Source organism: Schistocerca serialis, chromosome 4 (genome assembly GCF_023864345.2).
Source record: "Schistocerca serialis cubense isolate TAMUIC-IGC-003099 chromosome 4, iqSchSeri2.2, whole genome shotgun sequence".
NCBI lineage: Eukaryota > Metazoa > Arthropoda > Insecta > Orthoptera > Acrididae > Schistocerca > Schistocerca serialis.
This window is the reverse complement of record NC_064641.1, coordinates 573,985,341-574,273,698: the sequence shown is the minus strand read 5'-3', so window position 1 is coordinate 574,273,698 and position 288,358 is coordinate 573,985,341. Positions and strand designations below refer to the sequence as shown.

The following is a 288,358-nucleotide window of genomic DNA, read 5'->3' as shown; positions in this document are numbered from 1 at the left end:
TTAGGAATGGGAGGACGACACTGTCTGCTACAATTCGGCCGGTCGGTGATGACAGAATCGAGGCACACGCCCTGAAATCTTCCTCAAAATATTTTACAGAAACCGTTCGATGAATAAAAATCATTTTTGGTTTACTTGTAGCTTTACTGTCAGGTTCATGATGGCGTGCCTATCATTTCATTAATGGCCATAGTTATTGTGATGTTTACGTGGAAGTAAGACACTGAGCGAAATTCGAAAACGTTTTCAATGAAAAATAGAAGTCGCTATGATTTTGCGTTTGGTGCATATTACATAAAATGTTGCTGTTGTTGTTGTGGTCTTCAGTCCTAAGACTGGTTTGATGCAGCTCTCCATGCTACTCTATCCTGTGCAAGTTTCTCCACCTCCCAGTACCTACTGCAGCCTACATCCTTCTGAATCTGCTTAATGTATTCATCTCTTGGTCTCCCTCTACGATTTTTACCCTCCACGCTGCCCTCCAGTGCCAAATTGGTGATCCCTTGATGCCTCAGAACATGTCCTACCAACCGATCCCTTCTTCTAGTCAAGTTGTGCCACAAACTCCTCTTCTCCCCAATTCTATTCAATACCTCCTCATTAGTTATGTGATTTACCCATCTAATCTTCAGCATTCTTCTGTAGCACCACATTTCGAAAGCTTCTATTCTCTTCTTGTCCAAACTATTTATCGTCCATGTTTCACTTCCATACATGGCTACACTCCATAGCCGGCCGGTGTGGCCGTGCGGTTAAAGGCGCTTCAGTCTGGAACCGCGTGACCGCTATGGTCGCAGGTTCGAATCCTGCCTCGGGCATGGATGTGTGTGATGTCCTTAGGTTAGTTAGGTTTAAGTAGTTCTAAGTTCTAGGGGACTGATGACCACAGATGTTAAGTCCCATAATGCTCAGAGCCATTTTGCACTCCATACAAATACTTTCAGAAACGACTTCCTGACACTTAAATCAATACTCGATGTTAACAAATTTCTCTTCTTCAGAAACGCTTTGCTTGCCATTGCCAGTCTACATTTTATATCCTAATCTAATTCCCTTAGCATCACCCGATGTAATTCGACTACATTCCATTATCCTCGTTTTGCTTTTGTTGATGTTCATCTTATACCCTCCTTTCAAGATACTGTCCATTCCGTTCAACTGCTCTTCCAAGACCTTTGCTGTCTCTGACAGAATTACAATGTCATCGGCAAACCTCAAAGTTTTTATTTCTTATCCATGGATTTTAATACCTACTCCGAACTTTTCTTTTGTTTCCTTTACTGCTTGCTCAATATACAGATTGAATAGCATCGGGGAGAGGCTACAACCCTGTCTCACTCCCTTCACAACCACTGCTTCCCTTTCATGTCCCTCGACTCTTATAAGTGCCATCTGGTTTCTGTACAAATTGTAAATAGCCTTTCGCTCCCTGTATTTTACCCCTGCCACCTTCAGAATTTGAAAGAGAGTATTCCAGTCACCATTGTCAAAAGCTTTCTCTAAGTCTACAAATGCTAGAAACGTAGGTTTGCTTTTCCTTAATCTTTCTTCTAAGATAAGTCGTAGGGTCAATATTGCCTCACGTGTTCCAACATTTCTACAGAATCCAAACTGATCTTCCCCGAGGCCAGCTTCTACCAGTTTTTCCATTCGTCTGTAAAGAATTCGCGTTAGTATTTTGCAGCTGTGACTTATTAAACTGATTGTTCGGTAATTTTCACATCTGTCAACACCTGCTTTCTTTGGGATTGGAATTACTACATTCTTCTTGAAGTCTGGGGGTATTTCGTCTGTCTCATACATCTTAGTCACCAGATGGTAGAGTTTTGTTAGGCCTGGCTCTCCCATGGCTGTCAGTAGTTTTAATGGAATGTTGTCTACTCCCGGGGCCTTGTTTCGACTTAGGCCTTCCAGTGCTCTGTCAAACTCTTCACGCAGTATCATATCTCCCATTTCATCTTCATCTACCTCCTCTTCCATTTCCATAATATTGTCCTCAAGAACATCGCCCCTGTATAGACCCTCTATATACCCCTTCCACCTTTCTGCTTTCCCTTCTTTGCTTAGAACTGGGTTTCCATCTGAGCTCTTAATATTCATGCAAGTGGTTCTCTTTTCTCCAAAGGTTGCTACATATGAAATTTAGGTAACAAATGGAGGTCTCTATCTGTCACCAATCTCGAGAAAATTAATCTGACGTAGCACACTCATTTGCGATGGCGCTGCGCCAGCGATAAAACCAGATTGAAATATCCACAGCAAGCCTCATATTTCATAAAATGTTTGAGATATCGAAATGATATTTTGGGAAATGATAGCGTACAGAGAGGAGAGTATTTTGCCATACGGTTATTACGCAAAATTTCATTATCTACTGTGTCATTCCACTAACTACAGACTTTTTCGATGAAAGAATCTAATTTTTAAAGGCCATCGATAGTTAGTGAAATGAGAAATGTTGTGGGTTTTAGAACAACATAACTGAACACAGTAAACGTTTATTTTGTACTGAGGATGTGCTTTATAATAAGATACTGATCTTTCTTTCCCTCAGTTCCTCACTTAAGGGGAGGTTTAGTATGTTTTGGTTCAAAAAATCGATTTTTTTTTTAAATTGCATTTTTGGATCTATAAAAGTGTTTACAATCCACCCATGAAATGGTTTTTCCGAATACGGAAAGGAAATGTTTCTAATTCGCGGTTGAACAAAAAAATGAACCTGCCTGAAATCGGCCTTTTTCACGCAGCAATTTTTTTCTTTCGGAGGACGAGTTATTGTACCGGTGCTTGGGAGGAAACACACAAATGAAAGTTTGAACGCGTGTGTTTGGAAGTTAGCCCCTAAGCTTTTGCATTCTGGTGCGAAGACTGTGGAGATTGCGACTTTCCTGGCAGTGAGCAGCTTCAACGAAGGGTAGTCAGCCATTCTGAAGACCATGACAAGGATGGACGTCACTCTGGGACTCTATTCGACGCAGTTCGCCAAGCATTCGGACGAACCGAATTCAAGAGGCCGAAAACCGCTTGTCACCGGGCGTACGAGCGACTCTGGAGCAGCGCAGGATGGCCCAGATCGAGCAGAACGCCCTCTATGAGGAAGAGGAAGGATTAGTTTATGGACCTGGAATAGCAGATTGAACGTACGTTACATAATATTGCATGTATATGTAGTCAAAACTTCAAACTCGTTTTTCTCGAAATGACCTTTTTTTTTATCGTGCGGTATGGTAACTTCAAATCTACTGAACCGATAGGTATGATTCTTTGTTTCCGACGAAGCTAACTAAATTGTCTAGGAGTTGTACCACATTTATTCCGATCCATCAACTATAAATATTTTTACTTGGCCGACGAAGTCGAAAAATCGATGAAAAAACCCTATTTTTTTCAAATGGCTGCCATTTTGTTTCCTATGGTCCAAATAACTTAAGCGAGGTACAGCTCCTAAAGAATCTTATATACTTCGCTAACGTCAGCTCAATTTTGATTTCAGACGAACCGACTGATCTGTGACATACCACGCGTGGAGGTCTACATCTAAATTTTGTTTCGTTCCGACGACACTTCCGCCTTTGCTCTTCGATATTTCAGGTCGAAAAAATTCCAGTTTGTAGAGGAAGCATCAATAAACATTTTGACCAAATTTGACATTGGCATCTATGACACATCCCGAGAAAAAAATTCTCAAAGAATGCTGTTTCGGGCCAAAGATAGTAAACCTTCCCTTAATAAACCTCTGTTTAAGAATTCTCTCGCAGTTGCGTCTGCACAACATGTTAGTGAGGTGAGACTGTAAACTCTGCTGTGTTTTAGCAAAAGAAGCAGGTTTAAACATGACAACGAGAGAAACGCGTGGGTTTTATACAAAATTCTCCACTCGTGACACTGCTCTGAAAGTTACAAATGGTTAATAACGAAAATAAATCGCTGCATTTTCGGCGGAATTCTTTTCAGATACTAACCAAAGCAGAGGTGACAGAGCGTTTTGAATGGTTGCCATGCAAGTGTGGGCCTGTAGGGGTCCCGCTTAACATTTCCAAAAAATGTGAATGTTGATTTCAGTTTAGAACGGCGCTACCCCTACAGCGCTCGGCATTTTCCCTACTGCGCCTGCCTGCAGTCTCCGCCACTACCACCCTCGCCACATGTGCCCTGCTGTCTTCGCATCTACCTGCTACAGTATTCTATGCAGACCCCACCAGATGGCAGGGAGAGGGGGGGGGGTTGGGGAAGGGGGGGGGTACTTCAAGTGCATCCTAAAAGAAAACCCAAAAAATACTAATTCTGTTAACTGTTGTTGACTTCCACTAATAACAAGCATTTTAAAGGTTTACTGAAGTAAGGTCCTCAGCCTGAATGTACTGAATATGGCTTTTGACAGACTGCCTGTTGGCTTCTGTCTCGGGTTCTTCAGCCGACGTTTCTTTGATTATTCCTCTGACGTTACGCCAGCATGAGTGGCTGGCATATTCAAAGCTTCATCCTCCATTTCTGGCTGTGGACTAGAGTGTCTCACACCAGCAAAGGAAAAAAGTCCGATTGACAGCGTCGGGAATATACCACATACCATGTACATGTGGGAACTCAACACAGGATGATCGAACATAAGCGGCATGTGAAGAAATCGGTCCTGGAGGGGCAACCACTTTGTGAGACAGACCACATAGTAAAATTCGTCAATGCAGAAGTTCTTTCTGTAGATAAGAGCTATCACACTCGCTTCTTCAGAGAAGCTATATAAATACGTAAACATGAGAATAGCTTCAACAAGAAAGAAGTAAGCAAGAATGGTCAGATGTGTGTGAAATCTTATGGGACTTAACTGCTAAGGTCATCAGTCCCTAAGCTTACGCACTACTTAACCTAAATTATCCTAAGGACAAACACACACACCCATACCCGAGGGAGGACTCGAACCTCCGCCGGGACCAGACGCACAGTCCATGACTGCAGCGCCACAGACCGCTCGCCTAATTCCACGCAAAAAGAAGTAAGCCTCAAGGCCAATGGTTTCTGGATTCTCGTGCTGCAGGGAACGACCGTTGCAGGTAGCAAGGGAGAACCGCACCGGAAATCCCCACGGAAAAGCCCTTGGACTTTGGCGTACCAGGTACATATAATCTGTTGGCGCGAACTCGACTCCAGTCCACCACCAGCAGTGGAGGGTGAAGTTTTGACAATGCCAACCATTCGTGCTGGCGAAACGTCAGAAAATCATTAAACGAACGTCGGCCGAAGAACCAGGGACAGAAACCAACAGGCAATTCGTTAACAAGTGGCCACGAAAGCGTTAACAATTTTGTAGTATGACTTTTATTGGGGAAAGTGATATCCACTGCCAAGACTTAAATTTTGGGTTAAGTTAAAATGAAAAATTTAAAACATTTATGGAATCAGAAGAATTCATTAAAAACGATAAATATTTTTTCACAGTTTTAAAATATAAAGTAACTGACTAGATTATCATATGTTCGAAACGTGGGCATAAAGTGTTCACCCTCTTTGGTACTGCAAGGCTTCAAACGACATATTCGTAAAGCCCGGTATTTCATGGAGTTCTTCGTGTAGTCCGCTAGTGCTAAACTCAGATCAGTTTATTAAGATGGCGGACAACAGACGGCTGACTGCCCAACAGACAGCCAAATCAGTGCTTTTATACGCAGAAACGAGCGGCATTATTGCAGCGAGACGTTACCGTCAACATTCTAACGGAAGATGGGCTTCAGCTAAAACACGATCTACCAGATTGCATCAGCAACTTGAAAATGATGCATCGGCAATCTGAAAACGATAGAATGTTGTAACCAAAGAAGCTACGTGTGTCTCAGATCCCATTACCTGAAAATGTTGGAACTGTGAGAGTGGCAATGCAACGCAACCCCGGTAAGTCAACGAACAGAGCCGCAGTCCTACTTGAAATATCGCATCGTTCTATTCAGTGCGATCTTCATTCGCACCTTCTATTTTTCCCCTACAAAATGACAGTGCTCCATAATGTTCTCGCAGAAAGAAAACATGCGTAAGATTGCTGCTTGACTAATACAGAGGGAAGGGGAAGGATTACGGCATGACGACTGGTTCTCTGACGAGGCGTACATCCATGTTAATGGCGGCGGTCAGTAAACAAAATGTGAAGTTTTGGGCTACTGAACATCCAGCGACTTTTGAGGAAAGTGATAGCTACAGCAAAAAAATTTCTACTGGAGTTGCCATATCAAGTCACGGATCACCTGGCCCTTCCTTTGTCGTCGAAACGTTCAACTCTGAACGGTAGATGGGCCGGCTGAGAAACCAGTTCCTTCCAGCACTTGATCTCAGTCAACTTGCAATGCACACGCAATGGTTTGTGCAGGCTAGAGTCCGCCCACACTCAGCCAATGTTGTTTCCATTTTTACATGAAACGATTAGTGAAAGAGTGCTGTCTGGCAGCTTTTCTCATCGTCTTCAATGCGACCAACTTTGGCATTCACAGCCCCGACATTATTCCTGCGATTATTTTCTGTGGGTGTATTAAAAAGAAGACTTCAGTCAGCATCCTTGAGATCTAGTGGAACTGAGAGACAGCAGTATAAAAATGTGCAACACAAAAGATGAAATTCTGTGCCGGCGAGTGTTCGTTTTGAAAAGCTACAGAGGCAAAATGATGCTCACATTGAACATGTCCTCCATTGACATCAGTTCTCCATGATTATCTGATTCTATATTTATGTGGTTCGTTCTGTTACTAATCAACCTCGATGTTACTGTACTTGGGCGTTATTGGAAACACGGGGTGACATTACAATACAGAAATACAGTGATGACTGAGGGAAACCCATTACACTATCAATGCAATCAGGTGTGAATATATTATAATCTACTACATCTACATCCATACTCCGCAAGCCACCTCACGGTGTATGGCGGAGGGTACTTTGAGTACCTCTATCGGTTCTGCCTTCTATTCCAGTCTCGTATTGTTCGTGGAAAGAAGGATTGTCGGTATGCCTCTGTGTGGGCTCTAATCTCTCTGATTTTATACTCATGGTCTCTTCGCGAGATATACGTAGTAGGGAGCAATATACTGCTTGACTCCTCGGTGGAGGTATGTTCTCGAAACTTCAACAAAAGGCCGTACCGAGCTACTGAGCGTCTCTCCTGCAGAGTCTTCCACTGGAGTTTATCTGTCATCTCCATAACGCCTTCGCGATTACTAAATGATCCTGTAACGAAGCGCGCTGCTCTCCGTTGGATCTTCTCTATCAACCCTATCTGGTACGGATCCCACACTGCTCAGCAGTATTCAAGCAGTGGGCGAACAAGTGTACTGTAATCTACTTCCTTTGTCTTTGGCTTGAATTTCCTTAGGATTCTTCCAATGAATGGCATCTGCTTTACCGACGATCAACTTTATATGATCATTCCATTTTAAATCACTCCTAATGCCTACTCCCAGATGATTTATGGAATTAACTGCTTCCAGTATCTGACCTGCTACATTGTAGCTAAATGATAAAGGATCTTTCTTTCTACGTATTCGCAGCACATTACACTTGTCTGTATTGTGTGTGTGTGTTGGGGTTTATGGGCGCTCAACATCGAGGTCATCAGCGCCCTGACACACAGTAAAAGGAACGAATGTGGAGAGACCTAATAAAACTGAAAAACACACTCAAAGCAGGAAAAGAGGGAAAATACGACCTGAGAAGGTAAAACCTAAGGTAAGGGATAACATAGCGACAAGAATGACATAGGAAACCGTCAGTGTCTGGCCACTTACATAAAATATGGGCGAGCTTGTCACACAGGAAACAAGTTAAAATCCCCTCCCTAAAATCTTTGTAAAAACATTCGACATGGCACAGAACTTTAAAACTTTAACCACATTCGTCCGAGTGTTGCCTAAAAGAGTTGGCAGGTCCGCTGGCAAGGCAGCCGCGGCCCGCTGGTCAGAAAATAAAACGCAATCCAATAAAACGTGGCGCACAGTGACCTGGACGCCGCAAGCACCACACAGTGGAGGGTCCTCCCGCCGGAGCAGGAAGCCATGCGTCATAGGGCTGTGGCCTATTCGAAGCCGAGTGAGGAGAACCTCGTCCCGTCGATGGGGCTGAAAGGAAGTACACCACACACGCGTTGTGGGCTTGACTATACGGAGCTTATTGTCAGTCACTTCCAGCCACTCATCCTCCCACCGACGCATGACCCGTGAGCTCAACAGCAAGGTGAGTGCGTGCAAGGGGATAGCACACTGAGATACGTGTGGATCAAGACACGCTTCCTTGGCTGCGAGATCTGCCCCTTCATTCCCAGCAATGCCAACATGCCCCGGAACCCAGCAGAAAGCTACAACCTTCCCCAGTCGCTGTAGTCGGAGGAGGGCATCCTGGATGGTCTGGACTACTGTAACTGCCGGATACAAATGGTGCAATGATTGAAGGGCACTGAGGGAATCGGAACAGACAAGAAATTTAGGAGAGGAAGAATGTCTCATCTCCTCCAGCGCCCGCAAGATCGCAGACAATTCTGCATCAAAGACCGTGAAAGGCGGAGGCAGTCGGACCTTAAGGACACGATCCGGAAAAACAACGGAGCAGCCAACGGAATCCCCTTGTTTCGACCCATCCGTAAAAACCGCTACATAGTCGTGGTGCTCAGATAAAACAGCAGAAAATGCTGCATGAAAAACGGTGGCAGGAGTGCAACCCCTCTTGTACTGCAATAAATCTAAAATCACTCTGGGCCTCTTCAGTAACCAGGGTGGCAGGTGGTTAAAACCCTGGATTTGGGGTTGTACAGACTCCACACCAAGCGACTCTAGAACACGTTGCACACGGATCCCAAACGGCAACGTAGCCCGGGGACGGCGGGAAAAAAGGCGTTCCAGAGGTGGATGGGCAACAAGGCGGTGAGCAGGCGAGCTGGGAGCCGCAAGAAACTTACAAGCCTGGCGCACCAGAAGGAGCTGCCGCCGAATGGTAAGTGGCGGTTCGCCAGCCTCAGCACAGAGACTTGGTATGGGACTGGTCCGATAAGCACCCGTGGCCAGTCGAATCCCAGCATGGTGGACAGTGTCAAGGATCCGCAAATAAGACGGCCTCGCTGACCCATATACTGTGCACCCATAGTCCAGCCGCGAACGCACAAAAGCCCGATAAAACTGAAGGAGACGCGCCCTGTCCGCGCCCCAAGACCTGTGGCTGAGGCACTTGAGGATGTTGAGTGCCTTCAGGGATCTGGCTTTCAAGTCACGTAGGTGTGGCAGCCATGACAACCTGGAGTCAAAAATTAGTCCCAGAAACCGCACTGCGTCTCTAAAATGTAGGACAGCATCCCCCATATGCAAGGCAGGCAAAGTAAAAAGACGACGAGAACGATTAAAAGGAACACAAACACACTTATCGGCAGAAAACCGAAAACCTGTCTTTGCAGCCCACTCCTCTAACCGCCGCACTGTTAGCTGCAACTGACGGCTCACGGTTGCAACACTGGAGGAGGAACAGAAAACAGCAAAGTCGTCCACAAACAAGGAGCACTGTACTGGACTCCTCACTGTAGACGTTATACTGTTTATGGCTATGGCAAAGAGGGTAACGCTTAAAACACTGCCCTGGGGGACACCGTTCTCCTGCTCAAAGCGATCAGACAGTGTGTTACCAACGCGGGTCCGAAAAAACCGCTGAGACAGGAAAGACCGAATGAAAATGGGGAGGCGGCCACGAAAGCCCCATTGATGCAGTTGTGCAAGAATACAGTGTCTCCAAGTAGTATCATATGCCTTGCTGATATCAAAGAAGATACCGATACAGTGATGCTGACGGAGGAAAGCCTGCTGAATAGCCGCCTCGAGGAGTGTCAGGTTGTCGACTGTGGACCGAAATTTTCGGAATCCACACTGAAAGCGGCTAAGGAGCTGCCTGGTCTCTAGCAGCCAGACCAGACGACGGTTAACCATTCGTTCCAGGGTCTTTCCGACACAGCTTGTCAAGGCAATACTACGATAACTACTGGGACATGTGCGGTCCTTGCCTGGTTTGAGGAGAGGCATGAGGATTGCCTCCCTCCACGAGGTGGGGAAAACTCCCGTCCGCCATATGAGATTAAAACATTCGAGGAGGATTTCCTTTGACGCCGCTGGCAGATGGCGAAGCATGGAGTACCGGATGCGGTCGTAACCTGGTGCGGTGTCAGAAGCCGCAGTAAGTGCCGATTCAAGTTCCCACATGGAGAAAGGGGAGTTGTAGGCCTCAGAATTGTTCGACCGAAAGTCCAGCTTCGCTCGTTCGACAGTCGCACGGTAGCGACGAAATGCTGGATCCTGGGTTGCAGTGGCAGTACTTTGTGCAAAATGCTCTGCCAGCGTCTGAGCAATGGCTCTGGGTGTTGTTTGGAGGCATCCCTGGTTCAGGACTGCAGCTATTGGTAGACGGCTGCGTTTACCGGAAATCCTCCGGATGGCTTCCCATACTTTTGTGGAACAAGTGGAACGGTTGATGGAGTCCAGGAACTCCTGCCATGACCTTTTCTTGCTCTCTTTAATGACACGGCGTGCCCTGGCTCTCGCGATGCGAAAGGCGGTAAGATTGACTGCTGTTGGGCGGCATTTAAATCGGCGAAGAGCCGCACGCCTGTCCCGGATGGCTGAACGGCACTCCTCCGTCCACCAAGGCACAAGGCGCCGCTTAGGAGGGCCAGAAGACTGTGGCATGGACAGGTCAGCAGCATGATGGATCACAAGTGTGATGTGATCCACCCATTCCTGTACGCTGTTGTGGCGTTCAAAGACAGCCAATCGAGTGAACAGAGGCCAGTTAGCCCTGCCAACCATCCACGATGGCGGCCTCTGCTGCAGCAATACACCATCCAGGAGACGAATGAGGATGGGGAAGTGATCGCTGGAATGAAGGTCGTCAATGACCTCCCAGTGAACAGAGTCGGTGAGGGTTGGAGAGCAGAAAGATAGGTCAATGGCTGAGAATGACCCTGTAGCAGTAGAGAAATGAGTCGGAGTACCTGTGTTGAGGATGCACAACACTTGAGATGTGAGGAGGCTCTCCAAAATTCGACCTCGAGCGCAAAGAGAAGTGGAGCCCCACAGGACATGATGGGCATTGAAGTCTCCCAGGAGGAGAAAGGGGCGCGGGAGTTGGTCGATAAGATCTGTGAGAGCGTCTAAGGTCATTGCATCCAGAGGGGGTAAATAAAGGGAGCAAACAGTAAGCCTTCGACGGGAATGAATTGCAACTGCAACTGCTTGCAGGTCAGTGTCCAGGGGGAGAGCAGAGGAGTGGTGGTCATTAGTGACAAACACGGCGACTCCGCCTTTGGCTCTGTCTCCAGTCAGGTCATCTTTGCGATACAACGTATAGCCCCTGAGTACAGGAGCATCAGAGGGTTTTAGATGTGTTTCCTGTAAACACAAGCACAGGGGGCGTTGCCGTGCTAGGAGGTGCAGTTCCTCCACATGTGCCCGGAATCCATTCATGTTCCACTGTATAATGGGAGCCATCGATCAGGGTGGGAGGACCTTCAGTCGCACTTTCTGTCGGGGAGGAGAGGCCACAACAGGTGGAGGCTCAGTTTTGGGGCGAGATGATTGCCCCAGTCTGACATCAACCTCCATCGCCTCTGAAGAGGAGTCGAGAGAGACGTCAGAAAGAACGACATCAACATCAGCAGACTGTAGAACTTCAGTCTCCTTGAGCGGTCGAGTCTTCACCTTTGGTTTGGGCTTCGATTTTCTGGCCAGAGGTGGCAGTGGAGCCAAAACCTCAGAAGCAGTAGGGGGTGTAGCAGCGCTGGGCATTGCACAAGACTGGACCTGGGAAGGGGCAGGAGGTTCCATAACGTCAGCGACCACGGCCCGGTCAGAAGGCCGGGGAGGAGCAGCAGGCTTCACAGGAACAGCAGCAGCACACGTACATTGACAAACGCAGGTGCTAGTGCTGACAGTAGCAACCTCCGTTTGTGTAGCGGCATCAGTTTTCAAGACTGGCTGTTTCAGAACGGAAGAAAAGGAAGCAGCGAACGTGGGCGGCTGCAGGGACTTGTAAATTTTCTTTGCCTCACCGTACGGGATGCGTTTGGTGGTTTTAAGTTCCTGGATCTTCCGTTCCTCAAGGAAAACTCTACATTCCCTACTCCACACAGGGTGATCCCCAGAGCAGTTGACACACTTGGGAGGAGAGGAGCAACCAACTCCCTCATGGGCGGCTTTACCACACTTCCCGCAAGTGGCTTCCCCTTTACAACCGAGAGTAGTGTGTCCAAAGCGTTGGCACTTAAAACACCGCATGGGGTTGGGGTAATAAGGCCGTACACTGAGACGTAGGAAACCTGCCTTCACATACTCGGGCAATTTGGTGCTGTTAAACGTAAGGATGAACGAGTCAGATTTCAGGAGAGCACCATCCACCCGTTTCATAACGTGTTGCACGTCGACAATTCCTTCCCGGGACCATTCAGCCTTCAGTTCGTCTAGGGGAATATCAACGAGAGCTCGGCAAGTCACAACACCCTTGCTGTAGTTCAAGGTGTTGTGAAATTCAGTCTCAATCGCAAACTCCCCAAGAAATTGTGCCTTCTGAAGGTTCTGGACTTGCTGGAAGCTAGATGTTTCAACCAACAAGGTGCCATTTCGCAAGCGCTTTACAGATTTTAATGTACCAGCAATACCTTCTAAGCCTTTCTGGATGTAAAATGGCGAAACTTTGTCGAAACTCCCATCTTTTCTTTTAATTATAAGAAACACATTCTGCGAAGCAGCATGCGTTCTGTTACTACTACTACCTGAATCAGGAGGACTGGCTACACGAGCCCTCTTGTGAGATTGGGTGTTAGAACCTACCAGCGGCCCACCCTTTCCGCTGGGGGGAGAAGAAGAAAAGTTCGAGGGTTCCATCTCGGTCCCACGAGCAGCTAGGGAACTAGGAGTCCACCTAGACAGAGCCCCGCATGCCTAGGTAAGCCTTATACAACTGAGGTGCGGCAGACTCCCCAGAGGTCGCCCGCTAACGACTGTTCCACCTCAACAGCCATGCATCTCATCGGCGCGCAGCACACCTTGAGATTGAGGGGTTTTTTATAGAGGTGTATTCCATCCTCGCGACCCGGGCGGTCAAGCCAAGATCCCCATTCCCTGAGACACACAACATTCCACCGCCGCGCCGCACGGTGGTCGTTGAAGTATGCTTAGAGGTTACGGTGACAGGGGACTGGCGGCGCTTACCAGTCCCCAGCTCAGGAACCCCGGGGTCGCCAAGCCCGTACCCAGCAAACGAATGCTGAGCCCCTGGGGGCACTTGTCTGTATTGAGGCCCGGATTGCATGCAAAGCCACGATAAGAAACTTCCAGGTGCAATAATCTCTTGGTCGACTGATACGTGTCATAATTTTGAAATAAATATAAGTGTAAATGGTTCACCATCTCCTGCGCCACCCTGTGTTACACTCCATGCCAACTTGACGTATGTTGCATGTCGCTTTCATGGTCTCGCAATGTCAATGGCCAACGGTGTAGAAAGTTGTAGTTTTCCCTTTTGCTGGTTCGGAGAGGGAAACAGCGCCCTAGTCGTTTTTCTGATCGCGGCGAGGTATCTTTCCGCCAGGCAGCGCGGCTCGTGTTCGTGGAAGGCGGGGCCGGCCCCTGACGTAAGGCGGTGCCCCTATGCGGTCCACATAGCAGGCCGCTGACTCAACGGCGGTCGCCGGTCGCGGATGACCCCAAGCTTTTCTCGACTACACCACGCTCACATTCGCGAGGAGCGAGTCACCTAGTTTCAAGATTTCTATTGTTTCTCGTTTCGATTAAAGCCAGATCGCTGCTTCGAAAAGGACGCAGCTGACATTCTCCCCCATCCTCGTGCTACTCAAGAAAACTTGAGGTTAATCTCAAACATGTACCCGACTCAGTTGGTGGTGACTTTAATTTAACCTCGATATGTTGGAGAAAATACATGTTTAAAATCAGAGGCACGCATAAACATCATCCGAAATTTTGCTAAACGCATTCTCTGAAAATGATTTCGAACAATTAGTTCATGAGCCCACTCGAGTAGTTAACGGGTCTGAAAACGGGCTTGACCTCTTAGCAACAAATAATCCTGAGCTAATAACAGGCAACAAAACGGATACAGGGATTAGGGAACACAGGGTTGTCGTAGCGAGATTGAATATTGTAACCCCCGAATCCTCCAAAAATAAGTGAAAAATATACCTATTCAAAAAACAGATAAAAGTTCACTTGATACCTTTCTGAGAGACAATGTCCAGTCCTTCCAAATTAACAATGTAAGTGTAGACCAGATGTGGCTTGAATTGAAAGAAACAGAATCGACAGCAGTTCCGAGACTTATAGCAAATAAATTAAAAAACAACGAAGCTGATCCTCCTTAGTACACAAAATGGGTCAGACTATTCCTGCAGAAACAATGAAAACAGCATGTAAAATTTAAACGGACGCAAAATCTCCAAGATTGGCGATCTCTGACAGAATCTCGAAATTTAGCGCGAACTTCAGTGCAAGATGCTTATAATAGTTTCCACAACGAAAGATTGTCTCTAAATCTGGCAGACAATCCAAAGAGAGTCTGGTCGTATGTGAAGTATGATAGCGGCAAGACACAATCAATGCCTTCTCTTCACGACGCAATGGAAATAGTATCGTGGACAATGCTGCCAAAGCAGAGTTACTAAACACAGCCTTCCGAAATTTCATCACGAAAGAAGACGAAGTAAATATTCCTGAATTGTAATCAAGAGCAGCTGCCAACACGAGTAACGTAGAAGTGGATATCCTAGGAGAAGTGGAGCAACTTAAATCACTTAACAGAATCACTTAACAAAAGCAAATCTTCCGGTCCAGACTGTATACCCTGTAGCTTCCTTTCAGAGTATGCTGATGCAATAGCTCCATACTTAACAATCATATACAAGCGTTCACTCGACGAAATATCCGTACCCAAAGACTGGAAAGTTGCACAGGTCACACAAATATTCAAGAAAAGCAAGGAAAAATCTGCTAAATTACAGGCCCGTATCATTAACGTCAAAATGCAGAATGATTTTGGAACAGATATTGTATTCGAACATTATGAATTATCTCGAAGAGAGCAGTCTATTGACACACAGTCGATAGGGTTTTAGAAAACAAAGTTCTTGTGAAACACAACTAGCTCTTTACTCAGACAAAGTAGTGCGTGCTATTAACAAGGGATTTCAAATTGATTCCGTATCTCTAGATTTCCACAAGGCTTTCGACACTTTAAGACACAAGCGACTTGTGGTGAAATTGCGTGCTAATGGAATATCGTCTCGGTTATGTGACTGGATTCGTGGTTTTCTGGCAGAGACGTCACAGTTCGTTGTAATTGAAGGAAAATCATCGAGTAAAACAGAATATTCTTTTAATGTCAGTAGTATTGTGATCAACAAGTAACTTTGTACAAGAGTCAAATACCGATTTCACATTAATGTCACGATTATCCACGCACCAGAAAATGTAAACTCTTACAAAATAATTGTGGAATTTATTCGTGATTGTAACCTGCATATATGGTAGTAAACGTCTGCGTTCTCCGAATGTGCTGATGTAATGTTTTGTAATCATTACATGTACTACTAATGTAATTTGGTGCTGGAATGCAGGTGTACCAAACGCCAACAAAATAAAACAGATTTAAAAAAAAAACTCAAGCACAGTGAGCTGTGCCTAACGGAACCTATGCGATGAAAGAGCCGTATTTATTTTTGTCCTGAGTCGTTAAGTATTAATACCACATTGCGGTATTATCAGAAGTTACTACTGGAGAAAGTTGCTAATGGGGACGAAAGTTAGTTAACAGCATTTCAGACTCAATCTTTAGGTGTCTTGATACGACGATAGTGCTGAACTTAACCAACTACATCGCCAGCAATACCCTCAAGGACTGTGTTCGACAGTACCAAACTATATGATGTGCATATTGAGGTGTTTTAGTATTAATGATTAATTTGTCACAGTCATCGATGATCAGACAGCGCTCTGAAGAAGTGTCTGTGCCCCCGCTGTTTTGGCTTAGCAGGCGGTAACTGTGCTGTGTTTAGAGGAGAACAATGTGTGCAAGTGCAGTATTCACTCGAAGATACAACCACGCCAGGGCGACGAGTACGTAGACCTGCTGAGCAACTTCAGCCATTTCAACAGGGTTGCATCATTTGCCTGCAGGTAGCTAGCACATGTAGTGGTGGTGTGTCGCTGACATCAGCAGTGGCCTGTGGAACTTTTCCGCACTCTTAGACCAGGTTCTGGACGTCCAGATAGTACAGATGGACGTCAAGATCGACGCATTGTGAGAGCAGCAGTAGCCGACCGACCATAATCAAGGGAAGAAATGAGGACACACGTAGCAAGTGATGTCCCGCCAAGCACCACTGGGGACCGCTCGCACGCGCAGGACTATGGTCACCTGTGTCTCTGCCGGCTACCAGTGACACCACGACATCGTCAAGCACGGTCCGCCTGCTTAGCTGGGTGGTAACGTGCTTGCCTCCCATGCAAGCGGGCCCGGGTTCGATTCACGGCCATGTTGGCGATTTTCTCCGCTCGGGGACTGGGTGTTGTGCTGTTTTCATCCTCATCACCGGCGCACAGGTCGCCCAATGTGGCGTCGAATGAAATAAGGCTTGCACTTGGCGGCCGAACTTCCCTGAATAGGAACCTCCCGGCCAACTATGCCATACGCTCACTTCCATTTCCATTGACAAGCACGGCTACTCTGGTGTCGTGAAAGAATCGAGTGGACTGTGGAATGGCACCCCGTAGTCTTCAGCGAATCGGCTCTCTTTGTAAGCGAGTGATGGATGTACACGTGCACGGCGGAGTCCTGGTGAGAGGCCTATTCCGCAGATTAGTCGCCCACGACACACGTGTCCCATGTCACGCTTCATTTTGTGGAGGACCAGCAGTTACAGCTCACGGTCACATTTGGTGTTTCTGCAGGTGAAGTAACCAGCACCTGCTACATTACACAGACTGTTATCCTCGTACCACTGCCATTACTTCGACAGGAAGGTGGAGTGTTTTTCCAGCAGCACAGTGCACGTCTACATACGGCTGCTGCAACGTAGCGTGTTCTTCGTGGTGTACAACTGCTCTGGCCAGCAATACCACCAGATCAATATGGGACACGGTGATGCGGGAACTCAGTCGTACTCTAGGGCCTGCAACAACCATTGCCGAACTGCAGCGAAAGGTGCAAGGTGTTTGGGACAATCCATCACAGGATGCCGTTCGGCACCTTCATGATCGTTTGCATGCGAGAATACACCCATGCGTTGCCGCCAGAGAGGGGTATACTGACGCAACTGTTTGGATTCCCGTTACTATGACATGCACGTTTCATTTTGTCTGAATTTGTTATCAATGATGAATTGCCTGTCACATCACTTGTCATATAATGGCCTAGTCCTTGAGGATGTTACTTTTTTCCGGCAGTCTATTTTATCCTAAGTAACTATTTCCATTTTGGCTTAAAGAAACTGAAATATAAAGGGCTAGAACGTACACCTGAGCAGTGACAGAAGAAACTAGGTGAGTAAGTGTCAACGCTGGACGCTCTCTGCCGGAGGAAACCTCTCTTCTCTTGAATACAGCGCGACCTCCCTGCGCGACGATGCCTCGTTACGTAACCGAGTCCGTCCTACGCTTGAAATTACGGAATGAGTAGCCGTGACTCAACCCGCTAAACGTCCGTGGCTGCATTTCCCTGGAAGAGTTACAGACGCCTCCATACAAAGGAAGGACGCAAGTCGACGCTTTATTACGTTTCCTTATGAATAAGCCTCGCGCTTAAGACCCTGTTTCCGAAAGTTGCCATTTACAGTAATAGAAGTTCACAGCGTGATCCTGTGATATACTGGAGGATTGTAGTAAAAGTTGTTTACATCACCTTGTCAACAAATGAAAATTTTACCATATAAACGCCGTAATACACGCAAGACATGCAAGTCCGTTCCCAGTCTTGCAGGCAGTATGATTCCTACTGTCGTCCAGATTTCTGTTGTTATTTTTCCGGCCTCACAAGGTGGCAAATTAAGAACAGTGCCGAGAGGGAATTGAAATAAAAAGCAAGGGTTTAACGTCCTATTGAGCTGTAACGATATCAGTTATTAATTTTCTTAGGTCTTGAATGCTTATCTCATTGTTATAGCCAACATTAGATCGAGCTAGACTCTTATATGACACTGCACCGCGATGTGCAGACGTTGTGTCCTACCCTCATTTTACCATCTGACACTACACTTAATTTTATAGTTGATATGTCAGTGATTTATTTACATGATTCTGTTTAGAATATTTTCAGCAGTCCGTTCAGTTGTTGTTACCTTAAAGCAATTTTCTGTTATGCTTGTTATTCCAGATCCGAAGACAGTTCTATGAACCACCATTTAATGTGTTTTTATTTCCGATCTTGACTGTTAAAAGATTTTGTAGAAATAATTTTTAAAACTTTTTTCGAAATATTTAGATCGGTTATTTCCATTTCCTGATTATGTCAGGAATTAATACTTATATATGGTTTTGAGAGGAGCGGCAGCTTACAAGGTACTGGAAGAGGTTTTACACATGGATGTTCTTTGTCACCAAACTTTTTCAATATTTATATTGAGAAACTAACATGTAAAGCACTAGGAGAAGCAAGAGGTATAATTGAAGTTGGAGAAAGAATAAGATTAATTAAGTATGCAGACGATCAAGCAGCACTGCCTGAATCAGAGAAATGACAGCAATTTACAATAGAAAGGATAGTAAAAGTGAGGAAAGAGTGTAAAATGAGGATAGATATATGAAGCCCCAAAATGATGAGAGCAAACATGAAGTTTCCATCAGAATATCACTGGAATTTTTAGGTACGTACGAAGTTCAGTGACAGAAACTGGAAGCTGTGTTAACGACATAGGAAGTAGAATATCTATGGATAAAAGAGCTTTTGAAAAAGGAAATACGTTCATTAAAAGCAGAACGAACATCGAAATAATCAAGAAAGAGGTTCGCCAAATGTTTTATCATAGAGTGTAATGTTATGTGGCAGAGAATCAAGGCCAACAAAAAAGAAGGAGAAAAATATATGCATACTGCTAAATGTGGTTGAAGGGAAAGTGCTAAAAGTGAAATGGACTGACTGACTGGCGAATGAAAAAATACTTGTAACGATAGCAAAGCAAAGAAAACTTTTGGAAAGGATGAGAGCGAATAAAACATTTTGGATGGGACATATGCTGCGAAGCAACTTCCTACAACAGAGAGTCGTTAGTCGTTACGAATAGGTCAAAGAAGAAGCAGAGGACAGAGGAAAATGGATAGCGTCCAGTCGACACCCGTTATAATGTACACCAAGGAAAAGAAGAAACAGTGATTATCGGTGAAGCAGCATGGCAACTAAATAGAGCCAGCGACATTGAGTTTCCTTTATGAAGAAAAACCTAACGACAGTTTTCTAGATTCCTGCTTTTTGTTTGCTTTGCCCCTTTCCGTCTCTGTCTCATTTGTTGTGCTGAAAAATTCAGACAAAATTGCAAAGAAAGAAAAATTTTGCGTCAGGGGAGAAATCACAAAGGAAGACCCTCAAGGTTAAATTTGGGTCCATTCCAGTTCCTTGTATATGTGAATGACCTTCCACTTAACATACAAAAACAGAATTAGTACTTTTTGCAGACGATATTAGTGTTCTAATGAATTCCGTTAGAAGTAAAGCAACAGAAGAGATTGTTAATGATGCTTTACAAGCAATTAGTAAACGGTTCTCTGAAAATGGAGCTCCTCGATGCCGGCCGGACGCCGTGTCATCCTCGACCTGGCGGCATCATGCGGATGCGGTATGCCGTCAGCACGTCTCTCTGCAGCCCGGTTTACCGACTTTCCAGACTGTGTGGGCGCTACTTTTCACTCAGTTAGGTCCTCCACTAACACCACGAGGCTGAATGCACCATTCCGCCCACCAACGAAAAATCCTTGACAGTACCTGGAATCGAACCTGGGTCCTCCATACGATAGCCATCTACACTAACCACTCTGATGACATTCCATCAGAATTTTGGGGAAGTGGCAACAAAACGACTATTCACGTTTGTGTGTACAATATATGGGTCTGGTGACATACCATCTGACTTTCGGAAAAGCATCATCCACACAATTCCGAAGACGGCAAGAGCTGACAAGTGCGAGAATTATCGCACAATCAGCTTAATAGTTCATGCGTCCAAGTTGCTTACAAGAATACTATACAGAAGAATGGAAAAATTGATGATGCGCTAGATGACGATCAGTTTGGCTTTAGGAAAAGTAAATGCGCGAGAGAGGCAATTCTGACGTTGGGGTTAGTTCAAATGGCTCTGAGCACTATGGGACTTAACATCTGAGGTCATCAGTCCCCTATAACTTAGAACTATTTAAACCTAACTAACCTAAGGACATCACACACATCCATGCCCGAGGCAGGATTCGAACCTGCGACCGTTGCAGTCGCGCGGTTCCCGACTGAAGCGCCTAGAACCGCTTGGCCACCGCGGCCGGCTTGTGGTCAGTAATGGAAGCAAGACTAAAGAAAAATCAAGACACGTTCATAGGATGTGTCGACCTGGAAAAAGCGTTCGGCAATGTAAAATGCTGCAACGAAATTCTGAAAAAAGTAGAGGTAAGCTATAGGGAGAGACGGGTCATATACAATATGTACAACAAGAGGGAATAATAAGAGTGGATGATCAATAACGAAATGCTCGTATTAAAAAGTGTGTAAGACAAGGATGTAGCCTTTCACCCCTACTGTTCAATTCGTACATCGAGGAAGCAATGATGGAAATAAAAGAAAGGTTCAGGAGTGGAATTAAAATTCAAGGTGAAAGGATATCAATGATGCGATTCGCTGATGACATTGCTATCCTGAGTGAAAATGAAGAAGAATTACATTATCTGCTGAACTTAATGAACAGTCTAATGAGTACGTAGTATGGACTGAGAGTAAATCGAAAAAAGACGAAGGTAATGAAACGTAGTAGACATGACAACCGCGAGAAACTTAACATCAGGACTGATGGTCGAGAAGTCGATGAAGTTAAGGAACTTTGCTACCTAGGCAGTAAAATAGCCAATGACGGACGGACCAAGGAGGACCTCAAAAGCAGACTAGCTATGACAAAAAACGCATTCCTGGCCAAGAGAAGTCTACTAATATCAAATATCGGCCTTAATTTGAGGGAGAAATTTCTGAGAATGTACGTCTGGAGTACAGCATTGTATGGTAGTGAAACATGGACTGTGAGAAAACCGGAACAGAAGAGAATCGAAGCATTTGAGATGTGGTGCTACAGACGAATGTTGGAAATTAGGTGGACTGATGAAGTAAGACATGAGGAGGTTCTATGCAGAATGGGAGAGGAAAGGAATATCTGAAAACACTGATAATGAGAAGGGACAGGATGATAGGACATCTGTTAAGACATGAGGGGATTCTTCCATGGTACTAGAGGGAGCTTTAGAGGGCAAAAACTGTAGAGGAATACAGAGATTGGAATACATCCAGCAAACAATTGAGGACGTAGGTTGCAAGTGCTACTCTGAGATGAAGAGGTTACCACAGGAGAAAATTTCTTGGCGGGCCGCATCAAACCAGTCAGAAGACTGATGACCAATAAATAAATAAATAAATAAATAAAAATAAAAAATAAATAAATAAAGTAAAAAAGTGATACTCCGTATCACACAAGATCTTAGTTTTCTCAGAACAAATGCAAAGCAGAACACATTCGTTTTTCTGGTCAAATATTCGTTTATCAGAGTATTCTGGCCAAACGTTTTCTTTCCCTCGTGAAGTACTCTACATGCTCCACTTTAAGTGAGCAGTTCTGACACATCAGTGAGACTGCTTTACTCGTGACTTGTGATGACTACTACGGCATATTCACGTAAGTGTTCTGGCTTATTGCCGTAGACTGCTGGTCTGTTGAGTGTTAAACTGCACACGTGGAGGCTGTTTCACCACACACTTTGTTGCACAAGACTAAGAAGAGAGGCTCTGCTGAAAACGTTGTGCAGACGAAGTACGTACCCCTTGCTGCCTGATAGATCCAGACGTAAAGACCATAAAGTTCTGCAAAGCAATTGTCTTACGCTACAAATAAGTAATTCACGACCTTTTCTGAGTCACATACAGTGACTTTAGAGATAGGAATTTTCATAAAACTGTCCAAAGAGGCAAATCCAAGGACAAGGTTATCGCACTAAATAAGTAAACTTCTTCGCTCAATGTGGATCTCCATACAGCAACACTTATAAGTAGGTGAGACTGGACAATAATCCCTTTAGTGCAGTTGAAAACCACGCTCGAACTCATGGGAACCGGTGAAACCCCGCGAGTAATGTGAATAATGGGCGGGGGCACTACGTCAATAATGTGCGGATAAGTTGAGTATTTGGGTCTGACAGGAAGTGTGTTAGGGTAGCCCGTGCAGTTGCGACGATCACTGTGTCTGGATGGCTCAGTCGAGCCGGCATGGTAGTTCAGCGCGTTCGGTCAGAGGGCTGGCTGTGTTCAGTTAAAAACAAAAAAGAGTGAATTATTCAACGAACAACTTGAAGACGTGTCATGTGAAGTCCGCCCAGATCAAATACCGAAAATAATAACGATACAAACGAATAACAAAAATATGGTCAGAGCGTCAGACTAGTAAGCAGGAGATCCGGGTTCGGAATTAGAATCCCGGTCCGACACCAATATTCAACTTTCCTTTTTGATTTAAATCTATGACCAGTAGCAGCTTCATGTCGTAATTCCTTCGTCTTGAACACTACAATACTTCTTAGTAACTTATAGAATACTTGGGGTCGCCAATCTTGCACTTTTGAAATTATCTTCACTTTCACGTAACTCATTTTCCAACAGAAATTTTCTTTCGACGACACGCTATCAGACTGATTAAAAAGTGAATAAATGAAAGGCGAGGAAGCGCCTTTTTTCGTACAATATAAAATAGAATAATATTCTCCAGATAACGTATGAAAATAATTTTTTTTTTGGTAACTACATGATGCTTACTTCGGATTGTGACTGTCTTTAGCTTATTTGTTCCTTCGAATCTGTTAAACAAGTGCAGTTGTCGTCGTATAAATACTTGTTTGTTTGCAAGAAACAAGGAAATTCATATTGTTTGAATTTTCAGCCTTCTGCACTCATATGTTTTGTGACGTACTTATTCATTAGAAAAACGTAGTCACAGTATTTCTGACAATATATGTTAAAAAAGGATAAAATACACTTAAAATTACAGAGAAAATAGCGTAGCTGAACAAACAGATGTACTAAACGGATCCAAGAACTGTCAAGGAAGACTAAGACTAAAAAACATAGAACAAATAACTGAGGAAGTTGGGCGTAGGTGGCACTGTGTGACAAACTAAATGGCACAAGAGCGGAATTTGTGTCGGGCCGCATCGATCGAACAGAACAGCAAAACATATTCTGTGGAATTTCGAGGTCTATTCACCAAAGTACACGCACTTGTGTGGAGTAATAGAAGACCTCTATGAAGAGCTACAAGAAATAATAAAGCATTTTAATGCGGAAGTAGGACAATGAATTATACAAGCACTTATACTTATTACAGTGATGTTATCCTGCATAGTTTTTCTAAGCAAAGCTCAATCCGTCTGGAACTGGTGAGTGATATGTCTGTGACGTTCTACTCTTCATATTTCACCGTCTTATACACAGCTGTCCTGGTTATGGGCGGACCAGCGCGAAGATTTCTGTATATCTGCTTCCTGTGCTGTCTTATCGAAGTAGAAAATTAGGCCGACGGCCTTGCCGCAGTGGTAACACCAGTTTCCGCCAAATCACCGACGATGGGCTTGGCTAGCACTTGGATGGGTGACCGTCCGGTCTGCCGAGCGCTGCTGGCAAGAGGGTGCACTCAGCCATTGTGAGGCAAATTGAAGATCCGATTGATTGCGAAGTAGCGGCTCCGAGAGAGCGGTCTGCTGACCACATACCCCTCCTCATCCGCCTCGTGACGCCAATAGCGTAAGGATGACACTGCGTTCGGCCAGTACCGTTGGCCCTTCTGAGGCCAATTGGGACGGAATGTTTAGTTTTATAAAAAAGTTATGCTAAACCATTCTTTTACATATAGGCAATAAAAATAGAGGCCATATTGTAACAGTTATCACGACGATTTTTTGGTTATAATTACTAATTACATTCTCTGTCTTTTTATGTGTATAGAAAAAGTTTCCCTTAGTTAAACGGGAATACTGATAACGTTATGTAATTGTTGAATTGTAAATTTGTACAACTGTCACATTGCGTTTGATCAGTGCCCTGTTTTTAGGTCTCATTCTTGTGTTATTTGTGTTTATAGCACTGATGATAGCTGCACTGCCACTTGAAATCTAGACCTGCAATGTCATAAAAAAAAGAAAGAACAGATGACTTTATGACCGATTCTGACCTTCTTTCTGTCCTGGAAAGCATAGTTCTATATAAATCAAATCAAATTACAAAATGACACCAATACATCGGGGAGCTAATAAAAAGTGCGGAAGACTGTATGGACTAAGCACAATAAGATCTGCTTATCTGGGCAGCCCGTGAAATCAAATTTAGCGTTACGAAAAATAGCCACAAATTATAACCAAATTAAACAACACAATCTGCTTGGCAAAGTGAACAAGTAACGAGCTGTTCATAGTAAGGATCGCACTACGGCAACTGCGGCACTTACGTTTCCATAAATAGCAGCAGCTGGCGGTAGGGGATGATCTCCTCTCTGTTCCAGCCTAGAGCACAATGCCCTAAATCTAAGCTCACATACCTCAGCTCTTTACTTTCAAAAAACTCTACATGCAGAGGATGATCCCTTACAGTTGCCTATGCGAAAGGCAAACGCTGCATGAAAAAATGGAGGAAAACCCGCTTAACTTCCCTTCTTTTGCCTACAAGATGCAAGTTTTTAAAAACGAAAATGGAACTCACCAGAGTAGTGTTTTCATGATTGGTCAGCCTTACGCGCCAGAACCCTGTCCAGAGCTTTGAAATACTACAGGCTGAACCAAATTTTTAGGGTGTACTCTCGCTGTTTGGTTGGTGTCGCAACACCTAGCCCTTGGAAGTTCGCCCAGAAAGGCAAAAATGTCGTGCTCAGGCATTCTCTGGGGGCTGTGCGACTGCCGCGTCGTCCAATGACCGTAGGGATGCAGGCGCCTGCCCAGCATTCAACAGCCACGGAGAGGGTTACTTCCGCGGAACTGCCCATATTCTTGGAGGAGGCCATCTTGACCTAATGAGATTCACAGACTGCCTCCTGCTGACATAAAAAAAATTATAGATACGTCTCCAGCGTCACACCAAATCAGCATGGCGAAAGAAAAAGCTGCCTTGTTCCAGTATCCTCGCTAAACAAGCAGAAGAAAATGAATTAATACCGCACAGTGATATGTAACTTCACATCATGACAGTAACGCCACACAATGTTTTGTGGGACGTCACATGTACTGAGAAGCCAAAACATTGTGAACATCAGTTTAATAGCGTGTTTGTCCGCCTTGGAAAAGCAATACAGCAGCGATTCTACGTGTCGTGATTTGGTGATGTCCTTGATATTCTTCCGGGGGTATGTGGCATCAAATGTCTGCCCGTAGGTCAGACAAATCCCTCAAATTACTAGACGATGATTTGTGGAAGTAGAGTTGGCGCCCAATAGCGTCCAGATATGTGTGTACCTTTAGGCTCAGACTAGGTGAATTTAGTGGCTAATTCATCAACGTCAGATCACTTCCATTTTCTGTAAATCACTTAGTAATAATCTGACTGAGTCACATGGGCACTTATCCTGGTGAGAGATGCCATCACCGTCAGGGAATACATCAAGCACAAATAAAGTGCAGATGGTCCGCATTGAAGTTCACGTAGCCCACAGATGCCATGCTGCCGTCGATTACAACCAGAGGTCCGATGGGTACCTAGCTGAATGTTCTCCACAGCGTAATATGGCTCGCACGGGCCTCTGTCCTTTGCATAGTGCGTATTTTGAGCATCCCTTCGCCTGGATGGCGACGTATCTGGACGCTACCAACGACATGACGTAACAAAAACGGTGATTCATCTGACCACATTGCACGTTTCCATTAATTGAAGGGCCAGTCTCGATGATCCCGTGTCGACTGAATAGCATTTGAAGAAGAGTGGAGATGGAAAACGTTCTTAGTGCCATTTTTTCACAATACGAGTTTTCATCGCTATTGTGTTTTCGGTGCTTTGTTGCACTCCCTAAACTTGATCTAGGTGCCAAACCATGGAGAAGTCTTTCAAACATACGTTAGTAAGTGGAGCATGGTGTTTTTTACCAAGCTGTGTTTGCCTATGGAGTTCACAAATTTAACGTATATGAGAAGTGAAATGATAATTAAATCAAGTCCCTAAGCTGTCGGCAGGCGTTGATACACACCAACGGGGACAGTTGAATATATGTGCCCCGACTGGGACTCAAACCCGGGATCTCCTGCTTACATTGCACACGCTCTATCCATCTTTTTTTTTTTTTTTAATCTCATTTTGTTCCCTATTGTTCGTTGAATTTGTTCGTGGCGGACGTCCGATGACACTCGTTTAGGTTGTTTGTTGATCCGTTTACTCAGTTTTTTTTTTTATTACAGAGGGTAGCTAAACCCTCTGCCAGAACACGCTGAGCTACCGTGTCGGCTCCATCTGAGCCACCGAGGATACAGAGGATAGTGCGACTGCAGGGACTTATCCCTTGCAAACTCCCCGTGAGACCCATATTCACAACTTAATATCCACACACTACATTCGTAGTGCCCCTGCCCATTACACGTTAGACTGTGCTCATTACTCGCGGCAGACAATCTTACTGAGTCCCGTAGGAGTTCGGGCAATGCGTGTGCATCCAGCACAGAAGAAGAAGGTCAATGGCCGGTTAGCCTGAACTGTATATGAAGATGGTATCTGTTCTTTCGGACAGATACCATCTTTATATATAAGAGAAGTGGTTTTTGTTGACTTATAGTTCCACTACACTGCACAACGGAATTAAAGCGTCACTTTTCCGAAACGCCTTGCGACGCTTAAGTTTGAATATGGCTCACGGGCGCGTACAACCTTCCTCTGTAATGGTGTAAAAGTGTGGCACCCTGCGACGTCATCCTCGGGCTCCAGCAAGGTGTCGTCACCTGCGAAAAAAAGACCACAGCTCAAATTTTAATGTGACTTGCAAGGTGGGTTAATAACGTCGCGTTGGCACCGAAATTCACGACAAATCTGTCCAACACCACCGTGGACGTGCCACACGACAGAAATGACGTCACAGCCCCTCTCACCCACGTTCACCCCTTCTTTTGTCGCCTCTGCGATGGACATAAGAACCGCGACGCCCAGCGTTGAAAACACGAGGTTTTCTTATGAGTGGCGGAGGGAAACATTCCAGACACACGGCTGCTCAGAATCGACACAAAAAGGCCTCATGGGAGGGCACAGAGGATCTTTGACACTCATGACACCCTCTGACGTTTCAGCCCTTCTCTAAGACAATGTGGTGCTGCATCCCCGTCGAATACTATTGCACCTGTTTGAAGCGCAACGCAACCGCAATTTCTGCTCTTGTGTACAGCTTGGAACCCTTCGAAACCATTCGACGAAATTCGAACGTGATCCGAAAAAAAAAGCAACAAAGAGTGTTTATTTCCTTTCATCCATCCTAATACGCGTACTTCTATGGAATGATCAAAGAGGATGTGATATTGACCTGTGGGTGAATAAAACGGCAAGAGTCTCCCTAAGACACCCGCCACCCTCCCCAGTTCGGCACCTACCCACCTTTATTGAAAATTTTAGAAATGTAGCTGTACACACAGAATCCGCAAAGATGTCCTAGGTGCTTATAGATTATCGGAAGCCACTGCGACGCCGTCTCATTGCGGACGGCATACTATCAGGTGTAAGAGGATCAGTGTAGCGGCGAAAGAACAACAGCGTAGCTTCCCTGCATGTGCCTGGGTCTCTCGTCGGAGGTTCTGTTGTTGTTGTTGTTGTTGTGGTCTTCAGTCCATGCTACTCTGTACTGTGCAAGCTTCTTCATCTCCGAGTAACTACTGCAACCTATATCCTTCTGAATCTGCTTAGTGTTTTCACCTCTTGGTCCCTCTCTACGATTTTTACCTTCCACGCTTTTCTCCCATACTAAATTGGTGATCCCTTGATGTCTCAGAGCGTGTCCTACCAACCGATCCCTTCTTTTAGTCAGGTTGTGTCACAAATTCCTCTTTTCCCTAATTCTATTCAGCACCTCCTCATTAGTTACGTGATCTATCCACATAATCTTCAGCGTTTTTCTGTAGCACCACATTTCTAAAGCTTCTATTCTCTTCTTGTCTGAACTATTTATCGTCCATGTTTCACTTCCATACATGGCTACACTCCATACGAATACTTTCAGAAAAGACTTCCTGACACTTAAGTCTATAATCGATGTTAACAAACTTCTCTTCTTCAGAAACGCTTTCCTTTCCATAGCCGGTCTACATTTTATATGCTCTCTACTTCGACCATCATCAGTTATTTTACTCCCCAAATAGCAAAACTCATCCAGTGCTTTAAGTTTCTCAATTCCTAATCTAATTCCGGCAGCATCACCCGAATTAGTTCGACTGCATTCCATTATCCTCGTTTTGCTTTTGTTGATATCTTATATCCTCCTTTCGAGTCTCTGCCCATTCCGTTCAACTGCTCTTCCAGGTCCTTTGCTGTCTCTGCCAGAATTACAATGTCATCGGCAAACCTCAAAGTTTTTATTTCTTCTCCATGGATTTTAATTCCTCCCCCGAATTTTTCTTTTGTTTCCTTTACTGCTTGCTCAATATACGGATTGAATAACATCGGGGATAGGCTACAACCGTGTCTCACTCCCTTTTCAATCACTGCTTCCCTTTCATGTCCCTCGACTATTATAACTGCCATCTGCTTTCTGTACAAACTGTAAATAGCCTTTCGCTCCCCGTATTTTACCCCTGCCACATTCAGAATTTGAAAGAGAGTATTCCAGTCAACATTGTCAAAAGCTATCTCTAAGTGTGCAATAGCTAGAAACATAGATTTGCCTTTTCTTAATCTATCTTCTATGATAAGTCGTATTATTAGTACTGCCGCGCGTGTTTCTACACATCCAAACTGATCTTCCCCGAGGTTCTTCTCTAGAAATACGTCCCCAGCAGGTCCCCAGCAGAGGCGGGTGGTTGGTACCGATAGTTGCCGAACTGGGGTGCCTTAGAAGGACCCTTTGCCGTTTATTCACGTATGCAAAAAGGTCGCCCCTCCCCGCCGCCATCGCCCCTTCCCCTCCAAACCCTCCGATCGCGCACGCGTGGACGTAAAATAGCAGGGATGAGAAAGTGTAACCACCCTTTGCTGCTTCAGATCACGTTCAAATTTCCTCGAATCGTTTCGAACCTGTACACAAGAGCATAAATTGCGGTTGCGCTGAGCTCCAAATGAATGCGAACGTTTTCGATGGGGATGCGGCTCCACAATGTCCTTAGAATAGTCCTGAAACGTCCGAGGATGTCAGGAGTGTCAAAGGTTGTGAAGAACGTCTCCTGTTGCTCACCGTATTGCGAACTGTCGCTTTCGACCGTGGAATTTGTGGGAATCAACTCCCCAGGGAAATGGGTGGTTTCATTGAGGTCCTGAGGCCTTTCGTGAGGATTCTGAGCAGCGGTACGTCTGGAACGCTTTCCTCCACTACTCTCAAAAAAACAAAAACAAAAAAAACCCGCATGATTTTAGCGCTGGACGTCGCGGATCTGGCCTCCATCGCAGAGGCGACAAGAGAAAGGGCCACATGTGGATAAGAGGCGACGACCTTTCCATAGTGCTACATGGCCACGGTGCCATTGGACAGAATTGTCGTGAAGTTCGGTGCCAATGTGAAATCATTAACCCACCTTACACCTCATTAACTTCTGAGCTGCAGCCTTCTCTCGTATGTATCGACATCTTGCTGTTTGAAGTACGGTCGAGCTCGACAGTGACGTCACAGCGTACCACCCTTTTGTACCACTACAGAGGAAGGCTGTACGCACCTGTGAGCCAAATTTCAAGCCTAAGCGGCGCAATGGGTGGGAATTACGTGGTTTCGGATAAATGATTGCGCAGGTGGTTGAAAACTAATGCTGTTCTTTTGTACCGGTATTATAAAAAACAAAACGTAGTGACTCGGTAATAATGAGAGTTAAAACAAAATCTTTCTTGCTGCTATTTCTCGCCGGCCGTTGTGGCCAAGCTTTTCTAGGCGCTTCAGGCTGGGACCGCGCGACCGCTCCGGTCGCATGTTCGAATCCTGCCTCGGGCATGGGTGTTGTGTGATGTCCTTAGGTTAGTTAGGTTTAAGTAGTTCTAAGTTCTAGGGGACTGATGACCTCAGATGTTAAGTCCCACAGCGCTCAGAGCCATTTGAACCATTTTTTGCTATTTTTCCGAAAACTTACGTTTTTGAAACCGTGGCTGTGTACAATATGATTCTTGCAAAGAAGTAAACAGCAACTAGATATTGTTAATTATCCTAATTACTAACAAATAGCTTCGTTACCCGTTTTGAACCGATAGGTTCAGACGTCTGTTAACGTTGTTGTTGTTTACATTAGTTGTTGGAAAAAACAGCCAAGAATTAAACTAAACAGCATATAAGGTAATATACTCGTATACGTGAACAGCCGTCTAAGATGAACCTGTCGATTCGAAACCGGTAATGGCGCTGTTTGTGTAAATAAATAGCATCATTAACAGTGATTGGTTGCTGCTTCCCTGCTCGCAAAAATCAGCTTGTAAAACCTTTCTTATTGGCTCAGTTTATTGGTATGGCACTTAGAACGTTCCTAGTAAAGTATTTATTTTCTAATTTGTCTCATTGTTTTTTGTGCGGTGATAGGGTGAGCAGCACAATTCTGTACTGTCAGAGTACCTTCTCAATTTTTTGGAAACAACCTGTTTTATACAAACAGAGATGCTTCGTTTTTTCAGACTCCTGATAAATGTCAGATTTGGCCCTTGCTACGGTTCCTGTTTCCATTCTTCAATCGACGATGTCGTTGGGCCAGCATGGGAACATATAGAGGTTCAATGTAAATATCGTGTGACTAGGGCCTCCCGTCGGGTAGACCGTTCGCCGGGTGCAAGTCTTTCGATTTGACGCCACTTCGCCGACTTGCGCGTCGATGGGGATGAAATGATGATGATTAGGACAACACAAAACCCAGTCCCTGAGCGGAGAAAATCTCCGACCTAGCCGGGAATCGAACCCGGGCCCTTAGGATTGACAGTGTGTCGCGCTGACGCCTTTTTTTTTTATCGTTGTGTTTGGTCGCTGCGGACGTCACAAGTTCGTTTGTTGATCCTTCCACTCAGTTTTTTTTTTCATTACAGAGGCCAACCAGCTCTCTGACCGAACATGCTGAGCTACCGTGCCGGCGGACCACTGAGCTACCGGGGCCTGATACATATAGAGGTCACCTGCTACGGAGCTCCGTGTTAGACAGCTTGCACTGAACGGTGCGCTCCGGAACACTTGTGTCTTCACCATCATTATGTCCTGTGAACAGATCTGCCACAGATCGCAGCCTAACCACTTAACAAGGTGGCAAGTCTTAGATCTCCAAATCCGACAATGAGGCGCCTACACGTGGATCCACCGTCCTTCAACTACTTTCCATAGGTCCTCAAAACGGTCGCATGCTATCAGCAGACCAAATTTCACGTTTGATGGTCGTTCCTAGGCGCTGGGCCGTAACTAAACCTCCCCTTTGTCGAAATCGTTTATGTCAGTGGACCTCTCCATTTGCGACCCGTATCGAAGCTATTCGTCTCTGGTCCACTTCTATACTTTACTTGCCGCATTACGTTACTGTAACACCACAGGACCGCATTCGGTCTCGCGAGGGGCAATGGTCATAATGTTTCAGCTATCAGTGTAATTTCCTTCACGAACTCAAACTCTTTTAAGAGATGTGATGGGACCCATAACGACGAGTTGCATTCAGAATCCAATTTCGCCTGCTGCATTGTCCCGTACACGTGCCAAGAACAGCTGTCGCTTCTATACGTAGGTACGTGGCGCAGGATAGCTACGCCTTATTCGCTCCGCAACACGCGGTGCATAATCCCACAGCGCGTGTCAACGCACCGCTGCTGCCTCTGAATACTGGGCCGCCATTACATGCTTCTTGTGCACCACTGCGGACTCACACGGCGCAACCACACTGTGGAAATGGTACCGGAAAGCTTTCTTAAATCTTGCAGACACGTTAGACTGGCCAATCTTAGGTAGAAAGCGCAGTCGTCCGCAAGTCAAGCGTGGCTGGGATGGCAGAGGAAGGGAGGGTTGCTGCGGAAGTGGGCAGCAGCTACGCTTTCTTGGTATAAATGATTGTGACCCTACAAATTCGCAGATACAATAGCGCCTAACTAATCTGGTCTAATTTGGTCACCGGGTATGGATCGAAGACATTCGTTTGAAACATCAAAGTGCCGTAAAATGAACCCATCAGTACCGTAGGTTTGATAAGCTCTGTACAAAAAAAAGAAAAAAATGTTTGTTTCGTAAACAACTCACCTTACTTCTCGATACAGACCCCCCCCCCCCCACGAGACATGCTCCAGCTTTTTCATCCCACTGGAAAAATATTTTGTCAAACTCTGCAAATATCCCCATTTGATGAAAATTTCTTCCCAGCTGGCCAAAGTTTCAAGTTAGGGAACAGGAAAAGTCACTTCGGGCGAAGTCTGGTGAATAGGATGTATGAGGAACCATTTCAAAGCTCAGTTCATGTATTTTGGCCATTGTTATCGTTGTTGTGTCGGATGATGCATTATCCTGATGAAAGAACATTTTCTTGGGTGCCAGCCTTGGGCTTTTTTCAGCCATCACAAGTTTCAAACGATCCAACAATGAAGCATAAGATGGTCTGGTTATGGTTCTGCTTTTTTCCAAGTAATCTATGAGGATTATTTCTTGAGAATCCCAAAGTACAGTGGCCATCACCTTACCAGCTGACAAAATGGTCTTTGTCTTCTTCGGTGCACTTTTACCAGCTTTTGTCCATTGTTTTGACTCTGGTGGGTAATGATGGATTAACATTCCACCAACATTCCTATATAGATGCAAAAGTTTTGCGGATTGCCATTAAACATCGCCAGACATCGTCTTGAAACGTTGAGCCGGATGTGCTTTTGGTCGACCGTGAGCAATCGCTGCACCCACCTCGCTCACAACTTCTTCATAACATATTTTCCGGTCGCTTAGTTGAGATGCCGACACTCTCAGCAATCTCAAGAATGTTTTTTCGGTAGTCTTGCACTATCCCATCATGGATTTTGTCAATTATTTCCTTTGTGGTGACCTCAATTGGATTGCCGGAGCGCACTTCGTGCTCGTTGCTTGTCCTACTACGTTTAAATTCATTAATCCAAAAGCAAATGGCCTTCAATGACGCCACAGAGTCCGCTTGGACTTCATGCAATTATTTTTTGACTTGTGCGCCAGTCCAACCCTTGTAATGAAAGTGCTTCTCCGTGTCCAATGGTAGTCGACACACTGATCAATTCAGACGGCTGTAAACAGTTAACTGTACGCTGTACATTGTTGAAATTCTTTGCACCATTCTTGAAATAATCAAGCTTACGAATCATGAAGGCACAAAAAAATGTTTCATTCTCTCATGAAAAATTATACGACTTATCAGCTGCCCTCGCACTACAAAATGGAATGCCTCGCCTTCAAGTTGTAAAAAATATTCAACATCTATCGTTCATCTCTGTGCTGCAACTCCACCTATTATTCAGCCACTTCCGTAGTTACACCACAGTCCACAAGTACAGCCACGATATGAGACAGCAGCGCCCAAACCGGACAGTAAGCAACACTTGTGGATACGATATCGGGTAAGTGCGAAAAGTATCGCTTATGTTAATTTGTAATGTACTTTTTGTACAATAGGAAGTGTACATAGTTCCTTTAAAATTGACAGTAACTGAAAAATGATACCACATTTATCTTTCTCTGGTTTCCTAAAGACCATCGCAGGAACGAAACGGTACGTTGCAGGACAATTTATAAGGGGTTCTCTCATAAGCTACAGATATTTGCTGGAGAATGTCGTTTTCTTTTTGAAAAAATTGGTAGTAAACAGCGTAAGACCTGACGTTTTCCGGAAAGACGTCATACTTCTACACAACAACGTGAAGTTTTTTCACCACACTTCGAATCGAATCGGTGAATGTGGAAAGTGTGAAAATTGTATGTAGCGCAATACCTTAATTAATTAACCTAGCAAATAAAACACAACAACTGTAACCGAAGGAAAGAAAACCATGCAGAAGTGATTATAAAACGACGGCAACAAAACTCTTTTCCAACATTGAAGAAAGCGACTCCACAGTTATTGTTGCTACATCTGAGCCACAAACGGCAAGAATCTTCAACACGTTCGCTTTTTGAAGCAAAAGTAATCACATCTATAAAAATTTCGTCTATTAGAAAATCAAAGGATTTGTAAGTATATGCGTATCAGAAGACTCAACAGAAAACTGTTACGTGCTAAGAAAAGTGCGTGTATACTTGGAAGGAGAGACAGCATTGGTCGTATTTTTTGTTTTATTAAACGCAAAATCGAATTTCGGTCACTTAGTGACCATCTTCAGTGCTGTAATATATAATTTAAATTGGTAGGCACTGGTGACACAAGCTTACAGCGATCACATGTGATATATATTCAGTCCGTATTCTTAATAATTAAGCTCGTCCAGAATAATGGGTAAAGAATTATACTTCTGTTTCAAATACACTAAACGTTCAGCAGATACGGAAGCATATTTGTTTCTCCTGTGTAGGCTAGATTTCAAATTTCTCTTTGAAGAATCGACAAAGATTCTCCAGTCTTTCGCCTCATGCTGAATTCTAAACATTTGCATCAAACCAGGAACATCGGAGTACTCTGAGCAAAGAGAAAGAAGTTCATGCGGCCAAGAAGTTCTTTTCTTGCATTCTACAGGCTAAGAACTGTGCAGAATCTTTACGAAGCTACCGGTTTCTGTTCAGTCATTCAATTTGGATTGTAAAAACAAGTATGGCTCATGGCAGCCCTTGACTTCATAATCTTTAGCACTAACGGGCGTCTCGTTCCCTGGAAGTGGAACCACATCATCGAGGCTATCGAGCGGAAGACGTATAGAAACATCACGTCCATGAGACACAAGACTCAAAGCAAGTCGGTGTTTGGACAACAGATTCCCTTTTTTGGTTTTAAAGCTGTGTCCGCATATGTTACATGAACAAAAGCAACGGTCATCACTGTGATTTCAAAGTTTTCCCCATATCACTGGCACCCGAGAACGGAAAGATTTCACCTTACGCTTAGATCACATGCGGAGCCCTTCCACGTAGCTTGAACACATCCGATGTGGGGTTCATGACTTGTCCCAGTCGCCAATCTTTACCACAAAGAATGTGGAACACACTTTTTGGCGTAGCCTGCTTTTTCACGATAACTTCGCCAAAATTTTAGCAAAAGCGGACAGGAAAATTAATATCCTACAATCGCTCGAAGCCATGGAACTCGCAAAAGCAGGCACGAGTCGATTTATCCCTCGTTTCGGCTCAGGTTTGTTGGAAAAACGATGTGTGAAACAAATATAAAAGCTGCAATAGTACAATACTACATAAATATGGAGTTAGCTATATTGCAGGCAATAAAATAAACTTTTATCAGGTTTCACCGCAAAACATCAAAGAACAATACTGCCTTTATCGTGGTGTTAAATAGCTGCAATCTGAGCAACTCGCAGAAATTCTCAGTTTGTATCAAAACTGCGTATGGTTGAATGTTTTAAGTACTTTACATGAACACCACACAAAAATAGACAAGAAATTCCTTTATCTTCAAGGAAAAAAATTTTTTGTCAACCAGTGTTAATACTGTGTACGGGACATGAACTCGGTCCCGGAACCACACCTAAATACTGTTTGTGTCTGTAAGATGGCTGAAATTACATAATCGGTTATCGAAATGAATCTGTTACGGATGCCGATGTGTGATATAATGTAATTATCCTAAAACATGATAATGGTTCAAATGGCTCTGAGCACTATGGGACTCAACTGCTGTGGTCATAAGTCCCCTAGAACTTAGAACTACTTAAACCTAACTAACCTAAGGACAGCACACAACACCCAGCCATCACGAGGCAGAGAAAATCCCTGACCCCGCCGGGAATCGAACCCGGGAACCCGGGCGTGGGAAGCGAGAACGCTACCGCACGACCACGAGATGCGGGCACATGATAATGTTTTTGTATCATATATTTGTATATTTTGTTGATTTACGCAATAATTTCTGTTATTTTCGCCAGCATCACTACTCTAGCGTATAGTTGCATAAGTTCAGGAAAATAATGTCCCTGTAACACCTGCAATACCTCGAAAACTGCATAATTTTGTAATAAATTGTATCAAATTCAAAAAGTGGCTGGCTACATTTCATGCGAATAAGAACCGCCAACACAAGATATTGGCCTACCAAAGATCAGGGAAATAATCATAGATCTGACAGGGGCTCGAATTAGTCCGTCTGGATTTATAGACTAGCTTATTCAGTGATCCCACATGCCACTCTCACAGAGAACAACTTTGCAGGTAGGGGGAAATTCTGCGAAACTGTGACAGCATTGATTCGAAAGCTTTCCCATAAGCAAAGTTTCGAAGAACGCTTCATATCTAGACATACCACATTCTTATGGATCCAACCCAGCATATATTTTTGAAATTACTTAAAAGTCTTAACAGTTAAATAAATCTTTAAACATCTGTCACTAAACATAACTTTTTTCAGAAATGGTTTGTGTACAATGTGGGATGAATAACCAGTGCCTAAAATAGGTCATTTAAATTCCTGAACATATTTTCATTCCCATTCCTCTTCACACCACCAAAATTACTGTTAGTGTTATTAGCAGTATAACAAACCAACTTTTCTTCAAGTATGTATTATTTCACGCACTATAAAAGATACAGAGTCAAAATTTAAGCAATGCCACATGACACTTCATAGAAATTTAGAAGTTTAGCTTGAATTTCCTGCTCCAGACTTGAGATATCTTACAACAATCGGAACAAGCCTTACTTCAACTCTGTTATAACTATCTATCGTTACTGTTGTGTAATTAATGTTTTCCAAAGAATGAAACACATTGTTGAACGTACACAGCGAAATAGCATTAACAGTAACAGTAACAGTTTTGATTCTACCAGTAGAAAATTTTAAGTCATGTAACTTTTTAACCAGTAGGCAGTTTAGATGTGCAGTATGATGTTTTGTAACTGATCTCGTGTCAAGCACTGTGGTATGAAAATATAGGCTCTTTAACAACACACTGTAAATCACAGTTTCCATCTTTGGCTTTAAAAAATCTCTTTGATTTGGCGAAGCAGTGGCATTAGTAGCATTCCTACGTCTGGCTGTCTCCACGTGGTCTTTCATTGTACCCCTTCCTTTAGGTGCAACAGAAAATTCTCCAGTGCTTAGTGTGCAATAAACACATTCATTATTATTGTCATTCCATCCTTTCACAAATTTCTTTTTCCGTTGCACGCCAACATTAAACACACACTTTGTTTTGAACATTGCTAAAAGGTGAAACAAGAAAACGAATAGCGGTAAAACGATCAAAATCATGTAGACCAGTTATTTCAGTTGTTTCATACACGAAGACAAAAAACGTGTTGCCCTTTCGTGTTGCCAAAAGACTAACAGTAAGTAAACACTTGTGACGGAAGTGGCAGCTACCCCTTCCCATCGACATCAGTGCTTGTTCCACGACTGGCTCACTGACAAGAGGCCGTGTCTACTCTTCGGACCCGATTTCGTCCATGTTTACGATATAAGCAGGGATTGGTCAGAAATGAAAGGGACAGAAGTGGAAGCTCCAGGTGACCAAGCCCTTACAAAAAGCAACATTTTTGAAGCGCGTTGGGCCAGGAGTTAGCCATTTATGTTTGCATAGTTGTCAGGCAGTGGTTGGCGCAGCTGAAGGTGTCTATAACGGTATTCCGAGGCTCGTTTGGTCTAGTCCCTTTGCGGACACTACTTTATTATCCATTTTAGCGTTACTTAAACAACAAAAGAAAAAAAGAAAAAAGAATAGAAAAACGAAATCACATCCCTAGAAGACTGCATCCAACTACCTATGTAAAAAAGAGTTTCGATTTGTTTATTTGTTTTTTAATTCATACAAATCCACAGCTTTATTCCGATATTGCCGAAATTTTGCACTCTTTACCTTCAATACAAGAAGAGATCACTGTTTACATAAGATTTCATAATCTGACTTGAAACATATAGCCGGCCGCGGTGGTCTCGCGGTTCTAGGCGCTCAGTCCGGAGCCGCGCGACTGCTGCGGTCGCAGGTTCGAATCCTGCCTCGGGCATGGATGTGTGTGATGTCCTTAGGTTAGTTAGGTTTAAGTAGTTCTCAGTTCTAGGGGACTGATGACCACAGATGTTAAGTCCCATAGTGCTCAGAGCCATTTTTGAAACATATAATTATGTATGTAATATATATAGGCGAAAGGTTGTTACCAAAAATCTCTGTAAGTTCTTGGTCGATTTATTTAATGTTTCTACATGAGCCCCTAATGAAGATTTGGGCTATATATTTTTAATTGCACACACACACACACACACACACACACACACACACACACACACACACACAACATATATATTTACTGAGTGATGTCTAGAGGCACTGACATATATATATATATATATACTCGGACTTCACAGTGATATTTCTTCTAGACGCTTGGTTATCGGGAGCTACTCCCATCACTTTCTTTTGAGGCCAAGTGCTGCATATACCGCAGATCTGGAAGAAATCGGTAATGACGACTAGGAGGGATCCCCTCGGCAGGCACGGCCACATGATAATGTTTAAAAATGTGATGTCGAACATATTGGTCTAAAATTAAAAAAAAAAAAAAAATATTCCGGTTAGCACCAAAATACTCGGACCGTCCGGGGTAAACCTGGTCGTATGGGAAGTCTTTTCATATCCAAAATACTTAGTGGAGTAGACAGGTTTGTGGAAGGATGCCGGATAATAGGGAACCTAGCCGAAGTGGGAACGCTGAGATGATTATGTGGGACTGAAACGTTTCACGTCCCCCTGACGGGCGCACCCCCTTGCTGCGAGTGGCGTGACCGGTGGGTTCAAGGCAGCGCTTTGTCAGCCGACACCTGCCACAGCTGCGGCAGACCGACGGCCGCTCTCAGGTAGCGGCCCCGTGACGTCAGCGGTCAGCTGAGGCCCAGCCAGTCCTACCCCATTGTGCCACAAGAGGTGTCGGCGGGAAGGCCCGGCTGCGGCTGTCGGCTCGCTGCTTTACAAATCACCTGACTGGGGTCAGTGCCTCTAGACATCACTCAGTAAATCATCCAACCCGTATGTCACTTTTATAACTTCTCTACTCAGGAATTCCTCGTGTGTTGCTACGGTAAATAGCATGCTTTTGCGTCCCTCTGGGCTAAGGGGGCCTGCACAGTACACAGTTTAACCAGTCTAACTACCTCGTCCAGTCACGTTAATGTGACCACCTGTCAAACATAAACATAACAAAATGATCTGGCAGACATGGTGGGCAGCAATCTGCGGTTGTCCGCTGATGATGCTGTGATGTACGGAAAGGTGTCGAAGATAAGTGACTGTAGGTTGATACAAGATGACCTAGACAAAATTTCTAGTTGGTGTAATGAATGGCAGCTGGCTCGTAACGCAGAAAAATGTAAGTTAATGCTTATGAGTAGGAAAAACAAATCTGTTATATTCGGGTACAACATTAGTAGTGTACTGCTTGACACAGTCATTTCGTTTAAATATCAGGGCCTAGCGCTGCGAAGCGATATGAAATGAAACGATTATTTGAGGATTGTAGTAGGGAGGCGAATGTTCGACTTCGGTTTATAGGGAGAATTAGTTCATCTATAAAGGAGACCGCATGTAGGGCGCTAGTACAACTTATTCTCGAGTACTGCTCGGGTGTTTGGGATCCGTACCAGGTCGGATTGAAAGAAGACATCGAAGGAATTCAGAGGCAAGCTGCTAGATTTTTTATCGCTAGGCTCGATCAGCATGCAGGTTTTACAGATATGCTTTGGGAGCTCAAGTGGGAATCTCCGGAGGAAAGAAGACATTCATTTCCATGAACACTACTGAGAAAGTTTGGAGAACCGGCATTTGAAGCTGACTGCCGCCAACATGAATTTCGTATAGGGACCACAAAGATGACAGACGAGAAATTAGGGCTCATGCGGACCCTGATACACAGTCGTTTTCCCATCGCTCTATCTGCGAGTGGAACAGGAAAGTAACGACTAATTGTGGTAAAGAGAGCAAGACGTGCAGCAAGGGAGTCAATGAGGTTCTGGAAGGTATCGACTGGGATGTGAAGCCATGCCGACGCGGTCCACCGTCCCTACCGCCGGACGTTCGAGTCCTCCCTTAGTCATGTGTGTGTGTGTGTGTGTGTGTGTGTGTGTGTGTGTGTGTGTGTGTGTTTTGTTCTTAGCATAAGTTAGTTTAAGTAGTGTGTAAGTCTAGGGACCGATGGCCTCAGCAGTTTAGTCCCTTAAGTATTCACATACATTTGAAGATTTTTGCTTCCTGTCCGAAAGGAACAATCGTGCAAAAGACAAGCAATGGTCTCGGGAAATCTGGCTAAGTACATGCCAAAGTTAGCATCATGAAACAATCTGAAACTCTTCATTAAAGCCTTGTGGTGGTGGTGGTGTGTTGGGACTTATGGGCGCTCAACATCGAGGTCATCAGCGCCCTGACACACATTGAAAGGAACGAATGTGGACAGACCTAAGAAAACTAAAGCACACACTCAAAGAAAGCAGGAAAAGAAGGAAAATGCTACATAAGAAAGTAAAACAAAGCTCGTGACACTTTTAAGTAAGTGGCAAGTAAGTTTGTGCGGCTATCAGAAGCTAAGCTTAAAGAAGGAGTTTTCATCGGCCATGGAATTCGGAAACTAATGAGAAACGAATCATTTGAAGATAAAATGAAAGACATTGAAAGATCAGCTCGGACAGCCTTGAAATAAGTTGTCACCAAGTTTCTCAACAACGACAAAGACGCTGATTACGAGAATACAGTAAAAAACACGCTGGGTAACTTTGGTGTGAGGGTTGTTATCATGAAACTTTCACTACTTGAGCCAATATAGACGGGATGCTATTTACCGTATTGGTACCCAACTTAGGAATGATGTACAGACCGTGCGCTGCGGCATTTGCGTTGTTAGCATTGTCATGATCTGCCGTTAGGCGCCGCTACTGGCGACGTAGGGCAGCATTACAGTCTGCATTACAATTGCAGTCAGTCAGCATGGATGAGCAGGGCTTTACTCGTAAAACTGTTTTCTCAGAACACCAGTAATCATGCCGCTGCTCTTCGTACACATACATTAAAGGAATAAGGAGTGTCTTATTTCCGCATCGGGGTCGAAGAACATGATTCGGTAGTTCGAATTAAGTGGCGATTTGAGTATTTCTACTGGAAGAGGCTGACGACCAATTGCACCAGAAATTGTTGAAGAAGTTACTGTTTCCATGACTGGGAATGTTGGCCGCAATGTGCAATCTTCAAGCACTGCACCAGCTGTGGACGCGAGCGAGAGAGGTAGCCAACTTCCAACCTGAAATGTTTCCGACAGCATTTTGTAACGCGGAACGCAATTAACAGATTACACGCTCTCATGCCGAAATACAATGTGTTTCATTCAATGATTTATTCGTTACTTCTCTTGCACGTGTCCGCACAAATGTTTCCACGAAGTTTCTTTGTCCTACAATCACTCGTTTTCCTTGGGGGGGCCTCACAAGTGGCGAAAGTTTAATTACAAACTCTCTGTGTCAGGTATCTCGATGGGCTTGAAGTTGCACTTTGTGGCCTGCCACGTCAGCCATATGCCATAGAGGTAGAGACCGAGCACCAGGGAGAAAGTTTGCACCATGGCATAAAACAAATGGAGTGGAGGCATCAGGGCTGATGGGACGTCAACGTGATGGTTGACTATTACTGAATACTGCACGGGAAGTGTGCCGAGGTAGTGCACAAAAGAAAAAGTTCGAAACGGAGCTTTGAGAAGAAAAATCATCAAGATTTATGCAAGTGCCATGGTACTGAAGAACATAACACTTGATTACAATGTTAGGAGCTTGCCGGCCGGTGTGGACGAGCCGTTCTAGGCGCTTCAGTCTGGAACCGCGCGACCGCTATGGTCGCAAGTTCGAATCCTGCCTCGGGCATGGATGTGTGTGATGTTCTTAGGTTAGTTAGGTTTAAGTAGTTCTAAGTTCTAGCGGACTGATGACCTCAGAAGTTAAGTCCCATAGTGCTCAGAGCCATTTGTTAGGAGCTTATTTTATAAGGTATTTTTGTATAAAGTTTTTAATATATGCAGTTTGTATAAATTTTCTTTAACTTATCATCACTTCGTGAGATAAATCGTACGTGATAGAGGGAAGTACTTAGCACTTATAAACTTTCAAACATTACTATAAATGGTTCAAATGGCTCTGAGCACTATGGGACTCAACTGCTGAGGTCATTAGTCCCCTAGAACTTAGAACTAGTTAAACCTAACTAACCTAAGGACATCACAAACATCCATGCCCGAGGCAGGATTCGAACCTGCGACCGTAGCGGTCTTGCGGTTCCAGACTGCAGCGCCTTTAACCGCACGGCATCACTATAAAATTAGGATCACTTAAAACGATTTAAAAAAAAATTATAAGTATAAATTTCTAGACTTTTATAACCCACCAGGAAGTTTTGAAACAGCGCAGACTCCTCTGTGGAGTGAGAATGATGAACTCTTCTTGCAATCTTCTTCTTACGCAAATAGTATGTGGGTGAAGGGACCGAAGTTCACTAAATATACAACCTAGAATTCATGTTTACTCAAAGCAAATACACCTGTATGAAACGACAAATACTGTCGACTGTCTTTCATTATCGAGTCTATATTTTGTAGCACAAATTCATCTTTGGTGTCTGGCGTTGCGACTCCGGTGTAGGCAACAGCACAGTCTAGGATACGCCTCACGCAGTTTCCGACGTTAGTCATCATACGTTTTATCTACACTGTGAACAATGGAGGCTCGAAAAGTTCCCTTAGCGTAAACCCCAACTAAAATTAATATCTGATATTTTTGCCTTTCTACTCAATGTTCTGCCTCATGGCAGGATCTGTAATCATTATAATTTGCATACTAACGACGAGAAAGATCTTCTTTATTGTGAACGACGCGCAACTGTGCACTGATGCAAAGGAGTTAAAGATTTTATCTGCCAGTGGGAACTGATTTATATCAATGGGAAACTTGAGAATTTGTGCTGGACTGGGATTTGAACCCGACTCTCCTGCTTACTAGGCAGATGCGCTGAAACAGTAGCCGCAACAACCATACGGTTACCCTAGCACGCCTCCCGTTAGACCCAAATTCTCAACTTATACCATACACTACTTATCAAGTGCCCCTGCTCATTAGCCTCGTTACTCGTAGCAATTCGCCTATTCCTGTAATTCGAGCTTGGTGTGGATCTGCACAGAGGGGATCATTGGTCGTCATTATATATATGTGATATCTGTTCTTTCAGATATGTCCGAAAGACTAGACATCACATTTAACTAAGCTCTGTTTGAAAGCTACCATTCTGCGAAACCGTGTCACACACACACACAACCAAATTTGATGCTAAGAAGTGAGACCGCGATAAACTCTTGGCTTGTACGAAGGAAGATTAGAGTTCTAAATCCCGTTGGCGTCGAGACCATTAACAGCAGAGCACACGCTCTGGGTGGGGAAAGGATGGGGAAGGAATAGGAACCATCCCAGTATTTAGTTCCAGCGATTTGGGGCACTATAACATTCTTAATCCCACTTGTGATAGGATACACTAACTACTTTTTTGGTTTTCATTTAGGTATGTCTAGGTACCACTGTATAAATATCAGTGTAGTTTTACTCTTAGTTGCACATTTGGTTGTGTATGTGTTCGTCGGTTGGTACAAGGATATATTTTTCTATTGTTCGTCGTATGAAATCTTATCCAGCAAAACTGTTACTAAGCCTTATTGGGGTGGGGTGGTGCTTTTTAACTCGGAAGTACTTTCGTCCGAGTTTTCTCAATCGACTGTACATTTTGTATAGATGCGCGTTTGTTGCATCATTGTAATACGGACTGATATATATATATATATATATATATATATATATATATATATATATTTCATCATCGAGAATCGTGGTGTGTAATGCAATAGTTTATTATCAAGACACAATTAGGACCAACAGCAAGGAAAATATGCAAACTTACAGAACCGATTTTTTATGCCGGAAATTTGGACGTCCGGAAAAGGCAGAGATCAGACACGGTGAATTGGTTGAGAAAATATCGATGTGACACGCTGTATAAATCAACTAAGGCAGACAGCCACACGCGTAGACAGTTAGGGTATTAAGTAATAAAACAAGACATGGAGCACACTGCCGAATCATTCCTAGACGAGATTACAGCGGAAGAGGTTGTGTTTCATAAGCACGATCACCTATTAGACTTTATCAGTATATTTGTTTTTCGTCTGTATTGTAATAACACAACATTTATGGCAAGTTTGGGGCCACTGGCGACCTACGGAGCAGAAGTGCATTTAAATTCACAGGTTACTCGTTCATCAGTGTTTGCGTGTGAACATTTCCACATCAAACATATCTGTACATTAATTGCGTTTAGCCGGCCGCGGTGGTCTCGCGGTTCTAGGCGCGCAGTCCGGAACCGTGCGACTGCTACGGTCGCAGGTTCGAATCCTGCCTCGGGCATGGATGTGTGTGATGTCCTTAGGTTAGTTAGGTTTAAGTAGTTCTAAGTTCTAGGGGACTGATGACCACAGCTGTTAAGTCCCATAGTGCTCAGAGCCATTTGAACCATTAATTGCGTTTGCTGGATAGAAAGCTGCACATAGCCGCATAGCCTAAGGACGTATAGCTTAAATTTTATGACATTATGAACTAGAAGTATAATAGATATATGGGAAACCTGTGCTGCTCAACTCCGAAATCTCGAAGTATACAGGGTGTCCCAGGAGGAATGATTAATATTCAGGGATGTGACAGGAAAGACCATTCGTAGCAAGAAAGTGTAGTAAACATGAGCTCTAGCATTCTACCTTCAGAACTTCATCTTCGGTCCTGTGAAACATATCTCTTCTACTGAAAGCTCTTTGCTTTGTATTTGTTGAGAGACGAAAACTATAAACAATATCTAGTAAAGATGGGTTACAAAGTGCATATCTCGGGAGCTATGGGCACTTCTTCATCATCACTTCTGTTAAATACATCCCTTCTAGTGAACAAGTGCTCAAAGCTTCTAAGGTATGCATTTTAGAGCCCATGGTTACTTGACAGTTTTTTTCTTGTTTTGGTCCATACTGCCTCCTCTCAAAATATGAGAGGCAAAGAGCTTGAGGTAGAAGAGATTTGCTTCACGGTAACGAAGATGAAGAAGTGCTAATATCTCTTAGGGTATGCATTTCGGAGCCAATTTTTTTTTTTTTTTAACTTGACTTTTATGCTTCGAATGGTCGTTCCTGTCATATCGCTGATTACTGACCCATTCCTCCTGGGGCACTTTGTCTAATTATTGAGCATTAAAGTGACCGCGTACATAATACCGAGTGTGACAGTCCTTAGCTACGTAATGACGTAAAATAATGGCTGAAACTTGTGATTCGGCAAGAAGCAGCGCGCACTGCACCTACGCCAAACCGCGCGGCACAGTGGCACACACGAATACTATCGCAGTGACACCGGCTTCGCGGAACAGGTAGCTCGCGCCCGCGTCGGCGCCCGCAGAAGTCGCAGATTGGCTGGCAGCCCGCGCGTTTTCCCCCTCCCTGTCGGCTAGCGCTCTGGAGTGGGGGGTGGTGTGAGAGGGAGAGAGTGGGGGTAAGGAATAGCGCGGGAGCTGCAATATAAGCGGGCGGACGCGCCGTGCAAGGCATACAGCTAGCATAGCCAGCGGTCTTGTGCTCGAAGAGACAGTTGCCCGTCGAATCTTTGCCTGCACCGAGAGGCAGCCGACTTCGCCGTTCGCTCACGTCAGCAAGTGGATCAGCATGGAGAGCTCCGGTCTGCAGCGCAGCTTCTTGGTCGCGGCGCTTCTCGTCACCTGCCTTGCTGTCGCTCTCGACGCCGCGGCCGTCAGAACGAGGGTAAGCAAGCAATGAGATATCTACGTCTCTCATAAAACTAAGCTAATCTTTCTTTATGCTACTGTCACTGGTACTTTTTGTTAGGTTCTTGAAAAACATTTTAATCCATAGCTGCGATACTTGCTCTCTTAGCTATCGCCACGATGAAATCTCGAATGAACTGCACAAATATACGTAATTTATTGAGAAAATTATTCAGAGCTTTCTTCCCCTTTTCATTTTTAGCTTACATTTACAAGGTTTTTTAAAAAGTTCTTTCCAAGTTTAAAAGCTTGCAAAAGGGCATAGCCTCTTGTGAAATAGGTAGTACCTTGTTTTTTTTCTGATACAATAGTATAATAAAATCCTTGTTAGGCGAATGTCAGTTCTATTCAAAAAGTATGTTCAGTGAACATATGTCCAGTGAACCTGCTGCAGTGTTGCACCCTCCGTCTTACATCAACGTTATTAGCAGATTTAAAACTATCACTGCCTTACTTTGTATGTAAATTAGAATTAAGTTTAACTTTTCTTTTAATATGTTGTTGCCTTTCACTGTTTTCCTTTTCACAAGCTGGTCTGGGAGGTGGTACTCTTACAAAAATATGATATACAAATCTAGCTGGTACTGTATAAAATATGTTAAGATGCCACTTTTAAGTAAAAGAAAAGTTCGTGTTGTCCATGAAACAATACTATTGACTCCATTTAACTATGTTAGCTATTTCGTAGTTTTTTTTGTCAATGATCGGAACTCGAATTTTTAGCTACTGCTTTCGAACTGATGAGATATTCAATTAAAGTAGCAGTTGCAAAGATGACTTACGGGTAGCTGGCACTGTTACAAAGCTGTGATGTGTAAATGTATTTAGGTACCATGTAAAATATGTTACAATATTATTTCAAAGTAAAGAAAAGTTGAAGTTGTTTATTAAACAATTTTTTTTTTTGTCAGATGAACGGGATTGAATTTTTTGCTACTCCTTTCGAACATATAAGATATAAAATTAAATTTCTAGTTGCAGAGATGTCATATTATTCACTATTCTAGGTTTCACAATGAAATTAGTTCAGCTGGGTTAGTAGTCGCAACGAGCACGAAAAAGTCGACGCTGTTTTCTCGAAAATGACAGCATCACAGCTGAGGCTAGAAATTGTGAGAGAAAATTTCTGCTGCATGTATTGTGGCCATTACAAAGCTACGCTTTACTATTTTGCAAAGATAAGTTTTCCTGTGACTGAAGGGAAATGTAGGTATAATTAGTTGTGTGAGGGTTTCGATCGGTATTTTGTCAAACTGATTCGGTAAAATAACAGTTTTAAGGGTTCAGTCTCTATTCAGTCAATTCTGTAAATCTGTTACTCCGTTCTGACACTATTGAGAGTGTTTTGTGAACGTCGCTGATTAATTTCTGGACTTACTGGCCATTTCGCTGCTTGAAATTTCAGAAGTCATCACACATGATAGTCATAATTTTTGGATAAACATGCGAAATACCTAGCAGGCTATTTCCATAAGTTCGAAGGAAGACACCGCTCAAATATTCTATTTTTATCAATCAAAAAGCTTAAGTTTTTGTCGCCGATACGTACTTGTTAGCGTACGCATGGAACGTCATTAAAAAATCAATGAATAGAAAGTTATTGCGATAAATGCGGCTTACAGCAACTGTCTGTGAGAGTGAGGTTAACTATTGTAATACAATTTCATATAAGAGGGCTATTGCACTATCTATAGGTTGTGCAACTTCGCCACCGTCCTACCAAACATTATGGGGTGAATGTGGACTAAGACACTAGAATGGAAAACAGCCAAACACTTCCATAGTCCCGGATAGGCAAGGGAGGAGACTAGAGTAAGGTGGCCCGTCGACAGTTGCTGCCTTGGAGACAGATTACTGCTTCCGTAGGAATGGGATGAGACGGAAATGGATTGCGACCTTGTCGGCAGGGCATATTCTTAAGAGAACAAGGGGAACCACAAAGATTGTGAGTTAGGATGAGCGGACGGGGATTTGAACGCTATCCATCTCGTATTCAACTATAATGTCTTAACAAGTGCGCCGCATTGTTCCGTAGGAAATACCTGCGGGTACAACGTTAAGGTCCAAACAGTTCTGTTGCCTGCTGCGAATCATTTAGTCAGCCGGACTGAATTCTGCGTTTGAGAGGAAAATATATGAACTTAAACTCTGATTACACTGAAGCTCTAAAAGTCAACCTCTGTAGAGAACAGACATAGTAAACGACAAGACGCTACCTTACCAGGCACCGAGAAGTAGACCGATAGCTTGGTGCGCAGAGATTTCTGGACGGTTGTTCATGCTGTGGTATCACCGTCCGTTTAGAACGTCACATTCGTTGCAAAGTCTTATACCAGAACATGAAACGCATACGAGATGAACCCCTCACGTTAAATTCTCGTCTGATAAATGAACCTCATAAAGGAACTCTTAGAGAGATTATTGACAGACGACGTTGTTTCCTGCAGTAGGACCGAGATTTGGTTGTCTGCATCAGGGAGTAAAATCTCTTCTTGGCCGTTCACTTTAAAAGCTCCAGACACGCTCATGACGCAACACGTAATTTCATACATACACACTCACGTATAACGGCAAGAAGACTCGAAGCTTACTTACGAAATAAAATGCTTTTATGACATTACTTTAGTACAACAGTGGTGTCCTCGTATCTTAAAAGCAAAATTTAACTTTGATTCAGTGGGTTACGAAGGAGATATCCATGTAGCAATCTGAATTTCTCAGAAGTCATTAACATGACTCGCTTCTTTCTCATATTACCTGACCCTACATTTGGAAAAGAAAACAAACACTTTCTCTTAAAATAAAGAACAAAAGTTTCAGTAACAGACCGTTGGGAGTCGAACACTGCGGGTTCTCAAAGCTGTAACAATATCCAAAAGCAGAGGGACTTCTTTGGCAGACAGCGAGTTATTGACGGTGATGCGCCATAAAAGATTCAGTATATTATCCAAGACGTGCAAACCGACAAATTAGTGCGGTAAAATTTACTGAATAGGCACTATTGCAGAATAAGACTCACATCTTACAAAATGAGTTAAAAGTCATATCATTGATCTTCTTCGCACAGTAATATGTTTACGATAATTGTGCACGATCTACGGAAACAGGTGGTTAGCAGAGGAGAAAGAACTAACTTGCGCGTGTTCGTAAAGAGGGAATGAGACAAAAAACAAAAACAGATATAGAGAACAGTAACACGTTGCAAAAAGAAGGCGACTGTCACATCCAAAGGCCCAAAGCTGGCTTCAAAGTCACAGTGCCTATTATAAGTTGTGCGACATAGGCGAAACTTGGTAGGCGTGTTTCTACGACTGGAAGATGATGTCTTTTTTTTTAATTTCGTCCCATCCGCTTAGGAGTGGAGCTAGTGGCACCGCTATGAGGATGCAAATCAGGTTTGCTTTAAATACACACTGTAAAGGGCGTGTTCATTAGTTACCTTTGAGTTTGGACGTGGTGAGTTGACGTTGTCAAGAATGCCTTTAAGGCGATAAAGACGCATTCTCAGTACCTCACTGACATTGAACGAGGTCGTGTAATAGTCCTACGAGAACCTGGATATACCTTCTGCGATATTGCAGAAAGGCAAGGCAGGAATGTAGCCACTGTACGTGACTGCTGGCAGCGGTCATCATGGGAATATACGGCCGCAAGAAGACAGGCTTCGGACGGCAACGTGACACTACCTAGAGGGAAGACCATTCTCTTCGGTCTATCGCATCGTACTGCGTTTGTAGCAGCAGTTAGAGCGGAGTTGGCACCACAGTGACACAACGAAAGGTTACAAATCGGTTAGTTCTAGGGCAACTCCGAGCCAGGTACCTTGTAGCTTGCATTCCATTGACCCCAAACCACAGCCATTTGCGACTTCAGTGGTGTCAAGCGAGAGCTCATTGGAGGGCAGGGCGGAGTTCTGTTGCGTTTCCCGAGGAAAACTGGTTCTATCTCGATGCCAACTGAGGGCCTGCAACAGCCTGTCTGCATTCTAGACACACTGGACCCACACCTGGAGCTACGGTCCGTGGTGCGATTTCGTATGACAGCAGGAGCACTCTCGTGGCTATCTCACAAATCCTGACTGCAAATTTGTACGGCAGTCGAGCTGCTGTGCTGCCACTCAAGAATAGATTTCCAAGACGTGTTTTCCAACAGGACAACGCTCGCGCACATACTGCTGTTGTAACCCAACATGCTCTACAAAGTGACCACATTTGCCTTGGCCTGCTCGATCACCATATCTGTCTTCAGTCGACCACATATGGAACATCATCGGATGACAACTCCAGCGTCATCCACAAACAGCATTAACCGTAACTCTAATGACCGTCGAAGTGCAACAGGCATACATGCATGCATCCCACAAACTGACGTCCGGCACCTGTACAACACAATGCATGCACGTTTGCATGCTTGCATTCAACATTCTCGTGGTTACACCTGTTATTAATGTACGATCAATTCACATTTACAATGGCTTATCTCGTGCTTACATTAACCAGAGATCTTGCAATGTTAATCATTTAAACGTGTTATCTAGACAAATGTGTTCCTAAAATCATTTATTGGTGTTGCGGTTTTCTTCCGTCAGTGCATATATGGCGCTGTGTTGTCTAAGTTGGGATTCAGATCACGGTAAAAGTCCAGCGGCTCCGCCCCCCCCCCCCCTCCCTGCCGCCCCCCCCCCCACATATATGGGGGGAGGAACCTCAGAAAATAGGCAATGCACCACCAAATACTGTAATTTTAAAGAGATAAGAGGGTAGCTGTTCTTTGATAACATCAATAAAGATTATCTATTATGTTCTCTGTAATTTTTCAGTATAAAAAATGTATTTTGATGAATAAAATTCGTACAGTGTACATATCGAAATTTTGCTGTCTGGTTGGTTACTTGGTTGATTTGGGGGGAGGGATCAAACAGCGAGGTCATCAGTCTAATCGGATTATGGAAAAATGGGGGAGGGAATTGGCCGCGCTCTTTTGAAGGAACAATCCCGTCAGAATTCTGATCCTCTTTGATGGTTGGTACTTCGTTTGCCTGTGAGTAGATTAATTCAAATAGGCTTTATATATATATATATATATATATATATATATATATATATATATATATATTGCTTAGTAGAGAACGAGGCACTCTTTCTGTGTGTCAAATGGGATTTTCTTCGTTGTTTCTTCTATACACAGGATGAACACGAGAACAGAAAGACAGCATCCCTGCGTTCGACTAAATACACGGCAAAGAAACGGGAAAACACAGCATGCAGTAACAAGAAAGAAAATAAAATGCCAGTGATGCTGCCGAAACTTCAGCGAAACGTATCTGGAAAATAAAACTAAAGATATAGTTGTGTTTTGCTCAAGACGGACTTCCTTCAAAAACAAATCTATAAGCACCTAGGAATTACAGTTACGAACAACTTAAATTGGAACGACCACATAGGTGATATTTTGTGGAGGCAAATCGAAGACTGTGTTTCACTGATATACACAACACGTACAAGATGCAACAGGTGTACTAAAGTGACCGCCTACGCTAGGTCTACTAAACGGACGGCCTACACTACGCTTGTCCGTACTCTGCTAGAGTATCGTTGTGCGGTATGGGATCCTTACCAGACGGGACTGACGGAGGATACCGAAAAATTCCAAAGAAGCGCAACTCGTTTTGGAGTGCTAACCATGAAAACAAAGGTGTTTTCCGTTGCGGCGATATCTTTTCACGAAATCTGAATCACAAACTTTCTACTCTGAATGCGGAAATATTTTACTGTCGACAACATGATTATCGTAATAAAATATGAGAAATCGGAGCTCGCACGGAAAGATTTAAGCGTTCATTTTTCACTCGTGCTATTCGAGAGTGGAACGGTGCAGAAACAGTTTGTAGGTTGTTCGAAGAACCCTCTGTCAGGCACTTGAGTGTGAATTGCGAAGTAGTTATTTAGATATAGATGTGCGCCCTTTAGAATCCATCTCTGAGTCTTCGATTATTCTTTTTCCGTTTTACCCTTTCTCCTCTTCCGAAGATTTCAAATATCCTGCACCGTTTTAAACCATAGAACGATTCTTTAAAGTGCCTTCATTTTTCTTGGGCCACGTTTCCATTATCGAGCCTGAAGTCAGAACTACCTGAGCGGGGACCTCAAGAAATATGAGCCTCGCAACGAACTTACGACGTCACACCAGTCGTCTTGTCCGCCATACTTCGTGAACGTTCGACTCCGTGCAGGGCCGCAGGAAACCAAGGTGTCAATGAAAAGATACCCACTAAACGTCTTAACTTTGTCGTGTGGTGTCGGGAGCTTGCGTGCATTTATACGCGCAGTTAACCATTATTAAACCTGTCTGAAATAGTTGTTTGCTCCCCACTGGGGATGGCTGTTGGCACTCGTAAGACCTGCAGAGTCAAGTGCCGTGACGTACGCGCCGCAGCCAGTCTTCCTCGTCGCCTTCGTATCTAACTCTCCAATAGGACGATTAAATGGTCGTGAAGTTCAGTAATGGGTAGAATGAGCATGAAACAGACGGAGAGTACGGAGTGTGGGGATGGGGACTGTGTTTTAGTTTCACGTCGCAACGCTTCCTGAGCTAGCTCAGTCGTTCAGTGAATCAGGACAAACTCAACACTGTAGTAGCAGGTGCTTAGCCGTCGTCTTGATAGTACGTGCAGAGGCCGCTTGGCTGCCGGCGGCGCTCGCGGCGTTCCCGTTGAGGCGGGGCGACTGCGGTTACGAGCGAACACGGCGCGGTGTTCCATTCATGAGGCGGTCGGCCTGCGGGATAACCCCTGACCCGCGACCAGCAGCGGCACTTGTTTACTAGCCGCCGGCGTGCGTGCGTGTGGCCAGCTCTTCCCACGCTTCACGGCCTCGTCCGCTGGTTGCGCAATGCCGCGTCATCCGCCGAATTTCGTTCCTCTAGCCGGAACCGCTACGTTCACAGTGCAGCATCGGTGAAGTCCGGAAGAAACAAGAAAATGAGTATTATTACAGAAACCCCTTCTGCGCCTAGCGTATGAACTGGACTGACGCTTCAAGCCTGGATCCATTATCCCACATTCCGAAGCAAAGCAACACGTAAGCAAACCGGATAACAAATCAGTCGCCCACCCCTTCCAGGACAGAAAGTGAAATATCCTAGAATGCAAGTAGTAACTTTGATAATGACCTCACTTCGACGAGGAAGAGTGACCTCACTTCGACGAGGAAGAGTGTCCATAAATTTGTACAGCTATGCTGAAGCCGCTCGTTGATAATTAGAGCCAGCAGAGACTCCAGATTGTAGGGAATATTGATCGCTACGCTTCACACGAAGTTCCAAGTAATACAACACATTTTCTGCTGAATTAAGATCGGGTGATTTAGCGGGCCGGTCGAGATGTGATAGGATGCCTTATGGTTAATCAAACCTGTGCTTGCAGCACTGTAGGCAGGCCTGTTGTCATCTTGGAAAACTCGATTGTACACAGCATATTCTTTACGGAGATCTATTAGATTCGTGCATAAGTTCGTAGCGTTTTTCCATGAGTTTAATAAACACAACAGATACACATAACAGAGGCTTTAATCATCAATAATATATTCGTCTGCACTATTTACACCGGCCGGAGTGGCCGAGCGGTTCTAGGCGCTACAGCCTGGAACCGCGCGACCGCTACAGTCGCAGGTTCGAATCCTGCCTCGGGCACTGGTGTGTGTGTTATCCTTAGGTTAGTTAGGTTTAAGTAGTTTTAAGTTCAAGGGGACTGATGACCTCAGAAGTTAAGTCCCATAGTGCTCAGAGCCATTTGAACCATTTTCACTATTTACAACAGTCTGCACACGCTGGCGTGGATTTTCAATTCCGCTATTGTAGAAATAACATGGTGTTGAGCCACGGAACTCGTCGAGCCGTGTTTGGAACGCATTTTCATTCGAAAGCTTCTTGAAGGTTGTTCGATAGAGAACGGAGAAGGTGAAAATCTGAAGGCGCAAGATCGGGTGAGTAATGTGGGTATGGAATGACATTCCAACTCAACTCCCATAGAATGTTTTTTTGTCATTCTAGCAGAATGCAGGTGGGTATTGTTTCCAAGTAGCATCATTCCACGCAGTCTTCCTGATCGTTGTTCTTGGACTGCGTCTGCAAGACGTCTCATTTGTTGACAATAAATGTCGGCAGTGATGGTAACACCTCGGGGTAGCTATTCGTAGTGCACCACACCATCACCGAGCGAGGTGGCGCAGGGGTTAGCACACTGGGATCACATTTGGGAGGACGACGGTTCAAACCCTCGTCCAGCCATGCTGATTTAGGTTTTCCGTGATTTCCCTAAAGCGCTTCAGGCAAATGCTTAAATAGCTCCTTTGAAAGGGCACGACCGACTTCCGTCCCCATCCTTCCTAACTTTACTGTTTGGTCCCTTCCCCCCCCCCCCCCCCCCCCCAGCCACCCAACCAAACTGTCACTGTTCCACCAGATGCATAACATTATCGTCTGTGGATGCGCGTAGGTCTTTGCACGGCGAGTTGCCGCTTCGTTTGGTCTCAACCATTCCTTTCTCTTCCTTATGTTAGCATAAAGGCACCATTTCTAGTCTCCAGTAACTGTAGAGGATAGGAATGGTTAGTGTTGTTCACGAGTCAATTGATGACGAGCAGGCAGAGATTTACATATGGCCAGCCGCTGATTTTTATGATTTTGACTTAGAGCAAGCGGTCCCCGTACAACCGATTTTTGAACCTTCATCATTGCATGCAAACGTCGCACGATGGTGGAGTGATCACAGTTCATTACATTTATCAATTCTAGAGTACACAGAGTACAGTGACGTGGATCACTGTGGATTAATGCGTTTAAAGGATCTTTATCAAACCACGAAGGTCTTCCTGAACATGGGTAGTAACGAATGTCAAAAGGATCCTTCTTAAAACGACAAAACTATTTTGTTGCCTTGGGTTATCCAATGGCATTATCATCATACACGGCGCAAATGTTTATGACTGCCTCCACTGCTGTCACCACCCTACTAAACTCAAACGTTCCGATTTCTCCACTTGCTACTCCCATTTTCTAACATCCACAGCTCCACTCACTATCTGCAAATAAATGAGTCAATAAGTTAACTCAAACTGCAGAAGTGAATTATAAATAGCAAACCACAATCCTAGGCGCTTCAGTCCGGAACCGCGCTGCTGCTACAGTCGCAGGTTCGAATCCTGCCTCGGGCATGAATGTGTATGCTGTCCTTAGGTTAGTTAGGTTAAAGTAGTTCTAAGTCTAGGCGACTGATGACCTCAGATGTTAAGTCCTGTAGTGCTTAGAGCCATTTGAACCATTTTGAATTGCGTGAAAAACCGCAGAAGTCAATGTGTGACGTACGATGAACGTACTCGTTAGGACAGAGTGGCAAAATTTGGCGTGGACTATGGCAGCAGACGACTGACGCGAGTGCCTTTGCTAACAGCACAACATCCGCCTGCAGCCCCTCTCCTGGGCTCGTGACCGTATCTATTGGACCCTAGACGACTGGAAAACGGTGATCTGGTCAGATGAGTCCCGGTTTCAGTTGATAATGGGGTTAGATTGTGACGCAGACACCACGAAGCCATGGATCCAAGTTGCCAATAGGGCACTGTCCAAGCTGGCTCTATAATGCTTTGGGCTGTTCTACTATGCAATGGATTGCGTCCTCTGATCCAGCTGAACCGACCATTGACTGGAAATCGTTGTACATGGACTTCATGTATCCAAGCAACGACAAAATTCTTGTGGATGATTGTGCACTATGTCACTGGGCCACAATCGTTCGCTATTGGTTTTAGGAACATTCTGGACAATTCGAGCAAATGATTTGGCCGCCCAGATCACCCTACATGAATCCCATCGAACATCAAGAGTTTAGTTCGTGCAAAAATTCCTGCACCAACACTTTCGCTATTATGGTCGACTAAAGAAGCACCGCAATGGACTTCCAACGACTTGAAAGAGGTGTCCCATAACTTTGGTCACCTCAGTGTATGTGCCAGTGTCAGTTATGTCGTTTACGATGTACCCTTCTCGAAATGCCAATTGCAAGCAATTCCTTTCACAGTGTTTGGAAACTGATTCAGATGGACCTGCATTCACTCACAGCAGCAATTCGTGTCTGACAAGATGTGACACACGTGCCTGGTCTCTGTCGGATGGAATCTTTCTGCAGCCACTGTTCGTGTTACATGGCTGCGAATGGTATACCATACCTTGCAAACAAATTAGACACTCTGCATTGATACACCAACAAATCGGGCAACTTCATGCTCGATGTGGGTTTGGACACATCTTCACATAGACCCATCTTCCTGCCCTGATTCCATTCAATCGACTGGCACATACACACCACTTCACTGCTATGACGTACATCGGCGGTGGAGGGTTACATGCGCGACTGTTGCCAGTCATACATCATCTACAGCACGCTTAAGTGATATGTGTGCCGTTTTAGAGGTTGACTTTAATACATTGTGCGGCGAGCTTACCATTCCATACAAACACCTCATCTCGAAGGTATCGATGAGGCTTTTGTCACTTACCTCGATGCTCCAGTCGTCGCAGTCATCGCCATGGTTCGCATCATCTGTGATCGGCAGCGATGCAGGTGCACTCCCCGTACCGAAAAATGCATTGACTTCATAATTTATACACATTGAGAGATGCGCGTACACATTAGACTATGATATTTTCGGACTGGAACATGTTTCATCCGAGTTAAATCAAGAATAGTTCCACTCCTCCTCTCAGGTTCTGACAATAGATTTTTGTACTGTTTTGCAATGTCTATATTTCACAGTGTACTACATATTATCCTTCAGACATACATGCTTGCACTGTAGAAAACAGACGCTGTGAAATAGTATCACATGCCTGGACAAGTCACGACAATAATACGAGGGCTATTCAGAAAGTTAAGTTCCAATCGGTCGCGAAATGGAGCTCACTGTGAAAACCCAATGAAGTTTTGCACTGATGTGTTGGGTAGTGTCCCTAGTATTCCTGTCGATTGAGGTACTTCGCTCTTTTCAATTCTGACCTCACAGTGAGCTCGTAAAATGCCTAGAAAATATTATCTCCCGCAAAGTATGAGGGGCTGGTGAGAGATTTCGCCTGATGTCGTGCAGCCCACATAACACAACTGCCATGTGTTTCGTTCTTGATGACAATTCTCGGCCGATCTCAACAGGGGCAATCAAGATGCTCCTGCAGCGTTTTCGATGATCACCCACAACACAGCCCGTAATTCGCCCATCCTGAGTTTCATCTCTGCTCACATGAGCCACTGGCTATCAATTCACCATTTTGACACAGACAATGGGCTGCAGACGAGCGTAGAGAATTGCTGGAACACAGGCGGCTACATTCTATGATGAGGGTATTGGAAAATTGGTGCAACACTACCACTAATGTCGAAGTCAGAGTGCTGACTATGCAGAGAAGTAACTGGAATGTGTAGCTAACTTTTGCACATAACATATTTTTGATATTCACATAGGTTTACATTTCGCGACCGATCGGAACTTACTTTCCGAACAGCCCTCGTCGCTCCCTGTGCGGGAATCACAGCATCTGTGCGAGTGCAGGTTGCCGACACACAGTAACACGTGAGAGTTTGGTTTGTCCTGGGAGGCGCTCTCGGGTAGCCGAAATGGTTAAGGTGAGCCCTCGAGTAAAGTGGGAAATCCGTATTCGAGTCCCTAACCAGTATAAATTTTCATAAGTCACGAATAAATCGAACAGCTGAAGTGTAATCGTATTTGCAATTGCGAATACATTCTTCTATATAGGACTAAACATTTAGTTATGCATGGCAGCTATATGAACTGTCATTCATGATCTTTAACTGCACTAGATAGAAAAACTCATGCCATTATCGTTAATTTGCACTATTTTGTATTGGATGTGTAGATTCAATTTTTTGGACTCATTTTAATAGATTTTCAGGTCTGCTTTGAAAATTGCTCTGTTGTTTAACTCGTTGTTCGATTTTATTTGCACTAGAGACAAAACGTACAATTTCGTCAGCTAGTATCATGAGCCTAACAACATTAGCAGTACTTCACATTTATGCATATTTAGTAATTGATTTGGAGAATGGAGTAGGATATAATGCTCACGGGACGAGAAACGTATGTTAGTCGATGACAGTGAGGCAGAGGCTGAGCACAAGTCTGTAGTGGACAGGAGCGGAAATTGTAAATTTGTGGTAAGGTCTTACGGGACCAAACTGCTGAGATCATCGGTCCCTAAGCTTACACACTACTTAATCCAACCTAAACTAACTTACGCTAAGGACGAGAAACCCACCCACGCCCGGGGGAGGACTCGAACCTCTGACGGGGGGAGCCGAGCGGACCGTGGACAGGTGTGAGAATTTCCTCTGTGAAGGACTCTTCCTGGTGTTCAGCTGAAGTGATTTAATGAAACGAACTAACCGCATTGCTAGGCTGAAAGAAGAGGGGAGTGTATCCGACTTTCAGTTGTTTCCCTGACATAGGTTTTTATAAATAATTTTGCGATCGTGTCTAATAAAGGATCATTTATAAGAAGACAAGAATTTGTAATCTAATTTTCAGTTTGTAACTCCTTTCAAATGGCGTAACTCCTGGATAAAGGTAACATTAAAGACAGTTTCTTGTTTGATTTTGGTATCTATTGTCCGTGCTGTTACACATTAGTTTTAACTTTTGAACTTGCGCCTCTGGAATGGTACATACCCGCTGACGCCATCCATTTGGAATGACCGCAGTTACGAGCGATTATATCTCGACTGCGCCGGGAGCGGACTGCGCAGTTCCCCAAACTGAAACAAAAAGTGCCTTTTGGGGCGATAACGACGATGGTCGATGTTTTCGAAGGAAGGGGGCGGCCGAATGGGATAAACAAGAGCAGACGGTGACGCGCACGCGTTGTGCAATGTCTTGTCAACCGATGGCAGGCGGGCTCTACGCACGAGATTAACGGGCAGCGTGTGTTTGTGTGTGTGTATGTGGTGGTGAGGGGGGGGGGGGTGGTGAGAGGAGGGGAGGGGTAGGAGAAGCGAAGGTCGTGACTGCTTGAGTCTCGCGCAGTGATGAATGGCCGATGCTCGGCGACAGTATCCACAGTGAAACCAGTCACGCGCCTGCCTAAAGCCTTGTGATCAAACTGTTGTGACAACTCAAAGCTGCTTGACGGTCTGGCCAACCTGGGCTGCTGCCAGTCACAACCAGTGAGGGACAGCTCCGTTGACAGAACGCTGTCCCCGAAACGACAGGTGTTACAAACCATAGAGATAGACAAGGTCAATATTTTACAACTAGCTGAGTACCCAGTGTTGTCTGGGTATGTATTTATTCCAATTCTGTTAACCAATCTCCTCGTTTCCCCTCTCTTCGCCCATCTCCTCTGCCCTCCTCTCTTGCCCCTTCCCCCTATCTCCGTCCACTTTCTCCACCCCCCCCCCCCCCCAAATGTCTTATCTCCTCCTGTACCTATCTCTGCCCATCTGCTCCTGCCACCTAGGTCGACCTGCTCCTTCCCCTCTTCCCCATCTGCCTACCTCCTCCTTCCCCTCTTCCCCATCTGCCTACCTCCTCCACCCCCCTCCCCTTTGAGGCCATTCCATCTTGCCCCTCTATCTCCTCCTCACTCACTTTATCTCCTCCTCACACTCTCCCTGTCCATCTCATCCACCCCTCTCTCTGCCAATCTCCCCTCCCCTTTCTTCTTTATTTCCTCCTCCCTGTCTGTCTCCCCATCTACTCCAGCCCTTTTGTCCATATCCTTCCTCCTCTCTGCTTTCCTTCTCCTTTCCCCTTTCTCTGTCCATTTGCACCCCCCTCTTCCCTGCCCTCTCCCTCCCTCTGTCTTGTCAGTTCATCTCTTCCTCCCCCCTTCTCCGTTCACGTTATCACCCTTACTCCGACAGCGTTTTCTGGTTCAAATCCCCACACTATTTCTTTCTGCATAGTAATACATGTACCACGTTTGTTTGAGATCAATCCAAGAATTAAGGGGCAGCTTTTTAGCCGTGACTCTGGTAGTATGCGCACGTGTCACATATAACTGACACATATTTAATATATTTCACACATATTTGTACACATACTTCACCTCTGTCTGTGGCGAATATCGTTCTGCAGCTCAATCTCTATGACGTCGTTATCTCCTGAACGATGTGTCCTACAATGATATAATGTTACGGATACATTAAGTGGCATATCTGAATACTGCAAAATGTGTTGTGAATACAGTTAGTAGTTAAGAATTAATAAATTAAAACTTCAAAACTGACGCGGCAGTTTTACTGCATGAATAGGGAAAAATGTTGTAAGCGATTAATTTTTTCCCTTTCGTCATTGTGTGGGGCTTTCCAGCGAGAAAAATCTCTTAAAAGTTTGAAATTACATGTAAATTTTGTTGCTAGCCACTAGGTGCTCTCATTCTCAAATATTGGATGAATAAAGTCTGCGAATTCGCGCGTCGTGAGCTGCACTACTTTTTCAGCCCCACCCTCGTATCTTTAATAGATAGGTGGTTATTATCCACACGGCGGTTCTCTCCAGGCCATAAGTGGTATCTGTACCAAGTTTGGTTGAAATCGGTACAGTGGTTTAGGAGGACATGTGGAACATATACATACATCCAATTTATAATATGTATGGATATCCAGAAGGCGACTAGAATTTGTAACGGAGCTTCTTTGACTTCTCAGTGATGAGGCAATACTTTGCAGAAAATTTCACAAAACATCATTCCGTAATTACTACAGAAGTTGGAAGCTAGAGGATGTATCAAGAATGTGAGAGAAAATACTGTATTAAAATGTGGTCATGATCGACTTCCACGTCCCTAGGATATGGAATGAAAATTATAGGCTTCAGCGAAGGGGAAATTCAGACCAGGCGTAAGCTCGCCTCAGAGCTCCAGCGTACCGTACGGCTTAAAGTGACTGAAAACATCTTAATATCTGCCTGGGCTGATGAAAGGATAGCTGATACGGATAAGAGACTTGCTGTTGCGGTGGGGGTGCGGTAAGGATGTTTCTGACCCGCGCTGACCTCGGGCTATGGTTATAGGGGGCGACCTACAGTTTAACGTGGACTGCGAAACTTTGAATTTTTCGCGTGTACCAATCATTGTCGGAAACGAATGAAATGACAAGTGCCGGAATAAATCGTAGGACCGACTTATAGACTAAGCCACAGCTTAACTCAGTCAACGAAGCTGAGGAATTATGATTTCCTAGTAACGTGTCTTTTTTTTTTTTTGTTGCAGAGGGACGTTGACGAATCGACGAATGAGAACCACGTCAAGATGTGTCACGCCAGTACGCCGTGCGGGTGGGCTGTCTACGTTCCCTACACCAGGCGTGTCGACTACTTCATGAAGAACACGTAAGTAACTCGTATATTTTGCCCAAGCCTGAAGTGGTTAGTTAGTGACATGACCTATATACCATTTGAACTATTCTTCTATCAAAACGATGTGGAACTAGTCAGTTTTATGTCATTCTCCCCCAAGGTGAGACATAGGAGGGAGGCAACCAAACCGTCTCACAGTCTTCCTCCAATATAGTTGTTCCAATTCATTCTGCAGAATTTTGCGAGAACAGTACCGTATTGCTTCCAGAGATTCCATTTTAAGTTCCCCCGAGCACCTCCGTTACATTTTCGTATTGACTACACCGGTCTAGTACATTCCTAGTACTGTGTCTGAAATCGACTGATATCTATTGCCACAACTCGATAATGATCCCAAACGCTGGCGTAGTACTCGAGAATTGGTCGGAGATGCATGTTGCGTGCTATCTACTTTGCTGGTGCACTACAGTTTCGTAAAACCTTTCTAACAAATCTAACTACTCCGTTCGCCATCCTTAGTACATGTTTTACGTGATCTTCCCATTTCATATCGTTGGTATTGAACCTGAATGTTCAAACGAAGTGATGAGCTCCAAATGTTCAGCAGTAATCTCGTGACTAAATACAGTCTGGCCATTCCACTGTGCTATGAGCACTGCCTTGCATTTTTCCACGTTTTAATAGAGCTGGCATTCATTACACCAAGTGGAAATCACAAGTCCTTCTGCATTTCCCTTTCAACGTCCATTAATGATATTTTCTGTAGATAACAGCATCCTTATTCAACTGGCTGATAATGCAGCTAATCCAATCCGACAAACTGTAGTATATTTTCAGTTGGCCGGATACATGCTTGCACCAACTACTGCGTCTAATCGGAGCCACATAGTACGTCTTTCACTTCATTATGGAACTTTGGTGAGCGTAGGTACGTACTGACGCAGTGGAAGTGTTCTGTCGTGTGCAGTGCGTTGCAGCTCTCTAACGCTCAATGCTCGTGGGATAAACCGTTTTTCCAGACAAAGAGGCAATGTTTAGGTGGATAAAAACAAAGGCGTGAGACGGATTCTGTTATTAATGTGAAGGATAAGGGACCTGAAATGAAACGCTGGAAAGTATTCGACGAGTTCGTGCTTCTGTACAACAAAGCCCACAGCGATCTGTCCGTCGCCATTCCAAAACATTACAAGCCCCTCGCACGTCTTTGCAGAGGATGGCGAAACAGAATTTAAAGTTTCATCATTATAAGCTGCAAGTGACCCGACAGCTATGATCGGCAGATAAAGTGTGTATTCGCATTTCCTTACAACATTACTGGGATTGACTAGGACGACGCATTTCTGACAAATCACGTGACATCTCATGATACAAAATTTCCATTGAATGGGCTTGTCAATAAACAACACTTCTGATACTAACCGGACATAAACTCGCAGCTCTTTCATGGAAAGACCCAGGGCAGCCCAAAGGTCGTTATCTGCTGTGCGACTGGAATGACTGAACCATGATTTTTTGAAAACAACATGGTCGGCCAGTGAGGGTCAATTCCCAGCAGTTGCGACCGTGATTACCAATATCTCCATTCTATAGATGCAGAGACATTGCCGTCTGAAAGCGATGTTGTTTCCGCAAAATGAGATTACAGCCCGTAATTCACTGTTACGAAATGCATTCGCAAATTGCGAATACGTTAGGACGCCAGTTGTACATGAAAGTTCGTGCCAGGCTGGAGCTCGGACCCGGTTCACCAGTTTATCGCGAGCAGTCTCCCAAACAACTTTTTTTCCCTCATGTTAACTGAATCTTCCGTCCGTTCCTGGTAGAACAACATTATAATAAATGAAAAACGCTAGTTTGCTTTTGTTCTGCAGTATTGCATTTATTGTGTTAGGTTTTCGGCTTACAAAGCCATCTTCAGACGTTTATTGACTATTGTCGCCGAAGAAGTTACAATGTTTGTAAACTACGTTGGAAAAGAAGTTACACATGACACTTACAGTAAATAACATCTTTGAAGGTGTGGTGGCAATGCAATGTAGAAAGCAAAAAATTGAATAGTAAATAAACAGGAAAAACTTTAACACAAAACTGGAACAGCAAGCCTACATAACAGTTCATATTAATAACCAAAATCGATAAAATAAAATTAGTGCTTAACAAGGCTACTTCAGCAGGTGTAAAACATGAAGAATGATATGCAAACCAATTAAAAGAAAGAATTATCAATGTAACTACAGAATATACGAGGAACTTACGCAATATCAATAAGATAAACAGAAATTAATAAATGCAGGAATATGGAGGAGTGTGAGGGAACATACAGTAAATGCCATCTTTGAAAATGCGGTAGTTCTGCATGTCAAAAGTAAAAAGTAAAACAATATTTAATGTAAGTTGCTACATAGGCACAACTTCGAGTATAGTGTTAGTGTTTATCTTGTTTGCTCCGTTTATATTTGTATATTGTTCAACTTTTTACCACAGTAGCATAAACTGACCTTACGACTTATCTTAGAAGAAAGATTAAGGAAAGGCAAACCTACGTTTCTAGCATTTGTAGACTTAGAGAAAGCTTTTGACAATGTTGACTGGAATACTCTCTTTCAAATTCTAAAGGTGGCAGGGGTAAAATACAGGGAGCGAAAGGCTATTTACAATTTGTACAGAAACCAGATGGCAGTTATAAGAGTCGAGGGACATGAAAGGGAAGCAGTGGTTGGGAAGGGAGTAAGACAGGGTTGTAGCCTCTCCCCGATGTTGTTCAATCTGTATATTGAGCAAGCAGTAAAGGAAACAAAAGAAAGGTTCGGAGTAGGTATTAAAATTCATGGAGAAGAAATAAAAACTTTGAGGTTCGCCGATGACATTGTAATTCTGTCAGAGACAGCAAAGGACTTGGAAGAGCAGTTGAATGGAATGGACAGTGTCTTGAAAGAAGGATATAAGATGAACATCAACAAAAGCAAAACAAGGGTAATGGAATGTAGTCTAATTAAGTCGGGTGATGCTGAGGGAATTAGATTAGGAAATGAGGCACTTAAAGTAGTAAATGAGTTTTGCTATTTGGGGAGCAAAATAACTGATGATGGTCGAAGTAGAGAGGATATAAAATGTAGGCTGGCAATGGCAAGGAAAGCGTTTCTGAAGAAGAGAAATTTGTTAACATCCAGTATTGATTTAAGTGACAGGAAGTCATTTCTGAAAGTATTCGTATTGAGTGTAGCCATGTATGGAAGTGAAACATGGACGATAAATAGTTTGGACAAGAAGAGAATAGAAGCTTTCGAAATGTGGTGCTACAGAAGAATGCTGAAGATTAGATGGGTAGATCACATAACTAATGAGGAAGTATTGAATAGGATTGGGGAGAAGAGAAGTTTGTGGCACAACTTGACCAGAAGAAGGGATCGGTTGGTAGGACATGTTCTGAGGCATCAAGGGATCACCAATTTAGTGTTGGAGGGCAGCGTGGAGGGTAAAAATCGTAGAGGGAGACCAAGAGATGAATACACTAAGCAGATTCAGAAGGATGTAGGTTGCAGTAGGTACTGGGAGATGAAAAAGCTTGCACAGGATAGAGTAGCATGGAGAGCTGCAACAAACCAGTCTCAGGACTGAAGACCACAACAACAACAACAGCACAAAAGGTGTTATTTACTTCGCGTAAACAGATAAAATATTTAAATGTATGAATACTTACCTGACAAATCTAGGGTTTCTATGAATAATGAGGTAATATTTTACGTTTCTTTTGTTCACAGGTGCGAGTGCCCGAAAGGCAAGACGTGCACCAGGACGGATGATGACCTCTCCGTGTCTGCTTACGTGTACAGGTGCAGAGACGCGTAGATCGCAGTATCAGCGGTCCCTGCAACACCACTGCGCGGACAGCCACACGATTCTGCTACTACCGATGCATAACTTGTTCCTATTGTCTACATCTCAGCAGCAGTTCGTCGTCCACATCAAATCTTCATTTTCCTTCAAACCATTTTTTCAGCTTACATTCATCAACTCTTTATGTACGGAGATCAGTTCCTATGTTCATGGAACGCTCAAGTGGTCCATTAGATGGGAGAATTAAAAGTTAGTTTGAAGAAGATATTTGATCTTAAATTGATATGTGTACGTTGGTTGGTCCAGAACGGAAGTAGTGCCTCATATTTTTTACTTCATCCATGACACCAGTTCCAAATATTTTTGCAAAATAGCTTACTACAATAGCTTATTTTAGAGACATTTTTTTCATACAGAAAACCCTCTTTATACGAAATTTTTGTCCCCTTTCTTCAACCATTCAGTATTCACGTTTCCCCAAGTAGGAACCTGTATTTCAGTCAGTGTGAACTTGTGTCCACTGATAACTTGTGAGATCTGGTCATTCCGCTGGCAGTGACAACATCGAATTCATAACACCTCTGTTGATATGTTTTATTTACTCGCGTGAAAGGCCAGTACTGTAGGGCCATAGCTTAGTATTGGCTGGATATGCGTATTTAGTTACTTGGGAAGGAAACAGTAGTCTCTTATTTAAAACAGGAACTTAAGATGAGGTACTATGTTTTGTTCAGACTGCTCTTCAGTATTCTTCTAATCAGTGCAGCAGAGCACATAGCCACAGAAGACGAATGCACTGCACAACATTAATGTGGTAATATGTTCTACCACACAAAATTTGTTAAAGAAACCTCTTTATTCAATTTAATGAATACTAGAAAACTCAGCAGCTGATAAATTAAGATTTCACTGTCGTTGTAAAAAAGATGTTGACCCTTTAATCAGTGTATTTCAGTATAATGTGATTAGTTTTCACAGAATTAGCAGTCATTTCTTCTTGATAAATAATACAGTATTGTACCCCTGTACTTAATTATACAATTTAGAACTGAACACAGATCAAAATGTATATCTTATTATGAAAAAAAAATTGGTAGTTTTCTTAACAAATTTAGTTTCGCAAAGTTATCAGAACACAGATTTTTATATTAAGGAACAATTGTGTTGTTTTCTGAACATCTGATTTCGTGTTCTGTCTGTAAATGTCGATCATCTACAACAAATATCATCCCAAAATACCATTTACTTGTAAATAATTGCATACTTATTCAGTATCATGTGAAATAGGCGTTGTTCCACATGAACGTACCAGACTGCGTCACATGTTAAATAGCACATTTCAGGTTCTAATTTATTTGTTTAATATTCTATCAGACAACAAACGCTAATTTCAAATGTAAATTATCGTTTTATTTATTGTTGTATAGTAGCTTGTATTTATACTCAGTATTTTTTTAATAATTTTGTTACTCCTTGTTATAAAGTAGTGTGCAAAAGTAAGATGTTGCATATGACATCAAATAATTTTTGTTTAATAAAAAGAAAGTAATATATAATGTAGTTTCAATCATTTCCTAAATGTGATAATATGGAATTACTTCCAGTCCCAAATTCATGCTGTATTATATATTTATGCAATATCAAAACAGAGAAAAATGCTTTCAATGTATGAGAAGAGAACATGGTCAAGTCATGTGAAAATTGATTTTGGAACTTCGAATGCTACTCACGACCAAATAAATAAGCATCCACTTCCGTTAATACAAAATGCAACAACAGAGACGACTCTTTAGTCTATAATCAAATGACGTTTTCAGAATGTACGTATTTACACCCTATGATTTGCATTTTGCTTGGTTATCAAGATGTCTAACGCTAGTGTGAAATAATAACCAACGGTAACATTCTTTCTATCAATGGTAGCAGAATCTGTGTAGCGAGGAAATAAGAATCTATTTTGTTAAACAATACGGTAATATAATGTCTCCTTCATGAGTATGAGTTCGTCTTAATTTATATTTTCTGTTATTTTCATCTGGGCTTGCCATGGAACAAGTGCTTGAAAATGTCAGGACAGTTGCCATGGCAAGTCTACTGCTGAATTACAAAAATATTTTAACGTACTTTTTGTTGACATAGGTATCATTGTTAAGTATTCATCAGAGCCCGGTACATTGTGTGACTCACCAGTGCTTGACATAATCTGTTTGGTAGGTTTAATTGAAATGGTGTGTCATCTAAATTTATAGAATTCTCCAGTCTCGATCTTTATTTCTGCAGATTTTAAATAACAGTGGAGTTTACTGAAGTTCGAATCTAAAAATTGATTTAATGTTGATAACAGAAGTATTGTATGAATCAAAAACAGAGAAATGAGGGCACTAAGTCCAGTTAGTTCCGATACACCTATAAGTAGAATGAAAACTATCGTAGCACACGAGTCGAAGAGAAGAGGTACACTTGGTAGGTATTTCAAAGACAACAGATTTGTACAATAGAATGAAAGGTCGGAGTCCATGTAAAACTTGGAGAGTACTGAAAAAAAAAAAAATGGCTCTGAGCACTATGGGACTCAACTGCTGAGGTCATTAGTCCCCTAGAACTTAGAACTAGTTAAACCTAACTAACCTAAGGACATCACAAACATCCATGCCCGAGGCAGGATTCGAACCTGCGACCGTAGCGGTCTTGCGGTTCCAGACTGCAGCGCCTTTAACGGCACGGCCACTTCGGCCGGCTGGAGAGTACTGAAAAGGCGACAGATTTGTAGAGTAGAAAGAAATATCGGATTTCATGCACGTTAGACTTTTTCTTACCTAAAAACAGAAAAAAATAGACCCCTGACCAGTACTCGATCTAATCTCCCTAGAAAATCGGTCAGCACACCCCATGTGTGCTGTATCTCACCACTGTGACATTACTCGCACATTTTTAATCAAAGTAATGCTCTACTTTCAAATAAATTTTTACAGTAATCTGTGAATTATATAACGCTGACAGGAAACGAGCATTATTATTATTTAATGTCTTTTTAGAATCTCTTTTTAGAACCCGTTATTAGCTTTCCGTACCTCAATTGGTAAAGACGGAAGTCTTATAAAATCAATTTGTTGTCCGTCTGTCTGTCTCAGGAGCGGTTAGACGTATCAAACTGAAACTAATGTCACTAAGATCTACGGTCCCCTGGCGGTGTAAAACATTGAAGCTTCTAAGTCAATGTAATCAAGATATACGGCTATTTACGTCATACATTTTGATACTCCCAAACACACTCATCAAAGCCTACTTCCCGCTGAAATTTAACAAGAAGGAAGGTTTCACAATACAACCAAAGGAATAATCCGAAAACAGTTAACCTGAAATTACATTACACGAAAAAGAAATTTGTCATATATTAACGGACTGTCTGCCTGCTGGAGAAACGGATAGACGCATATCAAATCCGAATTTATACTACATATTGAGGTCTATGGTCGTTTACTGGTGTAAAAAAAATTAAGGCTCTAAGTCAATGCTATCAAAAGACAGGACCATTTATGTCACCTTTTTGATACTCTCAAACTCATTCATTAAAACATATAGGGTACAACTCGACGTACATTTATGAAATTTGGCAAGAATCTGTGATTCGAAACACAAGTGAAGGAAAAAAATCCGAAAATTGTTAATTTGTCATTAAATCACACGTGAAAAATATTTCTTTTGTCAGTTGGTATCCCACCTAAAACGTGAAACTAAGACATTCTCGAAAGTCTTGGAATCCTTGGGGACAGATATCTTGCGACTATCAGTGCCGACAACAGGCAAAAATTGGCGCGATTATCGATTCCCGAAACTGATGACTATTTTTATACATAATTAAATCTGTACAGAGCCCTTACGGTACGAGTCCTACTCGTACCTGGCCAATTTTATTTCGATATGTAGAAGAGAGATTAAGGAAAGGCAAACCTAAATTTCTAGCATTTGTAGACTTAGAGAAAGCTTTTGACAATGTTGACTGGAATACTCTCTTTCAAATTCTGACGCTGGCAGGGGTAAAATACAGGGAGCGAAAGGCTATTTACAATTTGTACGGAAACCAGATGGCAGTTATAAGAGTCGAGGGGCATGAAAGGGAAGCAGTTGTTGGAAAGGGAATGAGACAGGGTTGTAGCCTATCCTCGATGTTATTCAATCTATATATTGAGCAAGCAGTAAAGGAAACAAAAGAAAAATTCGAAGTGGGTATTAAAATCCATGGAGAAGAAATAAAACTTTGAGGTTGTAATTCTGTCAGAAACAGCAAAGGACCTGGAAGAGCAGTTGAACGGAATTGACAGTGTCTTGAAAGGAAGATATAAGATGAACGTCAGCAAAAGCAGGACGAGGATAATGGAATGTAGTCTAATTAAGTCGGGTGATGCTGAGGGAATTAGATTAGGAAATGAGACACTTAAAGTAGTAAATGAGTTTTGCTATTTGGGGAGCAAAATAACTGATGATGGTCGAAGTAGAGAGGATATAAAATATAGGCTGGAATGGCAAGGAAAGCGTTTCTGAAGAAGAGAAATTTGTTAACATCCAGTATTGATTTAAGTATCAGGAAGTCATTTCTGAAAGTATTCGTATGGAGTGTAGCCATGTATGGAAGTGAAACATGGACGATAAATAGTTTGGACAAGAAGAGAATAGAAGCTTTCGAAATGTGGTGCTACAGAAGAATGCTGAAGATTAGATGGGTAGATCATATAACTAATGAGGAAGTATTGAATAGAATTGGGGAGAAGAGAAGTTTGTGGCACAACTTGACCAGAAGAAGGGATCGGTTGGTTGGACATGTTCTGAGGCATCAAGGGATCACCAATTTAGTGTTGGAGGGCAGCGTGGAGGGTAAAAATCGTAGAGGGAGACCAAGAGATGAAAACAGTAAGCAGATTCAGAAGGATGTAGGTTGCAGTAGGTACTGGGAGACGAAGAAGCTTGCACAGGATAGCGCAGCATGGAGAGCTGCATCTAACCAGTCTCTGGACTGAAGACCACAACAACAACATTGTCTCACTATTTCTTACTTTACTTCTGCTGATATGTATGGAGAGCTTCATTCTATGAAAGATTTCAGGCTGTTATTATGAAAGGAATAAACGCGAGAAAACGTCACTTACCGTAAACGAAGCAAGGTCTGAATCATTTTTATTGCCACGATGGGTTTCGGTCGAATTAGCCCATCGTAATCTAGACTGTGGGTCGTTTATAAAATTATGAAAAAATAGATCTTGTTTCCCCTGACGACAGTGTGCTGTCTTTCTGCACAATACATTTGCATTTTTCGTCCATCAGCATACGCGATGCTACATTCCAAAATGGCCTCTCAATAATAGGAAATACATACCGATCAATAAGCCAACACATGATGATGAGTCTGAAGGGGTGTAGCTTTTTTTAATCTTTTTTGCAGATTCCTTTAATATTTCAAAACTTTATTATTTCTAAATCTCTATTGCAGACGAGTTCCTGGGCAGTTTCCAGAAAACTGCTAATTTGGTTGCCAAAAAACCAACCTGTTTGTCCTCCAAACGAGGCATTCTAATATTGCTGCATATGTGGACCGAGCTATGTGGTTCAATGGTTAACAGTCTCGACTCATTTTCATGTACAGGAACCGGAATGCTGGTTTCCTCTCAAATGGTACCAAAGGGACCGAAGTGCTTAACGTTCCTATTCGCCGGAGCGAACGCCGTCAACACGACCACACTCTCCGAGACACTGAGGAGAGATCTGAAATTTCATCCAGGAAAGTCTGGACCTCAGAAACTTTACGCCACCCTGGCCAGCCATATACGAGTACTAGCACACAGCTCATGCAGTCCTCCTGGCGGTTTGCGGCCGCCGAGCTGGCATCCGATGATGTTCCATCAGGTTCTTATCAGACGAATTTCGTGGCCAAGACATCAATGTAAGTTCACTGTCGAGCTCCTGCAAGATGCCACCGCCATCAAGGAAGACATCAAGCATGAAAGAATGCAGGTCGTCCGCAGTACCGTTCACTAGTCAACAGCTGGCATGTTGATTTAGATTACTAACACAGATCGCAAGACAGTCCAGGTAAATGTCATTCATGGCGTAGCACTGCCCCCACCACACTATGTCTATGGCGCGGACATGTTTCGACCAGCCGTCCGCCTGGATACCGGCGCATCCGGACACTGCCATCGGGGTGACGTAAAATGAAACATCTGACCAGGTCAAACCTTCCAATGATCCACGGTCTAATCCCCAGGATCCCGTGTCCACTGCAATTGCAAATGATGGTGTCGTTCGGACATCATGGGGTCGTCTGCCATGGAGCACCATGTTCAACTTCTTGCGCTGCTCCAGAACACTTGTGGCTGCATCACCATTACACTCTCTTGCCAGATTGGCCAAACATTGCCGCCTATCACGCTTCACAGAAAGGGAAGTCTTCTCCGCGTCCTGTGATGGAGTGTGGCGTCCAGCATCTCCTATTCTGTCGAAGATGTCCATCAGAGCAGACACCACATATCTTTATAAATACGAGCGGCTCTAAGTAGTTTCAGTGGAGGTGCACCATATCTTCCGAACCCCTGCAGGACTTTAGTGAATAGTACGAGCAGTGATGCTAATGGATGGGGGCGCTAATTGCGCGTAAGAGGACGAATTTGGGTTAGATGGGAAGGGTGTCCGGATGGCCGAGTGGTTAAGGTAACCATTCTAGATAAGCGAAGGGTTCGCATCCCAGTCCGGCACAAATTTTCAACCTCCACCACTGATTTATTTCAATATCTGTAGGCGGTTGAAGTCCTAATTTCTCGTTCTACAGTTTCTTTATGGGCTGCTGTATCACCTGTGGTGTCTGTTCTGTCCGATCTTCTGTAGATGTTGATGACAGTAGCGTATGAACCCAGGCACCGGGCCGTAAGTAAATCTGCCATGCGTCAAAGTCGCTTAAGTCAATGAGAAAAAGATTAAATAACCCACGAAAGCGTAACATATTCTGAGTTAGAGCGTAGAATGTCGGAAGTTTCAACTTGCTAGTGAAGCCAGAAAATCTAAAACGTAAAATGCAAAGGCTCAGTCTAGATACTTGTATACTGGGAGTCAGTAAAGTGAAATGGAAACAAGACAAGGGTCTCTCTGTCAGACGAATGGAGGATAATATCAACAGCAGCAGAACAAAACAAAGAGTGACGGTAGAACATGGGCTTTGTAGCAGGAATGAGAGAGGAGAAAGACTAATTGAGTTCTGCAATAATTTTCAACTAGTAATATGGAATACACTGTTCAAAAATCACACGCGGAGGTGTATTTGGACAAATGCCGGAGATACGAGAAGATACCAACTGGATTCAAAAATGGTTCAAATGGCTCTGAGCACTATGGGACTCAACTGCTGTGGTCATAAATCCCCTAGAACTTAGAACTACTTAAACCTAACTAACCTAAGGACAGCACACAACACCCAGCCATCACGAGGCAGAGAAAATCCCTGACCCCGCCGGGAATCGAACCCGGGAACCCGGGCGTGGGAAGCGAGAACGCTACCGCACGACCACGAGATGCGGGCGCCAACTGGATTATAACGTGGTCAGAGATATTTCAAAATCAGATGTTGAATTGTGAATCTCATCTTATTAACGTTTAAAAAACATCTAAGTGTCGTAGATGACGTTCAGACAAGCAACTTAATATAAGACACGTGGGCCGCAAATGTTGGGAAATACCCCAAAGTGGGTGGCAAATGTTGAACGTGTGACGTCACCAGGTAGCGTACCGCGCCGCACCTGCAGTGGTGGAGCCAGTCGGTCTGTGGTACCTGACCTTTCCACCCCGAGTAAAGTTAGTGACCGACTTTTGCGCGGGGGCTCAGGTTTCGAATCTTGCGCCTGGCAGAGGTCTACGTCGCTTCGGGGTCTTCTAAACGGTAATAAGAACCACCCTTTAGATTCGGTTCACAATTTAGTAACAATGAAGAGAAGGTTGAAGTCTCAGAGAACCATTCGGAAGAATCACTGTGCAAAGAACTGCGATACTGAAGTCCCGAGAAATGATGAGGTACGGCCATACGTACTCTGCCATAATGAATGCCACAGTTCAGTTGAAGAGGAGTGGACGTTTCTGAAAAGGGAAATCACAGAAGTTGGTTCGACAGACGTAGGTGAGTGGAAGGCAACTGCGAAGAAACCTTGGCTAAAAGAAGAAATACGGTACGTCACTTAAGAAACAGAGGGGGGGGGGGGGGGGGGGGGCGGTGCAGGGAAGCCAACGCGTAACGGCTGCAACAGGAATGTGAAGAAATCGAAAAAGGAAGGACTGAGTCAGCAAACAGGAAAGTCAAAACAATTTTCGGTGAATTTAATAGCAAGGTTGTCAACATTTAAGAGTGTAGTGGCAAATTAGTTGTTAAACGCATGGGAGAGAGCGAATAGGTGGGAAGAGTACACTGAAGGCCTCTGCGAGAGAGGGCTTGTCTGACGACTAGACGATGCTGAAGACCTGCGGAATCCAGTTTTAGAGACGCAGTTTAATACAGCTTTGGAAGACTTGTGATCAAATAAAACAGAAGAGATGAACAGCACTCCTTCGGAATTACTTCCATCGCACTAGTGGGAGCTGTAGGGGGTAAAAACTACAAGGGAGACAGCAGAGCAGTGAATTTCCATCCGCTTACTGCCTGTATTGTATTTGCTCCACTTATACCTTCCTTACGGCGTCATGTGCCCACAACGCAACCAGACGATATTCAGTATCGCTGTGAATAGTGGTCATAATGTTCTATCTCGTCAGTGAATATAATGACACTAGCATCACCACGTGTTGCGGTAAGGCAAGGGAGAAATAGAAGGAACGCCCGTCATGTGCACAACCCATAGTGTAGGAATATCTATGGAATGAGCGAAGCGTAGTGCACATATCACCGACGTTCAACCGGAAATTTCATGTGACTGAACCACAACGCTCTTTATCTACATTTTGATCTAAGACAGAAACTTTGATATCATACATTTGTTCTTATTTATAACTAATTGATAGCAAAGGTGAATGACTGTCGCTGCTACGGATCCTAGACGCAACATGCGAGAAGAGGAACAGTTACTTTGCACAGGTAAGTACCACAAAGTTACATGATCTGGGTGCAATGTATGTTGACAGCAAAAATTCTGTTTCCAGATCTCTCCGGTCGCGCCACAGTTATTTCTACACTATGGAACGCGTATAGATTTCTTAACAAGCCGGCCGTTGTGGCCGAGCGGTTCTAGGCACTTCAGTCTGGAACCGCACGACCGCTACGGTCACAGGTTCAAATCCTGCCTCGGGCATGGATGTGTGTGATGTCCTTAGGTTAGTTAGGTTTAAGTAGTTCTAAGTTCTAGGGGACTGGTGACCTGAGATGTTAAGTCCCACAGTGCTCAGAGCCATTTGAACCATTTGATTTTTTAACAAGAAACACACACAACACAGTACGTAATCCAGAAAGAGGGTTCTTTGTCTTGTCCTTTCGAGACATATCAAACGTGTGTAGTAAACTTCTCGAAATGCCATTAGAGTTGATGACCGGGTCAATGATGTGTTTCAAGACATGACTCCATGCTTAAAAGAGTTGGCTGCCCGTGGCTGCCTGTGGCTGTGAGTACCAAGCTTGTAAGGACGTTCAGGGCAGGATGTTTGAAAACATTTCGTGACTTTATTCGGACAAAGCTTGACAAAACGTAATTTTAAAAAATTATATTTCATTTTCAGAAAATTATGGACGTCTCATGAGCGTGAGTCATAAGCGAAGGTTAAAAACAGTGTGTCTCTTAACAAGAAAGGTTCTCTGTTTGCGACTTGTAGTTCCTCAAAGTTTCTCGTTGAAGTCTTGCAACACCCAGACCGTTACACTTGCTCATGTTTTTGTATTTAGTTTTTACGAGAAAGGTACAGAGCCGCAGAACTGTACGAAAAAGGAATACTGGGACATTATCTACATCTACATCTACATGAATACTTTACAAATCACACTTAAGTGCCTGGCAGAGGGTTCATCGAACCAGTTTCACAATAATTCTTTATTATTCCACTCTCGAACAGCGCGCGGAAAAACTACCACTTATATCTTTCAGTGTGAGCTCTGATTTTCCTTATTTTATTATGATGATCGTTTGTCTCTATGAAGGTCGGCATCAGCAGAATATTTTCGCATTCGGAAGAGAAAGTTGGTGATTAAATTTCTTGAGAAGATTCCGCCGCAACGAAAAACGCCTTTGTTTTGATGGTGTCCATCCCAAATCCTGTATCACGTCCGTGACACTCTCTCCCCTATTTCGCGATAATACAAAACGTGCTCATCTTCGTTGAACTTTTTCGATGAACTCCGTTAATACTATGTGGTAAGGATCCCAGACCGCACAGCAGAACTCCATAAGAGGACGGACTAGCGTAGTGTAGGCAGTATCTTCAGTAGATCTGCTACATTTTCTAAATGTCTCACTATAAAACGCAATCTTTGGTTTGCCTTCCACACAACATTTTCTATGTGTTCTTTCCAATTTAAAGCCGGCCAGAGTGGCCGTGCGGTTCTAGGCGCTTCAGTCTGGAACCGCGCGACCGCTACGGTCGCAGGTTCGAATCCTGCCTCGGGCATGGATGTGTGTGATGTCCTTAGGTTAGTTAGGTTTAAGTAGTTCTAAGTTCTAGGGGACTGATGACCTAAGCTGTTAAGTCCCATAGTGCTCAGAGCCATTTGAACCATTTTTTTTCCAATTTAAATTGTTCGTAATTGCAATTCCTTTCTATTGTGATCAACTTACTGCCTTTAGATTAGACTAATTTATCGTGTAACCGAAGTTTATCGGATTCGTTTTGGCACTCATGTGGATGACCTCACACTTTTCATTTTTTAGAGCCAATCGCCAATTTTCGCACCATACAGATATCTTTTCTAAATCATTTTGCAATTATTTTTGATCTTCTGAAGAGTTTACAAGACGATAAACGACATCATCATCTGCAAACAACCTAAGACGTCTGTTCATATTGTCTCCTAAATCGTTTATACAGATACGGAGCAGCAGAGGGCCTATAACACTATCTTGGGGAACCCCAGAAATCACTTCTGGTTTACTCGACGACTTTCCGTTAATTACTATGAACTGTGATCTCTCTGACAGTAAATCATGAATCCAGTCGCATTACTGAGCCGACATTCCACAAGCACGCAATTTCACTATAAGCCGCTTGTGTGGCACAGTGTCAAAAGGCTTTCGGAAATTATAGTTTCCGGGAAAATTTCTGTGAGCTGTCTGAATCCTTTGGATGAAAGCATCCCGGCCGCAGGCGGCGGGAAACGTCTGAACCTGCAAGCCACAATAGGGTATCGTTCTCCTGGGGTGTCAGGCTCTACAGGCCATCACACGCAACCACCGAGAATCATCTCATCGTTGAACATAACTCGATGGTATTCCACAAGTGAAGATATTGATTTCATATGACAGGAAATGTTGAAATCGTAATAGGAGGCAAGATTAGTGAGATACAGAAGAGAGAGTATATTCTGCAATTTGGATCAATAATTACTCGCCCATAATACATACTCCACACGAACGGTAAGCAGATATTCAGTATAAAGAAACTCGTTGGCACGTCCACATTTTTCATGCCTTTAGTCTGTTCATAAAACAGTTCATTGACTGTCCAGGTTCCTACGTTCGTTCAAACACATAGTTTCGTAAATACGATGATGAAGAACAGTATTCAGGAATGTGGAAGGAAGGAATCATTTTGTACATGAAACCTTTGAGCCACAAATTATTTCATAGCTTAAAACTGAGTTGAAATTATATTTCTCTTATAGAATTACACAGCGTAAACTGGAATCCCACGTTTGTTTTTAATTTTAATGTGTCATTAGGGCATAAACTGCTGGTTTCGGTGTGAAACCACTGCAGTGATAGCAGCAAAAAATGGTTCAAATAGCTCTGAGCACTATGGGACTTAACAGCTGTGGTCATCAGTTCCATAGAACTTAGAGCTACTTAAACCTAACTAACCTAAGGACATCACACACATCCATGCCCGAGGCAGGATTCGAACCTGCGACCGTAGCAGTCGCACGGATCCGGACTGCGCGCCTAGAACCGCGAGACCACCGCGGCCGGCTGATAGCAGCTTCAGAAGGCCTGTAGGCCTACATAAAATTGCCACTTTTTTGTTTATCATCAATGAAAACTTTTAATTATATCACCTTATGTTAAACAGAAGTACAATTTCAATATACACAGAACTGAGAGTAGAATCACAAAAGAAAAATCCATAACATATAATTTTATGATTATCTTCCGTTTAAAGCATATAAAAACCCCTTTCAGTTCTTCACGTTTAGTTCTCACTACCGAAAGCACTATTTATGATACAGCTGAAAGAACTCTCTTCCCTTCATCATACATAATCCAAGTCTGCACACGGAAAACATACATCTCGTTCGTTTGAGATTTTACTTATTGCTGCAATAGGCATAACGTTTAGAAGTGCTCTTCACAGGCGCGTGTGCTGCTTTATCAGTAAGAGAGATTTCTTGTGCCATCCAGCTCTTTGCTCCTCAAAACAGATGAAAAACATGTCCACCTGTCAACGATAAATTAGGCAACCTATTGTAAAACTTGTATAAAACGTAATTGTTCAGAATTCTAACATGAATAATGTGCCAGCATTTCTGATTTTGCGGTCAGTGGCAGTTTTTATTATACTCGTTGACAATTTTTGGATAGTTGATCGTAATTATGCTACAATCTTTTTTCTTTTCTCTTCACGGTCGCTTATACACAAATCAAAAAAAGTTTTACATCACCTCGGTTCTGAGAGTTCCCGAACCTGTACAGAAAACTGGAACAGAGATCAATACAAACATCATTTCCGCCCTTTTCATTGCTCATGAAAACCACACATTGCATGTTGTACCACCATACAGCGAGGCCTTCAGAGGTGGTGGTCCAGATTGCTGTACACACCGGTACCTCTAATACCGTAACAGTACGTCCTCTTGCATTGATGCATGCCTGTATTCGTCGTGGCATACTATTCACAAGTTCATCAAGGCACTGTTGGTCCAGATTGTCCCACTCCTCACGTCTTCCATAAACAGCCCTTTTCAATCTATCCCAGGCATGTTCGATAGGATTCATGTCTGGAGAACATGCTGGTCACTCTAGTCGAGTGATGTCGTTATCCTGAAGGAAGTCATTCACAAGATGTGGACGAGGGGGGCGCGAATTGTCGTCCGTGAAGACGAATGCATCGCCAATATGCTGCCGACATGGTTGCACTATCGGTCGGAGGTTGGCATTCACGTATCGTACAGCCGTTATGGCGCCTTCCATGATCACCAGCGGCGTACGTCGGCCCCACATCATGACACCACAAAACAGCAGGGAACTTCCACCTTGCCGCACTCGCTGGACAGTGTGTCTAAGGCGTTCAGCCTGACCGGATTGCCTCCAAACACGTCTCCGACGATTGTCTGGTTGAAGGCATATGCGACACTCATTGGTGCAGGGAACGTGGTGCCAATCCTGAGCGGTCCATTCGGCATGTTGTTGAGCCCATCTGTACCGCGCTTCATGGTGTCGTGGTTACAGAGATGGAACTCGCAATGGACGTTGGAAGTGAAGTTGCGCATCATACAGCCTATTGCGCACAGTTTGAGTCGCAACACGACGTCTTGTGGCTGCAGGAAAAGCATTATTCAACATGGTGGCGTTGCTGTCAGTGTTCCTCCGAGCCATAATCCGTAGGTAGCGGTCATCCAATGCAGTAATAGCCCTTGGGTGGCCTGAGAGAGCCATGTCATCGACAGTTGCTGTCTCTCTGAATCTCCTTCATGTCCGAACAACATCGCTTAGGTTCATTCTGAGGCGCCTGAACACTTACCTTGTTGAGAGCCCTTCCTGGCACAAAGTAAGAATGCGGTGGCGATCTAACCGCGGTGCTGACCGTCTAGGCATGGTTGAACTACAGACAACACGAGCCGTGTACCTCCTTCCTGGTGGAATGACTGGAACTGGTCGGCTGCCGGACCCCCTCCATCTAATAGACGCTGCTCATGCATAGTTGTATACATCTTTGGGCGGGTTTAGTGACATCTCTGAACAGTCAAAGAGTATGTGTCTGTGATACAGTATCCACAGTCAACGTCTATCTTCAGGAGTTCTGGAAACTGGGGTGATGCAAAATTTTTTTTGATGTGTTATTTATTGATTTCATGGAGTAAACATCACAGTAATTGAAGGAAACAAATTACATCCAAGAGTATTTAACAATAAGATCGCTAGTCTTCGAAGTTATTCAGTAATGTGTTCTGCTTTCGAAGATTCGCAACGCACATAACCTCAAAATCGAAAATGATTAAAAAAAAATGTGTGTGAAATCTTATGGGACTTAACCGCTAGGGTCATCAGTCACTAAGCTTTCACACTACTTAACCTACATTATCCTAAGGACAAACACACACACCTATGCCCAAGGGAGGACTCGAACCTCCGCCGGGACCAGCCGCAGAAAATTATTCAGGGCACGATTGTTTAAATTGAAACCACATATACAAAAGTAAGGATTCCTTAGTAAAACTTTACATGTCTTAATATTATCTAATATTTACAAGGTGTCACTATTGCTGATTATAGAAAATTCAAAGTTCTTACCTTAAGAACAAAAATTTACGATTATTGCAAAAAAAAAAAAAAAATAGTGAATTCGAACACCATCAACTTCTTCTTGACTCATATTTGTTTCTAACAGCGCTGCATCTACCTTGGGCAATTGGTTCCCATTTTTCCACAATATAGCTGCTTGGAGCAGTGAGGTGATGGTGGGCCGAGTGAGAAACCACCAGTTCAGTAGGCACACATAGAAAATATTACGGTTTTTCTACGAAACCACTTAGACTGAAAGGGTTAACAGTCACAAGTGCTACTACTGGCTACTTGTAACAATTTTTGACTAACGCTAATATGACAAACTGCCTATTGGCTTCTGTCTCGGGTTCTTCAGCCGACGTTCATCTAATGATTTTTCTGACGTTTCGCCAGCACGAGTGGCTGGCATTGTCAAAGCTTCACCCTCCATTGCCGGTGGTGAACCGGAGCCGAGCTCGCGGGCGCAGACTATATGTACCTGGCGCGCCAACGTCCGAGGGCTTCTCCGCGGTCATTTCCGACGCGGTTCTCCTCTTGCTACCTGCGACGGTCGTTCGCTGCAGTACGGGAAGCCAGGATCCGTTTACCTTATGGCTTTCCTCTTTCTTGTTCAAACTGTTCGCGTGTTTTTGTATTTCTACAGCTTCTCTGAACAAGCGCGTGTGATAATGCTTCTCTACAGCCAGAACTTCCGTGTCAGCGAATTTTATTACGTGGTCGGTCTCATTCAGTGCGTGCTCTGCCACGGCCGATTTCTCCACCTGCCCCAACCTGCAATGTCGCTTATGCTCTTTGATCCTGGTGTTGATGGATCGTCCAGTCATTCCGACATAAACTTTTCCGCATGTGCATGGTATACGTATATTCCCGACATTGCAAGTGGGTCTCTTTTCTCCTTCGTAATATATTCAAACTGATGATCATTGTAACTTCTTCTAGATTAGTGTATACTTGTATGCTGAAAGAGAAAAAGGCACAATGAAAAAACCACTGCTTTTCTACCTATATTACTTAATTTTTGTCTTCCTATAGAACCTAAAGCAAAGCATTTACGTAACTATGTACAGATAGCTGCATGGAGCAGTGAGGTGATGGTGTCTATATACACTATCTGATCAAATGTATCTGGATACACATTAGTAGACATTTATAAAGGCTTGAATTCTGCTGGGACACTTTCAGCGAGGTGTCTAATGTCTGCAGAGGAATGGTAGTCCTTTCTTCCTCAAGAGCCGAAACTAGAGAAGGTAGTGATTTTGGGCATGGGACCTGGAAGAAGTCGACGTTCTAGCTCATGCCAAAGGTATTTATTAGGTTCAGGTAGCGTCTGTGGGCGGCACAGTCCATTCAGGTATGTTATTGCCTCAACACTGCCTCAAGCATGCTGCTTTGAGACAGGGTGCGTTGTCATGCTGATACAAACAATCATCGTCTTCGAACAGATCCTCTACTGTTCGCCGTACATAATGCTGTAGAATTCGTCCATATCCTTCCGCATTTAGTGTTTTCTTAAGTGCAATAACAGAACCACACCCTAACCACCGAAAACAGCCTCGTACCATAACACCGCCTCGTCTGTACTTCACTATTGGTACTACACATGACGGCAGGTTACATTCTCCAGCCGTTAGCCAAACCTAAACTAGCTTGAGTGATCATTCGTTATCACTTGTTTTAAGTCATCCACTGCCAATGGCGTCGCTCTATACACCACCTCAAGCGTCGCTTAGTATTGATTACAGAAATACGTGGCTTATGATGAGCTGCTCTACCGTTGTGCCCCATTCTTTTTAACTTCCTACGTATACTGATTATGTTAGCTGGACTCCTTGTAGCACTTGGGAACTCACAAATGATGCCTTCCGCTGATTTCTTATGACTGTTTTACAATCACCCTCCAAGTGTTTGACGGTCCCTGTCTGTCAGTAGATGAGGTTTGCTTGGTCTTGGTTTAGCTATCGTTGTTCCTTCACGTTTCTACTTCACAATCATATCACCAACAGTCGACCTGGGTTGCTTTAGAAGAACTGAAACGTTCCTAGTGGATCTGTTGCTCAAGGGAAAGCCAATGACCAGTCCACGTTCGAAGTAACTGAGCTCTCCTAACCACCCCTTGCAGCTGTTTCTGCATCTCTACTGATAGAATAATCCCTGCCTCCTTTCATTATTTTGAATACGCCACTTGTGACATCTAGTGGTCAATCCCGCTTTACAAAGGTGTGTGCAGAAACTTCCGATCAGATAGTGTCCTGGGAAAGTCACAATCTAGCCAGTAAAAGTATTAGTCTGTATATAAATTTACAGTCTTGACTCGCAGTAGTCTGATAAACTGCAGAGGGAGTAGCTCGTGAGGTATTCTTTGAGGAGTTGGGGATTTGAAACTTCCTGACGATCTCCATTGGCGTTCTGTTACAGACTTTTGCATCTGATTATAAAACTGCATTCTACATCCTAGAGAGGATGCGTCGTCTATATGGATATTCTTTCTATTTCTAGTATTGTGATTGTGAATTGCTGAATTCGTCCTAAATTAACTCTTGATACTAACCACAAATACCATCATGGAGCATACGTACTTAAGAGGAGGAATCCCCAGGCCCCTGAACAGGCCTCTGCAACCTGTTCGGTTATCGACTATAAACAAAATTGTTATTGAACTACTCCATTGGTAAGACATAACACTTCACGATTGGCTAGCGGCTGTCTCGTGAAGTGTTATATTTTATCTGTTAAGTAATTACAGATTCGTTAATCTGAACGTCCTAATCCACATACGAAATTCAACACCTTGCCAGACAGAGGGTATTTAAATTGTCATGAGGATGTCACAAAAGCTACAAGCGACGTTGAGACTGTTGCCGTAAACAGTTAATCAATAACTTGTGATATAGTTGTATTAAACTCGCCGCTCTCTTCATAACTAGGATCACTCAATCTACCACAGATCGGTTACTTCAGATAAATATTTCTCTGTTAATTATAACCTAACATTTTACGTACTAGAAGTTGGTTCTGAAGTAACATAACAGACGCTCCGACACTGCATTAAACCGCATGATCGTTTCTCTTCCATATCGATCATTTTACTGATAATTACTTTCTTCGTGTGATTTGAATGCTTGTATTTGGTTTTTCTTTCGTAAATTTTGTAAGTTAAAACCAGCTCTTATCCACAGTAACACAAAAGGTCGCTGGTAAGCCTGATTTGGGAGCACCGTTCATCTTAATTTTTGAGACGTTTCAGAATAACCTTTCGAACTAATTAATATATTCCATTCGAAGCACGAGGTCGAAATACCTCGATTCTGATAATTAGTTTTACTTAAATTACCAGGTTTCAGTTGCTATTAATTAATTACAAAATCCGTGAAGATGCGGTGATAATCCTCGTAATACTTTACCTAGACAATATCCTATTTCAGTTTCGTAATACCCTGAGCTAATGGAATCGTTTTATATACAACAACATTCTGTTTGATTCTTGTTTTGAAATTTTTCTACTGATTTTTGTTTTGATATGTTTCTATCTGTCCTATACAACACTAAACCTGGGTCAACGAATCCATACACCATCGGGAAAATGTTTCTATCAGAGCACAAAAAGGCGAGTATGCTCATTTTTAAAAGAGTCTGACTAAAAAGTGGAGTACCAGCTGCCTCAGGCTACCTTTCACAGCACCTTTAAAAATGTTCCCGAAAATTTTAGCATCTGAACGTATTCGCGCTCTTTTTAACGCACGACTCACCTCTCACTCCAACAAGCTCCACTAACTGTCATTCGCGCACATTCACTAGTCCAATGCTGTAAGTCGCTCTTACCAATCCACTCTCACTTGCCCATTCTCACCTATCCATTCAGCCGAGCTCACTGTCATTATCTCTTTGTGTCTCTCCGTCTGTCACTGTCTCCTGTTCTACTACTACTGTCTCCTTTCACTGTCTCCCTCTTGCTTTCTCTTACTGCTACTACGTCATTCATTCCATCCCATTGCTGCTGCTCTTCTCGCTGTCACTATTTCTCTCTTCCTTGTTCTCATTGTCATTGTTTCTCATTATCATTGGCTTCCAGCTACTTCCTTCTCTTTATTTCTCTTCCACTGGCACTGCCCCCTTCAGTCTTTTCGTAGCACTGATCTGTCACCGTCAATTATGTACACTCCCAGTGTGTTCCTCTCTGTCTCTCACATTGCCGTTGTCTCCTACGCTGTTTCCATTATCTTCCCGTATTTATTACTTTTCAGTCTCTTTGCCACTGTCACTGTCTCTTATTTCCCAGCGTAAATGAGCGCGAGTATGTTCGCATGCTAAAATTTTTGGGAACTTTATAAAGGTGCTGAGGAACGTAGAATGAGGCACCTAGTACCCCACTTTTCAGTCACAGTCCTTCAATCGTGAGCATTTTCGTATTTACTATTAAAAACAGTCTTGATCACGGTTTATTTATCAAGGTGACCGGTTTCGACCACTGCTGTGGTCATCTTCAGACCATTGAGTAGGAACCTCTTTCTGTTGGAGAATCAACAGAAAGGGGTTCCTACTCAATGGTCTGAAGATGACCACAGTAGTGGTCTATAGTAAATATTTATAAGACATTGATAACTGCCACTCCCATAATGTATTCAAAACTAATTAATTTTCGAATTTATGTGCTCCGATAGGTGGATTTTTCCGCAGGTTCCTTTCTTTTCCCTGTTACAGCAGGGCATGTCACACTTACGGAGAAGACTTTATGAGTCGGTAAAATTTCATTGGTTTACACGTGTGAAATTGAAATAACGCAAAACTAATTTGAAGCCTCAGACAGGATTTTACCTGCACAAAAATTTTGCATGTGCTTCAGTAATGAAAATTGGGGTTCCCGGAACCCTTCTGTTGACTACGTAGAGACTTTACAGTATGTTTCGCCTAGCACCGGATCGTACGTTCTTATTTTACGTGAACAGGTAGGGTAAAGATACCAAGATATCCAGAAAATTTTCAGATTTATTCGAGTGCGCTAAAAAGTTTAGCCATTTTGTGTGCCTAGCTGTCATGGAATCCGCGGCTCGATTTTGGAAATCAGAAACCATGTTTTTGGACTGTTTCTCGACAACGGTTAAATATGTTTAGAAACGGGAAGATGACACAATTAGATAGATGCCTAGAGACTGTACCGTTCAAATTTGAGCATTTTGATGAGTGCAGTTATTTAGATATCTGCTGCTGACCGCGAAAAAATGACGAAGAACGATTTTATCGGTTTTTCTCAGCAACCACCCATGGACCAAATGGTGGCTCCATAAGTTCCTTTAGGCGCACTGCAGACCATGCCTAATCCAAAAATGACCAACCGGTTTCCATCATTTGCCTAAGTGGGAAGAACTATGTAATTTTCAAAACTTGGCCCTGTACGGTAGGATAGTTACGGTAAGAGGATCTTTCTGTTGGTCGCTAGTCCAAGGGCTCTCCAAAACACTTGGCCGTACCTTTCTGCAACCAATAGAACCTGAGTTATGGGACCCGGAAAAATCCCGTTTTCGTGCGCGGCGTTTGGGAATGTATTGGCAGCATATGCTGTCGCCTGCTTATCAATATTATAAAAATATATGTCTACTTGCACCTGTAAGTATATACGTTCCACATGTCTTCCTAAACCACTGGATCGATTTCAACCAAACTTGGCATGCATATCACCTATTGTCTGTAAAGAACAACTATGGGGATATGAACCACCAACCTCTCAAAGAGATGGAGGTGAAAAAGGAGCATAGCTCACGATGCACAAACAGAAACAATGTATTCATTCAGTGTTAGAGAATGAAAACTCTAAGTGATTTTCAGCAAAGTATATACATAATTTTAGACCTTTACGAGAATTTTTCTAGATCTCCTCACTGTGCCACACACCCATAACCCCCTCCCCCCCCCGCCCCACACACACACAAACACACAACATGGTGAAAGGAAAAAAGTTTATTGCTTACTAAACTACCGGTGTTCATCAGTAAAACTGCTGAATCAGACATGATCTTTTAATTTATTACTTCTTTAATAATAACTCTATTTGCAATAAATTTTTCAAACAATATTCATACGTGTCACTGAATGTACCTTCAAAAATATGTTATTGTACGATACTTATGTAGCTCAGAAGAAATTACGTCATAAACATTGAGCTGAGTGAAAATGAAACTGCAGGACGAAATTCGCTAGAGACACAGACGAAATTTGTGTGCAAATAAGTTTGCAAAAATGGTTCAAATGGCTCTGAGCACTATGGGACTTAACGTCTGAGGTCACCAGTCCCCCAGAACTCAGAACTACTTAAACTTAACTAACCTAAGGACATCACACACATCCGTGCCCGAGGCAGGATTCGAACCTGCGACCGTAGCAGTCACGCGGTTCCAGACTGTAGCGCCTAGAACTGCTCGGCCACCCCGGCCGGCAATAAGTTTGCAATATACAGAGGGTCGGACCTCCTTTTGGCCAGCATACTGCAGCAATTCGATGTGACAGGGCTTCAGTAAGTCGTTGGAAGCTCCTGCAGAAATATTGAGCTATGCTGCGAAAGTGTTCCGGTGGAGTATTTTGAGCACGAACTGACCTCTATTATGTGCCAAAAATTTTCGGTGGGATTCATATCGGGCGATCTGGGTGGCCAAATCATTCGTTTGAACTATCCAGAATGTTCTTCAAACCAGTCGGGAGGCCCGGTCATGAAGTCCATCATTGTCACGGAACATGAAGTCCATGAACGGCTGCAAATTGTCTCCAGGTAGCCGAACATAACCATTTAGAGTTAATGATCCGTTCAGGTGGACCAGAGGATCCAGTCCATTCCATGCATACACAGCCCACACCATTACGCAGCCACCCCCAGCTTGCACAGTTTTTTTTTTCAAATGTGTGTGAAATCTTATGAGACTTAACTGGTAAGGTCACCAGACCCTAAGCTTACACACTAAATTATCCTAATGACAAACACACACACCCGTGCCCCAGGGAGAACTCGAACCTCCGCCGGGACCAGCTGCACAGTGTTTTGTTGACAATTTGGCTCCATGGCTTTTTGACGTCTGCGCCACACTGGATCCCTACCATCAGCTCTTATCAACTGGAATCGGAGCACATCTTACCAGGCTACGGTTTTCCAGTCGTCGAGGTCCGACCGATACGGTCACGTCTCCAGGAGAGGCGCTGCAGGCGAAGTCGTGCTGCTTGCTAAGACGATCGAATCGGTCGTCTGCTGCATAGCTCATTAACGCCAAATTTCACCGCACAGTCCAAACGAGTACGTTATTCGTACGTCCCACATAGATTTCTGCGGCTATTTAATGCAGTGCTGCTTGTCTGTTAGCACCGATAACTCCATGCGAACGCCTCTGTTCTCGGTCATAAAGTGAAGACCGTCGGCCACTATGTTTCCCGTGGTGAGAGATAATGACTGTAATTTGGTATTCTAGACTCACTCTTGACACTGTAGATCGAATATTTAATTCCCTAATGATTTCCGAAATGGAGTATCTCATGCGCCTAGCTTCAGTCACCATTCTGCGTTCAAAGTCTGTTAATTCCCGGGCAGGTGCTCTACCAACTGAGCTACTGAAGCACGACTCACGCCCGGTACTCACAGCTTTACTTCTGCCAGTACCTCGTCTCCTACCTTCCAAACTTTACAGAAGCTCTCCAGGAGTGCTAGTTCTGCTAGGTTCGCAGGAGAGCTTCTGTAAAGTTTGGAAGGTAGGAGACGAGGTACTGGCAGAAGTAAAGCTGTGAGTACCGGGCGTGAGTCGTGCTTCGGTAGCTCAGTTGGTAGAGCACCCGCCCGCGAAAGGCAAAGGTCCCGAGTCTGGGTCGGGCACACAGTTTTAATCTGCCAGGTAGTTACATATCAGCACACACTCCGCTGCAGAGTGAAAATCTCATTCTGTTAATTCCCGTCGAGCCGCCATAATCACGTCGGAAACCTTTTCACATGAATCACCTGAGTACAAATGCCAGCTCCGCCAATGCACTGCCTTTTTATAACTTATGTACGCGATACTACCGCCATATGCATATCTGCATACCGCTATCCCACTTTTGTCACCTCAGTGTATTTTAATTACACGTGACATATGCTTATGCTGGCAAAGCCGCGGGTAAATTTTCTTTTAGACCACTGGATCGATTTCAACCAAACTTAGTAGACATACACAATGTGATCAAAAGTATCCAGAGATCCCCCAAAACATACGTTTTTCGTATTAGGTGCATTGTGCTGCCACCTACAATCAGGTATTCCATATCAGCGACCTCAGTAGTAATTAGACATCGTGAGAGAGTAGAATGGGGCGCTCCGCGGAACTCACAGACTTCCAACGTGGTTAGGTGATTGTGTGTCACTTGTGTCATTGTGCTTGAGATTTCCTCACTCCTAAACATCCCTAGGTCCACTGTTTCCGATGTGATAGTAAAGTGGAAATATGAAGGGACACGTACAGCACAAAAGCGTACAGCCCGACCTCGTCTGTTGACTGACAGACACCACCGACAGTTGAAGAGCCTCGTAATGTGTAATAGGCAGACATGTATCCAGACCATCACACAGGAATTCCAAACTGCATCAGGATCCACTGCAAGTACTATGACAGTTAGGCGGAAGGTGGGAAAACTTGGATTTCGTGGTCGAGCGGCTGCTCATAAGCCACACATCACGCCGGTAAATGCCAAACGACGCCTCGCTTGGCGTAAGGAGCGTAAACATTGGACAATTGAGCAGAGGAAAAACGTTATGTGGAGTGACAAATCACGGTACACAATGTGAGGATCCGATGGCCGGGTGTGGGTATGGCGAATACCCTGCGAATGTCATTTGCCGGCGTGTGTAGTGCCAACAGTAAAATTCGGAGGCGTTGGTGTAATGGTGTGGTCGTGTTTCTCATGGAGGGGGCTTGCACCGCTTGTTGTTTTGCGTGGCACTATCACAGCACAGGCCTATACAGATGTTTTAAGCACCTTGTTGCTTCGGACTGCTGAAGAGCAATTCGGGGATGGCGACTGCATCTTCCAACACGTTCGAGCACCTGTTCATAAAGCATGACCTGTGGCGTAGTGGTTACACGACAGTAACATCCCTGTAATGGACTGGCCTGCACAGAGTCTTGACCTGAATCCTATAAAACATCTTGGGGATGTTTTGGAACGCCGATTTCGTGCCAGGGCTCACCGACCGACATCAATATCTCTCCTCAGTGCAGCACTCCGTGAAGAATGGACTGCCATTCCCCAAGCAACCTTCCAGCACCTGATTGAATTTATGCCTGCAAGAGTGGGAACTGTCATCAAGGCCAACACCATATTGAATTCCAGCATTACCGATGGAGGGCGCCACGAAATTGTAAGTCATTTTCAACCAGACATCCGGATACTTTTGATCACATAGTGTATTACTTAGGTATTGTCTGGAAAGATATATTGTAGGGTTAAGAACGAAGAGAACCAACAACCTCCTACTGGGATGGGAGTGATAACGTGGTGAGAGAAGGGGTGTTAGTAAATCGACAGATGGAGGAGAGGAAGGGGTAATTGGACGCACATGTGAAGGGGATGGACAGAGAGAGGGGGAGGGGGAAATGGACAGAGAAAGAAAAGAGGACGAGACGGACAGAGAGAGCTGAGAGGAGGAGATGGACAGAGAAAGGAAGGAGGAGGAGATGGAATAATAGAATTCAAATAAATACATACCCAGGCAACGCCAGGTACTCAGCAAGTGTACGTTATAAACACGATTTGCGTGCAAATAGAACCGGATATCTGTTAGAGACTCCGAACGTTAGTTAAGTGCACTTAATTATCCGCATATTTGGGCGTTAGTTATATGAACCTTAATTTGTGTCATAAGGCACGTCCTAATTTTGACTTCGGCATTATTCGACACCATGAGAGTGACGTCACGAGCCAAAAGAATAAAAAATAAAAGCGGCAGCCTCAGCTGTGGCCAGTAGTGAGGACATTTTTAGGAAAGTCCTCCGTTAGTGAGGCAAGTGATTCTGATTTTTGGGTTTCATTAAATAACATGTTTGCAACATTGACTACACCAGGTGCGAGATATCTTTGTTTTTGTACCGGAAAGCAATAAAGAAGTTGCTCAAAGTTTTTGTTTGTTATTTATGAAGTTGAAAAATATGTCATTCAAAAAATGAAGCTGTCGACCTGCAGTTCTGGACAGCCGACGACCACAAGATAGGTACATCCGCGGGAGAGTCTACTGATGGAGACTTGTTTTTGGTAAACTAAGCAACGAAACGCATGCAGATCTCATGCTCAAAGAAACATTGACTAAGATCACGGACAGTGCATACTACTTGATCAAAAGTATCCGGAAACTCCCATATAATATGAAACTGACCACGAGATGTCCGCTTCCGGTAGCTGAGTGATGCCGGCACGGTAGCTCAGTGTGTTCGGTAGGAAGGTTAGCAGCCCTCTGTAATAAAAAAACTGAGTGAATGGATCAAAAACGAACTTCAGCGGGTGTCTTGGGACGTCCGCCCCGAACAAACGCAACCAACATTAACAAACAAAAAAAAAGTGGCCAGCGTGACAAAATGTCAATCCTAGGAGCCTGGGTTTGATTCCCGGCTGGGTCGGAGATTTTCTCCGCTCGGGGACTGGGTGTTGTGTTGTCCTAATCATCATCATTTCATCCCCATAGACGCGCAAGTCACCGAAGTGGCGTCAAATGGAAAGACTTGCACCCGGCGAACGGTCTACCCGATGGGAGGCCCTAGTCACACGGCGTTTTTATTTACTACGAGATGCAGACCCGCCAGTATTAAAGGAGGCGGGGATTATTCCGTTATCAGTAGAGAAGCAGTAACAGCAGAATGGGTCCGTCAGCAAAGCTCAGTGACTTCGAAGCTGAACTGTTATGTGGATTTCAGCGGAGCAACAAATCCACCAGAAACGTTTAAATTTTTCTAAAGCTGCCCAAGTCGGCTGTTGGTGACGTGACTGTGAAGGAACAACAACAGCTAAACCAGGAGTAGGTAGACATCATCTACTGACCTGCAGGGACTGTAAAACACTGTAGAGGGAGCTTGTAAAAAAAATTGCATGAAATCAGAGGAAGGAATCACTCGTGACTTCCAGAGTGCTAACACGAGTCCAGTTAATATAAGGATTGTGAGTAGGGAATTAAAAAGAATGGCGTAGAATGATCGAGCAGTCTTTCATAAGCGACATATTTCTGTAGTCGGCACTAAGTGATGTTTAAGGTGGTGTGGAGACCGACACCACTGGACATTGCATTGCTGGAATGGAGCGATTTGGTAGTGCGACGGAAGGGCTTGGGTCTGGCGAACCCCTAGACTATGTTACCTGACATTATGTGTAGTAACAACAGTGAAGTACGGAAGATATGGTTTTACTGTATGGGGATGTTTTTCGCGGCTGGTGTGTGGTCCCATTATTGAACTTAAGAAAACAATGAATACGGAAGAATGTGAACACAGCAGAGGAACGGTTTGGAGACGATGATTGTATCAGCATGACAATGTATACTGCCGTGAAGTGTTTTCTGTGACGCAATGGTTCGTGGACAGTAATATTACTGAAATGGAGAAGTCTGTCAAGAGTCCCGTCCTGAACCCAATGGAACTCCTTTGGTATGAGTTCGAACGTCGACTTAGCTCCGAACCCCAATATCGAATATGACTGCCTCCTCTCTTTTCGACTGTTCAGGAAAAATTGACTGGCATTCCTCCACAGATATTCAGACACCTCGTTGGAAGTGTCTTCAACAGAGTTGAAGCCGTCATAAAGGCGAAGAGTGGACACACCTCGTACTAATGTGCACTTATAGATGTACGGATACTTTTGATCTACATAAATGACCTTTTGGGTAGGGTGTATAACAATGTGCGGATGTTTGCTGATGATGCTGTGGTGTACGGCAAGGTGTCGTCGCTGAGTGACTGTAGGAGGATACAAGATGACTTGGGCAAGATTTGTGATTGGTGTAAAGAATGGCAGCTAACTCTAAACATAGATAAATGTAAATTAATGCAGATGAATAGCAAAAAGAATCCCGTAATGTTTGAATACTCCATTAGTAATGTAGCGCTTGACACAGTCACGTCGATTAAGTATTTGGGAGTAACACTGCAGAGCGATATGAAGTGGAACAAGCATGTAATGGCAGTGTGGAGCAAGGCGGATAGTCATATTCGGTTCATTGGTAGAATTTTGGGAAGATGTGGTTCATCTGTAAAGGAGATCGCTTATAAAACACTAATACGACCTATTTTTGAGTACTGCTCGAGTGTTTGGGATCCCTATCAGGTCGGATTGAGGGAGGACATAGAAGCAATTCAGAGGTGGGCTGCTAGATTTGTTGCTGGTGGGTTTGATCATCACGCGAGTGTTACGGAAATGCTTCAGGAACTCGGGTGGGAGTCTCTAGAGGAAAGGAGGCGTTCTTTTCGTGAATCGCTACTGAAGAAATTTAGAGAACCAGCGTTTGAGGCCGACTGCAGTACAATTTTACTGCCGCCAACTCATATTTCGCAGAAAGACCACAAAGATAAGAGAGATTAGGGCCCGTACAGAGGCATATAAGCAGTCATTTTTCCCTCGTTCTGTTTGGGAGTGGAACAGGGAGAGAAGATGCTTGTTGTGGTACGAGGTACCCTTCGCCACGCACCGTATGGTGGATTGCGGAGTATGTATGTAGATGTAGATGTAGCGTACAAGCTGCGTGACAATGAAATCAGCTTCTTTGACGTGGGGCACTGGATGACGGTACTAATTTATCATCTCCCAATAGAGTGGGCTCAGTTAAGATGTTTTGCATGTGTTGGGCGCTGAAAGACGAAAGAGACACCAGCACCTTAGGACTAAAAACTACGCCGCTTGTAGCGACTGTGTGTCCGTCCGTCCGCGCAGAGAAGCTGCGGGCTGAGACCAGGGCACTGTCAGCTCGCGGCGAGCGTGGGTCGGCTGTCAGCTAAGGCTGGCTGACTCAGGAAGGTCGGCGCGGAGGCCGCGAAATGCGACGCCTCCCATCGACGCCGACGCCGACGCTGACGGCACGGAGCGTGCTGCTGCAGTCTGCCCGGCCGCCTCTCTGTCACTCCACTCCCAGCCAGTGCAGTTCCCCGCATTTTCACTGACCAAGAGAGACTTTCTTCTGTAGCCTGTGCTCTTTTGATGACGTTCACTCTCATTTGCTTGCACACCACTACATTTACATCTACATTTATACTCCGCAAGCCACCCAACGGTGTGTGGTGGAGGGCACTTTACGTGCCACTGTCATTACCTCCCTTTCCTGTTACAGTCGCGTATGGTTCGCGGGAAGAACGACTGCCGGAAAGCCTCCGTGCGCGCTCGAATCTCTCTAATTTTACATTCCTGATCTCCTCGGGAAGTATAAGTAGGGGGAAGCAATATATTCGGTACCTCATCCAGAAACGCACCCTCTCGGAACCTGGACAGCAAGCTACACCGCGATGCAGAGCGCCTCTCTTGCAGAGTCTGCCACTTCAGTTTGCTAAACATCTCCGTAACGCTATCACGGTTACCAAATAACCCGGTGACGAAACGCGCCGCTCTTCTTTGGATCTTCTCTATCTCCTCCGTCAACCCGACCTGGTACGGATCCCACACTGATGAGCAATACTCAAGTATAGGTCGAACGAGTGTTCTGTAAGCCACCTCCTTTGTTGATGGACTACATTTTCTAAGGACTCTCCCAATGAATCTCAACCTGGCACCCGCATTACCAACAATTAATTTTATATGATCATTCCACTTCAAATCGTTCCGTACGCATACTCCCAGATATTTTACAGAAGTAACTGCTACCAGTGTTTGTTCCGCTATCATATAATTATACAATAAAGGATCCTTCTTTCTATGTATTCGCAATACATTACATTTGTCTATGTTAAGGGTCAGTTGCCACTCCCTGCACCAAGTGCCTATCTGCTGCAGATCTTCCTGCATTTCGCTGCAATTTTCTAATGCTGCAACTTCTCTGTATAATACAGCATCATCCGCGAAAAGCCGCATGGAACTTCCAACACTATCTACTAGGTCATTTATATATATATTGTGAAAAGCAATGGTCCCATAACACTCCCCTGTGGCACGCCAGAGGTTACGTTAACGTCTGTAGACGTCTCTCTATTGAGAACAACATGCTGTGTTCTGTTTGCTAAAAACTCTTCAATCCAGCCACACAGCTGGTCTGATATTCCGTAGGCTGTGCGGAACTGTATCGAACGCCTTCCGGAAGTCAAGGAAAATGGCATCTACCTGGGAGCGTGTATCTAATATTTTCTGGGTCTCATGAACAAATAAAGCGAGTTGGGTCTCAGACGATCGCTGTTTCCGGAATCCATGTTGATTCCGTCAGAGTAGATTCTGGGTTTCCAGAAATGACATGGTACGCGAGCAAAAAACCTGTTCTAAAATTCTACAACAGATCGATGTCAGAGATATAGGTCTATAGTTTTGCGCATCTGCTCGACGACCCTTCTTGAAAACTGGGACTACCTGTGCTCTTTTCCAATCATTTGGAACCTTACGTTCCTCTAGATACTTGCGGTACACGGCTGTTAGAAGGGGAAGCAAGTTCTTTCGCACTAAATGCAAATGTTTCGGTTTCATAGTTTACAGACGAATCCAGAGCGGGTGTTAAGTTCTGTTTGATAGTGGCACCTGAATGGGAGATACGTAGGCGTCAAGCACAACCTCGGATGCGAGGCGAAGGTCGCGGGCATTATTGTCGTGTCCTGACGTAGGTGGGAGAGGAAAAAAGGGGTACTGGTCAGTCTGAGCTCCCGAGCGGTACAGAACAGAAGGCAGAAGGACAATTCACAGTGAAGGCATTTGATTGTTTCCTTCTATCTGAGCCAACACTGGTACAGCCATTTACTAGAACTGCAGGTGGTGAGACTCTGTAAGGAACTCGTTGTGGAGACTCTTGGACGAACAGGGTTTGGAAATAGTCGTTTATTCCAGACAGGACTAATTAATACACTGGAGGCTAGTTCTAGGGTTAGAAAAAGCATGAATAACACTGTTACAACAGAAACCAGTGCAGAAGTCCCAAGAGTGTATTCTAACCACAATAACAAAAACTAGCAGCATCTTAAGGCAACAACTTAGTTGCAAAACAAAACATACTGAATGTGACACTGTTCACTGAGGCACTCCAACTGAGAGAGCAGACTTGGCGGAGCTGGACCGAGGCTGGAGTCGACGGACGCGGATTCGGCGCCCAGATCGTTTGCCTGAGAACTCTGCCAAAATGCGGAATCTAGGGGTTTTAAAGAGTGGCCTGGGGGCACTGCTTTTCCCACTTAAAGCCACTCAACCAATCCCGCAGGTCTATTGCAGGTGCCTGCCAATCTCGGTTTAGTTAGGTCACCTCTACTGCTTCTAAGTCGGGGATGGTAATGCAGTTGCACTAACTAAGTCCGTATTTGGTATCAACATTGTTCAGCTGAAAGCTAAACGTAACTGCTCGGCCAAATACGGCTTGCAACATTATCGTTATACGTCATTTAACCCCGCCCATCGGGCTCCCCGGAGTACGGACTGCTAAGTCAACAGTTCTTTGGCATTTTCGCTCTCTTTCTAACCCTTGTGAGCCTACTGACGTTGCTATTCTCAGGGCTGGTATCAAGTTGCCTTTATACGCTACTACGTCCTGTTGGTTACGACGTTCTACGGTGGCAACCTACCACAGCGTCTTCACGACACATGAAGTTACATGTTAATTTCTTGAAGAGTAACTAACGCCCTGGGACCGCGTCTGGGGGCGTCTGCATTTTCGCAGGGCTCTCCCCTTACGGTTTACTTCATGTAACAATATCTCTCCTAGTTTCGTCTGCCCTCAGCATCGTCTGTGCTTCCGCGCCTTGGGCCTGTCCTCCTTTCTCACACCTTTAACATAATACTACAGTAGCAAGGAATAATAAATATATTACATTATGACCTCTTCTAAAGAACATTTTACTGAAACATTTTGTATTTTACATATATATATATTTCAAAATATTTTAGTCAACTCCCGGAGAAAAAATATGCCGTAAAAACTAAGGGCCTCAGTTGTAGTAGCAGTTGTTGTTTTTGTGGTCCTCAGTTCGATGATTGCATTGATGCACCTCACTATGGCAGTCTATTTTATGCAAACTGCTTCATCTCCATATAATTACTGCAACCTACATTCTTTTGAGCCTGCTTGCTGCATTCATATAGGGGCTTTCAATAAGTAATGCAACACGTTGTTTTCTCGGCCAGTTTCGGTTGAAAAAGTGAGATATTTGTTGTTGGACGTTACGGAATATTCCCGCTTCAGCCTCTACAGTTTCACTGAAGTTCCGACACGTAGCGGCGCTGTAAATAACCATCAAAATGGCTTCTGTAACGGAGGCGCGTTCGAAGCAGAGAATTGTTACCGAGTTTCTACTGGCGGAAAACCAGAGTACGGCAGACATCCGTAGGCACTTGGAGAATGTGTACAGAGACCTGGCAGTGAACAAAAGTACGGCGAGTTATTGGGCGAGGAGTCTGTCGTCATCGCAACGAATCGCGGAAACTTCTCCCGCGTGCCTGCCGACCGCACAAAGCCGAACCCCGTAATGTTCGAACGTGCGGACACTCTCATTCGAGATTATCGGCCTCGCTGCACAACTGGGCGCCTCTGCTGGTAGTGCTGACACAGTGTCCACCTGCTGGGGTACTCAAAGGTGCGCGCTGCATTCCTCAGCGCCTAACAGAAGACCATAAAAAGCAACGAAGGACCACTGTGCGGGATTGCTTGAGCGTTACGAGGCTCATCGTGACACCTTTTTGTCGAGCATCGATACAGGCGATAAAACATGGGTTCAGCACTTCGAACCGGAAACAAAACGGCAATCCATGGAGTGGAGAAACAGTTCGATAAGTCGTACCCTCAGCCGGTAGGCCATGGCGACGGTCTTCTGGGACTCTGAACGGGTCATTCTGTCTGATGTCCTCCCACACGGTGCAACGAGCAAGTGTGAAGTGTATTGTGCTACCCTCAGGAAACTGAGAAACGACTTCAGTGTGTTCGTCGCCATAAAAATGCAAACGAACCTCTCCTTCACGCAAGCTTGTGTGCCCGAGAGGAGTTCACAAAATTTCATCGCACTTTTCTTTCTCATCCACCTACAGCTCGCATCTCGCACCTTCCGGCTTCTATCTGTTTGGCCCAATGAAGGATTCACTCTGCGGGAGGCAGTAGGTGGGTGATGGGGAAGTTATTGATGCAGCAAGACTATGGCTTCGACGTCGACCAGTACAGTGTTACCATATGGGAGTACAGGCCTCCCATAAAACAGCGCTTCGTAGCCAAAAGAGTGGGGAATAACATGGTGTACTGGAATCCTGAATAAAACCAGCCTGATTTCACAAAAACAGTTGGTGCATTACTTATTGAACGCCCTTCGTATCTTGGTCTCGCTCTACGATTTTCAGCCCCCACACTTCCCTCAAATACTAAGTTTCAGATCCCTTCATGTGTCAGAAAGTGTTCTATCAACCGACCCATTCTTTTAGTCAAGCTATGCCACAAATTTCTTTTATCGTCATTTCTGTTCAATACTTCCTCATTAGTTACATAACCTAGCCCATCTAATCTTTAGCATTCTCCTGTAGCACCACATTTAAAAAGCTTCTGTTCTCTTCTTGTCTAAACTGTTTATCGTCCACTCCAGACAAATACGTGTTCCTGGACATCGACAAAGCTTTCGACCGTCTCCGGCACAACGGCCTCATAAGCAGAGTGAGGATGAAAGGATTGTTCGAGTGTCTCGAGTTCCTGTATAGTCGTGTGGCGTGTTTTTTGAATACTTCCTTGAGGGTTTCAAGGCGGTATTCTTGGTGAAGACCAACAGTGCATGTGTAGCGTGGAGCATTGCTAATGATTCGCAGCCCTTTGTTCTGTATGCTCTGCAGGCGGCGTTGAGTATTGGGTTTCCCGGACGGGCTCGTACGTCTCATACACTCACATCTCACGAACAGGTGTTTCAACACTGACGTGCAGGGCAAACAATCAACACAAAATGGTATCCAAGCTGGATTTCCCCAACGAAGCATCCTAGGGCCCATGGTTCAAATGCCTCTGAGCACTATGGGACTTAACTTCTAAGGTCATCAGTCCCCTAGAACTTAGAACTACTGAAACCTAACTAACCTAAGGACATCACAGACATCCATGCCCGAGGCAGGATTCGAACCTGCGACCGTAGCGGTCGCGCGGTTCCAGACTGTAGAGCCTAGAACCGCTCGGCCACCACGGCCGGCTCCTAGGGCCCATCTTGTTCAACCTGTACATTAACGACTTCCCAGCAACACAAAACTGCGACGTTAGCCAGCTACGCGGATGACACCGCCATCCGTGCGCAAGATTGGAAACCGTCGAACATTAATTCGCGAATACAGACAGCACTCAGAACAGCCGAGCCTTGGTTGGAGCGATGGCGTATTAAAGTAAACGTCGACAAGTGCGAAGCAGTTCTGTTTAAACGCAGACCGAAACTACTGCTCAAACATCAACATAGTAGACAGATAACACTAAATACACACCAAATACGTTTCCGAGAGAAAGTCATTCATTATCTTGGTGTCTCGCTGGACCGGAAACTCACATAGGGGGACCACATCGAGTACGTTGCCAACAGAGCGCACGCGAGACTCAAACAGCTCTACCCAATGCTCAACAGGGAAAGCACACTGAATAGGAGGGTTCAAGGTCCATATAGATGACACTGATTAGACCTCTGATGACGTACGCTACTCCCGTCTGGGGATATGCAGCTCCTATACGACTGCGCCACCTGCAGAGCATACAGAACAAAGGGCTAGAATCATTAGCAACGCTCCACGCTACACACGCACCGTGGATCTTCACTAAAAATACCGCCTTGAAACCCTCAAGGAAGTATTCAAAAAACACGCCACACGACTATACAGGAACTCGAGACACTCGAACAATTCTTTCATCCTCACTCTAGGAAACCACGATCACAACCATAAAAGGAAGCACAAGCGGCCAAAGACACTACTAGCTAGGGCATAGGCACCTATGGTAAGCTAGCATACACTAACAAGCAACAGACGTCGGCAAGCCCCTGCATATCAGCAACGTTGACTGGAAATTACCAGCTGCTATTTGAGCCGACCAAAAGGCCACAGCAGGGAAACCGACGAGCTCGCCCACTGACGCACAAACAATTCACCAACATCACCCTACACTGTGCATCTGATATATGACCTATCGGACACAAAAAAGATGATAAACTTAACTGTTGCAGGTTGCTGACGTTGATCGAGAGTTCAACACCGGCACCCAGCGGCAGCCGCCGAGTAACAGCGCCGCAAATCGTCAAAGGTATCGACATGCATGATACCCACTACTAACAAAGCCTACCCTTGCACGACCTATCGCAGGCAGCAAGGCATCCGCTACTGCTCTTACCACCCGACCTAACTATCGCAGAGGTTTTCTTCCCTTGACTCTTGCCTTGGCACTTTTCTTCCTCTGTCCTCCAAACTGCTACCCTTCGTTCGACTTCGACCCAATCTATCTCCAGATGAGCGCGTATTAATGGTTAACCTTAACCAGACGTACGCAAACATCGCAGTACCCACATCCTGCGACACCTCACTTTAGTGGAAACTAACTCTCATGCAGAGATGGCAGTAGACGTTTTGAGTTGGCCATCATGCCGGTGTGGGCGCGGAGGTGCTCCACCTCTGTTAAAAACAGACAAATACCTCCAGAAAAGACTTCGTAACACTTAAATCTATATTCGATGTCAACAAATTTCTCTTATTCAGGAACGCTTTTCTTGTCATTGCCAGGCTATAGTTTATATGCCGGCCGCGGTGGTCTAGCGGTTCTGGCGCTGCAGTCCGGAACCGCGGGACTGCTACGGTCGCAGGTTCGAATCCTGCCTCGGGCATGGGTGTGTGTGATGCCCTTAGGTTAGTTAGGTTTAAGTAGTTCTAAGTTCTAGGGGACTGATGACCTAAGATGTTAAGTCCCATAGTGCTCAGAGCCATTTGAACCATTTATAGTTTATATCATTTCTACTTTGGCCATCATCAGTTATTTTGCTTCCGAAATAGCAGACTTCATTTGCTGCTTTTAGTGTCTCGTATCTTAATTTAATTCCCTCAGCATCACCTGACTGAATTCTACTGCATTCCTTTATCCTTGTTTTGCTTTTGTTGATGTACATCTTTATCCTCCTTTCAAGACACTGTTCATTGGATTCAACAGCTCTACCATGTCCTTTGCTGTCTGCGGCAGACTTACAGTGTCACCGACCAATGCTGAGATTTTCATTTCGTCTCCCTGAAGTTTAATTCCTTTTCCAAATTATTCTTCCGTGTCCTTTAGTGCTTGCTCAACGTGCCTACAGAGTAACATCGGAGATAGGTTACAAACCTGTCTTGTTCCCTTCTTAACCACTGGTTCCCTTTCATGCCCCCCTATTCTTATAACTGCCATTTATTTTGTGTACAAGTTGTAAATAATCTTGCGCTCCCTGTATTTTACTCGTGCTATCTTCAAAATTTTAGAGAGTGTATTCGAAATCCACCCTCTGTTACATGTGTGGTGAGTTTTAAAGTTTTTTAAGCGTTTTAGAGTCATATGATCAACATTAGAACCCCGAAAACTGGACCCTCGATAACTCAACACTCTGGGAAACTCGACAAGTCTGACACATTTTTTGGCTTTGAAAAAAGAAACAAAAGATAAACACGCACGGTATTTTCGTAAAAAGCTAATTCAATTTACAGTAACACTCATGCTTATAGACTATTACAGAGCAATGAATATATAGCTCTGAAAAGACCGAAATTATTTTTATCTAAATCCTAAACTATCATTAAAAGAATGAAACGTAAAATATTGCTGTCGCACAGTAATAGCACTTTGATTAATAAGTGAAATAGCTAATTTAAGCTTACTTTGAATAAGGCTCGGGGTTCATTGAATAAAAACAACATCTCAAAGTTAATGCTTTAATACAGTTAATAAAGTTAATACAATATGCCTAATACTTTCAGCCAAAAAGTATGTAAATATCGGGTTTTAATTGGGTCTTACACCCTAAAAATATTTAAGAATTTGAAAATAACTAATACATTACTATAGTAATATAGTAACACAGTACTAAACTAGTACTAATATTTCGAAACTGAAAATTTAACATTACATATGTATTTAATTCTCTACTTTATAAAGATTTTTAATATTGCTCTAAATGCCATTATTAGGGCTAGAGGGTCTGTAGAAAGGTGCAAATGTTGACCGTCTGACTGGATTACTGAATATGAAGTCGTTGATGACTGGTCGGATATCCAATTCATCCAAAACATCTCGTTGGGCATCAAGAACAACAGAAAGTTGTTCAATCGCTTCTGTCCCATTGTTGATCGCAGATATGACTTCAGACGTAAGGGCGCTAAATGACCGTTCTGCTGTTGCTGTCGTGATTGGATCTACTTGGAGAAGCTTGATGCACTTTACTACTTCACATAACACCTCTCCAACTGCAGGCTCTTGTGTAACGTACTTTTTTACATCACGCATGTTTTTTAAGACCAGTTGTTTTTTTAATTAGCGATATCGGCTAACATATTCTAGTGTAAGCGCAATCTCTCAATGTCTAGGTCATTTCTGAAAACCTCAGTTGATTTTTCCAATTTGCTTCATCTCTGTTTACTAAAAGCAAGCACTCCTGTTCAACTGCAATGACCTGGGTGAGTCCAGGTGAAGCAAACCGCTCAGTAATGCAAGATTGCACCATTCCACAAACTTCAATGTAAATAGCTTTGTACTAATCCTTTGGGGTTTTGAAAGTGTGCGGTGAGCTGGCTTCGTTGTTTTCATACTTCTTTGGAATACTTCGATTCCGAGGAAGAGAAGAATCATCAACTTGTGAAGGTTTTTCTATTAAACACAATTCTCAAAAGCGTTCAAAACTATTACGCCTTCCATTCAATATACAAATCAAGCCCTCATATTTTTTTCCAGACTATCAACACTTAGATGAGGGCATTGAATTTTTTCATTGACATCTTCTACTGGGTTAATTGTACGGCAATAAAGACATAAAAAGAAATAAGTCTTGAATTGTAACATTGACTCAAGGTAGCCTGGACATTTGTATCCTGGCTCTGTTTTGTCCTCAGCAGAAAATGTTTCAAAAAACTCTAGAATTTCTTCAGAGTTTTTCAATATTCTCAAGATACTAGAAGCTCACATAGTCCACCGAGTCGGGCAAAGGGGTTGTAGACCAGCTTGGTCGTTGGTGCTCTCACAGCGTATGTTTCTGAAAAATCCCATCCTTTTGTTGGATTCCCTTACGGTGTTTACTAAGACCTTAGTTAAAGCCATAATATCCCTCATAGACGTAAGATGGCGGAGACTGTCTACAACTGCCAAGTCTAAACTGTGAGCAGTGCAGTATACATAATGTGCTTTCGGTTGTATATCCAGAAATAACTTTTTTAGTCCTTTGAGCTTACCTCTCATATTCGAGGCACCATCATATCACTGTCCTCTTCAGTTATCTATTGACAAATCAAGACGAGCAAAAACATCTTTTAAGATACTAAACAGAGTTTGTGATTCAGTGTTGGGGGTCTCGTATAAGCCAATAAAGTCTTCGTTGGTGATTAAGGAATCAGCGACAGTATGAATGCAAAATTACATTTGTTCGTGAATCGAAGAATCACTTGTTTCGTCAACCATAATAGAAAAATGTTCAGTCTTCTTGAATTATATCCCGAATGCCCTAACCAATCTTTAAACTCAGGTATGTCACTCTTTTGGAGTTCTAACAATTGAAAAAAAATTTGAGTTTACATCTTCGTGCCCTCTAATTGGCAGTCCTTGTCGGCATAGAAATTGCACGGTACTAAAAATTGTCTCAAGAGCTAAACGGCCGTTCTTCATATCACTAACTGTTCATTCAACTTGGAGGCCACACTTCGGATAGTGATAGAATTTAGTTTCAGGACACCTTTTATGCGTAAACGTGTTTTCATAAAGACGGAATTTTTCCAAAGCCTTTTTCCAGCTAGAAAACTCTACGGAACTAAATGCATCTTCTTTTTTTTTTGAAGAAAATTGTAATAGATTTTTAGCATCTCCCTCTTTGCAAGTTTTGCAAAAAGCTTTTTGGGCAGATGCTTCATATTCTAGCCATGTATATGTATCAACCAATACTTCTGAAGTGATCTACCCTTACCAAATTGTCCAGGTTTTGGCTGTGAATGGTTCTCACCTGAAGACGACGAAGCAATTGGCGATACAAGATCTGTTGGGGGTTGACTTGCAGTATCATCAACTTCCAAGCGCGCCTTTTTGGTAACACATTTATCCATTGCAAACCTAATTTACAATACACTAAGAGACTAAAGTAAATGAATAAAATATAGTCATATAAAATAGTCCACTAAAGTCAGAACAATAAACACGTCTGCAGCATGTGCTGAACGAAACTATCCACACTGAATGACTGCGACGGCAGGGAGAAGTTTATATAGCCGCGGCGTTGGTTCAAATGGTTCAAATGGCTCTGAGCACTGTGGAACTTAACATCTGAGGTCATCAGTCCCCTAGACTTAGAACTACTTAAACCTAACTAACCTAAGAACATCACACACATCCATGCCCGGTGCAGGATTCGAACCTGCGACCGTAGCAGCAGCGCGGTTCCGGACTGAAGCGCCTAGAACCACTCGGCGACAACGGCCGGCATTGAAATGTCTCAAAGCGTGAAGGTGACGCAAGGCGGAGGGTTCCAGAAGCTTCTGCTCCAGTCCTTTTGATGTCGCCGCAGCCGCAGCGCTGGCCCGCCGGCGGCAGACTTGAGCGGCAGACTTTACCCGAAGGTTCGCGCACCAGAACAAATTCTAAGTGTGCCCGCAGCACCGTAACACTATCATGATTCACACCACTCGTTTTCAGTTAACCTGTTTACTACCATAATAATTATTTGTTTTAACTCATTACTGAATGTGCACTACTGGCCATTAAAATTGCTACACCATGAAGATGACGTGCTACAGACACGAAATTTAACCGACAGGAAGAAGATGCTGTGATATGCAAAATGATTAGCTTTTCAGAGCATTCACACAACGTCGGCACCGGTCGCGACACCTACAACGTGCTGACATGAGGAAAGTTTCCAACCGATTTCTCATACACAAACAGCAGTTGACCGGCGTTGCCCGGTGAAACGTTGTTGTGATGCCTCGTGTAAGGAGAAGAAACGCGGACCAATCACGTTTCCGACTTTGATAAAAGTCGGATTGTAGCCTATCGCGATTGCTGTTTATCGTATCGTGACATTGCTGCTCGCGTTGGTCGAGATCCAATGACTGTTAGCAGAATATGGAATCGGTGGGTTCAGGAGGATAATACGGAACGCCGTGCTGGATTCCAAAGGCCTCGTATCACTAGCAGTCGAGATGACAGGCATCTTATCCGCATGGCTGTCACTGATCGTGCAGCCACGTTCGATCCCTGAGTCAACAGCTGGGGACGTTCGCAAGACAACAACCATCTGCACGAACAGTTCGACGACGTTTGTAGCAGCATGGACTATCAGCTTGGAGACCATGGCTGCGGTTATCATTGACGCTGCATCACAGACAGGAGCACCTGCGATAGTGTACTCAACGACGAACCTGGGTGCACGAATGGCAAAGCGTTATTTTTTCGGATGATCCAGGTTCTGTTTACAGCATCATGACGGTCGCATCCGTGTTTGGCGACATCGCGGTGAACGCACATTGGAAGCGTGTATACGTCATCGTCATACTGGCGTATCAACCGGCGTGATGGTATGGGGTGCCATTGGTTACACGTCTGGGTCACCTCTTGTTCGCATTGACGGTACTTTGAACATTGGACGTTACATTTCAGATGTGTTACGACCCGTTGCTCTACCCTTAATTCGATCCCTGCTAAACCCTACATTTCAGCAAGATAATGCACGACCGCATTTTGCAGGTCCTGCACGGGGCTTTCTGGATACAGAAAATGTTCGACTGCTGCCCTGGCCAGCACATTCTCCAGATCTCTCACCAATTGAAAACGTCTGGTCAATGGTGGCCGAGCAACTGACTCGTCACAATACGCCAGTCACTACTCTTTATGAACTGTGGTATCGTGTTGAAGCTGCATGGGCAGCTGTACCTGTACACGCCATCGAAGCTCTGTTTGACTCAATTCCCGGGCGTATCAAGGCCGTTATTACGGCCAGAGGTGGTTGTTCTGGGTACTGATTTCTCAGAATCTATGCATCCAAACTGCACGAAAATGTAATCACATGTCAGTTCTAGTATGATATATTTGTCCAATGAATACCCGTTTATCATCTGCATTAATTCTTGGTGTAGCAATTTTAATGGCCAGTAGTGTATTTTAATTGGTAGCTATCGTCAAACAAGGAACATAAAAAATTCCAACATAATTTTGTGATTTTACAAAGCATTATATAACCAATAATTTTCTTAAATTATTGCGGGGGCTCCGCCCCCTCCCCCCCCCCCCCAACGAATTTTTGAGGAGGGGGGGGCCTCGCTCCCCCTCAGGCCCCATGGAGCAGACACCCCTCAGGGGTATGAGATCAAACAAACACATATTTATGTGCTTCTAGAGCAGTGGTCGTTAAATTGCGGACCGCATGCTCGGTTAAAATATTCCAGTGCTCCGCGGTTCTCAGCTGTATTTTGAAATAATACCCATCTAGCAGCTAACAGTCCAGTCAACAAAGGAAAAATAGAGGGGAAAATCGTGTAGTCGAAAGTTTTTACCCAGTGCTAGGATTACTGAACAACATACTCAAAATCTTGACCGTTGGGATGCGACCTTGGGGTTGTGGGTGTGTTTAAAGGTAACATTTTTAATGTTTTTCTCGAATAGCTCGTAAACCACAGCGTGTAGCGCAAATGTTTCTCAGTATAAAATTAAATTTCCTAAAAAAAAGTCCTGTTCATTTTTTTTCTCTAGGACTGGTAGTTTCCATGTTCAGAACGTGGAAAAATAGCAAATTGTTACAGATATTGTACTAATTGTATAAAGTTAATGTTTACCTCTAAATTAAGTGAGTTGAAAACAAATATTTAATGTATGTATCACATTTAAGTGCAGTAGAGCCGTATTAAGGGATAAATTGTGTTCCAGGGGTATAACAGTGTGGGAGGGAGGAGTTGTGTGGGGTAGAAGTGCAAGGGTAGGAAGGTCAACGGATTGTGTTCATGCACTCCCTCCCTCCTAGGTCTATAAACTAAAGGTCGAGCAGGTGAATTCCCACTCTGTCTATCCCACATCACAAAAAGCAATGCCAGGGCGTTCCACAAAGTTACATGGGCTCCCATAGGCGACACAGTCGGTAGATATGCTCAGAGAGTGTTAATTTTGCACAAAATATGTTAACACTACATGTAGTGCAGATATGAATTACTAGTAATTCTAATGCAGGTAATGCACGAGGACAAATACAATAAATAAAATGATAAATGAGCATTCAGCAATAGGACTACCAAGTGATGGTAGTTTGTGCTGTTCTTGAACATGACTGATACAGCAACCGTAAATCCCTATCTTATTTGGAAGGCTCTTGCACGTGACAGAAGAAGAAAATTTTTGTTCGATCCAGGATAAGAATTAGTAGTGGGTTCTGGGACAGCTTTAATTTATTCGAGATGGCAGACCACTGCTCCATGCCCCTGATGTAGATGTGTAATATGGCACTGATGAACTCAATCGTTTTCTCCTCTCACCTACCCCTCTCCCCTTTCACCTCTCCGCTCCTAAACCCACTCCCATCCCAGAAAAAAACTGGCAGGAAAAATCGCTTAGTCTGTCCTGTGCTGCTTGAAAGATCTCCCTGGAAAGGCGAACAAAGAACGGTGCATTTTCTTTCTCCACCCACAAGTGCTTGCTTCAAAGGCATCCGGGAAAGTTGTATGGCAAACACTTGGCATCTGACCTTGGCTTTGATGTAGCCGACAACCAGTTCTCCTGGGTGGACTGGTGAACGCCAACGAAGACATTAGTGGAACACTGACCTTGTGAACAACAAATGCCCCAGAGAATTGTGCCAGTTATGATGTAGCTGACAATATGTTTTTTCGAGCAGAACTAGTGAACCTTGACGAAGAAATTCCTGGAGGAAGAAAAACTGGTTGGTGTTTCATCTGTGTTCTGTGGAACAAACACACCTAACTTGCCTGAACCTGCTAGCAGTATTTCCCCCCTGTTAAATGTTCCTATTGGTTCCGTCCAAATTAGTGGGCGAAGCTTGAGTCTATGTAAACCCTACATCCTCCACAGTTATCTTCATTCTGCTTCTGGAGGTGGAGGAGGTCCTGCTAGTGGCTATCGTGTGCACTGGGTGCAACCGGCTGCACATAGTAGAACATGTTGGCATGGAAAGCAAATGGAAAAAATTCAAAGGAATTGTGGAATATGCACTAGACAAGTTTTGTAAACCCTCGTCGCCAATTGTGTGAAGGCCTCATAGCTACTGCTGCGTAGGCCGAGTTGGCAATGTTATTACGGTAGGCCGAGTTTGCGACTTTGTGAAACGGCTTGTGGTGCAGTACACCGCTAAGACAATTTCTCCCTGCCTAGGGTCAGGTAACAGGATAGGAGAATGAAGGTTCTACATCAGCCCAACAAATTAGTTACAAAGTCACACAATTAGTTAAAAAGGTTTACTTATCTTTGTGAATTGTTGAATTATGAAGTCTGCAACACCGCATGTAATACAACACAAAGAAGCCCTCAATGGCTGTGTGCAAATAATCGTAGGTAAACTTCACAGTACATAGCAAATGTAATTTACAACTGTCGATTCGCTTCTAGGAGTTCACTAAACGACGTTGCCTGTCTCAGTCAGCCCTGGACGATGATCTATAACCAAGTGGGCGAGAGCTGCTCTTCTGTTTTCCGAGTAGGCTTCTGTCCGTTGACGTCCGGTCATTGGCGGATTGTACTCGGCCGGCAGTTGGCCAAGGCGAAGTCGGTATCGTCATCCTCAGCGTCGCCCGTGGGCCGGTGGAACTCGCGAACTCTACGGCACTGGCACCAACCTCGCATCTCTACGCCTGTGGTGCTTTTCCCCTGGCTGTGTCTTGTTCTGACGACACGGCAACAAGTTTATTACGAGTAAGGCCTCAAGGGATGGGAAAGACCCACCATGATTTAATAGCGGTGTTAGGCAACTGCTACGTAAACAAAGAGAAAGTCTCAGATTCAAGAGAAGTAAGACCCTAGCTGACAAGCAATGAGTGAACGAAGCGAAAATGAGCGTAAGGAGAGCAATGAGAGAAGCATTCAATGACACTGAAAGTAAAACTTCGTCAGTCGATCTGAGCAAAAACCCTTAGAGGTTTTGGTCGTATGTAAAATGCCAAAATTATCTGTTCATTCACTCAGCGACCACACTGGCACCGAAACGGAACATAACAAAGAGGAGGCCGAAATTCTGACTTCGTTATTCCGAAGTTGTTTCATTGCGGAAGACGTAACGCGGTCTCTCCTTTCAATCGTCGTCCTAACGTCGAAATTGCAGATATTGAGATAACCGATCGCGGAACGGAAAAAAATATAGTCGCTAGTAATGGAAAGACGTCAGGAGCAGATGAGATACTACAAGATTCTACAAAGATTATGCGGCAGAACTTGTTCCCCTTCTACCACTAATTTATTGTACATCGCTTGAGCAACAAAGGGTACCTAGCAACTGGAAGAAAGCGCAGGTCATTCTCGTTTATAAGAAGGGCCGTAGGACAGATGCACACAATTATATATCATTGACGTCAATCTGTTTTAGAATTATGGAACATGTTTCATGTTCAAGACTTTTGACGCTTTTGGAGAAGTGTTCATCGTGTGTTCATATATTTTATAGCATATTTTTTATCAAATCAGTGTGTTAAAACGAATTTAGTACCGAGTATTCAGATTGCTGAGTACATTTTCGTCATTTCATAGCACGATTCTATCAGTTTAGTAATATATTCTCACTAGAAAAAAGTATCCTTGTTGTTACAGCATTCATTCATGAAATTTTGTCTGACCTTGATTGGCAGCTGGAAGCTGACAAGTCTGTACAACCCCGAAGCTGCCTCCAGCAGTGATTCCTCATTTAGTTTTTTTTTTCGCTATGTTGTAATTTGTGTATGTGTAAACGTTTTTAAATCGGTATGTTCTTGCTGCTGTAGGTGATTTGGAGAAAGTCCAAGGTACTGTTACACAACTCCAAATAGAGCTATCGCAGATGTCATGTAAGCACAGTTTTTTCGTTAAAATTTTGTTCTATAGTGCTATAGAAGTTTTTCTTATATACTGTACATATGTTGTTATTGTAGGCGATATTGGTGAGATGGACCAGCGGCTTCATGCCGGTCAAGATGAGGAGATACAACAGTGGCTAGAAAAAGTAGAGTAGGAGCTTCAGCTGTGTGAAGTCCAATCGCCAGTGCCTGACTGGACGGAGCTGGTCCCTAGTGACCTCGGGTATGTGGTGTCATCGTGGAGGCACGGTGATATTACGACTGATTCAGATAATTTACAAACCCATCTTTATTTTTGTAGCACCTATAATCAGTGTTCTGCCCTTCTTTGCAGCTGCAGCAAGTGAGTTTATAGTGTTTGTACTTATTTTTCGTTATTCTTTCTCTACAGTTGGCGGGCTGACACTGCTGACGCTCTGACTCACTGTGCCATTCCCGCAGTAGGCTGTGGTGCAGGCCCCGGAGCAGGTGAAGACAGCATCGTCAAGACATGGCTCTCTGTGGTATGCCTCGCCCATCAGGAAGAGGCTCGTGGCTATATGAGCTGCAGATGCCACTTTTCCTGCCACTGTTCCTGCCTCTGTCGTCCCCGCTGCTGCCGTCCTCGCTGCTTCACCACTGTTGCACTACTCTGGTGGCCATTGGGCTGCCAGGACACCATTACCACAGGCAACCAGATAAAGGGAAACCCCCTCTGCTTTGCCTCACCTGTTTCATCGCTCTAGTGACTACAGGTGGCAAATGATCCGCAGACATCCACCCATCTGGCTACACTCCACCTGCTCGTTAGGACAGCACTGCGAACTGGATCAGGGCTAGGAGTTGCCAACAAGCGTTGTTCCTTCCCTCCCCCCCCCCCCCCCCCTCCACACACACACACACGGCGGCCATCTCTGCAGTCCAGGTGTTCCTCTTGGCCTGACGCGGTATCTACTCCTCCTCATCCAAACCGACTCTCTTTTAGGGATGTGGCACCATGCCAAATACCTCATCGCTCCATTCCACAACTCGATTTGCCCACAGGATGGTTGCAGTTCTCAGCTGCTAGCCATAGTGGTAGTAATAGCGATCATGTCCATAGTGGCAGTTCCCTCTCGTATCCTATTATAGACAGACACCAGATTAGTAATGTGTTGCCACAGCGAAATTATGAGGTGAGTGAGGATGTTTTGAGGAGCGCATCTCATTTTCTCATATAGAGAAACCAAAAGGAGAATACAGAGACCTGATCGGTTTTCTGAAAGCGTTTTTCTGTTCTGGAAACAGAGCTCCTCAAAATCATTAATGATCTTCAGTATCCCACCATTAAGTGCAGCGCTGTGCTGTATTATGAACTCACATATCACCCCAAACAGGACTCAGACATGCAGAGACGAGCACTGTATACATTTGGGGAGAAAACGGCTTGGTATTGCCGAGCAACTCAATCGCTAAGTGGTTTCATGATTACAGCTTGAGTGCTATACAGGCCAACTTTTCCGAGATGGAAGTTGGAGTACCGTACTCAACTGAGTACTACTTCTCAACATCCACACACATGTCTTTGATCGATAAATGGGGGGAGGGGGCAGTTACATCAAGCTTCCTAAGAATAGAGCAGATAGGAAGGCATGTATTAATGTATGAAATAAAAAAGGGCAACTATTGTTTTGGATGGTCAATTTTGGATTGTGAGAAAAATAGCTTGGGTCATCCAGAGCATACCTCTTGGTACAGCAGAGACAATAACATTTGAGGATTGTATAACTTTGACAGTATTGAGTTTCCCATTAAGATCCAGGGCATTCCTAAATTCGAGGCACAGAATACTAGGAAATAGGTTCATGTTTATAGCCTGAAGGAGAACAAGCCAAATAAAGATAAAGTTGCAAAAAATTGTCAGACCCCTTCATTTCTCCGAATTTCCTGGTCAGCATAGGATGCATGTAAACATTCTGCTATTCTCCAAAGAAGATGATCATCACCATATATGGATCAAAGACACGTCCTGACTCTATTCATTCCAATTAAATAAACATGTGTGTAAAAAGTATATTTGCTTCAGATGTCTCAGTGTCTTTTCCACAGGCAGTTATTAGCCGGACATCTTGTGGATTGCTGTATCAAGAAACTGGTACATGTTGTAGTGCCCACCGAGAAAAACAAAATCTTAATGTTTAAGAATGTCCACCATCAAGAGCGTTGCCCTTTTATAGTGTACGCTGATTTTGAGTGCCTCCTCGCTCCTGTGACACGCTATGAAGGCTACCCTGCAGCCTCACGTACCACCTTCACAGAAGAACACGTACCATATGTGGTAGTGTACCGGGCTGTATGATCATATGATTCGAGTCTTAGCTGCCAAAAATCATATGTTGGGGATAATCTTGCAATTTGGCTGCTCACTGCTCGAAAATCATTCATGAGAAGTCGATAAGCTTCACAGAACCAGCATTCCCATGACTGAGTCAAAGGAGAATGATGATCTGTACAAGAAAGTGGTTGACTGTCCTGTCTGTGGGCAGCCGTTAGATTGGAAAGTGGAAACTCCTCATAGGTACTACAGTCCTCTAACAGGGAAGTTCCGTGGTGCTACCCGTAATACATGCAACATGAAATATAAATTACCATAACAAATACCAATCTTTCTCCAAAATCTGATCGGATATGATGCTCACTTTCTTGTTGAGCACTTGGCTGATTTCGGTTTGGAGAAGGATTAGGTCAGTGTGCTGCCTGAGAGTATTGACAAATATATTTCATTATCCAATGGAATGACACCAAGAATTACGCTCTTATTTCTGGAATCGTTACGTTTTATGCAGCCACCACTCCAGAAATTTGTTCAAACTTCGCCTCAGAAGGATATTCACACAAACTGAGGTGCGTATTCCAGTGACACAAAGTTCCAACTTGTGTAGGGAAGAGGGGTTTCTCATATGAATATCTGGATTGTATAGGAAAACTCGATGAAATCAGCCAGTGACACAAAGGAGAGTATGCAAAACTTTATATGGACACAGACGTACCTTTACTTGCAGATGTTTTTGACAAATTCCAGAGTGTATGCATGACAACATATGCTATGGATTCTGCCTTTTATTACACAGCATCTCGGTTTTGTTGTGGCACTATGCTCAAGAAAACGGAAGTCGACATCAAACTACTGACTGATGTTGGATGTTGACATGCTTCTTTTCTTTGAGAGTGGGATCTGTGAGGGACTTTGTCAGTATATCCATAGACATGTCAAGGAAAATAATTCACAGGTGGATGAGACACTCAACGTATCCCTTGATTCAAGCTACATCATGTGCCTGGATGTGTATAAGTTATACGGGCATGCCATGCAATAATCACTGCCAATTGGCGGGTTTCGACGGATGTCCGAAGATGAATGCAAGGGATTAGGTGGAAATATCCATAGTCTGGTGGCTGATTCTGGTGTAGGGTATGTAGCGGAGGCAGATCTCAAATACCCTATTAGTTTGAATGTTGTGCAAAGCAATAAGCTGCTATGTCCAGAGTATCTCGTTCCATGAGGAAGTACTATCCCCAAACTGATGGCTTGCTGGGGGATGAGCAGAGCATGCATTACAGAAGCCTCTAGCAGTGTCTCAGCTTAAGGATGGAACTGGTTACAATCACCCCCACTGTCTTCTTCAAGCAGTCACCATGGTTGCAGGAGTATATTGATTTAAATACCGAGAAGAGGGCTTCCATGAAGAATGATTTGCAAAAAGAGTTTTTAAATTAGTGAATAACGCAATTTTCGACAAGAAAATGTAAAATTTGAGAAAAACCGTGAAATTCTTATTAGAACACAGTGGTTGGATGTTGGGGCATAAGGACACGTATTGCCAGACCAAATTTTAAATGGGTCACCATCTTCAATAAGAACTTTGCTTCTGTGGAGATGGGAAAGACTGCAGTAGAATTCATGAAACCTGTCTATATGGAGACGTGCATAGTAGACCTGCACAAACTCCTTATGTACTGATTTGATTAGCAGTTTGCGATAATTCATTTCACTGATCCTAAGATACTTTATATGGATACAGACAGCTTCATCTATTAGGTGAAGGGGTATGACCCATAAGAAGTAATTCATTGCCACGCCAGTGCTTCTACATGTCTTCCTACATAGTCGATAATGCTTACAGTATTGTCCCACAGAGCAAGAAGGTTATCGGTCTAATGAAAGATGAGGCAAATGGGTTGCTAATTGTGGAGTTTGTGGGTCTTAGACCCAAAATGTATGCGTACTGCACATTGGGAGGTGCCAACCAGACTCAAGCGAGGTGTGTGCATCATGTGACATCAAGGGCCCTCACAATTGAAGATTCCTTGCAGTGCCTGCAGAGCAGTGTTCGCAGTAGTCCATCACACCTGCAGCAAATTAGTATTCAATTGTGAGGACGTGAGGAGTACACTGTGCTGCAATCTAAAATCAGTGTGCCACCTCATGACAATAAACAAGTAATTTGTGAGGATGGGACTTGAAACTCGCCCGTACTCACACTACTCATTCAATGAGAGTGGTATGAATGAGAGAGAGTTATAGTGAAATGACCTCACTTGAATGAGCTGCATTAACAGCAGCAGCTGATGCCATGAGTAATCATAGCGAATTTATTAGCTCATTGAGATCTTCTTTATATATGTACTGTGGGAATTGAATGATCACACTCTGATGCTGAATGCCAATACCATCACCACTGCTATTTTCAACATCTATTTCAGTGTTCATAATAGTTTTGTATTTCACACTGCTTTGGTTTCTTGGTACTCTATATGCTTTCTCATGTAAAACAGTCAAATGCAATATTTCAACATGCGTTTCCAGTTGGGAACAGTCTGGGTGTCCTTGTTGATGAGTGACATGGACAATAGCAGCTCCTTGTCCTGCGCCAACATGCTGATCAGATGCACTACAGGATCCCATGTCCCAGCTCCTACTGCAGGTCCCGACACGGTGGAGGTCACCTCTGCAACACCCAATACACAGGAGATTACCTCAGTTGTTGAACAAAGAGGAAGAAATGTTACATCTGGGTCGAATAAATGGAGCTGGACAAAGCAGCAACACCAATGGCAAAGACATTTAATTATTACTTACTCTATTGCTTCTTCCTATACTGCTGGGAGGCACTGGCCAAAATCAGCTGTTGCTGCTGTCGATTTTTCAATGTCCTTCCACTGACTGGTGCTGGCGATTATTTGTTGGTTGGTTGATTCGGGAGAGTAGGGAAGGATGGGGAGGAAAGCTGGCCATGTCCCTTCACAGGAACCATCCCAGCATTTGTCTGAAGCGATTTAGGGAAGTCACGGAAAACCTAAATCAGCATGACTCGGTTTGAACTATCGTCCTCTGAATGCGAGGCCAGTGTGCTAACCACTGCACCACATCGTTTGGTGGGTGCTGATGAGCTGCTGTGCTCACTTCACATCCCTGATGTCGTTATCATGTGACTGGATGCAGTGTTTCCATTGGTTTACGCCAATTGTTTCACCTATGGCATCACAATTTCGAGTGTGCTCTGGTGGCAGTATAGTAAAGGAAGTCTGTTGGGCTGGGATTGTTGAAGACACACATTCATCTCTTAGGCATATTGACTGACCAGTTCAAAAAAGGTAGACAGTTCCAGCACAAGCAACTATTTGTGTGAGTTGCGAAATGCATCTAAAACCCATCCCACTGCATCACTGTTATCTGCTGAGAAGTTGGTTGGTTGGTCGATTTAGGGGAGGGGGACAAACAGCAAGGTCATTGGTCCCACTGGATTAGGGAAGGGAGTTGGCTATGCCCTTTCTAAGGAACCATCCCAGCACCCACCTGAAACGATTTAGAGAAATCATGAAAACCTAAATTAGGATGGCTGGACATATGTTTGAACCGTCGTCCTGCTGTGCTACCTCACTCAATGTACTGAAAAGTATTCATTTTCTTACGCTCCTCCATTATCTTTCGCTTCCAATCCTCACATAGGGCGCTGTGGACACAGTCCTCAGTTGAATGCTTACAGGCAATAAAGTTACTAAAGTCCTCTTATTTCAACACCAACATTTGTCAGTTGAACACATTGTGAGTGTTTCACACCAATTCCAACAGGATAATACCCAAAATAAAGAAAATATACTACTCAATGTCCTCCCAAACCAACAGCTCAGGACAGATTGAGCGATTTTTCGTGACAATTATTTTCTGGAAGGGGAGGGGGGAAGCCCCTGACATCATAAGTGTGACATTGCCCCATCTATACTGGTGGGGGGGGGGGGGGTGCAAGAGTGGCAGGGGTGTCCGCCATCTTGAATTAATTAAAGCTGTCCTAGTACAATACTTATCCCTAATAGAATTTATAAAACCTCACATGAAACAAAGAATGCAGAAGCTGAATAGAATGCCCACAAACACGAGAACAGCAATGAAGGGATTGTTGTTTCGTGAAGATGCAAGCCCAGAGACACAGAAATGTAATTCAATGGAATTTCTGCAAGGGACTTCCACTGCTAGGCGTTGCAAACTGTGTTCTAGGAAAGAAGACTGGAAGTGTAAAACAAAATGTGTAAAGCGCTATTCTTTTCTGTGTAGTGAACATGAAGTTATGAAAACAGAAAAATTGTGCACAAATTGCACTGATACAAACTGAAATGCGGGTCACTACCAATACAGACCACATTTGGAAAAAAAGAAACATTTAATTATTCACATAATTTATTACCAACTCACATGATGTAATTTTTTTCATTGCATTGTTGTTATAAAGGATTATTCTTTCTCCATTACTGTGTCACATATGTGTACATTTACATGTACATGTATCATGCCTAAAGCCCGTTTTGCATGAGCAACTTTCTGGTCGAAATCGATTACTCAAAGTGCATGCACCTTTAGTAAATCAGCAACCAACGATGACACCTGTGTGTCTCTGACGTCAATGATCTATAGATTGTGCCGAGTGTGGGGTTCTAAATTTCCAAATATGCTGCGCGCTGACAAGGGACTGTCATGCCGTCTGCTAACATCGGAAGTTATGCTATGTTTGAGCTCACTCCTATTAGAGAAATGCATTGTGTGCTTTCGTGTCTTTTTAATCTTTATTACGTTGTTTTCTTCGTTTGTGTGGTACATTGAACAGTTACACACAGTATTGGTATTTTTTCCTATTACTGTTCTCCTACAAGATAGACGAATATCTCAAAGCAAAATGTATTTACGTTTTTTCAAAGAAAAAAACCTACACTATGGATAAATAAGAATGTAAATGAATAAACGTGTTTTAATGAAAATTATTTCACCAGTAAAAAAGTTAGAATTATTGGACGAGAAATATAACTTTCGTTGTTATTTGGCACTTAGCAAAAAAACGAGATGTAAAGGTTAAAGCAAAAAGGCGCTATTTACTGCGTTCTAATATTGTCTGAAGTGTTTCCAACTGTGTATTTTCTCAAGTAAGTAAACGTGTATATTCGAAGATGTTTGGAATACATTTTCCTTTTCTTCCCGTTCTCAGGAGAATGAACAATTTACCACATGATCTTTGACAACAATTTTCGCCATATTAATTCTGCCTTGGTCATTAAGAAACTCTATTGCCATTGCTTGTTTCAGCATTTTGTCACTATATTTCGAAAGCATAGTCCCTCACAACCTCACTTTCACCATTCAGATGCCAAACTGCACAGCACACAGCTGTGAGTATCAACACAGTCTAACATAATAATTATGTTAGACTGTAGTATCACCAGCAATTTTCACACTCATGTGTAAACAAAAATAACCACTCGAAACAGACGAACTCAATAGAGAAATAAAAATGCCACAGGCGCTGCAGTAGATGCACTTGTCTTGAGTAGTCAATTGAGACAGAGAAGTCGATCTTGTAAAAGGGCCTTAACAATGCATTTTGCTTTTGGGGTAATCTGGTATCACTCTTGGTGTACCATGTTATTTTTTTAGCTTGGCGTGCAGAAGGTTAAGACTGATGAAGACTCCAGTTAATTGGAATTGTAAAATTATAAATCAGGAATACTGGAACAGTTTATGAAGAAATAGTGACTGTGCCAAGTAATGGACCAAGTGACAAAGTGTTCGCTGGGAATAAAAAAGATCAATGATATATGAAGTGGTATTAGTACAAGAGAAATTGTCGATTTTGATGTTGTGCATACAATGCAAGACAATGGAAGGACAGCACCAAGTGGATGATCAACCAGGGCAAAATAGAAATTGGCCGCCATCCTCATCAGCACGTTAGCCAATAGGAGCCCAAGAAGGATGCCACCATCTTGGACATGCAAGCAGACAATGAGGTGTCAGCTTGGAACCCAACAGTAAAAACATTGCAGACTGACATGAGAATATGAAAGGCTGATAAAATATGTCAGCTGCAGCAGCAACTGACTTGCAAAAGAATTAAGATAAAGAATCCCTACTTTTAAGTGTTGATCACTGCTTTCTCAAACTAAGTGATGAAACAGATCAGTATGATTAATGTCAGTGGACAGGGAGTCGAAATTAGTGGATGAAATGTAACATTTAAAAGTGAATTTTGCGAAGATAGAGGTTTTGTATCTGGGTTAGATTTGGTTGCTAGAAAATCTGTAGTTAGTACCATTATACAGTCAATCATCCTGGCCTATTTTGCTGGAATCACTGAGTGTTGCTGCCCGTCTTCAGAAACCATATGTTAGTCTGGCTTCACCAAAGACACCTCTACAATGTGGCCATACCTAAGTATATTATCTACATTGTTTAAGTACCCAAGCCACCCCACTGCAGCAGGATCTACAGTTCATGGAAAATGGTGGATGGGGGGGAGTGGAGGATTGTGCATATCTGCATCTACTCTCTGTAAACCACTGTGAAGTGTATGGCGAAAGATATACCAGTTATTAGGTCTTTTCCTTTGATATATGGAGTACAGGAAAAATGTCTCTTTAAATGCCTCTGAGTGTGCTATAATTAATCTAATTTTGCCCTCATCATATGTATGGGAGGAATACATAGGGGATTGTAGTTTATTCCTAGTGTCATCATTTAAAGCCGGTTCTTGAAATTTCGTAGGTTGGCTTCACGAGGTAGTTTACATCTATCTTCAAGATTCTGCCAGTTTGGTTTCTTCAGCATCTCTGTGACACTCTCCCACTGATCAAACAAATGTGTAACCATTCATGCTGCCTTGCACAATTTTGAAATCTTATTGAGATCTGACTGAATATTCATACAGCTCCTTCCAGGCAGTATTTCATTATAGATAATTCTATCATCTGCAGAAAGTCTGAGGTTATTATTAATAATGTCCAGAAGGTCATTAACATGTAATATGAACAGCAAGGGTCCCTCCAACACATTTCCCTTGGGCACAGCCGAAGTTACTCGTACTTCTGTCTCTGACTCGTCATCCAAGACAATTGCTGCATCCTTCCCACCAAAAGAATCCTCAGTCTAATCACAAATCTCAACTAATACCCCATACAATCATACTTTTGGTAATAAGCATAGATGTAGTACTTAGTCAAATGCTTTTCGGAAATCAAGAAATACTGCATGTAGGTATTGTTGCACTGGTGTCTTTTTAATCGGACTCCCTTTTCCTACAAACATAATACTGTGAAGTCCTATGTAGAATACAAGTAATGAGAGGAGTCGAAGTAATCCCTTGATGCGTATCTGAGGCACCGAGCAGCTGGCAAGTGTGTAAACATGGTTGAAATCATCACTAAGTTTTGGGCATTTCCCTTTCTTAGAGCTAAATAACAAACCTGGAAACTGATTGAGAAGGACCTGCTTTAGCTGACAAAGCAATTTCTGTGAAGTTTGAAGTGGACTGTCACTGACTAGGCATGACATTCACCTGTGGTCACTGTCACTCGTGATCTTTTCACCATCACTGCTTTTATGCTGTGTTACATGGTTGACAGTGACTGATCACTTTACTTTGGAATATATATTTATGATTTAAATAAATCCTTTTGTTTTTCTCACCTTCCTTGCAGCAAAAAACTAAATTCAACGATCTTTGTTTCTATGGCACATTTAATGGAGATAATTTTGTATTGTGTGGTGTACCAGGCCACCAAATCTAGATGTTCTATCATTTTGATATGATAGGATCTAAGGCTTTTTGACACAGTCTCCTAAAATACCAACCTGCACCTTGCCTTTACATTCATCTTCACATCCTTATTGACAGAGATCCTACTGGTTTTCAGCTGGTGGTGAATATTGCAGACTGATTAATGTCTTCTCTAATGAAAGTCCTCCCAACAGGACACATTATTAAATAATGAAAGTGGAGCAAATTTTAGAGTCTTTTGGAGATTTGAGCTTTTTATTCAATAAAAATAGCAGTAATTACATCTGAGCAATGGTAGGTTATGACCAATAGTTCATTTGAGTACTGTTGACATACTTACATGATCAGGGCTGTGTATAGGGTGTGTGAAATCCTTTGTCGATAGCAATCAACACTTGGTGTGAATAAAGAGCTGGTTGTGTTTCAGAAGAACGATGTTTTCTAAATCCTTGTTGACTATGTGTCAACAGACTGCTCTCTTCGAGGTAATTCATAATGTTCGAACACAATACATGTTCCAGAATCCTGCTGCATATCAACGCTAATGATATGGGGCTGTAATTTAGTGGATTAATCCTATTGCCCTTCTTGAATATCAGTGTGATCTGTGCATTTTCCAGTCTTTTGGATATGGATCTTTCATCAAGCGAGCGGTTGTATACGATTGTTAGGTATGGCGCTATTGCATCAGCGTATTCTGGAAGGTACCTAATTGGTATACATTCTGGACTGGAAGACTTGCTTCTATTAACCGATTTAAATTGCTTCAGTACTCCGAAGTTATCCGCTTCTAAGCTACCAGCACTCATGTTGGTGGCTGTTCTTGTTTCGAATTCTGGAATATTTACTTCGTCCTCTTTGGTGGAGAATTTCGAAAAGCCGTGTTTAGTAACTCTGCTTTAGCAGCGCTGTCATCGATAGTATTTCCATTTTTGTCGCACATAGCTAAGAGCATCTTTGTCTCCATGAAATGCTAGACTACTAGCAAGCTAGCTCCTTAACTACAGGAGGAACTCTTAAGCGCATTTCTCTAAAATGTAACTTCACATTCATGCTTCCTAAGATGACCCTCAGGTTCACAGCTAACTGCTGCCATTTTCTGAAATTGTTCTTTATGCAGAAAAAAACAGATTACCCTCTGAGCTACCCAAGCACCATTCAAGCCCCGTCCTCACAGCCTTACTTCTGCCAGTACCTCGTCTCCTACCTTCCAAATTTTACAGAAGCTCTCCTTACATTCGAACTCTTACAAGCATCCTCATATGCTCACTGTCGTGTGGTAGACTGGGACTGTCTGACCGTCTATGTCAGATTGTAAAAGTAAAAGCTTGTGTAAAAAAAGAATCAAAACTGCATGTATATAAAAGAGTCTACTCTTCGTCAGCTTTGCAAGAGTTTTCCTTAAAGTTAGCAGATGAAAGTTGGGAAGGAGTATATATAGAAACTAAAGTGAACAGCAAGTTCTCCAATTTTATGTCTGAGTTTAAATTAAAAATGTGAAGAAACATTTCCCAAAGCGTTAATTCGCATTGTAATACCCACCAAAAATAAATGGATCACTAAAGGAATTAGAAAAGGTGCTCAAACTTGTAAATACCTAAACTTCATTAAAAGGACAATAGTGATGAAGTTTTTTTGCACTACTACAAAACCACAAAAGGATTTACGGGAAGGTACACAACACTGCAAAAAATCCGCCAACGATAGGTTCATAAATTTAACCAATAATAAAAGTAAAGCTACATGGGCTGTAGTGAAACAAGAAACAGGAACTGTGAAGCAGAGAGGTACAAACACACAAATTAGGAACAAGGAGAACTTAGAAAGTAACCTGAAAAAATTAGCAAATTATGTGAATACCTACTTTAGCAGCATTGCAACGAACTTACAGAAAAATTTTCCAAAAGGTGCTAATCAGCCAATACAGAAGCATAAAGCAAACTCAATGATATTGCTTCCAACTACTGAGGAGGAAGTATGAAATGTTATAAGGCAATTAAAGAACAAAAACTCGGCAGGTTTAGATGAAATCTCAATGTGTGTGCTTAAAAAATGCATAAACAGTATCAAAGCTCCACTAACAGAAATCGTAAATGAATCCTTCAGAAATGGTTTCTTCCCTGACTATCTGAAGCATGCCAAAATTTTACCAGTTCACAAGAAAGGTGATGTGGAAAACGTTGAGAACTACAGACCAATAGCCCTATTGTCATGCTTTTCCAAAGTGATAGAAACAATAAGTAAAAACAGGCTTTTGAGCTATCTAAGTAAATTCAACCTCCTCTGCAATGACCAGCATGGTTTCAGGCCTGGTAGATGTACAGAATCTGCAATAGCACAATTTACAAAAACAGTTTTAGAAGCACTAGATGAGAACAGCTATGTAACTGGCCTTTTCCTAGACCTGTCTAAGGCATTTGATACAGTTGACCACCAGAAGCTGTTGCATAAATTAGAGGCACTAGGAGTAAGGGGAGTGGTTCTCAAATGGTTTCATTCATATCTAGAAAACAGGGTACAGCCAGTAGAGATCACACGTCTCCAGTGGATCAAAGTACATTGAGAAACATATATCTGATCCACAATATATCAATATTGGGGTCCCTCAAGCAAGTGTACTAGGCCCTGTATTATTTCTGGTGTATATAAATGATGTCCCGCAACATATCAGCCATGAAGAGAAGATATTGTTTGCGGATGACAGCAACATAGTAATCACCAGTACGACACCAGCACAATTTTTGGAAAATTCTACTGAAGTGCTGAGGGATGTTCACAAATGGTCTCAGGAAAACAAAGTAACTCTCAACGCAAAGAAAACAAATACAATATGCTTTAGAATGAACAGAAAACAGGGTCCCTTAAATTTAAAACTAGATAACATCTCCATAGATGTTTTACCTACAACAAAATTCTTAGAGTTGCACATTGACAGCCAAATGAAGTGGAATGAACATGCTATCAAACTCTCGAAAAATATATCCACAACATGTTATGCACTTTGAGTCCTTGTATCTGCACGCAGTAGTGAATGTTTCAGAACTGTATACTTTAGTTATGTTCATTCAGTGATCAGTTATGGTATTATTTTCTGGGAAAACAGTGCTCAGAATTTACAAACAGTATTTAAAATGCAAAAGAGAGCAGTAAGAATTATAACAAAAAGCAATAAGTGGGCCCACTGCAGAGAACTTGTTAATTTATATTCCAAACCGTAGTGTACATCAAGAAAAATATAGAAATTATAGCACAAATAGCAGTTTTCATAACTATAGAACAAGAACAAGTCACTGTCTTCACCTAGACAGGAATAATAAACATAAGACTGAAAACAGCTTCTTGTATGAAGGTGTAGAACTGTATAATGAACTGCCACAGAAAATAAAAGAAGCAGATAACATGTACCTCTTTAGCAAAAATCTTAAATTGTTTTTGCAGGAACACTGCTTTTACACTATAAGTGAATTCCTTAGTACAAAATGATTGTAAATAGCTTTTTTTCACAATATTTTGATAAGGAGCAAAAATGATTGTAAATAACTTATATGTCACAATGTTTAACTACATGTAACAACAAATTGTATAAATATATGAATGTACGTAACTGACAACATCCATGCATTTTAAAATGTCCACAGATGGCTAAATAAATAATAAATAAATAAAACAGACTGTGACTTCAGTATCATATGGTACTCTCAGAATTAAAAGATGTTTCCACGATGTTCCATCTGCCTGTAGAAGATGCAAAGAAGTTGCATAAAACTTGAATTAACTCAAAAAAACCATACTGCAGCTGCTCAGCATTCAGCAGCTTTTGAGCCAACTAGATCCTGTGGCAGAGGTGAACATGGAATGAGGAAAACTAGTGTTTTTTGGTCTTTGTGCATTGCTTGCAAGCCTGAATGTGCACCAGGCATGTCAACTCAGCTCTACAGCTGTCAAATTTCAGTCCACGTAGTTCTAAAGAATTCAAAACTGCTTCAGAAAGCTTCTCTCCAGCGTGACCTGCATATTATTATTTTTTTTTAGTAAAACACGAGAATCTTTAAACTGAGAGCCCTCCTTCATTTATGTATCTTATCTAATTATTATACTCAAGTGATCATTATCGGTTGTGTCTGGTGTAGAATCTGCTTTGACTGAAAAACATTTGAAAGAAGTAACTTCATTATACATTTTTCGGTCATAGACCTCCTTCGTAAGTTGCTGGTAATAAGTCTGAAGTAAATCCTATCTCAGGGTTACCAAACCTTGCTACATAGCTGCCAAAAAAGAATCCATTCTCTGAAATTAATTCCATTCACATCATGAACTATTCAACTTTTGTTGAGCCAAACACCTTTTTGTCTCCAAGAAATGCTAGACCCCTAGAAGCTAGCTGCCATCTTAAATACAAAAACAACTCTTTTTAGCACATTTCTCCAGTATGCTACTTCATATTCATGCACTGTGAACAACCATTTGTCAGTTCCATTCATCTTGTTTCTTTCGTTTTTCAATTTTAGCAAGTAGTCTCTGTGAGAGGCAGAATTTTCGTTTTCACCTATTCATACTCCAGCGAGGCTCCCATCACTGAAACCAGATGTTCCAAAATGTGATGTACCACTGAATAATTTGCAACACACACTGAACAACAATCCTGGGCTAGGAGAATATGCAACATATTCACAGTCAATAATTTCTCCATTCACCAAAACCCTCTGAAACAGTTTTTGCTGCAAAATCGCTGAGATCCATCGGCACATCACTGCAAGGACATTGAAAAAAAAAATCAGCATTTTTATTTTGATTAATACAATTTCCAAGCAAATAATCCAGTGTCTGGTCATTGTTTTCTGAATAAAATGGGTCATTACTGGGAACAGGAAAATCCTCTGCTTTAGAGCGTGTAGCTTCTTGACATCCTTCCGGAACTGCGAAAGTTGGAACTTCTGTTACTGTTTAGAACCCTAATTTCATTTGCACTTATGCAGCCTCATTGTTCATTGTTAATGTTTAGAACCGCAACTTCATCTGAATGTTCACAGCCACAAGGGTCACTTTCAATACTAAAATATGAGTCCAGTCACAGTTTTTTATCTGTAAGTTTAGTATCCCTGTCTTTCTTCTTAAGCTTTCTTTTGATAGGCAGCACCACTTAGCCTAGGGCATCCATCCATACCACTACATCAACTGAAAGGAGGGGGGTAGGGGTGGGGGTGGGGGGGAATCTCCAATGTAGTGTTGGAAACTTGGCGCACAGTAGATTCCCAACTATCTGCTCTAATATGGCAGAAGGTGTCAGGCAGGAAAAAAAAGAGGGGGATATGCCAGAGTGTTTTATAAAATATATCTTCCGACTCCAGTAGTAACCTTTAAAAACATCCTTTTTTATACCTAAACCTAGTTTGATTAACATTTTATGACTTCCACAACCACTACAAGTTTTTTTCAGTTATCATCCATTTCAGTCTCTTAATTAAAGCACAAAGCACCACACAAAATAATTTAACAATGCACACACTTGGGCCATCTGATACATAACAGAAGAAACAAAAACACAGAACTGCCAAGTGAGCTGCTCTCTATGTTCATTGTTATTTGTGAGCACTTCTAAGTTTCATATTTTGAAGAGCAGTTCCCATAATTTATTCAACATTATAAGTGTGATTCCACATGCATTATACACACAATAAGTTAAAAAAAAAATTGAAAGGCCACAGCATTGTAGCCAGCACCTGCTTGCTAAAGATTTAGGAAAGGACATAAATTTATCCTCATTTTAGTAGGGAGAAGTATTATAATAATATTGGTTAACTAGAACGGAGAGTCTGGAGGCTATATAGTCATGAGCCAGATAATAGAATGTTCACTGTACTTTGGTTATATCAAATACAACAGAACCAACTTCAGCACGACCAGTCAGTACTCAAATTACATATCTTAATTTTTAGCTGAGAACCACATGAAACATAGCTTTGTTTATGACGGCATCATAACTATGAATGGATGAAGAACTGAGCACACCACACACAATATCTCGTTGGCTACATGATACATACATGGATTGTAAGGCTGTGCCAAACAGAGAGCAGGCTGACTGTATGCTCAGAATACTCTGTTGACGATGATGTCAGGTTTGTGGAGTGCCCAACTGTGCAGTTATCAGCACCCGTACAAATTCGCAATTTTTACTCCGTCCAATCTCCCACTCTCATGAATGATGATGACAACACAAACACCCAGTCCCTGGGAGGAGAAAGTCCCCAACCTAGCCAGGAATTGAATCTGGGACCCCGTGATCCAGAGGCAGCAATGCTAGCCACTAGACCACAAGCTGCGGACAGAATGCTCTGTCGCTCACTGGACCAATGTCACCTAGAGAGCATCTAGGTGGCATTGGTAGGACGCAGCAATCCAGTTGCTGAATGGCGCTCATTGTTAGTGAGTCAGCTGCTGTCCAGTAAATAAGAGAAGCAGATGTCACAACGATCAACTGTTGTCTTTATTTGCACCCACTTCAATGAAATGAAGAAATTTGAAATAAACACTAAGGGACAAGATAATAACTTGCGAAGACTGTTAGTTTCTTCAGTTATTTTCGAAGGTCTCTCAAACAAGTGGAAATGTTATGTTAACTCACTTAACAAATCTCACAAACTGAAATGAAGTACATAAAGCCCACAGGTTTAAAGTTAAGTCTTGTCAATTTGTTTGAGGCAAGAAGATTATTTATAGCAGTAACCATTTACTTTCTTATTTACTGTAAATATATATTTTCAGAAATAGTGATAATCATAAAACATGGAACTACATAAATAAAATGTAAACTGAAAAATACTGTCTGTGTATAACTGAGTGTGGGCTACATGTCAACTGTCTGCACTGAAACAAACTTTTGCCTTCTCATACATTTCTCTCACACCATGAGAGTCACCGGAAGATTACCGTGGTTCCAAAATTGCAATGGTCTCTTCATTTTATGGTATAGTATCAGCACTTCAGTGACACAACTGAGCTGAGTAAGACGAGGGTTGCAGGGGTAGATGATGTGGTGTTTCATTGTTCAGTATTGCCAGTTCAACATCTCCAAATTATATTTTTAAATGAATTTGTGTTCGAGCTCAGAATGTCTTGAATGAGTGCACGTAACTCAAAAATAAGTTGCCATATGGTTGAGCTCACACTTCTCTCTCCTGTTACTGTCTCTGTTGTGACTGCAGATACATCTTCATTTATTTCTTTTTGTTTGACTTTTTCACCCAATGAACTGACATTATTATTATTGTTGTTGTTGTTGTTGTTGTGGTCTTCAGTCCTGAGACTCGTTTGATGCAGCTCTCCACACTACTCTATCCTGTGCAAGCTGCTTCATCTCCAGTACCTAATGCAACCTACATCCTTCTGAATATGCTTAGTGTATTCATCTCTTGATCTCCCTCTGTGACTTTTACCCTCCACGCTGCCCTCCAATACTAAATTGGTGATCCCTTGATGCCTCAGAACATGTCCTACGAACCGATCCCTTCTTCTAGTCAAGTTGAGCCACAAATTTCTCTTCTCCCCAATTCTATTCAGTACCTCCTCATTAGTTATGTGATCTACCCATCTAATCTCCAGCATTCTTCTGTAACACCACATTTTGAAAGCTTCTATTCTCTTCTTGTCTAAACTATTTATCGTCCATGTTTCACTTCCATACATTGCTACACTCCATACAAATGCTTTCAGAAACGACTTTCTAACACTTAAATCAATACTCAACGTTAACAAATTTCTCTTCTTCAGAATTGCTTTCCTTACCATTGCCAGTCTACATTTTATGTCCTCTCTAGTTTGACCATCATCAGTTATTTTGCTCCCCAAATAGCAAAACTCCTTTACTACTTTAAGTGTCTCATTTCCTAATCTAATTCCCTCAGCATCACCCGACTTAATTCGACTACATTCCATTATCCTCGTTTTGCTTTTGTTGAAGTTCATCTTATACCCTCCTTTCAAGACATTGTCCATTCCGTTCAACTGCTCTTCCAAGTCCTTTGCTGTCTCTGACAGAATTACAATGTCATCGGCGAACCTTAAAGTTTTTATTTCTTCTCCATGGATTTTAATACCAACTCCAAATTTTTCTTTTGTTTCCTTTACTGCTCGCTCAATATACAGATTGAATAACATTGGGGAGAGGCTACAACACTGTCTCACTCCCTTCCCAACCACTGCTTCCCTTTCATGTCCCTCGACTCTCATAACTGCCATCTGGTTTCTGTACAAATTGTAAATAGCCTTTCGCTCCCTGTATTTTACCCCTGCCACCTACAGAATTTGAAAGACAGTATTCCAGTCAACATTGCCAAAAGCTTTCTCTAAGTCTACAAATGCTAGAAATGTATGTTTGCCTTTCCTTACTGTATCTTCTAAGATAACTTGTAGGGTCAGTAATGCAACACGTGTTCCAATATTTCTGCAGAATCCAAACTGATCTTGCCAGAGGTTGGTTTCTACTAGTTTTTCCATTCGGTCTGTAAAGAATTCACGTTAGTATTTTGCAGTTGTGACTTATTAAACTGATAGTTCGGCAATTTTCACATCTGTCAACGTCTGCTTTGTTTGGGATTGGAATTATTATATTCTTCTTGAAGTCTGAGGGTATTTTGCCTGTCTCATACATCTTGCTCACCAGATGGTAGTGTTTTGTCAGGACTGGCTCTCCCAAGGCTGTCAGTAGTTCTAATGGAATGTTGTCTACTCCTGGGGCCTTGTTTCGACTTAGTTCTTTCAAACTCTTAATGCAGTATCATATCTCCCATTTCATCTTCATCTACATCCTCTTCCATTTCCATAATATTGTCCTGAAGTACATCACTTTTGTATAGACGCTCTGTATACTCTTTCTACCTTTCTGCTTTCATTTCTTTGCTTAGAATTGGGTTTCCATCTGAGCTCTTGATATTCATACAAGTGGTTCTCTTTTCTCTAAAGGTCTCTCTAATTTTCTTGTAGGCAGTATCTATCTTACCCCTAGTGAGATAAGCCTCTACATCCTTACATTTGTCCTCTAGCCATGCCTGCTTAGCCATTTTGCACTTCCTGTCGATCTCATTTTGAGACGTTCGTATTCCTCTTTGCCTGCATCATTTACCTTCACTACTTCAGCCCTCAAAGCTACTCATTCTTCTTCTATTGTATTCCCCCCCCCCCCCTCCATTCCTGTCAATTGTTCCCTTATGCTCTCCCTGAAACTCTGTACAACCTCTGGTTTAGTCAGTTTATCCAGTTCCCATCCCCTTAAATTCCCACCTTTTTGCAGTTTCTTCAGTTTTCATCTACAGTTTATGACCAATAGATTGTGGTCAGAGTCCACATCTGCCCCTGGAAATGTCTTACAATTTAAAACTTGGTTCCTAAATCTCTGTCTTTCCATTATATAATCTATCTGAAACCTTTTAGTATCTCCAGGGTTCTTCCATGCATACAACCTTCTTTCACGATTCTTGAACGAAGTGTTAGTTATGATTAAGTTATGCTCGGTACAAAATTCTACCAGGCGGCTTCCTCTCTCATTTCTTATGTCCAATCCATATTCACCTACTACGTTTCCTTCTCTCCCTTTCCTACTATCGAATTCCAGTCACCCATGACTATTAAATTTTCGTCTCCCTTCACCATCTGCATAATTTCTTTTATCTCATTATACATTTCATCAATTTATTCGTCACCTGCAGAGCTAGTTGGCAGATAAACTTGTACTACTGTAGTAGGCATGGGCTTCGTGTCTATCTTGGCCACAATAATGCGTTCACTATGCTGTTGGTAGTATCTTACCCGCACTCCTATGTTTTTATTCATTATTAAACCTACTCCTGCATAACCCCTATTTGATTTTATATTTATAGCTCTGTATTCACCTGACCGCAAGTCTTGTTCCTCCTGTCACTGAACTTCACTAATTCCCACTATATCTACACTTTAACCCGTCCATTTCCCTTTTTAAATTTTTTAACCTGCCTGCCCAATTAAGGGATCTGACATTCCATGCTCCGATCCGTAGAACGCCAGTTTTCTTTCTCCTGATAACGACGTCCTCTTGAGTAGTCCCCACCCGGAGATCCGAATGGGGGACTATTTTACCACCGGAATATATCACCAAAGAGGATGCTATCATCATTTAACCATACAGTAAAGCTGCATGCCCTCGGGAAAAAATTTTGGCTATAGTTTCCCCTTGCTTTCAGCCGTTCACAGTACCAGCACAGCAAGGCCGTTTTGGTTAGTGTTAAGGCCAGATCAGTCAATCATCCAGACTGTTGCCCCCTACAACTACTGAAAAGGCTGCTGCCCCTCTTCAAAAACCACACGTTTGTCTGGCCTCTCAACAGATACCCCTCCATTGTGGCTGCACCTACGGTACGGTTATCTGTATCGCTGAGGCACGCAAGCCTCCAAACCAATAGCAAGGTTGGGGGTTCATTGGACATTATGGACACAATTATGCTTCTTCCTCTTGATCCTCACTGTCAGGAAATGGCCACTCTGATTTTTCAACATTTGTTAATGTATGACATGGTGACAGTGTGTCAGGAGAAAAATCCAAATGACCTGCTTCTGGCCAATTCTGATACTTCTTGGCTGAACCTGTGCCTCATCTGCTGTAGGAATCTCAGATTCTTCCGTTTTGCTCAAACAGCCTCATTTGTCAATCAAGCCATATGCAAATTTTTTTATTTCATATGACACATTTATTACTATCTAGTAGCACATTCTGTTCCAGATATGGCCACTGGGGATTCACACCACGCTGTTACTTTTTAATCCTGCATGGGAAGAACAACTGTCTCCAACTTAGTCAAATGTGTGTGTCAAGAAATGTACAATGTTTTACAACCACTGTGGTACTGATGGGATGGCAGCAATTTCCGAACTGCACTGGCAGCATAGATGGGAAGCAAGTTAGAGTGAAGCGTCTTGCTTGCAGTTATTGATCACAATTGAAACTTCATCATTATGAACATGGACAACTATGGCAGACACTAACATCTCAAGGTTTGAAAACTGTGCATTTTCCTGCATATTCATGCAAGGAAAATTTATTCTGCCACCAAAACCATTTGCAAACACAAAAATGCCTGTCCCTCATGTGCTGAGGAGTTTAAATTACAAACATATCGGAAGAACACTTTCCCCAAATCAGTGGCCTTGGAAGATCCTTCAAAACAGTTTTCAATAAACAAATTTGGAGAGGTCGTTACGTGGCGGAAGATGCTTGCCCAAGAGAGATGAGTCTTTTTAAGGCCTATAGACTTACCAGGTGTACCGGTATGAAATGAGCTCGTGGTTTTTTTTTTTTTTTTTTTTTTTGTGGAAATGAAACACTAATTTTGAATTGAAAGTAAAAACATTTTATTCAAAGTACTGACCATTGCTTTCTATACATTTTGACCACCTTTCTGGCAATTTGTGGACACCATACCAATAGAAATGTTCGTCCTCTGAAGCAAACCAATCAGATACCCAGTTTTTGACTTCTTCGTAGGAATTGAAGTGTTCCTCAGCCAATGCATGTTCCATTGATGAAAACAAATGGTAGTCGGAAGGGGCCAAGTCTGGTGAATACGGCGGCTGGGGTAGTAGCTCCCAGCCAAGTGTTTTGATTGTATCTTGAACCAGTTTTGCTTTGTGTGCAGGCGCGTTGTTGTGTAAAAAAATTACTTTGCCATGTCTTCTGGCCCATTCTGGTCTTTTTTCGATCAATGCATAGTTCAAATTGATCATTTGTTGTCTGTGGCGATTATTATTCACAGTTTCACTGGGTTTTAGAAGCTCGTCATACACCACACCTTTCTGATCCCACCAGAGCATTGTCTTCTTGCCGAATCGATCTGGTTTTGCAGTCCATGTTGATGGTTGTCTCATATTAACCCATGATTTTTCCCATTTAAGATTCTTAAAATAAATCCATTTTTCATCGCCAGTAACAATTCAATGCAAAATTTATTTTCTTTCATGTCTTTTAAAGTAAAATTTGACAAATGGTTTTTCGGTTTTCCATCTGTCTTCCATTCAATTCATGTGGCACCCATTTTCCATGCTTTTGGATCTTTCCCATAGCTTTCAAATGGTCAGAAATTGTTTGTTGTGCAACATTTAGCATTGCTGCCATTTGCTTCTGACTCAAAGTATCATCTTCATCCAATATTGCTTGCAATTCGGCATCTTCGAACTTTTTTGGTGGTCTTCCACGTTCTTCATTTCTTACATCAAAATCATTATTTCTGAACCGTTGAAACCATCTTTTGCATGTTGCTTCTGATAGAGCATGATCACCATATGTCTCGATGCGGCTCTGCAGCATTTTTTTTTCAAATGAAAACAAAAAAATTAATTCTTTCCGCAAAACATCACTTTCTGGTACAAAATTCGACATTGTTAACACGATGAAAACATATGATGTTTGTACCATGACTTGATGTATACTAAATATCTTTGAAAGATGTCATACAAAAAAAAAAAAAAAAAAAAAAAAAAAAAAAAAAAAAAAAAAAAAAAAAAAAAAATTAAGGCTCGTTCACAACAAATGTTCCCTATCGACACATTTGTACCTTAACGCTCATTTCATACTGGTACAATCTATACTGCAGAAGCTGTTGTTGAAGTGGCGTATTTGTAGCTTAAATTGTACTGTAATTGCACATTATTATTTCAGCTGAACTGTACTGTACATTACAATATTGATTTGGTTCTACATCGTGCAACTGCACACAAAGAAAACCCGTTTGATATGCACTTTTGTCAATTTTCTACCTTGCTGCCACCTTTTTCGTCACATTTTTGTAATTACAGCATCCTAAATTGTACAAAAATATACTTTCATGCACCAACTCCACCAGTCTCTCTGTTTTTGCTGCGATCTTTAGCACACTTGTCCATCACGGACGTTGTAGAAAACTACAACCTGCCAGCTGCATGCGAGAGAGGTCTAATGCTGGCACTCATTTCCTGTTTGACTGGGATGATTCCATAGTGTGCAACACAGAGAGCAAGGTGAATATTCCCACAGGTTGCATGCTCTCTGTTTGATTGACTGATTGAGAGGGTTTATGGGACCAAATGATGAGCTCATCAAATCCTGTGATTCTGAAGTTAAATACAGAAGAAAGAGTGTCCACTAAAAGTGGACACATCCAGTCAGGGTAGTCCAATTATAAAATAATGGAGTTAAAAGACACAGTAAAAGGCATAAAGGTGAGAACAAATCTACGTGCTCTGTGTTTGACAGAGCTTTAATGCACTCCTACATGGAAGACGTTGTATTGGTGGATAAGTAGTAAAATAAGAGTTTACTGACAGGTACAAATATTTGTCAACAGTTTGCCCGTAAATTGTTGAGTGCCTGAATGCTGATGTAATGAACATTAAAAATACATTTAACATTTTTTTTGATGGCAACATTTTGCTGACCCCAAAATTTTGATACCTTTTGCAGCTGCATTTGTTGTACCTGCCTAAATATGGACCTATGCACAATTCTTCCAAAAATTCTTGGCGACTATCAGTGTAAAAATTTATCTAAATAAAGCCACACTGCTGATACTAAATTCGAATTAATAGTGCTGCAGGTATGTGTTTTCCAGTTCAAATCAACATTATCTAATATCAACAAAAACAACAGGTAACTTGAAGTACAAGAAATGAGAACTTTCCACAATGTAATTGGAAAAAAAAGAAAGAGATAGGGAGCCCACAAAATGAAATGCTCAAAATGCCATCCACGAATAATCACTATTCTATGTAAAACCGCTTGTGATAGAGCAATTTTTCGTTAATAATTACAGATCACTGTTCATAACAAGGAGGGACTCTGCCCATTTCGTTGTGCATTAACAGAAATATTTTCATGTGGAATTTGTGAAAGGCAAAATACTGCATTCGTAAATGAGAAACACAGATTTTTTTTTTTTTTTTTTTTTACTCTTATGTTGCTCTTTTGTACAGAATTTTATCTCTGCAATCAAGTTTACAGCATTTCCAGTGTTTTCTTTTATATAATTGCAATCCACAGATTTACGTATAATGCAAAAAAAAGTCTTTAAATGTAACAAATGAATGGACAATTAACAAATTACATGAAGTCTGAAGAGTGAATTCAACCAATTGTCTGTTGACACACAAATGTGTATACTGATCTAACTAAATAATAATTTTATATGTATCATGCAGCAAGTTATGTATTTGGCAAGTTTCATGGCAACATTTTAGTCGAGACTGGATCAGAATGAAATATGAAAATAAATCTGTAACATTTACAATTAAGAAATGTTTCTTCTATGTAGTCTGCAATGACTAAGACCTACACTGCAGCTCAATATTATCATTTTTTTTAAAAAACTGCATGTGCAACCTCAGTAATAATGCACAGGCTGTGTGCTATGTACACTAAATGGTAAGTTAACATAATACACAAGGAAATAATTGGAATGTAAATTTTTGTAAATGACAATCCTATCAAAACGTCCGGGTTACACTGGAAAATGTGACTTGTTGAAGCATAACAGTTACACAAAATACACATTTCTTTCATATTTCAGAGATTTTTTTTTTTTTTATTAAGGCATGTCTGTATCTGATGAGCTGTTTTCTTCCATTAGAAAACATTGATGCCAGTGTGCTGAAAGTAAAAGTCGGATATACCAGATTAACAGCAACACACAAAGCAATAAAATACTGGAACTACAAAATCAGAGCTGACAAGCCATCCTTTATCCTGTCTCGTTAAATGAGTATTTAGATGTACACGACATAACCTCAGAGTGAAGATACAGATACATTGATGATAAATTTATTTATAAGTGTGCAGAGGTATTCCACTCGCAGAGTTTTCTTCAAACACAAAAAATTACTGTTCTGAGGTAACACATATTGCTATTTGTTTGCTGAACCAAACATATCTCGAAGCAATTATTCAAATAGGCCACTATTAAGGTAGTCTGTTGCATTACAGTCACAAACATATAGCATCAGCCACACAATTATACAACACCAATTCAGTCTCAACACTTCGTTGTTACTAGGCAATCAATTATTCTAGCAGAAAAGACACTGCTGGAACTCATAAAAGATGCAATAGTATGCACAGCCATTTTCTTATTCATCTACATAAACACAGGAAGGTATTTTTTTTCTTTTACATTTCTATTCAATCACAATTTGATACCACGATCAATGACAAAATACAGAACAATACTACACACGAGTATTTTATAAAGCAGTTACACTACAAAGCACCTTTTGTACAGTTTGCATTAATGCTTAGTGAATGATTCAATATACGCAATTACTGCTATACAGAAAGCTTCCAAAGAGCACCTCAAAGTAAAATATAGTAAGTAGTATCTACACAAAATGAAGCATCCTGTATGGTTTACAGTATGTTCTTTACGAGCAGCAGTTTATGTCAATGCTGCAATAGTGTCCACATGTAAGTTACCTAAAAATTACTCGCACAACAAGGAAGAAACAAATGTAACAAGACAGAGAAAAATGTGACAACACAGAAAACAAAATGAATGTCTGTATAGCTGAAAAAATTCCAGAAATATAAAACTAATAACAACTGTTTGGTGAATCCGAGGGTGGACACCAACCACTACACCAGTATAAAACAATGAAATGGTATATTTTCTTTGAAAGAGAGTTAGTTCAATCTCACTTCCTTTTTGTGTATCATTATAATCAAACCAAACTTAATCATCAAAATAATATAACTTCATACTATTTATGTAATTAACGCAGCATTTAGCTAGTAGTTGGATTTGACACTCAAATTTATATATTTTATACGTATGTTAACAACAGCATCCTTTATTATTTTAGAGCTGTTGTTAAAACTGTTATACATGCTGACAATGTCTGGCAACAGTAAGAAGTGAGTACTTCGATATATTGTAATATTTTTCAAAGAATATATCAGTCAAACAGTTGATACTATAACTACTGTATAAAATATTTATACACATACAGTGTTATCAACAATTATGCATATACTGGTGGAACAAGGAAATCTCAAAACTAGAGTAACTGTCTTTTAGAAACAAGAGCACTGACATCTATAAAAAATATATGATCAGTAAAGTTATACTACAAGGGTGTTACAGAGATTATTTTAAACCCTTTTGCTGATTGGTATGTGTCACAAGAAAATGTGGCTTATCCAACAATTCAAGTCTTAAGGCAAAACTGTTTCTTAGGCTCATGTAGAGTATAAATTAACCTCCATATAAAATTCACAAGCACAGTCTATACACAAACCAGTTAGTTTCAATTTTGATTGGCATTCTAGAACTGTGCAGCATTTAATTAATACACTAAACTAAATAAAATGTTTACTTATTAAATACTTGTGTTCATCAATTTATGCAAATTACATGTGGCAATAAGATGAATAAAAAATAAGTGATGCAATGGTAACACAATTCTTTAATATTTTGTAATATTATTGGAAGAGTGCAGCTAACACAATCAAATATAGCAAATATGATGCAGTTAACAAAATTACACCTAATAAATATGACACATCAACAATTTTAAATTCATATAATAAAGAATATAATTTCCTTATAAAAGAAAAATAGTATAAGTATTTTGGCAATTTGAGTAAAGCTATTCAGACCACTTTCATTGAGCAATCACTTTATGAACAGTAGCCCTCAACTAGAAGCAGAAAAAATACTGAATACTGAGGGATACAGTTCAGTCCTGGAGGACTAATGATGAGAAATAGACTTTTACACACACACACACACACACACACACACACACACACACACACACACACACATAGTGGAAGTCAGACACTCTGGAAGTCCCATCCAATGGAAGCAGAAGTAGGTAACACAGTACCGTAATTTGTACCAGTTTACCGCTATCCACACAGTTTGCATGAGAATATTCTGTTACTGAAATAATTACAGTTACAAGAATATGTACCAAAATTGACCATACATTGACACTTCAGTAACCTTCTTCAGCCATAGTTTTCCGAGATTCTTTATATGTAATATCAAACAATTGTTAGGGAACAGTATCAATCCTACCCTGTGATTACAGATCAGCTCTATCATCATTTGTCTGAGATCATTTACCAAATGAGTGGCAAAAGCATCATGATGCAGGAACACAGATCTGGAAAATATTTATTCAGTGCGTCCTTTTCTTCTGCGATGCAATAACAACAATCTTGATAACTTACGCACTGCGCCAGATGGCGCGCGTCGTCACTCAGGCCCGAGACTACTGGGGCCTTGTCCTGAGCCTGGGCTACCCTTTGTGCGAAACAGACGCTCAGGATGAGAACAAGCTAGTTGTGAAAAGTCTCTGACAACATCATTGAATGTGTCATCCCCTGTTGATCCCATTTCTGAGGTCCTCATCTGCTCATTTAACATGGAGAGTCGCAACCTTAAGAAAGAAACATAAAGTGATTAATGGTTTTCAGCCTGTCTACATTATCTTGATGTTACATAAATAATGAAAGATGATTGTCCACAACTCACTTTGAAAGAAACTTTCTGTGTGGCGGACAGGCACAGAAAAAGTCCTGCTGCTGGCTAGGCAATCAAACACTCAATCCTCAGTGAGAGAGAGAGAGAGAGAGAGAGAGAGAGAGAGAGAGAGAGAGAGAGAGAGAGGTGACCAGCACAACTACAAATTCAGTGACATTTATGTTTAATCTTCTTTCACTAAATATTGACATTCTGGAAACCTACCCATCAACAGTCTACCCGTACTGAACTTAAACAGTGAGACACCAACTGATCTCTTAATAATTATTTGTATTCTATTCGTACAATTTCATCCCCACAAAGAATTGTTTTCTCTGTTAAACAAATCATGAAAGGACTTCCAGTCACATTGTCTTCTGTATTTAATATAGACAACTATCTGATTGAATGCTTTAAGGTGTTTTATTTAAAAGATTCAAAAATGATTTTCTTATGTTTTGGCATTTCTTTCTATTTGCTTCTTAAATTTTATTGGCATTTTTATTGTTTTCGAATTCTCCTTCCATGCTGAATGAAACTGTCACAAGATTCAGTCTGATCATTTAGTGTTGCCTCATTTATTGAATTCTATTATAACTGTAATTGGGACTACAAATGAAGCTTAAATCAAGACACATAATCACCACCAACACATTAATGAAAACTACTTCTCATTAATTACATTTTGGAAACATTCTGAGATATAATAATAATAGCTAGATGACTACCAGCAGTTCCTGTAATTGAAAACAGCTTCTGACTGGAAGACCAACAAGACATTTTATCTGCAGATCATAGGACACTGAAGTTTCTTACCATATGTATATAGTGGAGTGCACCCTATAGCTTGTAACGTTCCCTGGCAAACTCACGTTATTAAAAAAAAAAAAAAAAAACAAGAGTTTATTTGTACCATATACGCCGCTCTGGGCAAGTTGTATATATCGTAATTATTGAACAAAAATATTACTGAATGTGGTGTAAAAGACATTTGTTATTCTCCTTATATTTTTTGTTGTAATATTTCTCTGTATTTAGGATAGGAATTTTTCTGTATTTATTATGTGATTGTAAAATGTGTCAGTATTTGCGATAGCAGAGATATATAGATATATATAAAATGTCAGAAGAGAATAATATCGTCAATTTGCAAAGAAATGTTAATAGTCAGCAATACTATTTAAGCACAATGCATTATGTATTCTTTGGTCTTCTCTGTTCAGAAGTCATTGCGGTAGGACACTGTGAAAGAGTTTTTTACGAATGGGTAGACTTCTTTTGTCTCTGTCTGGACTTAGCCGCCATTAGACGATGCGTTACGAATTAATGTGAGTTGTATTGTTGTTTGATCTAAATATATTAGAGTTTATCAAAAGTGTGAATTATTTATGTAAATTAGCTTGCCCACGTCATCTATAAAATTTCTTTAAGAATTTTTCAGCATTTTTTAGCGGTGTTGCTGGGCTGTGCCGCGACCAACAATAGGCGGCACATTTAAAAAATTATCAAACCCGTAAATCGGGAACAGAAGCATAAAAATCAATAGTGAATTAAGAAATTGTTCTTCTTTTTAAGTGATCCTGTGGCTGATAAAATTTGAATTAATTATACATTTGTGCATTCGTAGGCGGATAGCTAATGTTAGTTAACATTGAAATTTAAACAGTTTGGTTCTTTCAAAATATCTTAAATGTGTAATGAAGTAGGTTTGATCAGTGATAAATGTCGGCTTGGCAATAATTAAAACATTTTCTGCTAATAGAGGTAATCTTGTGTTCTATGGCTAGTGCTGGGATAAAATTCAGTAAAAATATTTAACAAAAAACCCACTGCATCTGGAAAGTGTATGCCAAGGCCGAAAGATTTAAAGGACTCAATTCTCAACCTAATATTCTTAACCAGTTCATATGAGTTCACGTAAATATTATTTTTTCTTTAAATGTACGTAATTCTTAAGAAAGTAAAAATTTTTATTACCACACGAAAATAAGAGAGTGGTTCTACAACAAAGTTCGCACGAAAGAAAATGAACTTAAAAGCAAAAGATAAAATTTATTATTCTTCTTTAACGAAATTTCAAATCAATTCCATTCATTACGACGATTTCGTTAAAAGCTGAAAATGACAGACTACATGTAACACACAGAGGAGGGGGGGGGGGGGGGGGGGGGGGGGCAAAGTCTGAGAGAAGTAGAGGCAGTGTATCAATGCCTCAGTTGGATTAGGCAGATGTGTATCCCAGCAGGTGAATCATCCACTAATGTGTCAAATAATACAGTCAGATGGCAAATGGGAACAGAAGAATTACTGCCCACCAGACTAAGAAGGTTGTAAGGAAGTTCCAAATGATTGCAGAAGGTACTGATACTGACTCATTTCTGCACACTACCATTAAAATGGAAACTCAGTAGCACATTATTTTAGTCTGTCCTATCTTGGAAAAAAATGAATACCTCAAAAGACCCAATAAGGTGTGTGTATACCTTCAGCGGCAAATATGCAGAGCATAGAAGTACCAAATCTCTCTAACAAATGGTAGGACCACATACCCAAAGTGTTCATGGCAACTGCCTGTACCACTATCAAGTACAACCAAGAACTACCTGCCTATTGAATGGCTGAGACTAAGAAGCCTGATACTGGTGTATGACAGCAAGAAAACAGATTACGCCTCTTAACTGATGTGTCGGCCATGTGTAAATGGAGCTTTAATGTCAAGGTGATTCAGACGAAATTAAAATGTAAGGATCTGGGCACTGAAGGCAGTCAAATGTGGAATGTTAAAACTAATGTCATCCCAGTCATCAGTGGTGCCCTGGAATCAATACGGCAAAACCTATGGAGTGCTTTGTCTATGTCCTGAAAATGTAGTGTACATAATGAAATACAAGATTTGTACTGTTTGAGACTGTCCACATCCTGCATAAAGTATTATTATAAAAGTACTTAAACCTTTTCCACACAAAGATGAAAGTAAACTGGTCCCAAACTGCTGGAGTTGGCGGTCATGTGTACATTAAGTGCCCTTGCTTGCGTGTATGAATGGTGTGTGTTTCTCTTTTGTTGATGAAAGCTGTGGCAAAAAGACACTGTGTCTTAATTGTGCCTGTCTGCAATTTAACTTGTCATCTTTACGCTAAGCAGCAATCTATCTTTTCGTACATTGTTGATATTCCTACGTGGAGTTTCCATCGTTTGATTTAATCAGGAGAAGACTTGACTATATTCAGCAATGTAATCTCTGTTCTGCAAAATAATAATAATAATACTAAGCAGTTACAACCCCTCAACAATGTACTGAAAAAGTTAGTTTAGAAATTTCCTTCATTCACGTGCTCAAAAAGGCTAAAAGAATGGATCCTCAAAATTGTAGATCCATATCCTTAAAAAGCGTATGCTGCAGAATTCTTTAACATATTTTGAGTTCTACTATAATAAAGTTTCTTTAGAAATAAAAGCTTCTGTTCATAAATAACCAGTGATTTAGAAATTGTTGCTTGTGCAAAACTCATTTTGCCCTCTTCACGCACAATATCCTTGCAAACCATGGATGAAGGGGAACAGGCCTAATCCCACATTCTTAGATTTATACGTTAGTGGCTAAAAGACTTCTTAAGTAATAGAACACAGTACATTGTCCGCTATGGCGAGTGTTTATTAGAGACAACAGTATTGTCAGGAGTGCTCCAGGGAAGTGCAATTGGGGCCACACTCGTAGCCAATATATACATAAATTGTCTGACAGATACGGGGAGCAGAAATCTGCAACTGTTTACTGATGATGCAGTAGCACACAGGAAAATATCATTGCGGAGTGACTATTGAAGGGTACAGGATGCCTTGGATAGAGTTTCTAGTTGGTGTGATGAATGGCAGCTTGCACTAAATGTAGAAAAATGTAAGTTAATGCAAATGAGTAGGAAAAACAGACCTATAATGTTCAAATACAGTATTAGTGATGTGTTGTTTTATGCAGTAATGTTAATTAAATATCTAGTCATAATGATACAAAGCAATAAGAAATGGAGTGAGCGTGTAAGTACATAATAATGAAGGCGAATGGCCAAATTCTATTTACTGAGAGAGTTTTAGGACAGTGCAGCTCAACTACAAAGGAGATCGCATATAGAACACTTGTGCAACCCATTCTTGAGTACTGCTCAAGTGTTTTGGGATCCCCATCAGCTCAAATTAAAGGAAGACATAAAGCAATTCATAGGTGTGTTGTTAGATTTGTTACCAGAACTGCTCAGTGAAGTCAGATGGGGATCCCTGGGTAGAAGATGACATTCTTTTTCCTAAACAATACTGAAGATATTTGGACAACAAGCATTTGCAGCTGGCTGCGGAACTATTGTATTGCCATCGACGTACAGTTCGCGTAAGGACCGTCAAAAAATAAGGGCTCCTACAGAGGCATATAGACAGCAGGAAAGGAAATGACTGGTAGTGGCACATGGTACCCTCTGCCCCACACACTTGCAGAGTGTGCATGCAGATGTGGATGTATAGCTGCTATTTACTTTGCTTCTCAAAATTTGTGACATTTTGGATGTACTCCTTGCTGGCCATTTTTTTACATGCCCATATTGTCCAATTGCAAAATGTCTCGGTATTTGTAGTACTCCAGCTGGTGGCCACTGATGATTTGCCCAGGCGGTATTTCAATGTCTTCACTGAGAGATTTTGCTCTCATTGAGTGCCATTGTGACACACTTGTCTAAGCCAAATTCTATACTGACATCAATGCCAATTCTGTACTGTATTTGTCAAAGAGTGGATTTTAATTTCAATTTCTGCGCACAGTTTCAGGTCATCCATGTATATGTAGCAGGTAGAAAATTTTCGGAGATTTTCTCTCTGTTTGATAACCCAGTTTGCTCTTTGTAAGATGGCTGACAGTGAAATTAAAGTGATGATGAACAACAATGGAGGGAACAGGTCTCCTTAGAAAATGCCCTCTTAATGTTAACTAGTCCACAACTTTCTTTTCTTACTGACTGACTACCTGCAATGAATCCATAGCGCCCCCCCCCCCCCCCGTCTATAATTAAGTTCAAGTCAGCTCCAACTAATACCAAGAGATCAGATTATCTCCGCACTACTACATGTAGACTTTCTTTGAATGATTCTACAGCTGTTACAAGGAAATTAGGTGGCGTTAAAAAAATATCTGATGATTAACTTGAGTTTACCTAAGCTGGTTACTCGTGTCCACGTAACTCCACAGTTAAGACTCAGTTTCAACCTCAAGAGAGAGATTGTTTCTGTCAACTGTAATGGCCACCTCCCCTCCCACAGTATCTAACCTGTCATTCTGAGGTATGTTCCGTAACTCTATAAATAGTTCGGAGCTTTCAACTTTCAGTTTCATCCAGCTCTCAGTTCTGCAAAAAATTTGAGTGCCGTAGCTTTTCTGGATGATAGTACACTCATGAACTTTGTTATGAATATTTCGACAATTTACTGTTAATATTCTTACAGCCAAAGTGACATTACTATGTAAGTGATTAAATTTCACTCTCTGGGTATTAAGTGATGTGTGTTCATTAGAGGACCTCAAATTATCACCTCGCCTAAACAAACAAAAACCGTGTGCACTCTCCAAGCAGTCTGCTACCAAGTAGTTCTTGCCAAGAAACCTGCAGCCAAGACAGTCACAGAATCAGTGGAGCCTTTGGTCAATACCCTTTACTCAGCTCCAAACTGGAGGACCCCAATCAATCCTGGATACACTCTGGAAATCATGGGCACTGCTTGCACCCTGCAAGCAAGGCCAGCAGCTTTCGTCCCTTCAGCCATTTGCCCATACGAACTGGGGATGGCAGTAGGCATCACTGGCGCTGACATCAGCCAAAAGCCACAGAGGACCACACCCTGCCCCCTCAAAAATTGCAGGTAAGGCCACCTCAACATCACGTAGAAGATTCCATGGCATACATTCCATGTGCACATTGGTTCCTTTCCAGCCCTGGATGTTCTTTTCCTTGGGGGTTCCATAACATGCCAAACATTGGAACTCCCAGTAACCATAAACCCCTCCTCCTGTATGCCGTCTTGGGACCCTGCTGAAGGAATGGCCACCTGCCCACTCTCAGGATGAACAGATGAGGGCACATAGTCAGTCCCATATTGACTCACCACCACGAGTGACACGAACGGTTTACAACCCGCCACTCACTCTGTGGTGAGGGCAAATCCCCCTTGTTGGGTACTCTGTAAGATGCCTCAGTAGCAACGCCCATGGGCAAAATGAACGACACTTGAGGTGTCCAATGTGATGCGCCAGATTCTCCATTGCTGCTGCTACACTAGGGCTTCAAGGAACTCAATGCCTGGGCCATACAAATCATCAGATACACTGCAGGTATTGTGAACTGGATGGAAGTAAAGCTGGATAATATGGACAAGGAAACTCATGACAAATCCCCGTGCATTCTACCCCTGCAGTGACATCGGCAAGCTGTACTTGCTCAGAGAAACAGGCAGTAGATGATGCTTTCAGAATCAGTTCTGGCTGAAGTCACCAATGGAAAGCTTCTCAAGGTATAGCAAAGCAAGACACAATACCAGATTACTGCACACTAATGCCAGATTGAGAGCCTGCACAATGAAGCATTGCATGGCAGTTTTTTTGGAGACAATTGAAGGCAAAATAGATCAATAATAGATCTTATCTTGCCTGAGCAATGGAATCCTAATGAGGGAACCTGAAGGACTGATTTTTGCTGCACAGGAATATGCCATCAGAAATAAGACCATCAGAGTCGCAGTTAAGAAATAAGTAGAAGACCCAAAGCATAGACTCTGCGAAGAAGCTGACATAACAATTTATCATATCCAGATATGTTGAAAATAGAAATTAAAAACAAAACTCAGACTGATTACAAGCAAAGGCACAAAGATGTGCCACAAATCATTCACTGGAACGTATGCCAAAAATTAGCATCAGTTGGTAGCAAAGAAGAAGTAGTGGGGGGGGGGGGGGGAGGGGGGGAAGGCCACCACACATGCTTACTATGGGACTTCTGACAGGTGAATTGCTGGAACAAAATACAACAGGCATCATAGCTATGGAGAAAAAGAAAGTGTGGATCACTGACACTGCCATCACACTTGATTGTTGCAGACTTGACGAGAACTTTAACAACCTGCCTGATATAAGGACTTCAAAATTGAACTACAGCAACTCTGACATAAGCCAGTTAAAGTCATTCCAGTAGTTCTTGACACACTGGAAGCAGTGATAAGAGATCTTAGTGGACACTCATAAATCCTTGGCATTGATAAAATATCTATCTGCTAATTAAAAAAAGCTGCCTTACTGGGGATCTGCATGAATTACTTGCTGATACAACACACAGTTCTAAACGCTTGTGAAGTGGCTGTCTAGCAATAAAATATGTAATCCTGTACAGTGAGCTCATTTGCTGTTTTTACGGCTGTACTAACATTATAATAATAGCAGAATTCCAGCACTCAGAAAAAAATACGCAACATGGTGGTAGCTCAGACAAACAAGAAAGCACCAACTTTTTCAGTTTGGAAAATAACTGGAATAATTTATCAGGGAAAAAAGTATTTGGATTAGCTGAAAAATCAAATCATCATTCTCATGCATGCATCCATTCTGATAAAATATATTTGAGGAAATAGGGTTGTTGTCGGTTAAAGAAAAAGAAATAATTCTGCTTGTTACATAACTTCCATAGATGTTCTTAAAAAATAAAAAAGCATAAAATGTATCAGCGAAGTGTAAATGCAGCCTGTAGTACCTTCAGTGTTGTATAATAATCATTTCATCTGACACAAAAGATTTGATTTCACTTGCAAAAGGAAAACAAAACATGCATAGATGGATGTGTTTATGTTGGGGTGTGGTAGTACTGTATTTGAAAATAATGGATAAGGACACACTTTTTCTTCCTGCTACTGTAATTTTAAGAAATGTTGGTAACATATGAACATTTCAAAACATAGGTGCCAGAGGTCTTAAATGCAAAGCTAGTGGAAATGTCCTGCATATATACAAAACAATTATAATGCATCTGAACACACATTTATGAAATACAGCCTGCTTAAGGAGGTAAGGAGGTAGTAAGGAGGTACGTTTTCTGCCTGACAGTGAAAGGCTTTATAACGAATCGCCTTCCTTGTCATTGCACTTACTTTATAGTTTCTGCTTCGATTAAATTCAGTTTCTAAAGTGTTATTCAGGTATACTTGCTAAATACCCATCAGGGGAAACTATAACTTCTTCACTGGAGGTTCATACATGTTTGACTGCTGATCATCGAACACTCCAGTGTGCATCTTCTTGATGTTTTTAGACATCATTCATGTGGATTACCTACTAGGCAAGTACAATGACATTTGAATTCAGTTTCCAATTTTCTAAATGTTAAAGACGAAAACCCACACTCCATATCACTTTTGGATAAAAAAAGTTCTTGAACTGCCACAGAAGAGGCAATAACTTGGTACATATTGGCGTAAGTTAAAAGTCACCTTGATCTGCAAACAGTTTTGTATATAGATATTATTATAGTAGATGTGTTGTGAATGATTCACTCAAATTGGCATCTGCAGTATTGTATTTTTTTCTTGATTTTTGTTTGTCCTGGTAATAATCAACACAAACTAAAAAATTTCATGACAACAATATTCCAATTCATCTATTTGAATCAATCAATCACAACACAAGTACTTTAAAAATTCATACAAACAAAACTACTTTGCAGATAGTTGACATTTTGCTTACACTGTGGTCCACCACACAATAATGCAACAAAAAACACAATTTTCTTCACCTAAGTTCTTGCAGCTTAAGAACTTTTTCACCTTGCTTACATATGTAACAAAGAGATGCCATTATACAAGTAGTATTGGGTGTAAAGAACAAAGAGAATGAGAATAAATAATAGTGAGAATCATGTATTAAGGTTATAAAAAAATTAAAGTAATGGGTGGAAGACTAGGGATAGTGTAGGAGTAGGTGATAAACTAGTGAAGATGGAGGTCAAGAGTTTAGCAGATTGAAGGATGAGTTGAGCAATAGCGGATTTATTGGGAGGAACATTTTGTGTAACTTAAAAAGCATTTTTTGTAATTTTTTATACACTTGAACACACTGCAAAAAAACACATGTGAGGCTAATAGTTTCCTGGACCCATATGCCTTTGTTTACAATCCTGCCAATGTAACAGTTATTGTGTAATCACATGTAATCGAAATGGTTTATCGTGGTCAATAATAAAACAAAGAACACACAAGTCATATCAATTTTCTCTTGGTTATCTGTCAGAGCTTCCTGCAAGCAATGTTCAAAAAATGTGCTACCATTCCATGATAAATTCACAAATAGCAATTTGTGCGATCAAATTGTGAAGTCTAAATACTAATGGGCCATTTAAAATTACACACAAAAAATATCATGATTAGAACAAACACGAATTTCTGAAAGTTGAACACAAACTCTTGCTTTCTAAAATGCCTTTAGGTATAACAAGTATTAACAAATTCTATAGCTTTTACTAAATTGTCATTTATCCTCATTTTGATTTTTCCACTGAGTATCACTCTCTGTGTCCATTGGAAACCAACATTTTCATTAGGTTCCCTTCAAGTGAGGATCAAGAGAATACTAATTTAATGGCCTCTTGCTGATATGGTCATTACAGAAAATACAAATGGGCCAAGAAATCAGCTGTGGCATTGCTTGGAGCGAAAAAACAACCATCTCAAAACCACATGAAATAACTTAAGGAAATTCTGGAACTGTAAATATAGACGGATAGGTAGGGTTTTTGAACTGCCCTTCTCTTGAACACAAGTCCACTTCCTTAACCACTTATGATGTTTAGCTCTGTCTCTGGACACTGAATGACTATAAATGTTAACCAATACATAGGTGATGGAGAAGAAGTAGTTAGAGATTTTGGGTAACCTCTTTCACTTATAGTGTGAAACTGCTTCCATTTTTAGACAGCTCATGAAAGATCAATAATATGTGGATGCAGTACAGAAAGTGTATCCTCCAAACCAGACTTCTCCAACTGTATCAGGAGAGCTAATTAATCAAAAGAAAAAATATACAAAATAAATTATTACCCAATATGGATATTTCAGCAGAGACTGTTTAGAAGAAGAAAAAGAGGAAAATGGCTACCACAAGCAGCTGGTGTGTGGAATGACGGACATCTACTGCAAGGAAAGTGGAAAATATCAAAAGCAAGGAACAAGTAGTCTAAAGTTACACTTAGTACAGATTACTAAAGTGACCTGCAAAAGAAAGGTTCAACAGGCAATATGGACCAGTACTTTTATAGCTAACAATGATGAAAATCAGACAAATTAAGAAAATAATAATAATAATTAACATCTGAGAAAGTGAAGGAAATAATAATAATAACTATTACAGCTTTCAAATTAATACTAAATTCAAGATTGCAAAATACGCAACAAAAAAAATCAGACATATAAATTGCTTTGAAATTAAATTAACACACCTTACGAAGAAACAAATCCAGAATGTGCGAAAGAGGCACACTGAGAAAACAAGAAAGGTACAGAAACATTAAATATAGCTTTCCACGAGAGTTAATGCATGAAGTTCACATGGAAAGCTCCTATTTGTGCAAAAGAAAGAACTGATAGATTATAGGAGTACATAAAAAAAATTGTGCATTATAATGAAGAAATGATGATGGATGAATGTGGGGCATTCAACGGTATGGTCATTAACACCATTACGAAATGTATTTGCTTGGGGGTGGGGGGTGGGGGGATGGGTATGGGGTATAAAGGCTGTCCCCAACGAACTGTCCTACTGCATCACGATCGAAAACGAACCAGCAGTTTGCATGGAAGAAATGGATGACCCTGTAAGAGTGTCGCAGGGGTCACTAGTTTTAACTCTATTTTGAGTTAATAACATTAAATAAGAAATATAAGAATAATACAGTTAACTCAACTTGTGCATGTAATCTATACAGCAAGACACATACTATGAAATGATGGAAAATTCAGGATAGACTAACAACAATATGGAAAGGATAGATTGCAGCTTACCACACAGAGGAGGCACTGAGTTGTTGGCAAGTTCAATGAAAAAAAATGCTAGATACATTCAACTATCCGACAAAGCCCTTCATCAAATGCAGAAAAACTCATAAGCAAGCTCCTGACATGCACACTTTGCCACTTTCGTCTATGGGTGCTAACGCCCAACTGTAACTGCATTTGAGCTAAGCAGCAGTCTTTGCTGGGGCACGTAGCGATGGTACAAAAGACGGATGAGGTGGGAAGTGGGAGGCGACAGAGAGGAAAGATGTGAGACAGACAAGGGATACTACACCACTATACATATGTGTTGGTGTCATTAAAGTCAAGCACATCATTTCGGGAGGGGGAGGGGGCCATGCTCCTCAACTAGGTGCTTCAGCTCTCCCTTGGTCATAGTTTGGTGGAAACCATTCATGTGAACAGAGAGCTTGTTAGTTGTCTCACTCACATAGAACACAGCACAGTGGTTGCAGCTAAGTTGGTGAGTTACATGGCTGCTTTCAAGGGTAGCTCTGCCTATGATGCGATAGAAGACGCCTGTAACAGGACTGATGGTAGTGGCGGATGCATGGGATAGGTCTTGTATCTAGATCTACTGCAGGGATACAAGCGACGAGCCAAGAAGTCATGAGCATGGGCGAGTTACGGGCAGTGGAGTACCACTGTGGGAGAGGTGGGGAGGATGTTAAGGAGGATATTTCTCATTTCAGAAGGTGATGCGAAGTAGTTGAAACCTTGGCAGAAGATGTAATTCAGTTGCTCCAGTCCTTGGTGGTACTAAGCAATGAGAGGCTAATCATCAACAAACAAATCTGTGGTAAAGTAATAGACACCCACATGGCATCCTATGCTAACCTATTCATGGGCTATCTAGAGTAATACTTCCTAACCACCCAGAGTTCAAAACCCATCGTCTGGTTTAAAGTCACTGATGACATTTTCAAGATCAGAACTGAGGTTAAGGACACCCTATCCATATTCCACCAGAACTCAACACCTTGTCCCCCAATTACTTCGGCTGGTCCTCCTGAGACTAAAAGCCATATTCTTAGTTGTTGATATCCACTCAAGGATGGCTTCATTAATATGTCTGCTCAAATCAAATGTACCAACCACCAACAATACCTCCACTTTGACAGATGCCACCCATTCCCCACCAAGAGGTCCCTTCCTTATAGCCTAGGCATCCACGATTTTCACAACTGTAGTGACAAGCAATTGCTCTCCAAATATGCCAAGAGTCTCACAGAGGCCTTCGCAGACCGAAATTACCCTACACACCTTATCCAAAGCAGACCTCTTGTTCCTTGTCTCCCCATTCATCTATCAGCCCCCACATACCCACTTTTCAGCCACAAAGGAGTATTTCCTATTGTGACTCAGTACCATCCAGAACTGGAACAACTGAACCATATTCTTAACCAGGGTTTCGACTACTTCTCATAGTGCTCTAAAATGAGAAATATCCACCTCATACCTTCTACAGTCCACCCAAACCATGCAATATCCTTGTCTGTCCATACTCCATCCCTGCTCCCAACCCCTTACTTCTCGGCCCATATCCCTGCTGCAGGCCTAGATGCAAGATCTGTCCCATATATTCTCCTACCATCCTTTACTCTAGTCCTGTTACAGCTGTCTCCTACCCAATCACAAGTACAGCTACCAGTGAAGGCGCCCATGTGATCTAACAACTTATCAGCAACCACTGTGCAGCATTCTACGTGACCAAGACAACTAACACATTGTCGGTCATGTGAATGATCACTGCCAAACTGTGGTCAAGATACAGTCTCTTAACTGCCCCCCCCCCCCCCCCCCCCGGCCTTAACCTTCACTTATCCCTGTTCTCCACCTCCCTATCCTCCTCCCAACTCCCATTCCAGTACCACTTATGGCTTCTATCCCAACAACACATTGGCATTGTCCTTTTCATTTGTCTATTTATCTTCCCCTACCCCTACCCACCATTGCAACCTCATGATGTTTCACATAGGAACTCTATTTTTCCCCACCATGATCTCTCTCTCTCACACACACACACACACACACACACACACACACACACACACAAGAGCAGGCAGGCAGCACTAGCTTCTCTTCCCACCTCTACCCTGCTCCCTGCCATCCTTCCCACTCCCCACCTCACCCTTCTGTACCCCCACTACTCATCCCAGCTAAGATCACTGCTTACTTCATATGCAGTCAAAGTCGGGCATTGGTGCCCAGAGGCAACAGTGGCCAAGTGTGCTTGCTTGTGAGTTTTCTACATCTGAAGAACAGTTTTGTCTGATAGCCTGAATATATCTAGCATCTTTTTTCATTGTTTGCAACAACACCTCTTCTACGTGGCAGGTAGCAATCTATCCTTTCCATACTGGTGAGACTCACTTTCTGCTTTTCAGAAAAATAATTAACAATGAATAATTTAAGACCTACTTGATTACCAGTCTGACAACTTTTGACTTTAAACAGCTGACAAGAATAGTATGAAAAACTACAGAAATAAAAACTGAAGAAAGTACTTAACTAGAAGACTATTACACAGCTTTGACCAACAGTAATTGTTGTTGCATTTATTGAATTTATGGTGATAGAAGACATTGACCATGAATCCACAGTTCACCTAAAACTGAATCCTGTATTTAATGGTTGAGATCATTAAGATATTTACAGTCAATCAGTAACTTATGGAATGCTACATACATGGATTTTCATAAAGTTTGTCTGGAATACAAAAATTGTTGGCATAAGAAAGTGGTAGAACACAGTAAACACAATTTTTATGCATAAATAGCATATTCACCAAAGTAACTTTTGTTTCTCATTCATACTAACTTAGCAATGTATACAGAGTTTAAGACACAGTTGAAATAACACAGCACAACGATACATACACTTCAGCTATCAGTAGTTTCATCTCCCATACACAGTTCCCTTGCCCTGTCACCTTGCATGACTCATTAGTGATGTTTCAGTGACAAACTTTAGAATTCCAACCTTAAAAAATAGGGTTTACTTACAAGGTAACTATATCTGCATTTGCCTCCCTTATTGCTACAGTAAGAGGTTCAGTACCCTCTTTGTCAGGAATATGCTGATCAGCACGGTGCTTCAATAAAAGGCAAACTTGTGCTGTATGTCCTGCAAAATAAAATACCAGAAGACATGTGAAACACTCCAGTACAAAGTGTTAACTAGTACATCAACAACAATATGTAAGAGATGTTTACTTAACAGCTTTTGAAACCTGCACATTACATAACTGGATATATCTCTCTCTCTCTCTCTCTCTCTCTCTCTCTCACACACACACACACACACACACACACACACACACACACACACACACACACACACACACAAGCGCGCGCGCGCAAATAAATCCAACTACATTAAAAAAAAAAAAAAAAAAAAAAAAAAAAAAAAAAAAAAAGGTTATTTTTTAAAAGTCTTTGTAAGAATAAAAGTAAAGATGGGATATAGTAAAAGGAAGTGAAAGTCATCCATAACACATCCAGATGCAACACACAGTTAAAACTTACTTTCAAATCCAAGGACTAGTAATGAGCCGATTAAACACCACAGGGAAAATAGCACAGACAAAGCAAAGATGGAGGAAAGAAAGAAAATGGCGAATGAAAAAAGATAACCATCAACACAATGCCAAATGAACAGTATGTGTGTCCAAGAGCCCTTCTCCAGCATTTTAAACAAGAAAACCAAGTGTGTTGGGTGTGGAGGACACTGGTAAGTGGTGTGGAAGCTCACTGATTCCTGCTGTCATATTAAATACTGTGCTCACTGGTAACACTGGAGACATAATGAATGCATTTGAAACACAACATTTCATTTCTGCAGTACACTCCTGCTGACTTACTACTCGCCAACCTCCTCATTTTACACATACAGTCCATGTGTTAACTTACAGATTGAGTGAAGCGATGTGTTCACACAGTTCTTTCAATCTTTTATGTGAATATCAACTTTCTTCATGGAACACAAACTAGTTATTAAAACAAATAGCATATTATAAACAATCCTGCTGGTGTACTGTTGTCATTTCACCAATTTGTCCACTAGAAGGGGGATTTTGCACTGGACAGTATTAGTGTCAGTGAAATGACCAACTAAAAATGGAACAGCTGTCAGCAAGACCAACTGGAGGCAAGATGAGGCAGTGTATTTGGTTGAATCTAATGAATTTTAAAAGTAAAAAGTCTGGAACAGTCTTGGCAAAGACAAAAATTGAAGAGGAATGGAAATTGTAACTATTATGTAAATGTATTTTCTGCAATGGCGGAAATAGCAGATGGGAGAATTGTGTTTACTAATGGTGGAGAAAGTAAACAAGAACAGTAAGAGTTCAGTGCCTTGTCTATGGTGAGCTCAACTGAGACTGAGCACAAGCTCAGACTGGTGAGTGATGATGAAGGATATCAGCTTTGAACTTATCAAAAGAACCACAAGCCTTAACGGATATAGGGAAACCACAGGAAAACTAAATCTGGATGACCGGAAGGGGCACTGGATCACTGCCTTCCCAAAAGAGAGTACCACGGGATAAGGAGTCATGTGAAATTACTATAAGCTTGTTGTTCGATATTGATGTTAAATGATTTGTCAATACAGCTACTTGTAGTGTCTTGGACTCACTGGATAAAAACAGGTCTCACTATTTGATGTAATTAGTGTAGATGTGGTGACCAGTGATCATAAAGCCTTGATTGCACATATACTAACAGAGGTACAAGAAATTGTTACAAAACAATATCTTACTGCCAAAAATCCAGCAAAATGGAAGTCGTAAAATACTGAAAAATAATGACCAATTACTGTAAATAATGACGAGTTACAGTACACATCTACTTTTCTTCTATTGACTGTACAATCAATTAGAAAAAATTTGCTGACTGCTTAACATATTTTCAACATCTGTTTGATGATTATGTACTGAGGAAGGTAGCGAATGCTATCTGAAATATTCATGTGTTAATAACAGTATAAAGAAACTTCAAGGAAGGACAGACATTCACAATGCAGACTCAAAACGTGCATGGTCATTCCCAGCTAATTTGAGATTATTTGAAATTAAGCAAGAACACTAACAACTTGGTCAATTGAAGGAGTTACTTGTAAATGAAGTTTGCACCTATTGAGGGAGACAGTAATGTAGATTTTCTGGTGATTATTGTTACAATAATGTGCAGAAAGTTTATTTGCTGAATTGGAAATGCACTAAAATTACTAGGGAGACATATCTATACAACAGGGCTTCAATACTGAGTACTCCTTTGAGCTGATTCTCTTCTCTTCATCACCTACACCACAGTTGGCAGCCACTAACCAGAACTAACGAAGTCCACCAAATCAAACCATATGACACTATCCTAAATAATTGATGTTCATTTCTGATTTATTTCAAATGTTTATGTTTAACTTTTCAACTTCTTAATTTAACATACTTTCTTCTTGCTTCTTTCTACATTTAATGCATTTAGATTTTGGCCATGCCAGTGAATTCTGTGACGTTGCTCCAGAACACCACACCATCTAATTTTAACACTGCAGAACACTTTCTGTGCTTTTAATGTGTCCTCTTATCCTGTTTTTTAGGCCACATAAGTTTGATTTCCTTCAACTTTTTCACTAAAAACTTACTGTGCTACCATACGATAATTATTATGAATGGTAAACTATGAAACAACAGGCTGCTTTTACACACACACACACACACACACACACACACACACACACACACACACACACACACACACACACACACCAAATTGGGGGTGGAATGGCCTTGATTTCTTACAAGCAGTGTACTGGCTGACTCTTCTAGTAACAGGAGTACGTAAAGTTTAATGTGAAACATCATCATAAATGAAAAGCACAAGTTTGCTTTTGTTCTACAGTATTACGGGTTAACAATAAAAGTAATATTGTAGAACAAAAGCATTTATTATAATGTTGTTCTGGCAAGAACCGACAGAAGATTCTGTTAACATGAAACATCATCCCTGGTGCAACTTTGTTTTCACTTAAATACGTTCCTTGATGGCAAAGGAGTGATAAGTATCAGAGAAAAATCATATGACTGATTAAGGATTAAACCCCAGACCTTTGGAATTTCAATCAGACACTTAATCACTCAGCCAAGGAGCCACTGAAAATAATCTATGGAGTTGATAATTGCAAGGGCATCTTCAAACTCTTATACTCACTCGCCATAATATTTATTCTTAATGGTGTCTGTTGCTAACAATTAATATCAATTTGTCATGAGTTGTGTCAAACACAATTGCAACAGAAGAAGCAAAAATTATTTTTGTACAGAATGTGCCCCCACACATAGCATTCAGAGTGAGATATTGCAGTCTGAAGCAAGGTTTACAAAGAATTTACATCAGACAGAGCAAGATATTAGCAATTTCTATTATGGAAACTGAACACATACCTTGTTAATTCTCCACAAATTGCTTGATTATATCTAAGTTCAAGAATAAATGATTTCTGTCAGTGTAAGATACGTAGCAATATTCATAGGAAAAAGTATTAATGTGTTCAGATAAATATTAAGCTAACGAGAGGAGATGAACATTAGCTGTGAATGCAGATGTAAGAGACAGTAGTTTTTTCCCCCTAGTTTCAGGTTTCCTGCAGTTTTAATATACAAGTCTAAATGTTTACAAGAACAAATAATTTATACCAGTGTAGCAACAGTTATTCCTCATATCATCGGCAGAACTAAGTTTTAATTGCTGTTCCTCTTTGTTGATGTACAACTTGACTCATTTCATATTGTAGACTGTTCTCTTTTGGTGGGGTATCTATGAAATATGATGAATGAATGAATGAATGAGTGAAATGATAAATATTCAGGGCAGAAGAACCAATACTTAATTGTACATGCAGCATAAATATGTACATTGGGCAACCAATCTAGGTGAGAAGAATGCCTCGACACCTGCTGATCCATTTTGCTACCTAGTTACACAATCATAAACAATATTGGTGAATCGACAATTATTTAAAGAAAACAGTCTGCTCACCCATATATGAAAGCCACTCAAAATTACATTATGTTTTAATTTTCTCTCACCCTGCCAAAGGTAACACTAAGCTGAACAAATAATTCTACTAACAGTTTCTTTCCAATGTTTTAAATAGCATAATGTGTAAGCCTTCACACATACCCCATGATACATTTCACAGAAATTGATAGAGTAGTTGTATCACAGCTCTACTGAGCATAGTGGAACGTACTCGTGACAGAGTCAGCAGACAGATATGGTAGTGCAGTAAGCCTTAGTGGTATGTCACAAACACCAGGACTGCAGTACTGCTGACAGTGGACTATGTGGGCCACCAAGGCAGTGATCTGATGATTGCCCAATGACTACACTTCACATTCCAGTTCTGCTGGAGGGAAAGGAAAGCACTGCCATTTCAGAAACCGACTGAGCTCACATAAATACTGCCTATTTCAGACAAGCATCTTCACACATTGCCAGGAGCCATCTGTGGGGGCAGTCTAAACTGGTTAATTTCCCAAAATGGATAAGTGAGCTGTTGCCACTAGACAATGTCTTCACTGGCTGTGAATTGCCAGAGTCTGAATGTTGGTGACGTGGTGCCTTCCAGCCAGCAGGCTACCTACTAGTTAACATCCATCCACAGGAGGCTGCCTCCATCAGAGATCCATGGTTCGTGCCATGGCCACCTAGCCAACCAGCTGCCACTGCCCTGTGTAGGCAAACTCTATTGCTGTTCATTACCCTTTGCAGGTAAAGTTCTTGGCTGTCAGCACTGATGCTACCATCTGCACTAAGGTACACAGTTCAATTCTCTGTGGCTTGGTGCATCCTGCACTGAGTTGCCCACGTGCCCAGCCAATTTGCAGAGCCGGTCATAACAGAGTGGTGAGCCTGTGAGATGACACAGTACAATACCATTGGACTGTCGATTATGTTAACCTCACTATCTTGTGGACAAGATGATGCCCCACATGATCCTGACAGCTTGCCGACTCAAACACGTTTCACTATTCGAGATCAGCCTAGCCCGATCATGACTGGTGTATTCTGATATGAAACAAGGGAATATCTGGAGTTACTGCTTTTATTACTGGCTGTCTGACAGCCACATCATTGCAACCATGCTCTCAGTGCAGAGCTGAAGGCCCTCCTGACTACTAGCAGCCCTGCTCGACTTCCCATTGCAGAGGTCGTTCTCCTCCATCTTCTACAAGTGGCATCAGAACTGTTCCTGCCATGGACAGCTGCATTGAGGACTGGCAGCTGCAACACGTAGCATCGAGAATGAAGTTGGGTGAATGGACCAATTGCTTTCTCTCTCCCTCTTGTGTTTTGAATGCAAGGGTTATGTCTGGGAGACAAGACTGCCACAGGAACCTGAGGATGATGATCATTAAGCCTGAGGATCCTGTAGACCTTTCAAAGTTTCAAGCTAATTCTAGGGAGGATTAATCTGGCATGCATCCAGCACGGTGCACCCATGGTAACACACAGCATGGTGTGTACAGAGAGAGTCCCAGTTTAATGTTACATGTGCCACAGGCTTGGCCATTAAGCAGAAGGGTGTACCGGAGAGAGGTTCCACAAGTACACAGGGAGTTACTAACCACAAGACGGTGCAATCTCTGTTAGAAAATGTAACTTCACCTGCATCTACATACATTGCAAACCACTGCTAAATGGATGACAGAAGGCATTTCTCATTGTAACTAATATTAGAGTTTATTCCCATTCCATTTATTCCATTTGTGTATGGAGTGCAGGAAAAGTGATGGTTTAAATGCCTCTCTGTTTGCTTTAACTATTCTGATCTAGTTTTTGCGGTTCCCACGGGAACGAGATGTGTGGACTGTAACACGTCCCTAGATTGTTCACGTAATTCTCGTTGTTGAACCTTCATAAGTAAACTTTCACAATATAGTTTTTTACCTTCAACATCTACCACTTTGGGTTTTTCAGCATTTCTCTGACTCTCTTCCATGAGTCAACAAATTGTGACCATTCATGTTGCCCTACTCTGTGTACATTCAACATAGCCTATTAAGACTTATGTAGTGTGGGTCCTAAATGGTAGTGTTCACATTTTAAGATGGGACAAGTGTTTTGCATGTAGTCACCTTTCCAGCTTTTCTATATTTTCCCAGTACCCTACCTATGAAATGAAGTCTGTCACTTGTTTGACACACTATTGAGCATATGATGTAATTTCAGTTCATATCCATACAAACTGTTACACACAGTTTTTGGCATGAGTCAATTGATTCTAACTGTAACTTGTTAACATTGTAGCTTTTGGATACTACTTTTCTATATTTTGTGAAGTATACATTTTTACATTTCTCAATAAGTAAAGCAAGTTGGAAATCTTCGTACTGCTTTGAAGTCTTATCATATCTGAACGGATGCTCATGCAATGTTTTTTCAGATAGTAATTTATTTTATATAACTGCATCATCCACAAAATGTCTGAGGTTACTATTAATATTGTCTACTATGTCATTATCAACAACATTAACCTCCCTCGGACATGCCTGAAGTTGTTATTCTTCTGTCAATGACTTTCAGTCAAGGTATCATGCTGCAAAACCATCAAGTTTCATTTGATACCTGTACAATTATTCTTTCATTAATAAGTGTTGGTGTGGTACTGACTCAAAAGCTTTTTGGAGTTCAAAATAAACTGCATCCACCTGATCACCCTGAACTGTGGTTTTCAGGATGTACCATGACACAAGAAAAAATTGGGTTTCACCCAACCAAAGTTTTCGGAATCTATGATGGTTGGCATGAAGGTCATTCTATTCAAAATGCCTCATTACTTTTGAGTCCAGAATATGTTGTACAACAGATAAGTGTCGGTGATACTGGACAGAAGAATTTTGGATCAATTCTACAGTCCTACGTGTAGACCAGTGTCACCTGTGCTTCCTACCAGCCACTGGGCCCAGTTGGGGGCTAACTCATCCGTGAATTCTGTATAGAACCCATAGAACCAGAAAGGGATTCCATTGGGTTCTGAAGTATATGAATATCTGTACACTAATTAGGCTGCCACTAACAGGCTTTACATACAACCTGAATTACTTTAGGTTTTGCGAGAGGCCATTGTGCAGTAGTCACTGTTTCTTTAAAGTAACTGTATACCATGGAGGGGCCCTCAGATCATGCTTATTCCTACTACATGCATTTCTATCCCATGATCAGTGAACTCTTCTTCTGTATTTGACCCACAATTCTCCAACATACTCCTTCCCAGAGCTATTTCTTTCCAGTCCCTCCCTGAAATATGTACTACTGCCTCTTTAGTTTAATGTATGTGTAAATTTTTCTACTTGTTTTAGTTGCCATTATCTGTGAGAACTGCCTTACGGTTACTGATACGAGTGTTCACATGGACTTATCAAAGAGGTCAGGTCTGTCTGATGTCATTTTGTCTAATTTATTACCATCGCAAGCAGGATTCAGACCCGTCTGTTTCAGGTACTTTTCAGAGAAGGTATTTAGTAATGCTTTACATAGTGTCTTGTCACAATCAACACTTACAAAACTATATTATCCCAATCAATTGTTGGATTATTAAATTCTCCTTCAACAATAACAATATGATTGGGGAACACGATAATTAGTCCTGCCCAAACAGTCTCGCATGCTGCTTCAACTTATATATCTCAGTGGATATGAGTTTCTTCCTCCTTTTCCATTAGCCCCTCCTTTTGATATATACTTAGATTTAATCCAAAAAACTCACTGCTGTCAATTTCAGGAATGCTTTAAACTCTTAGATTTATTTGTAATGCTTTGGCAGTTGATCACCAGGATCTTTATACCGTGTGTCCAGTGAAGGATCCACTAATTAGAAAATTAAATTTCTTGAATACTAAGTTACCGTCTAACAAGTGCAACAAGAAATATTTTTATTGTTAATGCTGTAAGATTGTATATAGAAGTTAAACAGAAATTCTGAATAGTTTGAAAAGCTGCTAACAGGTGGCATTGTGTTTGCAGCTCATATAGTATCAGCATGAATAGTTAAATTCATCATCTGGAAGCATTCTTTTCAATCACATCACAATCTTTTTGGAATGTCCACCACTTGCAGTATGGAGGAGTCTAAAACAAACAATGAAATTCGCCATCATATACTGTGATGTCTCAATGGAATTGGATTGGTGTCGCACAGATCGTGGTTCTAGCTCGTCCAGCATGGTCGGATAGTTCTGATAAACAATGTCTCTCAATGTACCCCACAAAAAGTAGTCACAAGGAGTTAGATCAGGTAAATATCAAGGACAACCCATCCTTGTGCCAGTAACTTTGCAATAATGCAATGCAATGAGTCTATTCCCAAAGTATTCGCCAAAAAAGCAAAACACATGTTTGATTCAATACAGTACGACCCCCATCTTGCAAGAATCACTCCGTGCCTGGTCAATCCTCCAACGCTAGCTGTGTGCTGGCAAACTGTTCCAAAATTTCAACATAACATTCATTAGTAAATGTTGCTCATATGAAAAAAGAGCTAATAACACCTCTGCTACATACTGCAATCCAAACAGTAACTTTGGGAGAATACAGTGGTTTTGCTTCACACAAATTGGGATTTTTGTAACCCAGAAATCAACTGTTCCCTTTATTCACAACTTAATTCAGGTGAGAGTGTGTTCCTTCTGCGAACCAGATGCAGCCAACATAAAATCGTTCATTATCAATCATCGTAAGAATCTAGTTTGCAAAGTCAGCTTTCTGTCATACAGCACATACGCATATGGCCTGGTGGCTTTGGATTTTGAATGGAAATGTGTAGCACTGTCTCAGTATTTTCTGACCACAGGAACACTTCAAACCAGTCTCTGTTGCAATTCTTCAGACGGATTTCCTTGCATTTTGCTGATTAATTCCAGAAATCGTGGCGACATTTTCAGGAGTAACTAAAGTTTGCCTGGGGCAACATTTACCACTAGATCATCAGCCACAATGCCTGTGCTCTGGAATTCGGAAGCGTTCTCGGGTCCTTTTGGAACATTACGTCATGTTTGAAAACTGTGCCTTGTTGCCATAGGACTGTAACCTGTGATACATCTTTTCTGGCCAAAGGAGATATATTAACATTGGTTCTCCAGCCAAGACAATATGCTGCACATATCTATGAAAAAAAAAAAAAAAAGAAAGTGGTGAATTGGAAATATCCGAGAGACTTCTGCTGGACAGAAGGATGCTTTAATAAGCTTTGTGCACCCACACTGCCCAGAAAATTCATTTCATTGGACATCAAAATGTTTGGGCTCTGAAAATTAATAAAGTGTATCATCTTGGGATTGTGAATATATAACAGTTATCAGGCTTGGGAACCTATGGTAAGGAAAACCACCTGTAGCTGCTATTGGGGCGGGGCCTGTATAGTGATGGGGGTGCTTGGTTTCTCATTTTAAAAGAAACTAGCAGTAATTAAACCACAATGGACCGTAACATATTTATACAATTTTTCATTAATACACTAACGTTCCACGTAAACTGCAATTTATGTGAACACAAAATATACTAAATTTTAGACAGGAATTAAACTAGCACATCAGTAGCACAGCAAAATAAAAAATATGTATCCAAAAGTCTCTACAACAAGAGAGGGTCAGGCAGACTGCTATTACATCATCAAAGTTTACACAATGTGACGAGGCGTAATATTTAAAGGCAGTGTACACAAAGCTTGTTGCGACTGTTAGACAATAATTTTACTATCATGTTCTCTTATTATAGCAGAAAAGCGGGTTGAAATATGCCATGACAAGTCACATCAAAAGACACTTCATTTATTGAAGTTTTCCAAGTTTTTTGTCATCAGAACTTTTGATATCACCTTACCCAGAGACACAAAGCAATTTTAGAACATTAAAAAGATGCCATATTTAATATGAGCGCCAACAACATTGATTGGTACTCATCATGAAGATGACACACTGAGTTGCAGACAGGCACAACACCAACAACACCAAGACTGTAACACATTTAGCTTTTGGCCAAAGCCAGCTTCAGAAAAGAAAACATGCACCACACAAGCAAGCACATCTCACGCACATATGATCACTATCTCCAGCAGCTCGGACCGTGTAGTACTTTTTGTAAAACTGAGTTATATAAACCCCTGTTTGGCATTTTTACACAAATTGTCAACTTTACCATCAGTTTGTAAACTAATGGAAAGTAGTAGTAGAATGAAATTTTACGGTTTATGACCCTGTATTGATTAAGTGCAAATTTTCAGATTTATCCTACAATTACTCGGGATATATGAAACACTAAACCTCTCCTTTTCTTCAAGTGTGTATTTTTTCAGCCTACTTCACTTCAAATTATCCATATGTAAACCGCTCTAGAATTTTTTTTTTCTTCCAAATATTGCCAGAGACATTATGTCCCAAAGTTGTCAAAAACTCAGGGGTGCTCTAGTGAAAGCTGCACTATGGGGTCACACAAATGACTATCTCTGCAAGTACTACATTGGCAAAAGTAAAACTTTCCCTATTTTGCCTATGTTCAATTGGCACATGGGTGAATGCTCATACAAAATTTTATCAAAATCCCTGATCCTCAATGCCAGAACTTTTTCCAAAATCAGACCATTTGGCATTGGATAGCCCAGAAACAGCTTGTGTATTTCCTGAAGGGGTGTCAGCATCCATGGGAGAAGATGGTACATTTCTTAGCTCTTAACATGACTCTTTTTAGTTCACCCAAGACACCTCATTTGTAGCAGGTTCCAATCACTTTACATCAGTCAGTGCAAATTCCAGCTGTTTAAGAACAGCAACTAGCTCATCCCATACCTAAAAACAGCACTCACAGTATGGTTGCATTATGGATGTGGCAATGTGTTTCTCAAGTTTAAATGGGCTTCGCTGATTCTACTCTAACTTCAGTATCTGTTTGCTACATGGATTAGAAGTTCACTTAAAAAAAGAGAGAGAGAGAGAGAGAGAGAGAGAGAGAGAGAGAGAAGAAGAAGAAGAAGAAGAAGAAGAAACTGATTTATGTCATAATGAAAGACAAAATCTGGGGTAAAATTTACTTATTCTCTGAAGCTAGTTCGTATGTTTAACTTTTTGTTTTGTTAAAGTTATATTTACTAACCAAAGCTTGTTATAAAAATAAAATAAACAAAAAAATGAAATCTACAACAAATGTAAACCATATACTCCAGTTTCTGAAGGGAAAACAGGATGGAACAATATTTTCAGAACACTATTTTACAGCACAGCAGCCAACTTCTTTAAGAGCATAGGTCTGCATATCGGGGCTTTTGCTCATTTGTATTCGCTTGAGCATGTCGTACTCAGGAAAGACTTGCTTGAATATTAACACTCAGAAGGGAAAAGAAGTGGTTGAACAAGGTGCCCCCTGGGGAGAACACAGGCTGCCTGGCCTGGTGGGCTTGTTGCTCTGATGGTGTTGACATCCTAGCAGTCCTGTGTCTGCAGACAGGTGTTGCTTCTGATATATTCCCACCAGCTGATGGAATTATAATCATATCAATTTAGTTAAGCTGTACACTTATATTCCTAACGGTTATGCCTAATACTTTAGGCAACACAGAAAATTTGGAAACAGTTGAAAGTCTCGCAGACCATGTCAGCTGCTATGTAAAATGGCCCCTCCAGTTCATTGTTGCATTCAACTATAGCCAATATAATCTTAGTTTCAATCATCTTAAAATTTTTTGCAGGTAGCATTCATTATTTTTTTCATATAGTTTCTGTGTTTACAAATAGTCTTTTCTCCATTAAGTCGGGTTAAGGGTAATCTTAGTTTTTAAAATATCTTTATTTACAGCTATTTTTATATAACCTGAAATTACATATTAATAGTGGTCTAAATTTGGGATATAGCCAGATACTTGTCAATATGACTAACCTGTGCCATTTTCATTGTAGACACCTGAGAAACTCAAAATATATCCCACAATGAAAAAGGAAGTAGTAAAACAAATTTGACCTAGACAATTCATGTAGTCAGAAAAAAAATAAATAAATAAATACATAGACATTGAAGTCTGCTGAAGTATTTAATGTGCCACAATCGACATTTTAAGTATTAAGGAAGGTGGAAATTTCTTCTTCAAAAAATTTCACAGAAAATTGGAGAAAAATTTGTATTAGGTGCAGAATTGGAAAAGGAAATAGTGCCTTATGTACTTCATATAGAAGAGAAATTTTAGGAGCTTCTCATGTGGCGAACTACGTCGAATGGGTTGCCAGTTATCGACAAGGACTGGCCTACAACACTCGTTTATGATGGGAGAGTTAGGAAGATCTTGTGCAGATTTATTTTGAAATGTCAAAACAAATAGACAAAAATGAATTCCTCGTACGACACAAAGTGTGGCCAATGGTAAGACCACAGAAGATGATTCTCTAGTGTAATTTGTCATTGCTGAGGGAAACATTTATATGGTATTTTCTAAAAATGAATGATTAAAATCGCAGAAGGATCTAGTACTAGGGCTGCACTGATCACTTGTAATTCGTTTTTTCTCTGGTAGTATTTGACACTACGCTGAATCCACACAAACTCCATCAGCTTGCACTCGCAGTATTGATGCCACTTAAAAGCTTTCATTTACTTGTGAAAGACTACAGAAATCAGTATCATTACCATTTCAAAAACTTTTTTGTACTTTTAGCTATATTTCACTTGCAGTAATCTATGGTCTTAAACATAGTGATTGATAAGCTGCATACTATCACATTTTTCAATGCAAATGCACATGCTGGACAAATAGCGTCATTTCACAATGACTGTACTGAAACATGAAAAAGTAATTGGTTTATTAAGAAGCTGAGTTTTCACACTACCAAGTGTGGATAAATAAGATTTTTTTAAGTGCTTACTTCCTTCAAAACTTATTGAGAAATGATATGGAACTACAACAATCATATAACATGAAAATTAGCAGTAAAGCTTTTGATGAGAAAAATAAGTCCATAAAACAATGTGGCCTAGCCTTATATAACTACCAGTCTATTTACAGCTTGAAAATTGGAAAGCTGCTGATTTCCCCCTTTCCCAGAATGGATTATCAAGCCATCTGAGCAAGAGCTCCTCAAACAAGCTTGAGGAAAATCAAATGCAGTTGCTCCCAGCGTGCAAAGTGATTACGCTGACATCTTGTGATTCACATTTCACAGAACTACAGGCACTCAATAATTCGAGAGAGCATAAATGCCAGATGCAGACCTCTGCTTTACAGTTCTTTTGACATCATATTTATAAGCTTTCAGACACTGACTTCAAACAGAAGGTAAATGACTCGAAGAAGTGGAAAATCCAAGTCAAGTCTGTACATATACCGCAATAGAAAGGAAATCTGCCATGAACTTTTTCAAAGGAATCATCCTGGCATTTGCCTGAAGTCATTTAAGGAAATCATGGAAAACCTAAATTAGGACAGCCGTATGTGGGTTGGAACTGTCATCCTCCCAAACAGGAGCCAAGTGTGCTAACCATTGCATCGCCTCACTTTGGTCACAACAGTTTATGTATTATGAAATATGTCACTCGCAACACTCATAAGCTTCCAAAATTTATCTTTAATCACTTAAATACATGCTATGACTATGGAAGAATAACTGTCTGAATGAAGATAGTGCTACTAAAATTTTTAGAAGCACAAATGTCGCTTATAACTGATGATGTATTATGAAGTTTGGGTCACACTTGCAAACTTCTGAGTATACACAATTTTTTTGACACACACGAGCCTTGACATGATTAATGAAGAACAAGGGCAAAATGACAAGAACAGTAAAATATTTGAATCAAGAATTTTGATGCAGATCTATCTTTCCCAAGTGATCTCTCACAAACACAATACTGAAAGTCGCATCATATATGTAAATAAATGCACAAAACGTACAAATTTTTCACTCTGGCAGTTTTGTAATACCTTCTACACTATCGTGGCAAAGATAAACACTGTAGCATCAGTTTATCCCATTCAAAATAATGGAAACTGTCAAAAAAAAAAGAAAGCACGTCTTCCGCTTTTGGTGATTAACAATAAACAATACTGAAGCAACCAAAACTAACTTTGGTTCCTTATTCTGGTTTTAATCTAGTTACACAATATTACAAATCTCACAGCAAGTACAGTAAGGATTTCCAAGAAGATGATCACCAGTTTTTCCTCATCTTTCAATTAAATAGCCTCAACACAAAGTTTATTTTCTTACAATTTGAATTATTATCTGTAATAATCTATAATATTTTACACCCCTGTGTTTATAACACTAGTGATTAATATACGACTTCATTTTGTCCTCCTTTCTTGTGCTATAAGCAAAACAGGAAGTATTTACAAAGTGAAGAAAGATATAAGAATAAATATGTTACTGTGTTGTATGATGTTTGTAAAAAAATAAAATAATTAGTTCAGGAAAGTGAACACATCGTGCGAGTCTCAGAGTCAAATTAAAGTAGCATTTTTAACCCCATGGATATATTGCTAATATACTGTGATACCAGTTCTGCAGTCTAACATCTTGCATCAAAACAGGATATCACTGAAAGGTTTCCAAAGCTATGTTATTACTTGTTTATAACAAATGAAACTTTTAATTACAATTTGAAAATTAATTAGTTCATTGCTTAGTAGTCATGGAGTTGTATTGCACCATTTAATGTATTACGGTTAAACAAAAGTCAAAAGTAAATTTACTTTGAGGTTCTACACGTAAGACAGGGAGTTCGTATTATCACTGGAAATGATAAGGAGTAACATGAGACTTTTTTGTATTTTTTTGGTGAAGTGGCCTATACCTAACTCTAAACTATATCTAAAAACAAAGATGATGAGACTTACCAAACAAAAGAGCTGGCAGGTCGATAGACACACAAACAAACACAGACACACACACAAAATTCAAGCTTTCGCAACAAACAGTTGCTTCATCAGGAAAGAGGGAAGGAGAGGGAAAGACGAAAGGATGTGAGTTTTAAGGGAGAGGGTAATCTGCTTGTGTCTGTGTATGTGCGGATGGATGTGTGTGTGTGTGTGTGTGTGTGTGTGTGTGTGTGTGTGTGTGTGTGTGTGTGTGGGCGCGCGCAAGTGTATACCTGTCCTTTTTCCCCCTAAGGTAAATCTTTCCGCTCCCGGGATTGGAATGACTCCTTACCCTCTCCCTTAAAACCCACATCCTTTCGTCTTTCCCTCTCCTTCCCTCTCTCCTGATGAAGCAACTGTTTGTTGCGAAAGCTTGAATTTTGTGTGTATGTTTGTGTGTCTATCGACCTGCCAGCGCTTTTGTTTGGTAAGTCTCATCATCTTTGTTTTTAGATATATTTTTCCCACGTGGAATGTTTCCCTCTATTATATTCATAACTCTAAACTATGTTACTTTCTTCTGTGCTTCAGACAGAAGAATCATCTGACACAGCACAAATATAAAGAATGTGCCACTGTACTTTTGATTCTGAACAAAACAAAGATATGTATCCCAAAAAGTGACAAAGATCAAAGAAGTAAAGAGCTTACTCACAATTTGTGACACCTTTTTATAATGAACATTGTCACATTGTACTATCACATTTGATTATAAGACTAGGCATAGCACGAATACTTAAAATAATCAAGTGACTTGGATAACTGAAGGCTTTAGTATTTGTAATTGTGGTACTTACCCAATTCAGTTGCAAGATGTAATGGTGTTTTTCCTTCACTGTCCTGAGAGTTTATTTTGGCACCGTTAAGCAGTAAAAATTCACAGGCCATTACTGATCCCTGGAAATAAGAGAAAAAAATATATCATTATATTCACAAGATGTTAGCAAACTGGTTGATTGACACGGGCACATTCATGTACACGCATGCAGTCACAAAAAGGTGGTGACTAGTTGGAAGGATGAGATAACTCCAGTTGTTTGAATGAACAAGGCAATAAATGCTTCTTAAAATGCCCAAGAAATTGTAAGTGACAGAAAAGCTGACAACCTAAAGCTGAGTGAAAGAAGACGGACTGATAAAATAGTGACAGGATCTTGCACAGATGAGAAGCTGCTCATGACTTGGCATCACTGCCCCCCCCCCCCCCCCACAATGGCCGGATATTGATTGTGGATGCCATTTGCTGCTCCAGCAGTACCTTCCACATTTTCAAGCAGAATGGTTATTTGCCCTCCATCAGCTGAAACTTAACCCGTATATTTCTTAGTAATTTGTTTTTTTGAGCTAACATTTGACCTTGTTCAAAATTTTGTATTTTGATATTCATATTCTGTCGGTGGTACCACTTATCAAATAAATTACACATTTCAGTAACATGTCAAACAGTCTTAAAGTGTTATCTAACCTAATGAATTTTCTGCTCCAGCAGTACCTTCCACATTTTCAAGCAGAATGGTTATTTGCCCTCCATCAGCTGAAACTTAACCCGTATATTTCTTAGTAATTTGGTTTTTTGAGCTAACATTTGACCTTGTTCAAAATTTTGTATTTTGATATTCATATTCTGTCGGTGGTACCACTTATCAAATAAATTACACATTTCAGTAACATGTCAAACAGTCTTAAAGTGTTATCTAACCTAATGAATTTTCTGCTCCAGCAGTACCTTCCACATTTTCAAGCAGAATGGTTATTTGCCCTCCATCAGCTGAAACTTAACCCGTATATTTCTTAGTAATTTGTTTTTTTGAGCTAACATTTGACCTTGTTCAAAATTTTGTATTTTGATATTCATATTCTGTCGGTGGTACCACTTATCAAATAAATTACACATTTCAGTAACATGTCAAACAGTCTTAAAGTGTTATCTAACCTAATGAATGGGAACAAGAACAATGGCATTACTTGTTACTCTCCTGTACCCTATATTCCGCATGAATTGTTATCTAGTCCCACCCTGGCTACCCAAAAAACTTTACTAACCACTGCTCCTGCTTCGAGTAGTAAGGCTAACCAATGTCAGAAGAACCAGCAATAATAAAGCGCCAGTTTCTCTTTAAAGAGAACCACTCAATTTCCCCAAATTGTCCACACTATTAATAGGATTTATGTTCACCAACCTAAATTCAATCTAAATGCTTTACTGACAAGGGGAGGCCGCCAATTGTGAAATTCAGATTCGATTCATATTGCACATAATAAAAGCTCATAGCCAGAGGTGTAATGTAGCAAAGCACCAAGATGCACATCTCAGCCATTGTCGAGAAAATCGACAGTTAAAAGAAACCGTTGAGGTGAAATACTCTCTACGATTTGTAAGTTCCTACTGTGTCGTGGCGCAGTGGTAAGCGCTCGGGTTCGTAATCCGAAGGTCGCCGGATCGAATCTCGCGCCATGCCACTTTTTTTTAGTATTGGCACACACACACAAAATCAGTTGCAACAATTATGCATATAATAAGTTGTTGAAAGTCGTTTGTCGTGGAAAAACTGGCGACTTCGAACATGATTATGTTTTCTGCAAACAAAGTTGTATTTCACAAATGTTATTAATTGTCTTCATAATGTTTACACGTGTAGTTAACGGAAGACGTAGAAACGATATCCCGAAACGAATAAGTATAGTGTAAGTCAAACGTTCTAATTAGAGACCCCATGATATACATATATATATATATTTGAATTACAAAAAACAAATACTAAAAAAAAAAATTGCATGGCGCGTGATTCGATCCGGCGACCTTTGACTCACGAACCCAAGCACTTACCGCTGTGCCACGACTCTATAGGAGATTATACATCGTAGAGAGTATTTCACCGCAACGGTTTCTATTAACTGTCGATTTTCTCGACAACGGCTGAGAAGTGCATCTTGGTGCTTTGCCACATTACACCTCTGGCCATGAGCTTTTATTATGACCAGGATGAATCGAATCCGAATTTCACAATTGGCGGCCTCCCCTTGTGAGTGACCTGTTTCCTTTACTTATAGCTGACTGGAAATTCCAATTTGCTGCTCAAAGTCTCAACTTCCCTCAAATGTGATATACCTTTGATGCAAACTGTAACCACTGCCATTCCTACAAAATTATCGCAAGCATCCTAAGACTTTCTTAGACACCTAACACTGCTCACTATCTTTGAAGTGTCTTCAAAATGCCTTAGTTACTAGTGAATCATAAACACACTATTCATTTCAAAACAGAAGACTCTAGTAATGTCTCGTGTAGCAACAGTACTACCATCAGCTGTGTGTTTTAGTTTCGGTGATACAATCCACCTTTTTCAAGCCCATATGCAACATACGGTGATCCTGCTTTCAATTGGCATCATCATCACATCTCTAATAAAAGGACCAGAAACCACCATGCCCAAGGAACTTATCATTTATGGTGCAGCTGGTTGCTGCACATCAACTCAGAGTTGACTGTGAGTGCTGCAACCAGATGCACTATAAATGATGAGTTCCGTGGACCCAGTGGTTTCTGCTCCTTTTTCAGAGATATTTTGTTTAAGTTGTTCAGAAGTGCTGCTTTCTTCGAAGGCTGGTCTTCTTTCTGTAATGAGTTATGATAATTTTAACATTTATCAACTTTAGTAGTGTATTCGGGCTACAGCCTTATTTCCCTGTTCAGGTGTTGGTTTCACTGTATTGCCTATATGGTGTCCTCAATGACTGAACATGGAGCTCTCACATGGTGTCATCTTTCTGGGTTAATGGTTTCTGTATACTCTAAGTATTGTATTGTTTGTGTCACATTTTCAATCTTCTCTAATAGCATTCTGGTGTGAAGTTTGATCACATCACTGAATGTAATAACATTCAGTTCTTCTTTTCCAAAGGGATGCTTTCATTATTAGTCACAAAAATATGCTTTAATTGGTTGTATAATTGTAATATTTGAATAGCATGCAGTGTCCCAAGATGAACAGCCACGGTCACTGCATGTAGCTCTACTGTAACTGTATAGATACAAAATCTGCCCATCAAGTGGCAGCAGGAGAACAAATACCAAGGTTAAGAAAATTTGCAAGCTTTCAGAGCCTATGGCCCCTTCTTCTGGTGGGAGATTGAAAAAGAAATATGAGGGATGAAGAAATTGGACTGGCAAGGTTTAAGCAATTGAGACAGTTTTGTAAAGTCAAAGCCTGGATCAGAGGTCAAACACTCCTAATTTCCTAACTTCGGCAGTTCTTTTTCTTTATCCTTCTTTCTTCCCCTTCAACCCTTCTGCCACAAGGACAAGCCACTGGCTCTGAAAGCTTGCAAATTTCATTAAACTCTATATGTGCATGTTCTTCTGCTGCTGTTTGGTGAGTAGATTTTTATTTATCCAGTTGCAATACATTCTAAAATCCCATTACCATCTATTTTTAAAAAAATAAGCATTTTCATTGCTATAAATTCACTAAAGCAATACTTCTCTGATGGGAAAGAATAAAAGACAGTTTGGATCAGCTTGGAAGTTTCTAAATGCCTCAGGCCATGCCTCAAACCTTAGACCTGAAACTAGAGACATAACTAATCCAAACTGTTTCTTGTTGTTGTTGTTGTTGTTGTGGTCTTCAGTCCTGAGACTGGTTTGATGCAGCTCTCCATGCTACTCTATCCTGTGCAAGCTTTTTCATCTCCCAGTACCTACTGCAACCTACATCCTTCTGAATCTGCTTAGTGTATTCATCTCTTGGTCTCCCTCTACGATTTTTACCCTCCACGCTGCCCTCCAATACTAAATTGGTGATCCCTTGATGCCTCAGAACATGTCCTACCAACCGATCCCTTCTTCTGGTCAAGTTGTGCCACAAACATCTCTTCTCCCCAATCCTATTCAATACTTCCTCATTAGTTATGTGATCTACCCATCTAATCTTCAGCATTCTTCTGTAGCACCACATTTCGAAAGCTTCTATTCTCTTCTTGTCCAAACTATTTATCGTCCATGTTTCACTTCCATACATGGCTACACTCCATACGAATACTTTCAGAAATGACTTCCTGACACTTAAATCAATACTCGATGTTAACAAATTTCTCCTCTTCAGAAACGCTTTCCTTGCCATTGCCAGCCTACATTTTATATCCTTTCTACTTCGGCCATCATCAGTTATTTTGCTCCCCAAATAGCAAAACTCCTTTACTACTTTAAGTGCCTCATTTCCTAATCTAATTCCCTCAGCATCACCCAACTTAATTATACTACATTCCATTATCCTTGTTTTGCTTTTGTTGATGTTCATCTTATATCCTCCTTTCAAGACACTGTCCATTCCATTCAACTGCTCTTGCAAGTCCTTTGCTGTCTCTGACAGAATTACAATGTCATCGGCGAACCTCAAAGTTTTTATTTCTTCTCCATGAATTTTAATACCTACTCCGAATTTTTCTTTTGTTTCCTTTACTGCTTGCTCAATATACAGATTGAACAACATCGGGGAGAGGCTACAACCCTGTCTTACTCCCTCCCCAACCACTGCTTCCCTTTCATGTCCCTCGACTCTTATAACTGCCATCTGGTTTCTGTACAAATTGTAAATAGCCTTTCGCTCCCTGTATTTTACCCCTGCCACCTTTAGAATTTGAAAGAGAGTATTCCAGTCAACATTGTCAAAAGCTTTCTCTAAGCCTACAAATGCTAGAAACGTAGGTTTGCCTTTCCTTAATCTTTCTTCTAAGATAAGTCGTAAGGTCAGTATTGCCTCACGTGTTCCAGTGTTTCTACGGAATCCAAACTGATCTTCCCAGAGGTTGGCTTCTACTAGTTTTTCCATTCGTCTGTAAAGAATTTGTGTTAGTATTTTGCAGCTGTGACTTATTAAGCTGATAGTTCGGTAATTTTCACATCTGTCAACACCTGCTTTCTTTGGGATTGGAATTATTATATTCTTCTTGAAGTCTGAGGGTATTTCGCCTGTTTCATACATCTTGCTCACCAGATGGTAGAGTTTTGTCAGGACTGGCTCTCCCACGGCCGTCAGTAGTTCCAATGGAATATTGTCTACTCCGGGGGCCTTGTTTCGACTCAGGTCTTTCAGTGCTCTGTCGAACTCTTCACGCAGTATCATATCTCCCATTTCATCTTCATCTACATCCTCTTCCATTTCCATAATATTGTCCTCAAGTACATCGCCCTTGTATAGACCCTCTATATACTCCTTCCACCTTTCTGCTTTCCCTTCTTTGCTTAGAACTGGGTTTCCATCTGAGCTCTTGATATTCATACAAGTTGTTCTCTTATCTCCAAAGGTCTCTTTAATTTTCCTGTAGGCGGTATATATCTTATCCCTAGTGAGATAGGCCTCTACATCCTTACATTTGTCCTCTAGCCATCCCTGCTTAGCCATTTTGCACTTCCTGTCGATCTCATTTTTGAGACGTTTGTATTCCTTTTTGCCTGTTTCACTTACTGCATTTTTATATTTTCTCCTTTCATCAATTAAATTCAATATTTCTTCTGTTACCCAAGGATTTCTACTAGCCCTCGTCTTTTTACCTACTTGATCCTCTGCTGCCTTCACTACTTCATCCCTCAAAGCTACCCATTCTTCTTCTACTGTATTTATTTCCCCCATTCCTGTCAATTGCTCCCTTATGCTCTCCCTGAATCTCTGTACAACCTCTGGTTCTTTTAGTTTATCCAGGTCCCATCTCCTTAAATTCCCACCTTTTTGCAGTTTCTTCAGTTTTAATCTACAGGCCATAACCAATAGATTGTGGTCAGAGTCCACATCTGCCCCTGGAAATGTCTTACAATTTAAAACCTGGTTCCTAAATCTCTGTCTTACCATTATATAATCTATCTGAAACCTTTTAGTATCTCCAGGGTTCTTCCATGTATACAACCTTCTTTCATGATTCTTAAACCAAGTGTTAGTTATGATTATGTTGTGCTCTGTGCAAAATTCGACCAGGCGGCTTCCTCTTTCATTTCTGTCCCCCAATCCATATTCACCTACTATGTTTCCTTCTCTCCCTTTTCCTACACTCGAATTCCAGTCACCCATGACTATTAAATTTTCGTCTCCCTTCACAATCTGAATAATTTCTTTTATTTCATCATACATTTCTTCAATTTCTTCGTCATCTGCAGAGCTAGTTGGCATATAAACTTGTACTACTGTAGTAGGCGTGGGCTTCGTATCTATCTTGGCCACAATAATGCGTTCACTATGCTGTTTGTAGTAGCTTACCCGCATTCCTATTTTCCTATTCATTATTAAACCTACTCCTGCATTACCCCTATTTGATTTTGTGTTTATAACCCTGTAGTCACCTGACCAGAAGTCTTGTTCCTCCTGCCACCTAACTTCACTAATTCCCACTATATCTAACTTCAACCTATCCATTTCCCTTTTTAAATTTTCTAACCTACCTGCCCGTTTAAGGGATCTGACATTCCACGCTCCGATCCGTAGAACGCCAGTTTTCTTTCTCCTGATAACGACATCCTCTTGAGTAGTCCCCGCCCGGAGATCCGAATGGGGGACTATTTTACCTCCGGAATATTTTACCCAAGAGGACGCCATCATCATGTAATCATACAGTAAAGCTGCATGCCCTCGGGAAAAATTACAGCTGTAGTTTCCCCTTGCTTTCAGCCGTTCGCAGTACCAGCACAGCAAGGCCGTTTTGGTTATTGTTACAAGGCCAGATCAGTCAATCATCCAGACTGTTGCCCTTGCAACTACTGAAAAGGCTGCTGCCCCTCTTCAGGAACCACACGTTTGTCTAGCCTCTCAACAGATACCCCTCCGTTGTGGTTGCACCTACGGTACGGCTATCTGTATCGCTGAGGCAAGCAAGCCTCCCCACCAACAGCAAGGTCCATGGTTCATGGGGGGGAGAAACTGTTTCTATATCAAGAAAATCACAAACATACAAAGATTTTTTTTCCACTTCCCTAAGCCACGCCTATACTAGATGAATAACATCCAAAACATTGTGTATGTGTCACACTTTGTGTAATTTTTTAGAAGTAATGTTCTGAAAAAAGCACATCACTCTGCCTATAACAGCTAAAGTAGTTTTTTGTTGCCATATCAACTTCCAAAATACCCTGTAACCACTCCACACCTCAACTGTTTTCTCATCATACAGTGACTTCCGAAATGGCAAAACTTGTTCTGTGGAACCTCCTGTGTGTAATTGCTTTGGTCATTTAATACTTACTACAAAAAATGGAGAGCCATTTCTGTTAATACTATATATGTAAATATAAGACTGTGTGCAGACGATGTCCAGTTTTGATATCAGCAATACGAACATAAATTTAACAGCAAGAATGAGTGGAAAACGGCGGTCACCACTTGCTGTACACTATAACACAGTTGAAGGGCCCACTGTGCAACACAGTATGCAAATCCTATGTTTGCTTCACTAAGAGTCAATTTTAAACCATTGCTGACCGGATATCAATTTTGGTCTTAGTCCAGACAACTAAATCGAATGACCAAGGTTCACTGTTGATCTGAATTAATACGAGAGGCAATTAACGACAGTGCTAAATCAATTAATGACCCAATTGTTGTGCTTCAACAGCAGATAGTCTTTTAGTGTTCATAAAATTTCTTCACACCTATTTTACTGGCAGACTTCTTGCTCATAGCTGACTTCAGGTTTGCTGTTTTATGGAGCACAACTGCCAAAAAATTAGGTTCCAGAGAAACGAAAATAAGTTACAGAAACTACTGTCATTAAGTCTTCTGAGATGATGATAAAAATATATCATGTACTTACACTAAAGATTGCTTGATGTAAAGGTGTACGATTGTGATCCTCTTCATTCATCCACTGTTTATCTGCTCCCAAAGCAAGTGCTTTCAGCATCACAGGCAAGTTATGAGCTGCTGCAGCCTTGTACAGCAAGCGATTAGGATCCAGTTTTGAAATGTCTTCCTCACCTGCATGTTACATAAGTAGATGTTACTCCCATCAAGTAGGACGCACTAGGGCGCACAAGCACATCACTCTGCCTATAACAGCTAAAGTAGTTTTTTGTTGCCATATCAACTTCCAAAATACCCTGTAACCACTCCACACCTCAACTGTTTTCTCATCATACAGTGACTTCCGAAATGGCAAAACTTGTTCTGTGGAACCTCCTGTGTGTGTGTGTGTGTGTGCGCGCGCGCGCCCACACACACACACACACACACACACACACACACACACACACACACACACACACACGTATGCACAAAAACAGTAAAGAAAAGAGAGGAGAGAGATTTCAAGAGTTCAATAAAAAGTAAATGTAAACATAGGTTATGCTGATAGTGAAAAGTGGAGACTGGGGAGACTATTCACCTTCTCAAGGGGGAACCCAAACCCTCATGGGGAAAAAAAAAAAAAAACCTTAAGTAACAAAACAAAATGATAAATTTCCTCTGTCATATTTCTTACTTCTTTACTTTTAAATTAAGCTCTTCTTATTTCTCTACAAGCTGTTGGGATGATGACTAACAATGTGTCCAGAATATTTGCTTCAAATAATTTTAGCTTCACAATAAAGGTATAGTTGTCGCAAGTGATTAAATCATTAAACTGTATCTCACATAAACAGTAACATGGGATGCTTGATAAATCACATGCAGTTTTATTTGTTGTACAAGTTTAAAACATTGACAGACTCCCCACGCCCAAGCCCAAGGACAGAACAATTATTTAGAACAAAGTAGGAAAGAAAGATTATCTAGCTGATGAAAGTGTTTTCACCTATATACAGGTTCCTATCTGATCATGAAACACTTCTCTACAGATGACTCTACTGAATAGCATATTCTGGCTATGACGAGAGTTTTTCCAAATGCCCACTTCTTCAGCGGCTTTCCTACACATTATGTCTATTTTTAAATTACTAAGAGGTGGTTTTGCATTAATTTCTTCCATAATATCCAACATTTCTCTTTCTGTTGACAAAATACACAAAAAAATTCATTCTTACCCCGATGAATTTGGATCTTATTTCATTATTTTTCCAATTTACCTAAAACTTCAACCCTTTTAGACACAGCAAAATTTTGTGTAAACAATAATGTAAAATTGGCAGTTTTTATGAAATGTCATGATATTTGGCATTTTCTCCATTGCTGTGTAAAAATGTCATAAATCTGGAGGCACCAATGTACTAATGTGGGTAACTGATGGTTACTGAATTCTGAAACTGGATTTTGATCTACTTTTCAGGTCTGCCTGCCATCTAGAATGACAGTTATTTTCCCAATACAGAAAATGGTTCCAAATGTGATGTCCAGTAAAAATAGCCCTTCTACCATTAAACCTAATTTCAGTAACAGTTTTAATCATGACAGTTGTGCACAACAGTTTGTACCACAAATGTGCCATTTTTGAGAGATCATTAATGTGAATAAAACTGAATATTTTCATAATACGCAATCATAAATATGAAAAACCACCCAATACGACACTTTTGTTTTGCAAACACGTAAATCAAGATGGTTTCTCTCAGTTTGCTTCATTCAAAAAATCACAGCACAGATTATGTGACATATGGCTACATCACAGTTATCACAGATGATAAAAGGAAGAATTTAAATCATGGAACAAAAGATGTACATAAGATAGTCCACTAGTTTCATATGGAATCACCTTAACTGGCTTCACTAACCAAATTATTACCTTTGACTCTAATCTAGACCTTTGACTGTGCATGAAATCAGGCTGTCATCACAAACTTCATTCACATGATAGTAAAAATAATATTTATTAAATACCAAAACAGACATTCTCAATGTTCTGTGCTGTGACAGGGTGATGGAATCAAATCAAGCAAGTACCACAATGAGATTTTCACTCTGCAGCGGAGTGTGCGCTGATATGAAACTTCCTGGCAGATTAAAACTGTGTGCCCGACCGAGACTCGAACTCGGAAGTTCGAGTCTCGGTCGGGCACACAGTTTTAATCTGCCAGGAAGTTTCAAGCAAGTACTACGTTTATTATATGTTTGTGAAGCTAAAGTGCCATATTTGATAGTTTTTATATTTATACACAGTCCACTCACATTAATGTGAGCACCTTTTGCAGTATGGACATGTAGGAACAGAGTCAATAAGCTTCTGGAAGATACCAACAGGCATGTGGAGCTATGCACATTCCGGTGCTGTGGGCAGCTGTAATACGTTTCTGAACTGAGAATCCATGGCACAAACAGCCCAACTGAAGTGGTCCCACAGATTCTCAATTGGTTTTAAATAGGGGAGTTTGGTGGCCAGAAAAATATGGTAAAATTGTTCTGGTGTTCTTTGGGCCATGCATGTACACTGCAAACTGTGTGACACATTGCATTGTCTTGCATGTAGATGCCATTGTGCCAAGGAAAACACAAACTGCATGTACGGGTGGACATGGTCCCCAAGGATAAATGCATACCTCTGTTGATCCATTCTGTCTTTCAGAATGACAAAATGACCCAGGAATGCGTAAAAACATTCCTCAGACCATAACACTCCCTCCTGCGGCCTGGATCCTTCTGACAATTGTTGCAGGGCCGCACACGCCAACAGCCAACTTCCTGATGGAGCATAAAACATGATTTATCTGCAAAGGCCACCTGTTACCAATCAGTGGAGATCCAGTTGCATTACTGTCGTGCACATTCCAGACTTTGTCACCAATGAAAGCATCAGTATGGGTGCATGAACCAGGTACCTGCTGTGGAGGCACATATGCAGCAACATTCACTGAATGTTTGTTGAGGAGACACTGTTGGTCGCCCTTTGGTTCACCTGGGTGGTCAGTTGGTGACGAGCTCCATGCCTATTCACCTGTACACATCTCTGCAGCCATTTTTGACAACTGTCACCTATGGCCTATACTGCATCACAATTGCCTCAGCACCATTTTGCCATGCACTGTATACTTTAACCACAGTGACATGTGAACAGTTTACAAACTTTGCCATTTCAGAAATGCTTCCACACTCAGCCCAAAGGCCAAAGATTCTGTCCTTTTGGACATAACCTAAGTCACTTTGTTTCTGCATTATGACAAAATGCTGACCATCAAGAGTCACAAAATGCTGTTGACTATATCATGTTCAATTTCAATGGCTGCTTCACAACCCGTGCCATCTGGGTTGTCCTCCACCCAACCCCAATACCACCTCCTCTGAGATATGTAGATGGGAACAGTCCTTTGATGACAAAATGTACCCAGTCTCAATCACTGCTAATCCCTGCCCACACTTAACCCAACCCAACCCATCCCACCCCACTACCCTCACTACCTCTTGCGCACCACTTCTACTCTTGGTAGTCTTCCTCTTCTGATTTTCTATCCCTACCAATCCACTCCTACAGGTCACTGCGTGCCATATGTAACTCCACATGCCTATACCAAAATGAATGCACTGATGCCAAATTCACACTCGTTACACTTGCCATCTCTTCCCTCCAACTCTCCTTCCAAGCCCCTGCACCCTTTCTCCCTCTCGGCCACTCCACCCAATACAATACCTCAATACAGCCAAGTTATAATGCCAGCATAATTTAGTCATTTGAGATAATGTAGTCAGTCATAACAGTGTAGCTGTGTGTGTGTGTGTGTGTGTGTGTGTGTGTGTGTGTGTGTGTGTGTGTTTTGGTACCTCTGAAGTATAATTTGCCTGAAAGCTCGGAAATGTGGGGAATGTTCTCCATCTATCTTATGTACCTACGAATGTCTCAATATGTCATCTAAGTAATGAGCTGTTTACCTAAACTCCTCTTAATATTTATTTACACACACACACACACACACACACACACACACACACACACACACACACACTGTATTTCACAGGAAGTTCAATACACCGATGTGAAGTAGCTGCTTTTTTTTTTTTAACAAAAGAAGAAATGTTTTATTGTAATGTGCCAAACGTGAAATCCAAAGCAGCTGGCAACACAATTTAGCTATGTTCAACAATGTTTATATGGTGATGGGAGTGAAACTGCTTTGATACCATGTTTGATTTAGTATTAAACTATTTGTTTTTTAAAATGTATCATTTCTTGTGAAGAATCATGATACTGACAGCACGGTATTTCAGATTTTGTGTATAGCATGAAAGTTGCACGGTCACCAGTGTGGCATGTTCACTTTAATAATAAAGTTCCAATAAAGCAACAGACAATTAATAGTACATTGAATCTAAACCTAGCTGAATGTCTACTAAAAATAATTTAAGAAACATTTTCAACATTTACCAATAAATTCATCTTCTTCTCCCCCAGTAGAATCTTGATCACTGCTCAGTTCAATGGAACCATCGAGTGTCTGCTTTTCCAAGCTTTTGCCAAATGCAAGCACCTCTGCACTTACTGGGGTGTTTGCATCAGATGACGATAATGAAGGATTTTGTTCTTCTGGTAGAGAATCAGTAACATGAACACATTCTGGGTCATTGGTGATCTCTTCTGATATTGATGTTACTTCTATGCCTGTTTGTGAGGTGGGCTCTCCACTGTCTGATACTATTTCACAGCCGAGTAAATCTTTCTTGCTGCGACTATCTCGGCTTCGAGGCCTTCGCCTAAGCTTTCGAACGCTCCACTTGCGTCCAGAAAATGTAATAGAGCGGGAAGCACGATGGTCCCCTAGATTGCTTTCAGGTACAGAAAGTTGCTTCACAAACTGTCGTTCTACATACTTCCGCTTGATCCATGCTTCGCGAATGTTGCTAGGTAAGAAAAAAAAATGGAAGAGATGTAATTTCAAATTTGTTGCACAGACTGAATTGTACAATTTGCATAAAGAAACATGCACAACAAAAAGAGTTAAAAAATAAAACTGTGTATATCTCAGAGCAATGCAATGTGGTACAGGCAAAATGAGAAGCCTCTTACACAAGTGCTCTAAGAAACCACACAAGAAATGGTATGGAGGGTGGCATAAGGAAGGACAATTATTTCTGTATTATTTCATATTTCTAAGCCTTTTAGTTGTCCGTTCTTAATTTCAAAATTTAATGAACAAGTTTTAGCTCTGAAGTTTCTCTTCTTTTTGAACTATTTGGTACTGTAGTCTGATCTCATATAATATGACTGTCCATCTTGATGGATACTGATATGTAAAAAAAATTTAAAAGTGAAACTATGAACAGCAATCAAGATGGACAATTATACTGACTAGTGATAATGATCGTGGACTGTTATGATGATTATAAGTTATTTATACACTTTCAATTTACTCTTATTATGCTCAAACTGCTCAGAAAACACACTGGCAGGATTAAAATTTACCTGCCTTTATATAAAAAACTCCACTGACAATCCCCATCTGACACTGGAAAAACTGGGCAACATTCCCAACTAGAGCATCCTCCCTAACCGTGAGTGGAACAACACAAGCAAGACTTCATCTGTCTCTCCTCATTTTCTGAAATGGGAAACATCCATCACACATGGTATCAGTATTAAACCTTCTCAACATTCCTAAAGTGGTACACAACCAAATTACTCAACATCCCACTTGTTCCTATTATGTTCCTGCTCTCAACTGTGGAAAGCCAACTCCGATAAGACCTAAAAAGTCTCTAGCTCAAAAGCCATAAAACACATATTGAAGGTAAAGCATTTTGTTCATAAAGGAGTAAATTATTTCTTTCAAATCCTTGACCTGTGGGTAGATTTCAATTTTCTTATCCTTCATGGGAAGAGAAGTAAGTCAGCCATCAGTGATACTTATGTTTTGTTGAGTTTACACCTGCAGAGCTGTTTCATTGTTTAAATATTGAAATGCTTCAAATATAAACAGATAGACTTTATAAGTTTGGAAAATGATTTTTTTATCCTTATTCATGTGCAAATAACATGTAAATTTGGGCTAATGCATCTTCATATTTCTGCCTGCAGCTGATGAAACAAGTATGAAAATCTATTTGGTCACGTCATTAATGTCATTCACAATCAATCTCCAGAGCTATTCTTTGGACTATCCCATGTTAGATGTAACAGCTTTGATGACAATACAGGTCTCCTCCCTTCAATGATTTACAGACCACACAGAAAACTAACTCTAGATGGTTGGAGATGGAATGCAGTTTATTCAAAATGTAAGTCAATAAATCCAAACTGATAAACGAATAATTTAATAAACAGGAAAATTCCTAAAAAGCAGCAGAAACTCATATGATAATCCTCAACTTATTCATTGGACTACATCTACATGATTACTCTGCTATTCACAATAAAGTGCCTGGCAGAGGGTTCAATGAACCACCTTCAAGCTGCCTCTCTACCACTCCACTCTTGAACGGCGCACAGGAAAAATGAGCACTTACATTTTTCTGTGTGAGCATCGGTTTCTCTTATTTTTATCGTGATGATCATTTCTTCCTACATAGGTGGGTGCCAACAGAATGTTTTCACAACTGGAGGAGAAAACTGGTGATTGAAATTTCATGAGAGGATCCAGTCGCAATGAAAAATGCCTTTGTTTTAATGATTGCCATTCCAATTCACTTATCATGTCTCATCACTATCTCCCGTATTTTGCGATAGTACAAAATGAGCCATCCTTCCTTGAACTTTTTCGATGTCATCGATCAGTCCCACCTGATGTGGATTCCACACCACACAGCAGTATTCCAGAATAGGGCGGACAAGTAAGGTGTAAGCAATCTCTTTAGTAGACCTGTTGCACCTTCTAAGTATTTCTGCCAATGAATTGCAGTCTTTGGTTTGCTCTACCCACAACATTATCTATGTGATTGTTCAGTTTAGGTTATTTGTAATTGTGATCCCTAAGTATTTAGTTGAATTTACAGCCTTAAGATCTGTGTAACTTATCGCGTAATCGAAATTTAGCAGATTTCTTTTAGTACTCATGTGAATAACTTCACACTTTCCTCTAGTCAGGGCCAGTTGCCACTTTACAGATATCTTATCTAAATCATTTTGCCATTTGTTTTGGTCATCTGATGACTTTATAAGATGGTAAATGACAGCATCATTAGCAAACTATCTAATAGGGCTGCTCAGATTGTCTCCTATGTTGTTAATATAGATCAGGAACAATTCCTTGGGGAATGCCGGATATTACTTCTGCTTTACTCAATGCCTTTCCGTCTATTATTACAAACTGTGACCCTTCTGAAAGGAAATCATGAATCCAGCACAACTGAAGCGATATTCCATAGGCATGCAGTTTGATTAGAAGACTGCTTGTGAGGAATGGTATCGAAAGCCTGCTGGAAATCTAAAAATGTGGAATCAATTTGACATCCCCTGTCAATAGCACTCACTACTTCACGAGTATGAAGTTGTTTTTCACAAGAATGATATTTTTTAAATCCGTGCTGACTGTGTCAATAAATTGTTTTCTTCTAGGTAATTCATAATGTTCGAACACAGTATATGTTCCAAAACCCTACTACAAATCAATGTTAGTGATATTGGCCTGTAGTTCAGCAGATTAATACTATTTCCCTGTTTTGGTATTGGTGTGACTTGAGCAATTTTCCAGTCTTTAGGTACAGAACTTTCTGTTAGCAAGTGGTTGTATATAACTGCTAAATGTGGAGCTATTGCATCAGCATATTCTGAAAGGAACCTGAATGGTATACTATCTGGACCAGAGGCCTTGCCTTTATTATGTGATTTAAGCTGCTTTGCTACACCGAGGATATCTACTTCTATGTTTCTCATTTTGGCAGTTGTTCTTCATTGGAATTCAGGAATATTTACTTCATCTTCTTTGGTAAAAGTGTTTTGGAAAACCATGTTTAATAACTCTGCTTTAGTGGCACTGTCATCAGTTACTTCACCGTTGTTATCGTGCAGTGAAGGTATTGATTGCATCTTGCCACTGGTGTGCTTTATATATGACCAGAATCTCTCTGGGTTTTCTGCCAGATTCCAAGACAGAGTTTCATTGTGGAAATTATTAAAAGCATCTTGAATAGAAGTACGTGATATATTTCTAAATTCTGCAAAACTTTGCTAATCTTGGGGATTTTGCATTCTTTTAAATTTGTCATGCTTTCTCGTTGCTTCTGCAACAGCAATCTGACCTTTCTGTATACCATCTGGGACCAGTACCATCAATTACTAATTTATATGGTATATATCTCTCAACTGCCATCAATACCATCTCTCTGAAATCATTCCACATCTTTTCTATGCTTACATGAACAGACTGGAAGGAGTTGAGGCTCTCTCTTAAAAAAGCGTTAAGAGCATTTTTATCAGCTTTTTTAAATAGATGAACTTCGTGTTTCTTTCTTATGGCTGTATGTGTTACAGTATTCAGCTTAGCAGTAACTGCCTTGTGGTCGCTAATCCCTGTACTCATAATGATACTCCTTATTTGTCCAGAATTATTTGTTGTTAAGAGGTCAAGTATGTTTTCGCAACCATTTACGCTTCGAGTGGGGTCATGAACTAATTGTTCAAAATAATTTTCTGAGAAAGAATTTAGCGCAATAAAAGAAGGAGAAAAAATCCACAGCGAGGATGTGAAACAATCATGTTTTTAGTAAAGATATTTAGCATCAACCTGCCTTTGTAACTGAGGTCACTAATGCATGCCTATGTGGTGGCACTTGACTCGGAGGGAAGCTGGTTTGAGTCCTAGTGGTGGAAAATTTTCACTGTCAGTATTTGACTAGCGAAGGGATGTAAGATGATGGGATAAAGTTCCTGATCAGCAGTCTTTGCAACAAACTCCTGGATTAATTTCCAAACCTGTAAGCAGTGTCTCATGAAGTAAGGGAAAATGCTGCTGTTGGCGGTGATCCATCAGCGGAATTGGAATATTAAGCTCGGTGGCCACCTTGCTGCTTTTTGAGAGGAGTTGGCTGTATGTCAGCATCCTTTCCCTTCCCTTCTCTTCTCTTCGTGAATAAGAACACTGCACTATTCACTCACTCATCACAATCATCCACATGAACAGCTAGACACTTCACAACAGGATGAAGAAAGCAATGGCGAATCACCTCCACTAGGAACTTGTCATTAGTGATGGGAACAACCGAATGAAAATAATCCATTCACTCAGTTGTAGTTTTACATATTGGTAGAATTATTCATTCCTTCATTCACTCTTTCTTGTGACAGTACCTAGACTGTGGGAGCAACTGAATGAAGGCAATTTACATATCGGTTGGATTATTATTCATCCCCCCCCCCCCCCAAGTGAAAGCAGTCTTTTGGAACAACAAATGAAAACATTCAACACTGTCATAGCTTTGCCTATTAACTGCATTATTTATTCTCTCTTTTCAAGTGAAAACCGTCAGTCGTTTTCCTGTTGGTTGAACAAAGTATTCATTCTTTCAACTGGAACTACTCTTTAGTGTTTTAGTTGACTGAGCTATCCATTCATTCTTATGAGTGAAACCAGCCTGCAGTACTTTCACTAGATGAAATAAAGCTGTGCTACATTATCGGCCACAGGGTAGCTCTACCTCCGAGAGTAGGTGAAAACATATCTCAGGATAATGCTAAAGTTGAAATAAGCATTATACTTGTTCATTTAATTATGTACTGAATGGAGACTTTTTCTTCTCACCACATAAAACTGATTCGTATACTGCTGTGGATTAAGTTGTCCCAGGTACCACTGAATGTAACTAATTAGGCTAGGGTAGGCCTGCCATCACTTAAACTGCCAATCCCCAGAAAATAAGCTTTCAAAACCCTGGACACCTGAGTCACATCAGATTTTTTTCCTGGACACACACAGTCTCTAGATGATAAGGTGACCGATGAGGCACATTGGAAGCGGGGACTTAGGAGGGGGAATATTTCCTTGCTTGCATAATGTTTCCCTTTAGGGTATATAAAGAATTAAGGAACCTTTCCTCATTTTAGATATTTTGCATTGCATTTTATCGAAAATATGTGATTGAGCTCAAAAATCACGAATCATTTCAATCTAGCCCACAAACACTTAATCAGTCATTTATTTGTGTGGAAGATAAATATTTTATACAGAAAATTAGACATACAAATTACACCCATTGCACACAATGCTGTTTACTTTTCATAGTCTGTGAAACATAGTATGTGTGGTATTTCACCAATACAAATAAGTTCTACTCACATTCACATACTGGTACATCATTTTCACAGTTAAGTCTATCTTGAGGCACCATTTAAAATGGTCTGTAACAGCATAACCAAGTTTGCACCTCTCCAGCATCCCTGGAAGTGACAACTGGATCCACTGATCACTTGTGCATTCAGTTCTTAGTGGAAAGAATAGATCATTTTGGTGCTATCAAAACATGATTGTTGACTGCACTCTGTTATCACATGTCATGAGTAATACTGTCATTCCAATATTTGCAGTAGCTTTCAATTAAGTTTTTTGTCTGTGTTTACTGAAGTGTTTTCACATTATTAGTGAGTGAGCTTTGTTTGCCATCTGGATCAAAATGCTGAATGCTCACTTGTATGTGAATTTTACAGAAAAACTGAAAGAGATGTTGCGATCCGTATGGTCTGTAAAAAGGAAATACATTTTAAATGCTCATTCAGTAATCTAATAGACCACTTGAAACAGAAGCACCATCAGTTTTTGAACATCGCATCTCTTGATAATTTGTCAGAAGATACAACAGGTAGTGAACTGACGCCACCTGTTGCTGATGGCATGTCTACGTTTTCCATCTATGGCTCCATGATGTGCACTGCCTCTTCCCCTATTGGCCCTCCTACATTCATTCATGGATATGGCAGGAATGGCAAATATACAACCCCCACCCCCCCCACCCCCCAAAAAAAAAAAAAAAAAAAAAAATAAATAAATAAATAAAAAAAATAGGCAGGCTAGGATTTTTGGTACCATGAAGGTAACATTAAAGAGATTCACAACCTCAGTGTTGATGTTGTGACTGTGTTATCCTCAATTTGCTATGGCTGAAGATACCAAATTTATGAAACTAGTTAAGACACTAGAACTGCAGTATTCTTTTCCTCCAAGGAAGACTCTGACAAACAAACTATTAAATGATTGTTGGCTCAAAATTAGGGAAGTTATTGAGAATATACTGGCTGAAACCAAGTATGTCACACTAACTGTGGCCATGTGGCTCAACACAAATACACAAGGGTTTTTGACAGTGACAATATGATTTATTGAGCAGTACAATCTGCAGTCTGCTGTTCCAGATGCTGTGCACATTGCTGATTGGCATCCTTCTGAAAATGTTTCAAAGAGCATTAAAACAATTGTTTCTGAATGGGGATAGATAAAAGTGTTTTCTCTTGTCAGTGACAACACAAGTGTTATGGTGGATGTAAAAACGAAAATTAATGTTGTTCACTTGGGATGCGCTGCCCACACATTTAATTTAGTAGTGTCAGATGTTTTCAACCAACCTGAGACCGCAGCACTAGATGCCTTGAGACAGAAATGTTGCAAAATTATTGAGTTTTTCAAAAACAGTACAGTACTCACTGAGAAATTGGTAAACTGCCAAGTTTGGCTGAACAAAAAACAGTTAAAGCTTAAACAGGAGATATCCAGGGGGTGGAACTGTATGTTTCTTATGATGCAGCATCTACTGTTGGCCAAACAAACCCTCATAACGACATTTTCATATGTTATCTATGAAGTTTTGGTAGCAGATGGAGGGGTATTTCGGAAGACTGCCTTCCTGTACTGGAACCTCAGAGTTAACAAAAGAACTGTCTGGGGAACAGTTCACCACAGCCTCCATTGCAGTCACATTAGTTCAAAGATGCTAAAGAGCAGTGGCCGACAAAATTAAGATAGACACCATATCTCCTGTAGGCGCTGTCACGTCTTATGAGTAAGACAGCACCCGCATCCATGTCAAAGTAACTATTTTGAACACTCTGTTCAGAAAGTGTTGTTTCGGAGTAGCTGAAAGTGCTGAAAAAGTGACCAGCAAGCTCACAGCAGAGGTTAGTCAAACTCCAAACAATGGCAGAGTTGTGGTTGATAGTTTGGTACCTAAAGTACAAGAAGGTGAAACCCAAGTTAAGAAGAAGAAGATCGGGACCTTTTTCATGGAATAGGAAAATAAAAATGAGTGAAGTACAAGAAGGTGAAACCCAAGTTAAGAAGAAGAAGATGATCGGGACCTTTTTCATGGAATAGGAAAATAAAAATGAGTCAGCATCATTGGAATTTACAAACATGCGAGAGGACATCTGGCTCTACTTATCCAAAAACTTTCTGGACACAGAGGAGAAACCCGATCCACTGATTTTTGAAACAAGCATAACAAGTCCATGTCGTCATTGTATGACACTGTACTCTGGACACTATGACCCTCTCAGAGCAAGTTTTTTCAAAGGCTGGACATGTTTGCATAGAGAGAAGAAACTGGCTGAAATCTAAGAATGTGGACAAGATGGTGTTTTTAAAAATTAAAAAAGTTAAAAATATTAAGACTTCTCTTGCAACTGAAACGTTTTTAAACAGCATTTTTCAAATCAATCAGAAGTACATAAAACACACTGCTGCAAGATTATAACTTTCCCCAAAGCTAATTAACAGAAATATATTTGTGCTCAAGCAACACCAAGTGATTGTGCTCACGGCTTATTAGAACATGGATAGAAGATGTTATAATGTAATTCAACTGAGTAGTTTTAATATATTATTTTGAAAGAGTTTCTGTTGGCTGTGTGCTAAGCTTATTTCACCGCCGCTTCGTATTGCTGTTGTCACTTTTCTAGGCTGGGCTGGTTAACCATTTGAGCCTCATTTACATACACAATGACACAAAAACCTTATCCATACATTAACACTATCAGTATAATAGAGGGAAACATTCCACGTGGGAAAAATATGTCTAAAAACAAAGATGATGTAACTTACCAAACGAAAGCATTGGTATGTTGTTAGAGACACTAACACAAACACAAACACACACACAAAATTCAAGCTTTCGCAACCCACGGTTGCTTCATCAGGAAAGAGGGAAGGAGAGGGAAAGAGGGGAGGAGAGGGAAAGAGGGGAGGAGAGGGAAAGAGGGGAGGAGAGGGAAAGAGGGGAGGAGAGGGAAAGAGGGGAGGAGAGGGAAAGAGGGGAGGAGAGGGAAAGAGGGGAGGAGAGGGAAAGAGGGGAGGAGAGGGAAAGAGGGGAGGAGAGGGAAAGAGGGGAGGAGAGGGAAAGAGGGGAGGAGAGGGAAAGAGGGGAGGAGAGGGAAAGAGGGGAGGAGAGGGAAAGAGGGGAGGAGAGGGAAAGAGGGGAGGAGAGGGAAAGAGGGAAGGAGAGGGAAAGAGTGAAAGAGGGAAGGAGAGGGAAAGAGGGAAGGAGAGGGAAAGAGTGAAAGAGGGAAGGAGAGGGAAAGAGTGAAAGGGAAAGAGGGAGAGGGAAAGAGGGAAGGAGAGGGAAAGAGGGAAGGAGAGGGAAAGAGGGAAGGAGAGGGAAAGAGGGAAGGAGAGGGAAAGAGGGAAGGAGAGGGAAAGAGGGAAGGAGAGGGAAAGAGGGAAGGAGAGGGAAAGAGGGAAGGAGAGGGAAAGAGGGAAGGAGAGGGAAAGAGGGAAGGAGAGGGAAAGAGGGAAGGAGAGGGAAAGAGGGAAGGAGAGGGAAAGAGGGAAGGAGAGGGAAAGAGGGAAGGAGAGGGAAAGAGGGAAGGAGAGGGAAAGAGGGAAGGAGAGGGAAAGAGGGAAGGAGAGGGAAAGAGGGAAGGAGAGGGAAAGAGGGAAGGAGAGGGAAAGAGGGAAGGAGAGGGAAAGAGGGAAGGAGAGGGAAAGAGGGAAGGAGAGGGAAAGAGGGAAGGAGAGGGAAAGAGGGAAGGAGAGGGAAAGAGGGAAGGAGAGGGAAAGAGGGAAGGAGAGGGAAAGAGGAAAGGATGTGGGTTTTGAGGAAGAGGGTAAGGAGTCATTCCAATCCCAGGAGTGTAAAGACTTACCTTAGGGGGAAAAAGGACAGGTATACACTCGCGCGCGCGCGCGCACACACACACACACACACACACACACACACACACACACACACACACACACACACACACACACACACACACAAACATATCCATCCGCACATATACAGACACAAGCAGACGTATGTAAAGGCAAAGAGTTTGGGCAGAGATGTCAGTCGAGGCGGAAGTACAGAGGCAAATATGTCGTTGAATGACAGGTGAGGTATGAGTGGCGGCAACTTGAAATTAGCGGAGGTTGAGGCCTGGTGGGTAACGGGAAGAGAGGATATATTGAAGGGCAAGTTCCCATCTCTGGAGTTCTGATAGGTTGGTGTTAGTGGTAAGTATCCAGATAACCCGGATGGTGTAACACTGTGCCAAGATGTGCTGGCCATGCACCAAGGCATGTTTAGCCACAGGGTGATTCTCATTACCAACAAACACTGTCTGCCTGTGTCCATTCATGAGAATGGACAGTTTGTTGCTGCTGGCAGAGAATTCAAAATCGATTCTTATCATCAGTAAGTACACTATGAGATCAAAAGTATGCGGACACCACCAAAAACACGTTTTTCATATTAGGTGCCTTGTGCTGCCATCTACTCCATATCAGTGACCTCAGTAGTCATTAGACATGGTGAGAGAGCAGAATGGAGTGCTCCGTGGAACTCAAGGACTTAGAACGTGGTCAGGTGATTAAGTGTTACTTGTGTCATGCATCTGTATGTGAGATTTCCACACTCCTAAACATCCCTAGCCCACTGTTTGCAATGTGATAGTGAAGTTGAAATGTGAAGGGACACGTACAGCACAAAAGCATACAGGCTGACCTCATCTGTTGACTGACAGAGACCGCCGACAGTTGAGGAAGGCCGTAATGTGTTATAGGCAGACATCTATATAGACCAGCACAATGAATTCCAAACTGCATCAGGATCCATTGCAAGTACTATAACAGTTAGGCAGGAGGTGAGAAAACTTGGATTTCATGTTCAAGCAGCCACACATCACGCTGGTAAATGCTGAACAACGCCTCGCTTGGTGTAAGGAGCGTAATCGTTGGACAATTGAACAGTGGAAAAACATTGTGCGGAGTGATGAATCACGGTACACAATGTGGCGATCCAATGACAGGGTGTGGGTATAGCGAGTGCCCGGTGAATGTCATCTGCCAGTGTATGTAGTGCCAACAGTAAAATTCAGAGGCGGTGGTGTTATGGTGTGGTTGTGTTTTTCTTGGAGGGGGCTTGCACCTGTTGTTTTTTCGCATGGCACATTCACAGAACAGGCCTATATTGATGTTTTAAGCACCTTCTTGCTTCCCACTGTTTGTAGTGCAATTCGGGGATGACGACTGCATCTTTCAACGTGATCAAAAACCTGTTCATAATGCACAGCCTGTGGTGGAGTGGTTACATGATAATAACATTCCTTTAATGGACTGGCCTGCACGTTCATGACCTGAATCCTATAGAATACCTTTGGGATGTTTCGAAATGCCAACTTCATGCCAGGCCTCACTGACCGACATCGATACCTGTCCTCAGTGCAGCACTCCGTGAAGAATGGGCCGCCAATCCCCACGAAACCTTCCAGCACCTGATTGAATGTATGCCTACGAGAGTGGAAGCGGTCATTAAGACCAAGGGTGGGCCAACACCATACTGAATTTCAGCTTAACCAATGGAGGGTGCCAAGAACTTTTAAGTCATTTTTAACCAGGTGTCCAGATACATTTGATCACATATTGTACATCACAGTTTCTGGTCAGTATTATGAAAAGGACAGTTGCTACTCACCATACAGCAGAGATGCCAAGTTGCAAATAGGAACAACAAAAAAAACTGTCTAACAGTAAGTTTTCAGCCAAAAAGGCCTTCATTGGGGAAAAAAAAAGCATGCACGCACATACGCACGCACGCACGCACGCACACTCACACACACATACATACACAGTCTGTATCTGCTGAGGCCAAATTGTGAGCAGCACTGCATGATGGGAGAAGCAAACTGGGTGGTGAGGGTAAGGAGGAGGCCGCGGCAGGGAGGGGAAGGGATAGCAGGGCAGGGGTGGGTGACGGTAAAGTGCTGTTTGTTGGTGCATACAGGGACAAGGTCGGGAGAGGGTAGGTGTAGTCCAGAGGTTAGACAGAGAGTGGGGAGGGGGACAGAAAAGTAAAAAGACTAGAGAGGACTATGTAGTGCTGGAATGGGAACAGGGAAGGGGATAGCTGGTTGAAAGACAATGACTAATGAAGGTCGAGACTAGGAGGGTTACACTAACGTAGGATATATTGCAGGGAGTTCCAACCTGCGAAATTCAGAAAAGGTGGTATCGGTGGGGAGATCCAGATGGCACAGGCTGTGAAGCAGTCACTGAAACGCAGAAAATCATGTCAGGCAGTGTGTTCAGCAACTGGGTGGTCCAACTGTTCGTTGGCCACAGTTTGTCAGTGGCCATTCATGTGGACAGACAGTTTGTTAGTCATCATGCCCACGTAGAATGCAGCACAGTGGTTGTAGCTTAGCTTCCAGATCACATGACTAATTTCACAGGTAGTACTGCCTTTGATGGGATAGGTGATGCCTGTGACTGGACTTGAGTAGGTGGCGTTGTGGAAGGAAGTGTGGGGCACGTGTTGCATCTGAATCTCTTACAGGGATATAAGCCATGCGGCAAGAGGCTGGGAGGGGGGCTGTGTGAGGGTAGATGAGGATATTGTGTGTTTGGTAGGTGGCAGAATACCACTGTGGGAAGAGTGGGAGAGATAGTGGGTAGGATATTCTTCATTTCAGGGCTTGATGCGACGTAGTTTCTGGTCAGCACTTTCAGACTCACTCTCAGTGGGGTTACTGATGAAACAGTAGTAGAGGGTTTAGTTGGGTGAGCAGATGAAATAGGCATATTTTTCAAACCATTAGGATAAGATGTCTTTCCACTTTTGGCTCATGAACACACTTTCAGGCTTAAAATATGTGTGTGTGTGTGTGTGTGTGTGTGTGGGTGTGTGTGTGTGTGTGTGTGTGTGTGTGTAGAACTAAGGTGACATGTTAGGAAAAAGAAATCACATTTTTCTTTGTGCAAAAATGACTAAATGCAGGAAGATCTGTCCAAGTCAAGATGGCAAACCAATAAGAATGCATTGCGCAGGGAATGAAGAACTGCATGTAGTGACTGAAGCTGGAAAAGTAGTTATGAATCACTATCTTTGCCTTCCAACTTAGCCTGATGTAATCTCCCCCATACCCCTTCCTCTCTCAACCCCAATTTCCTCCTTTTGTTTCCTCAAGAGAATTTTCCTTTTAATATTATCAGATTTTGGGTAAGAGCAAAAAGTATATAATCAATATTTAGGACAACAATGAGCACTGAATAAACAGATACTTGAAAAGAAGAATCGAATTTTAGACAATTTTGAAGGACTTACACACTTCACATTATGTACTTAAAGGAGGAGGAGATTAGTGTTCAACGTCCCGTCGACAACGAGGTCATTAGAGACGGAGTACAAGCTCGGATTAGGAAAGGATGGGGAAGGAAATCGGTTGTGCCCTTTCAAAGGAACCATCCCGGCATTTGCCTGAAGTGATCTAGGGAAATCACGGAAAACCTAAATCAGGATGGCCGGACGCGGGATTGAACCGTCGTCCTCCCGAATGCGATATGTACTACTTTTTTCTTCTTTGTGATGACTGATGAATAGTACGAATATCAAAGGCAAAACAGCAGCTTGGCTATAATAAATAACTACATATAACCAAATTAAATAGTATTCAGATTGACACACACAGTAACAATGAACTATAAAATTACTCACTCTTGACACTTTGGAGTAGCTCGGATAACATCTGTAGGAGTGTTTGCTTCATATACACTATTTACAATAGTATTTCCCAATTCAGCCATCACTTTAAGAATTTCAGGCTCCCAAGCATCTAATGTAAGGGATCGAACTTTGCTGAAATGGACACCTAGACTACGGTGCACACCTGAGCATTCTGTAATATAAAGTGAGAGGCATAAAAATATTTACATTTGGAACAAACACCTGCCTTATGCAGATGAAAAAGGAAACAGCATTGTTTCAACAATTATTGACTATCACTGTAGTACTCATAACTAAACAATATCTGTAACAAAAATTGAAGATATTATCAATGATAACTTTTACTGTAGGTGGCACAATGAAATGAATGAGAAGCACCAACATAAAATAAAGTACAGTTTATATTATAAAGGAAGACAAATACTGAAACATTTCCTCTTCACTCCACAAAGAAACATAAGTCCATAACTTTTGCTATGTAATACCAATAAAAAAATTTGGTTTTTGAATAAAACTGTCTAGATGCTTAATAAACTTTTTTATTTATTATGCCATTTTGGCTACTGCCATCATTAGATATCAGAAACTTAGAACTAGTGCAGCTCAATATTAAAAACCTATGCCTAATCAGCGTGTTGATAGAAATTCTAATTTAATGTGAACTCAAGTGGGAATCCCTGGAGGGAATACAATGCTCTTTCTGTGGAACACTGTTGAAAATATTTAGAGAACCGACATATAAACCTTACTGCAGAAAGAGTCTACTGCCACCATTGACCATTTCACTTAAGCAGCACGAAGATAAAAGAAATTAGAGCTCATAAAGAGGGATATAGACAGTAGAGCTTTGAGGCAAGTGGTTTCCTCATTAGGATTGCATTTGCTGCCATTGACAGAGAGAGACTCCATGTCCAGTTTGGTAGCTGTTTGTGTAAACTGTCTGCCATGCTGCCGAGGAAGCAAGATTTTGCTATCTGGCAATGGCAGTAGTGGAAGCAGCATAATAAATGAAGACCAAACAATGGAAAATTCAGGAGGAATGTAACAATGTTATGATAAATAAAGAAATTTATGAAGTGATCTATATGGTTTTGTTCACAACATATTCGTGTGCTCATACAGGAAATTTATTTCCTCTATGTAGAGGCTTATCTCACTAGGGGTAAGATAGATACTGCCTACAGGAAAATTTTGTATGAATATCAAGAGCTCAGATGGAAACCCAGTTCTAAGCAAAGAAGGGAAAGCAGAAAGGTGCAAGGAGTATATAGAGGGTCTATACAAGGGTGACGTACTTGAGGACAATATTCTGGAAATGGAAGAGAATGTAGATGAAGACGAAATGGAGATACAATACTGTGTGAAGAGTTTGACAGAGCACTGAAAGACCTGAGTCGAAACAAGGCCCCGGGAGTAGACAACATACTACTGGCGACCTTGGGAGAGCCATCCTGACAAAACTCTACAATCTGGTGAGCAAGATGTATGAGACAGGCGAAATAACCTCAGACTTCAAGAAGAATATAATAATTCCAATCCCAACGAAAGCAGGTGTTGACAGATGTGAAAATTACCGAACAATCAGTTTAATAAGCCACAGCTGCAAAATACTAACGCAAATTCTTTACAGACGAATGGAAAGACTAGTAGAGGCTGACCTTGGGGAAGATCAGTTTGGATTCCGTAGAAATGTTGGAAACGTGAGGCAATACTGACCTTACGACTTATCTTAGAAGAAAGATTAAGGAAAGGCAAACCTACGTTTCTAGCATTTGTAGACTTAGAGAAAGCTTTTGACAATGTTGACTAGAATACTCTCTTTCAAATTCTAAAGGTGGCAGGGGTAAAATACAGGGAGCGAAAGGCTATTTACGATTTGTACAGAAACCAGATGGCAGTTATAAGATCGAGGGACATGAAAGGGAAGCAGTGGTTGGGAAGGGAGTGAGACAGGGTTGTAGCCTCTCCCCGATGTTATTCAATCTGTATATTGAGCAAGCAGTAAAGGAAACAAAAGAAAAATCCGGAGTAGGTCTTAAAATCCATGGAGAAGAAATAAAAACTTTGAGGTTCGCCGATGACAATGTAATTCTGTCAGACAGCAAAGGACTTGGAAAAGCAGTTGAATGGAATGGACAGTGTCTTGAAAGGAGGGTATAAGATGAACATCAACAAAAGCAAAATGAGGATAATGGAATGTAGTCTAAGTCAGGTGATGCTGAGGGAATTAGATTAGGAAATGAGACACTTTAAGTAGTAAAAGAGTTTTGCTATTTGGGGAGCAAAATAACTGATGATGGTCGAAGAAGAGAGAATATAAAATGTAGATTGGCAATGGCAAGGAAAGCGTTTCTGAAGAAGAGAAATTTGTTAACATCGAGTATTGATTTAAGTGTCAGGAAGACATTTCTGAAAGTATTTGTATGGAGTATAGCCATGTATGGAAGTGAAACATGGACGATAAATAGTTTGGACAAGAAGAGAATAGAAGCTTTCGAAATGTGGTGCTACAGAAGAATACTGAAGATTAGATGGGTAGATCACATAACTAATGAGGAGGTATTGAATAGAATTGGGGAGAGGAGGAGTTTGTGGCACAACTTGACAGGAAGAAGGGACCGGTTGGTAGGACATTTTCTGAGGCATCAAGGGATCACAAATTTAGCATTGGAGGGCAGCGTGGAGGGTAAAAATCGTAGAGGGAGACCAAGAGACGAATACACTAAGCAGATTCAGAAGGATGTAGGTTGCAGTAAGTACTGGAAGATGAAGCTTGCAGAGGATAGAGTAGCATGGAGAGCTGCATCAAACCAGTCTCAGGACTGAAGACAACAACAACAACATAAACTACAAATTTTTTGCTTTATCTAGTGTTCATTAACTCATAGTAAATCCTTCAAACTTTCCTTTCTACTTGATTTGCTTTGAGCAATGTCAAATATTACTGAGCAAAGCAAACTGGGGACCTGGCAAGAATGGCAGCTCCGTTACGTTTATGCTTGACAAACAGGGAGACGGAGGGGGGTATTAATAAAATAACCCCCCCCCCCCCCCCCCCAGTCCTACAAATGGAGCACTGACACACTACATGTCCGTGTGTCAATGCCCTGCGTAACACAACCATTAACACTTTGACGGCCAGCCAGTTAGAAAAATAATGTGCCTAGGAAAGAGGCTATTTATGACTTTTTTAAAGCGTTACTGGAACATACATAATTGATGTGTCTTCAAGAGTAATTTAGAGTAAAAAAGGGCCAAGCTTCAAGATTTATTTTTCATGTTTCCTTTAGTTCTTTGATATATTATAAATTTTAAAATAATGATGACAGGAAGTACAATTACCTGCTAAAGAAAAATGAGAGGTGAGTTTCTGAGAAATTTCTTCCTCTTGAGCTTCCAAAATTTCTTGCTCACTCAATAAATGTGACTTACTTCAGAAGAATTACAGCTAACTGCGAAATCTTATGAGTATGCATGACATTACGTCAACATGATCATACCGGCTCAGCCATTTCTGATAGCAGCTTTTATGTTTATTAATGTTTATTTTGAAATAGTTCTAGAAATTGACAGTAAAAGGCAGCACCAGTCAATGGGCAGGTTGAGAGACAGCTGTATATTGTTGTCTTATGAAATGACTCCACTTTTTGAGCGATAGGTGGCTCATACATCGAGACAATCGTGGACCAACCTGTATTTGGCAGGGTCTTTTCAACACAAAGCTGCTGCCTAAGCTATGCTCAGGCTTGGTCTCCAAAGTGTTAAATACTGACCAGCACTTTTCTTTGACAACACTTCTCATATAATACCATTTCAACAACATTTTTTCAAACTTCAATGTGAATGAACCTACTGTTTGACCAAATAAGCCATTGGCCGATTTACTTCAGATGAAACTTCCTGGCAGATTAAAACTGTGTGCCCGACTGAGACTCGAACTCGGGACTTTAGCCTTTCGTGGGCAAGTGCTCTACCATCTGAGCTACCGAAGCACGACTCACACCCGGTCCTCACAGCTTCACTTCTGCCTGTATCTCGTCTCCTACCCTCCAAACTTTACAGAAGCTCTCCTGCGAACCTTGCAGAACTTTCTTTCAGGAGTGCTAGTTCTGCAAGGTTCGCAGGAGAGCTTCTGTAAAGTTTGGAAGGTAGGAGACGAGATACAGGCAGAAGTGAAGCTGTGAGGACCGGGTGTGAGTCGTGCTTCGGTAGCTCAGATGGTAGAGCACTTGCCCACGAAAGGCAAAGGTCCCGAGTTCGAGTCTGGGTCGGGCACACAGTTTTAATCTGCCAGGAAGTTTCATATCAGCGCACACTCCGCTGCAGAGTGAAAATCTCATTCTGATTACTTCAGATGCTTCACTTTTTTCTATATACCTTATAGTGTATGTCTAGTTTGAAACTCTGTCTTCTCGTTTCTATAAGACGACTCGTTTGTTCCGTCATCTTTTAAAACCAAACCCAAAAGACAGAACAATGTCTTGGAGTTCCCTTGCTAGCCTTGAATTCCAGGTGTGCGAGACAAAAGCTTTGCAGTTCTCACAAAATGGCAATTTTTTGTTGTTGCTGTTCATAATGATGAAGAGATTACTACCTAAAAGCAAATTTAACAATACTGTTTATGAGACCTCTATTGTGTGTACTTCGCATCATCTTTGCAGTAGATATACGAGTCTCTCTCTGTTCAGTGTTCTACCTGTCCTCCTGTAATCTGTATACCACTGACTTACTGAACATCTTTTCTGGTCAACATGGCCATTCTTTTCTCTTTTCATAACCAATAAATTTAATGATCTTATGAGCTAGCAGTCATGGCAGTCCACAAAGCCACTTTCTGCAATGACTTTGCGTGCTTGCACTGTGAGGTAACAACACACGCTATTTTTAATTTTAATGTGGTTGTAACACATTAATTCACACTATGGCCATGACTACAATTTGCTTTGTAGCGTAATACACATCTCGGTTTAACAATAAAACAAAAATGGCATTCAAAATATTTGCACTTCTGCAGCAGTTTTCTTAAAATTTGTTACTAACAACACTGTAATTGTTTTGTGTCATTTCTTTGATTATTTTTTCTTTCATCTTCTCTTATCTATAATGAACACACTCCTTTTCGTTTCCTGTTGTAACCGAACTAAAACTTCCAGTATGTGTTCTGCTGATTAGAAAGTGAGTCCACCTGATGAAAGGATTTATGTCACAAATTTTTCATACTATTTCGTTTTGAATGATGATATTACATGTATTAAATTATAATTTCAAACACATCCTACATTAGGTTTTCATCTTATGTTTATGGGTTATAAACAATTTTTTGTAAGGTGTTTCTCAAATGCTTAAATCCCATTAATTCAACTTAAAATTTACATGCTACTTCCATATTTCCAAACTTATGTAATGTTTGAACTGTTTACTTCTACTCTGTATTCCAGCACGTTGTTCACTGAACAATTTAGTCCCACTATTTTACACACCACATGTCATCAATAAATATTTGAGCATGCTTGCCGAAAGTACTGCCAACTGTCGTATTACATCTTTTTGTCAGTGTTGTAAAAGTGCCTTCAAGTGTAACAAACTTCTCTACTTCCCCTCCTCTGGATATAGTAGTTCATGAAAATAAATTATGTATCAACACTTTACATAATCTACTGTGTGAAATTTCAGTAGTGTGCAAATATCAGAATATATGGTTGGTGTCCAATGTGGAGTCAGCAAGGCATTCATTCCTTTATGTCGTGAAGTTGACATAGGAAGATGATTTATGATTTTGAAAGTGGTCCGAGTACGACTCAATGCCTTTAGTGGTCACACATGGCACTTAGCCATTCTTTTTCTCAAACAGTCATGGTCTTTCACTGGTTCAAAAAGAAACAATTTGCTTGCAGTTAAAAATCATTCTGATGCTGAGGAACAAGAGAAAAAGAAAAGTTTCTTGGATACGATCCCTTTTGAACTTAGCAAACTTGATGTACTCTTAGAATCGTACTGTCACACATCGCTTTATATTTTGCATAAGAGTCTTCATGTTAACAAGAAAGAATGAAAGTTATACAGCTTGTTTATGTCGAAACCATTACAGATGAATTTCTAGCTCAGATGGAAGGGAAGAAAATGGTCATGATGATTTTTCACCTTTTAAGGCTGCCCTGGCATTCAAAATTCGTGGAAACCACATGAAAATTAAATCTTGATGACAGGATGGAGATTTCAGTTATTTTACCCCCAATAAAGGAAGCATCTGAGACACTGTGCTACTTCACCTGATAGATCAGTGATGTACACAGCTAGTAGATTCTCGACTGCTCAACCATTACTGAAGGCTCAAATTAAAAGAATAGATTAGATAAATTTCAGCCATTTGTCTGCAAGTAATTTTTGCAATATGTACTTAAGCAGTGCAATGCTGCAACAGCCAAATAAAAACACAGAATATGGAATACAATATTAATTTACTACTTCAGCTCACAACTTTGTAAGCTGAACATAGTACATACAGCTGATCTGGGGGGGGGGGGGGGGGGGGGGGGGAAATAAAACCACACACGAAAACTAAAGATGTAAATAAATACAACTAGGGGTCAGCAATTAATGTTTCTGTGTTTAATCTGTTCTGTAACAAATGATTTCAAATGTAATTTCCACCTCACCTATGCACAAAGTTATGCCAAGATTGATGCTTGCCCATCTCGGTTCAGAGTTCCCACAGTCACAGCATCGGTCATTTCCTGGAATTTTCAGTAACTGCTCCCACATCCTGAAATGAAACACATTTCATGGTCTCAATTTTTTCTCATTAATTTGATAATCATATACCAGAATGGCAAACATTTTAATGTGTTAGAAAGTATCAACAGTAACAATACAAGGGCTTTTTTAAGTGTATTATGGTTTGCTTCAAATATAAATTCTGAAACTTTTTACAAATTAATTTCCTTCACTTGCTTTTCCATTTGTTTCTTCTTTTAGGTAGTTTTTGTACTCACAGTGGCAAATATAAGTCCCATTAACACTGTTTGCCTCTTCATTTCTACCAAGGAATGAACAAACCATTTCCTATATAATTTGCAGAGTATTTACCCCTACAATGTATGCCGTGTATCAAAATTTTCAATATGTAATCCACATTCAAACAGCTCAGTATACTGTCAGAGGTGTGCTCACGTGGAGAGTAGCAAATCCTGTCACCTACAGTAAGAGTAACTTTAGAAAACTACTGTCTATATCCCTCTTTAAAAGCCCTAATTTCTTTTACCTTTGTGCTGCTTATGTGAAATTTACAATGGTGGAATTAGAATCTTTCTGCAGTCAGATTTATATGTTGGTTCTCTAAATTTTTTCAACAGTGTTCCACGAAAAGAACACCTTATTCCCTCCAGGGATTCCCCCAACAGTTCACACAGCACCTCGATAATACTAATGTGTAGATAGTAGTACTCAAGAATGGGCTGCACTAGTATTCTACATGGTGGATGTAAAGAGATTTTTAGAACATTTTTACTACACACTTTTTTTTACAAAAGCACATTACTGCACACACGCGTGAATGATCTGTTCACTTTTTCAGTACTTTGTATGGTGTCCTTGATTATGAAGACATTCATCAAATAATCTGTCAAAATGCTCTCTGTGTACTGCTCTCTCTTCAAAGGTGACTGAGTTCCGTTCTTCATGAACATGTGCAATAAGCAGGCCTCCACTGTGTGGACAAGGATCTTTGAAGACTGCATCCTGTAGTATACAGTGTTTAGGTCTGGACTGCTACCAGTCCCGTCATCTGAAACAACAGGAGGCATTCTCTTCAGAAGTGCTGTTGCTTGTTTGGCTGTGTGAGCTGTTGTCCCATCTAGCATAAAAGCAGCACTGTCTGGATTTGAGAAAAGACTTTTGTGGACTGCCTGAGCATAGACAGGAACAATCCTTGGCTTATAATAACTAGCACCGACAGTCCTTTTTGCATCAACAACATGCAGTTCAGTTTTTCCATAGCCACAGATGCCGCCAGTGACCATATCTTCAATCCTTGCTTTGGTCTGTGGAAATTTTCTCTAGTTAATTTATACAAATTGGACGTTGCGTAAAGCTCTACTGGACACTCATGTACAGAAAGAGAGAGGAGCCTTTTCCTCTTTCCTCCAGGGTTAGCATCGCAGGATCCATCAGATAATATTCTTTCACAAGACGCCAGACAATCGACAACATTTTTTTCTGACAGCATAGGTTCTGTATGTTGGACACACGTTTTCTAGGACTGTCCATAAATAAAGGTTTTTACTGTTGTCCTCCTAATGATCTTTGATTTTTAAAGTGTTTTATGCGAGTTTTGTTGCTGCCTAATTTTGTTGCTGCCTAATTCTGTTGCTGTCACTAGCACCTAGAATTTGAGCAATTTTGATTTTGGATATTCTATTGGAATGGAGGGCTTGAATCTGGGAATGACTACGTTTATGTTTTGGACCAATTTTTCAATGACATGATTATTTAATAAGGAGAACACAAACAGCAGTAAGTAGACAAAGTTAAAAATTAATTTAACTAAGTAAATGTGTAAGTCCATTACACTGGAGAAAACTGGACTTTTACAAGTCTTTTTTTTATCTCCATAAGTAAAATTTAGAGATAAATCACAAGTACACATAAAAAAATCACTGAATGAAAGATTTTAATTAACTTATAAAAAAATAGATGTGTGTTAAATTTATGAAAAAGATCTGCTTTGTAGAAGTGCACCACCATAATAACACTCACTAGCAGCAGACAAACAACTGTGGGAATGTGTTCACTATGATTCACTGAGATTAACATGAAGCCAGCACAATCTGTTGGTGTGAAGTGGTACTATCTCCACAGAGCATCAAACCTTAGTGGCCTTGTAAATGAAAATGGTAGAAACTTACTGTCCACCCTGTAGATGTGGTCCCCTTGACAGATGAACCACATCTTAAGAGTTCCGTTACACGTGTCTTATTAGAATTTATTACAGCTAGTACAACTAATATGGGACCATATAACATATTTTACAGTGTAATGACATGTACCATGTAAAACACTACACACACATTGGCTTACCAATGTTATTGGTTTTACCATGATCCTCTGTTTTTATTTTGCCTCAATTATTCTTTGTACTGACAAATTGTTATTTCTTGAGACCTAGTAAATATCAGTTTATCCTCACCTATGCACCTAGTTTTTGGCACCTGCCCTCTATGTGTGATGTATTGGGCCATGGTTAGGTTTCTTGTAGTGTGACTGTGAAAACTGTCATTTAGCACTAAAGACAAAAGGAAAACTTCATTCATACTTCAGTTTCATGTTCCCAAGGATTTTAATTTTGAGATTCAGCACAATATATGCCACTTAGTGCAATTGTAATACATATGGTATAAATTAAATTTTTACTGTTGTACAAATAGCTCTTTGTACCACTGCTTATGTATGACACCAATTCATAAATATTGGGATAAGTCATCATGTCTTTTATATAACGATCAGAACAAGAGAATTATATGTCTTAATAAGAATTATTTTAAGTTCCTTATATTTTTTTTTACTCTTTGACTGATAGTATTTCCCGTGCAGTCACATACATGACACTTCTAAGAATAAGCATGAATAATTACAATTTATAGCTACAGATTTCTGGGTTTACCTTTTTGATCCATCTAGTTAATGTGGCTTTTTAATAGTGCATTAATGCCCACCCAGAAGAAAACAGCTGATATTATGCTACAGATATTGCATTATGATGTGGTAATGGTGGGCCTGTCACCTTTGGCTTACACGAACCCTACAGAATGATACTGTGCTAAATGATTCAGATATAGGCAGATTGAAGAAAAGCTTTTCTTTTCAATTTAGAGAGCACGCTTCGTCAAAGTGAACACTGCGCTATGAAGTTGCAAGAGTGGCAGTTATTCTGACTTTTGGTAGACTAAGTAGCCTGCACTTCTTTCACTTACTGAAATTACTCAACAATAATATCAATTCAGACTTGCAATAATTCTTGTCAGCTGAATGAGTGACCTGAATCAATAATACAATCCCACAATTTGTCACTTTATAATGTAGCGTGTCATTCCATAAAGGTCTGAGACGAAATGGTTTAACCACCAGTTAACTTCTGGAGAAATGTCTGTTATTAGTTTGCTATGCCACATTAAGTTGTTGTCTCTTTAGTACCATTACACACTGTGTGGGCAATATACTGAAGAGATAAGGACTCAACATAGTACACCGAAACAACAACACAATACAGAACAGACTTTGAACAATACATCATCTACACTGACAAATACAGCCAGTCTGGTTAGTATCAATTAACTTACAATTACTGTCCATCCGTATACATGTGTTAAACATGCATGAATTTTAGAAGCAGGTATACAGAAAATCTCTGAGCACTGTAAAGTAATAGCTCCCATTCAACTTTAGCTGATCGCCTAATAGCACAGAGTCTGAACATAGAAACTGATTTAAAAATACTCAAAACTAGTATCAACCTGTCCAAAAATTAACAACAGAAGAAAATTGTCACATCCAAAAATCAATAACCCAGGAAAACAAAATACTACACAAATACATATCATGGTGCAATAAAATTCTCTCTGCCACAACAGAACAACTATATAAATAATCTCCACTCCATAACTGCATATGGACACCTTCTGAAATTAAATTCTCTTCTCTATACTCCACACCATTCGCTCTACCTGCCTATCCGTAACATCCCAAATGCACACACACCAAGAAACAAAGGAATAGGGTAGGGTTGTTTCGAGGAGGAAACTAGACAGAGAGGTCATTGGTCTCATCGGATTACGGAAGGACAGGGAAGGAACTTGGCCATGCCCTTTCAAAGGAACCATCCTGGCATTTGCCTGGAGCGATTTAAGGAAATCACGGAATACCTAAATCGGGATGGCCGGATGCGGGATTGAACCGTCATCCTCCTGAATGCGAGTCCAGTGTGCTAGCCACTGCTCCACCTCACTCGGTAAATACCACACAACCATGGGGGGCAGAGGGGGCGAGAGGGGTGGGGGGCGAGAGGTGGGGTGGGGGGCGAGAGATGGGGGGTGAGAGGGGGGTCGAGAGGTGGGGGAGTCGAGAAGTGGGGCGGGTCGAGGGGTGGGGGGAAAGAGGAGAGTGGAGCGAGGAGAGGGAGGGAGGGAAGGAGCGAGGGAGGAGAGGGAGCAGAGGGAGGCGAGGGAGGAGAGGGAGGCGAGGGAGGAGAGGGAGGCGAGGGAAGGAGGGAGGCGAGGGAAGGAGGGAGGCGAGGGAGGGAGGGAGGCGAGGGAGGGAGGGAGGCGAGGGAGGGAGGGAGGCGAGGGAGGGAGGGAGGCGAGGGAGGGAGGGAGGGAGGCGAGGGAGGGAGGGAGGCGAGGGAGGAGAGGGAGGCGAGGGAGGAGAGGGAGGGAGGAGAGAGGGAGGGAGGGAGAGAGGGAGGAGAGAGGGAGGGAGGGAGAGAGGGAGGGAGGGAGGGAGGGAGGGAGGGAGGGAGGGAGGGAGGAGAGGGAGGGAGGAGAGGGAGGGAGGGAGGAGAGGGAGGGAGGGAGGGAGGAGAGGGAGGGAGGAGAGGGAGGAGAGGGAGGGAGGAGAGGGAGGGAGGAGAGGGAGGGAGGAGAGGGAGGGAGGAGAGGGAGGGAGGGAGGGAGGGAGGGAGGGAGGGAGGGAGGGAGGGAGGGAGGGACGGAGGGAGGGAGGGAGGGAGGGAGGGAGGGAGGGAGGGAGGAGAGGGAGGAGAGAGAGGGAGGGAGGGAGGAGAGGGAGGGAGGGAGGGAGGGAGGGAGGAGAGGGAGGAGAGGGAGGGAGGGAGGGAGGGAGGGAGGGGAGGAGAGGGAGGGAGGGAGGAGAGGGAGGGAGGGAGGGAGGGAGGGAGGGGAGGGAGGGAGGAGAGGGAGGGAGATCGACATTGTCAGACTGCTTACTTCCTGTCTCCATCAACAACTGGCACTTCAACTTTGATATTTTGGTCTGGGTAGGCTTTGGAGCCACCACTGTGGCAGTGATAGGGTCAGTACTGGATGGTGGACCGGACTGAACCTTAGGAGGGGCAGGGAGCTCTGCAATGTCAGCAACCCCAGCATTTTCTGATGTTCTGGGGCAAGGTATGGGATTCAAAATCACTGCAGCAGCACAAGTGCATTGACAAAAGCAGGTACTAGAGCTGACACTGGCAACCCCTATTTGTGCAGTAGCCTCAATTTTCTGAACTGGTTGTTTAAGAACTGAAGCAAATGAGGTAGCAAATGTGTGGGCTGCTTGGCCTTTTAGATAATTTCGGCCCAACCATGCAAGATGTGATTTGTTGTTTTAATCTATTGTATTTTAGTTTCTCCAAGGAAGACATTGTAGTCCATACTCCAGAAAGAGTGATACCCAGAGCAACTTACAAACTTCACAGGAGATGAACAACCAACTTCTTCTTGGGCAACTTTACCACTTTTGCCACTAGCGGCTTTTCCCTTAGATCCTAGAGTGGCATTTAAAAAAGTGCACTCGGATGGGGACATAGTGTCGTATATTTAAGCGAAGAAAACCTGCCTTGAAATGCTCTGGGACTTTTGTGTTATTGAAAGTGACAATGAACGAGTTGGGTTTGCCCAGATCGTCTTCCACCCTTTCATGATATCCTGCATGTCAACAACGTCTACTTGGGCCCACTCAACTTTCAGTTGTTCTTTGGGTGGCAGATCCCTGCACGTGACAACACCTTTACTGTAGTTGAAAGTGGTGTCCAGCTCAATGTCAATTGGATATTCCTTTCACTTTCTGCATGTTAGAAAGTAAGTTTTGACTAACAGTGTGCCATTGCACAACCACTTGACAGATTTTAATGTACCTGCAATCCCCTCTAAACCCTTTTGAATGTAGACTTCCTCAAATCTTCCCTCTCTTCCTTTAACTATAAAAAAGACATTCTGACCTGCAGCATGCATTCTGTTACTAAATACTGAACTACTCTTATTAAGTCAGAGTCTCAACGGCTCATCAAACAAGGCCCCTTGAGCAATTCGGTGTAAATACCTACCAGCGTCCCACCCATTCTGCTGGGAGGAGGAGGAGAAAATTTCGAGGGGTCCATCTCAGTTCCACAAGCAGCTAGGGAAAGAATGGTCCACCCAGACAGAGCCCTGTGTGACTTGGTAAGCCTCATACAACTCTAGTGTATCAGTTTCCGCAGAGGTTGCCCACTAACAACTGTTCTACCTCAACAGCCACGGACTCATTAGCATGTGGCATACCTTGCAATTGAGGTTTGATTTTTAATAGAGGTTTTTACCATTCTTATAATCCAGGTGGTTAAGCCAAGATCTCTGTTCCCTGTGACGCACAACATTCCACCACTGTGCCACAAAATTGTTGCCGAAGCATGTCCAGAGCTTATGGTGAAAGAGGCCTGGTGGAACTTACCAGTCCCCAGCTCAAGAACCCTGCTTTGTCAAACCTGTGCCTAGACAACATGCTGAGCACCTGAGGGCATCAGCTGGTGTTGCTGAGAAAGAATGAGGACAAAAGGTCTTTGTGTTCGGTCTACATTACAAAGATGATAACAGTTAATACGAAACAGATGAGAGATTTTGAACTTCAGCATTCATCTACATGCTTGCAAAAAGTCTGGTATGTGTTGTGCAAGTGGTTACCAATAATGACTATGATCGCCATTAGTTAGAAAATCTCTCCTCAGTTTTTTGATACGAAGAGGACAGTTTTCCATATTCCTGACTTATCTTCTACAGAAGATCTTCCTACTCTTTCCTTTATCCTACCAACTGGTATCAACTACATCTTCGTCTAGTGTCTACTATTCTACATCCGGAACATGTTTCTTACATTCCCCTTATAGTATATTATTAATTTGTTTAGTTTATGTTGTGTTTTGAAACCTTTTCACTTCCACATGAAAATTCCATATTAGATTGAGGCTTTGTCACATAAATTTCTTCACAAAAATAAAGCTCAACAGTATGAAGTAGAATCGAGTGTATGAAGAACCTTGCTCAACATACGAATTAGTACTGTCATTCAAATTTAGTTTAAGATTACTTTATTGTGAAACATTTCTGATAACCAAGAATATATAAAAAAAAAGAAAAAAACTGACAGCTGTTTGCATTTATAAAGAACAAACCTGGCTTTACGATTTTTGTCAGGGGAAGGTCGTTCTGTGCTGTCTCCAGGTCGTGCACCTCCTGAATTACCACTTGGTGAATGGCAATCCTTTGTGTCTGATCCTGCATTGTTGTTGTCCATACCATTACCATCCTGATTCAGACTTTGTTGCAATGCTGCTCCAATGCCTTGCTGCATAGCTGAAATCCAGCACTGAAGCATTTCCTCTGAATCTGCTTGCAGCATGTGACTCCTGTCCACATGCATCATTTAATTACTACACTATAGCACCATTTTGTAATTAGCTGCAATATGCTGAAAACTTATTGTAATTTTATGGAGAATATATTTTCATGATTTGAACAAGATGATGATTATTTATTTACAGATTTTTTCCCTGAGAGAAAGGGCGAACAGGTCCTCTTTACATTTAACTGGTTAGCCTTAAAAGAGGTAATATTACATACATAACAACAACGGAAAAATTGTGCTGGTTTCCAAATAAACCACTTATTATCTCCACTATTACAAATTCAAATGATAAATGAAATAGAATAAGCAAAGGAACAGAACACTGAAAGTCATATCTTCTCCATAAAACAATTCCTCTGTGAACATACAAAAATTGTCTGCATTATTTGGCCTCTTTGTCATGTCACTTATCTCGTCAGCAGGGAAGTTTTAAAGCCTCCATCCAAATCCCACACTCAGTTAACTTGATAATCATTCAACTTGGATGATAAGTAGTCAATTGGTCAGAGTTACATAAATTTTGTGCATGTTCTCACAGTCCTGGAAACCAGGTGGTTATCACCTTCTCTGCAGAAACCATACATATCATTAGTTTTCAACCCTTCCTTCTTATGTCTGACGGAGCTAGAACTTTTTTCCCTTGAAGTGTTATTTCTTCACTCATGTAAGAGCCTGCATGTAACTCATCATCAGGAGATTTTTGTAACACATGGCTCCAAAGTCTTCTTGGCTTGCATCTGTATTTAGTCCAACTTAAAATTTTTGACTGTAGATTTTTGAAACTGGATCCTGTACTTCAAATTTTATTCTTCAATAAGTAAACCATGGTTTTTGTACTGTAGAGTAACTTGTGATAAATTCTCTAAAATATCCTGTTAGTCCCAGGAATTTTTTTTAACTGCTGCAATAGATTTCAGTTCTAGAAAGATTTGAATGACTCTTCTTGTCAGAAGAATGTTCAATTCATTCTCACTGTATATCACTTACAAGAAACTCAACTGTTCTCCTAAAAAAAAAAAAAAAAAAAAAAAAAAAAAAAAAAAAAAAAAAAAAAAAAAAAAAACAAATTAATTTAAAGCCATATTCAAATTGGATTCTATAATACCTGGATTTTGTTGTCAACAGTTTCTTTCTGTAGTGTGACAATCTTTAACAATAGTCTTCATGCTGACATTGATTAGTACTGTCTTTGTTAGGACATAATCAATTACTAAATCTTCAGTATGTTCCTTCATTTTATCACTAGCCAAGCTTTCAATACCTAATTGTGGATTGCCTGCTAAATGGATATGCATGAGATGAGCTTCCAATTTTGGAATGATCTTCCACTCCTACTTCCCTAGTAGTAATGTTGCCTTTATTTATTGAAACCTTCAGTGTGGTCTAGGAGATTGCTCCTAAGTACACTGCCTAAATTCATAGTGTCTCTAAAAACCAAATAAATATCTGTTTTAATTTTTTACATAACCACTCTCAACAGTATTTGTAGAATACCCCTTTGAATGTAAAATTATTCAATATCCTGTCCATAAACATCTCTTGCCTTCAATCTCCAAGCATTTATTGTCTCTCAAACAGCTTGTCATAACACTTTAACCTGACTGCCAGTCAGTGAGCACCTTCACATCTCAGCTAGATATTCAGGCAATTTTAAATTTGCATCTGTTAATGCTCTTTTCAACAGCATCTATACTGTTGCCTTTTCATTTTTCTCCATGCTTTCAGGTGAGGCACAGACAAACTTGCTGCAACTGAACCATCTCTTACCCTTGCTCTTGCAAAACACATGACCTGTGGGCACTTGCACTGCAGTTGAAAGATTTTCTGTATGGGAAGCTGAACTTGTGGTGTTGGTTTAACTGGAGTGTGTATTTAGCATCTTTGCATTAGAGTTTATAAAATATCCACCGCTGTGACTTTTGTCACTTCTTTTAAGCAAAGACTTCACAGCATGTTAATAATGTCTCATTTTTCATTAAATCCTTTCACGTTTGATACACCAAGAAATAGAAGTTGGATTTATTTTCAGTTTGTGGTTATCCAAGATAAAATTTTTAACATAGTTTTTTTTTTTTTTTTTCAGAATGTGCTACAACTATTCCATTATTAGCAAAGTGAATACAATGTACTTGTGCACCATTAATTTTGATCCCTTTGGAGCTGTTCTTCATTGTCTGTTTGAACTTTCCACGAGGAAATTAAATAAATAAAGAGAGCGAGAGAGAGAGAGAGAGAGAGAGAGAGAGAGAGAGAGAGAGAGAGAGAGAACAGCTCCTCTTATCATAGCTTCTTTTTTAGTGTCATTGGCATCTATTTCATTACTACAGTTTTTGCATAAAATGAGAATTAGTCTTATCTCTCCAGTACATGCCAGTTTTATTTAGTTTTTCAGGAAAAGCCTTCTCTAGGACAATGAACATGCCATATAGTTTCCTGTTGACCTCAAATCTTCTTTCTAAGATAATTTGTTGTGCACTTAGAGCTTCCCTGGTTCTTTTTCCTTTCTAAATCCAAATTGATCTTCTCTTAAATATTGATTGATTTTAGCCTTAGTATTTCCTTACCTAAACTGAGTATAATTTTTTAAGTATGGCTTAGTAGTAATCACAAGGTTCTATAATTTCAAAAATCATTGGCATATTCTTTCTTAGGCATGGTGACTGTTTTACTTTTATTATTCCACTGGTAGTGTTCCAGTCTCTCAGTAGATAACACATAAACTTGTCCAGGTGTTCTTTCACCTTATCTGAAGCATTTTGCAATAATTCAATAGGGAAGTTGTTGCTTTGTTACTGTTTAAGTTGTTTAAAACACAGCTGAATTCTGAGTTGGTCACTGGTGGTTTTACGCTTTCGTTTTTCACTTTTTCCATTGTGCTTATCTACACTGAAACAGCTGCAGTATATAATTACTGTTCCCATAATTTAATGCTTCATACCAAAAGATACAAATATTTGTAACACCTCTCGGAAAATTTCAGAATGTGCCTGTGGCACTAATTTTAGGGTGCACCAATAACAAAAGCCCCAAGGAACACAATTCAAAAAATTGTAATCAAATGATTATTAAAAGTGAGTCTTAACACAGTAAATAAAGATGACACAAAAATATTTTCATCGCATTTGTTTTCTCACAGTCTTCCATGAAAACTCAAGATATAACAAACAACATATCAATTTCATATCCAATAAAACCAATGCACCTCTACGTTAAACATGGAAAAATTTCCAAAATTTGAACTGCAAGTAATTTGTTAATTTTTTTTAAATTTAAACAAACACTACAGTTAATAATTTGTTGACTAAACTCCACTCTAAAACAAGTAAACTACTTTTCTATTTGTATACATACTTGGAAGGTGAAAGAACTTCAAAACAAAATCGCCTATCTCCTTCGTGTACTGGCTTTACTGAACAAAGCCTTAAGTCCTCTTCCATGATTGTAACATTATCTTCTCCTGGGGGGGAAAAAAATTGTTTAAAAATATAAATTATCCAATGGCATTACTGCATCAATTAAACCATAAGTACCTGTTCGTTTGCAATACACTAGCTTGTTTTCCTGTAGTGTAAACCATCGCCTATTCCATGTCTTGAAAGCATTGGAAGTTCGCTTGAAAAGATACCCCTCCATCCTTGGGGGTTTTACTCCATCTTTGGTAGGTGGCTGAACATAATCAGCACTTGTCACATGTGTATGCCGATTTTCCATTTCTTTTTCCAATTTACAACTCTGTTTTCGCATGGTAACAACCTATGAAGGAAGCTCACTACAGTTAATAGTTCCAGGATAAAAATCTTAATTTGTAGTGTAATGGAAATGTTGAGACAGACAAGCAAAAATGCAAAAACATCCATTTAAATGCAACAAAACAGTTTGGTGAAGATGTTTCCTCCTCATCGATTCTAGCTCAATCTGACAGGATGTATAAATTAAGACAGCATTAGTATATACTATGAAGATCAGAGATCAGTCTTAACAGAGCTTATTCCCTCCAGTGAGACTACTACAGGAGGAATAATTAGTCACTCAAGCTGTTGTATCACTTTTTAATTCACCTTTTAATGTGTGGTTCCTATGATGTGACTGATGGCTTTAGCAGCCTCTGCGGTGACAGGTGAGCTGCATGTCAAGAAGATACACTGCTTTGAGAGCAGCCCAGCTGGAGCTTACAGTACACTGGTGTCACCGAACCAGTTGCTGACAATGTCAGCTACAGAAGTGTCATTTACACTTTTAGATGATGAAAAAGTAGTATAAATAGGGTTCAAGTGCACATGTATTTTTAATGTAGCCAGTGTTGTATGTAAAGATGAAAATGTGAAACACAATGCTTGAAAGACTGGAAAATTTTTCCGCAGATCCACGATTCCATTCAGTTTATTTGTGTGATTTATTACCAATATTTACTACGGTTAAACGAAACTTTCTATGTACTCATGAGTAACTATTCTAATGGGTACTAGTAACCTGATTATTCTGGCAGACTGCTGTCCCTGCAGGGCTGTTGAACTGGTTCATGCTTGAACCTTCCACACAGAAACCTTTTGCATTGGCAAAACTGCCACCCCTAGCAAGTGGTGTACTATTTTTAGATATTGGTAGCTCAGTTTGCTCTATGTCACAACGCAGTTTGTCGCTGCTCTCCAGAAAAGCATCCCAAAGTAGAGTGCGCAGGCAACAAGCTACAAGATTAAATCCAATTCTTTATCAGGATTTACAGCAACTAGCACATTTAAAAACTGGAAAAATATCTGACTTAATAATGCAGAGTCTTTTTCACACACTCTAGGAAGACTGCAGAAATGGCAATTAAAAATTGCTTTCTTGTTGCTGAGGCAGTTGGCCGAGAAAAGGGTTTCATTACATTTGCATTGAATCGAAATGCTTCACCACCAAGAAGAAGTTGTGATTAAACATCAGCAGCACTGGGCAGTTTGCAAGGATGTAGGGACAGAATGCCACTTCTAAAATATTGCCCTATATTGATCTTGTCAAGAATTCCTTTGTCACCCTCAGTTCCACAGGAGCCAACATCATCAGTAAGATGAACCTGTAGTTAGAATCAACGATAGCAAGGAACACAATCGAGAAAGAAGAAAAAAAAATCTTTATCATAGAACAGGGAACTATTATGAGCAGGGGAAAGATTTCCACACATTTTCCATCGATAGCTCCAACACAATTTGGGAAATTCCATTTACATTCAAATTCCTTGGACTTCGACATCAACAAATCCACTGATCAAGGTGGCTGAGGGAGAGAGGGAGGGGACCACCAATTTCTTAAATACTAACAGCATGCTTTGTACTACTCTGTCAATGTAACACTATTATATTCTGTATTCAAATGCCAATTATCTAAATAACTCTCCTGTTGACTTGCAAATAAAAACAAAATCAAATTAAATTAAAATTCAGAAAATAAGATTGAGAACCACATGGGTACTGATAGTTAAACGTAACTGCACCATCCAATTTAGAATAGGATGTGATATAATAATTCACCAGTAGTTAATGCTGACACATTACAGGTGAAGATTTTAAGAGAAGATGGAGGAACATTAAGGATACCCCTAAATAAAAAAAGAGAGAGAAGAAGAAGAAGAAGAAGAAGAAGAAGCAACTGGATCTTCAATACACATGTGCACCTCAGTCTTAATTTCATTTTGTTTTTAATTTCTTGGCAACAGGAGAGTCATTTAGACCATTAGGATTTGAATTCAGAATATAACACAATTACAACAGCAGAATATTACAAAGCACACTGTCAGTACTTCAAATGAAATTAGTGTTTGCCGCCACCTTCATCGGAGGATCTGAAGATGAAGTCTAAGGAATCTGAATGTAAATGGAATTTCCCAAACCGTGTTTAAGTCAGGGTAAGAAATGGCCCCTAGTTGATATGCTGACATCTCTTCGAAAAGTGGACCACAAGAGAGAGCAAGTCACTGTTCACTTTCACTCTTAACAATGATCTTGTATTTAATTTCATTAAGAATTAAATTGTTAATTTCATTTTACTTCACAGAAGTATCTCAAACATTCAGTATTCCGATGTCAGTACTCTTGAAGGTGGTGGTAATAAGAACATTGCAGTGGAGCTTCCCTCAACAGAGAATGAGGATAAAGTTGTTCATTCTCTTCCATCAACTAGTAGAAGGCAGAAATGAATGATTAATTTTACAACTTTTGGAGGCTAGGCAAATCAAGAGAGAAAATATTATTAAGAACTTTAGACCAATGCCTGAGGAACACGTCAATTTATTTTTCGGAAACACAAGAATGTCTGTTAAAAAATTGACACCCGACTTAATCACAGAAGAAGAAATGATGTCACTGTAGACGGTTTTTGATCTGCAAAATTGTAACTAACAATTAGCATGTTTGGCACCCTCAAATATTAATAATGACAGATCTTTATCAGTAACAAATTTGGATTTTACTGGCAATCATGTAACTGAAAGTAACTGATTATTTATAACCTGATAGGGTAACGAATTTCAGTTCATTGTTAATGGTTTTTCATTGTTCCACAACAAAACAAATATTAAATAAATCACTGTAGCCTTCAAAGTATTTTGATTCTTCTTACTTTAGTGTTGTGGTTAATTTGTAGTCAGATGTTACTGGATTTGATGAACTCTCCTCGAGATCATCTTTGATCAGATCTAGCAGCAGTTAAACAGAGCAGTATTTATGTAAAGTTTTTTTTTAAAATTACCACTACCAGTCACAAACTTTGTCAACTACTATATTACTTATTTATTTAGCGACATGTTGCGAGATAAACATCTTCAGGCTAAATGGCATTACAAACACAACTTTAAAATGAGGCCATATTGATATTACATAGTCTTTTCATAAAAGTGGTCATCCTGTGGAAGAAGAGAAAACTTTTCTGATGATGTATTGTTACCAGCTGGAAGCCACTGCCACTTCATGGGACATGCTGGTTCCTGCTTCTGCAGTGAATGGCAGTCACACTGTAATGGCCACAGTGGCCTGCTGTGTCCAAGAAATGGCACCCTTACTTTTATTTCTTTAACATTTCATTTCATAAACCATCACTTCTCAAACAACACACGTTAATACAATCAAGCAAGTCTGCTTTGTAACAGAGTTTCATATGCAGAAGCATATTATAGCAATGTATTAATAGCAGATGAGAGAAGTATTAAGTCACATATTTTGAGGACGAAATGTAATTTGCAACAACGCTGGACAAATAGAAATTGAAGTTGGCTAGCTTTGCGCTTTTAATCATACCCTAAATTTGGATGGAGTATGATGTTTTAGTTTCAATAAAAATCAAATTAATTTCTCAGATTTATTTTCATCTTTGAATCACAAGTGAGTCAGCCAGTGTTACTGTAAAAATATTTAATACCTCACTTTTTAGGAAAACATGCAAAACCGTATCAGATATCTTACGAGAACCATTAGCAAATAAATGACGAAGTGTTGTATTTAATATGTGATTTTTTTTTCTGAAAAAGGATAGTGGCTACTCACCATGTAGTGGAGATGCTCGAGTCACAGATAGGCACAACAAAAAGACTGTCACAAAATGTGCTTTTGGCCAACAAGGCCTTTGTTGAAAATAAACAACGGACACACACATGACCAAAGTCTGTGACCAAGCCCAGGTAGTCTGGCCTCAGCTGGCAGAAAGGTCTTTTTGGCCAAAAGCTCATTTTCTGACAGCCTTTTCTGTTGTGTCTATCTGCAACTCAGTATCTCTGCTATAATATTATTACATTCCATCTTGGATTTCCCACTTTTTTCCCTTCTTATTTACACACTATGAGGAATCCATGCACCCCAAGAACAATGTTTTTTCATTCTCAAATGAGAACCAAACACTGATTCAAATAATATTTTCATCATTTACAATACTACTCTGATTGGCATTACATCTACACTCCACGAACCAACTTATCATATTTGCCACTGTCACACTCCCACTTTTCCCTTTCCTGTTCCACCCATTCCAGTTGTGAATGGTGCACTAATGATAAACCTTTGTGTGACATCTGATCTTGTCTCCACAGTAATTTTGCAGGATGTACGTGGGGCAAAGCAATAAATGGTTACTCTTATAAGAAGGTATACTCTCAGAATTTTATTGGTAAACCACATTGTGATGAACAATGCCTTTCTTGTAGCACCTACTACCGCAGTTGGGTGAGCATCTTCATCTTCATCATGCTTTCACACTTACTTAATGAATCTGTGATGAAATGCACTGCTCTTCTTCGGATCTTTTCTATTTCACCTGTCAATCCAAAAAGGTCTCAGACTAATAAGCAATGCCTTAGTATTGGCGGAGTGAATGTTTTGTAAGCTACCTCCTTCATGGGTAGACAGTACTTCTCGTAGATTCTTCTAATGAATTGCAGTCTGGCAGCTACTTTTCCTAACATTAGTTTCATGGCATCATTCAAATTTAAAGTGCTCCATACATGTAGTCCCTGATATTTAATAGATGTGAATGCTTCCATTGATGTTTGGCCACCACTTAATCATACAATAATGGGTCCTCCCACCTATTTATGTACGATACATTACATTGTTTATGTTGAGGGATCGACTGCCAATCCCTGCATCAAGCACTAATTCTCTACAGGTCTTCCTGTATTTCGCTACAATTTTCTATTGTTGCTAAATTTTCTATATGCAACAGCATCATATGTGAACAGCCTCATTGAACAGTAAGGGTCCTTTAACAATTTCTTGGAGTACACCCAGGGTTAATTTTATGTCTGAAGACTTCTCTCTGTTAAGCGTATCATGTGTTCTATTCCAAGGAAATTTTAATCCAATCACAAAGGTGGTCTTTTATTCATTATGCATGTATTTTGTCCATAATGCAACAATGTTGAATTGTACTGTAAGCCTTCAGGAAGTCAAGGAACACAACATCAACCTGGGTGCCAGTATCTACTGCTTTCAGGTTCTTGTGAAGAAACAGAACAAGATGGTTTTAACTCTCTTGTTATTAGTGGAATCTGTATTTATTCTCACAGACATGATTTATGATACCCATAAAAGTCATAACAAGCAAGCATAAAACTTGTTTATCAATTCTACACCAGAATGACATAGCCATTCTTGAAAACTGGAAGGATCTGAATATCTTTCCAATATTTTGGAATGCTTTGTTCGTCTAGTAACCTATGGTAGATGGCTACCAGAAGAGTTGCAATTTAATTTAACTACTTTATGTAGAATGGTATAGATATCCCAGCAAACCCACTCACACAAATACCAAGAGCACTGAAGGAATCAGAGAAATTCTTTGCAAAAATCTCTCAGATTGATAATCATGGGACGCATCCTAGTGATTCTATGGTAACAAATAGAACACAGTTTACCTCTTCTGCAAGCTTCTTGAAGAATGGTTCCAAATCTTGGCAGAGATCAGACCCTTGATGAAAATATGTACTGCAGGCATGCATATATGAAAGTAACTGAAAAATAAAGATAAAATGTTATTCATTATTCATCAATTTACTAAGAAATACAAAACAAGCACAAGCATAATATACATACCGTCCCTAAAACCTCATGCCTCTTTCTGGTCTGCAGAAGACTTAAGCTATGCACATAATCAAGGGCTGTGTGGCGAAAACATGATCGAGTTGCACTAAGCAAGTTCTGCGTTTCCTCTGCTTCCTGGGGCTTATTACGTGGGGCTTGAGAATTTCTAGACAGTGCTGTGTCTAAGTCAACTGATATTTTCTCAAAGTAATGTCGTGATTCCTTCACACTTTTGATGTCCCTGTAAAACAAGTAACATTAACAACACACAAGATTATTATTTTCCAATATTGAAGTGCGCGTGCGTGCACGCGCACACACACACGCGCACACGCGCACACACGCACACACACACACACCAGTAGTCCAACCATGTCACAAAACATAAGAAAAACCAGCTGGTTAACAGTGTATAAGAAAATTGGTAAGTTAGTCATTACTAAACGCATACAAACTGTTTTGCATTAATGTTAACACAGTGTGGATGTGCCACAGAACCAGACCATTTCCACCACACATGTATCTACCAACACCAGGAAAGTAACTTTATGATAATATAAAACACTTTCAAGCAAAATGTGGTATACTGAAATTCAACAACAGAATTCATTTACCTGTATTTGGAGGGTCAAGTAAGCTCTAAAATAAGGAAAAAATACAAACGAAATTTCTGTACGTATTTAGAAATTACCTATCTGATGAACAAGCTAATGTAAAATACGAGAACTGGATATGATCCACTGTATTATCAAGTCACTCATTTTTAATACAAGCTATACAAACATACAGCAAAACAATTAAATGAAATGCAAAAAATTATTAAATAAGAAACTAAAACCAGAGCATTTTACCCATTTTCCAGCCTTCCAGTCATCTGCAGCTGATGAGTCACTGATGTAGGGCTGGATGAGGAACTAAAGGAAGAAAAATTTGAGATAGGCCTTCTCCATGTCAAAACATCCATGTACAACATATTGTTTGCACAGGAAAGCCTGTTTTATAACCACCCCCAACACTTTTAAACCAAAAAGGAAAACAAATAAGGACTTCTGATTCTAAATAGCAAGCACAGCAAATCTTGCTCCAGAATCCCAGACATGTCACACATGCCTAGGAAGAACAACATTACAATAGTAGCTATTGTAGTGTAGTGCAGCATTAAAAAAAAATAGTAACTCTTACTGTGAACTTCAACATAAAACACATACTTACTTTATAAACTGTTAGAGTGGCAACAGTGGCAATGAAGATTTGGTCTATGTATTGAGAAACGATTGTTGTACCTGAACCCTTCAAAGGCCAAAGTTGTGACTATTATCAGCCATCAACCCAATGTCAGAGATGAGCCAATACAAGGTGATATCAACACTAACACCAGCAAAACGTTTTACCAAAATGTATCAGGTTTTGCAAGTGTATTACAACCTGGTGTTCTGCCACATAGTGCGCAAACAATGACATACATGGTATATTCTCGCCACATAAAAGTCACATCTGTGTTGCTAATTTTGAATTCAACAAGCTTCTGCAGTAGCACTAGAAGGAAGTATCAACCATGGAAGTGGCCAATTTTAGATCTAACACTAACTTATGTGCTCCAGAAACTGGCATGTAATACAACCTCCTCCCCCCCAATACAGTGAGCAGTGGTGAATGTCAGCATGTTGTATTTGTCTTGCTGGAATTCAATGCAAAAGAAGAGGAATCCTTGGTGAGTGTAACTAGCAACCCCACAGAGATGGCTAGCAATTTCATAAGCCTATCAAGTTTCAAACAGCCTACCTATCTGAAATCAACAGGAACCAGGGAAGGTGCATGTATTGCCTTGTTGCACAGCCTCATAACTTTAAAAGACAATGCCACAAAGCTTTTTTAGAAGCACATCTCTATTAACCTTTAACACAGAAGTATTCCACTTCCTTACTCAGTTTATGACTTTTCAGTCAAAATTGAAAGTGGTAATCTGATTTAAAAAATGGAATACTTATGTGTTAAAGTATACTGTGAGCCCTCCTTCCACAAAGCAGTTGTCAATCCTCCTCATATCATTAATCAAGCACACTGGACAAAAAAATTAGCCATCGCATGAGGCAAGACACTAATATGGTTGTTTGACTTGGGAAAGAGGACCATACAGCGAGGTCATCGGTCCCATGATCTAGGACGGCAGAGATCAAGGGAGGAACACCACTAACAGCTCAGCCCAGTCAAGGGGAAGAGATAACATGCAAATAAAGAGGGAAAAGGAACGTGAGGGCAGCAGGAAGAGGAAAGAGCAGGAGGAGTGCGGGTGGAAATCGGGAGACCACAGGTGAGCCAGAAATGCTAAAGGCGGTGGGGTACCTGTCTCTATGCCCACACCATACCACCATTATCATGATACAATAGGAGCAACACCTGGGGAAGAAGACAGCACAACAGACCAAACAAAATGTACAGAAAATGCAGGGAGAACCTGGCCGGTGTGGAGGTAACATGAAGGCCTCCATAACCAATGCCTATGCTAACTGACGAACTCAAATACCAGAGGAAAGTTCAAGGACTTATACTTGAGAGGACAAACCACTTTTGTGAAAAAAACTGACAGACATAACCATAAGAGGGTTGTCTGCTAACACCCAAGACAAGGAAGGTGGGAGGGCATATTTAGTACAAAGGGCCAAAAGGTGGAGGCAGTCCAGCAAAATGCAGATCACCGCGAGGGAGCCCCACAACTACAAAGGGGAATGGATAGGGGGCAGTTCACTGCTGAGTAAAAAAAAACCATGGGTCATCCTAGTTTACTGGACCGGAGAAAGGATAGCCTCCTGAGAGCTGACCCACGATTGAGTGAAAAGTGATTTCATGTAAAGCTGCAAATCTGTCCCTGGAGAGGTGAGGCAGAATGAGGGTAGGTGGCTGCCCCCTCCCCAGCCAGACGATCAGTAAGTTCATTACCTGGGATCCTACATGGCCAGGAACCCAAAGGAAATCAACCCAACAATCAGCATCACCACAGCTACATGATCGAGGATGTCAGGGACGGGGTGGCGAGGAAAGTTCCAAGCAACAGCCCAAAGGCCACTCATTCAGTCCACACATAGCAAAACGGAGGTGAGTGAAGACTGTTTAACAAAGCAGATGGCCCAACAGATGGCCATCAATACTGCAATAAACACCTCACATGCAGCAGACAAGTGATTGTGTTCTGTGCCAACAGGGGATGTGAAGGCATATCCCACTCGATTGGTGGATTTAGAGCCATCAGTGTAAAAAACAATGGCATCCTGAAACTCCCATAAGAATGTTCAGAACAAACAACAGAACACCACTGGAGTAACAGGTTTAGAGCAAAAGGCACTGGTAGATAAACGGATATCATGATGGTGAACTGGGTGCAAGAGCATCAGCATGGAAGAGCCAGCTGATCCATAAACCTGACAACCATAATCCAGATGAGACAGAACTAATGGCCTGTAAAAGCAGGGAAGGGTCTAACTGTCCACGCCCCATGAAGTATGGGCAAGGAACCTAAGAACATTGAGTTTATGGAAACAGCCGACCTTCAGATGACGGATATGGGGCAACCAAGTAAGCTTGTTGTCAAAAAGAAGACCCAAGAAAAGCGTAACTGGGGACCACGGTCAGGTTTTGGGCATCGAGATACAGCTCCAGATCAAGATGGGCTATAGTATGGCGACAGAAGTGCACCACTTTTGACATATGGGGAGAGAACTGAAAACCATAGGAGACTGTCCACATGGAAGTGGGCCAGATGGCACCCCGAAGCTGTCGTTCTGCATAGGTCATCGAGTGGGAGCTACCTCAATTACAGAGATCATCCACATACAGAGCAGGAGTGACCAACGGTCTGGCAGGGGCCACAAGCCCATTAACAGCGATGAGAAAAAGAAGAAGACTTTAATATGGAGCCCTGTGCAGCACCATTCTCCTGGGTCTGTGGAGAGCAGAGAATAGTGCCAACCTGAACTCTGAACAACTGGTGGGACAGGAACTGGTGAATAAAAATATGTACAGGGCCCACAAAGACCCCACTCATGAGTGTAAGGACGACATGATGGCACCAAGCTGTGTTGTAGGCCTTACGAAGACCGAAGAAAACTGTGATAAGATGGCAGCGCCGAGAAAAGGCCTGCCAAAATGTGGTTTCCAATTTAAGCAGATGCCTTATTGGAGTTGTGCTTCCCAAAAGCCATACTGGTAATGAGATAAAAGGTCCAGAAACTGAAGGACCCAATTGAGCAGACAGCCCACTGTCCGTTCTAGTAACTTGCAGGGGACATTGGCCAGGTGGACTGGTAACCATCAATGAATGACAGATTCCTGCTGGGCTAAATGACAGGAACCACTATACTGTCTCTCCATTGAGAGAGGAAAATGCCCTGGAGCCAAATACAGTTAGCCACCAGGAGGAGATACAATTGGTGTAGATGGCTGGGGTGTTAAAGTAATTGGTTATGGATGGAATCAGGGCCAAGAGTTGAACTGTGGGAAGAAAAAGATCCCATTCAGCAAAAGGCTTACTGTAGGACTCTGTCTGACTAGGGATAAAACATAAGCGTGAAGCTTCAGCCCACTATTTCCGGAAGAGGAATGCAGCTGGATAGGAGGCTGACACTGATGCTGTCACAAGATGGGTCATGAGGTGTTCAACGAGAACTGATGGCCTTATACAAAGGCCACCTGGAAGGGCGAGGCCCGGAATGGACAACCTTGGAGGGTGTGGAGTGTAGCCCACCCCGGTAATGAGGGGAAAGAAGATCCTGGAGGAGACAAAGTATTCCCAACATGGTGAATGTGGCCCGTCTAACGGGGAATGGCAAGACAAGCAGTGCCAGTTATCTTAGCGGACAGATCATGGATGATTTCATCAATACAATCTTACAAAGAAAGTAGACCAAGAACTCTCATGGATATGACGGGGTATCTAGCAGAATACTGAAGTATTGTTCCACGTATGTTAGCTCAGTACTTAGCCATATCTGTAACTTTTCCTTTAGGAGTGGTCGGTTTCCTGACCGATTAAAGTACTCGGTAGTGAAGCCACTTTATAAAAAGGGAGACAGGGATAATGTTGACAATTATAGACCTATTTCTATGCCATCGGTGTTTGCTAAAGTTATCGAGAGGGTTGTATATACAAGGTTACTGCAGCATTTAAATTCACATAATTTGCTGTCAAATGTACAGTTTGGTTTTAGAAATGGCGTAACAACTGAAAATGCTATAGCCTCTTTTCTCTGTGAGGTTTTGGACGGATTAAATAAAAGGTTGCGAACGCTAGGTGTTTTCTTTGATTTAACGAAGGCTTTTGACTGTGTTGACCACAAAATATTACTGCAGAAGTTGGAACATTATGGAGTAAGGGGAGTAGCTTACAATTGGTTCGCCTCCTACTTTAAGAACAGAAAGCAGAAGGTAATCCTCCGCAATATTGAGAGTGGTAATGATGTTCAGTCCCAATGGGGCACTGTTAAATGGGGCGTTCCCCAAGGGTCGGTTCTGGGGCCACTGCTGTTTCTTATTTATGTAAATGATATGCCTTCTAGTATTACAGGTGATTCAAAAATATTTCTGTTTGCTGATGACACCACCTTGGTAGTGAAGGATCTTGTGTGTAATATTGAAACATTATCAAATAATGTAGTTCATGATATAAGTTCATGGCTTGTGGAAAATAATTTGATGCTAAATCACAGTAAGACTCAGTTTTTACAGTTTCTAACCCACAATTCAACAAGAACTGACATTTTAATCAGACAGAATGGGCATGTTATAAGCAAGACGGAACAGTTCAAGTTCCTAGGCGTACGGATAGATAGTAAGCTGTTGTGGAAAGCCCATGTTCAGGATCTTGTTCAGAAACTAAATGCCGCTTTATTTACCATTAGAACAGTATCTGAAATAAGTGACATTTCAACACGAAAAGTAGTATACTTCGCATATTTTCATACGCTTATGTCATATGGTATTATTTTTTGGGGTAATTCTTCTGATTCAAAAAGGGTATTTTTGGCTCAAAAACGGGCTGTTCGAGCTATGTATGGTGTAAGTTCGAAAACCTCTTGTCGACCCCTATTCAATAGTCTGGGAATTTTGACATTGCCCTCACAGTATGTATTTTCTTTAATGTCATTTGTTGTTAGCAATATTAGCTTATTCCCAAGAGTTAGCAGCTTTCACTCAGTTAATACTAGGCAGAAATCAAATCTGCATGTGGAATGCACTTCCTTGACTCTTGTGCAGAAAGGAGTGCAGTATTCTGCTGCATCCATTTTCAATAAGCTACCACAAGAATTAAAAAATCTTAGCAGCAGCCCAAACACTTTTAAGTCTAAACTGAAGAGTTTCCTCATGGCTCACTCCTTCTATTCTGTCGAGGAGCTCCTGGAAGAGCTAAAAAATTAAGCAAATTCCAGTGTTACCTTCTTGATTTTCTTTATTTAAACTAACGACTTGTCGCCTGAATATGTTTCTTATATTTCATTTTATCTGTTTCTACAATCGTGTTATAATTTCATGTATTGACTCGTTCCATGACCATGGAGACTTCTCCTAAATGTGGTCCCACGGAACAATAAATAAATAAATAAATAAAAAAAAAAAAAAAATAGAAACATGATCTTGGAGGGGTGTAGAGGCCAATCACCACGATAGAAAGCCCAGCGGGGTAACCTGGTCATTGGGAGGCATGAAGGTAATGAGACAATCAACAGGAAATTGTCATTATCACAGAGGTTACTGTGTGGCAACCAATGTAAGGAAGAAAGAACGGGAGGGTAAGAGAGCAGAAGATCAACGGCAGATTTAAGAAGGCAAGATCGTGATCCCCAAGAAACTGGTTAATGAGGAACCCCCAACAAGACTAAAAACTACTGCCCCACAAAGGGTAGTGTGCATTAAAACCTCCATAAAGGAAAAAGGGAGAGTTGCCAGAGGAGGACAGTTAGGGCAGCAGACATATGTGGCCTGCAGGAGGGAGATAGAGACTGCACACTGCGACAGCGGAATCCAAGTGGACCTGGATGGCAACTGCTTCCAATTGGATACAAAGTGTGGTCCATGTACTAATAATATTTATATGGACCAATGTGCAGACGCCGCCAGAAGTCCTCAAAGGGCCGATCTGGTTCCGAAAAAGCACAGAACCCAAGAAGGGTTGGTGAGTGAGCATTAATAAAATGACACTTCTGGAAAATGGCACAAGCTGATGAGTAAAACGCAATAAGGGATTGCAAGTCTGGCAGGTGGTGGTAGTGTCCATTACAGTTCAACTAAATAAGCACGGAGGGGATATCCAAATGAGAGGCAAACGGGCTGGTGCTGATCACACAACTGGGTCACCATCCACCACCGACGAGGATGGGTTGACATCCGTAAATAAGAGGTCAGACTCAGGTTGTGAGCGGATAGATGGCACCTCCAGGGCACAGGTGGGATGGGGAGGGGCCTTGTCCGTAGACTTATGTTTCTTCGTCTTCTCTTTCATAGTGTGCACACACGAAGGCGAAAGCTTTACTGACTGCATCAAGAAAGATGAAAAATGTAAAATAATGTTTCAAAATGTTCAGTACATTACTAACAAAATACAGCAAATTGACGAAATTCTAGGAGAATGTAAACCACAAATATATATTGTGAATGAACTTGGATGTAAGTCTGAAGAGGCTCGTAGTTTTAAGTTAAACAATTACAAAATTGTGAGTGCATACTACAGAAAGATACACAAGGGTAGGGGTGTTGGCATTTTTGTTAGAAATTACATACATTGTGAAAAAATTGACTGGGTTGACAATCTTGCAATGGAGCTGGCCTTTGAAGTAGCAGCTGTAAAAATGAAGGTAGGCAAAAACAGCCTAATAATTGTAGACCTGTATAGATCACCAAATAGTGATGTAGAAGAGTTCTTTTACCAGCTAGAACAACTTCTGAATAAACTATCAACAAACAAAAAACAGGTAATAATAACAGTAGATGTAAACATAGACTCTTTAAACTATACTGGTAGTATAAATTGTCTTAGATATTCTGACTTATTGCATTGCTATAACTATAACAAAATATATGATGAACCAACCAGAATAACACCTAACTCACACTCTTGTTCTGATCATGTTCTTTCGAATCTAGATAGGAAACATATAGTGGTAAGAGCTGTTGAAACATCTCTCAGACCATACAGGTCTATCCATTGAAATTAATACAGACCACAAAATAGTTCTGCATAGTGACCTACACACTTATAAAAGGAAGATTAATTATAACTTACTTAGGAAAGGGCTTGCTGAGAGAGAGTGGGATAAGGTATATAGATTAAAAGGTATTAATGAAAAGTGGGGCCTTTTCTATGAAATATTTAACCATAGCTTTAATCAGGCATGTCCAATAGTAAAAAAAGAACTAAAGAAATCAGATCCCACAAAGAAACTTAAAATTCCCCCAGAAATACATAAACTAAAGGAAAATACGAAGGACCTTTACGTGCTGTTCCAAGAAACAAAATTGCAGTACTTCCTAACAAAGTACAAAAGCACCAGAAAGACATACAGGGAATCCCTGAAGAGACTAAAAGCACTTCATTATGCTGAACAGATAAGAAAAACTAGTAACTTTTGCAAAACAGCCTGGCATATTGTAAACAAAGAATGTGAACATAGAGAAAAACCAGGCTGCAGCAACATTGCATTAGAAGAAAATGGAATATTGTTGAATGAACCAAAGTCTGTATGTGAGGCCTTCATTAAACATTTTAGTAAGGCATGCAGAGAAGAAAAAGATGAATCAGCACTGAAAATAAACGCAGTTAAAATGAGTAATTAATTTTTCTTAAGGAGTGTAACAGAGTTTGAGGTCATGAATATAATCTCAAAACTCAAAGTAAAATCATCTAGTGGCTGGGATGACATATCATCCACACTCCTTAAAGAATGCAAAAATGAGTTAATAAAACCAATAACACATCTAATTAACAGTTCAATTGGCCAGGAGATCTTCCCAGAGCTTTTAAAAATCACTGAGATACAACAAAGTGTACAAAAAGGGGGTTATCACAGACATAAATAACTACCGGCCAATCTCTTTGACTTCAACACTTGGCAAGCTGCTTGAAAGAATAAGTCTAGGTCAAATGGAATCCTTCTTCTGAAAATACAAATTATTAAACAAAACAAAATATGGGTTTCGAAAAGGACAATCTACAATAACAGCATTAGCAACTTTTTTCCATGAGCTACTGAACAGGCTGGATGAAGGAAACAAAGTTGTAGTGACTTTCCTAGATCTGTCTAAAGCATTCGATTCTGTGAATCATGCAGTACTGTTATCCAAGTTAGAAAATTACGGGATAAGAGGAGTAGCTCTAAAATTACTAAGTTCTTACCTAACAAAGAGATAGAGGGGCTGGCCAGTACTTACCTCAGCTCAGTACAGCCGATAGATACACATAAAACAGAACCGAAAATTTACGTTCCTAGCTTTCGGAACAAATGTTCCTTCATCGGGGAGGAGAGAGGGGAAAGAAAGGGAAGAAGGGAAAGGAGATTCAGTTACTCACAACCCAGGTTATGAAGCAACAGGGAAAGGAAAATAGGGAGGGTAGCAAGGATGGAGGCATGGTTGTCAGAGGGAAGCCAAAGATATTCTACTGTAAGTACTGTGCCAGCTTCAAACAAAAGACGATGCATACAGAAGTAAAGAGGTATATAGTATAAAGGTAAACACAGCTATGTAGGATGAAAAGATGCGTGAATAGCTAAATAGGAAAGGGAAAGAGGAGAAGACTGAAGAGTAAATGGGGGTGAGGTGGTTTAACGTAGGTTCAGTCCAGGGGGATGGCGGGATAAAAGGATATGTTGGAGTGCAAGTTCCCATCTCCGCAGTTCAGAGGGACTGGTGTTGGGTGGGAGGAGCCAAATGGCACATACGGTGTAGCAGGTTCCTAGGTCCCTAGAATTATGCTGGAGGGCATGCTCCGCTACTGGGTATTGGGCATCTCCTAGGCGGACAGTTCGTCTGTGTCCGTTCATGCGCTCAGCCAGTTTAGTTGTTGTCATGCCGATGTAAAAGGCTGTGCAGTGCAGGCATGTCAGTTGATAAATAACATGTGTAGTTTCACACGTGGCCCTGCCTTGAATTGTGTATGTTTTACCAGTAGCGGGACTGGAGTAGGTGGTTGTGGGGGGATGCATGGGGCAGGTTTTGCAGCGGGGTCGGTTACAGGGGTAGGAACCGCTGGATAGAGAAGGTAGTCTGGGAATATTGTAGGGTTTAACAAGGATGTTACGGAGGTTAGGGGGGCGACGAAAGGCAACTCTGGGTGGTGTGGGGAGAATTTTGTCAAGGGATGATCTCATTTCAGGGGTTGACTTGAGAAAGTCATATCCCTGGCGGAGTAATTTGTTGATGTTTTCGAGGTCAGGATAATACTGGGTGACAAGGGGGATGCTTCTGTGTGGTCTGGGGGTAGGAACATTGTTGTTGGATGGGGAGGAATGTATTGCTCGGGAAATCTGTTTGTGGACAAGGTCTGCAGGATAGTTGCGGGAGAGGAAAGCACTGGTCAGGTTATTGGTGTAATTGTTGAGGGCTTCGTCACTGGAGCAGATACGTTTGCCACGAATACCTAGGCTGTAGGGAAGGGAGTGTTTGATGTGGAAAGGATGGCAGCTATCAAAGTGAAGGTACTGTTGTTTGTTTGTGGGTTTGATATGGACAGAGGTGTGGATGTGAGCTTCAACAAGATGAAGGTCAAAATCCAGGAAGGTGGCTTGGGTTTTGGAGAAGGACCAGGTGAAATTCAGAATCGAAAAGGAGTTGAGGTTATGGAGGAAATTAAGGAGTGTTTCTTCACCATGAGTCCAGACCATAAAGATGTCATCTATAAACCTATACCAGGCCAGGGGAAGCAACTGTAGGGTCTTCAGGAAAGCCTCCTCCATGCGGCCCATGAAGAGGTTGGCATAGGACGGAGCCATCCTGGTTCCCATGGCCGTTCCCCTAATTTGTTTGTAGGTCTGGCCTTCAAAAGTGAAGTAATTATGGGTGAGGATGAAGTTGGCAAGTGTGATAAGGAACGAGGTTTTTGGAAGATCTTCGGGTAGACGTTGGGAGAGGTAGTGCTCTAGGGCAGAGAGACCATGGGTATGTGGGATGTTTGTGTAAAGAGATGTAGCATCTATGGTGACAAGAAAGGTTTCAGGTGGGAGAGGAGTGGGAATGGATTTGAGGCATTCTAGGAAGTGGTTTGTGTCTTTGATGTAGGATGGGAGTCTGCAGGTGATAGGTTGGAGGTGCTGGTCTACCAGAGCTGAGATACGTTCGGTTGGGGCTTTGAAGCCTGCTACAATGGGACGGCCAGGATGGTTCTCTTTGTGGATTTTGGGTAATAGATAGAAGGTAGGGGTACGTGGCTCAGGTGGAGTGAGTAAGTCTATGGGAGCCGTTGTGAGGCCTTGTGAGGGACCTTGCATTTTTAGGATTTTTTGCAGCTCAGTCTGGATGGAGGGAATGGGATCCTGGGTAACAGCTTTGTAGGTTGAGGTGTCGGAGAGTTGACGCAGTCCTTCTGCCACATACTCCACACGGTCAAGTACGACAGTTGTGGAGCCTTTATCCGCCGGGAGGATGACAATAGAGTGGTCTATTTTCAGCTCCTTAATGACACGGGATTCAGCTGGGGGTGATGCTGGGGGTTGTCGGTATGTTCTTCAAGAAGGACTGGGAGGCAACACTGGATGTGAGGAATTCCTGAAATGTCTGCAAGGGATGGTTTTGGGGGAGGGGCGGAGGATCCCTTTGAGAAGGCAGTCGGAACTGTTCTAGACAGGGTTCAACACTGGGTCTAGTATTTGGGGGCTGTGTTTGGGTAGTGAAGTGATATTTCCAGTTGAGGTTCCGGGTGAATGAGAGGAGATCTTTAACCAGTGTAGTGTGGTTGAATTTAGGTGTGGGGCTAAAGGTTAAGCCTTTTGATAGAACAGATGTCTCTGGAGGAGAGAGGGATCTGGATGAGAGGTTTAGGACTGAATTGGGGCTGGTGATATGTGGCATTTGACTGTGGTTATAGTTGAGATTTGGTCTGTGTGGGGTATGTGCTGGGATGGGGAGATTGAATAGGGTGGCTAGGCTAGGTTTGTTGGCTATGAGGGGGGTTTGTTGAAGGTTCTGTTGTGGTTGGTGTTTTTTAGGGATAGGGAGAGGGACTCCACTTCTTAGGTGTTGCACTAGCAATGTGGATAGTTTTTTCAGGTGGTGTGTGGCATGGAACTCAAGTTTGCAGCTGGCTTCTAGGATGATATTCTTGAGTGTGTTCTCCAAGCAAGGGTTTGAGAGGTGGAGGACTTTGAAGAAAGATAGGAGCTGTTGGGAGTGGTGGTTACATGAAGTAGTGTAGAGATTCAGGACAAGTTGGGTAAGGGCTAAGGATTGAAGGTTCTGGAAGTCCAGGAGAGACTGGTGGAAGGAGGAATTGCACCAGGAGATGGGAACTTTTAAGGTAAGCCCTTTAGGGGTAATTCCAAAGGTTAAGCAGGACCGGAGGAAAAGTATGTGGGATTGCAGTTTGGCTACGGTGAATGCATGTTTCCGGAATGAATGTAAATAATGTGGTATAGGATTAGGGTACATAGTGTGTACTGGTGGGTAGGGAAATTAAATAACTAAAGTTGAAATAGTAATCATAAGGAGGAATAAAATGCGGAGGGAAGGACGATAAAGAAAAAAATTGTGTTGGTAATGTTCAATACCAAACGAAGACCACTAAATAAGAAAAATACGGAAAAAGTTGACCACACCAAGCAAGTATGTCCAGATCAGGGGAAAAGAACACACGTTGCTCAAAAACAGAGATAGCGAGTGGCGAAAAAAAGATTGCGCGTGCCGCAAAAGAGATCGCGCGTGCCGCAAAAGAGATCGCGGGTGGCGCAGAAAAGTCCCAAAAAAATTTTCTTGTGGCAGAGAAAGATAGCCAATGGCACAAAAATATCGCCAGCAACAAGAAATCGACGGAAATGGATGATACTGGTAGGTGTATCTATAAGTTCTTATCTCTGTGATAGGAGACAGGGCACAAAACTAAATTTTAAGAATGAAAGTAAGATCCCAACAGTAAAGGCAGCATACAGAACTCTCAATTTTGGAGTTCCCCAAGGGACCAGAATGTTTGTAAGAGAGAACAAGGAAAATAGTGTAAAGAACAGTGACACCCATAATTACAATATTCGAGCCAAAAGTGACTATCATAGGATACAGACTAACAAGAAAGCTACAGACCACAGTCCATATGTAACTGGGAGACAATTCTATAATAAGTTGCCAAAAAATATAAAGCAACTCCAAGGCAATCTTTTCAAGGGCAAGTTGAAAAATTTGTTAATAGAAAGATGTTTGTACTCATTAAAAGAATTCTGAGCTGCAGTACTGTTAGTTTATTCTTTTACATATTGCAGTATATTAGTGGTGGTATTGTTGTTGTTGTTGTGGTCTTCAGTCCTGAGACTGGTTTGATGCAGCTCTCCATGCTACTCTATCCTGTGCAAGCTTTTTCATCTCCCCGTACCTACTGCAACCTACATCCTTCTGAATCTGCTTAGTGTATTCATCTCTTGGTCTCCCTCTACGATTTTTACCCTCCACGCTGCCCTCCAATGCTAAATTGGTGATCCCTTGATGCCTCAGAACATGTCCTACCAACCGATCCCTTCTTCTGGTCAAGTTGTGCCACAAACATCTCTTCTCCCCAATCCTATTCAATACTTCCTCATTAGTTATGTGATCTACCCATCTAATCTTCAGCATTCTTCTGTAGCACCACATTTCGAAAGCTTCTATTCTCTTCTTGTCCAAACTATTTATCGTCCATGTTTCACTTCCATACATGGCTACACTCCATACGAATACTTTCAGAAATGACTTCCTGACACTTAAATCAATACTGGATGTTAACAAATTTCTCTTCTTCAGAAACGCTTTCCTTGCCATTGCCAGCCTACATTTTATATCCTCTCTACTTCGACCATCATCAGTTATTTTGCTCCCCAAATAGCAAAACTCCTTTACTACTGTAAGTGCCTCATTTCCTAATCTAATTCCCTCAGCATCACCCGACGTAATTAGACTACATTCCATTATCCTTGTTTTGCTTTTGTTGATATTCATCTTATAACCTCCTTTCAAGACACTGTCCATTTCGTTCAACTGCTCTTCCAAGTCCTTTGCTGTCTCTGACAGAATTACAATGTCATCGGCGAACCTCAAAGTTTTTATTTCTTCTCCACGAATTTTAATACCTACTCCGAATTTTTCTTTTGTTTCCTTTACTGCTTGCTCAATATACAGATTGAACAACATCGGGGAGAGGCTACAACCCTGTCTTACTCCCTTCCCAACCACTGCTTCCCTTTCATGTCCCTCGACTCTTATAACTGCCATCTGGTTTCTGTACAAATTGTAAATAGCCTTTCGCTCCCCGTATTTTACCCCTGCCACCTTTAGAATTTGAAAGAGAGTATTCCAGTCAACATTGTCAGAAGCTTTCTCTAAGTCTACAAATGCTAGAAACGTAGGCTTGCCTTTCCTTAATCTTTCTTCTAAGATAAGTCGTAAGGTCAGTATTGCCTCACGTGTTCCAGTGTTTCTACGGAATCCAAACTGATCTTCCCCGAGGTTGGCTTCTACTAGTTTTTCCATTCGTCTGTAAAGAATTCGTGTTAGTACTTTGCAGCTGTGGCTTATTAAACTGATTGTTCGGTAATTTTCATCTCTGTCAACACCTGCTTTCTTTGGGATTGGAATTATTATATTCTTCTTGAAGTCTGAGGGTATTTCGCCTGTTTCATACATCTTGCTCACCAGATCGTAGAGTTTTGTCAGGACTGGCTCTCCCACGGCCGTCAATAGTTCCAATGGAATATTGTCTACTCCGGAGGCCTTGTTTCGACTCAGGTCTTTCAGTGCTCTGTCAAACTCTTCACGCAGTATCATATCTCCCATTTCATCTTCATCTACATCCTCTTCCATTTCCATAATATTGTCCTCAAGTACATCGCCCTTGTATAGACCCTCTATATACTCCTTCCACCTTTCTGCTTTCCCTTCTTTGCTTAGAACTGGCTTTCCATCTGAGCTCTTGATATTCATACAAGTCGTTCTCTTATCTCCAAAGGTCTCTTTAATTTTCCTGTAGGCGGTATGTATCTTACCCCTTGTGAGATAGGCCTCTACATCCTTACATTTGTCCTCTAGCCATCCCTGCTTAGCCATTTTGCACTTCCTGTCGATCTCATTTTTGAGACGTTTGTATTCCTTTTTGCCTGTTTCACTTGCTGCATTTTTATATTTTCTCCTTTCATCAATTAAATTCAATATTTCTTCTGTTACCCAAGGATTTCTACTAGCCCTCGTCTTTTTACCTACTTGATCCTCTGCTGCCTTCACTACTCCATCCCTCAAAGCTACCCATTCTTCTTCTACTGTATCTATTTCCCCCATTCCTGTCAATTGCTCCCTTATGCTCTCCCTGAATCTCTGTACAACCTCTGGTTCTTTTAGTTTATCCAGGTCCCATCTCCTTAAATTCCCACCTTTTTGCAGTTTCTTCAGTTTTAATCTACAGGTCATAACCAATAGATTGTGGTCAGAGTCCACATCTGCCCCTGGAAATGTCTTACAATTTAAATTGTATGGTGGTATTGTTATATTTGGCTAATTGATGAATATAATCATTATTTGTATGGAGTGATATATATAATGTGCTTATGTGTTTATAACATTATTGCATGGAAAGATATACAATGTGCTACTTTATGTATATATTCATTCTTGGAATGACATGCTATTGATATAATTGTCCAAAAAGGACAATGTCCAAGACTGTAAAGTTAACATGGAAAAATAAACATTATTATTATTATTATTATTATTATTATTATTTCTTTCTTGTCTCAGACATTATGTCTGGCTAAAAATGGAAGGTGACGCAGACCCTGATCAAGCGTGACTTCCTTTTAACTGTACAGTATATGTTACATTGCATTTAGGAACTTTCGGGTAATTGAACAAGTGTCAATAATTACAGATTTCTGTAGTTGTATATATAAGTTTGGATGTAGCTGTATTGCATTGATGTACTGGTGGATATTGTGTGGTATGACTCCTGTAGTTGATAGTATAATTGGTATAATGTTAACTTTATCCTGATGCCACATGTCCTCGACTTCCTCAGCCAGTTGGATGTATTTTTCAATTTTTTCTCCTGTTTTCTTTTGTATATTTGTTGTATTGGGTATGGATATTTCGATTAGTTGTGTTAATTTCTTCTTTTTATTGGTGAATATGATGTCAGGTTTGTTATGTGGTGTTGTTTTATCTGTTATAATGGTTCTGTTCCAGTATAATTTGTATTCATGGTTCTCCAGTACATTTTGTGGTGCATACTTGTATGTGGGAACATGTTTTATAAGGTTATGTTGTAAGGCAAGCTGTTGATGTATTATTTTTGCTACATTGTCATGTCTTCTGGGGTATTCTGTATTTGTTAGTATTGTACATCCGCTTGTGCTGTGATCTACAGTTTCTATTTGTTGTTTGCAAACTCTGCATTTATCCGTTGTGGTATTGGGATCTTTAATAATATGCTTGCTGTAATATCTGGTGTTTATTGTTTGATCCTGTATTGCAATCATGAATCCTTCCGTCTCACTGTATATATTGCCTTTTCTTAGCCATGTGTTGGATGCGTCTTGATCGATGTGTGGCTGTGTTAGATGATACGGGTGCTTGCCATGTAGTGTTTTCTTTTTCCAATTTACTTTCTTCGTATCTGTTGATGTTATGTGATCTAAAGGGTTGTAGAAGTGGTTATGAAATTGCAGTGGTGTAGCCGATGTATTTATATGAGTGACTGCTTTGTGTATTTTGCTAGTTTCTGCTCGTTCTATAAAGAATTTTCTTAAATTGTCTACCTGTACATAATGTAGATTTTTTATGTCGATAAATCCCCTTCCTCCTTCCTTTCTGCTTAATGTGAATCTTTCAGTTGCTGAATGTACGTGATGTATTCTATATTTGTGGCATGTAGCGTAAGTATTTATAGCTTTTGTCTTGTTTCTTGCTGTCGATTCTGTTTTCAGTATTTTTGTTAGTCTTTGTCTATATTTTTCTTTTAGTTCTTCTTTAATATTTGTATTATCTATTCCTATTTTTTGTCTGTATCCTAGATATTTATTATTATTATTATTATTATTATTATTATTATTATTATTATTATTATTATCATCATCAGGCTTCTCCAAGATTTGGAATGAAAGATGGCAGGTGAACTTGGCGGATACAGATTGTGTGTCCCGTGGCTGAATTGTGGTAGCAGGCTTCTGGCCTGAGATGTGCCAGGGGGAGGCATCCTGGGAGAAAGCCCCATCACTGTTGGGCACTAAGAAAGGTGGACATTTCCGTGGCCAGGCAGGGGCACCCGGAGGGGAGGTTATGAGGACTGGACTGGGGGGGGGGGGGAGGAAGGAAAGGAGGACTGCACTGGAAGAGGGACGGAGGGAAAAGTATAAGTCAATGACACAGGATGAAGTCAGTCAAATTTATGACGAGTCTCCGTGTAAGATACTCTTTAATAAGGTGAACAAAATGAACGCCCTATTATTTCAAATTGGCCACAATTCATCAGTTTTAAGGATGAGATCCCTATGAAAAATGACTCCCTGGACCATATTCAATGACTTGTGAGGTGTAATGGACATGGGAACGTCACCAAGATGATCAGAAGACGAAGAGCTGCAGATTGGTTGGCAGAAGATGTTTTGATGAAACCGGCCACGTCTTGCAGAGAGACTCCACTTTGCGAAACCTGTCTTCGATATTTATCACAAAAGATAACAGCTTTATGCCCGTAAATGTGTCCCTATCAGTTCTAGCACAGATCAGGTATCGCGGAAACCAATTTACACCAAAAAAGAGCACCTGGCCCACCTCCCAGTGTGTAGCCAGAGAAGGGAAGGCCACAGAGTCATAACAAACCAAAGCGATGGCTGTAGATGAAAGGCCCAATTTCTCGAGCTTCAGGCCTGATACCATCCACTCCAATGAGGGGTGCTCCCCATGGTCACCACCCAACATGTGCTGTCTGGCACACCAGCAGTTTCCAGGAATTCTGATACTCTGGAATGACAAGCAACCACTCCTAGGCATTCATGGGGACGTAACAGCTCACGTATTAAAAATGGGATCCCTGTGTTGTTAATGGCTCAGTCACATGGGTACATAATAGCCCCACCACACAGACTGGCTACACATGATGGTCACCCAGCAGTGAGGGGGTGGGGCAATGGCAGGGAAGGAAGGAGGGGAAGGAAGGAGGGGAAGGAATCCACGCTGTAGACACTAGGGAGGGATTTCACCCCCAAATGGCTCACACTATGGAGAGAAAATTTAGAAGTGGGAGGGAGGGGCATGGGGATTCAAATGCTGCCCGGGAAGGAAGAACGGGCTGCAGTAGCTTGAGGCCCTACGCACGAACTCTTGAAAGAACTGTGGAGCCCCCGGGAAGGGAGGGGGGGGGGGGGGGGAGGAGCATTAATACAATGTAGCAGCACCTTTATCCTTGATAAAAGGTTCAATTTGGTGAAGAATAGAGTCCACAGATTTCTTTATGTACGTCATACCAAATGAAGCTATCCATTAGTGATTAAATCTTGTGAAACTATCAAATTGTGGTGATGCTGCTGATTGTTCTATTCCTTCTACTGTATCGTGTGTTCCCAGACATTTTCTGAAAGATAAAGATTTTGTGCTTTTAGTGAGCCAGTTGATGAGGGGCATGGTTCATGAAAGTCTGTTAAACCAGCACGGTACGTGAACTTGTTGGTTGTCCTCATGGAAGGCTGGACTGTACAATGCATACTCATCAAGTTGTAGAAGCAGTAGCAACACTTCGCCGTGTTCACAAAACCCTGAATGAGCGAAATCCAAATCATCATAGAACTCTCTCTGGCTTGAATTGCACACTCCACATGCTGCTCTTGATGTTCAGTATCATTTGAATAGGCGCATTTGTGACTTATCAGGCTACACTATATGATTCCCACCAGTCACTGTCCACTTTATTTCATATTTGGCCCACTGAAGTAGTACAACTTTGTGTGTTGTCGTGAACAATGGCCTTGCTAGGTTCCTGATTTCAAATTTCCACTGCAAGCAGATTCACCTCTAGTGTTTGTTTGGAAACTGTTTGAGGTGGACCTCCAAGCACTGACAGAAGCAACTCCTGTTGTGTCTGAAACTGCCCATCACTGGCAACTTGTGTAACTCTTCTCTGGTCGCCGTTGGATTAGCACCTTTTTACAACCACTGCCCTTACATTTTGTTACATGGATCTGAATGTACATTATTCCCTGTAGTCTGGTTAAACAGTCTATTTTGATACAGCAACAAATCAGGAAACTTCAGTCACAGTGTGGTCACAGGAATGCTTGAACACAATAGCTGCTTTTTGCCACATTGCCACATCAACCTATTTTACTGCACTAATTTGATACAAATGGCTCGCACATAGAAAGCACTTCAATGCTCTGACTGCCAGCAGTGGAGGGTCACATGGGTGCTTGATAACAGTTCTGCATTGTCTACAGCTCTCCAGCGTGATCATTGTGCTCTTTTAAGGAGATGAGAGATATTTTATCTGGTCAGCTTATGTTGCCCAACATGAGACCGAACATGGAGCAGGTTTTCTATGCTAGAAGATACATAATAGCAGGGAACAAATGACAACCACTTACAATGGATTTTTTAGATATGCATGTGGAATTTGAGGAACTGTGGGAGTGGGTGAGACTCACGAGGGAGCAGTAACGGCTGCGCAGAAGCAAACCCATTTCTGGCGTTCTGCGCATGACGTCACTGAGGAACAGCTCTTGGCGCACGCGAAGTGTACGTATGAGCTTTGTGTTGTCGTGGTTCGTCCGTGTTGTGTTTCGTTCATGTTGTCGTTTCCGTTTGGTTATCTTTGTGCAGTGAGTGTTTGTCCGAAGTATTTGAGTGTGTGGAAGCAATGCCAGGTTGTGCTGTTGTTGGCTGCAACTCTCACAATTGCAATACAAAAGGGACTGAAATAGTGTTGCATTGTTTCCCAAGTGATGAAAGTCTGCAAAAGGTTTGGCTTTCAAAATGCTTTAGGAAAGATCCTGTGAACATAGGGAACGCTAGAATATGCTCTCGTCATTTCAAGGAAACGGATTATATCCGGGACTTACGTTCAAAACTGTTAAATTTACCGCGGAAACTAATCCTTAAGAGTGATGCGTATCCATCTTGCAATTTGCCTTGCGGTAGTAGCGCCAGTGATAACACACCGATTGCAATAGAAGAAAGGAAAGAACGTTTTAACAAACGTGAAATTCGTAGAAGAAGCCTAGAGACTTTAAAGAAGCTCTCACCATTGAAGAGGAATGTTGACAAGTATACATTTACAGATGAAGTTCTTCGTAGTGATCCACATAGAGTCACTTTACAGAATTCTGTAGTGTCACTACAGAGGAGAAATGCTCATCTAACGAACATGTGCATGAAGTTGCGAGCACGTAATAAAGATCTTAGAGGTCAGCTGTCCTCAATGAAATGACGTCTGCACGAAGAAGAATTTAATAAAAAGGAACTTGTGTCTCGTGAAACTAATTGAATATTGGGCAAAATATTTTCACCCAATCAAATTAGAAGTTTGTTGCATGGTTCAAAATGGGTTCGATGGGGCAAAGAGGACATTTGTAGGTCTATTACTTTACGTGCACTTTCACAGAAGAGTTACAATTTCCTAAGAGAAAAACTCGGATATCCTCTACCTGCAGTGTCAACCTTGTGTTCTTGGATTAATCGCAGTTTCAGTTGCCAACTAGGAATTTTGAAGGATGTTTTAGTGATGATGAAAATGCAGGCTGCAACACTGACTGACAGGGAACGTATTTGTGTTTTGTCATTTGATTAAATGAACATTGATAGTAGAATTTGTTACGATCAGCAAGATGACAGGATTCTTGGACCTCACAGTAATGTCCTTGTTGTCATGGTTCGAGGCTTGTTTGCAACGTGGAAGCAGCCTATCTATTTCAATTTTGACGTTCAGATGACAGCAGCACTCTTGAATGAAGTAAATGTTCCCCTGGCCAATGTTGTGGCTGCAGTAGCAGACATGGGTGCAAAGAATAGTTCTGTCTGGAAGGAGCTTGGCATTACTCATGAAAATACTTGTTTTCCACACCCGTGTGATTCTCTGAGACATGTGTGGGTGTTTGCTGACGTTCCCCATTTGTTCAAACTCTTAAGGAACCACTTGCTGGATCAAGGAATAATGTTGGAAAACAAGGCTGTGACAAAAACTGTGTTCGTGAAACTGTTAGTTTTGGACAGTGGCGAGATGAAAATATGTCCCAAGTTATCTCAGCAACACATTACAGTGAAGGGCAGAGAGCGACAGCGAGTACGCTCAGCAGCTCAGCTGCTATCAAATACAACTGCACAGGCGATTCGGTATTTGATGCCTGAAGAAGGACACGCCAGTGATTTCATACAGATGGTGGATGAGACTTTTGCTATACTTAATTCAAGGACAAACGAAAGTAATAAATCACTAGCCTGTGGATTTGGTGTCAATTTTCAAGCCCAAGAACAGTGCCTACGTAAATTTTCTAAGTGTTGTGAGAAGATGCGTGTTGGCAACTCAAAGCATCTCCTACCCTTCCAGAAAGGATTTTTGAAAACTGTTCGGTCACTTTTGGGTCTGTTCAGTGACTTAGCTGTTTACAATATTGAATATATTCTTACAGCAAGATTAAATCAAGACTGCTTGGAGAACTTTTTTTCTCTTATAAGAGGCCTTGGACGTTTTTATGATCATCCATCGCCACTCGAGGTAAAGAGCCGGATAAGACTGTTGTTGTTGGGAGCAAACGCTCATGATATTCCACTTTCAAATGCATCGTCTGTTGAGCCAGATGAAGAAGGAAGATTCGTGACTGCAACTGTTTTTGGCAATATCCTGCCTGATATGTCTGAGGCGTTGGCAATGGTTGAAGGAGAGAAGGAGATAGAAGATTTAGATTTTGGAGTAGGAGAATCCGATGTGCCTCCAATGTCACTGGCTTCTGATTGTAGCACTGAAGGATTTAAATATCTTGCTGGATATGTAGCTTATCGATGCAGACAGTATGACAGATCACTGGCCACACCCACTGGGGAGTTACTGACACTGCCTGAGGAGACATCGAGAGGATGGCTGGGCATGGTTTCTTGTGGGGGTTTGCTTGTGCCTTCAGAAACGTGGCTCGAAACAATTAGCAAATTTGAATTAATTTTTGCCCAGATCCATGGACACAACAGTTTGTTCAGGGAAACGTGTCATCAAGAACCTGTGCGCTATACTTACCGAGCGATTCCCCACTATTCACCCAGAAATCATTAAAATTTACGCTAGGACGAGAACATTTATTCGACTGCGTTGGCTGTCTGCAAAGGACAAGTCGAGGAAAGCAGTTGCCGCTCAGCAACGGAAAGCAAGGAAGTGGTATTTGTCATCGCTTTAGAATGTAAATAAACAATATTTGTGAAAGTTAAATAATATATAAACTTAGAAGTGAAGGTCCTCTGACTGTGTTTGTTTCACAACTAGCAAGACTCTACACTGACAGTGTCAAGGACTGGCTTATTGTTTCCCACACTATATACCAACTTTGCTGAACGGCGGATTCGGTAAGTTAATTTACCACTATTTCCTGTAAATCTTATTTTGCAGCACTTTTTTTGATTCAATGCCCTTTTATATAAGTGAATTTTAACAACTAGGGCAAACATTATACATCCACCTTGTGGGTGTGGGTGCGGGCGTGTGTGTGTGTGTGTGTGTGTGTGTGTGTGTGTGTGTGTGTGTGTGTGTGTGTGCGCGCGGGTTTGTGGCAGTTCAGGTAGGTAATTCAAATGCTTCCTACAAATAAGTCAATTGCATAATTTCTTGAGTGAAAATGACAGTGTTTTCGTAGACATGATGTAAACAGAATATAAATGAGCATTACACAGAGCTTGTCTACAAGTTAACACTTGTCCCAGAGCCAAAGTTAGAAAATTGAATGCTCATTTCGAACGTTTACTTCGTAGAGAACTCCAAAACAGACCGTACTTTGCACTTATTTTTGTATAGTATGATCTATAGATGCTTTATTTTAATAAAGTCAGCACTCAGCAGTGTGTGTTTAAAAGCTGGACAAGTTACAGAATATAGCAGTAACTTTCTAGAAATAGCAGAATAACAATTTACCTTTTACTATTTCTGTAGAAACTGAAACATTTCACAAACACATCGCGTAAATGCGCGGGCTGCGATTTGTAGCACTGTTCCAGAGACAGCGGCGGTTCCTTCGTGACATCACAGCCTCAGCCAATGGCAGGACAGAACGCTTACTGCTCAACCTTATTTCTTTTATAGACCTTGGGTGAGACTCACCAATAAACAGGGAGAAAGTAAGAAATTCGAACAGCCATCCACTGGCAGAAAAGTAGATTACTTTTGATCAATTTAAGGAATCTGACTGACCCTGGTGTCTCTGGAGGTACAGAAAAAAATGGGCTGCTCGCACAAAATGTAGCACTTATCACCGATCTACCAAGTCGTCTGAAATATACACGCACATCTTTCATTGAAATATTTGCTGGCTAACATTAGCTGCATAGGTGATCCCTATGGGGTTGGTAAACAGCGAACATCCACTGCCTGCCACATTTATGACAGTGAGGGCCTTTGTCTTCAGTTCCAGGCAACCTAAGAGAAGTTGCTGAAAACATCTACCAGCACAAAAAGGGAGTGCATATATCTTTATTGAAGGTTGGAAACAATTTCTCACTAAGTTTCATGGAACATTTACAACTTATACACAGGCATAACAAATGACATTCACAGACTCATAAGGAATAAACTACGCAAAATTAACCTAACACTCCCCATGTCAAGCACTCTGTGAAGACCAGGTACTCACTTTACCTTCTTGCTTCATTAAAAGCACAAATTAATAATGCATTTGTTTATTTTAATCCATATGTTATTCAAATAACCACTTCTGTTTCCTACAGGGTGATTTTTTATACTGTGTACAAACTCAAAGGACTAATTAATGAGAGGACAGGGGAACAAAAAAGGTCTAATGAACTATGGCTGGAAATGCATGGTTTCCTTGCTAGAGACCATTTATTCAATCATACTTTGTTACAGAGACTGCAGTCTAATATGTACTGTACCATGCAGCCACAGTAACAGTATGCATGGTTTTCTCCTATAGTATCGTACAGTTCCTCATATGTAATGCCCTAGCACCTTCTCCTGCCTTAGTAATTGGTAATGTTGTTTCTGACTCACTTTTCTTGCTGACTCCCCTTGTGGTGGATGTGATATAGCATTGTACTCAATAGTTCCATAATCGAATTGAGAGCTTGCTGACATGGTGTTTAATTACAGAAGGTTCAGAAGGCGTATCCCCACTGACTACAACCACAGCATCCAATGTTTGCAACAGTGTTTCGCCATCTGTCTGGGACAGGGTCATTTCGGAAGCGGGACATCATGAATGGCGTACCCGAAATGCTCTGACACCAGACTTGGTGATATATGTGATTAACACTGCGGAAGGTGACCGCAATGTCAGTACCAGGCAGCTGGCCCACCAGTACAGGGTAAGCCAGATGACCGTGTGGTACATTCTCCATGCTAATTGTTACTACCCTATCACTTAAAGTGTGTACACAGCTTACTAGTCACAGACTTCCCACATCGGGGGCAGTTTTGTCACTGGTTTCTTCAACAGGAACCAGGATTCTGACATCTGTTTCATCCATCCTATTCACTGATGGTGCCACCTTTATGTGGAGTGGTATCTTCAACTTTCATAACAGTAACCTGTGGTATGCAGAACCCCTGTGGTATGATGACAGTCAATCATCAACATCGGTGCAGCTGGAATGTGTGGGCCGGGATAATTGACGACTGTATTTTGGGACCAGTCTTCCTTCCATGTCGCCTAACACGCCGGAAATATTGGCATTTCTTGTGGATGACTTTACCTCCCCCGCTGGAAGAAGTGCCATTAATGATTCTAAGGGTTATGTGGCTCCTACATGATGCTGTTCTAGCCCAGTTCGCTGTTAACGTCCAGACGCACCTCTATTGTGTCTTCCCTCATTGGTGGAATCCAGCTGCATGGCCTGCTTGTTCACCATATCTCAACCCACGCGATATTTAACTATTGGAGTATTGCGTATGCAGACCCCATTCCATATGTGGAGACACTGGAGCAGCGTATTCATGCTGCCTTTGACACTGTTCAGATGCAGCCTGGCTGATGTGAACTTGGGAGACATTAGATGCTACAGCGTGTACACACATGCGTTGTGGCACATGGAAACCACTTTCAACATATACTGTAACTGTGGCACGTAATAGACCACAGTCTGTAACAATGTATGATTGAATAAATGGTCTCTAGCATGGAAACCTTGCATTTCCAGATGCAAGTTCAATAGACCTTTTTTGTTCTGTGTTCTCTCACTGATTGATCCCTAGAGTTTCTACACAGTGGGAAAAATCACACCGTACAAATCTGATAGTTGATGATTTACCTTTTGGCAGCCTGAATCCAAGCAATCATTAAAAATGTCTGATGACAGTTGTGACTACACAATTTTTCCCTGTGTTGGGCTAACAAAGTGTCAACGAAATAAATGTGGTCATACATTACTCATTAAATACATCTAATACTTCACTTTAGTTTTTAGTCTAGGCAAATAAATCACCAATATACTGCTGCAGCAGATCACAAGGAACATGACTAGAGTGAACACTTAAAAATAATCAAAATACGAGGGCCGTTCAGAAAGTAACCTCCGGTTGATTTAAAAAAATGCACCAAGTTAAATAAAAATATTTTAATATATACATCTTACAACTACATCTTTGCACTATTTTTCTACATAGTCTCCATAGCGATTGAGGCACTTATCGTATCTCTTCACAAGCTTTGAAATTCCTTCTGCATAAAAATCACCCGCTTGTGCCTGGAGCCAGCCTGTGACCGCATCTTTGAGCTCTTCGTCGTCATCAAACCGCTGTGACCCGAGCCATTTCTTCAAATGCATGAAGAGGTGATAATCACTTGGCGCCAGGTCTGGGCTGTAATGTGGATGGTTGATAACGTCCCACTTGAAGGACTCAAGAAGGGCCGTTGTTCTGCGAGCAGAGTGAGGACGGGCGTTATCGTGCAAAAAAACGATACCGGAAGTCAGCATACCACGGCGTTTGTTCTGTATAGCCTGTCGTAACTTTTTTATTGTTTCACAGTACACTTCTTGATTAATGGTCGTACCACGTTCCATGAATTCAACCAACAACACCCCTTTGGCATCCCAAAACACCGTTCCCATCAGTTTTCTGGCAGAAAAATCTTGCGAGGCTTTTCTTGGTTTGGTAGGCAAATTTGAATGTGCCCACATCTTTGATTGTTCTTTTGTCTCAGGGTTCACGTACTTAATCCAGGTTTCGTCACCGGTCACGATTCTGTTTAACAATGGTTCTCCTTCGTCCTCATAACGTGACAGAAAGTCTAATGCAGAGGCCATTCTTTGAGTTTTGTGGTGGTCGGTAAGAATTTTGGGCACCCATCGTGCACAGAACTTACGGTAACCCAATCTTGCTGTCACTATCTCGTACAAGAGATTCTTAGAAATATGTGGAAAACCAGTAGACAACTCCAACATTGAGAAACGTCGATTTTCACGAACTTTTGCATCAACTGTCTAAATGAGTTCGTCAGTCACCAATGATGGTCTACCACTCCTCTCTTCATCATGAACGTTTTCTCGTCGACTTTTAAATAAACGTACCCATTCACGGACAACTCCTTCACTCATAACTCTTGGTCCGTACACGGCACAAAGCTCACGATGAATAGCTGCTGCAGAATATCCTTTGGCTGTAAAAAACCTTATGACAGCACGCACTTCACATTTGGCGGGGTTTTCTATTGCAGCACACATTTCAAACTGCCACAAAAACTAAACTAGCGCAGGTACGACGTTCACTCGACCACGGCTTTATGCCGACTGACCTGTTGAGTGCGTGAACGCACAGATGGCGTCGCTACTCCCCCCAAAACCCGCACTGTGACCAATCGGAGGTTACTTTCTGAACCGCCCTTGTATATGGAACTAACTGAATAGAAGTGCTTAATGAGAACTAGAATGAATACCGTTCTTTCAGTATTTAACCAACTTCTCTGTTGTGCTATTTATTACTTAGTGTACACCAATGGCATGATGTTAACATAACAAATAGTCTCATGTTTTTCTTTATGCAGATAAGAAAAGTATAAATGTGGAAGACCAGAATACAATGAAGTGAATGAGACAACAGAATAAATACAAATATGCTCATTTACTGATCTTCAATTACAATAATACAACTGCACTAAATTTTTGACACGAAACTGATGTTTGGATGTAATCCAAGAACAAAGAATAAAGGGAGTGGGAGTAGGAGTAAGAGGAGGGAAACAATGATGAAGTGAACAGCAAATTCTACAAAAATTAGACTCCTGTAAAAACATAAACCAGTGAGGTACCTCACTGACCATCAAAAACATTAATGCTGTAAAATTGTCACAACAAAATGCTCATGAAATACCTAACTCATGTTTAATAACCTGATTGCATGGAAATTTATCAACAGTGGAAGAAACATAAAAGGAAATGAATCTTAAAATGAAAATTACACCATAAACTTGAAATTATGCAACTGTAAAAATGACATACCCCTTGATAAATGACGTAAGATTCTTCAGTATTGTACGGGACGCCTGGTCAAGTAAGATACTATGAAACTTATTCATTTCTTGTAATGCATGAATAAGTTTATTCAAACAAGTCATAACATCAACGTCCTCTCTAAAATATGTACTCAAATCCCATAAGCTGTTTGCAAAAGCACTGAAACAAAAAAAGGTAAATATGAAACAGTTACCAACATTCTTTATCATACACACCTTCATATAATAAAGTGGATGCCTTTTGAGCTGCTGAATAATTCTTTCTGAATACAGACAGATACGACAATCTGATCTAATAATCAATAGGCAACAAATACATAATGCTAATTCTTTTAGAAGACCTAACTGGATGTAATGTATGCTCCAGGTTAAGTGCACTAGGAACATTCCAGGGCACGTAATATATCAACGATCTGAAAAAAGGTAAAGCCATCGTCAAAGCTTCTGACTATGTAATATATTAATGAGTTAAAAAAAAGTAAAACTGTCATAAAACCAAAGGTTTGTTTGAACATCAAAGAGCCTTATCAGGCATGGTCCTATTCAAGGTGGTATGCTGCTACCTTTTACAGCCTTTGAACCCCTTGTTGTGTGGTGATCCACTGTTTAAATGTTGATTCGATTCTGAGCCAAGGTGCACCTCTGTATTTTTCACAGAGCACTGAAGAGGTCTTCTCACGGGAAAACGATGCTATTAACTCCAATGGGAAATATGATTTCATTTTTAAAATGATGATCTGTTCAAACTGGTCTGACAAAACCTCATAAAACTGTTACATGTGACAGGAAAAGCCATGCAAAGATGAGCAGATGTGCCTGGAAGTTACACTGATGGAGGTGTCCTAGAAATCATGCAAGTCTTCTAACAATTAAAAAAAAAAAGAGGCATCACCTATATAAGGAGTTTTATGCACGACATTCCCTTTAATAGAGGTGTCACTACATACTGTTTGCTGCAGAGCTCCCATTCATTAAATGAAACACTGTACGGTCTTGTGCATTGAAGGGTAAGTAGTTTCACCCCATCAAGTGTTTATGTGTCAGGAATTTAGGATCGTAGTTATTGCTAGTGGACACTGCGATGAAGAGTCCCATGAAACATCCAACAACTACAGGGATCAAAGCAGATGTTGCCACTGAAGGAGATTATTGTAGATGGTTGGTGGCTGCAAATGCAGTGGAATCTAGAATGAAATTTTCACTCTGCAGCGGAGTGTGTGCCGATATGAAACTTCCAGGCAGATTAAAACTGTGTGCCGGACTGAGACTCGAACTTGGGACCTTTGCCTTTCACGGGCAAGTGCTCTACCAACTGAGCTACCCAAGCATGACTCACGCCCCGTCCTCACAGCTTTACTTCTGCCAGTACCTCGCCACCAACCTTCCGAACTTCTTTCAGGAGTGCTAGTTCTGCAAGGTTCGCAGGTGAGCTTCTGTAAAGTTCAGAAGGTAGGAGGTGAGGTACTGGCAGAAGTAAAGCTGTGAGGATGGGGCGTGAGTTGTGCTTGGGTAGCTCAGTTGGTAGAGCACTTGCCCGCGGAAGGCAAAGGTCCCGAGTTCGAGTCTCGGTCCGGCACACAGTTTTAATCTGCCAGGAAGTTTCATATCAGCGCACACTCCGCTGCAGAGTGAAAATTTCATTCTGGAAACATCCCCTAGGCTGCAGCTAAGCCATGTCTCCGCAATATCCTTTCTTTCAGGAGTGCTAGTTCCGCAAGGTTCGCAGGAGAGCTTCTGTAAGTTCGGAAGGTAGGAGGTTAGGTACTGGCAGAAGTAAAACCTGCGAAAGGCAAAGGTCCCAAGTTCGAGTCTTGGTCCAGCACACAGTTTTAATCTGCCAGGAAGTTTCAGTGGAATCTAGTTCATACTCAAAATGAAGGGGTGTGGGCTCTCACAGATGACATACATTGTTCTCAACACTTCTGCTTCCTTTTATTAAAACCGTGCCTTTGCTTGAAATCTTTCGAATGCTATTAAATGTTCAATAAAAGGATGGTGTTTGTGTCACTGAAATGCCCTTACATGCTCTCTGATAGTTTCAGCTTTTTTTTCTGGCCACATGGCATAAGTTTCCATTTGGGTGGGCCTGGGCAATAGGTTATCACTGCTTCCACTGTGTGTAGCATCATACCAGTAGTATCTTGTGCTACTCCTTTGATATCTTTCTCTCCACTGGCTTCAAGAGTTGCTTTGGAGGTGAAAGCTTGCCTGAGTTGGCTTTCCAAAGCATCCAACATAGTGTATATTCAATTGGTTGATAGTTTGAGAAAGAGAGAGAGAGTGATAGGAAACTGGTTGCTGTTGCAGAGGTTGCCATGGAAATTTCACTGGATCAAGAGTGAGATGCTTGGGCTGCAGACTGCAGTATCTATGGCTGAGTATATTGAGTGGGACATACTGAAATGAGCTGCGGCTCCATTGTTAAGTTAGCTTACTTTCAGTTCTGAGATTAACTACTCTAGTACTTGGCCCCTGCTAGACGGTGTTGTTAGTGTCCCACAGAGGATTGAGGGCATCATAAAAGGAAGTCAGTCAAGCCCTTTCAAATGGACCAACCTGTCATTTATCTGGAGCGATTTAAAGAAATCAAAGAAAACCAAAATCATTATGGCCAGACGTGCATTTGAACCATTGTCCTCTCCTGAATGGGAGTCCAGTATGCTAACCACCACACCGCTTTGCCTGGTATGGGCACTGCAGTCCTCCTATATGAGGAATGGTATCAACAGCTGTTCCACAAGCTCCACTGGCTAGCGACAGTGTTTATCTGTCTGGGGGTAGTATGTAATATCTATTACCCTAACTGAAAGGTGGATATTGATTGCCAAAGCTTGTAATGCAGTGATTATAGGCACCAGCCCATTGAAGGTATTTGAATGTGAGTGTGCACACTCCTCCAGATCCCTTCTCAGTATAAACACAATTTTTTACAACAGAATTTACAATTTTTAACATTATGGAGATGTGTTTCCAAGACATTGAACTAGGATCTGGGTGTGTAACAAATGGGAAATAGGAGTACAAATTACTCTGCTATTCATGTGTGCTTCACCTGAGTTTGTGTTTCTACATTGGTATTAATAGGTTCGACTTGAGCGAAGAGAGATGGGGGCCAGCTCGACTGGCGTAACAGAATATGATTTCACTGTTGATTTTTTTTCCCTTTATGTGCCCATGAGGAATCATTTTCAATGAGGATTTTCCAGTCTTGACTTCTGGAATGTCAGATGACTGATCTTTTCTATCACTGGCTCTTTCAGCCACTGGTTGGTGCTAGACTGCTAGTCTCTTTCATTGTGGGAGAGAGGAACCCTGGCAGGTGTCCTCTCCTCTTTCCTGCTGATGACAGTTGTGTGTTTGGGTTCAAATGGTTCAAATGGCTCTGAGCACTATGGGACTCCACTGCTGAGGTCATTAGTCCCCTAGAACTTAGAACTAGTTAAACCTAACTAACCTAAGGACATCACAAACATCCATGCCTGAGGCAGGATTCGAACCTGCGACCGTAGCGATCTTGCGGTTCCAGACTGCAGCGCCTTTAACCGCACGGCCACTTCGGCCGGCTGTGTGTTTGGGGATCAGGGGAGCTGATGTCCTCTTCCTCAAATGAAATATAGGGTCTTAACATATGCTAGGGGCAGGAGTTGGTGTCTGAGATCTCGTTGTCGTGGTGGTGGTAGGTATGGATTTTGTCACCACATATGCTACATTTGAAGTTACATCAATTGGGTGGAGTCCTTCAAAATTTTTCTTACCATCTTGATACAAAAGGTGATCAAGAGTTTTATAGTCTTGGATTTTCTCCTCCCTCTTGAAAACTGGATATGTTGGCAAACTGGGAGGAGACAGGGAAGAGGGGGTTGTGTTCTGTGCAGTTTATGCATGTTCCTCACAAGTTCTGCCCTCATGCACTGCCCTTTTGCACACCCCTCAGGTATATTCATTAGTACAGTGGGAGGGCACATGTCCAAACCTCACACACCTAGAACTTCTCACAGGAGGAGGAAAACCCCCACAAGCCAGGGACATTTTTAGATAAAACATTTCCATTGAAGGCTAGGATGAAAGCCTCATTGTCCACCCTATTATCCTCTGGTCCTCTGAATGCAATGAACAAATATACTTCGTACTGCTCTAGGTAAGCTCAGAGCCCTTCATCTTTTTCTAACATCAGGTCCTTATGGAAGATGTTTGTTATAAGGAGTGATGGTAGCTCATATATATCTGAGCTTGTTCCTGGCCTGGAGTGCCTGTGATAGGTTAGCATTCAAAGTTTTTATCAACACATACCCAATTCTCATTTTCTCTAATAGAAGCAACACCACAAAACCTGTCTTCAATGCAAAATGTGACTTCATTGTTGCAAAAGATCTCTATCAACTCTGGAACATACCAAGAACTGGACAGACTGTCTATCTCCAAGTCTCTTGCTCGACTCTCATACCGTGGTGGGAAATGCCATTGCATTTTAAGTTTTTGCATTGAGATCTTGTTTCCTATCTGCTGACGGCTGTGTTGGCATGGCCACCAGTACGAGAAAGTTTGATCCGTTTCATTCAGGTCGATCTGCCCATGTGACTCATTCTGACTGGAGGCTTGCCCCATGGATGTTACATCCCCCCCTCCCCCAAATGGCAAAGGCTACCTGGCATAATAGACACTGCCCAGAGACTCAGATTGGACAGGTAACTACACGTCTGCATACACAGGGCATTAGCAGTCTGATCCCTGCATTGTCAGGGGGCTACAACTGAGGGTACATGATGATTCTCCCCCCCCCCCCCCCCCCCCATCTTCACTAAAGATTGCCTACTGCACTGTATTTCAGGTGCAAATGTTAAGTCAACTCCTAGGTGCATGGCATTACAGCAAATTGTGGACAGGTAATGTGCTACACAACACAGCCCTCCCATATGGCCTGCACTACTATGAAATTTAGAAAAGTGGAGGGAGGAAACTCTAAAAGGCAGACCATTAAGTGTGGAACCTTGGGCTCATGAGGAGCTGAGCGAACGATTGGTGAGACAAAAACTTACAAATAAAAATTGGTAAGGAGCTTCAAAAGCCCAATCATGAAGGATAAGTAATATGTAATAGCAGCAAGAAGTGTTGTATGTTTTATTTAAGTCAAAAAAGACTGCTACAGAAGTCTTACGTAAGTCAAAACAGATTGCTAGGAGATGTTGGATTGTTGTTTCCAACCTGACCTGATGATCGGTTGTGGATCATCCCTCCCAGAAGCTACACAGATCTAGTGACAAAAGACTAGTGATTTGAGAACTCAGAATAACTCTTGTTCCACCATCCTTTCAAGTAATTTGCAGAACATGTTGGTAAGGCTAACTGGTCAGTAACTATCAATGGATGTTGAATTTTTGTCTGGTTTAAGTACTGGTATGATGTGATGATACTCTAATTCCATTGCAAAGTGTAAACACCTACTAACCAAATTCATTCCTTATTAGGTGGTCTGTGAATCACATTCATATGTTGGATCATCTGATGAGGAATAGACTCAAGTGTGGGGCCATACCTATTGTGATTTAAGAGTCTAAAGCAATTACCTGTCAGTTAAAGGTTCATCATATAATTCACAGTTATAGAGGTGGAGGGCTACAGGATAGAGGGATATCTTCAACTTGTCTTTCATGCATTTGAGGCATAGTCAGGAAAGAGAGAGAGAGAGAGAGAGAGAGAGAGAGAGAGAGAGAGAGAGAGAGAGAGAGAGAGAGAGGGGGGGGGGGGGGGTGGATGCTGACACTGTCACAAAGTATTTCACGAAGCATGGAGTAAGGACTGGTGCAGTGATAGAAGTTCCACCTTGAAAAAGGAGCCCAGGTACAGTAGTTGATCTTTGGTGCTCCAAAGGACTATGGTGCTTGGTTCACACCTGAGATGAAGACATACATGTTCCCAATGAGGAGAGACAGCACTTCTGACATTACAAGCACTTGCATGGAGCCACTTAAAAGTGATGAGGGTAATCTGTCCAGAATGAAATCTGGATTCCAGCAGCTATCTGATTTGGTGAAGGCTGCCGGTCTTGCTTACGAGATGAAGGCAGAGCTCACCATCTGCAGCATCGTTGACAGAACTGACTGCAGACCTTTGGTGCAGAGCCGGGTGGAGAGTCTGAATCAGAGGCTCAGACGGTTTTGCGACCATGACTGCAGATTCCTTGACTTGCGCCATAGGGTGGTGGGGTTTCGGGTTCTGCTGAATAGGTCAGGAGTTCACTACACTCAGCCGGCAGCTACACGGGTAGCGGAGGCTATGTGGCGTGGACTGGGCGGTTTTTTAGGTTAGAAGGCCTCGGGAAAGTACGGGGTGGGCTGCAATCTCAAAGGGTGCATGGCAAATACAGGACGTGCTTGGGTCAAGGAACAGTCGGAATTGTAGTTGTAAATTGTTGTAGTTGTGCTGGGAAAGTCCCTAGCGCTAATAGAAAGCACAGAAGCTGAAATTGTTATAGGTACAGAAAGCTGGCTAAAGCCTGAAATAAGTTCTGCAGAAATTTTTACTAAGTCTCAGATGGTGTTCAGGAAAGATAGATTAGGCAGAATTGGTGGTGGACTGTTTGTGTCTGTCAGTAGTGGTTTATCTTGTAGATACTCCGTGTGAATTGGTATGGGTGGAGGTTATACTTAACAGCCGAACTAAGTTAATAATTGGCTCCTTCTACCGACCCCCAGACTCCGATGATATACCTGCTGAACAGTTCAGAGAAAATTTGAGTCTCGTAACAAATAAATACCCCACCCATACTGTTATAGTTGGTGGGGACTTCAACCTTCCCTCGATATGTTGGCAAAAATACTTGTTCAAAACCGGTGGTAGGGAGAAAACATCTTCCGAGATTGTCCTAAATGCTTTCCCCGAAAATTATTTCGAGCAGTTAGTCCACGAACCCATGCGAATTGTAAATGGTTGCGAAAACACACTTGACCTCTTAGCCACAGACAATCCAGAGCTAATAGAGAGCATCATGACTGATACAGGGATTAGTGATCACAAGGACGTTGTAGCTAGGCTCAATACTGTTTCTTCCAAATCCACCAGAAACAAACACAAAATAATTTTATTCAAAAAAGTGGATAAAGTGTCACTAGACGTCTTCCTAAGAGACAATCTCCATTCCTTCCGAACTGACTATGCAAATGTAGACGAGATGTGGCTCAAATTCAAAGATATAGTAGCAACAGAAATTGAGAGATTCATACCTCATAAATTGGTAAGAGATGGAACTGATCCCCCATGGTACACAAAACAGGTCCGAACGCTGTTGCAGAGGCAATGGAAAAAGCATGCGAAGTTTAGAAGAACGCGAAATCCCAAAGATTGGCTAAAATTTACAGACGCGCGAAATTTGGCATGGACTTCAATGCGAGATGCCTTTAATAGGTTCCACAACGGAACAGTCTCAAAATTTGGTAGAAAATCCGAAGAAATTATGGTCATATGTAAAGTACACAAGCGGCAAGACGCAGTCAATACCTTCGCTGCGCAGTGCCGATGGTACTGTTACCGACGACTGTGCCGCTAAAGCGGAGTTATTGAACGCAGGTTTCCGAAATTCCTTCATCAGGGAAGACAAATGGAATATTCCAAAATTTGAAACATGAACAGCTGCTAGCATGAGTTTCTTAGAAGTAGATACCTTAGGGGTTGCGAAGCAACTCAAATCGCTTGATACGGGCAAGTCTTCAGGTCCAGATTGTATACCGATTAGGTTTCTTTCAGATTATGCTGATACAATAGCTCCCTACTTAGCAATCATATACAACCGCTCGCTCACCAATAGATCTGTACCTACAGATTGGAAAATTGCACAGGTCGCACCAGTGTTTAAGAAGGGTAGTAGGAGTAATCCATCGAACTACAGACCTATATCATTGACGTCGGTTTGCAATAGGGTTTTGGAGCATATACTGTATTCAAACATTACGAATCACCTCGAAGGGAATGATCTATTGATAAGTAATCAGCATGGATTCAGAAAACATCGTTCTTGTGCAACGCAGCTAGCTCTTTATTCGCACGAAGTAATGGCCGCTATCGACAGGGGATCTCAAGTTGATTCCATATTTCTAGATTTCCAGAAAGCTTTTGACACCGTTCCTCACAAGCGACTTCTAATCAAGCTGCGGGCCTATGGGGTATCGTCTCAGTTGTGCGACTGGATTCATGATTTCCTGTCAGAAAGGTCGCAGTTCGTAGTAATAGACGGCAAATTATCGAGTAAAACTGAAGTGATATCAGGTGTTCCCCAGGGAAGCGTCCTGGGATCTCTGCTGTTCCTGATCTATATAAATGACCTGGGTGACAATCTGAGCAGTTCTCTTAGCAAAGCGATTTAGAAAAGATTGTTGTATGGTGTGGCAGGTGGCAGTTGACGCTAAATAACGAAAAGTGTGAGGTGATCCACATGAGTTCCAAAAGAAATCCGTTGGAATTTGATTACTCGATAAATAGTACAATTCTCAAGGCTGTCAATTCAACTAAGTACCTGGGTGTTAAAATTACGAACAACTTCAGTTGGAAAGACCACATAGATAATATTGTCGGGAAGGCAAGCCAAAGGTTGCGTTTCATTGGCAGGACACTTAGAAGATGCAACAACTCCACTAAAGAGACAGCTTACACTACACTCGTTCGTCCTCCGTTAGAATATTGCTTCGCAGTGTGGGATCCTTACCAGGTGGGATTGACGGAGGACATCGAAAGGGTGCAAAAAAGGGCAGCTCATTTTGTATTATCACGTAATAGGGGAGAGAGTGTGGCAGATATGATACGCAAGCTGGGATGGAAGTCATTAAAGCAAAGATGTTTTTTGTCGCGGCGAGATCTATTTACGAAATTTCAGTCACCAACTTTCTCTTCCGAATGTGAAAATATTTTGTTGAGCCCAACCTACATAGGTAGGAATGATCATCAAAATAAAATAAGAGAAATCAGAGCTCTAACAGAAAGGTTTAGGTGTTTGTTTTCCCTGCGCGCTGTTCGGGAATGGAATGGTAGAGAGATAGTATGATTGTGGTTCGATGAACCCTCTGCCAAGCACTTAAATGTGAATTGCAGAGTAGTCATATAGATGTAGATGTAGAGACAATGTAAGGTTCTTGAATGGTCATGAATAGCTGTTGTGATGTCTTCGGTTTACCATGGTACTGATCACTGATACAGGGGGACCACAGAAAGGGAGACAGCAGTTCCAGCAGCCCGAGTTATCTTCCACAACTTCATAGGTGTAATCTGATGGAGGTGTGGCGAAGGTGACCTCAGAGGTATACAACTGGCAACTGGCCCTTTGTAGAGCTCAATATGGCAGTTGGACCATAAAGTTGTAGTGTAACATGACTATCTGTTAGGAAATGGGGCATGGTACACTCTAAGGCTCTTTGAGAAATGGCAGATATTCACACGAATATAGAGAGGAAAATCTATTATTTTTAGTTAATTGGGCTGGAGTAGAGCAAAACAGTCTCACTAGGCTTCTGTACATGAGGAGAAAAGAATATGGGCAGGAGTTGCGCTTCCTGTGGGCATGACTGGTGAACAGATGTTGTCACTTTCTGTGGTGGTTGTGTTGTTCTATGCAGCTGCTGATGGAAGTGGTTATGGTGGCCCACCAGGGAATAACCAAGGAGCCTGTGTTAACAATGAAGTTTATGTAAAATGTAACATAATTCATTAACTCTATGGTATATCGACTAAAGAGAGGGAGCAGCCTGGCACTCATTGTAAAGTGCATTGCATTAATGGTTAATTTGATAGTACAAGGCGCGTTTTTTTAAGTACCGTTTTGAAATCAAAAAAGACGTGCTAAGATATCTCAATAATTTTATTTTTACATGAAAGCCTGTACCTTAATGTACAAACTGACGCCATTACAGTCTGATTCTTCCTTGTTTATGTTGTGTACTGAGTGTTTAAGATGCCTCCGATAATCTTGAGTCCCACCGACTGTGAAGTACGGGCTGTTATAAGATTTCTTAGTGCTAAAGGTCTAAAAGCGATCGATATTCATCGTGAGATCTGTGCAGTTTACGAAGGAAACATTATGGAATGGTAAAAAAGTGGGTGAGGGCATTTAAAGATGGCCGCACAAATGTACATGACGAACAACGGAGTGGGCATCCTTCGGTCGTTAACGAAAGTTTGGTGCAGGAAGTGGACAATAAGGTGAATGAAGACAGACCCTTCATGATTTCCTCCTTGTGGGATGACTTTCCTAATGTTTCTCATAGTCTTTTGTATGGCATTGTGACCAAGCACTTGAATTATTGAAAATTGTGTGCACACTGGGTACCAAAAATGTTGACGGATGTGCACAAAACCAAACATTTAGACAGTGCATTGCCTTTCCTTGAGCAGTACCACGATGGTGGTGATGATTTCTTAAGCCAAATTGTTACGGGCGATGAAACATGGGTGGCCTACATCACACCAGAATCAAAGCAACAGTCCATGGAAGTTGAGCAAGGGCATTGTTTTGCTGCAAGACAATGCCCGTCCAAGACAATGCCCATCTGCATGTGGCAAATCAGACCAAAGATCTCATCATATCTTTTCGATGGGAAACTCGAAATCATCCTCTGTACAGCCCCGATCTTGCACCCAGTGACTACCATCTGTTCCTGCACTTGAAGAAACACCTGGGCAGTCAGCGCCTTTAAAACGATGACAAAGTCAAAACAGTGGTGATGCAGTGGTTAATAAGTCAGGCGTCAGACTTCTATGAGGAGGGTATTCAAAAACTGGTACAAGATTATGCCAAGTGCCTCAATATTGACGGAAATTATGTAGAAAAGTAGATTAAGATATAGGCTTCCATGTAAAAATAAAATTATTGAGTACGTCGTATTTTTAATTTCAAAATGGTACTTACTTAAAAAACACGCTTCATATATCGTTGTAATGATGGAACTCTGGTTATGAATGTTTCACATTGTTTGAGGAGAGAAATGAGCTCTTTTTACAGCTAATTCATGAAATCTACAGTGAAGAGGCTTTGAGCACAGTGAAGAAGAATATTAGCTGGGACTGAATAGCAGAACCAGCTGTACAAGATAATGTTATAGGCGACCACTGCACTCAAAAGATATCAGCAAACAAACTGAATTTATGAAAGTCGTGTGCTGTTCCGGGAAGACGTATGTAACTGGTAGGTTTGATGTCTTCCTGTAAGCACTGGGCACACACGACGAGGAAGTGACAGGGCACCAGAAAGTGGCCAGTGTCTCAAAGATTGTTGTGTAGTAACCTCTGCAACAAGGCAAAAACGTTGAGAGAATGGATCGTAAGGTTGATAGAATAAAGGTACCATGGTTGGAACTAAAGTGGGTGTTAAATGGATGGTGCATACTGAAATCGCCAAGCTGGGAGGAGAGAGGCTGAGTTGTTGGATAACTTAAATAAATGTTACAAATGGTGACACACACACACACACACACACACAAACACACACACACACACACACACAGCATGCAGTGAGGAGGGGAATGTACTCATCGACATAAGTGTGAACCAATGTACAAACCTCTTTAGCAGCTCTCTCAGAGCTGGGCAATTCTGACAATGTGGACAGTAACTTCAAAGAGTTGGACAATGGCCATCAGTGAAGTGTGTTTCTTATAGAGACGCACAGATTGCAGAACAAGAGGAAATTAACTCTAGTTCTGGCAGCTAAAAGTAATATTCACTGAATCATCACATTAACGGTGTCCTGGTTAGAAGTGAAGGAACTAGAAAAACAGGTCACGCCGAAGGATCATTGTCACGGGTCAGGTTGAAACAACATTAATGAACATAGGTTCAGAGGTCAGTGGTGTGAGAGGCATCTGATGTATCTGGGGTCACGGGAGTAGCTTTCTTCAGAGATTTCTGGTTTTTCTACATTGCAATGAAAATCACATCAAAAACTACTCCTTCCTTCATTCCTAAAACATTTAGTCAATATGTTCGTCCTTTAGTTATGTTATGTGAATATTTTTACTTCGCTGTCAATGTTAGAGGCTAGAGGAGCATGTTGCTTCTCCAGCTGAGTACAGGGAGTCAAGGACCCTCAAGACGTGTAGGAACCACAAGATAGGAAAGCCTATCTTTACAATGGCTGATTTACTTGCATCAACAAAGTCCTATTTCAAGGTCGAGATTGTGAGAATGAAGGGAGTAAATTCTTGTGGTAATGCCGAAGACCTGGCCACAACAGTGGCAATGGTTAATACCTTTAGGACAGGATATAAGCTTCTGTATTTTTTTCGAGCTTCAATCTATGAGAGATGATTGGAGGCCTTAACTACTGATTTTGCGTTCCTAAATTAGGGTATCACACTTCGGGGACTGTGGAGGGTGCTTATCTCTATAAGTGATACAAAAAGATGTAGCTCACATGGAGGGATTGTCATGAAGTGGCAGACCAGTTCCTCTACCAATGTAGTGTTTGTAAACTGGAAGACATATGGCCAACGTGTTGACATTTAAAGCACATCGGTGCTGGGAAATACTGTTGCACATCACAGTGATGGACCATAATTTTGAATTTCTCAGGAAGTGAATCCTCCTCAAAAGCTAGGATGAATGCTCTGTACTCAACTTTGTTGCCAGCAGGCTTCATGTAAGCGACATATCAAGTGGACCCTTTGCTTCTCCAAGTTTCTGTAGTTCATCTGTCAACAGCATTAATACTCTGTGAAAAATTAAACCCCTTACCTTCTTATGGGGTGTTACAGTAACAGGTAAATTTTTTACCCCTACAAGATAGTAACATTCAGGACTGGGTAGGATTCCCTGTTTTAATTAAATCTGAACCACTTTGTAATTTACTAAGGGAAGATCAAAAAATAGAAAATCAAAGATGGAATAATGACAACATTATGAGAAGGATAGATTGCTATTCATAGTGGAGGTGCTGAGTTGCAGAACACACCACAAAAGCTAGTAGTCTAGTCCGCGGTACATCATCTCCACTATAGAGTGAGTAGCAACCTATCCTTTCAATAATATTGTTTCCAAGGGAAGAGATTTTTCCAAATACATTTTCAATATTATTGACAAGGATCAAGAACCTAGTGGATATCATGGCATCTGTATAAGTTCTGAAGACCAGGAATGGAGGGAAGCATGTTTATACATTTCACAGGATTTTGCCTTCCTCCCACAGTGTAGTCAAGGAGGGGAAGTTCTATGGGGTTATAATGATCTGCAGTGAAGAAGTCAGTTCTCTCTGATGAGAGATCAGCCATGGGCTGACAACTCTGATCTCTTCACTGTGCCAGAAATCCACAGGATGCTGCCTACAACGAACAAGGGCTCTCCTCACAGGCACCACCCAGTCATGCTAACGGCTACCTGGTTTGATGATTATTGCCTGGGTTCTTTGTGTCCCCAAATGGACAGGCACCTACTCCCAAGTATGTGCAGTAACATCTCACGCATCAGCAGTCACGCTCCACCTCTCAGCTGTGATACGAGTGCATCCACAGAGCGGCAAGTTAAATGTTTATCCTTTACTGTGGTTTCCACGTACTATTTTTATTGAATTTCATGCATATTTCTATGTATAAGAGGCTTAATCACAAGTTTTTGTAAGGTAAATTCATTCAGTCTGTAGCATTTAGCTGCTCACTGAACAGCCAACTATGTAGCTGTTTAATGCATCAGCATCCATTGGTGACACATCAGGAGGGTAGCAAGCCACATATCTAGGATTGTTCACTTCTTTAGTTAGTCTTGCTAGGATGGATAGGATTTGTGCATGCTGTGTGTGGACACAGGAGCAGCTGGCTGCAGTTCACAAACAGCCAAATGTGCTCTTGGCTACAGTCAGTCATCTTCAGGCTGCTGCCTCAGGGTGTAGCAGTGGTGGAGACTCTGGTGCATTGTAATGGGACACATTAGGTGTCACTTGGTTCACCCACAGGCTCTGCTTCCAAGGCGCCTCCTAGTGCACACAATGCGGTGGATCCATCCTCAAGCAGGTTGAGTGGTAACACGTTCGTGCTGCTCGCGGCAGAGGGCCAATATGGAGACTAGTGATCTGGCCTCCCCATTCACTCTGTGAGTGGCCAAGTGACTGCTCCTTCAGCAGGGTCTGATCAATCACACAGGTGAGTAGATTACTAGTTATTGGGAGCTCAAATGTTAGGTGCCTTCTGGAGCCCCTTAGGCAGATAATGTTCAGGGCTGTAAAGAAAACCAATGTCCACTCAGTATGTCTGCCAGGGGGGCCCATCCGAGATGTCTAGGTGGCCTTGCCTGTGGCTATCAAGCACGCAGAGTGCAGTCATCTGCAAGTTGTGGCTTACTTCAGCACTGATGATGGCGGTTGTACGGGTTCTGGGGTAATCCTCAGTTCATATAGGCATCTGGCAGAGGTGGTGAAGACTGCTGGCCTCACCTGCAGGGTGTAAAACAGAGCTTGCAATTTGCAGCATTGTTCCCAGAGTTGATTGGGGTCCTTTGGTTTGGGGCCAAGTGGAGGGTCTCAACCAAAGCCTTCGTCAACTCAGTCACAGTCTTGGCTGCAGGTTTCTGGACCTGTGTTATCGTGTGGGGATAGGATGCCCTTTGATAGGTCAGGTGTGCACTACACAAAGGAAGAGCTACTCTGGTAGCAGAGTACTTGTGAAGTACACATGAGGATCTTTTAGGCTAGGCAGTAGTTTGAGGTGCTCTGATGAACACTCGCCAGTTGATTCACTCCAGGGAAGTCAAACAGCATTCACAATAAAGACACGTTGACTGTCACAACTTTATCAGTAAACTGGCAAAGTATTCATAGTAAAGTTTCTGAATTTACTGCCCTCTATGGAAGTTCTCATGCATAGATTATTCTTGGGACTGAGAGCTGGCTGAAACCCGGAGTTGATCTCTATTGAGGTGGAAATTGAGTATGACAGTGAAGACGTCTGGTCACATATAACAGGTGTAAGTGAAACTAAGTTAATTGTTGGATGCTGTTACCAACCACTCGATTCCACTGTGCCAGTTCTCCACTCGATTCCACTGTGCCAGTTCTAGAGTCATTCAAAGAAAGTCAATGGTCAATAGCAAGCAAATACTCATATCATGCAATACTAGTTAGAGGCAACTTTAACCTGACGAGTATAGACTGGGATGTCTATGGATTCATTGCGTGGGATACAGACAGTCATGCGAAATACTTTTGAACACGTTTTCTGAAAACATGTCTTGAGCAGCTAGCTAGTCAGCCCACAAGCAACTGAAATATTTTAGACTAACAACTAACTTAGATTCACTTACACCTGTTAAACATGACCAGATGACTTCACCGTCACACTCAACTTCGAGCTCAACAGAGACAATATTTTTGTCGACTGCAATGAAAACTCTAATCTGTCTTTCGATATATGTTCCACGACTTGCTAAGTATCTCAGGTCTTTCCACTTTGGGTTTCAGCCAGGTCTCAGTCCCAAGAATAATCTGTGCACGAGAACTTCCCTAGAGGGCAGTAAATTCGGGAACATGACTGTGAATACTTTGATAGTTTACTGACAAAATTGTGACAGTCAAAGTGTCTTTATTCTGAACGGTGTTTGACTTCCCTTGCTATGTATCAACTGGTGAGTGTTCATCAGAGCTACAAATAGGCCTGACCTTATCGACAATGTCAGTATAGAAATGGGGATTAGTGATCATGACATCATTATAGAAATTATGATTACAAAAATTAATAAATCAGTCAAGAAGGCTAGGAGAGATTTTCTGGTACACAGAGCAGACAAACAGTTGTTTACATCTTACTTATACAGTGAAATGGCATCACTTAGTACCATGGGCAAAGTTTAAGCAGATTGTAAGTTGTGGTCTGGAGAGCAATGTGCATAGTAAGTGGATAAAGGATGGCAAAGACCACCACAGTTTAGTAACAAAATTCATAAGATGCTGAGGAAGCAGAGGCTGCCATATTCTAGGTTCAAAAGGGGATGCACAAATGACTACTAGTGAAGGTTAGTAGAGATTTGTGTGTCTGTGAAAAGATCTATGCACAAAGCTTACAACAACTACCCCTGTCACACGTTAGCAAAAAAATCTGGCAAAGAATCTGAGAAAATTCTGGTCGTATGTAAAATCGCTAAGTGGGTCTAAGGCTTCCATTCAGTCCCTTGTTGGCCAGTCAGGTGCGGTAATCGAAGTTAGCAAAACAAAAGCTGAAGTTTTAAATTACATGTTCAAGAAATCGTTCACACAGGAAACCACACGTACATACTTCATTTGACCACCAGACAGACTCCCGTGTGGACGGAATAGAAATAAGCGTACCTGGCATAGAGAAGCAACTTAAAGATCTGAAAACAAATCACCAGGTCCGGATGGAATCCCAATTCAATTTTACAAAGAGTACTCTAATTACATTTATCATAAATATTTCACCCAGCACCAAGTTCCAAGTGACTGGAAAAAAGCACAGGTGACTTAAGTATATAAGAAAGGTGAAAGAACGGACCTGAAAAATTACAGACCAATATCCGTAACTTCTGTTTGCTGCAGAATCCTTGAACATCTTCTCAGTTTGAATATAATAAACTTCCTTGAGGCTAAGAAGCTTATGTTCATGAATCAGAATGGTTTTAGAAAGCATTGTTCGTGGAAACCTCAGCTTGTCCTTTTCTCCCACGATATACTGAGAATTGTGGATGAAAGGCAACAGGCAGATTCCATATTTCTAGATTTCCAGAAAGCATTTGACATGGTGCCCTATTGCAGACTGTTAATGAAGGTACGAGGATATGGAATAAGTTCACAGATATCCGAGTGGCTTGAAGACTTCTTAAATCACAAAACCCAGATTGTTGTCCTCGACACTCAGTATTCATCAGAGACAAGGGTATCATAAGGAGTGCCCCAGGGAACTTTCATAGGATCGCTGTTGATTTGACGGACAGGGTGGGCAGCAGTCTGTGGTTGTCTGCTGATGATGCCATGATGTACGGTAACGTGTTGAAGTTTAGTAACTGTAGGAAGATACAAGACGACTTACATAAAATTTTCAGTTTGTGTGACGAATGGCAGCTAACCCCAAATGTTGAACAATTTAAGTTAATGTGGATAAGTAGGAAGAACAAACCTGTAATGTTCAGATACAGTATTACTCGTGTCCACCAGGACACAGTCAAGTAATCTAAATGTCTGAGCATAAAGTTGAAAAGTGATATGGGGCAGACTGAGCATATGAAAGCTGTGATAGGGAAGGCAAATGGTCGACTTTGGTTTATTGGGAAAATTTTAGGACAGATTGGTTCACCTGTAAAGGATACCGCACACAGGATGCTGGTGCTACTTATTCTTGAGTACTGTTCGAGTGTTTGGGATCTGTACCATGTCGGACTGAAGGAAGGCATCAAAGCAATTCAGAGGAGCGCTGCTAGATTTGTTACTGGTAGGATCGAACAAAATGTTAGTGTTACGGAGATTCTTCAAGAACTCAAATGGGAATTGCTGGAAAGGAGGGCTGAGTTCTTTTCAGAAAAAACTACTGAGCAAATTTAGAGAACTGCTATTTGAAGGTGACAACCAAATGATTCTGCTGCCACCAACATACGTTGCGCCTAAGAATCATGAAGATAAGATACGAGAAATTAGGGCTCTTACAGAGGCGTACAGACAGTTGTTTTTCCCTTGTTCTATTTGTGAGTGGAACAGGAAGCGAAATGACAAGCAGTGGTGCAGGGTATCCTCTGCTACGCTCCTTACAGTGACTTGTAGAGTATCTACGTAAATATAGATGCTTTTACTTTGCTGCCAATGACAGATGCTAGAGAAGAATGTTGCTTTTCAGTCAGGGAGCTATCACTTTCGGGTACCCGATGACTCCCATATAGAGTGGCTATCATGCTGGATATTGGCCATCCAGCCCTGCACAGCCCATACTTCTTTAAAAATATTGATAAGGCACACATCAAATTCAGATGTGGGATCATCTGAGTTACATGAGTTAACCAAAATATGAAATAAGTGGTACAAAGCAAAGAAACAATGTGGGGAAAAAGCCATAAACAATGTCCTTACAAGGAAACCACGTCGTATGAAGGATCTCTGTCCTACAAGACCAAGTCTGAAAATAGATACTGTCAGAGGGTAAGACAGCATCACAGAAAAGGAAGAAGCACTGCAACCACTTGGGACCCATGCTCACTATGCGCGTATTCACAGAAGAATTGTGGCCCCCGCCACGTCCTGGGGGTGGGGACATATTACGTTTGCATGAAAAGTTTTATGTTGTGGGCAACTGCAGTTGAAGTAATCCATTTTGACAAAAACTGCTTCCAGCTGTGAGTGAAACTTCATTTATAGGAGAACGAACAGTTTCATGATATCAATTGCATACTCACATGTACATATGTCATTAAAACATTAAACTCACAAGATATGAAGGGGACTCAACCTTGTGTAAGTAAAATGCTGTTACCCACAACAAGCAGGCCATCACAAATCAGATTCTCAGCTGAAAAATTGACACGTTAAAAACACTTTGATCAGCTGAAAGCTGCAGACAGCATTCCCCCAACCGCCTTGCTGTAAAGGGCCTCACTCATGTCAGTTTTTCAAGAAGTGAATTTGATTCGTGATGCCCAGCTTGTTGTCGGTAACAGGAATTTATTTAGAGAAGGTTCAGTCCCCTTCTCATCTTATGGATTAACAATTTATGTACACCAGAGGGTGTGACTTGACATCACAAAACCATTTGTGTTTCTTAAATAGAGATTCATTCATAGCTGGAAGCAATGTATTTATCAAATATGGATTATGTTTGCTTTTATGTCTTTAAAAAAACGAATGAATTTGTTCTCAGTGTGATCACTGAAGTTTCATCTTATTATATTCAACAGTTTTCTGATAATGATACAACTTTTGTCATTTAATTTATTACATATGTGACTATCTTTCATTATTTTTGTAGCTGGACAAGCATTAATTTTGAAGATGTACAGAGAAAGGAAGCAAAAGATATAATAGCCACAGGTACACCACCAAACGTATGTGCAAGGAAACAGTAATTATAAAAGCTTGAACTTGTCAGTACTTTATTAGAATTAGTAATGAGACTTTGTAACCATCTGATGAAGTAATTCACATCCACAGATGAAAGTGATTAGGTGGCTGAGCAAGTGAAAAGTCTATATCTCTGTGCCCTCAGAGTCTTTCTCAATGGCATGCTTCAGCAAAATCTTCTCAATTTACAAGCTGAATTACTCTGAATAAAATACTCAAGCTATTGATAGCTGTCAGCAGTTATTCAATGAGACCTTCAGAAAAATAAAGATAGGCTAAAATCAGTCAATGTTTTATCACTTTTTACGATGGTGCCAGTACAAGACATTCTAGATCTTCTAGCTCAACAGTTTCCATCACCAGTTTCGTCCTCAACACCTTAAACAATGACATACTTTCTGTGTTGCAATGAATATTATGAGATGACAGATGGCACAGCCATGGGATCACCACTACTTCCAGCCGCCGCAAACTTTTTCATGGAGTACTTTAATGAGAAAACTCTGAACTCTACGGGGTTGCAACCATCTTGCTTTTTGCGGCATACTGATGACACCTTCTTGATATGGCCTCACTGTGAAAATGCAATACAGAAGTTCATCAATCAGATGAACTGTGTCCATTCCAAAATTAAATTTATTATTGAGTTGGAGAGGAATGGCAAGCTTTCAGTCTGGGATGTTTTAGTTGATTGGAAGGCAGGAGGCTTGTTAGGTCATTCAGTGCACAAGCAATGTACACACAGCAACTGGTACTTGAATGCCAACAACTTTCACCACGCTGTATACAAGAAAGCAATCCTGAACATGTTAGTACACAGGGGATACATTATTTCTGACAAGGACCATCTGGAGTCTGAATTTCAACATTTGAAGTGTGTGTTCAGAGGAAATGGTTACAGCAAGGGAGAAATTGCAAAAGTTTCCAGGTGCCACCAACAAAAGACGCTTCTTCAAATGGCAGAAGAAGCCAAGTCAACTGCATTCCTTCTATACAGTGGAGCAACTACTAGCAAGAAAGGATGCATGTTGAAGAGACATGGAATGAGACAGTGTTCCAGCCTGCCTCCAAGATAAGAGACATGTTGTGCCTTGTTACAGAGAACATAGGCCTTTGAGTTCTTGGCATGTACAACAACCCCTATGAATATGGCAGCATTTTCACAGGCCCAACTATTTGCAATGTTGCACGTGCTGTGCAGAGTAGTCAAATCACATTAAACAAAGAGAACATGAGAAGTCAGCTGTGGTTAGACATTGCCTAGAAAACAGGCGTACAAGACAATCTGAAAAGACTAGAATTTTCATTCAAACAGCATCATAATGAGATCCTGTTATACAAGCTGCCAAAATTAGAACAAATGGCAACAATTTTAACAGAATCCAGGAGTACATACTTGGTGGGGCATGGGGGTGGTATCTGGACATTGAGCAGAAGCTTGATGCTTGCAGGGACAGGGGTGGCAATTTCAAATGTGGCACCAGCCCCTTGCACCACTTGAAGGTACTTGGTCCCACAGCAGGACAGAGACACTAGGAACTGCGCAACTTGCCTTCCGCACAAGTGCCACTGCGGACTTCTATGTAGGGTTCCAGATGGCTCAATTGTATCTATATAAATAGAACATTGCATCTACATAAGCAGAACACAGTGCCAGCCCTGGTAGTCAGTGATTTTAACCTCTGGTGATGATGGCAGAGACAGCTATCATAAGCTCATTTATTTTATTTGAGGTGAAGTAGTTTTTAAACTGAGAAGATTTTATTGAAATATATACAGTGTGACTCAAAAAGAAAGAATGTATATCAAGGGTTTATTACAAACTATGAACGATAGAACTACATTGTACATGCCACTGGATAGAGTAAGGTTCAAAGGTTTATGTTTGCACAGACACTATTCCACACACTCAACACAAGCACCAAGCATTGCTTGAGAACGGTAGTCCATTTCATTCCACACACAAATTAACAGGTTCCTCAGGTTTGACAAATTGATTTCTCAGCTGTTGAAGAACAGCTGTCATAGGTGGGACACAGTCCTCACAACTTCACAGAAGGAAAATAAAAAAATAAAAAGAGGTCACAAGGTGTGAGACTTGATGACCTGGGAGTCCAAAAGCAATGAACAAGATCCTATAGTCCACCTCTTCCAATCCAGCATTGTGGGATGGTGGTGTTAAAATAACACTGCATGTCAAGATGAAAGTAAGGTGAGGGAGCGTCATGCATAAAAATGGAATCATACGAATCTTCGTAAAGTTGAGGAGACAATCATTTTTGCGGTATGAACGGGTATGACATTCTTGTCCCAGTTTCCTCTGCAAAAAAGAAAAGCCCATGAACTTTGTAAAAAGAAATGCCACAAAACACATTCAGTTTCGGCAAGTCTCTCATGTTCAATGACAATCCCAGGATTTTGTGACCCCCAAATTCTTACATTTTGGCAGTTTATTTTTCCCGATGGATGAAACACTGATTTATCCAAAATGATGAGTCATTCGGAAAAGTGGCCTCTTTCATATCCTGGAGAACTGAAATGCAAAATTTGTACCTTCTGTTATGGTCGTTGGGCTACAGATGCTGCAGTAACTGCAACTTGTAAGACTTCATACGCAGGCGTCATTTCAGAACCCACCAGACCATTGTTTGAGGAAGTTGATGTTCCTGGCGTGTGTCCATCTTGTGGACTTCTGAGGTCTCCGTGTGAACACGTCTTGCATACCCTCGACATTTTCAACAGATATGCATGACAGACCACTGCTCTTCCCTTTGCATATGCAACCAACTTCCAAGAATTTTGTAGTCCAGTCATAAATCTGCTTGTGTAAAGACAGCTTCTTGCTGAATCGATGGCAGAATGTATGGATTTCTCTTATGGCGTAGTCACAATGCTGCTACAAATAAACAACAGTACAGCTGTGTCAAAACTTAGCTTGAATTGAACCTTGCTCTACCCAGTGAAATACATGATGTGTTTCTATCTTTTATGGTTTGTAATAAACGACTGAGATCTGTTCTTTTTCTTTAATCACCTGGTATTACTGTCTATTGGCTTGAGAAGTGTAAAACTTATGTTCTTGGCATCTTCTGCTGATTTAAATGCAGATTCTTGGGTGGTTTCCTACCAGATAATGTACAACTTGAGTTGCAATATAGCCATCATGCTTACTGGGATTTGGAATTTAGTGAAATATGATTTGAAAATTCATTATTGTTCATGAGCACAAAACATTGTTGATGCTGACCTAAATGGAGACATGCTGTGCCAATCAACTGATGAAGCCACTTAATTCAAATGCAACAACCTTTTAGTTAGCATGAAGAAGGTGGTGGGGTGGAATCTCATTGACATGTGGTCTGAATGGCTCCTGCCTGCCATGTGAAACATTTTGCACATATTACTGTAGATCAAGATCAGCTGAGAAGAAGACTGACCAAGGTCAGTCGCTGGGCAATGCAACTTATCCATTGTTTACTGAAGTAATATATCAAGTAGTCAGCCTCGTGTCTTGTGTTTACAGTGGGAGCTCTGTCACCAAAGCTAAAACTACACATGCAAGAATGAGTTTGTGGTCATCCTAACAGCTCCTGTCCACAGACGGAGATGAAGATTCTTTCATTTGAATGCACAAAATCAGTGTACACATGAAGTAGTTCAGTCACAAGCATTAAAGGCATGGATGTTCCTTGCCATCACCTATCAAACACACCGCTATTATTTTAAGGTGAATAAAGAATAGTTAATATTCTGTAAGAAAAAAGGAAAGAAATACCTAACTGTAGAAAACACTGTTTTAGCAGTTTGCCATAGTGTGTTTCTACAGTACAGGTTTATTCAAAATGATTTAGCTATGTTCAACTGATTATAAAAAATGTTTTATTGAGGTATGGTATTACATGATTATATGTATGGATACAGCAACTAGAGAAGTATTTTTTGGTGCCATGGTTCCCGGAACATGGCTGCCAAACCAACAGAGAAGATATTTTGCATGATGGAGTTCTGCAAGAGTGAATCCCCAACTGCACCACATTCAACAAGGCTCCTCCTACCATACAATTCATTTATGAGTTAAGGGGACAAGATTTCTTTGCAAAGACAGTTGTGTCAGGGCAGCTGTGTCCGACATTGTTACAGACACTTTGGTGCAAGTGTGAGCCAAATTGGATGGATGCTGTTTGACTACTGGTTCACACATTGAATATTTATGAACATGACACAAAGCAGTTCTCGAGTTGCTGTTTCTATACATACAACCATCAAATACCTTACCTCAATACAATCTCTTTTACAATCTTAGCGTTCGCAGCAGGGTCCACTGAATGGATTTGCTGTCTCCATTTTGTTCGATCATGGGCATATCTAGATGAAGATTTACAGCCTTCAGGTCGTCATGCAGAGTGTCAGCCCATGCTGTCTTTTGTGTCTCTTGGGTCTCTTTCGCGACTTCCACTGTATGTGCTGCATTTGCAGTGGTATTGTACTCTGTACAGCACATGTACAAACCAGCACAGTTGTGTCTTTCTCAGATTTTCTTCTGGATCATTGCAACTCTAAAGTGTTACCTGATAGTGTCACTCGAAAAGTTATCCAGTCAAGTAATGCCACCTGTCCATCTCAGCATCTTAGTCTCCATGATCCCCAATCATCATTCTATCTACTCTGTAGCTGGCCAGCACTCAGTGCCGTAGAGAGCAACAGGGTGGATGATAGTCCACTACATCTTTGACTTCAGGTAATCCTTAATGAGACGATCGCATTTGACAATGTTGTCATTCACCAATTCATTCAGGCTGTCTGCATCCTTGCACTGAAGTCATCTGTAAACTGGCTATTCTTAGAGATTGTAGAACCAAGATACTTTAATTGGATACTCTTGGTAGATTTTCTCCATCAATGTCGATGGTCTCAACTTCCAGAGGATCTGATGTCATGTACACAGTTTTCTTTTTGTCGAGTCACAGGCCATACCATGCAAGTCGATCCTTCCACTCACAGCAAAAATGACATCATCAGTGTACAGAAGTGTCTATGGTAGTGGCATGTGCAGTCCTGCATTACAGAGGAATACATCATCTGTGAAAAGTCTGAGGCTACTATCAATATTGTTTGCAAGGTTGTTAATAAACAACAATGAACAGCAATGTTCCCAACACACTTCTCTTGGAAACAAGTGAAGTCACCTCTGCATTTGTTCGTTACTCTCCATCCTACGTAATATGCTGTGTCCTCCCTCTGAAAAACCCTCAGTCCAATCACAAATTTTGCATTATGCCCTCATAAATTTGCACCTTGCCTTGCCTTGATCCATATCTCTCAAGACTTCATGTGAGAAAACTGTGAGATGGGTATCACATGACATTTTTTGTCATGAGGAGATCATGCTATTCGAGATACTTCACTCTGTTTGAGTTCAGAATATGTTTTAAGATTCCGCAGCAAATTTATGCCAAGTATACTGGATGGTGGTTTTGTGAAGCACTTCTGTTACCCTTCTTGTACATAGGTGTGACCTGTCCTTTCTTCCAACTGATGGGCACAGTTTTTTTTTTCTAAGGGATCCACAGTAGTTTATGGTTAAAAGAGGGGCTAAGTGAGCTGAAATTCGGTATTGAATCTGATAGGAATTTTGCCAGGCTCTAGATATCGCTTTGATTTTAATGATTTCAGTTCAACACCACTGATACTAAAATATATATATCCCTCATCTTTGCAGTGGTGGCAGAACAAAACTGGGGGACTACTTGTACATTTTCCTTTATAAAAGGACAACTGAAAACAGAGATCAGAGTTTCTTCTTTCATCTTGCTACCCTAAATTTCAGTTCCTGTCTCCTTCATGGGTGCCTGGACACCAACTTTGGTTTCTATAATTTGATGTAGTTGGCATTGATGGCAGGAACAGAAAGTAGTTTGTGTGTGTGTGTGTGTGTGTGTGTGTGTGTGTGAGTGGGTGAGAGAGAGAGAGAGAGAGAGAGAGAGAGAGAGAGAGAGAGAGATGTTGGTCTTCTTTAGAGAGCTTGGTGATTTCATGGCTTGTTGAAAGTACCAGCAACCAAAAGAACACAATGTGGCTCCCCTTTTTAAACAGCTTGCAAGTATAAGCTACTTTTTACCACCCATACCATTAACACAGTCTGTTGTAAGTGATGGAACAAGTTACACACAAGAATCCTCGGTGGAATGTAGGCAATCATGACGTGGAATTTCGGTGAAGTTGGATGCAGGTGGAATCCAGAAAGTAGTAGTATGAGCCTGCAGGAAGTGGGTGAGGGATGATATCCTCATAAGTAAATAAGAGACTGGGAGGAGAGCAATTAAATTGTTGAGATGTCGTGCGGGTTTGGTGCAGTCAACTTATTAAACCAACTTTTTATAGATTGTTTTGTCTTATTTTTGTCTCACTTATTTCTGCCTTCCTTGTATGCTTACATAAATGTTCCGACAGACTGTGATGTTCTATAATTCTTGGATAAGGACTTATTAATTGTATAACAATAGAGATTATTACTTTCTGTGGTCCTGTCCTATACAATGTCAACTATTTGTCACAGGCAAATTAAAGGGACTGAAGTAACCATTGACAACCTTCAAAATATAATTATGGGAGCATTCAAACACTTGCAGTGGCTAACCATTTCCAATGAGATGACAGCTGTCAGTCTGGTCTTCAACAGTTGGTAGAGAGACTGAGAAGGGGGTATAAAATAGTTTTCTATAGTACTACGGATGTGGAAAACATTATTTCTCAAACAATAATGTTTAATTTATTTTTGATAAATGCACTCTGAAATATTCTACGGTGATTTTTTTCTTCAACAATCCTTCAAACATTCCAGTCATGTCTTTGTTTTTGGTGTCATGTGGTGATGACCCACCTTTAGGAATTTTGACAAAAGGTGAGTAGATTTAAGCTGTAAATCAATTTAATAACTTTACAAAGCACGAGAATTTACTGAAATCCACTGTATCAAGCTGTTCCAGCTCAAATATTTGTCCTCATACCCCCAGGAGACCACAGGCAGCAGTGGAGAAATAGGGCAGTCAGGGAGTTGGTCGTAATCTATGCAACCACATGCCCCCGCTGAGATGGCACAGATGGGTAAATGGCACACGGGTGTGATAGAACTAGATCTGAATATGGTGGAATAGGTGCAGGAGGTAGCCTACACTAACTGCACCTGCCTGGACTGAGGGGCACTCACAGGTGACCATGTCCCATGCAGCAGCATTGGAGCAGTCTGCACTAAGTCATCAGATGCTTTATGCACAGCTCTCGTTACAAATGGACCACCTGCTTTTGACTTGTGTGTCTGCCCTGAATTCCTTCCTTAGGATCTCCAAGAAAAGAATTGTTTTTTTTTAACGTTTTGCGTACTGCTAAGAAATTAAAAAGGCTGTTTATTGTTTCTCATTACTTTGCTTAATAAAAATTTATCTAATGTCTAAGTGACAATAACCATAAACTTTCAGAACCACTCCTCTCTCTGTGGTGGGTTTAAGCTAAGTAATCCAAGTTAGACAATTTAATTACATCTGTGTACTGAAACTGTCAACATGCTCTGAACAACTGTGTTTCATACTGGTTGTGGCATGCTGGTGGACTACTGATGGTGGTGACACTGGAAAGCTATATTCTCCATGGTCAAGTGCCTCTCCAGTACCACCTCAATGCACTGCTTTACATCTACAGACGGTTGCTTAAGCTCAACATGACTGACAGATGGCAATAGTGATACAACTGATTTTGTAATGGCATGTCATTAAATGTTCACTCAAAAAGTACACAGAGGCCAATTGCTGAAAGCAGGTGTGTGTAGTCACATTATTATATTACTGATAGCTACTACCAAACAAAAATGTGGCCACTAGCAATGGGGTACGCACATTGGATGGCTACTATAAACATTTTGGTCTTTAGTGATGAATGTTACTGCAGTACTGAAGAAGACATCTCTGTCACAATTATCTTTGCACCACAACCTTGGTGAGCACATATGGAACAGAATATGAGAAGACCAGTCTGATCTGGACAAGAATTATGTGGAGCCTCACTGCTAGGCAGAGTGGGGGATTCTATGAACCCATAGGAAGTCTACATTTTAAAAGAGGGTTCATCTATGGCTAGCTGCTCATATTCCTCAACGAATGGCTGAACTGGTTATTAAGCTATCTTCAGCAAGGCTCTATAATACAGCTATTTATGATTGTCTCACACATTCATTGTTTTGATCAATATTTTTAACTGTCATTTGTGCAACAAGTATGGACAACTATGTTAATTACAGCATTTAATTAGAAATATAACCCATTATTTCAGAGTTGCCTACCTTTGTTGTGCAACATAGCTTTTACCAGCATCTATCATTAATCCACACATCTTTAGAACCTGGAAAGAAGAGTGCCTTTTAGTCACAGGAAATTTTTATCACATATGAAGCTATCACTTAATGTGGTGTACTTACCTTATCCAGTCGTTGCTCCAGTTGCTCTATATCAGCTTCTTGCTCTTCGAGTTTTGCTCTGAAACAATGCAAAATAAATAAATGAAAAATTTCATGTGTCAAAAAACTGATATTCAAAAAATGAACGTATATCAAAGGCACTATGCAAAGAGTTCATTTATCAGTCAAAATGTTCTATTTTGCCCGAGTAATATTTCTACGGACATTGTTCAGTAACACAGTTTAAAATACTTGCAAGCCTTTTGCTATCAGGCAACCACAGAAAAAGGAGGGAGGGGTTAAGAAGGTACACCACACAGCAAATAATCTGAAAATAAGCAAGTGTTTCACAGCTGAAACATCATCCATACATTTAAAAGTTTTTGGGGCATTGTTCCAGGAAAACAGTGATCTATTGAAATTATAACTTGTTTAGTAAACACAGTCTTGGTCACATTTAAGTTGTTAATTTTTATTTATAGATGAAGAGTTTCGATATTCTAATGAGATCATCATCAGAGATCTACATTCCTTTACAACAGTAGGAATAGCTTGCGTGGGGTAGGTCTGTCCCTGCTGGTGTGAAGAATACTGTACTAGTGTTCTCCACACAAGCACGGATGGGCCTGCTCCACACAAGCAACTCCTACTGTCGTCAAGGAATGTAGATCTGATGATCTTTTGAGAAGACTGAAAACAGTCATCTACAAATAAAAATTAACAACTTCAATATTACCAAGACTGTGTTTACTGAGTAAGATCTATACATTTTCTTATTGGGCTTTAAAACCTGGAACAATACAGATGAAAAGATAACAGAAGTTCAGTAGGCTTACACAAAATTTGATCAGAGCATCTGCAGATATTCAGGGGATCAAATTCATGACCTTTTCATATGTGTTTCATTACCTCTTTAGTTACATCAATGACTTCTCAAAACTATGCATGTTACAATATAAAAAAAATTTTTTTTTATGAACCTGAGAGCTGACTGAAATGAAATCTGACTGTAATAATTCTTGTATCACTTAAACTGTATGTCAGCATGAATAACACAATTACGTATGACTTTTAACAATAACATGAAAAGGATCATTGCTACTCAACATACAGTGGAGATGCTGAGTCACAGATAGGCACAATGTTCAGCCAATGTGTGTGTGAGCTGCATTTGCTCACATGCGTGCCCCTAAGTTTTTTAACGAAGGCAATGTCGGCTGACAGCTCACTATCTGACAGTATTTTTGTTGTACCTATCTGCAACTCAACACAACTGCTATATGGTATGTAGCAACTGTCCTTTTCATAATACTGTTACATTCCATCCTGGATTTTCCATTATGTATGACTTTTATTATACCATTCACCAAATGCTATCAAAACATTAAACTCTCACATAGGATGGATATGACTATTTTCAGATATATTTATCATCATATAAATTAAAATACAAATTGAAAACATAGTAATGTAGTAAAAACTTACAATTTCCATTAAGACAATTTAACAATACTGAAGGTAAAAAATTGATATCAAATGTTAAACTTCACAGTACAAGATTTATTGTTTAAGTTTCTTAGCTAAAACTTGAAATTTCATCTAAAACTTCAGCATGTTCTTTTGCCTTTTCAATGATTATTCTTTTTTTTACTTCTGAGTTCTTTTATTTCTTGAATTACTGTGCTTTTAAGATTGGCCACTTCATTTTAATCGGATTTCTTCTTTTTTAAGGCTTCTACGTTTTTCATGAGGCATTCTTCACAGTTAGTATCATTAATTTTGTAATATCCACATTCAGTCATTTCTCACTATTGAATTAACCACCTAATGACTGTATTGCATTGTAAACACTTCTTTCTGCAACAATTGTATCTTCTTCTAAGCTTTCAATCAAAACTTTTTTTCTTAAAAGAAAAGTGTTTTTCAACTACATCGTTTCTATGAAACATGCATAACAGCTTCTGCACAAACTTGATGAAGTCACGCTCATACTGTGCAATAAATTTGTCAGAAAGTGATCAAGTTTGTCCTCCTTAGGATCGAACTGGTCAGTTGTCACAAAATTTAAAGTATTCTCTCTTCACTATGTCAGCTGTTAATACAGTAACCTTTTTTATTCTTTTTTCCATAAATTCCTTGATTGCAATTTTCACTTTAGAATTTCTCAAAATGAACTTCGGATGATAAACATGAGCCACTTTGAGTACTTTAATTTCAGCAGTTTTTAGATACACACTTCGCAAAATAAATGTGCACTTATTTCTGAAATAAGGATATACTTTTCCATGTAGTCCTTGCTAGCAGCTTTGGCACCAAATTCAGTACCTACATAGTGACTTGTTTTATGACTATGTGCTTTTATAACAACAAGAGCAAGTAACTTGCTAGAATTTGTCACCACTTCCATAACAGTTTTCTTTCTGAACTGAGAAGCAATGCTATACATCAAACAGAACAAATCTTTGTACAACAAGAGGAAGAGGGAGTCATTTGGCTGATACTTAGTTAAAACACCTCGAGGTCAACTGATAATGATACAAGAAATTCAAGTCTTGCCCAAAGGAATTTACTTCCTAAGTGATGTTTAATTTTTTTCAAAGTTTCTTTTTTCAGTTGGTCTTTTACGTACTTCAGCAACAGACTTCTTCAAATGTGGAATAAGTTCAAGTGCTTTCTTCACGACTTCAATATTTCCAATCCATTCTACAGAACAAAATATGACATTAAACTTGGAAAATCCAGTGGTATTTGAGAAGGCTGCCCTCCTCTAAGGAAAATCCTTCATAAACTACCAGATCATCCTAAGAAACTCATCAACATTCCAACCACTTTTATTATGAGCAGTTTTTAAGGCTCCATCCATTACATGAAATGAAGCAAGTGCCACAATGATAGATTTGTAATTGATTATATTCTTCTATGATTAGAAATGCTTACAAATTGTGCAACATTTTCAACTTCACATTTGGCCCAGCCACTAAAATTTGAATTATAGTCTTAGGTGACATATTCAAAATATTCATACCCCCCAGGAAATTGACTGTGACTCAGAAGGTGTGACAAAACTAAAAAACAAATATGTTTAGTATCTTGTAGATATAGACTGATTTTGTTCATTCCAGAAACGAACCACAGATCCATCTATCCTTTAGGACAACTTTGTTCGGACTCTCATTGTACAACACATGAAAGAATTCCACTTCCCTGACTTTCTTAGCTAGGAGATTCTAGAAATGAGGGCCAAGTAACTGTATTTTTTGGGAATTATGTTCTCAAGAAACATAATGTGGAATATGTCTATTGTGTTTCCAGAACTTCTTACTGGTGGCTGAGATACGACTTTGTTCATAGCCCACATAATGTCAGATTTTATCATCTCACAAATAACTAAATAAATGTTTCAATGAGTTTGGTTTGGGACTCTTTTCAACTGAAGTTTCAGAGGTTGTAGGAGGAGCAAGTGATTGTAATTTGTTACTGCCATTCAAATTCTGTTCAGAAGAAACTTGTGACTGTGCTGGAACTACTACTACTACTACTACTACAGCAAAAGACAAGTTGTTTTGTTGCCTTGAAACTAATGAATGAACCAACACTGGATGTGTTTTTACACATGAAATGCCACTGGCACTAATGTCAAAGTCACATTTACACAAAATGTTCAACAGGTGCCAAGTTATAGCCTGCAAGTAGTACCAATATGGAATAGGAAATGTTTTGGTTAGCAAGAAATCGATTTTACTCTGAAAAGCCTTAACACCTTTAAAATGGGATTAAAATCACAATAGTTTTATATTTATTATTAAAAACCTTTAAGGAAATGTGTTTCCAAAGAAAGATGTGGACTAAATAGATTTAAACAGAAGTGAGAGGGAACCACAGCAACAGAGCTTTTGGTAACATGACTTGCACAGATGGACACTTTAGTCTCCTGCACATAAAGACTTTTGAGTTCTGGTGAACCTTTATATATAATTTTGTATTAAATGGCCTGCTAGATACAACATTTTTGGGGGTAGCTCTAACTCGCTACTCCCTTATAAAGCCAAGTCTGACTGACAGACAAAAACTCACAACCACCCACTCCATTTCATTACCTTTGCATTACTGTCATGACAACTAGTTTATTTTCATTACTTTCATGATCTGTAGACCCTCTGGTGATAAAGGGAGAGTAAGGAACACTTACATGGACTCTAAAGAGGGTACACAAGAAGTATTACACAGAATAGAAAAACACAGAGAAAGTGAAAAAGCCACTGTGATAACAGATATGAAGGCAAATTTCTGGTAAATTTAATTGAAACAGTAGAAAAGTTGTCAACTAATACAACTGTTGGTACGTGACACTCTCATGATGGCTGTTTAATCTTGACTGAAGGATGTCACAGGATTCACATTAACAGATAAAGTTCAGATGCATGCAATGTTTAAGCATTTTCATTTAAAATTTGGACAGTGTTGCAGATGCGAACTGTGATTTCACTAGTTCATTGGCACTCTGCATCAACACACCAACATTTAGTAGTGTTTATTAATTGATGACATAAAGGCTATACATGAATCTGTGATAATATTCAGCATTTTTTGTGTAACTATCCACCTTTATTGCACATTATTATGCAATTCACAATACAACTAGTTTTGGTTTACTCCCATCATCAGATTTGTTCAAAATGGAAAAACACTTAGGCCTATATAAAAGAATAAATAAAAGTAAACTATATGAATATGCATTTGCATACACTATTGATAACAACTGACCAACCTTGCCAAACACTGACTAATATCACACGAACATTCATTCAGTGCACATTAATCTGTGATTTCTGTCACCAACAAAAGCTTTGGAAAAATTAAGAACAGTGTGAGAAGTAATTATGCATGCTTGAAAATTGAGTTTACAAAATTACTTGTCCTTAATACTGGAGTGCTGAAAGTAATCTCCACTTGAGAGAGAGAAATGTGCACTCCTGGCATAATTTACAAATTGTCTTCAGTAACCGATGGAATGAATGCTGACTACAGCTATATCCACCCAAATGAATGAAACATCGACAAAGTTAATTGTTAGTCAATAGATGGGAAGGGTGTTCTTTTTATTTTTTATTATTATTAGAATAATGGGAGATTGGTAACAACAAGAATAGTCTGGAAGCACAGAACATAACTTTTCTTAGCACAATATCAATGAGATCTAAAATTCCTATCTTTGACAACTTGTATTTGTGGTCACTGGCTGAATTTAATTAAAAGTACATAGCTATTTTATGGAATGGAACTGCAACGCATTTTACAGTGGAAGCACTGACATCTGTGTAGGATGCCTGTTGGGTGTTCGTACAGATCAGTATCAGAACTCTACAGTTTTGCACATAAAAGGTTTTTCTTCAAAGCAGACAAATCCTGTGTTATTCTTTTGTTTGTTTCAGATTCGATTCCATTTCCATTTCTACTACTCTTTCCATCCCTAAATTGCTTGTATGGCTCATGGATCCAGAAATGAGCGTAATGCAGTTAATGAAGGCCCTAGTAACAGATTGATATGAAGTGCAGCCTAAGATTTACATTAGAATGTCATACGATAGTTTTGTTCAGAGTTGGAAAAGCTAAAGAATGTGTTGCGACAAGGTATGGTGTTGGTTCAAATGAAGAGTGTGGACATGGTCTTGTCTGCAACATAGTCACAGGTCCAATTTCATTGAGAGTTGGCAAAATGGCATCAAAGGCTTCAGTTAAACCAATTAGGTTATATTATTTCTCATAGTTATATGATAGGGCTGGATCTTCCTATTGAAACATTTGGCACCCACAGTGACATAAGAACTTCACTCTAGTTGTAACATACTGAAAAAACAAATATTAGGTACAATTCAGTAAAACTACCTTCCTTCCATTGTTAAAAACGAAATATCTACAGCATTTGAGATGAAAAGATGATGGCTCAACAAAAAATAAATATCTTAATGTAAGACAGGCTTGGTAAAAAACGAGTCATTCTAGAGTGTTGAGAGTTGTTTCACAGAAAATAGTGAAGGCTTTGATATAGCTCATCAGCCATGAGCCGTACCAGTATGAACAAGCCAGCTATTCACCAGTACCACATGATCACTATACTGTCAACCAAACTGTGGCCTTTCAATCTAACCTATATCTTGGGATATACTGCAGATAAGTCTGTCACCACGACCTATATTCCAAAAAATTATATAGATGCGAAAAATAAAATTGAAAAATAAAAACATAAATAAAAAATTGTTAGTGTTCTGTTATCTTCTAATTAGTGGGTCTATTACGTCACACAACCACAACACCATTAACTTATGCCACAGGGTGAAGCCGACACCCAGTACTGTAGGTTCAGCTGACCCATCTGACGTATTTGACAAAAAGCAATCACTTGCCTGATGTGGTACCAACAAAAAATTAGAGAAAGTTCACATCATCATCTACTTATTACCATTACTAATACTATGACATCAGGATGGGAAACTGAATCCTGTGAACAGGTTGATGAACCATTGTGGCACACGAAGCAGGTGAGAATGTTGACAAAGTATTTGAAAAAGATGATTAAAATGTGACAAAATTTTTAAACAAACAGGAGTGGCACAAATGAAGTGTTTTCATTTCTGATAATCATCTACCAAAAACACAGGTAAGAGGATAATATATTTTTATATTATGCTTCTGGATGGGATATGGCATTTTTTTCATACATATTTATTAAAATATGTAGGTACATTGGTAATTCAATACTGGTAATCTTAATTCACTAACAAAATCTACAGCACATTTTCATAACTACCCGACATTCCACAGTTCAGTACTGGAAAAACATCAACGAAATATTTTTGGATTAGGCCTACTGTTTCTAAGAAATATTAGCCAAAAATGAAGTAATCATGCTGGACAGTTTTCCTCAAGATTTTTGTGAACCTAACAATTTGTGAGTATGTGCAGAGAAAGAAAATGGGGGTATTGTGCCAAATTATATCTCATAGTCAAAGCACTTTTTAAAAATCGTTTGGGCATCGCTGCCTCGTCTTCTACTAATGTGTGCTTCAAAATGGAATATCTTCTCCCTGTGTCCACACTTTCAAGGGATAATATAAGAGAAGCCTTAACAAGTTTTAACATTTGGATATTTTAACTCTGTGCGATGGGTGTTTTGGAGATACGTAACTGTCAATACCATTGTGATCTAAAGCTGGGCCATATTTTTCAAACTGTACAACCTTTCAGTCGTCTAATTAGTAAACTTGCTAGACATCAAAAGGCAGCATTGTTAAAACCTTTAACATGTCACTGCAGCTTCCCCTCTTTATTCTTTGTTTGTTGACTAAAAACTTAAAACTTTTCAGTGACGTACTTGATAAATCATGTCTTTATAATGTTTGCAAGCTACTACATAATGTTTTTTTGGATTCTTTAGAAATCACAACTTGTCACATTCTTACAGTTTGCTAAACTCTTTGGTTACTTGTCCACAACAACTTGTCATTGAAGAGGAAGCAGATTGTCCCAATGCAAAGAGTTTGTTATGAAGAACATCATAAATGCTCTGAATTTTGCACAAAGTAGAAACCTTCAAAACACGAGCCAAAAAGATTTGAAGTATGTTTTCTATTTCTGTATGAAACTTGGAAATCAAATGTATTTGGCTTTGAAAATGTGTGAAATTACTGAATAGTTCCACAAAAGAACTTAGGGAATGAAGTTCTGCCTTCGGTGAAGATTTTTTTAAAGCATTCACAATGGCTTTGTAAGATTTGGACTGAACAGTAGCAGAATTATTTTTCAGATGTGCATACTTAAGGAAGTAAAACCAAATACTATCCTACTGTTAGGAAATCGTGTTGGCAGAAGGTGCTACAGTACTCCACCTTATGGTTGTATGCCGCAAAAACTTGTGGTGTGGAATGTAAAACTCAGACTGAATTCCTTCAAATTCTTCCCAGAAAACAGGCTAACCACTGAAACAATGGTAAATATTGATGAGAACTTCAGACGCTTCTTCACCTGAATACTCCATGGCCTTTACATAGGCATCATACGAATATTGCAAGTTCTGGAGTTTATAAGTTGTCTGCCTTGGGTCTACTTAACTATCTTAAAAGCCTAAACATTTTTTTATTGACATTAGGTCTGCTGATCCTCACATGAGGCATTTATCTAGGGACAAGTTTGCTTCAGAAAGTGCTTCACATGTTTCACCACTTGCTTTGCCAATAATTTAAGTTCTTCAGTGACCCATTGTTACGTATACCCAAATGTGACCAAAACATAATGGTTGCTTGTAATTATTTTCTATCTTTAACACTGGTAGTTTCATCAGAACTGAGGTTGTAAGATGATGAACATGCATTTTTTAGTGTATGTTCTGGAAATATGGTGCCAGTCCATCAGTTATTAGAAATCCTTCTTTGACACAAGTGAAAAATGTTCAGGAACACTATCATCTAAAAAATGTTACAAATATCATCTGACAAATCCATATAGAGTAATTCGAATTCACTGGTTTAATTGTCCAAATCTATTCCGTTGTAGTGGAACTATTCTTGGGTCTTAACACAGGTACTGCTGTCACACATACTGCATATGTATGACAAACAGCAGTGAGAGTTAGCAACCCATAAAAGTGCTGCATCAAAGTTCTCAAAGCAGTGGTAAGTCTTGCGAACTACTCATGGTACAAGGAAAAAATATACATAACAAAATCAGAGTTACAGAAACTTGGTCACCGTTCAGCACATATACAAATTTCTCCAACTCTCCACGGTTACAAACTTCTGATACAGACTTTGCAAGTAATACAAGGGCCATTTCAAGAGTCCCGTACACTGCCCACATGCAACTGTTATAGTGATGTGATCAAGTTTAAATTCATGTAAACTGTGAGTGAGACTTTAGGCATTATGTTTGTGATGGGTGTGTGGGAACAGTGTGGTGGGTGTAGCACAGCATCATGGTCGGTTAAGCACTGAAGACAACCCAAGAAGTGGAAGCCCATCAACTGCAACAGATGGAAATACGGAAGCGTCCGATCCCGCCCGTCTGCTTTGACCCATGATGTCACAAATATGGCGGAAACGACCATAAACCACGATTCCAATATGGCGCATATAAAGTCGTTATGTACACATTATGAGGACGAAAATACATCGAAAAACAAACACACACACGTTCCACAAAACGCCTAATGACACTAACGGGACAATTGCGGGAAATAGGGGTTTTTTGGGTGGGGACAAACTAAATATAAACAAATTTAGACACCCACCCCCATACAAAACCATGCAAAAAAAAAAAAAAAAAAAAAAGCGACATCACAAAACTCCCCAAATACCACTAAACACATATTATCTGGAATCGGACACTTCCCTTGACCTATACAGCTCAACAGCAGCTCCTGATCTCATAAATTGGGATCGAACACTTCCCTTGACCTATATAGCTCAACAGCAGCTCCCGATCCCATAAATTAGGACCTAACACTTCCCTTGACCTATAGGCCATAGCTCAAAAACATCTCCCAATACCAATACCAACATTCACAGCCACACACTGGGATCGAACACTTCCCTTGACCTGTTATCCTTACGACATCTCCACATACAGCCGTCCATGGTCCGAGACACCGAAATTTTAAGTAAGCCTCATTTCTTCCCTACATACTGAACACTTCACGACTTCATCCAAAAATCCGAATAGTGAGAAGAAATTTTATTAGAGACAACGCACTGCTCCCATCATAGCCGACAACCGAAAACTGTTGACCCTGTCAGTCATATCCATACCTACCAAAGACATAAAAAAAAGTAATTTACCAAAATTCACACACGACGCCACACTCGCAAACTAAACCAAAAATATCACCTAACACACCACCAGAGAGCACCACCGATCGCATCAAAACGACACCTAAAAACACTGCCACTCTCACAAACTAAATTCCGCACTGTCGTGACATTACACACCACAACAGCCTTACGTCACGGGTCAAAGCCGACTGGTGGGATCGGACGCTTCAGTTGACCCCAACCGACAACACCTCAGAAGTTACTGTTAGTGATACTTTGAGAGAAGATCAACAAAAGACAAGTGAGGAACTTGCATATGAGGACATAATGTCTGTCACTTCAGTTTGCAGAATCATAACTGGAAAGTTAAAGATACGAAAAGCTGCTGCCAGATGGGTTCCACAGGATTTGAGTGAAGAATAGAAAGTAGGTTGCAGAAGAATTGCTTCAACTTTATCTAATAGAAGGAGAGCATTTTTTGAAAAGGACTGTTGTACTTGATGAAACCTGAATACAAGATTTTGAGCCCAAACTGAAGTTTCAATTTCCGTCAACACAATGGAAAAGTTCAGACTCTCTACTCCTGGAAAATTGTGCCTCCACCAAAAAAAGATGAAAATGATGATGATCTCTGAGTATGACATAAATGTAGTCATAGCTACAAATAGGGTGCCCCAGGGGATGTCTGTTTCTGCTTTGTCAAAGAAGACCTGAAATGCTTCCAGCTGGTGTCCTCATTTTGCATGATAATTCAAGACCGCATAGTGCTCTACCAGTGAGATAAGTTCTTGACAAATATGGATGGTAAATACTCCCACACTCCCCCATCACCACACCATACAGTCCTGATACGAGCCCACCAGCTCTGATTTGTTTTCCAAATCAAAGGAACAACTCCATGGATAAGGTTTTGATCCAACTGATGAAGCTTCCAGTGAGATGACCCAAGTAATTAGCCAGTTCTAGAATGAAGGTGTCCTGTTAGGAATAAAGAAGTAATAAGTAAACTGTCATAAACAAGAATGGAGGGTATATTGAAGGCTCATGAAGGTGTTTTGTAAAACAAGTTTTTTTTCTTCAGTTCTATCATACGAAACTTTTGAAATAACCTTCATACCTTTATGGACTCAGCGTACTTTCATGTAACTACATGGAACTACAACAAATTCAGCAAGAAAGTAAATACAAACTGAACATAAAAATCTTATTACGGCAGCCAGATAGATAAACAGTTAACTAAAAGTCACACTGATGACGGTGTAAAGGCTGGAGAAGGAACACATTTTATTTTTCAAGAATATCGATGAATATTTCCAGTCAAGCACTACTGGAAGGAAACAACTGCTGTTCAACAGAGATTTTCACAAACAGCTGGTCCAAAGTTAGTGAAACAGATAAAAACTGAAAACTATATTTGTCAGTCCCTTAGAACAGGAGATTAGGGTTTAACAACTCAATGACAAAAAAGTCATTAGGAACTGTGCATAAAATAATATTGGACAGAAAGTGCATAAGAAAATAGCCATGGTCTCTCCAAACATATGAAATTAGCCATGGTCTCTACAAACAAACAATCTCAGCAATCACTGAAGGTAGGCTTCCTATACATCCAGGATTAACCTGGACAGTCCTGTCCAGGGTTGCTAAAATGTCTGGGGTACAAGAGTTTTATGACTGGCAAGTATGACTTTTTTTTTTAAGTATAAATCTTACACCTATAAGTCTATATGTTTGAAATCACATTTTTAAACATTCTTTTAAAGGCGTGCCTCCTTCGGCCAACCTTGAGGCAAGCACTGACATCGACGGGTAAGTGTGGCTATTGGTTCCACAACAAGTTTTCGCTTTACCATTTGGTAACTCAACAGGGGCAGAGTGTTCATGTTGTTTTTGTGTGTTAAGTAACTTGTCATATGTTTTTGTAAGTAACTTGTCTATATGTTTTTGATCATTCTCTCTCTCTGTGTTTTTTTCCCCCCAATGAGTAAAAGTGTCTGTGTACTTAATGTTAACATGCAATAGGAACAAAAAATTTTGAATCTCCTTAGGGAAAAAAGATGGAAATTGTGATATTGTGGGACAATACAATATATTGATTAGAAACTGCAATTGTCTCCTCTAGTCTATAGATAATCTTCGCATTTTCGAAATTAATAAAAAGAGAAAGGTGAAAGAAGTATAAACATATTATATTGATGCCTATCAATTTGTTTTATCATATTATTCACCGTGAAAGGTATGCTAAGACTAGGTGACATGCATATATTAACAAGACAGATGATTCAGTCATGATTCTCCATAATGCATATTCCTTCTGACTGTTACCCCATCAACAAAACGAAGACAAATAAAATAACACTCATATTTCGTTCAGCATGGAGGACTGAAACTACTCCCTGTGACACTGGCAGACTACGAAATATTCTTGGCTGCACAAGCTGCGATAACGTTTTCGGGGCGCTTGATATTTTGGTGCCTTTATTGGTATATTAAATGTCCGGTCAATACCTAAGAAAACTTTCAGTGTGCGCTCCAACGGTTGATCGACGAATGATAGGGGGAAATGTTAAACAACGTTGTTTCTTTACAACTGGGTAACTCAACTGGAACTTTTTCAACTCTGAACTGTATCTACTCACCCACAGCGTCATAAGGTAGGTTGTTCAAAACGAATTCACATGGGGGCTGGGGGTAAATTATTTCTGTTCAATTCACAATGAATATGTTATTGTTGGTATTTTACAACACACGTTTGAGAATAACATATCGCTGGGAAGTAATACCACTAAAAACGCCACCTACACGAAAACTGATCGGGCTGTAAAATCGCACCGCTACAGAGAAAACAGTAACACAGTGTGGGATACACAAATAAATAACGTTAAAATGTTTTGAAAATTACAAACTCTGTGAAAATAGTCCATCGATTTGTTCTTATTTTCCTCCTCATGTCTCAATAACGACGATACAATAAAGTGTCACTTTGCGCAAATATGAGATAGCGAATGAACAAATGCAAAATGTCAACTGTCCGCTGCAGCGACTGAGGCATTATGGTTCGCTAATCAATGTTATCAGTATACTGCTGATATGAAAATGTGAGGTTGCTGATAAAGAATATATAAGCGTCGAAAAGAACTCAAATGTCAGGTGGTTTTTCTCACCGAAAACGTGGAGAGTCCCGCAAGCACTCCTCAATTTCAATAATCGCTTCCATGTCGAATACAGCGATCAACGAAAGCTAACACAAAACTTCAAACTATCAATGAACGCACTCTTCCAACAATTACTGAAAGTGTCTCATTTTCTTGTGAATGAATCATCATGTAAGTCAAAACAAATTTGTTTGAAGTGTCATTTCACGTAGTTACACCACACGCTCACAGATGGCACACCTTCTACAAATACGTGTAACTTACCGTCCAAAGATTAAAACATGTAGCCAGTGATCTCTGCAAGTAGCACTCGAGTATGACTGTGACTCGAGCGTTGAAAATTAACAAGACAAACTACACTAGAGACTCTGTTTGAAACAGTACATGAATTCAACTGTCGTCTAGTGAAATTTGATCAAAAGCGTTAAGGAATGATACCATATATCTCGTTGCCCCTCCATATGCTACATCAGTGTAAGAATGTGTGGTTCCTTTCGTCAGGGTAAAGGCCAATTCACATCTCACGTCCGTCAAAATGTTCCACAATGCTTTTCAAATAGCAACATCCACACAGGATGTCAAAGAACCGACACGTCACGTCAAGGTTTCTCGGGAAGTTATAACGGCGTCGTCGTCTGATAAATTGGAATTTTTGCTGCGCTCACTCATGCAACAGCAATGGATTTTATGCTTCTGTATCTTTTTAATTTTTATTATTGTCAGTGTGTTTTGTTTTCGTGGAAAACTGCACATGTTCCACGATGATTTGGATATTTTTTCCAATAAATCTTCTTCCACATGTGAGGTCAGATATCTAAAAGTGCGACATTATTTAGGTTTTATAGTAACGGAACAGAGCTGACCCCACGCTGAGCATAAGTAAAAACATTAGTTGAGAAATCAATTTTCACTAAGTATCGTTTTAAGTTAAAAAGTCAGCTCTAATGAAGGAGGAAAATACTGTTGTCTGTTACGTTATTGGTTACATGTAGAACCATAATGAATAAACAAGTACTTTTCATTCCCTTACAAACATAGTTTGGTATGATTGATTGTATATATATTCGCCAACAAATGTATGCCACTTGTTTGAAATGTTGTTTGACTTCTCAGCTCTTTACCACACAAACCTGACGAAAAACATGGATTATGAAGTGTGCTTTGGCCCTTAATAAACTTCACTGTTGTTATTTATAACCTCACTATCATCTTTTGGTACTGGTTTAAGCGAACTGACGTAACACGACATGACATGGCGAGACAGACAGTGAGAGTACTCTCTTACGTGACGACGCCTTGACGTGACAATGACTTGACGAAATTGTGTTTAGTTAAACTACAGATCAGAATTTTCTACCGTATGTACTTGAAATTGCAGAGATAATGCCACTGATAGCCAAAAATAGAAAGATGACATACATAAAGTACAGGTATTAGTGAGTGATACTTTATCAACGCATTAATGTATTATGTAATAAATGGAAGAGATCCTTAATAATTGGTAGTATTCATTGCAATATTTGTCCTATACAGAAGTCAACAAATGGTTTCTAGAGACAAAATGTTCATTATCAGGTTGTAAAAATTAACTCATGGGGTTAAAACGCTAAAAAGGCTATCAGCACAATAGTAGCATTTACAAAATAAAACGGAATAAAAAACACATTGGGCTACATGTCCACCTCTTACATTAAAATTGCCAACCTCTGTCAGTGGCCATCCCATCTCACACTGCACATTGAACCAGGTGCGTACTGCTTATCTGCTATGGGCACCAAGAGTCCAGGTGACTCCTCTGCAGAGGTTTGGGAGACACGTGAACTGATATGTCCGTTACATTAGAGGATGAGCACAGCTATTGGATCAAGCACAATGCTGTTCTATTATTCACATACATTTTCCTTGTTTCAAAATGTTTGGACGTCAGCTTACGGCTAGTTTATCAACGAATCATTACAAATTTATGGTTATGTATCTACCTTAAATTAATTCTGCAAAGTATTTGAGAAATCTCATTCCATTGTCATTACCATGCACATTCAGAATACTGACATTTTTCTTTTCATGAGTGGCGATCTCCTATCTTTCCGACAAGTCGAGTTTCGTTCCTTTCTTTTCTAAGTGCAAGAGATCTAAACTTTCACATTTTTCCTTAAGGGGATGGCCTGTTTGCTATAGATGATTCTCAACAGCTGATTTATCATTATTAAACAGTCTGAATGCATCTTCATGTTTCTTATAACTGACCAAAAATATTCTTCCTGACTGTCCAACATGCTTTGCGTCACAGGATACACACTGAATTTAATAAACTTGCGATTTTTCGAACTTATTATTTTTATTTATTTTTTTTTTTTTTTGCAGATGTAATGTTTCAGATCATACTTCACAGGATTGTTTGTCTAAAGTGCTATTTTAACACCATGAATTCAGAAATGTTTGTGATCTTTTGCGACAGTGTTCCAAATGTGGTTGGTGGCCCTTTTCATTGTTTCTTCATTAGGTTTATTCTTTCTGTTCTTATTACCGTTTCATGGCAATCTGTTAACAATATATACATTTTAACAGTCATTAGAAGTTATCTTCTTAATTGTGGCCAGTTCCATCTTTCTATCCTTCCTGCTGATTGGCTTGTTGACTGCCATAGATAAGCAACAACAACTCATATTCTTAACGTTTAAAATAGATAATTTTGATCATAATGGCTTGGTCAGATCTCACTAACTGATGTTGAAAAATGAAATAATAATGAAATCAATCATGCCAGTCATAAGTTTTTAACAGTGGTTAAAACAGAAATGAGGAAGTAATAATCACAAAGCAAAACTGACCAATTAATCGTCAGCTCCACAAATAAAGAAGGAAATCCCGTTACTATGAGAACAGATAGAGGAATGCATTGCGAAGATGTTGGCATTTTTTGCTAAACATAACTTTACAGAAATTCAAACGGACTTATCAGCTGACTTCCAGCCCAAACTATGGAAATACTCTCAGACATACTAATTACTTGCTGAAGGATGCCAAAAGAGAAGATACTTAATTATGAACTCAACTGTGTCCAAACTAAGTTCACAGCTAAAAATAAATGGGAAATACCATTGAGTTCATTCGATAGTGAACTGTAAGTACAGACCAGCCTATTAGATAACTGGATTGCTAGACAACTACTCAGTGTATAATACGCACATCAAAAAAGTTTCGTATCACTTCGGTTCCGAGAGTTCCGCAACATGTACAGAAAATTAGAATAGAGATCAACATAAATATAATTTCCGCTCTTTTTATTGCTCATGAAAACCACACATTGCATATTGTACCAC

The 288,358-nt window shown here is 41.2% G+C and overlaps 2 protein-coding genes and 1 non-coding gene across 5 annotated transcripts; 2 read left to right on the top strand and 1 right to left on the bottom strand.

Annotated features, from left to right (window-relative positions):
• Positions 1 to 46,122: 46,122 nt before the first annotated feature.
• On the top strand, positions 46,123 to 67,123 carry LOC126475311 (uncharacterized). Its single transcript, XM_050103088.1, has 3 exons — positions 46,123 to 46,348; positions 61,645 to 61,763; positions 65,492 to 67,123. Exons 1-3 carry the CDS (start codon positions 46,253 to 46,255, stop codon positions 65,577 to 65,579), a joined length of 303 nt encoding a protein of 100 aa, XP_049959045.1. The 5' UTR covers positions 46,123 to 46,252; the 3' UTR covers positions 65,580 to 67,123.
• A 66,465-nt stretch (positions 67,124 to 133,588) lies between these two features.
• On the bottom strand, positions 133,589 to 285,267 carry LOC126475310 (arf-GAP with coiled-coil, ANK repeat and PH domain-containing protein 2). Of its 3 annotated transcripts, none has more exons than XM_050103084.1 (17): positions 285,045 to 285,267; positions 272,099 to 272,156; positions 271,964 to 272,022; positions 244,603 to 244,776; positions 217,617 to 217,679; positions 216,778 to 217,006; positions 216,600 to 216,695; positions 210,754 to 210,976; positions 210,575 to 210,680; positions 206,991 to 207,224; positions 199,507 to 199,613; positions 192,842 to 193,022; positions 179,382 to 179,854; positions 174,912 to 175,075; positions 166,916 to 167,015; positions 151,229 to 151,349; positions 133,589 to 137,058 (listed from the first exon to the last, which is right to left on the bottom strand). In XM_050103084.1, exons 1-17 carry the CDS (start codon positions 285,095 to 285,097, stop codon positions 136,875 to 136,877), a joined length of 2,625 nt encoding a protein of 874 aa, XP_049959041.1. In that variant the 5' UTR covers positions 285,098 to 285,267; the 3' UTR covers positions 133,589 to 136,874. The 3 variants fall into 3 exon arrangements, with proteins under 3 accessions (XP_049959041.1, XP_049959044.1, XP_049959042.1); XM_050103087.1 differs by lacking the exon at positions 285,045 to 285,267 and adding an exon at positions 284,520 to 284,621; XM_050103085.1 differs by lacking the exon at positions 217,617 to 217,679.
• Positions 246,119 to 246,193, top strand: Trnap-cgg (transfer RNA proline (anticodon CGG)). The gene has a single exon. It is a non-coding gene; the product is annotated as a tRNA-Pro (tRNA).
• Positions 285,268 to 288,358: the final 3,091 nt, after the last annotated feature.

Excerpts from the sequence above, each read along its gene's own strand:
- LOC126475310 (XM_050103084.1), bottom strand. The coding sequence starts at position 285,097 with ATGGAAGCGATTATTGAAATTGAGGAGTGCTTGCGGGACTCTCCACGT. Across the intron at positions 210,681-210,753 it reads AGTGTATTGCAAACGAACAG|GAGAAGATAATGTTACAATC; the intron begins GTACTTATGGTT and ends TTTCCCCCCCAG. Across the intron at positions 179,855-192,841 it reads GCTACTCCAAAGTGTCAAGA|CAACATTCGCGAAGCATGGA; the intron begins GTGAGTAATTTT and ends TTTCTTACCTAG.
- LOC126475311 (XM_050103088.1), top strand. The coding sequence starts at position 46,253 with ATGGAGAGCTCCGGTCTGCAGCGCAGCTTCTTGGTCGCGGCGCTTCTC. Across the intron at positions 46,349-61,644 it reads CCGCGGCCGTCAGAACGAGG|AGGGACGTTGACGAATCGAC; the intron begins GTAAGCAAGCAA and ends TTTTTGTTGCAG. Across the intron at positions 61,764-65,491 it reads GACTACTTCATGAAGAACAC|GTGCGAGTGCCCGAAAGGCA; the intron begins GTAAGTAACTCG and ends TTTTGTTCACAG.